At 45.7% G+C, this 288,358-nt stretch overlaps 2 protein-coding genes across 4 annotated transcripts; one reads left to right on the top strand and one right to left on the bottom strand.

Moving 5' to 3' along the window:
• Positions 1-67,500: 67,500 nt before the first annotated feature.
• On the bottom strand, positions 67,501-86,417 carry DNAJB9 (DnaJ heat shock protein family (Hsp40) member B9). Of its 2 annotated transcripts, XM_085653111.1 has the most exons (4): positions 86,276-86,390; positions 85,506-85,736; positions 80,135-80,364; positions 67,501-70,011 (listed from the first exon to the last, which is right to left on the bottom strand). In XM_085653111.1, exons 3-4 carry the CDS (start codon positions 80,358-80,360, stop codon positions 69,569-69,571), a joined length of 669 nt encoding a protein of 222 aa, XP_085509237.1. In that variant the 5' UTR covers positions 80,361-80,364; positions 85,506-85,736; positions 86,276-86,390; the 3' UTR covers positions 67,501-69,568. The 2 variants fall into 2 exon arrangements, with proteins under 2 accessions (XP_085509237.1, XP_085509236.1); XM_085653110.1 differs by lacking the exon at positions 85,506-85,736 and having other exon boundaries at positions 86,276-86,417.
• On the top strand, positions 85,823-259,066 carry THAP5 (THAP domain containing 5). Of its 2 annotated transcripts, XM_085653109.1 has the most exons (4): positions 85,984-86,359; positions 135,626-135,683; positions 164,345-164,537; positions 254,951-259,066. In XM_085653109.1, exons 3-4 carry the CDS (start codon positions 164,391-164,393, stop codon positions 255,827-255,829), a joined length of 1,026 nt encoding a protein of 341 aa, XP_085509235.1. In that variant the 5' UTR covers positions 85,984-86,359; positions 135,626-135,683; positions 164,345-164,390; the 3' UTR covers positions 255,830-259,066. The 2 variants fall into 2 exon arrangements, with proteins under 2 accessions (XP_085509234.1, XP_085509235.1); XM_085653108.1 differs by lacking the exon at positions 135,626-135,683 and having other exon boundaries at positions 85,823-86,359.
• The last annotated feature ends 29,292 nt before the right edge of the window (positions 259,067-288,358 follow it).

Here is a 288,358-nt window from a genome sequence, read left to right as displayed (position 1 = left end):
CACAAATCAAGTACTGGATAATCGAGTATCCAGCAGGTATTACATCTGGGATTCATATACTGCCAGGTATGATGTGTGTTGTGAGGTGCGGTGTTAGAAATGGGGGTCTCTAGTTGGCCATGGCTGGCGCCAATGTCCAAATAGGGACCCTTCTTCCTAAGTCAGGGCAAGTGGGCTACCCCCTTTGATAACCCCTGCTCAACCCTGTGGTAACGTAGCACAAGCAGTTAGACCTATCTCAGAGGCAGTGTGTGAAGCATGTATGGCCACGTACAATAAGGCAGTAATGACACCACAAAAGGACACAACTCAGGTAGATATAGAATAATAATATATTTATCCAACAGTTTAACTCAAAGACTCTCAAAGCGTTTCAACAACTACAATTCACGTCAACCCGTAGGGACTAAAAGAGACAACAACGTATTCACCCAAAGAGGGACACGGACTGAATTCAGGGCCGGGGCCTACGTGACCCGTTGTGCACCAGGTACCTGTCGTTGGAAGGGACTACAGCACGCAGCTTCTGGAAGAAGCGGAGACGGTGACAGGCGGACTCCCAGCGACCACAGGTCTTGGAGGCTGAGGTCCGCAGCGTGCACTCACAGTGGTTTGGGCACTCAAGGGCAGGCGGGCACTCAGTGGCTGCAGCTCGCGGCTGCGGCGGCCCGTGCTGGTGGTGGCAATGACTCTCATCGTGCAGCTCCATGGTGGGCTCACAGCGACAGCAGCTTTCTCTTAGATGCGGCGGTCCACAGAACAAATCCCAAGGATGCAAAGTTGTCAATGGTGCGGGCGCCCAGCGGCCACTGCTCTCTCTTAGCTGCGGTGGCCCACAGAACAAATCCCAAGGATGTAAAGTTGTCAATGGTGCGGGCGCTCAGCGGCCACAGCTCTCTCTTAGCTGAGGTGGCCCACGGGGCAAATTACAAGGATGAAAAATAACACAAGGGGTGGGCACTCAGTGGCTACAGCTCTCTCTTGGCTGCGGCAGCCCACGGGACAAATCACGATGGTGCACAGTAGCAAAGGGTGTGGGCACTCAGAGGCAGCAGCTCTCTCTTGGCTGCGGCAGCCCACGGGACAGATCATGATGGTGCACCGTAGCAAATGTGCGGGCACTCAGCGGCAGCAGCTCTCTCTTAGCTGCAGCGGCCTACGGGACAATTTAGGGGCTCGACCAGGCGGGCATCACGGTGGATGCTCAGTGGCCACAGCGCTCTCTTGACTGCAGCGGTCCACGCAGATTCAGCGGAAGGTCCGAAGGTGCCGATTTAGGTGGGCTCTCAGCGGCGGCAGCTCTCTCTTAGCTGCAGCAGCCCACATGGATCCAGCGAAAAGTTTGAAGATACAGATTTAGGCGGGCTCTCAGCGGCGGCAGCTCTCACTCAGCTGCAGCCGCCCACACAGGTTTAGCAAGAAGGTTCAAGGGTTCAGCGGCCCGCTCACGTTCAGCGAAAGTTTAGAAAGTCTCAATTCCGATTCAGGCAGGCTCTCAGCGGCGGCAGCTCTCTCTTAGCTGCAGCGGCCCGCACAGGTTTAGCAAAAGTTCAGAAGCGCCCAGTCCGCGGTCCTAGCAGTAGAACTAGAGGCTCCAGATTACTCGACGGAGGCCTCACCTGCAAGCAGAACTCCTCGCACAGGAATTCCGACGGCAGACGGGGTGAACTCGATTTAGGCCCTCGGGTAGTTTCTTCGGCAAGGTTGATGAATGTTACAAAGTCCTTTCCTCTGAGTTTCATCTTGACATCCAGAAGGAACACACTTGGCCAAAGTTCTAGCGCAGCATTTTATACCTAAAAAAGACTTTCTTCTCTAAGGTTGCAAATCACTGACTCTGGTCAGAACCAGTTTGGTGGGGTCAGGGAGCACTTGGTTTACGAGGCAACATCCTGCCCTTTCAGAATGAGGGGGTCTGCTATCAGACACCCAGTGGGAGGTGGAACCATCACTCACCTTGCCAGGCACGGCCCTGCTCGGATCAAAGAGCCACCCCTCCCCATGCTCTGAATACCGATCTCTCTCTCCAGCCAGGTCTGACCCAGCTGGCCCTGCTGCTCCAAAACCAGATGGCCAATACACATACACGCAACAGCCTACAGTAAAGCTTAGGCAAGAAACTACCACGTTTTCAGGATAGGTATTTCAACACATGCAATATATAAACGGTCTTTACTAAAAGTTGCCCCTCAATGTCCTGAGCATATACATATCAAACTCGAGGGTCCTATCAGGTTCCTAGGGCCCGATAGGATGATAGAAAGCAATCTTGGCCTATGAGAATGGATCGTTTCGCAGTGACCACAGTGAAATGGAAGGTAACTCACTATTTAAACAGGCTACACCGATGTAGATATTATAGTTATCCTTATTCATACAGTCATTTATATACAGGGAGCATTTGCGCTGTGGCACTGAGTAGCAGTGGCACGGCGCCCAGAACATCTAAATCCAGCCAATATAAAAGATAGGGTGAGTAGAGAGGAAGGGAGACCCACGCCAATTATGCCAGGTCTAACACGCGTCCCCTCCAGCTAAAATGTGGGGAGAACTACCCATCCCCTTGGGGATTCTCATCACTAAGGCGGAAAAATCTGGACAGACCATCAGCATTTGCGTGCTCTGTACCAGGGCGGTGTTGCACCTTGAAATCCATACCCTGTAGGGAAATGGACCACCTTAACAACTTAGGATTCTCACCCCTCATCTGCATCAACGATCTAAGGGGCCTGTGGTCTGTCTGAACCCGGAAGTGAGTCCCAAACAGGTATGGTCTCAACTTCTTCAGCGCCCAGACCACAGCAAATGCCTCACGCTCAATTGCACTCCACCTCTGTTCCCGGGGAAGTAACCTCCTGCTTAGGAAGGCTACCGGTTGGTCCAGTCCCTCCTCATTGATCTGTGACAGAACAGCCCCAATACCATGCTCTGAGTTGTCCATCTGGGCAACAAATTCCTTTGAAAAGTCGGGCGGCTGAAGCGCGGGTTCGGTGCACATGGCAGTCTTCAGGGCATCAAAAGCTTTCTGACAGGTGTCAGTCCAGTTAACCTTCTTGGGCTGCTTCTTAGACGTCAGTTCAGTCAAGGGTGCAACAATGTTGCCATATCCCTTGACAAACCTCCGGTAGTACCCCGTGAGTCCTAAGAAGGCCCTCACCTGCATCTGAGTCTTGGGGCGTTCCCACACCAGGATAGTTTCAAATTTGGGCTGCAGGGGTGCCACCTGGCCGCTCCCCACCTGGTGCCCCAAATATACTACAGAACCCTGCCCAATCTGGCACTTACTGGCTTTGATGCCTGCCTTCCGCAGTGCCATCAATTCCTCCCAGAGGTGGCACAGGTGGTCCTCCCAAGAGGAGCTAAACACCACAATGTCATCTAGGTAGGCGGCACTGAAATCTTCCAGCCCAACCAACACCCTGTTGACCAACCTCTGAAAGGTGGCGGGGGCATTCTTCATTCCAAAGGGCATCATCCGGAACTGGTAATGCCCATCGGGTATGGAGAATGCTGACTTCTCCTTTGCTCACTTGGTCAGGGCGATCTGCCCATACCCAGACGTCAAATCAAATGTGCTGAGGTATTTTGCAGCCCCCAACCGATCTACGAGCTCATCAGCTCTGGGGATGGGGTGCGCGTCAGTCTTCGCGACTGAATTGAGGCCCTGGTAGTCCACACAGAACCGAAGTTCTGGGGTGGCACCAGGCGGGGCAGCTTTCAGGATCAGGACCACTGGGCTGGACCACGGGCTGCTTAAGGACTCAATCACCCCAAGGGCAAACATTTTGGTAACCTCATCCTTAATGTAGGCCCTTACCCGGTCAGTCACTCGGTAAGCTTTATGCTTAATGGGGGGACTGTCCCCGGTGTCCACGTCATGGATACAGCAATCAGTGACACTAGGCACCAGGGAGAACAGATAACTGAATTGCCCCGACACTTGGCGACAGTGTGGGGAGAGGACCACAACTTTCACTGACCCATCTCGCTCCCCGGCACACAGGAGGTCAGGAAGGGGCTCGCTCTCCTCCTCAATCCCAGCATCTGTGACCAGAAGCATGTCCACTTCAGACCTCTCAAAGTGGGGCTTCAGGCGGTTAACATGTAGGACCCGCAAGGGGTTCCTGGGAGACTGCAAGTCCACCACGTAGGTAACAGGACTTTTGCGCTCCACCACCTCAAAGTGGCCGGTCCACCCATCCTGGAGCGCCCAGGGCTCCACTGGGGCCATGACCCAAACCTTTTGTCCAGGCTGAAACTCGATCAGAGTGGCATTCTGATCGGGCCAGCGTTTCATCTCTTCCTGGTTGGCTTCCAGGTTTGCCTCAGCAAGTTTCCTGAAACGCCGAGTCTGGTTTCTGAAGGCCAGCATGTAATTAAACACATCCTGGGGAGGTTTCCTGGGAGATTGCTCCCAGCCTTCCTTGACCAGACTCAGAGGCCCTCTTACCGGGTGACCATAGAGTAGATCAAAGGGACTGAACCCTAAGGACTACTGTGGCACCTCACGGTAGGCAAACAACAGGCATGGCAAGAGGTTATCCCACTTACGCCTCATGGGCTCATCTAGGCCCATAATCATGCCCTTAAGGGTACCGTTGAATCTCTCAACCAGCCCATTACCTTGGGGGTGGTAAGGAGTGGTGAACTTATATGTTACCCCACACTCCTCCCACAGAGACTTCAGGTACTTGGAGATGAAATTAGTTCCCCCATCGGACACCACCTCCCTGGGGAATCCCACGCGGGAGAAAATCCCTATCAGTGCCCGTCCCACCACGGGGGCCGTCACTGTCCTGAGCGGGATGGCCTCGGGGTAATGGGTGGCATGGTCTACCAAGACCAGGAGGAACCTGTTGCACATGGCTGTCATGGGATCTAGAGGCCCCACAATATCAATGCCCAGTCTCTCGAATGGGGTACTCACAACAGGGAAGGGCTGTAAGGGGGCCTTAATCTTCCCCCCACTCTGCCCACTTGCCTGGCAAGTCTCACACGTCCTGCAGTAAGCATCTGAGCTCCTGCACATCTGGGGTCAATAGAAGTGAGTGACCAGCCTCTTAAAGGTCTTGGTCTGCCCCAGATATCCGGCCAATGGTACATCATGAGCCAACCCCAGTAGGAAGGTCCTGAAGCGCTGGGTACCACCAGCACATGGGCTGACCCACGCTCAGCAACCTTAGGTTCACTGTAAAGGAGGTCATTCTCCCAATAGATCCAATGTGACCCTGTCTGATCACCTTCTGCTTGGGCGGTGGCCTGTCGCTGCACCCCCTCAAGAAAAGGGCGGGTTCTTTGTTGCTTGCAAAATTCTTCCCTGGAGGGCCCCTCTTCCTGCTGCCAATGGGTCAGCTCTGGTAGGTCCCCCAGTTCAGCCACTTGTTCCTCTGTAGGTTCCAGGGCATCCCCCTCAGGGTCTGCTCCCTCCGGGACCGTGGGAACTGTGGGGGCTGTCTTCCCATGCCCCCTACCCCTTCTCTTTAAGGCAGGGGCCTACGCCATAATTTCAGGCTCCAGGCCCTCTTGAACACCCTTCTGAGCTGCCAGGGACCGAGTGGTTGCGCACGCCCACTCAGGTTGGCCCAACATTTCCAAATGAGACTTTCTCTCCACCGTAGCCCACGGGGAGTTCTCTAGATCATTGCCCAACAGACAGTCTACAGGCATGGCAGGCCTCACAGCCACTTCCTGAGACCCCCCCCCTACTCGTAGGGAACCTGAGCCCCCTCACATTGGCTCTCTGAGTTGTCTGCTGATTCTACGGGCAGAACGCATGGGGGACAATCTGCTCTTTGGACACCAACCTGGAGCTGATAGGAGTCACACTAGCACCTGTGTCCCTGAGAGCCTCCACCCTATGGCCATTGATGGTCACCCACTGCCGGTACTTCTTAGTGTTATTGGGCAGTGTAGGGTTAGGCACCTTCTCAAAGTCTCCTAGCGAGACAAGGGTTAACTCTACGGGATCCCACCCAACTTGGACCACCATCTCCTTCCCCCCCAGGGCTACACTGGCAATCTGGCGGGATGGTGCACGGGGTGGTGCATGAGGGGGTGCATTGGGGTCCCTCTGGGGACACTGCGGATCATAATACCGGTGGCCCACTTGACCACACTTGAAACAAGTAAGTGGTCCCCTCTGAACAGGCCTACCTGTCGGGGACGCTGGCTTCTTCTCAGGGGGCGCTTGGGACACCACTGCTTGGTTCCTTGGGGAATTACTTTGGAGTTCTTTCTGGAACTCCCTTGGCTTACCCTTGTCCCCCACACTTCTCTGCTGGGGACCCTGCTCACCTCTGGCGAAGTCTCCCATAAAACCTTTGCGGACCCGGGTGCTCACCCAGCGGTCCGCCTCCTCAGCAAGCTTCCTAGGGTTAGTCAGCTTGCTATCAATCAATTGCTGGCGTAGCTCTGGAAAACAGTTACTAGAAAATGCTCCCACGCAAACAAATCGTATAACTGCTCAAAAGTTTCCACTTTGCTACCTTTCACCCAGCGAACCATTGCTCTGCAGAAATAAGACACATATTCAACCCATGTGGTACCCTCTAAATTCTTACGGGTCCTAAACCTCTGCCTGTACATTTCTGGGCTCAAACCATAACGGGTCATCCAAGCTTCCTTTATATGGTCATACACCATTCTGCTCTCCTCAGGCAGGTCCAACAGGGTATCCCTACCATCACTCACAAAGCGTCCCCACAACCCCGCTCCCCAATCCTTCTTAGGGACCCGGTGGGACACCATTGCTATCTGATATGCGGCAAACCATTGCCCAATATCCTCACTCTTGTGAAAATTCTTAATGACATCTTTAGGAATATAAACTCTACTCTCAGGAGTTACTAAAGGTATGCTGCCACCAGAGGGGGAGACCGGGACAGTCCTCTCCCTGATCTCTATCTCCCTCAACACTCTCTCATGCTCCATTTTCATTTTCTCAAGTTCAATTGACAATCGATTCTTCTCAATGTCTAACTTCTTACTCTCAAGGTCCTTCTGACCTTCATATTTAGCCATCTCCAAACTATGCGTCCTATCTCTCTCCCTGTCCTCCAGCTCTTCTGGGGTCAGGCTCCTTTGGGATACACTAGTACCTGGGTTGGAGGGTGTTCTATCCCCACCCCCCTCTACTGCATCATCCGGCTGCCCCCCAGCATTCTCTTCCTCATCCCCGGTGGACTCTCTCACTTTCCACCAGGCCTTTAGCGCCTTCTGATACTCCTCCTTCCTAGAGAGGCCTATCACAGGGACTGCGAATTGCTTACAAAATGACTTCAGCTGTCTGGCAGTACAGTTATCTAATCTTTCCTCCTCAAAGGTGAGATCCTCCGAAGCATTGGACGTTGGCCTTCCTCTACTAGCAGTACTCATGGCTGCTATCAACAAGTCATTACTAAGACAACCAACCAAACAATAAAAAAAATTCTGTGGCTGCGCTTGTTCTACACTCACCAGTGGTGTTTACCAGTTATTGTACGTGGATCATAAAGGCAAGTCCTGATCCTCACCGCTGACCGCCAATGTTAGAAATGGGGATCTCTAGTTGGCCATGGCTGGCGCCAAGTCCAAATAGGGACCCTTCTTCCTAAGTCAGGGCAAGTGGGCTACCCCCTTTGATAACACCTGCTCAACCCTGTGGTAACGTAGCATGAGCAGTTAGGCCTATCTCAGAGGTAGTGTGTGAAGCATTTATGGCCACATACAATAAGGCAGTAATGACACCACAAAAGTACACAACTCAGGTAGATATAGAAAAATAATATCTTTATCCAACAGTTTAACTCAAAGACTCTCAAAGCGTTTCAACAACTACAATTCATGTCAACCCGTAGGGACTAAAAGAGACAACAACGTATTCACCCAAAGCGGAACACAGACTGAGTTCAGGGCCGGGGCCTACTCGACCCGTTGTGCACCAGGTACCTGTCGTTGGAAGGGACTTCAGCACGCAGCTTCTGGAAGAAGCGGAGACAGTGACAGGCGGACTCCCAGTGACCACAGGTCTTGGAGGCTGAGGTCCGCAGCGTGCACTCACAGTGGTTTGGGCCCTCAGGGGCAGGCAGGTGAGGCAGCGCGGAAACCTGGGTAACGGGAACCAGGACAAAGACCCGTACCAAATATCCTCCCTTCGTCACAGACCAGATATCACATTAACACATTCACTCATACAATCATTGGTGGGGCCCATAATACCAACATTCACACTTCACTTCTCACTGGTGTGCACTTACAGGAGAGATGAATGTTCCAAGCGCTGACATGAAAGGAATACCTTATAACCTAGAGAGAACGCTTAATTTACACATCTATATACTATTATCCTTACACCTACACATCTCAATCCTAAACATTAAGATACTCCTCTCACGTAATCAATGGATCATTTAGTTGGATCGGTAAGGTGATTTAGTCCTGCTAAAACACACTTGAGATTCTGATCTATCCTCTCACAATAAATGACAAAAACACATTTGCTTGTTAATCAATATTTGTTTATCTAATTAATGCAAGAATTTAGTTCCATCTAGTAAGTTTATTAGACTTTACGCAAATGACAAAACACCATATTTACCTAATCTGGCTATTTGTCGTCCTCTAAGTCATCAAATTTAGTCGTCAATCAGTCAGAATTCTGGAGTTCTTCGTGCAGCACGCTACGGACAAGGACCAGAGACGTGGAAGCTTCTATCAATGCCCATAGGTTTTATTAAGTTCTTAGTTTGTCAAAGAAATGGGCAGCATTCAGTCTGTCAAAGATTCAGGAACGCAGCAATCACGGAGCGTCACCATCGTCTCCGTCAGCAAAAAGGAAAGAGATATAAGAGATCGTCCTCTCTATTCTACCGTCATTTTTATAATAAAAGTAAAGTAAAGATGTTACATTTTGCAAAATTTGGGCTTATCCCATTGGTCGGTTGGGATCGTCCGGTGAGGTTTCACACAGTTCAGGAGGTTATGTCACTATACATGATCTTTCCGGTTCCTTGTGTCTGTCCTTTGTTAGAGTACTTGGCGGGCTTCCCACCGTGGCCTTGCTTGGGTACAGCGAGAGCAGGGTCCTGTCGAGGCCACAGGAACATGTTGTAGCGCAGGCGCACTTTGCCCAAAACCTCGTGGAATGGTGGCCATCACGTCGGGTTACGTCGGCGGCAATCTTTGCTTTAGGCCCAAAGGACAACTTAAGCGAAATAAACACAAAAGAGTAATTAATACATAGAAATAATGAATAAAATGTTAAACCGTTACTAATTCCCCTATGTGCTTGTAATTATCTAGCGTATAGCGACATTTAAAGCGTTCATATTCACCCATTGATGTCATCTGGTGCGACATTACGAAAACGTCACAAAAGCAACATATATCATGCAATATTCTATTTTCTACTGTTAGTATGCGTACATATGTTAATTACAAATTATTTAGCCATGCAAATAGCAAATCCCACGTGTTTTCCGTACATTAGTAATGTTGATTAAATGTCATGCAAACGCATTAATAGTATTATAATTAATAGATTATTCTAATTAGTATAAACATGCAGAATAGGGGGGGTATACAAAATTTTGTAGTACCTGCTCCATCACGGGCACTCAGTGGCTGCAGCGCGCGGCTGCGGTGGCCCGGGCTGGTGGTGGCGACGACTCTCGTCGTGCAGCCCCGTGGTGGGCTCACAGCGGCAGCAGCTGTCTCTTAGCTGCGGTGGCCCATAGAACAAATCCCAAGGATGCAAAGTTGTCAATGGTGCGGGCGCTCAGCAGCCACAGCTCTCTCTTAGCTGCGGCGGCCAACAGAACAAATCCCGAGGATGCAAAGTTGTCAATGGTGCGGGCGCTCAGCGGCCACAGCTCTCTCTTAGCTGTGGCGGCCCGCGGGGAAAATTATGATGATGAAAAATGACACAAGGGGTGGCCACTCAGCGGCCACAGCTCTCTCCTGGCTGCGGCAGCCCACGGGACAAATCACAATGGTGCACAGTAGCAAAGGGTGCAGGCACTCAGCGGCAGCAGCTCTCTCTTAGCTGCGGTGGCCGACAGGATGAATCACGATGGTGCACAGTAGCAAAGGGTGCGGGCACTCAGCGGCGGCAGCTCTCTCTTGGCTGCGGCGGTCCACGGGACGGATCACGATGGTGCACAGTAGCAAAGGGTGCGGGCACTCAGCGGCAGCAGCTCTCTCTTAGCTGTGGCAGCCCACGGGATGAATCACAATGGTGCACAGTAGCAAAGGGTGTGGGCACTCAGCGGCAGCAGCTCTCTCTTGGCTGCGGCGGCCCATGGGACAGATCACGATGGTGCACCATAGCAAAGGGTGTGGGCACTCAGCGGCAGCAGCTCTCTCTTAGCTGCTGCGGCCCACGGGACAATTTAGGGTCTCAACCAGGTGGGCACCACCGTGGACGCTCAGCGGCCACAGCGCTCTCTTGACTGCAGCGGTCCATGCAGATTCAGCGGATGGTCTGAAGGTGCAGATTCAGGCAGGCTCTCAGCGGCGGGAGCTCTCTAGCTGCAGCGGCCCACACGGATCCAGCGAATGGTTTGAAGATACAGATTTAGGCAGGATCTCGGCGGCAGCTTTCTCTTAGCTGCAGCGGCCCACACAGGTTTAGCAAGAAGGTTCAAAGGTTCAGAGTCAGGCGGGCACTCAGCGGCGGCAGCGGCCCGCTCAGGTTCAGCGAAAGTTTAGAAAGTCTCATTTCCGATTCAGGTGGGCTCTAAGCGGCGGCAGCTCTCTCTTAGCTACAGCGGCCTGCACAGGTTTAGTAAAAGTTCAGTAGTGTCCAGTCCGCGGTCCTCACAGTAGAACTAGAGGCTCCGGATTACTCGATGGAGGCCCCACCTGCAAGCAGAACTCCTCGCACAGGAATTCCGATGGCGTGCGGGGTGAAGTCTAATGTCCCTGAGACTTTTGCAGGAGACGCTCTCGATTTAGGCCCTCGGGTACTTTCTTCGGCAAGCTTGATGAAAGTTGCAAAGTCCTTTCCTTTGTTCACTAGGACAGAGTTTCATCTTGACATCCAGAAGGATCACACTTGGCCAAATTTCCAGGGCAGCATTTTATACCTAAAAAAGTCTTTGTTCTCTAAGGTTGCAAATGACTGACTCCGGTCAGAACCAGTTCCTTCTGTGGAGCACAATTGAGCTGGAACAAAAAATCAATCTGGAGCTTGCTCCGCTATGCTCGCATTCCTGAGGAATACCACTTGCCAAGCACAAAGGTCACGCGCATAATGCACTTGAAGGCTTGCTTTTGGTGTTTTAGATCTGCCATCATAGAAGTATCCCAGGCACTTTAAAAACAACTACTGTTTATAATGGAAATCCGTGGAAAGCAGATTTGTAACGAGTGTGTCATTTTAAGAATAGGTGTCCCGTGTTTTGTTGAGCAATGTGCCTCAGGCAAGAGGATATATCAACGGTGGTGTTTACACACAGAACTGATTTTTTTGAAACACAGAATGCTTTTTTTAAGCGACCTAATGCCTTACGGAGAGATGCCCGTGCAATATTTATGCAAATTAGCGACTTGCTTATAGTTTATAAGTTTCTTATTAGCATATAAGTCTTTACAAAGCAGCACGTGCAAATACATTGTTTTCCAAGTTATGCGTTTTTATGCATTTTCGCAAATTATGTATTGCTACTTACAGTTAAAAATCCACAGCACACAGCCTTGCATCACATTTAAGAGTAAACACATAATTACAGTTCTTTCATAAACGCACATTATTACTATTCATCTAAAAAGGCATATTCACCCCCAAAACTAAGCAGCTGTCAACAATAGGGTATAAGGCGCGTGCACACCGCCTGCAAGGCTTACCAGAGTTACTATTAGTCGCTTAATAATTGTTTTGGTAAGTGACATTCAAGGTTGAATGAGCAGGAGAGCCGCTGCTTTAAGTCTGCACATTAAATTATCAAGACTTGAATAACAATGGACCACAGAAGGGCCCCAGCCAGCCAGGAGCAGTTTTGAAGCTCCCGTCTGCTTCCCTCATATCTGCCTGCCATGCGCGATCACGATCAAACATCAAAGCGGCCGCGAAAGTGAAAGTAATTCCGGTAAAGCGCGGCGCACGCACCCGCGCACATGCACTGTAGCTCTAGGCTGGCCTGGTAGCACTTTTTGGAGCCCTCTCAATAAGTCTCGCCAGACCAGCGCATGCGCTGGGTCAGGTGAGACCTAAAAATGAATGTGTCCTTGTGGAATGTAACCAGTGCTCATGTATGTGTCCTTGTGGAACGTAACCAGTGGTCATGTAAAGCGCTCCAATACCTTCGGGTCGAGTTCGCGCTATATAAATCTGTGGGGGAAAAAAAAAAGTTGGACCCCTGGTTCGGGTCTGGCTCGGCTCGTCCCATGAACTCATGGGCTCGCCCACCTCTACTACCTACATTGCAACTATGGTAACGAGGTTAAATGGAGATGAAACAGGAGTAAGGAGTTAAACATAGAAGTACAGAAGAAATGGAGAAAAGCGGTAAATAAAAGTGAACAATAAAAACAAATACAGAGAGAAGAGAATTTTGACAGCACTGCAGTTGAAAGGCAAGCACCCCACTAGTGCCATTCCATAGGGCAGTCCAAAAGAGAAGACAGCAGTCCTGATGTGACAAGAAGATATTGTTTTAAAGGTGGAGCTTCTGGTACTGAAAGAGGAGAAAAACTTCCCAAAAGCATTGGATGCTGTGTAACAAGCTGTGACAGTTGTGAGAAAGAGAGCCTTGTATGCCATGGATCGAGAACAAAAAAGAAGGGACACCATACTCACAAGGAACCAGGGTCATATACATGTAACAGAAACAATGGCTCCCGCGGAAAAATATAATCAACTATACTGGTAAGAATATGCACAATCGCAATGAGAACGGGTTATGATGATGCCAAAAGAGGAAGAGACCATGTACACCGCTGTTCGTATTTACAATAATCCTTTTATATTGTTCAGAAAGTATAACGATATGTACAACATAGAAAAAATAATAGTGTTCTGTGTCCCCAGTGTGAATGGAACCTCAAAACAAGGGTGGTGAATTCGTGACATAATAAAGTAGGTTTCCACAATTTTAAACGCTACCATCAAAAAGTTTTTTCAGTAACAGTAGCTTCTGTATTCAATAATCAGAGTTGATTAAGTGGTTCGCTTTAACTAGCTGTCGACGACGTTTCGACCCTTTGCGCAGTGTAGGGTCTCTTCAGGACCTAGAGGTGTAGGGACATCTGCTTGGGGAGGTTTGCGCAGCCGCGTGAGGAAGGTGAAACACCGGTCAAGTGAAAAAGGTAGAAAAAATACTCACACTGGACCCATCCGGGTGCCAAGTGTGAAGGACAGGGTGGAATGGCTGGCAACCAAGGATATGCACAGCGCGACGAATGCCAAGGCCAAGGTAGACGGACTGTGCGTTTCTACCATTCTGCGTAGCAGAGGCACGGGTAGTAGATCCACATCGTTGAATCATTTAAAAAGAATATTCCCGTCCCAATGGACCGATCGAGTCCTCGGCACATTACCAAGATGCACAGGCTGGAGCTGCCGCACCACCTGCACCATTTACATCGTTCTGGAGATCTACTAGGACCATTCATAGGCTGAGTTCACAGGTCATTCATCAGCCAACATATTGTAAGAAATTGGATGATTATTTGGGGTTGGTGAATACTCACCCCAGGGAATAATCACAGCCCGTGTTAGGGTGAACCCTGAAAGTCACTAAATGAACCTGAGCTCAACCCGCTGGTAGCACGTGCAAAGTACAAAACAGTGATAAAGTCAAAATGCAAAACAATAAAGATCTCAAACTAAATGAGACAAATTGAGTAAAAATTTGTAAACAATATATATATTTTTTTTTGCAGAGTTACATTGACGTTACAGATGACACCAAAATGACAAAAGGGGAACTGGACATATTAATATTTAAATTTTAAGTAGGAACAGTACAGAGAAGCACAAAGTGCCTGTCAATGGATGCGGTACACTGGGACATAGGCGCAATTTGTTGCTAACCACGATGGAGCATGAATCAGATGCACCAACCAGGTTCCTCCTGGTCAAAGATGTTACCTTTTAACTTTAGTCCTTAAAGTACCGATCCACTGCTGGAGTATGCGTCTATAGCTCCTGTGACCTAGGTGGAGGCACTCACAGGGTGTCAGACGGAGGCCAACAACAGGGTCAAAGTTTGGTTCAGTTGCATCTGGTAAGCTGGGCAGTTGTAGGGAAGGCCTATTGTAGCTTGTTGTATCCTTGTAGCTCAAACCGGGGGTAAGCCTGATGACCCTGGCAGTCCACTTCTTTGTCCTGGGTAAATGAAGGAGCAGGTCCAGTCCCTTAGGGCTCATCTGAGGACACAGACAGCAGGTCCCGTCCACTTTTGATCTTCCACAGGTCCACAAAATGTTCTGAATTGGGTGCCTGGAGTTGTCACATTTATGCCTGGCACAAGCTATTGGGTGGGAATGACTCCTGGGCATACCCTAACCTATGGGATGAAAGTTCACGGGGCTAACAATGCCCACTTTGGGCATTTTCAAGATGGTGAAGGTCTTCAGCCATGCTAAACCTGGGCTCTAAGGGCTGGGGCTATGGAAATCCTAGTGCCCTACCACATCTAACACTAAAATCCAATTTGGGGAAGCCACTGTACCCACTATAATCCCAGAGACAGAAGTGTGGATATTCCAGCGAACAGAGAGTGGATAGACTAGAAATATTTTGCCATTCAGTTCTTTGCATTTTAAGTGCATTTCAAAGTGTTACAAGTAAACTAAGAGACCAAGCAGGATTTAACACTCAAGCAGGATTTGACACAGTATTGTCAAAAAGGATACTCACATGCCCCACCTTGCATATTCAGTGAGGTTCAGAGGCATCTTCTCTGCCCATTCAGGTCAGCCGATTGTTTGCTCCTGGGATGCATTTTACACCGATTCAAATTATTATCCCTGGTAGGAAGAAGTTTGACAGCAAATGGAAATTAACCCCCAAGAACTTCAGTCAGGGAAACAAAAAAATACCTTTCTGAAAGTTACTTTTCCCCAATATTTATTAAAAATACGACTTATACATTGAATATTAGGATTTTTAATTGTAACTCTAACTTTCTATATATCGAACATCTAGGCATGTCACAGTGAAAAATTACTTTTGGGTGCTAGTCATTGTAAAGATACGTTGAAATAAAATTTCTACATGACCTACTTTTAAATACCATGCATCTTGTGGGTGACAAGGTCTACATAGGGGTGACGTATTAATATTTAAACAGGATGTTTTTGACCTAGAAAAGGGGTTTATTTTGACAGGCCTAATTGGAGGTTTTACACTTCTCTAGTTAGGTAACAATAGTAGGACTAAAGACATGTTTTACACTGACAATGAAGTGGATGACACACTAGGTGCTAAAAAATACGGGGTGGCTACACAGAAAAGAAGATGCATTTCCTACACTTATTTGATATCAAGTTTATGTAAATGTATTCCCTGTTAGCAAAATGGTTCAGAGAATAACAATATAATATGCTTGAGAGCTTTGTTTCCTAATTCACTTAATGTATTGTACTCATGGAAGGGCATACATATTTCTATTACCCATCGTTTCTGTTTGCAGAAAGAAGCAGAGGAAGTATGTCTTATTGTATTTCTGTGTAGTATGAGGTTATTTCTCCATGTCAAACAAAGATTCAAAGAAGTGTAGTGTTCAAAATGATTTCTGAGACATAAAAGAATAGCATTTATTTAATTGTGTTTAACATAACACAGTCAAAAATGTTTGCAGATGGTGCAATGTTTGGTTCTACAAGGATGCATAGTATCACTCTGAATCACAGATTGAATGCAAATTTGGTAATGTTCTACGTGAACGTGGCGCTATGCTGGTGATAGCACAATCATATTTTTAAAAATGTTGTGTATGACTTGGGGGTTGTGCTGGTGATATCATGGATTGTGTATTTTTATTCAGGAGTTTCCTGGTTGGAAGATGTATTTTACAAAATAACATGCTTGGGCTGAAATAAGCCTGATTTCAGTAACAAATCTGGGTTGAAAAATACTAGTTATAGAAAATGGCATGCATTTGTGGTGAAATACTCCAATTTTAAATTATAAGAGGTATCTGAAGTGATAGATACAAGTAGTGCCGTAAAAAATGTTTGTATTGCAACACACCAGGCTGGAGATGTCAAACACTGTACTGTGTACTAGAAGATGCTTGGGTTGAAAGGCACCCTTGCAGTGATGGTTTGACCATGTGCCATGTAGATGGGAATGGCATTTTTACTATATATGGTAGTGAGTGAGAGAGAGAGATATATTCTTTTCATTCTATATCTTAGTTCATATTGGTGTGGCCAACCTGTGCCATCTATTGTCTTAAAGTGTTTGCTGCCATCATTGGGGCATATTGGTCTGGCCAACCTCTGTGGTCTGGTGTTAGTGATTACAGTATGTGTATGTTTCCTTTGTGGTAGTTGGATACATGTGTGGTTTGTGCATGTATATGTTGTTTAAAAGAAGATTATCTTCTTTGGTAGTGCATTGTTAAGTTTTCTTGATGTACATGTATAGCCATGTTGCAGAACATAACCGTTAGGATGTTTTAGAATTGTTTGTGATGCATGTCATATGTTACAACAGTTTGGTTCCTTCAGAGTTGCTTCATACAGTTGTGTGATATGGGAGTTTGATGGTCTAGTCTTCCTAACTGTTTTTGTTTTGGTTTATATTACCTTTTCCGCAAGAAGAGCGGTGTTCGTTGTCTCGCAGGTATTACACTTAGGGTGTCATTGAAGGCCAGGTTCAGTGAGAGATGGTTGGTTACTATGACCAGGTCTGAGTACCGTGTACCATCTTCTCCTAGTGGGGTGTAGCTTTGTTGCTGACTCTTCAAACTAGCTTGGTGACGACTTCATGCCACAACTTACAAAGGCTGAGGTAATTGACAGAAGAGCTATCATCCAAGTTACGTAGCCTGTACAAGAACACATAACAAAGTCACATTACATACATTTCACAGGCTTCAAACTTCATACAGGAGAGCTAACCTTCAATGCGAAGAGATCTTACAGGCTCAGGCCCTGGCAACAAAGTTATGCCTCAGGTCACACATTTTACAGGATAAGCCTTTGGATAGTAAATTTATCATCCGGTGTGCTGTGATATTATAGGTAAAGGCAGAAGTCTTCAAACGTTTGTAGGTTGAGCCTCCCCAGCTGAATTCTTTTAGATGTTTGGCCCCCCCACCACCTGACAGAAATTTCTGGAATCTGGTACATTACATAATTGACCGCCATGTGCATATCACGGGCCACATCCGGCAAATAATGTTCTACACATTAAGAGTGTTTAGTAAACTGCAGTTTTGTGAGTGGGTGTGGTGAAATGACAGAGGCTTATTACACAATTTTCCAAGATAAAATGTGCGCAAATTGTTTTTTACTAGGATGCTTTGTTTTACACATGGCATAGATTAATAATAGCACCACCAACATAATGTGACGGTTGTGCCTGTTTTTCACCACAGAGACGGTCAATCTGTGGATGGATTTTTGCTACTGCCATGCCCAGTTTCTACTCCACATTCAATCTTGAACGGTACTTAGTCTTAATACCGCCAGTGCTGAGAACCCAATCTCACATAAATAGGACAAGCTGAAAGGCAATAGAGTTTTGATAGCAGTTTCTCTCAAAGCTGAATATTCTGCAGTCATTTTCAGCCAAAACACTGACTGTAAGGGAGACAGTGTAATTAGATTTTTCGAGCACTCCCTAGCTCAGAGTTGATATACGAGAAATAATTCTTCTCTAGAAATCACTAACAAACGTTTTAAGCAGCATTATAAAAAGATAATTGCCCACCAACCAGTTATGGATCCGAAGACAAAGGTCAAAGTCAACAGAGAGGGCGCTGAACGAACACCTAATTGAGAATTCCTTAGTGGGACGATAAGTTGCTTGCCTGAAGCAGTGGGGGTTTAGGACACGTCTAGCTTATGTTTAAAAAAAATAGAACTGATAATAAATTAATGATGTTGCCTATTTTACTTCAGAACAATGTTATCTGACAGACTTTGTGGTGGCAGGGACATGTTAAAGATTTTGGGTGCCCTGGGCCAAAACTATTTTGGGGCACCTGTTCAGAACAGCTTTGAGTTTAAATGATTCACTTTCAGCTCTGCTATACCCTCTTTAGAAAGGCTACTAACAGTGCACAGGCACTATAGTGGAATTTCTAAAAGTGTTTACATCTAATATTCAGAGATAGTGTTATGTGTTTTCACTGTTGTAACAAAGCAGCAGTCCACTAATTTTACAGCAAATAATATCTATAATATCCGCCAATTTCTCATATGTGAGGACCTGTGTTGATCTAAAATAAACTTTTTATGTTTCATAGCACTACTCATTGTTTACACACACTCAGTTTTTGATCTGCATGGTACACGTTCTTTGTAGCAGGCACATTAAACCTCTGCACTGTGTGGGTGGCAGGAGTACCCATGTGAGTGCACTGTGAGCCATGCACCAGTGTGAGAGTAGGGTAAGAGGAGTGACTGCAGGGTGAGTGAGGTGACCATATGAATTTGCATGTGGATGTAAGTGCAGTGTGGGACGAATGAATGTATGGTTAGTGATGGGCTTATTTGAGTGAGATTGCAGATTGAGCAGTGAGGGGGACAGGTGAGTGAAGTGTCACATGAGTGCAGGTTGAGTAATGTGGTCGTGTGATTGCAGGGTGAGGTACAGGGTGAACAGTGCAAGTGCACTGTGAGTGCAGAGTGATTACTGTGAGTGCAGGGTGAGCAGCTGAATAGTGTGAGTGCATCGGGATCAGTATGAGGGCATTGTGATTGCTGTGTGTGCAGGGTGAGCATGAAAGTGAAGGGCGAGAATGAGGAGCGAGTTGTCTGAATGGCAAGGTGCATTCCCAGACACTTGAAGTAACTGAGCAGGTTATTGATGGCGGCGTAGGGTTTCAGCTATAAGTTAAACTATTGCTATTATGATATTAACCAGGGATCAGATTGGAGGAAATAAATGTGCTGATCTTGCAACAAACTTCCAGTTTTATGATTAGGGTTGCCAGCTCATTATTTTGATGTCCCAGGCGGTACAAAAATAAGCAGTCACCTAAAGCTATATTGTCAGCACTTGTATGTGCATAATTTGAACAGCAAATATAAATAGAAAGCACTTTTGCTTGTGTTCTAGGGCTGCCTGAAAGTTACATGACTGATAATAAAAGGGAACAAAGACAGAAAAGTCACATTGCCAATGAATACTTACTTCTTTATTTATAACTATATTTAGTGTCAAGACAAGCAATTTGCAGGCCGTTAAAACAACACACGGCTGGCTGGCATTTTTCTTTTGGCAACTTGAAGCCCTTTTGGCCCTGTGGGCGTTGCGGGCCTGCCTGTGTAATTTTACAAGAAACTTTGTCTCATTTCAGCTAAGAGCTAACCCTCCCAGGACGGGGTTAAAGTGGTAGAGCTGAAATGCTTTAGCTGCAGTGGGAGGCAGGATGTCTCCTTTCCTAAAACTGAAAGAAAGGAACAGACAGTCATTTCAGCTGTAGTGGGAGGCAAGGAGTCTCTTCTGCTATTAAATAGAACCCAAAGGAACAGGACTGTCTGTTGGTTTGCTTTAGGTTTTAGCAGAGGTGACTTCCTGCCTCCCACTGGAGCTGAAGCATTTCAGTTCTACCAACTAACCCCCTCCTGGGACGGTGAATGTCATGCCTCATGATTTCCCCTCCCTCCCCCCTCCAACCCTCTCTTAGCGGAGTTCTCTAATTAAAAAAAAAATCCCCATTTGAAATGGGTGAAGACTTGCGACGTGGGGGACAGTGGAAGACAACAAAGGTAAGATTTTAGGGTGGAGTGCGCGCCCCCTGAGATGGTGTTGTTCCCCCCTGGGGGGGCACGCCCCACAGTTTGAAGAACTCTGGGTTAAGGTCATGGACAGGATTATCTGTCTGCCAATCGGTGTCATGCATCTGACCGCGTAGCTGTCCTCTTTCGCCAATACTTAAGAGGAAATATCAATTTTCTTATTGTTATGGCATTTCAAACATGGACCCATTTCACTGGACAGCATTCCAAGTTGCAATTTCCTCGCAAACGTGTAGGTGCATGCTCTATTACTTTTAAGTAAGACAGCTTTTTGCGATTTCATAGATTTTAGGGTAAAATTTGCAGCAAATGTCAAGTCTGCGATTTGTGAAGAACACAGCATTATATATTGATATTATGCCCTCAGAAGGTGCTCTTGGTATTCAGCTCGCTGCACGCCCAATATTAATGACACAAAAACCTCCCAAAAAAGTTAAGTCTTAATTAATCTTGCATCTAACTGTGACATGAGGTAAATATTCCAAACATGTCTAATGAAGAATGGGTCTGTAATGTTCTTATGTATACAAAGGATTATTCCAAGGCTTACTTCTGCGTGAGTTAAATAGGATAACTATTCAATCATATTTCTGTGTGAAAACATCTTCCTACTTTGCTTGAGCAATTCCACAAGTTCCAGCCAATATGATTTGCTCGCGTGAGTAGCGCTATAGAATCTCCTCAAGGCAGTGTGATTTGCTCTCTGAAACTTCAGTTCTCACACTAAATAATCCACAGGAGCAGACGCTGCTAATCCCAAGAACTACAGGCCTATCTCCCAGCTGCCATTTTTAGCGAAAGTCATGGAACAACATGTTCTTAAAACACTTTCGACCTTCTTGGGGGAACACCAGCTACTCCAAGCTCGACAGGCGGGCAGGGTATGCTCAGACGTGAGTCCCTTGCTCACTTTGCCACTGGATTCAAGCAAGCCTGGCTGAAGACGGCTGAAATGCCAGAAACCGGTCCTAGGAAGCTTGTTTCCGGTCCAGGAAAGACATGGCTTGGCAGTTCGGGCTGGACTGTTCCCATGAGGCACAGGGTCAGACTGATTTGCATATGGCCATGTCTGAACTGGGGTGGCAGAGTGGGCTAAAGAACGGTGATGGATTAAACCCAGATCAGTTGACTGGGGGTGAGTGCTTGCAATGTTCAACACTCCGTCCATCATTTCCTTTGGTTTTGCTTTGTTCGCCATAAGTTGGCAGGGTATGCTCAGACGTGAGTCCCTTGCTCACTTTGCCACTGGATTCAAGCAAGCCTGGCTGAAGACGGCTGAAATGCCAGAAACCGGTCCTAGGAAGCTTGTTTCCGGTCCAGGAAAGACATGGCTTGGCAGTTCGGGCTGGACTGTTCCCATGAGGCACAGGGTCAGACTGATTTGCATATGGCCATGTCTGAACTGGGGTGGCAGAGTGGGCTAAAGAACGGTGATGGATTAAACCCAGATCAGTTGACTGGGGGTGAGTGCTTGCAATGTTCAAGACTCCGTCCATCATTTCCTTTGATTTTGCTTTGTTCGCCATAAGTTGGCAGGGTATGCTCAGACGTGAGTCCCTTGCTCACTTTGCCACTGGATTCAAGCAAGCCTGGCTGAAGACGGCTGAAATGCCAGAAACCGGTCCTAGGAAGCTTGTTTCCGGTCCAGGAAAGACATGGCTTGGCAGTTCGGGCTGGACTGTTCCCATGAGGCACAGGGTCAGACTGATTTGCATATGGCCATGTCTGAACTGGGGTGGCAGAGTGGGCTAAAGAACGGTGATGGATTAAACCCAGATCAGTTGACTGGGGGTGAGTGCTTGCAATGTTCAACACTCCGTCCATCATTTCCTTTGGTTTTGCTTTGTTCGCCATAAGTTGGCAGGGTATGCTCAGACGTGAGTCCCTTGCTCACTTTGCCACTGGATTCAAGCAAGCCTGGCTGAAGACGGCTGAAATGCCAGAAACCGGTCCTAGGAAGCTTGTTTCCGGTCCAGGAAAGACATGGCTTGGTAGTTCGGGCTGAACTGTTCCCATGAGGCACAGGGTCAGACTGATTTGCATATGGCCATGTCTGAACTGGGGTGGCAGAGTGGGCTAAAGAACGGTGATGGATTAAACCCAGATCAGTTGACTGGGGGTGAGTGCTTGCAATGTTCAACACTCCGTCCATCATTTCCTTTGGTTTTGCTTTGTTCGCCATAAGTTGGCAGGGTATGCTCAGACGTGAGTCCCTTGCTCACTTTGCCACTGGATTAAAGCAAGCCTGGCTGAAGACGGCTGAAATGCCAGGAACCGGTCCTAGGAAGCTTGTTTCCGGTCCAGGAAAGACATGGCTTGGCAGTTCGGGCTGGACTGTTCCCATGAGGCACAGGGTTAGACTGATTTTCATATGGCCATGTCTGAACTGGGGTGGCAGAGTGGGCTAAAGAACGGTGATGGATTAAACCCAGATCAGTTGACTGGGGTGAGTGCTTGCAATGTTCAACACTCCGTCCATCATATCCTTTGGTTTTGCTTTGTTCGCCATAAGTTGGCAGGGTATGCTCAGACGTGAGTCCCTTGCTCACTTTGCCACTGGATTCAAGCAAGCCTGGCTGAAGACGGCTGAAATGCCAGAAACCGGTCCTAGGAAGCTTGTTTCCGGTCCAGGAAAGACATGGCTTGGCAGTTCGGCTGGACTGTTCCCATGAGGCACAGGGTCAGACTGATTTGTATATGGCCATGTCTGAACTGGGGTGGCAGAGTGGGCTAAAGAACGGTGATGGATTAAACCCAGATCAGTTGACTGGGGGTGAGTGCTTGCAATGTTCAACACTCCGTCCATCATTTCCTTTGGTTGGGCTTCCGAGCCCACCACAGCACTGAGCTGGTGATGCTATCTATTCTCGATGAGCTCGGAATTATGGCTGACAATAAAAAAACGAGCGCCCTGATTCTAATAGATCTATCAGCAGCGTTAGATATGGTCAGCCATAAACAACTGCTGGCCCGAATCACGAACTTGGCACATCAGTGGCTGGAATCATTCCTGTCAGGTCGGTCCCAGAGGATTCAGTTGGGGGAGCAGGTATCGGACAGGGGCATTCTCACTTGCGGAGTTCCCCAAGGTTCCACACTGCCCCCGCTCCTTTTCAACATATACCTACAGCCCCTGGTGGTGGCCCTAGCCCGCATGGACTGCCGAATTTTTTATTACACGGATGACACTCAACTCATCCTTCAGATCCACAATTCCACCCATACTCAGGAGCTGGCGCCAAACATCCTCAGATTTACAGTAAACTGGATGACTACCAACTCACTGAAAATTAACCCAGACAAAACAGAAGTCCTTATCATCCTCACAAAAAACAATCCTTGGAACGATCATTTCTGGCCCCATGAGATGGGTGACACTCCCACACCAGTACCCGTTGTGAAAAGCCTGGGCATAAAAATAGACTCCGAGCTCCCCGTGGCCAACCAAGTCACCACAGTGGTTCGAACTTTTATAGGGCTCATGAGACAGCTGCGGGAACTTGTCCCCATCCTCTCAACAGCATCACTACAGACGATAGTGTCAGCCTCAATTGTCTTCAGACTAGACTACGGGAATGCCCTATACATTGGCCTCCCCCAGAATCTCATCCATAAGCTGCAAGTGGTACTGAACGACGCAGCCAGGTTGATATTTAGGCTCCCCAGAAGTACTCATGCCACCCCTCTACTGTGCAAGCTGCACTGGCTCCCCATTAAACAGAGAGCAAAGTTTAAGGGTCTCTGCATTGCCCATAAGGCAATTTATGGAAATGCCCCAGACTATATAAAAGACCGCCTCAAGAACTATGTTCCGGGCCAAACATTGCGGTCATCACAGGCCTGCCGCCTGTCCACACCACGTTGCAACAAGAGTATCCAAAGAGGGCAGAGCGGTCTCTGTCTTACTCTCACAACTCTGGAACCAGCTACCTGATCACCTTCACAGGGAACCTGCACTCCTCCCCTTCAGGAAACAACTCAAAACTGTCCTATTTAGGGAGGCCTTGAACACTGTTTAACTACCACTCCCCTGCGATGCTGTTATGTTACCACCAACTGGCACTTGGCCTCTCTCTCTAAAGCGCTTAGAGACCTGTCGGTGATTTAGCGCTATATAAAAATATACTAACATAACATAACACAGAGGAAGGCCTGTGCGAGACTGCAGCCCACAGAGACTGCTGATACAGTGACTTGCTATGTACAGACTTTTGTTTAAGTTTGCCTCTGCTGAGGGCTTACGACAGCAGGTAAAAGCCACATGCTTTTGGGCTTGGCGTCTGGGTCTGTGCACTTAACAGAAGTTTACTGTGCATGCTCAACCTACCTGTCCTGAACTGGGTAACCTTTGCAACACCCTCCGAAAGGCTGAAAAGCTAAAGCAAACAAGCATTTGCAATGCAATACGTCTCGCATTTGCAAGAGTTTAAGCTAGTGGCATTGTACATGACAATGCCTTTTATTTCTGTTTTGATAATTAACATATAAATAAAAGGCATCATCATTTACAATGCCAATAGCTCAAACTCTTGTAAATGCAAGACCTATTTCATTTCAAAGAAGCTGCCGCCATTGGCCCGGGCTGCTTGGAAAGTGATAGTGTGCATGGCACGCTGAATGTTGCAGGAAAGCAGGTTGTGCATGCTGTAGGAGAAACTCTTTAAAGAAAATAGTGCTTACAGGCTAAATAAAACATGCAGTCCAACAACAAAACTGAAAGGGCTAGTCTTCGTGGGATGTTACAAATGAAGACAAGGTGGTACTAAGAAGGGACTAACAAGCCTATTAATGAATCAGAAGCCAGCATTTACAAAGGACAATGACACAAGCCAATAAAAAATATGGGCAGAGAGTGGGCGGAGCTTCAAGTCCATACTCAGATACAGCATGCCTTCAGAGCAGCGCATGCGCTGTCCTGGCTCGGCCTAAAAACAAGGTAAGGAAAAAATATTTTTATTAAACAGTTATGTTCCAATCAGTTTACTAGGGAACCCCTTGAAAGGTGGAGACGAGTTGCTATTTTTAAAAAACATAATTTTTTTCTATTTTTTAGGAAGGGGGCCCTTGTGGCCCCCCTTCCTTGGGCCCTTTTGGGCCCCAGCCTTTGCAATTTTTATTTAACTTGCTTGAAATACTTTATTTTGGCCAAATGCCATAAAAGTTTCATAGCAATACAAAATATTCACAACATTTTCAATTGCCTATACTTGACAGTACTATATACATGTGTTGAACACCCGCATGATAAGATCTAAAATGCATCAAGCAATATACATAAAATATTCTCTGTAAAAAAATCATCAATCTCAGGATAAAACAATATAAACTGGTCACTAAGCATTCCAGTGCATCCCCCCGATGTATACATCAACTAAAACTTTTATAATACAATTAAAATAACTGATTGTTTTGTGCAACTCAAAGTGCTTTCCCAGTTATAGGTATGTTGTACATTTTGACATCACAGCTTTAGCCCTATTTTACTTCTTATAAGTCCTACTACAAACAAATATCGGCATAAGGCAAATATTATGTGCAGCACATTGCTAACTGTCAGCACCCTCAATGCATCTTGGTGCTTCCTAAATCCCAGTGAGTTGCACAATGGTCATATGCATTTCCTCCTTGCCCGATGATATACTGGGCAGAAGAATAGGATATGTCCTGTATTTCAGTAGCCCCCAAAGTGCATGTGCATAAAGTGCAGGAGCGGTCTCCCTTTGTTCCCCAATTTGCTGTATAGCTCTTGATCTGCAGAGAGTTGTACCTTAACTTCAGAAACAGAATTCTTGCTAAATGTGGTTGTACATGGTCGAGAAATTCTTTGAAACTTGGGTTGGGTTTTATGGTAAGAAATTGAGTTGTTAGCCTTCCCAATCTTGGGTCACAGAGAAGTACGTTCAGGGTATGTAGCCAGTAAGTTCTCTTAACTACATTTTTGCAACTTGATGTTAAGCTATACGGCTCGGTCCAGTATGAACTGAGGTCTAACTCTATAAGCCATTTCTTGAAAAATCTTAGCCAACGGAAAGTGAGACGTGTCAATGGCTAAGAGTTCTCTTACACCTTCTCTGTATTTGGCGAATTCTGGTGTTATCTACAAGCGTATCCAATAGAGCAGTGGTTGCAGTATTGCAATTTGCCTTATACGCTTCATATTTAGATCGTGGAATATTGGAATATGTGGTGTTGATGAAGGTAACGCATTAGTCTCCTCGCAAACTTGTTTTCCCCATGTGTTAGTTGTTTAATGTCACCATTACCCCAGAGTTCTGATCCATATAATGCTTCTGCCTACACCTTGCATTTATCTAACTCAAGGGCTGGTGTCAAGGGTTTGCTTGAGGCTAAGCTGTACTTTTTGAGGAAAGCCCCTGCCCCCTAGGGCCTAGGCCAACCGTAATGCTGAGTGGTTTACCTGCTGTTTCCATGATAATTTTTAATCAAGTAATATACCCAAGTAAGTAAAATTTGGGGCGTGTTCTAATTTTCAGTTGTTCAACTTAAAATTATTTCTAAAACCTTTATGGGGATTTATCGCCATATAGTTAGTTTTACCAGTATTTACTTTTAGGCCCTTTGCATTGCAGTATCTATTAAAATTGTCCATTAAGTTTTGTAAGCTCCTGGGTGTCTGCGAGATCAGGATGGTATCATCTGCGAATAACGCTGGTATCAAATTCCCGTTCAACTTCAGGGGGTCGTTTTTGGTTTTTTGTAGGTGGTCAACCACATCATTGATATAGAACGAGAACAGAGTAGGGGCAAATACACATCCCTGTCTCACTCCTCTATCTATTGGGATTGGTTCCGTGAGCTCCCCGTTCATGCCCCAGCGAACTCTAGTGTAATTATCACTGTGTAGCTTTACTATCTGTGCTAACAGGCTTGCGGGAACTTCCTGTGTTTTTAAGTGAGTCCCACAATAAACATCTGAGTACAAGGTCGAAGGCCGCCTTCAGGTCTACAAATGCTACGTAGATGTGGCCCCCCTTTACCTTGACATATTTCCAAATGATGCATAAAAGTCTGAAGACTTGATCCACCGTACTTGTGTAAGATCTAAATCCTGCCTGGTACGGGTACATTATGTTGTTGGTCTCTATCCATTCATCGAGCCTGTTCAGTAGTTGTCTGGCGCAGATTTTTGGAGCACGTCTATCAGGCTAATAAGCCTGTTTTTCCCAGTTTTCTGTTTGCTGCCTTTTTTGTGGATGGGGACAATTTCAGCCCCTTTCCACATTGCCGGTACCGGTGTACCTGCTGCTATAGTATTACTAATTAGGTTGATTTACGGTACCCAAACCTTTTTGTCATGCTTGAACAGATTTCTTTTTTTAAAAAATACTAAGAGGAGGGGGCCCCCAGGGCTCGACTGATATAAAAAACAGGGAGAGGGCTGTGCGGCCTCCCTCCCGGGCTGAATTTGGCCCTGGGGTCCCCATCCCAAGAGCCCAGCCAATTTTAAAAACTAGGAGTGGGGCCGCATGGGCCCCCTCCTGGGCCAATTTTGGCCGCAGGAATGTCATTCCCGGGTCACGGCCAAACTTTAAAAAGTGATAGGGACTGCGCAGACCCCCTCCAGAAGCCAATAATAGCCCTGGGGACCCCATCCCTCATGGCTGGCTCCTTCTATGTCCCAGGGTGCACACCCGTCGGACATAGCGGTTTCCCTGCATGCACTGGTGCAGGAAGGGAAACTTGTATTTGCTCTGGCTTGGCGCAAGCAATTTCTAAGCTCCCGCCAAGTGAGCGCAAACACTAAGTCAGCTCCCAGCGGGTGGGAGCATGAAAAATGCTCCCGCCGCCTGGCAGCTGACTTTCATCTGTGTCCCTGCCCGCACTGAAGCGTACAGAGAAACAGATGAAAATATTGCTCCTGTCTGCAGGATGAAAAAAATAAAGGTTACAGGGACGTTAAAGTTAGGAAATAACATAAATGAAACATAGAAATTCACACAAAAAAACACAAAGGTTACAGGGACGTTATAGTTAGGGAATAGAATTTAAAAAAACTTAGAAATTCACTAAAGAACCAAAGGCTACAGGGACGTTATAGATAGGTTCAGATTTTAAACACACAAAACCATAAAAAGAGTTATCTCAAGTAACTATACCTCATGCCCTATGGTAACTATGAATCACGCCCTTCCCATGCACTGCTAATTACCCCACATATTACATTGCTCATTACATCTTCTATGACATCATTGGTTTTTTTTTTTTTAAATATCTTTATTAAATTTTTTCGTCATTTTCTCGATACAAACCAATCAAGCATAATCTTATATTGCACTTACACACAAAATCAATATAGCTGTGACATTACATATATAGTTTCAAATAGTATCACTTGATAAGCACAGCGTAATTTTACCGCTATTTCACTTAAGGTAACGTGCATTGGCAGCTTGGTATGGGTATATGATACCCACGTATACCGTCACCTCTGATTGAGGGGCAGGACATGTCAATCATATGTATCTTCTTCTTACAGCGATTGGTACGAGCGAGCATGCCTGTCAGCACAGTTACATATAGCGTGTGTGTAATACAATTGCTAAGGAACAATAGACAATAAGGCATGGGTGATAGGAAGTGGACAATATCACTAATGACAAGATATCTTCATTTTCTAACCATTGAATCATAACTAATATTCTTAAAATAAATGCAACAAAAAGGTGAGATATCAAGTACACAAAGCATCATGCATCTAGTATGTTATGTGCCTTTCGAGTAAAGTCATGTCGGGGGTCGCGCGCAGTTTAGCAGACTTGGGTTGCTGTTCCAAGTCAGTATGTAATTGTGTGGATTCCAAGGTATCCTGCATCTAGGGTTGTGTCCATGTAGTGCCATGAAGGAATGTGGGGTCGTTGCCCAACCTAATAGTCCTGTCCAAGGGTGCCTTGTGTGCATGGCCTATCCGCCCCTCTATGACATCATTGATATCACTGCATTATTTGCTGTAAAATTATTCATGAGAGAACTGTGCATGGCGAGGGTGTGAGTTGTAGTTACCTTAAGGCACGAGTTATAGTTATTTGAGATAACTATAACTACTGAATTTCTATTGTTCTGTGTGTGTAAAATCTGAACCCACCTATAACATCCCTGTGACCTTTGTTTAAAAAAACAAATATATATATATATATATTTTCGCTCAATTCCTTGGATAACAAGAAAATACCGCACTCACAGGGGGGTGCGCTTGAATACTTTATTCAGCAACCAACGAACAAACGCGTTTCGTCGAGAAGCCTTCCTCGGTGTTCATGACACACCGAAGGAGGCATGTTTAAAAAAACTTTGAGTGTTGATATATATAAATATATATATATATATATATATATATATATATATATATATATATATATATTAAACAAAGTTACCCCACGGGTGGAGGCACAACCCAGGACAGCTCACACTCCACACCATTGGCACCTGGAAATCCTGCCGCCGACGCGTTTCAGGCCATTTGCCCTTCCTCATGGGCGGTCTTAGATCAACTGAGGCAAGCAAAAAACCACCAGCACGTGCCCTTCTTTATTTCAATTAATCCTGAATAGGAAATGCTCATGAATTATGGGACTGGTAGTTCGAAACAATCAATCCGCAAATACGGTGCTGCCATCAGTTCATTGGTAAAATACAATCAATCCGGGTGAATACTGAGTGCGGGAGAAGTGAAAATAAGTCCTGTCCCGTTCCGCTCGCCGCTCGTGATCCATAGGCAGCAGCAGACCCACAGACTTATAGTGGTGGTGCCATCCGTGACCGGGGTCGGTCACAAAAATATTAAACAAAGTTACCCCATGGGTGGAGGCACAACCCAGGACAGCTCACACTCCACACCATTGGCACCTGAAAATCCTGCCGCCGACGCGTTTCAGGCCATTTGCCCTTCCTCATGGGCGGTCTTAGATCAACTGAGGATGGCACCACCACTATAAGTCTGTGGGTCTGCTGCTGCCTATGGATCACGAGCGGCGAGCGGAACGGGACAGGACTTACTTTCACTTCTCCCGCACTCAGTATTCATCCGGATTGATTGTATTTTACCAATGAACTGATGGCAGCACCGTATTTGCGGATTGATTGTTTCGAACTACCAGTCCCATAATTCATGAGCATTTCCTATTCAGGATTAATTGAAATAAAGAAGGGCACGTGCTGGGGTTTTTTTGCTTGCCTCAGTTGATCTAAGACCGCCCATGAGGAAGGGCAAATGGCCTGAAACGCGTCGGCGGCAGGATTTCAAGGTGCCAATGGTGTGGAGTGTGAGCTGTCCTGGGTTGTGCCTCCACCCATGGGGTAACTTTGTTTAATATTTTTGTGACCGACCCCGGTCACGGATGGCACCACCACTATAAGTCTGTGGGTCTGCTGCTGCCTATGGATCATGAGCGGCGAGCGGAACGGGACAGGACTTATTTTCACTTCTCCCGCACTCAGTATTCACCCGGATTGATTGTATTTTACCAATGAACTGATGGCAGCACAGTATTTGCGGATTGATTGTTTCGAACTACCAGTCCCATAATTCATGAGCATTTCCTATTCAGGATTAATTGAAATAAAGAAGGGCACGTGCTGGTGGTTTTTTGCTTGCCTCAGTTGATCTAAGACTGCCCATGAGGAAGGGCAAATGGCCTGAAACGCGTCGGCGGCAGGATTTCCAGGTGCTAATGGTGTGGAGTGTGAGCTGTCCTGGGTTGTGCCTCCACCCGTGGGGTAACTTTGTTTAATATTTTTGTGACCGACCCCGGTCACGGATGGCACCACCACTATAAGTCTGTGGGTCTGCTTCTGCCTATGGATCACGAGCGGCGAGCGGAACGGGACAGGACTTATTTTCACTTCTCCCGCACTCAGTATTCACCCGGATTGATTGTATTTTACCAATGAACTGATGGCAGCACCGTATTTGCGGATTGATTGTTTCGAACTACCAGTCCCATAATTCATGAGCATTTCCTATTCAGGATTAATTGAAATAAAGACGGGCACGTGCTTGTGGTTTTTTGCTTGCCTCAGTCGATCTAAGACCGCCCATGAGGAAGGGCAAATGGCCTGAAACGCGTCGGCGGCAGGATTTCCAGGTGCCAATGGTGTGGAGTGTGAGCTGTCCTGGGTTGTGCCTCCACCCGTGGGGTAACTTTGTTTAATATTTTTGTGACCGACCCCGGTCACGGATGGCACCACCACTATAAGTCTGTGGGTCTGCTTCTGCCTATGGATCACGAGCGGCGAGCGGAACGGGACAGGACTTATTTTCACTTCTCCCGCACTCAGTATTCACCCGGATTGATTGTATTTTACCAATGAACTGATGGCAGCACCGTATTTGCGGATTGATTGTTTCGAACTACCAGTCCCATAATTCATGAGCATTTCCTATTCAGGATTAATTGAAGTAAAGAAGGGCACGTGCTGGTGGTTTTTTGCTTGACTCAGTTGATCTAAGACCGCCCATGAGGAAGGGCAAATGGCCTGAAACGCGTCGGCGGCAGGATTTCCAGGTGCCAATGGTGTGGAGTGTGAGCTGTCCTGGGTTGTGCCTCCACCCGTGGGGTAACTTTGTTTAATATTTTTGTGACCGACCCCGGTCACGGATGGCACCACCACTATAAGTCTGTGGGTCTGCTGCTGCCTATGGATCACGAGCGGCGAGCGGAACGGGACAGGACTTATTTTCACTTCTCCCGCACTCAGTATTCACCCGGATTGATTGTATTTTACCAATGAACTGATGGCAGCACCGTATTTGCGGATTGATTGTTTCGAACTACCAGTCCCATAATTCATGAGCATTTCCTATTCAGGATTAATTGAAATAAAGAAGGGCACGTGCTGGTGGTTTTTTGCTTGCCTCAGTTGATCTAAGACCGCCCATGAGGAAGGGCAAATGGCCTGAAACGTGTCGGCGGCAGGATTTCCAGGTGCCAATGGTGTGGAGTGTGAGCTGTCCTGGGTTGTGCCTCCACCCGTGGGGTAACTTTGTTTAATATATATATATATATATATATATATATATATATATATTATCTACTGGCGGTCGCCAGTAGATAGTTATAGTTAGGACCGTGTTTCCATAGGAAATCTCAAAATTCTATTTTGAATAACTTTGGCGCCGGTTGACGAATCTTCGCGAAATTTTCAAAACTAATGGGGCGCTCCGCTGAGCTCCTACCCTGAAAGTCTCAGGGTGATTCGTCATGCGGGGGCCGAGAAAAAAGGGGGGTCCCAAAACGCGTTTTCCCCATGCATTTTTCCATAGGACCTTTAGTCGAAGGTACAGCCCAAACGGCTGAACAGAATTACTTGAAATTTGGCAGAGAGGTAGTCCTCAGGTCAGGGAAGTGCCTTTTGCAGGTCTGGTGTCAATCTGTTCAGTATTTCCTGAGAAAATAGCATTTAAAAGCATATAAATATCTATACGCGCGCACCGTGCGTGCACGGTGCCGTGCGCAAGCGAAATTCTGATTGGTTGTTAGATGTCAGTCAACATTCGAATCGGTCGAAATCAGGAAGTGTCGGCCGCCATTTTGTCTCTCGCACTGAAAAGAAAAGGGGGAAAAAAGGTGGAAAACGTGAAAAGGGGGCAGGGAAGAGAGGTCCTGGCCCCCTAGCCTTTGTCAGGGGGTCACAGAAGGACCCCCATGGGTGAAATAAACATTTTATTTTGTTTTATAAAAATCGTGGGGTGCGCGCACGGTGCCCGCAGCACACAGTGCGCCCAACACTCGCGCACGGGGCTCGAAGCGCACCGTGGGCCCAAAGCGCGCGCACGGTGAGAAACCTTAAAAAAATATATATTAATAAATACATAACTTAGCATTTAAAAAACCGTACAAATTCACTTTAAAAACCATAGGTTTCACACATGCTATAGTTAGGAATTAGCATTTAAAAAACCTTGCAAATTCACTTTAAAAAACCATAGGTTTCACACAGGTTATAGTTAGGTGGACATTTCACTCGTAAAAAACCAATGAAATTCCCCCGTTATAGTTAGTTCAGATAACTATAACTCGCGCGACCGCCACTCTATCACAAGGATGATGTCATGAGTGATGCCACTGACCATGTCAAATGTCCAACTAACTATAACGTCCCTGAAACCTATGTTTTTTTCAGTGAATTTCTAAGGTTTTTTAAATTCTAATTCCTAACTATAACGTCTGTAAAACCTATGGTTTTTTCAGTGAATTTCTTTTTTTTTTAAATGTTAATTTCATATTTGAATATTTATAAAACCTATATTATTTCTACTTTTGTAATATTTTGGAACTCTATTATCCGTTTTTTTTAATTTGAAAAATATGTAATGTTTTATATCTTCAAAAAAAGTATGTAAATCGTTTTTTTTTTTAGAAAACTGGAGTCCCGTACCGGTAGAGTACCAAGCTCCATCAGCACGCGAATCCTATCCGCCATATGGCTAAACTCGTAAAGGATGCGCATTTCGTATCCGATGGGTTCGTGGCACTGCGTCCTGCGTAACATCATATACGTATGTGGTCGCGCCAGCTGCTACTTTGGTATGTGATGGGTACGCAGTACCAAGCCGCGCCTTACGTCATGTACGTATGGGGTCACGCCAGCAGCGCGTTGCGTATACGACAAGTGAACGCTGCCAGGCCCTGTGTTACATCATAGACATATGGTGTCACGCCGGGAATGCCATTCCCTCATTTATTTTTACGTCTCAAAACTATATCTAAATAAGTTTAAAGTGTATAGGAGAACAAGCGATAATCTAAAATATTTTAAACATTTATATATTTCTAACTGTAATAAACTTATATTATGGTAATATTTTCTCAAAATCGCGTCGGGTGCGGCCTCATTACGCGCTCGGTGCGCGATTGCCATGTGACCTTAAAAAAAGCATTTGATTGGTTCATAACATTTCCAATTATAACAGTTGGAGGACCCCACCCATTTTAGCCATTCTCTCTACCGACTCCTCTTCTGCTTACAGAGCTTTTTGAAAACATTTTGCTATGTACACATATCTACACACAACATGCAACCATCATCTTCATCAATATTCATGCTCCGTAAAGTAGCCTTCCACCTGTGATAGCCATACATCTAAAAGCTACATAACAGAACTTTTCCCCACTGCCAGAGGTAACATGGTTGCATACGCTGTCCACAGCACAATGTACTGTGGTACGGGCCAGGGGCCGTATCATGCATAGATAATGAACACACGGACACAGATAGATAGTGGAAGTGGGTACTGGCACATGCGCTCAACTCCTTTTTATTACCAGGGTCACATATCCAGTGACGTCTGTGCTGGATGCGTGTGGGATGAGCGTAAACCAGCCCTCAGGTAATGGTTGCTGCTAGCATCAACTACAACAGTAATCTTTGGATCACATACAGAGATTCAATAATAAAAGGGTCAATAGTTTGTGCTGCAGTAAGGTAGGGACACTAGATGTGCAATAATACAGAAAAGATTCTATCGTAAAAAAAACATAACTTGTGGTATACTAAGATAGAGGCAGTAGATCTGAAATAATACACAAAAAGATTGTATCATAAAGGGTCCATCAGGTCTAGTGCACTTAGATAGCCACATCAAAAGCATTCAGCATGTGCACAGCCAGCGATGATGCGTGCTGCGGGCGGGCCGTACTAGGAGCAATGTCTGTTGCCTACAACACTACATCATCTGCAATAGCGACTCGATCTGAATTGTAAACACTGCTGTCTGCAGTGTAGGCCAGAGAGCGGTCAGCAAGGGCCCACAGCCACGTGGCGTTGACTTGAGCTGTCCTGTTTGCCGTTACCGAAGCAACAAAAACCGTGTGCGGTCCCTGTGATGATGCGTATGCATGGTGCGGACAAAGCGCACTGGAGCAATGTCTTTTGCCTACAGGACTGCAGCATCTACAATTGCAACTCGATCTGAATTGTGAACACTGCTGTCTGCAGTGTAAATTGAAGGCAGAAGTGAGCACAGTCTTCCATGAATACTTTTTCTCACTTCCTCTTCACAAAATACAACAACATAAATTACACAAAACTCTGCAATAAATAAATAAATCAAAACAAATTGAATTGCGATCTCTGCTGTCCACTGTGTACACTGTTATTCAGTGTTCTTTACCACTACCAAGAAGAATTTGGTCATTGTTCTAGACCTATAAATCATCTTAAAAAACTTCTTCAAGCAAGTATACTAAAAGGCTATTGTGTATATTTCAATAAACGTTTTAGTTAGTTGCCTACTGGATTCTGTAATTAAACAATCACCACTCGATCTGAATTGTGAGCCCTGCTGACCACAGTGTAGGCCAGAGGCAGTGGTCATTAACGTCTCACAGCCACGTGCTGTTGGATTCGGAAGCACGCAGTTGGTTGCACCTGATTGGAGGAGGTACACACAAATCATCACAAACTTTAACTTCTGACATCCTCAATCACAGAATCAAGACCCCGTTTCACTGTTCCGACCTGCTGTACCACGGTGTACTCCACCGACTGCAGTCAGCAAAGCCCAATAATCATGTTCAGCAGTTCGCTATGGAAGCACAGAGTCTGATGCACCTCAACGGAGGGAGTTCTATCAAAACCAAGCAGCAAGGAATATCGGACATCGTCCATTCTGGGATCAAGCCACGGTCCACTGTTGGGACCGAGAGTTGCTTGTACCTGGTCGCAGGGAGTACCTTCATCTCCACTCTCAGATACAGTTCTAACATCGTCCATTGTGGGATCAAGACCCCGTTCCACTGTTCGGACCTGCTGTACCGCGGTGTACTCCACCGACTGCAGTCACCCAACCCCAATAATCATGTGCAGCACTTAGCTACGGAAGCACAGAGTCTGATGCACCTCAATGGAGGGAGTTCTGTGAAAATCAAGCAGCACGTAATATCGTACATTGTCCATTTTGGGATCAAGACACCGTTCCACTGTTGGGACGTAGAGTTGGTTGCACCTGTTTGAAGGGAGTACCTTCAACTCCACTCTCAGATGCAGTTCTAACATCGTACATTGTAGGATCAAGACCCCGTTTCACTCTTCGAACCAGCTGTACTGCGGTGTACTCCAGCGACTGCAGTCTGCCAAGCCCAATGATCATGTGCAGCACTTAGCTACGGAAGCACAGAGTCTGATGCACGTCAACTGAGGGACTTCTGTGGAAACACACAAGCAGCAGGTAATATCGGACATCGTCCATTCTGGGATCAAGACACTGTTCCACTGTTGGGACCTAGAGTTGCTTGCTCCTGGTCGCAGGGAGTACCTTCATCTCCACTCTCAGATACAGTTCTAACATCGTCCATTGTGGGATCAAGACCCCGTTCCACTGTTCGGACCTGCTGTATCGCGGTGTACTCCACCGACTGCAGTCCCCCAACCCCAATAATCATGTGCAGCACTTAGCTACGGAAGCACAGAGTCTGATGCACCTCAATGGAGGGAGTTCTGTGAAAACCAAGCAGCACGTAATATCGTACATTGTCCATTTTGGGATCAAGACACCGTTCCGCTGTTGGGACCTAGATTTGCTCGCACCTGGTCGCAGGGAGTACCTTTATCTCCACTCTCAGATACAGTTCTAACATCGTCCATTGTGGGATCAAGACCCCGTTCCACTGTTCGGACCTGCTGTACCGCGGTGTACTCCACCGACTGCAGTCACCCAACCCCAATAATGATGTGCAGCACTTAGCTACGGAAGCACAGAGTCTGATGCACCTCAATGGAGGGAGTTCTGTGAAAACCAAGCAGCAGGTAATATCGGACATCGCCCATTCTGGGATCAAGACACCGTTCCACTGTTGGGACCTAGAGTTGCTTGCACCTGGTTGAAGGGAGTACCTTCATCTCCACTCTCAGATGTAGTTCTAACATCGTCCATTGTGGGATCAAGACACCGTTCCACTGTTGAGACCTAGTGTTGGTTACAGCTGGTCAAAAGGAGTACCTTCATCTGCACTCTCAGATACAGTTCTAACATCGTCCATTGTGGGATCAAGACACCGTTCCACTGTTGGTACCTGTTGGACTACTGTGTTAGTAGTATACAGAACACTCCACGGCGCTGGGCCTCAGGCTGGGCGCTGTCTGCCTGTGTCGCGGTAGCCAGCGTTGATCTCAGGAGCCTTCCCAGCTCGCAGACCTCGGCCCAGGAGCTTCTGCTGGCACGTGATGGGCCCTCTTTCACATACGACGGTGTCGAAAGGTGAACTGTGAGGCATATGTGTGTCGCAGCGGCCATGATGGTTTCTGGGTAGCAGCAGGCTGAGAGCATTATTCCCGCAGCCACCTTCGCTCACAGCATCAGCCTCGTGGCGGTGTAAGCTGCGCAGACCTGACAGACATATTTGCCATTCCGGAAGTGAACCACACCCAAAGAAACTTGTCTTTTATTAATACACCTACGTTAGCCTGGAGTACGGCAAGCCAGCCCACTACGCTAAAGATTTTGGGGGGGGAGGGGTACTATCATGGTTGCGTCCACTGTCGACTTAACTCAATAGACCATCAGTGTATGTTGACATGTACATGTCTGTGCTTTGCATACTCAAGTCTGTCCGGCACATCCCCTCAACACTTTGCATTGTATACTTTTATAATCGAGAATCACTTGCCACCTTCAGACATACTTTGCTCCCATCTCTCCCCGCATTCTGCATTGTGTGGCAGAGGTGCCATGCCATGTTTGGTTTGTGTACATGACTAGCCACGGTTCCCACAATACGTAGTGTCGTTGTGTCTGCTAGGTGTACATGTTGTTTGTCATGTTGTATGTGATTATATAAGGTAGCGCGTTTATTCACGAGCAGTGGTTTCTCCCATTTACATATTGCTGTCTTAAAGAGGATACCAAAGTTTTTCTCACAGGTGAAAAGTGGGACCACAATGGCAATCATTCATTACTATGCAAGAATGTCCAACTGCACGACGCTTCTAAGCTTACAGCCCCCAATCTTGTGTGCTTTCTTAAAAGCACGCCAACTCCCACAATCAGACCAACATTCACACAGCTTTCTAACGGCAGTTATCTGGTTCTTAATAACATGGACTGCTACGCAATGTGAGCTGGCATACCATATGTCCTTACTGTTTCAAACCGGATAACTTCCTCTGGCAATCTCTATTCCCACCCACACAAAGTAAATCCCAAAGTTCAATTTGGCCTTCAATACCTACTTTGAAAACAGATTTTATTAAACGGAGCAAACTGAAAGCGCTTTTGTTTCACACAGAAGTGTCCATCACTTCTCCAAAAGTAATTTATCAACTGCAGATAGCACGAACTTCAAGTAGAATACACTCCCTTTTAAATACGAACCTCCTATTACACTTTGTGAATTGTTACACAATTTTCATCACATCTGACATTTAAGGTCTGGCACTCTTTTTTAACATTGTCTCCTCCGGCCTTCTCACAGGCTTTCAAACTGTTTTTAGTCTAATACCAGACTTCATTCATTCGATCATCTCTGGAATAACAGCAACAGTGCCCATAATTCTCGCTCTGTTTGCGGCCATCCTACTACTATTTTAGCTTGTTAAAAATGGCTACGCTCCCTGTGGTAACAAGCATGTCCAACAGAATACGCCCCTAAGCGAAGCTACATCAATACCGTGAAAAAATGGAACAACTTTTCGGCTGCCTGCCTATATCTATTATCGGAGCCAGCTACAACATGAAATTTATTTACACATGTACAATCTGCGTGCAACCATCTTTTTATTGTAAAACGTGCCCAATCGACTGGCGAATGGATCTATGCCTTGCCAACATCCCAGCAAACGCTCCCGATATCCAGCAGGTAATGGAGTATCTTGAAAACCATGAACTTGATTGTTCGGGCAGTGGAGCAATGGCGGATGCAATGCAAAAAGGTATCCTGGCGGAATGGGATTTCTGCGCAGCCACAAAAGATCTCCTGCAACGTGCGACCTTTGACAACATTGCAGATTGCCTGCCAATTCAAATTGCCGCTCCAACATTCGAGGAACATTACTGTCCCTTTGAGGATATGAATTGGATCGCTTCGCTTTTCTCACACGATGGCAACAATCGCCTCTTGGAACATTACGCATCTCAAGCCACTGAAGAACTTCCAGACTGCAATCTCCAAGACTTGTAAGAAATTCACTTTATTCTTGGATTGATTTTTTCCAACTTTTTTGACTTTTTCCTAATACATTTTTTAATACACTTCAATTGAACTATTTTCATATAATAACTTTCTAAGTCTGCTAAGGCATTTGAACTCTGTTTTCATTATTGGCCCTTACCTCTCCACACTAACCAGGGATGGATGATGTATGGCCTATGCAAATACGCTATTTACTTGCTAAATTAGCCTAAACCCGACATCCATTTTGAAACCATATCTATTCTTTGTACACACGTCTCTCTGCCTGCCTCTTATCCACGAAGCCCTTTCACCTAAATTAGCTCATCCTCTGCCTCTGCTCACGAACTGGCGATCAAGATAAAAAAACACGGCATTGTTTAGGAACTGGTTGGCACAGTGTGGTAATCGTATCCTACCTTTATTTTCATTCTACAATTTACAGTCATTCATGTCTAATAGGTATTGTTTATGTCACATGGAACTGTAACATGTAATGTGGAATTGACTGATGCAGAAGCTTAGCTTTGAATACAGCAGAAGCGGTTGGAGTTTGCCTCAGCTGGATGCCTTAGCTCTTGCACCAGTGGTTCCATTTATGGCACTTACATAAAGACACTTTTTACATAACTTGCAGACTCCATCGCTTTATCCTACACAGCCACTTTCTTAAACACACCTGATCTCACCATTTGTCTTCTGTGGCATTGCAACATTCTGCATTATATTCTTCACGATTATTTCTTTATTCCTGCTTGCTAAAACACTCCATTTGAGTCTTCAGACCAGTAGGGGTGAGTAGTTTGCTTCCCACTCCCGCTATAGTCTAAACCCATACTAACACCACTTGCACAGCTATGCTACAGCAGCCAGTATGCTACAGCGCCCAGAGCACATAATTTTACAGCAATCAGTTCACGGTTTCATCCCCGAGTGAACTGGCACCTCACCTCAGCACCATCTCACTCTGGTCAAAACAGCACTTTCACACCGCTAGGGGTGAATACTTCACTTCACACTCCCTGTATAGCACACCTTAACCACCCCACAGAGCTCACACTGCTATACTCTAAACCCATACTAACACCACTTGCACAGCTATGCTACAGCGGCCAGTATCCTACAGCGCCCAGAGCACATCAGTTAACAGCAATCAGCTCACGGTTTCATCTCCGAGTGTACCGGCACTTCACCTCAGCACCATCTCACTCTGGGCATAACAGCACTTTCACACCGGTAGGGGTGAATACATCGCTTCACACTCCCTGAAGGCACACCCTAACCACCCCTCAGACCTCACAGCGCTCCTACCCACCTCTTTCCTCCTCTTTTCGCCCTTTTTTCCCCTAACTCGCTTCAACGGAATCACAAAATGGCTGCCAACACTTCCTAGTTGCAACCGCTCGCAGCCAATAAGCAGCAAGCTCGTGCTCGTAACGCCTCAACCAATCAGAAGGCAGAATTCCCAAATATCGATATATCTGCAAATGTTGATAGTTCTACAAAACTACTAAACGGATTTACACCAAATAAACAAAAGCGTGCTTTCTAGACCAAGACCCTTCTCCCTGCCACATTTGGAGTAATTCCGTTCACCCGTTCCACCTGTAGCATTGTCTAAAGTTTCCTATGGAAATTAACATGGAGAAAACACGTTTTGGGACCCCCCTTTTTTCTCAGCTCTCCTTCGACGAATCACCCCCAAACGTTTAACATAGGAGCTGATATGAACAAATAGTTAGCTTGGAAAATTTCATGAAGATTTATCAAACGACGGCAAAGTTATAAGCAAAACAAACAAAAAGCTCTTCCTATGGAAAGTTGGTCCTAATTATAACTACCTACTGGCGACCGCCAGTCGGTAATATATATATATGCACACACACACACGCTGTTTTAAGGTTTGACTTGAAAGTACAGCTGCATGCTTACCAATTCTTCAAACTACACATAAAATGAGCATTGGCTCTGCCCAGAAGAGTGTTTCTCCATCATCTCCTGATATTGGTTGTTTTGTGTATTAATCCTTCTCCTATGGAGTGCTTGCATTGCAATGAATGAAGCGCTATTTCACATCTCAATTGTGCACTAAAACATGACACATTTTCTTCTATCTCATATACACGTTATATTAAGAAAGTAATAATTTTTTTATTTGTTGGGTCTGACCTAGAGGGAGCTTAACCTACCTTGCCAACCTCATGCTTCCCCCAAACATTCTGATAAAATACATATATGTATATGCACACAGAAGAACTTTCAGTAAGCCCTCTTCAGCATTTGGTCGGTTTAGGTGTCATTCACATTTTGCTTCCGGAAACCACAATATAGAACATGTGCAATGGGTCAGCCCACTTCAGCCATTGGCGCTCTTCATTGCGAGTGATAGTATTATGTTCCTCCACATTGCACACCCAAATAAAAAGTAGTTCATGTTAGTACCAGGGCTGGTAGACCAATCTCTGCTTTCATTAAATGTTTTAAATGTAGTTTTGCAGTGGGTCGTTGTTTTACTTTAGATGATGATGTACATTGTGTAAACAAAAAATGTACGCGCAATGTTAATTCTATACGAAAAAGGAATAAGATACATTCTTGTTTTTGTTGAGTGTGCTTTGATTCCTCTCCTCGTTCTGTTCTGTATCACATTAAATGTTATTTCGTTTTTCTTTTGGCGGGCTTTCTTATGTTGTGCACACACGTTTCTTTGAACCAGCTTGGTTATTCTTTCGTGTCCCTGTGTGCCTGTAACCTATGCATTCTGTAAATTGACTCTGTGTTACGTTGCACATAATAGTTGTAACCATGCACATGCAGTGATTATGGTGATGTTTCCCTTATGTTTCACATGAACACATTCACTGGCTACTTGATTTAGCTTTTGTGTCTCCTGAAAAGGGTGTTGTGCTCACTTTGCTTCACTGTATGAACCCTGTCCACAACAGCCCCATTACCATGTTATTCACATGGTTGTTTTGCTGGACTTGCATGTTGCAATGTATGGAACATCGCAGGGACAAAGTCCACTATCTCCAACAAAGAAGCACTAGCATTCCTCCAGAATGGTGACCTGCTATGCCTGCAAGAGACATGGGTCACCACACACCGCTGTTAAGAGATTCCACTGCCCGCCAAGAAGTTCAATCTCTTTGCAGACTCTCCGGACAGGGGCCTTTCTACATACATGTGGCGTTAGATATAACAGCTGAAAAAAATCCCACTAACCTGACTCTGGCGGTGCATCTCCACGGCACAAACATAAACAGGAACAATATATCCATACCAATAATAAAAGTTTATTTCAATACTAGAGAGCTCCTGAAAAAAGATAAGATGGGAGAACTGGTGTCAGCTCTGGAAAATGTAATTTACTTCCACCCTACCAGTGAGCTAATCATCGCCAGGGACTTTAACAAGCACAGTGTGGGGGAAAGCCCGGTGGGCAAGGGTGCGACTGACACAGCAGGGAACATTCTAAACATATACCTTAAAACGTATCAGCTAAACTCAGCTCAAAACGCTATTATCAGGGCAAACCTGCCAATGTCCTTTAACAACAATTCCACACTGGACTATTTGCTCCTACGTTCCGCCCTCCTCTCACAGCAACTGGACTTTCCAACAAAAATTCATGACCACCTTCCATTAATTGCCACACTAGCATTGCAGCCATGGCAAGCCCAGACAATTGACGTTTTAGGCTCCCCTATTGGCGAAGAAATCTACAAACTACTAAAAAGAATGAAAATCAGCAAGGTAAATAAAATGAACTTGTCCGCTTGTAGGTCAAAATGGCTACATAGTACAGGGTCTAGTACATTTTCATTTTGGCAATGGCAGCTCTGCACAAACTGTTGCGAAGGGATACAGTGGACAAACGCCAAGGAAATCAGGGAACAGAGTGTCCTCTACAAACCCAATATAGTAAAATTGTGAAAGATAGTAAGAGAATTCTCAGAAAGGCCAAATAGCAACTTATACGAAACAGGAGCATGGAATACCTAAATACTCTAGCCACAGCCAGGAAACAGCATAATAGGCTAATATGGCAACACAAGCTACAACAACAGGAAGCACAGGAAGCACAGTGGCTACACGTCTTCAAACCTCTGAGATACTCTAATCAGCCGAGTTCTGGCAATATATCAACAACCTAGAGGGCAATTTTTCAGACAAACTTAACTATCAGCTGCGCCATGGGTGAACCATGCCAAGACTCTGTACTGTAACCCTCTGGCCAGCCTAAATGATTCCATCTGGAGTGTGCCACAGGAAAGCCCGGTACGGGATTAACCAGTCCCCAAGACTGATCTCCAGCCACCGAGCAGCCCCCAACCTACCTTCGCCCTTTATGGATCACAATCAGGTGGACAAAATACTGTAGAGAAAAAGAAAAGAGGGGGCCTCTGGTTCGAATAGGCTCTCAGGCTCCTTATATAAGGAGCAATACGACTTTTGGGCATCTTTGCTCTGCCCACTATACCAGCTCTGCTTTACAACAGCCACTGTCCCAGACTGCTGGCATGGATCAATCTTACATCCAATTTTAAAAGAAGACTATAACACAGATCCAGCAAACTACAGAATATTTCCCTTGCTAGACATCGAAGCCAGTGCAGTATGACAGGACTTTCAAAGCTGGGTCAAGAAAGAAGGTATTATGCCATCTTTCCAGTCAGGTTTCAGTGAAGGAGCATTCACCATTGACAACATTCTGCCACTAGCTTATTTGGTGAATCAGGCCACTCAATTCAGAAACCCCCTATTTTTCCCATGCATTGTTGATTACACTGCAGCATTCAAGAGGGTGGATCGGCAACTACTATGAACCAAACTAACAAGTTTGGGAATCCCTAAAAATTGCTGCATGCAATAATTTCCCTTTACTCACGTAAATGGGCGAGAATCAGGCTGACACACAATACAGCAACCTCCAAAGTTAACAATGATAAAGGCTTGAAGCAGGACCATGTCTTGGCACCTATGCTCTTCAATTTGTACACTGTTGATCGTGGGCAATCATTAAAAACTGCAAACCTGTGCATACCCAAAATTGGCAAGAAGCACCTATTCCTGATGCAATATGCAAATGATATGATCATAATGGATCGCAGTAAGAAGGGGGATGCAAAAAGCACTGGACACCCTCCACTTATACAACATCAAAAATAAACTGGTTGTCAACTACACAAAAACAAAGGTTGTCACTTTTAGGCGAAATCCAAATAAAAACAAACAACAATGGTAACTATGTAACTTAAAGATAAAAAGCAACACAAAATACAACTACCTAGGCGTTTGGTTTTGCAGCTGTGGAAAGTCAATGCTGCATACCACTTGTATGGACGAGAAAGGAAAGGCAGTGTCAGATGCCCTGAACAAACTCAACTCAAAACTGTGCAGCCTGACCACAAAAGCAATACGGAGCATAGTACAAGCTAAACTCCTCCCGACCTTCTGCTATTGCCATTTAGCCGTTGCTGGGGCATTAACAACTATAATGGAAATGGTGCAGTGAGGAACCTACAAGCGCACATAGGTACCTTATATAGGTGCAGGTAACATCGCAACTTTTCACCTATATTCTTCCCTACATTACATACATAACGGTTCTTAGGCACTGACCTTTTACCTAGATACGACACTGGATTCGGAACACGGGGTTTTCCCTGGTTCGAATCTTATACATTATTCATTAGGCTTCTTGGAAGCACAGCAGGACTACCATCTCCTGTATAATATCTCTGTATAAAGTTCAGGCCCAACGTCATCCTATAGGCCGACACAGTAACACAGCAAGGTAGGACCCCTGGGGAGACCTATGGGTATATATACATCATGCCTTGCTTAGAGAGATAAAGGAGACTGTGTCTTCCCCGCTGACACACTGACCAGAGACGCTGAGGTTTCTGCATGAGACACTCCACCTCGCAGTGGTCTAACATCCCTCACGGGGTGTCCAACCCGAGACCAGGACGGGGTCCCACATTCTCTAATTCTCAGGTAATGGGGTGGAATATATCCTAGAGGTATTCTTGGCATAACACCTACACAGATGCTAGGTACATTTAGATACATCTTGTTAGGGAGACATCGTAGGAGTATGCACTTATTATCATGTATTTTATGTACTTGTATATATTCATGAGTACTGCAAAATGGTAGAACTGTACCATCCCTTCACTTTCATAGTACTGCTAATCATATATCTCTGCTACTGTCTAATGGTTGTTGCAGATCATCTATTCTACACTAGAATAACAACTGTTCAATAAATCTTTATTGAAACGCCCACCCTGTTTAATCTGTGTATCTCTGAGACAAACTAAGTGAGCACGAGTGACTGAGCGAAAAGTAGTATATTGTTTCCACGATCCTGAGGGATCAGGGTTGTCATGTTCTGAGGTTGCCAGAAAGTATTCTCTCCCCGATAAGAGGAGATTCTAGTGGCACTGTGAGTTAGCTGATACACATAGGCTTACGTATCCGGTGGGGGTGCGCGGAATCAGTATCCAGTGGGGGTGCACGGAATCAGTGCGCCACCAATACCACAGTTTATGTTATCCAAAAAGCGCAGATCCTGTATAGGTAATATAGGAACTACACGAAAATACCCTCACTTGTTTGAAACTCTCTATTATGCCTAAAGTTCAGCCTATATGCATAGTCTCTTGAGAACATGGTAACCTTTGTGCAGTATCATTATATAGTCCATGTCTCGACCGCCATTACAATGAAAGAGGTCCTGAAAGAAAAACTTACAACTGGGAGAAATCAATGTCAGCTGTATGCGAAAATTTAAACCTGACCTGGGAAAACTGGGAAGACAGATCCATTCCACCAACACTACTGAAAAACGTATTGAAGAAACATGTAAGGCTCCTCTCTAGGTAATAAGACATTGTTTTTTTTGTGATTTTTTAAAAAACTTTTTTATTTTGTTGTTTGAAAAACAAAACATACAATTGGGAAAAGGAATCATCATTGCACGAAGTGTGCTCAAGTGTAGGCAACAAGTCACTACGATGGACAGAAGGTATTGTAGCAGACACTCCAGAGAGAAGCACATATTTACATCACATATATGCAAATACACGGGTCAATTCCAGTACAATCATAGCCGCCAGGGATGGACTAGGCATCACATTTGTCAATGACTTGGATCTGTCCTGTCTTGCTAAAGGCCCATTCTCCCCCCCTCTACGTCCAAGTCTACATTATAATACTCTATCCATGGTGCCCAAATTTTCCGGAATTTACGTGGGCAGCCCCTCGCTTTGTAGACCACTTTCTCCGCAACCATATATATATCCATACTAGATCTCCATTCTGTGAGTGTAGGAAGTCGTTGGGCCCCCCAGTACTCAGCTATGTCTCTCTTGGCTACTACTAACTCTAAGTTCGTCTACAGGAGTTTATGTCTTGGCAGGTCAATGTCTGTGGGGATACTCAGCAGTAGAAACTTCGCATCCACCCTAGCTGCGCTCCAAGGATATTATTCAAGTCTCCCAGTATCGTGTACCAGTAAGTTTGGATGTGTCTGCATTCCCAGAGGGTGTGTATGTACGTGCCACGCTCTGCATGGCATCTAAGGCAGTTTGGATCCTCAGCCCTCCCCATTGTGTGCAGGTGTGCCCTGTCAAAATAGGATCTATGGAGGATCTTTAATTGTATGAGACGCAGCCTCCGTCTAATCGCTACTTCGCGCGGGTGCATAAGGGCCGTTTCCCAATCTATGTCTTCCAACGGACTAGTGGTGAATTCCCATTTAGCACATAGCGGACCAAGGTTGTCAGGCATATTATTGATTTGCGTCTTGTATGTCAAGGATATGGCCAGAGCCGGGATCTCTTCTTGCAGGAGCTTACCTTCTAGCGGAGCATATTCCAGCAGTGTCCCAGCGTCCAACCCTTCCGCATGCCAGGCGTGTTGAAGTCTAAAGTAGGCATAAGCTTGGGAATTATGGAGTTGGTATTTAGACTGAAGGGAACAAAACGAGGCTAGAGCCCCTCTCCAACAGGTCCCCTATCTTAGAAATACTTATGAGGTCCCACTTCTTAAAGCCTCGCAGTTTTCTGATCTCAGGTAATATAGTGCCCTCCCAAAGGGGGGTTCTCTCGTGTAGGTTTCCCTTCCCAGTGCATCTGCTTTTTCGCACTCTTCCAGGACGTCAGTATGCATTGGGTATCGGCAGAAGACACGTACCACCCGCACCCCTGTAAGTGTAGTGTAGTTGGCAGCGTTTTCAGAATTGCAGTCTTTCCAGTCTATAGGTAGGGTGGTAACCTGGCGTGTGGTTCCATTCATTGATGACTATAAGGTGGGCCGCTCTATCGTATGCTCTGATATCTGGTAAGGCCAAACCTCCATTATATGGGTTGCGTTGCAGCGTTTGCAGTGCCATTTGTGGGTGGGTTCCGTCCCAGAGAAGGAGACGTAGCTAACTGTTAATGGAAGTAAAAATAGTGTCTGGTACTTTATAATAGGTATTTTGCAAAATATAAAGGAGCTGAAGGAGCGTTACCATCTTATACATAGTGGCCCCCCCATGATGGTCAGAGGGAGGTTACTCCACCTCTTCACATCCTCCCGAAAATTCAGTAGCACTCGTCTAATGTTATAGTCCAGTCTAGCCACAGGGTCAGTGGTAATATAGAGCCCCAAATAAGTAAAACCCTCCGTAGAGAGCCGCAAACAGCTCGGATAGGTGCGAGGCTCTACCCCTCCACTTAACAGAGGGTAGATTTATTCCAGTTAATCTTATAGCCCGCGTGGCCGCTATATTCCTCAAAGATTTGTAATATTTGGGGAGTGTCTTAACCGGTTGTGTAACAGAGCAGGATATCGTCTGCATAAAGTGATATGCGTTCCTCGTCTAAAAGATGTGACTGGTCTACGAAGCGCCCTGTCCTCGACGGGTTCTAACCACACAGGCCAGTGGTTCCAGGATGAGGGCAAACAGTAGAGGAGCTAAGGGGCACCCCTGTCTGGTGCCACGCTGTACCGGCCAGCTAGCAGGGAGAACCCCATCTACTCAGACCCTAGCTTCAGGGGTATTGTATAACCCTGGTACTGTCACGCCTGGACTATGCCAACTCTATATACCTGAGCCTTCCACTCTTCCTCAGCAATCGCCTCCAACTGGTCCAGAACCAGGCGGCCAGACTGATCCATCAGCAACCGCAATGGAAATCTGCCAGGCCTCGGCTAAAAAAATCTCTACTGGCTCCCCATCCCCCAACACACTGCGTTTAAGACAGCCTGCATCATCTTCAAGTCCCTTCATGGCCGCAGCCCTAAATTCATCAATTGCCTTCTTCCGAGGTACATCCCCTCCCGCTACCTCCGCTCCGCCAACCTTCAACTCCTAGCCCTCCCATCTTTTAAGCTTCACCGTCAGACGGAAGCAGGTTTGCGACTCTGGCTCCCAGATTATGGAATTCCCTTCCGTTGGAAGCCCGCTCCTGCAATAACCTCCCAAGCTTCAGGAAAATGCTTAAAACATGGCTATTCACTCAGGCCCACAACTAACACCTGCTTGGTCCCGGCACACGCTAGAGCTAGCGCCATGAAACATTCCGGTGATCGTGCGCTCTATAAGAAATTATTAACATAACATAACAGTGCCAACCAGTCTCGGAACACCAGGCCAAAGCCCATTTTTTCCAGGGTGCACCACATGAAGGGCCAATGAAACGTGTCAAACGCTTTCTCAGCGTCAAGCGAGAGAAGCACATGGGGGCTATCTCAACCCTGCACCATGTCCATCCAGTTAGCTAGATGGCGTAAATTAAAACGCTGTGGCATAAAGCCTGACTGATCCCTGTGTATCAGAGGGAGAATTACCGTCAGGAGACGTCTCGCAAGGATCGTGGCCAAAATCTTGGTCTCAATGTTAAGGAGGGAGATGGGTCAATATGACCCACAGTCATCTGGGGGTTTCCCCACCTTAGGGATGACCAACACCGTGGCTAGACGGAGGTCTCGTGGCAAGACCCCCTGTTCCTTTGAATCCTGGAACATCTCAAGCAGGTGTGGTGCCAGCAATGCACTATGTAGTTTAAAAAAATTCACTCCGAAGACCGTTAGGTCCAGGGGTCTTTCCCGCCTTCTGCTGGCCAATGGCCTCAGTCACTTCTGCCAATGTCAAATCCCCCTCTAGACTGTCTCTCTCCTCCTGTGTGAGTGAGGGCGGGTCAATGGTACTCAAGTATTGGCGTATTTGTGGTTCTTCTGTCTGGTGTTTGGCTATGTACAGCGCTGTGTAGTATCTCGCGAAGGCTCCCACTATAGCCTCAGGAGTGGTGTGGGTAACAGCGTTTTCTTTAATAGACATTACCCATTGTGTCTCTATTTCTTTCCGTCCTAACCATGCTATTAACTTCCCTGCTCTATCCCCGGTTTCGTACAGTCTATGTTGGGTTGCCAGCTGCTGTGCTCTCACCTCGTTGGTCGCTAGCGCTAGGTAGTACCGTTTAGTTGCTTCAATTTGGCATAGATTGTGGTCAGTTAATGTGGTGGGGTCACACCCCACTAGGCATCAGAGTTTATGTTCTAAATCTTCAATCTCCTGGGCTTCGCGTTTCTTTTTTTGGGCAATTATGTTCTGTGCTCGATCACGGAGTACCGTTTTGTACGCCTCCCATTAAGCGACCGCTGATGGCATCGAGCCTTCATTCTCACTAAAATAGAGCTCGGAGTCCACCCGGAGCTCCTCGGAGACTGTCTCATCTTGCAATGCCCACAAGCTCAATCGCCACTGTGCCATTTGATTCCCTCCCCTGCCACCCACCTTCATTAGGAGAGGAGAGTGGTCAGAGATGCTATATGCCATATGGTGTCTACCTGATGTACTTCACCCGCAAGGGCGAGAAGATAATCCAGCCGTGAAAACACTGTGGGCCCCAGAAAAATAAGAGTATGCCCGTTGATGTGGGTGGTGTCGCCGCCACAGGTCAGTCAGTCCCAGGTGGTCTGAAAATCGAGCCAGAGGTGTGGTCTCATTGGTATCCGGTCGGATATGGGTGCGGTCCAAAGAGGGATCAAGCAGGTCATTAAAATCTCCCCCAGTATATGTATGGCAGGGTCATAGTGTAAGAGGAGATCAATTAATTTCTCCAACGTACGCTGCTGCAGCCGGGGGGGGGGGGTTTACACACACTAAGATGAAGTAAAAACATCTTGCGTTTCGAAACGCCCCATAAGTCCCATCTGTATCCACCCATTTTTGTGTGGCATGGAAGGGAGGGGATTTTTTTATGAGGATTGCCACTCCTCGTGAGCCTTTAGTAAATCCTGCATGAGCCACAGTGATGCATTGTTCCCTACCTAGGAATGAGCAGCTCGAGCCCAACAGGTGTGTTTCCTATAGGAATATGATATCAGGTTTATGCCTCTTAAGATATCGGGACACCAACCCCCTCTTGACTTTATTACCTAGGCCATTAACATTCCATGTCATTACTTTATATCTATCATCTGCCACTGTGACATATCTCTTGGTTCGTCACTTGTCCAGTATGTCCCCGGAAGTCTGCCCCCTCCCACCCTCCCCTCTCTTGCTCCAACAGCATGTTCAAAACATTGACTCAAACGATCTCTTTTCCCATAGAACAATCCCAATGTACCACACAAAACAGTGTCCAGATCACCCAACACTCTTCAGGTACCCACACCGCCCCTCATGACAACTCTGGTTCGGGTAATCCACTAAGAGGTCTGTCACCCTCCCTTCCCCCCCAATCAATTAACTATACAATAATAATAATAAAACAAAAACCAGACACAAATTGTTTCCCCGGCTCAGGTCCAAGTCTCTCAATAGTTACAAAGCCTTAGGAAAGTCTTACTGTCTGAAGGCGGCCATCTGGCCCCGGTTCTCAGTCCTCTTGGCCATTGTTAGGTAGTTGTTGCTGCTGCGTACCCGGTACCGGCAGGCTTTGCTCTGATGCTTCTAGTCGTAGAATACTTTCAAGCAACGGGTGTTCACTGTCCGCATCATCTGAATCTCCTCTCTCGGACAGTTCGGTGTGTCCGGCATCATCCGATCTAAGCAGGGACTGCGATGGGCGTAAACGAACCACCTCGTCTCCGGACTCCGACAGATGCGTATCCGCGTCTCTGGAGTGCAGTGCTCTTCCCGGTGTGTCCCCTGCAGCGTTTCGTGATCTTACCACACTTCTCCGACGTTTGTCTTTGGGTCTTACCTGAGTTGGGCCCCCTCGTTTCATTGAAAGTTGGCTCGAGGCGTTTGGTGTCCACCGCCGCAACTGCGGCCGTTCTTCGATCCAGGACCATGCCTCTTCCTGGGTTTGAAAGAACAACGTGGAGTCTATGAAAATAACCTGGAGTTTGGCCGGGAATAGTAACATATATTGAAGTCCGAGTGCCCTTAGTTTGACCTTGACCTGATCAAAAGTCCGTCTCTGCTTTTGTACATCACGGGAGTAGTCTGGGAACACCATCACTCGAGTGTTTTCATAGGTGATCTCTAATTTCTTACTCAGTTCTCGCAGTATTAAGTCCCGATCTTGAAAGTTCAGAAAACGTGCTATTAGGGGTCGGGGAGGAGCCCCCGGAGGTGGAGGAAAATTCGGCATCCGGTGGGCCTGTTCCATGACAAAACAAGCTGAGAACGGTGCCTGTGGCAGGGTATCTTTCAAGAAGGTCAAGAGAAACTGTCCCGGATCAGACCCCTCTGCCTTTTCCGGAAAACCAATAAATCTCAGGTTGTTCCTCCTGGCCCCATTTTCCGCGTCATCCACTCTCCAGGCTACCTCAGCCATGAATGTCAAGAGGCCTGTAATATCTTTCCGTGTGGCATGCAAAACTTTCTTCAAATTCCAAGATGCGGTGTTCGGCTTCGGTCACCCGTTCAGACTTTGCAGAGGTAGTGACGAAGCGGCGTCACTTCCGAGCGGATCTCTGACATCTTCCCTTCCAGGCTTTCTCTGGACTCACGAATGGCTTGCAGGATGGTTGCCGTGTCCGGAGGAGGGGCAGGGCCGCCCTCTGAACCCCCCGTTGTGGGGAGCACTGTGGCATAGCGGTCCAGTTTCCCCTGTAGGGACTCTTTAGGTTCTTTGTCCTTCGCCATCGTTGGCGGCGGTGCAGTAGCGTGCGACCGAGTGAATGCTTTCTCAGTCCATTTGCCACTTTCTGACCCTTGGGTGGCCCAGTGGGGTCGGATCGACAGCGTGGGCACCGGGCGGTCAATGGAAACCAGTGTAGGGTCCTGATAATGCCCTCCTTGACGTGTCGGCCCATTAAGAAAGGCACCACCTCACAGCGTTGGTTAGGCCCACAAGAGGCAGTGTCCAGACAGTGATCTAGAGTAAGTTGTGGGCAGGAGGAGCATGTGTCCCTGGCTGGGAGGGTAGAGTAGCGCTGGGGTCTCAATGGTCACTGGATGCAGCACGGGAAAGCGGAAGGTCCAAAGGAAATGGGACGCATCACTGAGTCAGCCCCTGAAGCATGTGTAGCCGTGTAGGTTGGCAATTTTGGGGATAGTCGAGCAGACCAGGGCAGAAGGCGGGCAAAGCACAGCCACAGGCTACAACATAGGGCAGTCAATAGACGAGAGGTAGCACCCTCCATCTCCCCTCTCCAATGGTGGAACTTGTTCTTTATCTGCAGGGATGAAAACTGGGGGTAGGGGGGATAGCGTGGAAGGAGTCTGGAGGGCCCAGTATCACGGCGGCACCTCTATCTCGATCTCGGCACCAGGCAGCGCCGCAGGCAAAGACAGGATTCCCCCCCGCCATGGTAGGAGAAATTTCCGTATTTGTGGTAGGTCAATGGGGATTGCCTGATGTTCGTGGTAGATTAGCGGGGACCGCTGGACGAATCACAGGCAAGCGGTGAGCCACCCCTCACGGTGAGGCCAATGTCCGATAGCCCGCAGCTCCCGTGCCGACCCGCACAAGTCACGACAGCCCCCCCACCACAGAGGAGCCAGGATGCAGGGACGGGGGCGTCACCAGGGGACACTGCGGCAAACCTCACCGCCCTTCCAGCCCTATATCACGATGCACAACCGAGGAGACAGTGGGCGGTATCGTATCAATCCCCATTCGCCGGTTGCAGGAACGCGATCCCCCCCGGTTCCGGGACTCCGCAAGGCCGTTTCCTTATTGCAATGCCTCCTGTGGTTCCACAATTACAGGTGGAGGTCCGGTAGTGCCTTGGCGCGGCTGCGGGAATTGTCCATACAATAGCATGGGCGGGGTAGAGCTCCGGCATTCGGATTCCTCACCGGCCGTCGCAGGAACTCGGGGTGGTGCCAGGATCTCTCTGTGCCCACATCGGCCGTCGATGTCCCCTTCAGGCAGCAAGGCTGTGCACCACCGCCCCCACCTCAGCCCTCGGTGGCAGTCCCCCACACTCTCGCCTCCAGGACACAGAGGAGCACCACCGTCTCGGGCTCTGATTACAGGCAGCAGGGAACAGGTTCCATTTTAAGGGAGACCGCGCACTGGTATTCGCGCCGGAAAAGTTTCCAAATCAGGGCAGAGAAGCTATATTACAGTTCGGGGACTCCGCGAGGCCGTTTCCTTATTGCAACGCCTCCTGTGGGGCCTCAATTACAGGCGGCGGTCCGGTAGTGCCTTGGCGCGGCTGCAGGAATTGATAGGGTGGGTCTGGGGTGGACAATTGGTTGCACCGCATAAAGGTGCGTGTGTAGATTAGGATCTTCCCTAACTGTGCATTTTACTGATGTCATTTGAACACGGCTAGGCCTAGTACTGCTAGTAAGAATTCACGATGGGATTTATGCCCAGAAATATGTGATGCTTATGTTGTGTTGATTAGGTGTTGATTACAAATGTTATCTACATACTTCACGCGAAGTCTCCTTTGTGACGTGCAAGATACTTATCTGAGCAAGTGCTGTGCCATTGCTTTCCCCATTGCTTCTGTGGTAAGCCTGAATGCTCAGTGCCAAGCTACCCAAGGGTGAGTGCAGGTTATACAGTGTGTGGGAGTGGTAGGTTCTGCCTGGCTGGGTTACTGCCTCAGCCAACCAGAAAGTGCCAGTTCCAACACTCAGGGCCTGTAAATCAAATGCTAGTAGTGGGCCTGCAGCATTTATTATGCCACCCACTTAGTAGTTCTCTAACCATGGCTCATGCCCGACAGTGCAGAGCCCATGTGTGCAGGTGACACTGCCATTTCGACCTGGCAAGATAAACCTCTTGCAAGGCACATGCATTCATTTTTACACATATAAGTCACCCCTAAAGTAGGCCCTAGACAACCTAGAGGGCAGGATGGAAAATATTTATAAAGGCAAGACATGTACTTTCAAGTTTTACATGTCCCGGTAGTAAAAAAAACTCTCAAATATGACTACTGTACGGCCTAGCTATCCCATAGGATAACATTTGGATTACCTTATTCTATTGTATAAGTGGACTTTCCAAGTTTGGTGTCTCTGGAATCCAAATTTAAAATCTTAGTTATTGGAGAAGTCTGATTTTAAATTACAATTCTGAAAATGCCACTTATAGAACGTTAAATCGTACAACAGCGGTGATGCACTCAATGTTCTAATAGTGAACCTAATGTACCATAGAATCAAAATTACTCAATGTTGGTGTGTACCCTCTGTGGTGGTACCACCCTGCCACCCATGCAAAATTGAAACAACAAATGTAGGACTGTAAGCCTTAGACAGAGTGCACACTGCCTAATGCACTCCGGACGAGTGCTTTAACACATTGTTGGCCAATGACTTTGAACTACAAGTGACACAAAAATTAACAAAGTTATCAGATACACAAAAATCTTTAAAATGTACAGAAAAGAAGTAAAATTGCTTCATATAGATGCGAGTCTTCAGCTTGTTTTATTCACAGATAAAAACTTCAACCAACTCTAGTTAGTTCAGGAATTCAGTGATGCATTCTGACATGGATGTCAACTCTGCCAATGCATTTCGGGTGTGCAATCACCCTTCGTCAGGGAAAATCTACAAATTAAACATATTTCCTGCTCTAACAGTTACTTCTTGATGCTATTTTTTTTCTTCAATCATGCTACATTCCTGTTATATACTCATGATATGGTCCTTTTAGACCTATTTTCTGTACATTTGAAAGATGTGTGTGTATCTGATCACTTTGTTAATTGTTGTGTCACGTGTAGTTCAAAGTCACTGGCCAACAAGGTGTTAAAAGCACTCGTCCGGAGTGCATTAGGTAGTGCGCACCCTGTCTAAGACTTACAGTCCTAGATTTGTGGTTTCACTGTTAGAACATTGGCATTTTCTTACTTTAGCCATTTGGTTTCTGCTGCCGGTCTCGGGTCACGTGGGTGACAGTCGGGCTTGTTTAGACGGTGACACAGTGGTAGCTTAGATATGACTTGATGGACCATTCTGGCAGGATGGGAGGGAGGGGCTTGACCCAGCCTCACTTACACCTGAATAGGCTGTGTCCTATCCCAACACAAAGTACTGCATATCCCCCTGTAGCGAGTCTGGAGCCAGGGCAGGGAGGGAGGACCTCTGTGCACTTCAAATGTATGCCTTAGAAGTCTCCCCCATTTCAAAGGCAAAACTGGGTATAAGTAATAGACCTCCAACACCACCAATTCTGTTCACTTCTGGACCTGTGCAGACTCTGCAAGGAAGGATTGCTGTGCTGCTGATGGTCTATCACTCTGCTGACTGCTCATTTGCTGGACTCCTGCCTTGCTGTGCTGTCCTGCTGCTCCACTGCCAGGGTGAGAAGGGCTGGACCTGCATTACTTGATCCCAGAGTTGACTTCAAGGGCTAGCTAGCTGGCCCCCTGATCTTAAGCCTGGGGGACATAAAAGACTTCCAAATACCTTGCTTCTGCACCTGGACTTTGCCATCTGTGAGTTTGCCCTGCCAAATGGCGCCACCCCAGTCCTCGACCCTTGGAAGTGGGCCTAAGGTGCTTGTTCCAGTGGACCCAAAGCATCTGCTTTTGTACCGACACATTGCAGAGTGGATAAGAATTGTCACATAGCCTCAGATGCGTGGATTGGCACCTACGCATCGCCGCTGCTGCATGGATTGGACCAGACGCATCGCCTTCAGCACCAGCACTGCATCACACGCTTTATAACGCAAAGTCCTTGCGTCTCCGTTGCAGCAGACCCAACAACAAAGCCTGCGCATCGTAGCTCTCCGGAGTCGACAATTCAACACTGCTGCATGAATCGGGACCAGCGAATCATAGCTGCTGCGTGGATCAGAATTGACACCACGACTGTACACCGCATCCTCGATGCTGATGCACCCAGAAATAAGGTACTTTTGTTCAATGAGCCTCACGCTCCATCACGGTCAACCTGAACCTTTGACTTGGTCCTGGTCCGGTGTGATCAGATATCTAGATTATTGCTTATTGCTTCTAGTCACTATTTTGACCTAAGAACTTTGAAATTCAATATCTCAAGTTCTACACATTGGATTTTTGCCGTTTTGGTATTGTTTTATTTATGAAATCAAGAGCTATTTGTATTCTATTATGGAACCTTTTTGTGCAGTGTTGTAACTATTTTATTGTTTGAAGTGTTGCACTAATACTTTACACATTGCTTCGGAGTTAAACCGGACTGCTCTTTGCCAAGCTACCGAGGGGGAGCACAGGTTAATTCAGGGTTTGCCTGCCTCTTACCTTGACTAGGATTGTGGTTGCTGCTTGATTAGGGCTCAATACCCCAGTCAACCTACAACCCAATTTCTAACAATTATCATACTGACAGTCCCCAAAGAACTCTGCAGAGATTTCCCATAGTCCGTCCCACTAGTGTCATGAACCAATTGAGAGTTGGAAGGACCATGATGGACAAAGGCACCCTCAAAGATGACAAGTGTGTCGCCGCCTCATCAGCCCACAACCTCTCCTGGGCTCAGACTGGAAAATAATTTGGGCTCCATGTTGCCCTGTTATCTTGCCTCACAGTCTTTGTTGTCAAGACTACCAGGGGATGTTGTTCACTCTAGGTCAGGTAATGTAATGTTCCATTACATTTTTACTGCTTGGGGAGTGATGTTCTGTTGTCAGGCAAGGGGCCCTTGCTCCAGTATAAAAGTGATCTAGCTTTCATTTATGTGTCCCTGAAGAGCATAAAAGGGATTCTTCTCCGCTGCGGCAAGGAGTGCCTTTTGCCATTCATTGCATATGGGTGTGCAGTTTGCATGTAGTGCCAGTCCTTAGGAACTTGCTCTCCTTTAGGCCCCTCAACACAGAGGGTCACAGACAATCTGTAATCAGTTTCACAATGTGAACTTTATAACTGCACGAGTAATTGTTAAATGGTCGCTCTAATAGCCCAAGTCTTCAATTGTTTTGGGTATGCATACTTTAAAACTGGCAAGTATCTAGTAGCAAGCACCATAGTGGTCTTAAACAGTGCTGCAAGGCGAAATAGGAGATACTTTTTACAGATCCCCTTTTCTGACTGGGTAGAGCGACTGACTGCATACCTAGTATTAACTAGAATACTAAAAAGTGTAAGTAGTCTAGAAGTCTAATCAAAATATCCTATATAAGATCATAATTTCAACTCTAAGTATAAGGCACAATCTTAAAACAGAATACAAACAGTCCCATAAAACTGGCTCACCCTTACAAGGAAAACAAGTGGAAGTCCGAAATGATAAACAGACAACCAGCTAGTGATACATGGTTTTAATTGATTTTTTGAGTTTATTCTTCCACTCACTTAGTAACGCCTTGCAGAACATATTTTATCCAAAGACAAGTATTTAGGTTTAAATCTGTTTTTATTAGAGAAAACAAAGTATTGGAGCGGCATCAGCAGCTTTCGCCTACAACCCTGCGGGCCGGCGGATCACTGCGCTGATAAGTCATCCCATCAAGGCCACAAGTAGCTACCCGTGGTTGGCCCCCCATTACACACAGCATGTCGCCTACAACCCCGTGGGGCCGGCCGCGTTTAAATCTGAAGGGGACAAAAGGACCCCCGGGTTCTTCTGAGGGGCAATGTTGACCATTCTCTGCCATATGCTGCCCAGCCGGGCCGGCCATTGAGGAACCACTCCGCCCGGCGCTCGCCAGAGCGAGAACTCCTCCATGAGGCTGAGACTCCGCTCTAGGCTCTGCGGCCATGATCTACCCGTTAGGGCGTTATCCACTCAATACTTCAAGAAAACAAAGAGAAAAATAAACTCACCCCGCCCCCCTACGCCCTCCCCTTCCCCAGCCCAAGTACCTCAACCCCTAAAGTCCCCTACCCACTACCCCCCCCCCCCCCAGTCCGTCGTCCAGTGCGGGTCTTCAGGTATATCAATCGAGTTCGAATGGCCGTTCTCCGGGGATGCGTGACAGACTCAATCAAGAGGCGCGCTCCCCCTGCACGGTAAGCCGCAGAAGTCAAAGATACCACGGACAGGTCAGTTCTCTAAATTCCGTGACCAGCAAAGACTGGAACGGCTGCCATATGTCCGCAAACCGCTCCGCTTGCCACTGCCAACGACATCATCTCCATCCCCAGTACATGCCACAATCTATGGAGCCAGCCCGTAACCGTGGGAAGTGTAGCGGTGCGCCAATGTATGAGGATGTTCTGGGCGGCTGACCCTAAGGCAATGGCTATTTGTCTCCCTCTGCGTGACTTTAAGGGGTACATCAACTGATTAGGGAGGCCTAGCAGGATATAGACCGGGAGACGCGGCAGCTCGGTGTCAAAGTGGGTGTCTACGGTATCTAACACCTCCTTCCAGTAGGCCTCCAAGAGCGGGCAGTCCCACAGGAGATGTGAAAGCGTACCCACCTTCCCACAGCCTCTCCAGCAAGTGTCCTCCTTACCACTGTCCATGGCGTGTATGCGTTCTGGGGTATAGTACCATTAGGTCGAGATTTTAGTGAGGGTCTCAGTGAGGCCTGTGTGGTATGCTGAGTGCCTGGCCCTAAAAGCTATCTGTTCCCATTCTTCCTGGCTTAAGACTCTGCCCAATTCCTTTTCCCAACGCTCTCTACCCGGGTTATAGAAGTGTGCCGACGGCAGTTGGAGAAACCGATAGAGGTCACTTATGAACTTAGCGTCCGACGCCCGCGTCAGAAGCCAGCGTTCGTAAGGGAGGAGCCGTCTGTCTGCAGCCGCTCGCACCTTAGGATGCAGAGCCCAATGGCGCACCTGCGTGTAACGCATCCTCTCAGTTTCTTGGAATGAATATTCTTGCCGGAAGCGCTGAAAGGGAATGACCCCTTCCGAGTCGTACAGGTGACAGCGCCCGGCAGCCTGCCGTACGCCAGTGTGTGAACGCCCCCCGTTCCATCCCCGGGGTGAAATCAGGGTTGTCCACTAAGGGCGTCAGTGGTGATGGAAAGGTCGTCAGGTCAAACGCTGTATTGGTGGCGTCCCATACCCTGAGCGGGACTCTGGTGATGTAGGAAGCATAGAGGTTCGCAGGGCGATGAGCCCTACGTAGAAACGGCACCTCCTGCAGGGGCCTGCCCGCGACCGCCTGATCCTGAAAGAGCCAGTGTTTGACAGACTCCCACCGGCTCCATTCCACCAGATAACGCAACTGTGTCGCCTGAAAGTATTTACGGAGGTCCGGGATGCCCAGCCCCCCCCCGCCTCCGGAGCCAGCATCGCGAGCGCTCTCCGCATCCGGGGCCTTCTGCCCTGCCATATAAAGCGTGCTAGGTCAGACTTTATTTTCTGGATCCAACCGACCGGCGGCTGTAGTGGCAGCGCGCGAAACAGATACAATATCTGAGGGAGAATCATCATCTTGACTGCCTCTACTCTGCCCAGCAGCGAGAGGGTGTTGCGATCCCACCGAGTCAATTCTCCCTTTATCTTCTCGCCCAAGGCGGTATAGTTCGCGGCGACCATAGCGGGCAATGTGGGGGCCAGCCTAATTCCCAAATAGGGTATGGGAGCTGCCGACCAGACTATCGGTACCTGTTGTTGCAGAAGGGTTCTAGTCGTTGGTGAGAGAGAGAGGTCCATGGCTACCCATTTGCTCAAGTTCATCTTGAATCCCGCGACCTCTGCGAAGGATGTTAGCTCCGCAATGCATGCCGGCAGGCCCTGCAGCGGGTCTTCCAGAAAGAGTATGACATCATCAGCATATAAGCTGACAGCGTGGGAAAACCCGCCAAATTTCACCCCTCTCACCGCCAAGTTGCTATGGATCCTGTGCGCGAAGGGTTCCATGTAGAGAGCGAAAAGTAAAGGTGACAGCGGGCATCCCTGCCTCGTGCCCCTTTCGATGTGAAAACATTTAGAGCTGTACCCGTTCACACGCACCACGGCAGTTGGGGACCGGTAGCAGTTGAAGATCATGCTGCGGAATTTGTCCCCCAGCCCAAATTTCACTAGCACCTGTTCTAGATAGGGCCAGAGAACGAGGTCAAACGCCTTCTCCGCGTCCACTGCTAGCAGCATCCTCTCCCCTGGGATCCGGGACACCTTTTCTATAAGATGAGTAATTCGCTTAGTGTTGTCTACCGTCTGCCTTCCTAGGACGAACCCGGCCTGATCCGGGTCAAGAAGCCCCGGGAGGTTCGGAGCCAGGCGTGCTGCCAGGATCCCAGTGTATAATTTGAGATCGATATTTAAAAGAGATATCGGCCTGTACGAGCCGCACTGCGATCTATCCTTCCCTGGCTTGGGTATAACCACGAGGGACGCCTGTAACAAGTCCGGCGGGATGGCCCCAGGCTCAGCGAAGGTGTTGAAAAGGCACGTGAGAACCGGCGCTAATACCGTGCAGAACGTTTTGTAAAACAGGGACGTATATCCATCCGGGCCCGGGGATTTACCATGCTTAAGACGAGCGATGGCTGATATGACTTCGTCGATCCGGATCTCTTTGTCTAGGGTCTCCGCCTGTGAGAGCGTCAAGGATGGCAGAGAGACCGCGTCCAGATACCTCTGTATCGCAGGGGCGTCCGGGGGTTCCCCGGCGTAAAAGGTCCGCGTAGTACCTGCGGAAGAGCTTTGCAATATCAGCTTCCTCCGAGACTCTCGCGCCCGTCGGGCTGTGGAGCTCCTTCACCATCTGCTTCTGCCATACCACCCGGAGTTTACTCGCCAGTAGCCTACCGCACTTGTCCCCCCCCCCTGTAATAGGCGTGCTTTAAGCGCAACGCCGCATATTCCGCCCGGTCCATATCTAACGCCGTCAAGAGCTTTCTCGCCTCCTTGAGCCGCCGCCAAACCCGGGGGTCCCCTGTCCTACAGTGCATTTGCTCCAGTTCACGGACCCTTTGAGTGAGTTCCGCCCGCTTCTGTTGCCGGGCCGTATTATCCGCGGAGGAGATCGCGATAAATTCCCCTCGCAGAACCGCTTTCAGTGCAGCCCATTGGGTCGCTCTGGAGGTGTCAGAGCTATCATTGTGAGAAAGATATTCCCGGATCGCCGCCGTGACCTGCTTGACCACCTCCTTCCGATATAGCAAGGAGTCCCGGAGACGCCAGACCCGGGGGGAGTGGGAGGTCGGCGGCAAGCTAAACGTAGCCATGACAGGAGCGTGGTCTGACATGGATATCACCCCCACCTCCGTAGCTAAAGAGTGTACTGGCCCCGTAACCAGAAAGTGGTCCAGCCGCGCGTAAGTTTTGTGTGCGTGTGAGTAATAGGAGTAGTCTCTGGCCGTGGGCATGCAGCGCCAGAGGTCATGTAGGTCCATTTCCGCCAGCTGGGCTTTGCACCCGGCCGAGAATTCCCCCACCTGTGGGGAGCGTTGCGCTTACCTGTCCAGCGCCGAGTCAAAGACCATGTTGTAATCGCCGCCGACAATGATATGCCTATCCGGTGTGGCCATGACCTCCCCCACCGCTGAGCTAAGGAAGGATTCCTGCCTATCGTTGGGGCTATAGAGAGACCCGATTGTGAAGGAAAGACCCGCCACTCGGAACCTGTAAGCTAAGAGCCTTCCTTTCTGTTCCGCCGGTTTGTTGAGGATTTCTCCTCGAAAGTGTCGGGCTACTAGAATCGCTACCCCCGCGGTTTTCGTGTGGTGGGACGAGAAGAACTGTGTGGGGAACGAGCGTGATCGCAACCGAGGGCAATCTCGGGGCAAAAGGTGTGTCTCCCGAAGAAGACAGATTTCCGCCCGGGTGTTCTCTAAAAGTGCTAGGACAGCCCGCCGTTTAACCGGGTTATTGAGGCCCCTGACGTTAAGTGTCAAAATGTTAAGAGTTGTGGCCATCATAAGAGGAGACAGATGTATTCGCATGGCAGTCCCACTGACCCCCGATCGCACTCCAAGCGCAGCAGCTGCGGCACTGACCCTGTTAACGCACTGGACGACCCCCCCTCTCACCTCTTTCTCCCCCCTCCTGTCTCGACGGACCCCCTTCTTCCTGTCCCTCCCCGCCCCTCTCCTCTCCTCCCCCCCCCCCCCAACTACCCCTCTAACCTTCCTTCCACTGGCAACGGGCCAATAACTCTGGGTAACTCCCCCCCCCCCGTCTCCCCCTCCCCCCCCCAACCCCTGGTCATCATAGTCCAAGTCAAGTCCCACTAGGAACCAGTCTATGGTAGGATACTCAAGTGGACGTCCAGCCACTGGACCCTCCCCGCTCGCCCCCCCCTCCCCCAGCCCCCAAACCTGCAAGTGAAATATGGCGAAAGTGATCTCCCCCCGGAGTGATTTTATGCTGTCAGTGCCACTACGTTGGCGCCGGTGTTCTCAGCCACTTCCTGCACTGCGCTTTCCATGCTGGCTCTGATGGCGGGCGAGTCTGGTCTCCCTGAGCGCTCGCGGGGTCGTCGCCGGGACACCCATTGCCATCCATCCCCGCCTGAGCGCCGCCGTCGGTGCGCTGTCGCATCATCTTCCGTTGCAGTGATGCCCAGAACTCCGCACGTCTCCTGCAGGGAGCGGAGTTGGTGCATGGTGCCATTCCATCGAAATATCAGTCGAAATGGGTGACCCCAGGCATAAGGTACATTATGCTCCCTTAGAAAATCCGTAGCAATTTTGAAAGATTTTCTTTTCTGGAGTGTGATGGCGGATAAGTCTTGGTAGAGGGCCACCGGGTGGCCCCGGAAGGACAAGGACTGCCGCTTTCGCGCCTCTGCTAGGATGCGCTCCTTAAGGGGGAAGTCCGGGAGAAGGCCAAGATGTCCGGGGGCGGCGCCGATGCCCTCCGCGGCGGCCCCACTCTATGCGCTCTGCCGATTCTAATGAAGAAGTCCTCCGCTTTGCCCAGAATCTCCCGAAACAGCTCCCGTAGATATCCCGCAGTGTCTGCCCCTTCTTCGTTCGACGGAACTCCCCGAACTCTGACATTATTCCGCCGAGATCTATTTGAGGTCCTCAGCATGTGCCTGGAGGTCGATCTGCTGGTCCCGGAGGCGCAACACCTCTTGTTGCAGTAGTTCGAACTCCTCGTCGCGCCTCTGGCCCGTGTCCTCCACTGTAGCCACACGTTCCCCCAGGCCATCCACCTTTCGGCGCAGCTCCCGCACCTCGGCGGCCACTTCGTTTTTCAGGGTTTGGAAGTCGTCCCTGAGGGAGCTAAAGAGGGATTCCATAAATGATCTTGTGATTGGAGGTTCGCCCCCAACGACCTCCCCAGTGCCTCCAGAGGAGCTAGGCGACGAATGCCCCCTCTCCGTTCTCTGCTGGGTTCTGCCAAGGAGTTCGGGGAGTGTGCGCTCCCCCTTCTTCCCGCCCCTGTGGCCTGCCATGCCCGGTGGGACGTGGGGATCTGCTCTGCTTACCACCGCTGTGGGCCCCTGGCTCTCAGTGCCGCCTTCAGGTGCCTCCGGCCAGGACCACTCGGTCACTCCCTTGCGGCGACTCCTACCTGCACCAGTGTCTGCGGTCGCTGGGCCCTCGAGTCCCTCCACACGCCGGTGATCCGGCTCTCCGCCCTGTCGGTCACCGCTGCTCCCAGGGCACTGTGCTCCGCGCCTGTCCTGCCTAGACAGCGTTGGATTCCTCACGGGACCTCCCTTGCGGCGCTATCTGCTTGCCTCCGGGCCTAGCGCTCTCCACGTGTGCGGCCTCCTACCTCGCCACTTTCCGGTGCCGTGAGCTGAGTCGCGCCAGCCCTCCAGGGCAAGCAGTCCTCACCGTACCCCTGTTGAGCTCTTTGGGGTAGTCCTTCGTTCCTTCTCAGCTCCCGGCCGCGGTCGGCGAGCCCCCGGCATCGGTGTGCCACTGCGCAGCCTCCCCCGTGCGCTGGGCCACTCCTCACCCCCTCTGTGCTCCGCGGTTTCAGGTCCGGCACCGCTGTGGCCTCTGCGCACCAGTAGTCCGTCGCCAGGGGTCCGAAGCGCTCTCCGGGCCGCTGCTGTGATTGCTGGTCAGCCCCTCCGGTGTCCGCGTGGGCCGCCTCGCCCGTGCATGGGGCTGGTCTGCTCTGCTCCCTCCGTCAACCACCCACTGCTGCCACTGTTCAGCCCTCTTGTCTCTTCATTCCTCACCGCTGCCCTCAGGGCACCCCGCTCTGGCGGAGCCCCACATGGCTCCGGGGCCGGCCCGGTTGTGCGGTGGGGAGCCTCTCGCTTCCCCGGGCCAGGCAGCTCCCCCAGCCACTTCTCTGAGGCCAATCCTGCGGCCGTCCGGCCCTCGCTTACCGCTGGGCGCCTCCTGCTCTGTCGCGTGGCACCAGGCCGCACTTTCCGCGCCGGGCACTGGCGTAAAAGGCAGCCCAGACGCGCGGCCCCCTTGCCCGGCTCTCCGCTCTCCCTTCGGCCGCGCCGTCACTCTCGGTAGCCGCCGGGTCACACCAGAGCCTCACGGAACCCCCAGGGTCCTCACAGCTGCCGCCAGCACACTACCGCCGTGGACGCTTATTTCCCGGCATAAGGTACATTATGCTCCCTTAGAAAATCCGTAGCAATTTTGAAAGATTTTCTTTTCTGGAGTGTGATGGCGGATAAGTCTTGGTAGAGGGCCACCGGGTGGCCCCGGAAGGACAAGGACTGCCGCTTTCGCGCCTCTGCTAGGATGCGCTCCTTAAGGGGGAAGTCCGGGAGAAGGCCAAGATGTCCGGGGGCGGCGCCGATGCCCTCCGCGGCGGCCCCACTCTATGCGCTCTGCCGATTCTAATGAAGAAGTCCTCCGCTTTGCCCAGAATCTCCCGAAACAGCTCCCGTAGATATCCCGCAGTGTCTGCCCCTTCTTCGTTCGACGGAACTCCCCGAACTCTGACATTATTCCGCCGAGATCTATTTGAGGTCCTCAGCATGTGCCTGGAGGTCGATCTGCTGGTCCCGGAGGCGCAACACCTCTTGTTGCAGTAGTTCGAACTCCTCGTCGCGCCTCTGGCCCGTGTCCTCCACTGTAGCCACACGTTCCCCCAGGCCATCCACCTTTCGGCGCAGCTCCCGCACCTCGGCGGCCACTTCGTTTTTCAGGGTTTGGAAGTCGTCCCTGAGGGAGCTAAAGAGGGATTCCATAAATGATCTTGTGATTGGAGGTTCGCCCCCAACGACCTCCCCAGTGCCTCCAGAGGAGCTAGGCGACGAATGCCCCCTCTCCGTTCTCTGCTGGGTTCTGCCAAGGAGTTCGGGGAGTGTGCGCTCCCCCTTCTTCCCGCCCCTGTGGCCTGCCATGCCTGGTGGGACGTGGGGATCTGCTCTGCTTACCACCGCTGTGGGCCCCTGGCTCTCAGTGCCGCCTTCAGGTGCCTCCGGCCAGGACCACTCGGTCACTCCCTTGCGGCGACTCCTACCTGCACCAGTGTCTGCGGTCGCTGGGCCCTCGAGTCCCTCCACACGCCGGTGATCCGGCTCTCCGCCCTGTCGGTCACCGCTGCTCCCAGGGCACTGTGCTCCGCGCCTGTCCTGCCTAGACAGCGTTGGATTCCTCACGGGACCTCCCTTGCGGCGCTATCTGCTTGCCTCCGGGCCTAGCGCTCTCCACGTGTGCGGCCTCCTACCTCGCCACTTTCCGGTGCCGTGAGCTGAGTCGCGCCAGCCCTCCAGGGCAAGCAGTCCTCACCGTACCCCTGTTGAGCTCTTTGGGGTAGTCCTTCGTTCCTTCTCAGCTCCCGGCCGCGGTCGGCGAGCCCCCGGCATCGGTGTGCCACTGCGCAGCCTCCCCCGTGCGCTGGGCCACTCCTCACCCCCTCTGTGCTCCGCGGTTTCAGGTCCGGCACCGCTGTGGCCTCTGCGCACCAGTAGTCCGTCGCCAGGGGTCCGAAGCGCTCTCCGGGCCGCTGCTGTGATTGCTGGTCAGCCCCTCCGGTGTCCGCGTGGGCCGCCTCGCCCGTGCATGGGGCTGGTCTGCTCTGCTCCCTCCGTCAACCACCCACTGCTGCCACTGTTCAGCCCTCTTGTCTCTTCATTCCTCACCGCTGCCCTCAGGGCACCCCGCTCTGGCGGAGCCCCACATGGCTCCGGGGCCGGCCCGGTTGTGCGGTGGGGAGCCTCTCGCTTCCCCGGGCCAGGCAGCTCCCCCAGCCACTTCTCTGAGGCCAATCCTGCGGCCGTCCGGCCCTCGCTTACCGCTGGGCGCCTCCTGCTCTGTCGCGTGGCACCAGGCCGCACTTTCCGCGCCGGGCACTGGCGTAAAAGGCAGCCCAGACGCGCGGCCCCCTTGCCCGGCTCTCCGCTCTCCCTTCGGCCGCGCCGTCACTCTCGGTAGCCGCCGGGTCACACCAGAGCCTCACGGAACCCCCAGGGTCCTCACAGCTGCCGCCAGCACACTACCGCCGTGGACGCTTATTTCCCGGCCGATCAGGTGGGAGATCTTGCGCTGGTTACCGGTCCTGGGGCGAAGAGGCCTGGGAGCTCGCGAGGAAGACGTCCTCTCACCCCGCCATCTTGGCCACGCCCCCCAAAGACAAGTATTTAATGCACTTTTGTTAACTTATATATTAAGTGCTACTAGAGTTTCTTGCCGTTTTCTAGCTCTTTAAATAACACCGGCTACTGTCATCTTGTTGAAGGCTATTCAATTTATCAACATGGGATGGTTAAGAGCTGGTCAGCTCTCTTGGGATTTAAACTAGCGAGCTTTCGTCGGAGAGATCTCTGCATCAAATGTTTAACTCACCCAGTTGAGATATTAGGATACTTAAATACTGGGTGCCCTCAACCCTTCATAAGGCCACACCTAAACTGGCTGTACTGCCCCTACTTTGCTCACCTCAAATGCTATTGAGTTCAGAAAAGAACAATAACTATTCAAGCTCTTTACAGCAAGGCCTGACCACTGCCAAATTGCAACCACCGATGAAGGCAAATTTTAAGTAACAGTACGTAATCCATCTCATCAATACTCCAATAGTGAAAGCGAGAAGCATCCTAGAAGCCTTGGCTTAACTACATCATGCACCAACGTAACTAATATACAAAGAAGCCTTTTCTTCAAATAGTAACCGCTTTCGTTTCAACTCTTTAGCGCTGCAAATTACACTTGCAAGAATACAGGTAAGTCGCACTAGAGTTGGAGGAATTACAGTTTGGGTATAACTAGCATTTACAGGAAATTTTAACCAGAATGTAGTTTATCACTTACCGATATAAAATTGAAATAAATCAAAAAACACAAAACAATGTTCCATTTTACAAAGTTTATTGTACATTATTATTCCACCAGTGTTTCGTGAAATGAACACGATGGGTGCCATTTTGACATTCATCCATAGGATTCATATGGAGTACTATATGCTTTGAAAAGTGCAGAATGATTTAACATACATATAACAGCATAAAAAGTGAACACGCAAGACAAATACATTGTGTATACACAAAAAAAAGCACATTACATTTGTTTTCTCTAAACATATTGCACGTTTTTTCTTAAGGGGGAACAGAAATTGCTGGCAGCTTTAAAAGAATGAGGTATTAGTTGAGGTTCAAACGGAGGCTGCAAAGATAAATAGGACAATGCATTTAAAGAACAGTAAACTAAGATGGAAAAATGGATCCAGGAAAGAAGAAAAGGTTTCTGGCTATTACAAAGAATGCTTGGACAATTGTGTGTATAAAAACATCAAAGCATTCTGTGGCTATATTACACGTTTTTAGAAAAATAGGAAAAAATCTTGAGATCCAAGTCTATAATATACAAGTTATCTATGTATTTTTTATGGCTAATATTGAAACAGTGTTCAGAATATTTCACATGTAGAGGTCATGAAGTAAACTGTTAGACTCCTCCGAATATCTGTTGCAATGACAAAGCTGGCACAATGTATAAAACAAACCACCCCAACAGTGCAGATGAGTCACACATTAAAATCTTAGTTCCAGGCACAAAAAGTCGGTGTGTCGCCATCACCACTCCAGAACACTATATTTGATAGATTAACATACTATCTTGCATTTACTTATTATGGATGTTGTATCGTCTATGAAACATAGTTTGTTTCACACTAATTTTCTTGTGCCAAAAAAAAGATATATCTAGGTAAGTGCAAACATAAAAAAATTGGCAAGTGGCAACTTAAACAACGTCAAGTTCCAGGAATATCAATCGGCACGAGGAAGGAAGTTATGCTTTGCTCGTTTTCAAAACCCAAACAATAGCATTAAGCCACTGCGTTTCAAACCCATTTTACACACTATTTCAAATTAATAATTTATAGTTTTGATGTGCAGTGGCTGTTGATCTGATGGCTGCATGAAAGACTTCGATCTTTGGCATTTAAATCACTCATAAGTTATTATTCTATTTATGTAAATTTGAAGTATTGTTTGAACGCCATCCACCTTTAAATGCTAGATAAAACATATTTTAAAGGACCTGCAAAAGAATTAAACCAGTACAATAGTTACAAATTCACCAAAATGAGATAAGGAGGAAGCTTCATGCTACTTGCTCTTTCTTTAGTTTTTGAGAAATGTAAAGCCCCAACAGAAAAACAATTAAAAAATGACTGGCTACTTTGTACTTTTCTGTCACCAACTGCTGCAAAGTTCAACACAAAAAAAGTGCGTTTGTAGGATCCATATGACTTATTTAAGGTGACACACTTTTGCTGTCTCCGATATAGAACACCAAAGTGCCTACAAATTGGAAGTACAAATATTTAGCCCTTAACTGCTGGTGTTCTATTATACGGATCAACATGAACCCCAGGAAAAACCAGTGGTACGTTGAGAACAAAGTCTCAAATCTAAGCAGCCCTTCACCGTGAGGACAGATGGCTGCAACATTTCACCAAGCAGCACAAATTAAATAAAAACATCTTAAAGCAAAATAGAATACAGGCAAAATGGGGCTCTGACACACACACATTTGCAGATTAATAACTTGGGTAAGGACAGCAATGAGCAGACAATATGATTTTAGTTTACTAGGAACATATGGTTCCTAGCTACCATTCCACCAGTATTAGATAGCCAACATCTGACGCGTTTGCATCATTCTCCTATTCGACTTAGAACAATGAAGATCGCTTTCAATACTACAGGCAAACACGGTTCTTTATGCTCAATTCAGTATTGCAGCCTTACCCCAAAAAGATCTGAAGTGACACTGCACTCAACTGCATGGCTTTGCACTATTTTGAATTAGTTTAAGTGCCTATGGGTTAAACATCTAGCAATTAAAACAAGCTTATAGAGAACCATTAGCTTTCTCTGCATCACCACACAACAAAGGATAAATAGAAGATACAGCTACTGTCCAGAACAGTCTGTGTAAGTAGTGACCATGTTTCCTCTGCGCTGAGTCACTGTCCGGCAGTGCTTGCTTGAGCCATGGAAACTGCTGTCAGTCCGCACAGTGCGTCTCTGTGCCCCATCAAACCCATCAAATGTAAACATTTTCTCCATGTCCTCGAACATATCATCAAACAGTCCACCGCCAAAAGAAAAGTCTTGGAAGCTGTGTCGTTGCTTGCTATGCGCTTCCCTATGACTCCGGAAATGGTTGTCAAAATGTTTCTTGGTGCGTGTATTTAGGTCGTCACCAAAAATGTCAAAGTCTTTAAACATATCAAAGTTAAAGTTAAATGGGTGCTGGAATGTGCTTTCCTTGCCTCCTCTTCCACTTGTAAAAGATTCATGGCCAAATTGGTCATACTCTCTTCTTTTGTTATCATCCGAAAGGGTTTCATAGGCTGCAGAAAGACAAATATGAACAATCAGTTTCAAGGGAGAGGAATTCTCATTAGAATTAAACAAGCACTTGCAATACATTAGCCCTTTGTAAGTCAAACACTTTCTGATGCTGCAAATACTTTCTGAAAAGGGGGGCATATGCTCTACCTAAAAATTGTGTGTATACAACCAGAAGACATAAAACGAAAATGGATTATACATATAACGATGAATCAGTTATCTAAAAGAACTAGAATGAACAGTTTTAAATCTATTCAGGAAGAAGCATGAAAGTAGGAGTAGAATTAGGTTACAGACGTCATCACTTCAGATCCCCCATAATTGTGAATTTGTTTTCTCAGCCCCATTCGTTACAACCTCCTCTTTTTACTTAACCCTGTCCTGGTCCATTTGGTAATTAAACAAAATCACGATATTATCAATATATTAAGACTTGTCAATTCGGGATGTCTGCCACCTGGTGGACTCTAAATAACTCCTGATGAATCAAATTTAAAGACATACTCTGGCCCTAGAACCTTCGCATTCCTCTAGAAACAGGCTCTTTCACAGTACTATGTTTACTTTTTTAAAGTCGTTATTCGGGGTAGAGTGGTAAGGAAGCAAACGAAAAGAACTCTCCTGAGCTGAAAGTATAGCATGCACAACTGGGAAGCTGTGCCGGTAGACCTGGAAAGCTGTGCCGGTAGACCTGTTTGCTGACCAGAATATCTCCCGCCCCCCTCCCCCCCCCATACAAAAACACAGGTATTGTTTGGTTGCCAGAAAAAACAAACGGAGAAAACAGGCCGGCCTTAGAGAGCCACCACCAGCAATGAGGTAGCATTAGGAGGTACATTGGGTGAGTCGAATAACTTGCTGAAGGCAAAACCATTTTGCCATAGATAATATGAAATGAAACAGACCGGATGCAGACCTTCCAATGATAGATACTGACAAAACATTCGAGCTAAGAACAATTAATCTATATTCCGGAAAAAAGCTTACCGCATAGCTCTGCACATCAAAAAACAAATACAAAAAGATAATGAGCTAAGTGGTCTCTCTTGTGTTTGTTTTACGACCGGATAACCATTTATAGAAAAAGCTGGGCTTCGCAAATAAGGTAACGCTAATGCTGGAGATTCCACCATCTTCACGACTATTAGCACTTACAACAAAAGAAAATGTGCAGCACAAACAAATGAAAAGTTACTAAGAAAACTTGCCATGAGTGGTGCTGCACAGAGGCAGGCACTTTTCCACGGGTAACTGGTTATCTTTCAGATGTTGATTGTTGGGCAAATTCATTTAACACCGCAGACACGGTTTTATATACAGCAGTTATTTCAACAGAGTACTTGAGTACAGAAAAAACACATTTTGTTATGTGTTTTTAAGGTTTGAAGTCGTAAATCTTATACACGCTTGAGACATATGCCAAGTGATATTCTGTATGCAAAGACCTTTCTTCTTGGAAATAAATGCTATTAGAGGTCCACAGTGTGGACACAGCAGAAACCCCAATGCAAAGAACAGCTCTAAAGCAGAGCTGGGATACAGAATAATAGAGGCACACCTTTTATTGCAGACAAGTGCATACAGACGGTGTTTTCAGCTGAATGTTACATTGTATATTTTAGACAAACTACTTTATTATGGGTGCTGGAGGCGGCAGTGTTAATAAAAATGTTCCTGGAGAAAATGTGCATGTTCTCTTTAAGAAGCCTTTGCATTTTGGAAAGCACTGGGATCACTTTAGTATCAAAGCCCAATAACATGACAAAATCGCAAGATAACTTTGCCACAGAATATGCTGCATCACTTGCCGGTTTTTGGCACTTAATTTGGTCAACACTGCTGCATAAGTTAGTCCTCCACCGCTACGTCAATTCACACCAAGTTCCCATGGCGCTTTGTGGCTCTATTTTCACTTAAAATGCAAAAATATATACACACACAAAAAATGACTAAGAATAATAGTGAAAAATAAATTAACAGAAAAAGAATGCAACAATCAATTCAGAATTTTTTTTATATATATATAAAAAAAAAAAAGAATCGATGAAAGTGTCTTATGGCACTGCAAAATTGACTTACGCCGAAAAATGGTGTTGATTAGAGCATTCCAATGGAGCAGCGGCAGTGATAACAGACAACTCGAATCAGAGAAATTAAAGTTGCAATGGAGAGTGGAAAAAGTGTGGTTGTAACAGTTATTCTACTGATGTGTTTTCTGTAGAGATCCGCGTTAACTGTCCAATGTCTAAAGAAGATAGTAGAACTTTGATAGAAACCTTTTCACACACAAGAGACAATGACAGTGAGGTTGGGTTGGATATTACTATCAAGTCGGAGCCTGGGCCGGGGAAGGCAAAGCCGAACTCAATGGAGGCCCGGGCCAAACGCCACACGGAGGTGGGAAGCCTCCCCTCCTGGGGCACAAACCTGGGAAAAAGGGGCGACCGCGATTGGTCGCCCCAGGTGTAACTCTGCCTCCCCCAATCAGGGGGAGCAGGCCGCAAGCCGGGAGGGGATTAAGAAGGGGACAAGCAGCCCCCTCGAGCAGAAACTGAAACAGCAACACAGCATCCAAAAACTCATCACTGCCTGAGGGCAAATCGCCCAGACAGGTACCCAAAACCACTGTCTGAAGGCAACCGCCGCGGCAGCCATCAAAAGCTCATCACCGCCAGAAGACATTTGGCAGACGAATAAAAGACTCTGCGATAAAACTTGCTGACACTTCCGCAAACCAAACTGATCGCAACCCGCGGCCTATCACAGCGATGACCTTGTGATCCAACCTCAACTGTGACAAAGCGTCACACATCAATAAGACAACCTAAACAGCGACTAAAAAACTCAAAATGAATGTGGAGTAATGAGGCTATCGCCTCGGTATCCAAAAACTTACCACTGTCAGATGGAATCGGACAGGCGAAAACAAGACACACGGAGCCCTCGAGCATTCAATCACCTCCAACGGCAAGAGAAGAAGGAATGGGCCCTATCCAGCGGGAACCAGTACCACTATCTACAGAGAGACCAGTACACCACCCCCCGTGATGGCAGCCAGGACGGCTCAGGATTCCCACCTTTGCAGGGACAAGTTGTGGTCATCGCCCTTAAAGCAGAATGGATGTTGCCACACCAGAGAAGTGCGGAGACGTTTGCCCCCGGAGAGGAGACATGCTGGGCAGCGAGACGACACAGGTCTTTGCGCAGGGGCACCACGTTTGGTGGCAAGGGCTTAGGTCATGCACTGCATAGTGGTCGGAGCGGGCGGCTGTGCCCCCGAGAAGCGTCACCATACAGTAGGCGAGCACGGGCATAATTGGCAACAAATATTAGGCTCCGCACTTTGTGTGCATAGTAGGGGCGGGTGCGGGAAAGCCTTGTGCAAAAGGCGAGCAGATTAGAACCGGCGTAGACAAAGGGGAATAATGAAGTCGCCCCATTGCAGAATGCCCTTTTCTAAGATCGAGGGCCCATGACGTGGGTTTCCGGTCAGAGATGCCGAATATAGAACCAGGAGAAGCAGGTTCGAGTCGCGGTGTTGTTTAACAAGCCTGAGATTCTGGGCAAATCATTTAATCTCCTTAGTGATAGAAACAAAACACGCGACTCAAGGGAACTAGCGCTCATAGAAAGCGCTCCAGGGCAATCAGGTCGAGTAAGCACTAGATTGCCGAAATACCATCTAGGTAGCTGTAGATAATTTCCAAAAACTGCCATCTTCAACTCTAGATAAATTTGGTACATTCCCGCACATTAAGGATCGCAGACTTCGGGCTTTCAGGGAGGTTAATTGCCCAGGGACAAAGTTCAGTGGCGCGAGGTTTGGCCCGTTCCCACGCTCCGAGATTGATCGAGGAGGGAGTATGTGGCGTAACGGCTAAAGCGGTGGACCCTTAATCTGGGGAACCAGGTTTGAGTCTCGGCAGGGACGCTCAACTTCCTGTGACCCTGGGCAAAGCACTTTCTCTCCCCGTGACAAATAAAATATATATAATTGTGTCCCTCTGTAAAGCGCTCAGATACCCTTGGGTAACAAAAATACTGCGAAGTCCAACTTTCAGGGACAAAGACACGTTTCGATACTCAAAAAACTAAGTTGCTAAGCAAATTTGTAATTGGCCCATGGATTTAATTTAATTTGAAAGGGGCTCTGGGGCTTTAGCTGGCGTTAACATCTACACACGCTCACGCTACATCCTGGAACGATAAAAACCATACGAGTTACCGAGAGTAAGATCAAATACACTGGCTGCATGCTGTTCCGCTCAGGGCCGGCTCTAGGGCAGTGCGACCGCACTGGGTGCCGACTTGGCATGGGGGCGTGGGTTTTCTAGTTTATTTTGTGAATTAAAGCCACCCGTCCTCCAGCAAATTTCAGGAAACAATTAAAATTGTCAGGAACACTCCGGTGATCAACGTTCTTCCAGGCGAGATCGGAGTTTTATCTAGTAGGAGTTTTGACTTGGGGGAAGTTTTTTTATTCACGGTAGGCAGCACCGAGGGTTAATATGCCCACTGCAAATAACATGTACCATGCAGATGGCAAAGTGAATGTAACGTTAACAGGTCAGTGGGTTACCGTTTTTGTCTGAGGCTCCTTTGTTAGTTGCAGTTTAAATTGAGCGATGAACTGCGTGCAGATTTTAAGGATAGATTAGAGCATATGTATTTTTGCCACAGACTTTCATGATTCTAATGTCGCAAAAGGGTTTATTTGGGTTCAAATTAGTTCTGGTTATTAAGGAGAGCCCCAATCCATTGGGTTACATTTTAAATCCAGACTTTGTGCGGGTCCAGACCAAGTACTCGTCAACTATACTGCCTACCTGTATGGATGACATGCAAATCCACCCCTTGTTGTCCTCGGTAATATGTCTTATACACTGATTTACACACCTATGATTATTAGTTATAGGCTCCAGGAGGATAAAAGTCGTAATGCCCAGTTACGAGGCAATTGTATGCTGCATTTTAGTAGGCGATTGGTTTGTGTGGAAAGGCACCCAACAGAGTTGTTTCACGGCCAGGCGTTTAAATTCCTGCTGAAGCCGGTAACCTAAGCAATCGAATCTCGCGGCCTATCTGTCAGCTAATGGCGGTAAAACGACACACACCTGATTTAATCAAAACATTTCAGTCCCAGGCCTAACACCTCTGAAAAATGTTGTCGAAATCGGGAGTGTGATCAGTACTGCACCGACATCTAGCTTTCTTTTCCATTTCGGAGGAGCTGCATCCGGAATCTAATTTCAGGCCTCTAATTTAGCACGATTCGTGTTTATCATTTGTCTTTTGACAGGATGTATGGGTTCAAGGGTCAGGGTCATCATTTCAAAGTAAGTTTTCTGGCGCATTACAGTGTGAGTGAAAGACAAAGTAGCAGCATGTTCAGCGAAGACAAACGTCAAAGTGCACAAGCCTTTCACAAGGGGGACTAATTAGTATATGTAATTCCTAATTACATCACAAGGAGCGATGTCACAATTGGTAATAAAACAGGGCTATTTCAAAGAAACTGAAATTAATACCATGTGAAAACGTGAAACAACTCTTTTAAAACTTGTTCCAAATCATGTATGTTTTCCACAGGTCAATGTGTTATTGGAACTGAGAAATGGCTGACAGGACCCCGTTATTTTGAATAGATTAGTGAAAGGCCGTTTTATATTTCAAAGGGTGCTGGGTGTATTTTTTAACTACACCAATATACTGCACATTTGCTGTTCATTAGGTGACAAAAGGATTAAAGGCGTAAAGTTCTGTTACCTTTTCTACAAATAATAGGGGATGAGGCAGTGGGATGGAGATTTGAAAACTCCTTAATCCCTCCCAGGGGGCGCTCAGGCTGACTAGAGAGTTGTGCAAACCTAACAATATTCGTTCTTTGGACTTTGAAGGGGCTACTGCCTCTGGCGAGCACACTCGTCAAGGTAAAAATGAGCCTTGGTGCAGCATAGGGTAATCCAGGCACGTGTACTTATTAAAGATGTCACAGTATTCTATTCAGCCCAATTAAAACTGAAGCGCTTGAAAGGCCACCATGTTGCCATTCAGACAGCAGTTTTGTGGCAGTCAGTCAATGTTGCATTTATGAAGACTTGACAGTAGTTAAGGCTTTCTTCCTACCCCCCCAAACAGATACATACACATATAGGGACAAAGGAAGAGAGCAAGAGACAAGGGAAAGACAGGCCTTTAGACAGAATATTCTGGTTGGCTCCTTACAGACATCTGGGCCATCCATGTTATAGCTGCCTTTTCAAGTAATGTTTCACAAGGGCTTAAACATTTAGCTAAGACACTTATCACACAGTCACAGCACTGCCCGAGCATCTATATATCTCCATTGTTCAACCGCATGATATACTCAGAAGGCGGATGGGGATGAGTCGCAATCAATCTCCATATATATTGGCACGTAGGGTTAGGTCACAGGAGAAATCGGTTTCGGAAAGGAGAGTAATATCACGGCACGCCAGCACAGTACTAATGCCTTCCTCCCACCTATACAGAGCAGGATGAAAAGCATCCCGGGCTACTGATAGTAGTGATGTAATGGTGACCCCCTGGTCTAAGATTGTCAGCAGCAATGCATTAAGCAGGACCACCATCAGGGAAGTAAACAAAGCACAACAACTTAAACATCCTAAACAGAGATGTTTTAAAACAGGGGCAAAGTAGGATTTGGCCCTTTACCCCAGCCTTTCAGGGCGACAGAGACAGCTCTGTTCTGCAGAGTCTTTCCCTAATGACCCTGCATATGCCGTAAACAGTTGGCCACATACCGTTTTCCTTCGTTTTGTCATGTACCTGATGCACAAGAGTCCAACATAGTCCGGTTACAGAGGAAGGATGTGTTGCTATTTCAAGCAACAACCGTAACAAGATCAAGACAGGGCCTCACATATGAGAAATGGGAGGATGTCCCAGAGATTATTGGTAGTAATAGTAGCGAGTTGCTGGCTGGGGTACAAGATTGAAGACACACGTAACGATCCCGGAATACGGGATGTAAATAAGTTTAGAATGGGGAGGGGTGCTCCTGCACACTGTTAAGGACCTATCTGGAAGGGGTTGTAACCTGGGCCAGAGAGGTGAAGCCAGACCCAATAGGGGCCTGGGTCAAACGCCGTCCGGAGACAGGAAGCCCTCCCCTGCCCCAATTTACATTACGGCTAAGGAGAGGGCGAGCACGCCCCCCCCCCCAATCAGGGGGCAAGCAAGCTAGGGCGAGGTGGGGTATAAAGAGGGCCAGCCGGCCACAAGCAAGCACATACACACCCCCTCGCAGGACCCTTGGGATGCCTCACCTGAGGGGTTACCGAGGGAGAAAGATGCAGGGGCTCAGCCTCAGGAGAGATATAGAGTAGATGCTCAAGTAAGGTCCTTGGGATGCCACACTGCAGGGACCCCCGGGAGCAGGGAGGGCCCACAAAAGGATACAGTGCGAGCGGGACGGCACTTGCGGCCCGGGCAAACACCCACCAAGTCGGTAGCAAGCTGAAGTAAAGACCTGTGAATCAGAGGCCCAGACAAGGGGTCCCTCCCCTCCCGGGAAATGGAGGAGGCTGGGTCCATACTGCAAGCAAAGAGAAATGTAAATTTATAGCATGGACATTGAATGAACAGTTGATATGACCATGAACGCTACAAAATGCGTACATATGTGAGAGCACGTAAAGTTACATGAGGGGAGTGCGGCTGAAATCACTGCATCAGATGGCAATAGCGGCAAAGCCACGCTGCCGGTGGTAAGACTGCCTCACATGCGCAGCCCACTTGGTGCTGGGAAGCGACAGCTGAACCATTAGTGACCATTCGTGGGTTCATATCCCACCAATAGTCTGCGTGTAGGAGCTAGAGCGATAATCTCCAAGACCTGTCGGCAAACGCACTAATGCGGCCCAGGTGGTTGCAGCACTACAAAATAAAATGGGCGCTGGACGTGGTAGGCTCCACAGAACTAGAGGCTAAGCGGTGGGTGAGCATAGCAGGGCGAGGAGGGAGCTCCCTCCGATAGGAAAACCGGAGGTAGCGTGGCGGTAAAGAACCTAGAAGGATAGAAAAAAGGAGAGAACTTGCTAGAAGTAGATGGAAGGCTCACGCAGTGTCCTTGGGATGCCTCACGGCAGGGACACGCAGGGAGCAAACAGTGGCCAGTAGCCACGGAGAGAGTAGCTGGAAGGCTCCCACAGGGCCCTTGGGATGCCTCACGGCAGGGGTACCAAAGGAGCGAGAGGTAAAACTCAGCCACAGGCTGGATAGAGGAGGTGCTCACATGGTGTCCTCGAGATGCCACACGGCAGAGACCCCTAAGAGCAGGAAGGGGCAAGGTGGCACTGAAGGCAAGCGGGACGGCACTTGCGGCCTGGGCAAACACCCACCAAGACGGTAGCAAGTTGAAGCCTAACCCCTGGGCAACAGTGGCCCTCCCTCCAAAAGGCGATCTGTCTGAAAGCAGATAACAACCAAAAATGGACTGAACGAGCCATGATGGCTAATCGTTAAGCGAGGCAACAAAATGGTATGTATAACCACGAGAAACAAATGCATAAAATGTTTAAGTGTTTAATAAACTGCGACCTTTTTTGGCACCAAGAAAGTTTTCCATGATGTGTTCAAAGGTCAAAAGGGCGCAGTTGTAAAAGGACTAAGGGAGGCAACTCGCCACCTGGGAGGGGTTGGAGCCTAGGCCGGGGAAAGCAAAGCCAAACCCAATGGAGGCCCGGGCCAAACACCGCCCGGGGGCGGGAAGCCCCCCCCCCCCCTGGGGCACATACCTGGTAAAAAGGGGCGACATCAATTGATCGCCCAAGGTGTAACTCTGCCTCCCCCAATCAGGGGGAGCAGGCCGCAAGCCGCTGAGGGGATTAAGAAGGGGACAAGCAGCCTCCGAGCATTCAATCCCCTCCGACGGCAAGAGAAGAAGGAATCCCACCCACCCACTCCAGAGAAAGGCGGGCGTCACAGCCGCAAGGGTTTGAGGTGAGGCGGTAAAGAACCTAGAAGGATAGAAAAATGAGAGAATTTGCTAGAATTAGATGGAAGGCTCACGCAGTGTCCTTGGGATGCCTCGTGGCAAGGACACGCAGGGAGCAAACAGTAGCCACGGAGAGAGTATATGGAAGGCTCCAGCAGGGCCCTTGGGATGCCTCACAGCATGGGTACCAAAGGAGCGAGAGGTAAAACTCAGCCGCAGGCTGGATAGAGGAGGTGCTCACATGGGGTCCTTGGGATGCCACACGGCAGGGACCCCAAAGAGAAGGGAGGGCCAAGGTGACACTGAAGGCAAGCGGGACGGCACTTGCGGCCTGGGCAAACACCCACCAAGTCGGTAGCAAGTTGAAGCCTAACCCCTGGGCAACAGTGGCCGTGGTATTGGGGCCCTCCCTCCAAAAGGCGATCTGTCTGAAAGCAGATAACCAAAAATGGACTGAATGAGCCACGATGGCTAATCGTTAAGCAAGGCAACACAATGTTATGTATAACCACGAGAAACAAATGTATAAAATGTTTTAAGTGTTTATTAAACTGTGACCTTTTTTGGCACCAAGAAAGTGGTCCATGATTTGTTCAAAGGTCAAAAGGGCGCAGTTGGAAAAGCACTACGGGTGGGGAGGCAACTTGCCACATGGGAGGGGTTTATGAATAACAACACCAAACCATGACTTATTACATTCCTCTTAATAGCGGAAATGTCAATCACTACTCCTGAAGAGGAAAGAGTATACACTGCATGATACAGAATTATAGCTTCTCTAGCAATTATACTATATTAAATTGGAAAGGATGGGCACAACTGAAAATAAATATACTAGATTGGGAGGTGTTGAATACAGTTCGGAACTATAATAGAAGATACTAGCAAAAATCGTAATTGAAAACAGCAGGAATAAAGGCAATGTGGGGAAACTTATAAGCTGAAATCTATGGAGAAAATTCCACTTTAGCAATGTGCATATTTTAACCACCACAATTTAATTATATCCCTCCCAAAAGCGCTCAGTTGCAAGCTTTTAAAGTAGCATTTACTCATTTAAACCCACTCAATCTCAGACAACTTCATTATCATGATCTATCATTAGTAAATAAACTGATAGGTGTCCAAAAACAACAACTTACCTTCTGCAATTTCTCTAAATTTTGATTCAGCATCAGGACTCTTATTTTTATCAGGGTGGTATTTCATGGCCAATTTGTGAAAAGCTTTCTTAATTTGGCGGTCAGAAGCATTTTTAGGCACCCCCAAGATATCATAGTAGCTTCTGTTGGCCAGGATAAGTTCTGAAATCATCAATATACAAATGGCAAAGGTGCACACCGAATGTGCCGGTGCCATGCCTGCCATATCCCTAGGAGAGAAACAAAAGTATGATTATTTTTAGTGTGCCAAGGCAAATTGTTATCAGTAAAACAACAGCATGTGACAGGCCCCCATGCAAAATCTCATCTAAGTTTTAAAAATATCTCAAAGCAGGCAGGAAATCAATAGCGCACAGTATTTTGTTGCGTTTCTGCTATAGGGAAACCTAGAGCCTGGAAACCATTGTTAGGACTGCCAAATATTAGAGACCCACAATATCGAATACGTGAGGTTTGTGCTCTGCACACGCTCTAGACTAGAGTAACAATTGTACATGTTAGCGAATTCTGGCAGAATAACTGTAATGGGGGCACAAACTGTTGAAAGAAATGCATAAATGTGAGGAAACAAGACTAAATGAAATTGGCGATGCATTTTACTTGGCTTTTCTACTTTTTTTTAAATTTATTTATTTTTTTAAGTATGTGCTGGATCTGAAAGACTTGACCTTCCTGGATAGGCATCAAATAGGCTTAGCTCTGCATTTCATAAAACTGGAATATGAGGCACAGGGGCGTTTTCTTGGGTCTTTTGTAGACATTAGGGAAAGTGGCCGTGTCACAAAGATTTGCGGTCTTAATGGACAAAGAAAAAAATGGGTGAATGTTTACTGAATACATGGTATGGTGAATTCTACATTGCATATTATCCCGAGTGTTACATGAATAAATCAAAAGGGCAGAATGCTATGGGTACTTGGAATACAGTATGTCGGTCATTAATGTGTTTCAGGTCTCAGCTTCTGAATCTCGTGTAATAGCAATGTAAAGTTCAATTTGCCTTGCAAGCTAAAGAAGCCCTGTAGTAAAATTCCGACAACAGCAAACCCATACATTTTCTGAGATAACAAAGAGGACATCTTTGGTATGTAGGCAAAAACGGGTTAGATAAATAAAAGACAACCTTGGGCTTACCGAGACTGGCAGACCGATTTAACACATGGGCTATTCAGTGCAAGATAGAAGCATAACCTATACTAAATATGAGTAGCAGTAGAAACCCTACATCAGATAACTGTGTGCAATAAAGCATCACCTAAATAAAAATATATCACATTCATACTGGGTTTATCTGGGGTAATTCGTTACTGTTAATTCATTACAGGAGTTTACAGGATACTTCTGTAAGCAACCCTGTTCCACAGAATAGGAGAGGCATGCTCTGCAGTCTTTGTTTCGCTTACAAGTTCAGTGCTTCCGTTCAATGTACATGTAGGCTTATGTACATTAGAGACATACGTTTCCCATGGAATGCTCCTCCTTACAGGGCGAGAAAACAGCACCAGATATGACCCAATGGCAGGAGTCCTGGACGCAGAGGGGTTCACTGAATATTGGGTCCTGGCCCTATACTAGTTTGACTTTCACGAGTTATGCTTTGTGAACAACCTCTGGACATCGTCCGTCAGATGAATTAACAGCTTAAACAGAAACGCCAGTAGAGACATTACCAACATACAAGTTGTAGACTCAACTCAAAAGAAGTTACATTAAACAGTTTACAGTTTGTTTAAAGGAATAAATGGAGTGATCATTAGCCCCAGTGGAGTTCGTCACTGCACAATCCCTGATGTACTACTACAACTGAAATTTTACAGAGGGTCAAAGTCTACTCCAGGCCCAACAAATACTGTGAAATGCTCCGCTTAAAGCGAAATCTCATATTGAAAGAACCTGGTTCATCTACTTTTAGTGTTTGGGGTGTAGATCCACATGTATCCTTAAAGACAGAAATCCCTTATGGGGTAACCAGACAAGTTGGGTGTGTTCATTTGAAATGGAATAAGTTTCTGGCTTGAATAAAATGCTGAATTTGTATCCTTTTTATGGCCACGATGGAAGAGGGAATTTGTAAAGAACACTGTAGGTGAACTGACAAAATGAAGCTACATCAACATAATTTTTTGTAAATACTGTTGCTAAAGTTAAACCCCAAAGTGCGTGCTAGAAAACATTTGGATATGCAAAAGATGGAATACATACAATTTTTATTTCTGTAAACCTACCAAAAGGGCTCATTGATGCAAAAATGATGAAATACCCAGCTGAGAATTACGATATCAGGTGTAAACTTGGGGCTGGTGTTTAAGTGTCAGAGTAGCCCAACAGAGGTAGAGAGGTTCTGTTTTTGGGGTACTAAAGCACTAGGTTTGGCAAGCCTGTCTTTCGGACGAACTGTCCTTCACATGGGCAGATCTGCCCTCTTATCTCGATTAATACATTACCCTGCCTCAATATTCCTAGCAGATCCCCCCTCTGCAGATGGAAGAGTCTAAAAAGCTGGAAGAGTTCGGCATTTCAAAAAGATATACTTTATGCTACAAACGCAGCCTTTATAATGTGCGATGGGGAGAGGCATTCTCCATTTTGCATTCCCCGAAATTTCACAGTTTATCATTATAAGGAATGAAAATGTGTGCTTTGTTGAGTAATGGACCAGCGACCACATTAAATGTCCCGGTAGACGTCGTTTCAAATTATTATCAATAAGAGTAATTGAAAGCAGATTTTCAAGTTTATACACACACACACACACACATCAAACAAATGAGCCAATCTCGGGGAATTTATGAGTTACCCTGAAATAGTTTGCCATGTGTTAAGCTAGTATTTTACAAAATTCAGAGTAGAAATGCACTGGTCTTTAGAACCTTATAATAGTAACAGCTATCCACCTGTTAGTGTGGGTTCTGTGTTGGATTTCTATGGCCTTAAAATGAATATTCGCATTCTTACAGCCACGGTCTATTTTCAGACTACCGCTCACTATGACTGAAATTGCCACAAATACCCAAAAAACATAGCAGAAATATGCACCCCCCCCCCCCAAAAAAAGTGTGACAAGCCACCCGCTGTAACCGTTTGCCGTCAACTATATTTAGCTGTCCATAAAATACATGACTAATGGACTGGATTAAAACATGAGTTTGAGTAATTTAAATTCTTTGCCTGTCTTTTAAACAAAGTCCACTCCCCGTGACGTGTTGAGACTAAGTGGCAAGGGTGGCGACTGAGGAGAGGTTTGCCCCAGTCATTTCAGGTCAAATTAAGAACATATCCTCTTGTTAGTTATCCACCTTAAAAACCATCCACATATGTAACACTTACAAAATGGTATACTATTTAAGGGCAGAGTTAAATGTCTGTCTTAGTGATGTTACAAAACATTGATATTTGTTTTGAATAATGTGTGACAACTAGAAATAAAGTACTAACTCCATAGTTTTGGATTAAAAATAAATCAACTATTCAGTTATTCTTGTGAACAATTTTCATAACCAGTACTATTGTATCATAGTTCATCGCCATCAATAAACTTGATTCACGATCATTTGGGCATACAAGAAAGACTAAATATTTCAACATCAAACAATTTTCTTGTCATGTAAATAAACATTAAAAAGTGAAAAAGCATCCCCCGTGAACAGGAAATTTCAGTAGCTGTATAATATCCCTAAAGTTATGGAGGGTGGAGCCTGACAGACAACTTCCACGTTTATGTTTTTTTAACTCTGAAAGAAATTGACAACATGTACAAATGCGATAGTAAACCAGTTACGGCTTAATTAATTCACCCCTGCGGCAGACATTGTGTATCCAGCAAGTTTCAGAATATAAATGCAATAAGATAACTCTGGTGGTTTAGGCATTTGCAGAAGTGTGTTGACTACTCACACATTGACTCATCATAAAATAGCAAAGAGGCTTAATGTGCCCGTAACAAGCAGGTCCCTGGATTGTTTTTTGTGAACACAGCTCAAATCGTTTGTTATTGTACAGATATCCTTGTGTTACTTATAGATCACAAATTGTAACCCTTGTACTATAGCTTAGCGAGTTGTAAATAAATATCTAGGAGAGAAAAGCAACCTTCAAAGCATCAGTTAGGAACCTAACGCCCCCATCTCCTAAGGTTACTAAAAAGGGTTCCATTTCATAATAAAACACATCAGTATGTGCAATTGAATTTGATATTCCTAATGTGCATGCATATCTCCTTAAAGGCTACGAAAAGTATAAACCCTTCTGCCGAATCATAATTTATCCTGGAAGTCCTTGGGAAGCGACAACAAGCTTAGGGTCTTTGTTTCAGTGGGATTGGTAGCAAGGCGGTAAACTTTCGCTAGCTCTCCTGGGGGTTTAATGTGTGTGTTGATGGCCCTTTAAGTGAGGTACTTGTACTGAGCCCAGCTGGAACTGACAATAAGACATCTCCCGCACTCCTTGTTGTTACAAACGCAGAGGACACAAAGTGTAGATACTCCTGAGTGTGTCCTTGTGTCATGCCAGCAGGGCCATTTCAATCGAAACACTGCAGTGGATGCAGGTGCTCCCTATCCTTACTTGGGTGCATTTTAAAGAATTATAGTTGGGGACAACCGTCCTGTCACATATTGCTATCATGCACAGAAATTGTGTCAGTACCACTACACTGCGTTAGCTTGACACCCCGACCACGCCCCTGCGTCATGCTATCACAACCCCAGGCGACCAGAGTAAATTGGGTGGGTCCCATTACCTCCCCACCCCCAGCAGTCCCATTTATAACAGAGTACGCAGGACAGCCACGACCAGAGTAAATTGGGTGGGTCCCATTACCTCCCCAGGAGTCCCATTTATAACAGAGTACGCAGGACAGCCATTTCTGTATAACTAATTTGCCTTAATAGGCACTAGCCTAGTGCTACAATTTAGGATGGCTCTATGACCTCGCGATGCAGTCATTTTCGAGAAACCCACGGGTCAAGATTTCAAAACGTTACCTTCTTTCGATTCCAACTCGATACAACGTAGAGTGTAATTAAACACCTATTTGTACGTCTCATTAAGTTTCGTCGTCAACATGCATGTTTCACTACCTCAGCAAGTGACCAGTATTGACCATTTTGTATGATTCATCAAGCGCCATGCAAAATGTTCCCGAGTCACTTTCTGGGGATGGACTGGTAGATTGCAATGCCCATCTGGACACTGCCGACCAATCAGGAAAACTCCCCAAAATACAATGCCCGATTGGAAGCATCTCTTCATTGTGGGGGTGCTCTATCCCAATTCCCAAATCTGGTAACAAACCCACCTCGTCAAGTGAAGGCAGAGTGAAAAAAAGACCCACGACTTGTGCATCACTCACCTCCTCGATTGGTGCTTCCAGACCTTTGACCGCGCTCCACCAACTGCCGTCTCAGCCCGCCTTCACACTACCTTTCTTCAGCACTCCTCCACGCCCCTGCCACCTACTCGCGTCACAGCCTGGCCTCAACTACACGAAGCGCGCACCCATTGGTCCACACCAGCCAGCTGACTCGCGGGATAAGCGCACGTGGATGACTGTTTCTTTTCCACAAGATATCAACGTCACTTCCTCGTTTCAGAGAGGCGAAGCATGGCAGCAAAATAGAAAAGGGACAAAGGGCATATTAATTTCCTGTCTAATCAATTGTTTGAAGCACCTAGAGCAAAATTGTTGTCACCGCAGCGGTCATCTTCAGAAAGAGTGTATTAGTTATTTATTCAGTAGCAAGCAATTAAACAATCGTACGGATGGCGCCAAAAAGAGAAGTGGACACGCCTATACCTAGATTGGACATAATGCTCACACTGTGGAAGAACGGACCTCTTTAAGTATACAAATATGCTGACATGGTCAACATTCGTACAAAACTGCTCTTACGACAGCTTCACTATTTGTATATTGCCAACGTATTCGTCTATGGTAGCGGTTTAATTTTCAGCACCCCTGTATTTAATACCGAACACCGTCATTCCAAAATGTCCGTCAGTGCGAACAGGGTCGGTCGACGAAGGAGGTCAGGGGTCACGTCAGCTGTCCTGGCACTGTGTCGTTTACATATCGCCGTGTTGCCCTGTGGGCCCCTAAACAAGCAACGCATTTACACGTACCATGCCCCGTTACTGTACCGCCTTCAGCTGCAGAAATCGAGGGGGCAGGGCAGGCGGAGAAGAGCGCAGGCTCAGCTTCTACCCGTAAGTGCGCGGTGCACCTGGTGGTGCGCTGTTGCTTTTCGGGAGGCGGCGTGGGGGTGGTGGGACTGAGCCTTTTGTCTCAACACAAATCCCATGTGATGTTTTCATACTGTTACACACCTGTTCAGACTTTGACAAATAACGCTGATGTTGAATAATACTTAGATTTTTCGACTTACTTTACGCTGTGTGATTAGTTACAGCTCTGTTGTTTATTTTGATTCTAATTATTCTCATTTTGCTCTTTTTTATGGTCACCGTTTTCAACTATTGTATACGTATTTGCAAATAAATAAATGGAATGATTGCCGTCTTTCAAAGACCAAATAGGCCTGACTTACGAAAGACTAGTAGTTTTTGTCCAGCATTTGCAATAAAACATTTATACGTATCAGAATACAATGAAAACATGGCTGAATAGGTTTCCTGTATGCCATGGATTAACTTGAGACCTCCTTTTTTAATGCCTGTGTTTCTTAAATCTAAACCTGACCATGCCAGTACCAAACCAACAAGTTGTAATGCTGAATGATTCAGTGGAAAGTTTATAATAAGGAGTATACTTGCCTTGCCCAAATTAGAAAATGGGAATTAATCCAGTGGCTCTGTCTATCTTGGAATGTGGTGGGGCCTGGAATGGGCATCATGTGCATCGGCGCCGTTACCCATTCTCTGTTCCCATTCCTGACGTAACTAGCATTGGTATTGCTAAGAGGTATGGCCCTGGCAAACTCGTTCAATGATTATTTGTTATTGTAAGCATATGCTCATAAATTAAAAAAAAAAGGAAATTGCCACGGCCTAATGATGGCAGCTGTATGCATGCAATAAAACCTTTAAAGTTAATAAAAAAGCTATTGCATATAATTTTAATACATATGTCGAGTTGCTTCCTAACTTCCAGGAACAGACAGAGAAGACTTTTTATATTTTTTTTTATTTTTAATGCACAATGGGGTAAAATATTATTTTTAATAGTGCAAAGAAAACGTACTGTTGGATTTGAATCACTGCAACCTGAATACATAGTTTAAACAAATAAGGTTGACTTAAAAATAAAACATTGATAATTCATTGGTAGAAAAAGTCATTTTCAGAATAAAATACTGAACCACCAGCCTTGGCACTGAAGTGCACTTAGCTGGTTGTACATACGTGAGTTTGTAAACATTCTGTCACTTTCATGTATGAGAGCTAATGGCTGATGTGGGATAAACGACTGTCCCATGCTCTATGCTGTGGTGAGTGGAAACAAAATGTGAATGCTAGATGACCAGGCCACTAGATAAAGGGGCCTGATCTAAAGCCCCTATATGTATGTGTATGCATACGTATATTTTATTTATTAATTTTTTCCTGTTACATTTGGCTGGCAAAACTGCTGAAGCTCTCTGTAGGCCAGACCTAAATAGGTGTGCATGTCGCTCCCAAATAGTAACATTACCGAAACACTGATAGCGTTTTTCCATCAATGTTTTGTGGCGTAGTGCAATATTCCCACCGATGCTCTTGGGTCACTTCATGCATCAAGGCTTGAACCACCATTGCCATACAAATAATTTCTCTCAAAACAACAACATCAAGTCAACTTGATCATTACTCTCTGGATCATGGGCACTCGCAAACATTTTTCTGGGGGCCGAGCGTTTGGCCTTAAGTGTGGCAGAGGGCTGCTCTGATGCCAGCAGGGTAGGGTGGTGGTCATGGTGCATAATGTGGGTGTAGGCGAAGCATGTACATCTATTTGCTGAATTGAATTGCACAATGTGGAACCTGGGATGAATCCCAGCTTTCCCACTTGGCCAAACTGTGCGATCCTGGCCAATTGTTTACTTCAAATTCATTCCTTTTTTAGGTCTCGCCTATGCAGCGTGCATTCGCTACATAGGAAAGAGACCTGTAGCCATCGAGTGCCTTTTTCAGGCTAAGACGTGCACGCGTTCCATTGCCTTCAATGGCAACGTGTGCAGGTGTGGCGATTCCCTTGCGGGAGCGAGCGCCGCCATATGGTAGCAATTATCGCTCTCGCAAGGGAATCCCGCAGCCCCCCTCCTCCCCCCTGCTGCCGCACGCTCCTCCCCCTGCTGCCGGCAGCCTGCCTCGCTTGTGCTTGTTTAATGCGCTTCGATCACTGGTTACACTTTCAAGCATCATAACATGTTTTGCTTTCTACAGCCATGTCTCTCTTCCCTCTTCCCATCTTTATTTGGTCACCCCCTTTCTTTACACAATCGCCCTTTATACTGCCCTGCCTCTCCCCTACTCTTCCTCTATCGTCATCTTTCTAGCCAGCACTCCTTTGCTCCCCTCACGCTTTCCTTCCCTCGCGCTTTCCCTCCTCTTCACCCGTCCTTTCCATTTCCCCACTCTCTCCATCACTCCTTGTCCTCGATTCTCCACCCACTCCCACCCTCCCTCTTATTTTGTCCTTCGTCAACCAGTCTTCTCTCACTCCGCGATCTCGCCTTCTGCATTTTCCTCCTCTTCTCCAGCCATTCGCCACTTCATGCTTTATCTCTGCACCCTTTCTTCCTTCCATTTCCCCTTCCTCCCTTCCTGACTCTACCCACCTCTTCTTGCCGTCTCCATGACCTCTTTTATTTTATTCTTATTCCCTCCTCTCACTTTCTTCCTTCCTTTGTCTCCTCTCTTTCGCTTCTTCATCCCTCCTGTCAGTCGGATCGTCCATCCAGATCCTGTTGTTCTAGGGAGGACCTTGCAATACCAAAGGCTGCTGTCATGTTCTCTCTACGGCTTCCGGGTTCTCGATATTGTGCTCATGATTTCCTTGGCTCTCATTTGGCACTGGTGACCGAGCAGTCAAGGTTTACTCAAGGGGTGGTGTGAAGACCGGTTTCAGATGGAATATCACTAGCAAGTTTACACAGCTAATGAAGTTCAACGTTCAAACTGGGGTATTATAGAAAATCACAGTCAGAAACTATAGCGAAACCTCGAAGTCCCTAACCCTGACTGTCTATAAATATGCAAAAAAACGCAAAATAAATAAATATCAAAATACAATCTTCAGCTTACTCTTTGCCAGGCCTATTCTAATCAATGAACACGTTTCTACCTCTCTATCTCTCTACGGCTCTACCTCTCTCTCTCTCTCTCTCTCTCTACCTCTCTACCTCCCTCTCTTCGGCTTTACGGCTCTCTCTCTCTCTCTCTCTCTCTCTCTCTCTCTCTCTCTCTCTCTCTCTCTCTCTCTCTCTCTCTCTCTCTCTCTCTCTCTCTCTCTCTCTCTCTCTCTCTCTCTCTCTCTCTCTCTCTCTCCCTCCCTACCTCTACATTTCTGCCTCTCTATCTCTCCCTACCTCTCTCTCTACACCTCTCTCTCTCTCTACCTCTACCTCTCCATCTCTACTTCTACCTCTCTCTGCACCTCCCTACACCTCTCTGCACCTCTCTACCTCTCAACCAGTTGAATTCCGGGAAACCCAACCCATCAGTATTTCAAATCTGCGTGTGAAACGTGGGTAGCATGAGCCGTGCAGCTCAGAATGGGATGTTCTTTTGACATAATTTGTAATTAATAGAATTGGGAAGCAGGAGAACAGTCTCACAGTTGAGATAGGGATTCACATACACTGGCGACCGCTTTTGAATTGATTTTAAAACCATTCAAAGATGACTGCAGCGTCTACATGGGATGCGCTGGACTAAGTGGCAGCCGGAGCCTGATAGCACTGCTTGTCCTTTAAAAAACAAAACAAAAAACAAGCATTGGCATAGCCAATAGGTCTCCCCTTTGGGACCTTAAAAGTGTTTAGTTATCAAGTACAATATCCTTGGTGCAACAACATCATGTGGTGCATGGCTAAACACTTATAAGGTCCCAAAGGCGAGACCTATTGGCTATGCCAATGCTTGTCTTTATTATCATGTATAAGAGAACCTCAAAATACAAACTTAAGGATGTGTGCTGTATAAAACCTTCTCCCGTGTTTGGATTTAACCACTAATGGCATTGTTGTCAGGCTTGGGGGAAGCATGATCGTTTCTAAATTCATGTTTGAAAACTAGCACTATGAAAAAACTACTTCTGAATGTACTGCTATAGTTTGATTTACTAAGGTGAAACGTTTCTGCAGGTTAATAAAATACATATTTTTAAACATTTACTGTTTTTAAAAATAAGTTGTTCTTACAGTTAGGGGAGCAGTATACCATAGTTACTTCCGTTCTCTAACTGCTGTTTATTTAACATTTTTTTAATGTTAGCGCTGAGTCGAGTAAACACAGCATCCAAGTGCTACTGTAGCTCCATGGGGGCGCATGTAAATGACAGGATGACCGCATGCGCCCCTCTCTCCCGGGCCATACTTTGTGTATCACTGCTTTGGATAATACAAAGAGGATGTCATATGCACAACACTACTGTATTTCAAGAAATTCTGCATCAAATGTGACCAAAACTGGACACCGCTGTCTTTAATGTGATTTGGAAAACCTTCACAATAAAACGCTTGTCTAAAAAACCGAATGACCCAGTAGGTAAAATGGGCAGAATAGAAATGTAATTCCTTCCAGTAAAAAATATCTTTTGCCAGGGTCCCCGTGGCAACTCAGCTGGTGTCATGGTATTCGTTCCCTGCATGGAAAGCTTATCCAACACCCGAACCGCATAACATAAACAACGCTGAATACGTACCTTAACGTTATTGTTCATTTCAGGCCATCCCTTATCAATTTTTTCTTGTTACCCGTAGCACAACATGTCTCATGGGCTAAAATCAAAAGCTTTGCTTTGCAACCCTATTGGAGGTACTGGCTTCTCCCCTCCCAATGTCACATAATGTTCCAAGCCAATTCAACTTCAGCGTTTTAAAATGCTTGTAATGACTCACTTCCTTTGGCCATATATTGGCATTACGTTGATCGAGTCTTTTATTCTTCAAATTCTCCTCACGCATGCACCTCTTTACTTAAGGCAGCTTGTCTTCCATACTTGTATGCAACCACGCTACCTTCATATCGCTTTCCTCATATTCTTCGTGTATTTGCACAAAAATTAAAAGAAGAAAAAAAAGGAATAATGGCCACTATCTAATTGTGGTGACCGTATTAAAGGGGATTATTCTTTGCAGTTGGAGGTGACACTAACTTGTCAGGGTGAATCCCAAAGTCCCTAAATTAACCAGAGTGCAACCCCCTGGTAATTATGACAGAGCAGACAGGCTTAATTTAGGGCAATGTGTAAAGTATTTCTGCAGTGCCAAAACAGTAATAAAGTAAAAACAATAAACAATAAAAATTCCACACCGAATTAGAAAAATTGAGTGAAATGTAATAATCGAAAATGACACTAAAACAATAATAATTGAATCATGGGAACCAATGATATGAATTTTTGAAGTTCTAAGTAAAAAAAGCTCCAAAATCACTAAGTGCCAATGATAGTCTATAGATGTGGTAGACTGGGACCTAGGCACAATTTCAGACTGACCACGATGAAGCGTGGGTCGGATACACGGAGCAGGTTCATCCTGGTCTAGATTTTACCTTCTGACTTTTAGTCTTTTTTTTTATGGAGCTCAAATAGTCCAATGGAGCAAGCCTGAAGCTGTATCCAAGAAAGGTGCATCAAAATCAGACACCTTTGCCTGAGGTTCCCCTGATGGCTCTGATGGTCTTTGAAGTCCAAAACATTTTAAGTACCAACTTTTCAAGGTTTTTAGAACAGCTCTCTGGGTCAAATTTAAGGCTCCCAGAACCTCAGTAAAAGCACTTAAGGGCCAGGATTCAAAAGAACAGAGAGCACCAGCAAGGTCAAGTCCAGCCCCAATTGGTACTGGCCAACTGGTCACTTCAGGAAAAAGGCTTCTTGCAACTTATGTTCCTGTAGAGGAGGTCAACCAACTGACCTTTGGAGTCAACTTCTTTGTCTTGGACACAAGAAGGAGCAGGACCCATCCTTCAGGGCTCCTCTCAGGTCGTGGGCAGCAGATTCAGTCCTCTTCTGATCTTTTACAGGTCCAGAAAGTGTTCTGAGGAGGGTTGCTTAAGATGTCACATTTATAGATAGCACTAGCCAGTGGGTGGGAGTGACTCCTTCACACTCCTTAGTCAATGAGGAAATCGTTCTGGGAGGCAGCCCCGACCACACTTGCTGCAGTTCCTGTTTGCCCTAGAGCAAACAGTCCCACAGTGCCCCGCACTCCTAAAATCCAAGATGGGGAAACCCTTTCTCGCTTGTGTAGAGTTATAGTGCACACCCAGACATGTAGCCAGAGAAATGAGCTTTCCCATTCTCTGTGTCCACACCAGACTGGTCCTGGAGGTAGTTTCTCTTCCACTGGGTAGGATGTCTGTCCGGCTAGTGTGGGACTTGGGGACAAAAGCTTTCCCTTCTCTAGGTCTCCCCTTATACTAAACGATGAATGGGCAGGCTCAAGTTTCTAGACCAGCGCCAGCTATCATTCATGAGCTGAGTGGGATCAAATGGCCCACACCCATTCAATCCTGTTACTAGGCCAAAGCCATCTGCAAGCAATTTTCGCACATCATTAAGATCAAGCACTGATTGGGCAGCTGCTAGCAGGCTAATGTAAATTAGCCCCCAGGAGCTTCAGGAAGGGAAAAGGTAACTTTCTAAAAGTCGCTTTTCCTAAATATTTATTAAAAATCTAAGTTTCACTAATTAAACTTTTAATACAAATGAAAAATGGGCACAGAATAACCATTTTAGCTATTTCCTGTCAAAAGTTACAGATTAAATTTATCATTTGAACTTTACATTTTTTTGGGGATCCAGCTACAACCGTGCCAGTCAGAATTGATTTTGGGGGCTAGTCGCTGGAGAAATATGCCTGTTTTAACTTGGCACATGCTCCACTGTTAAATATTGGGCAATGTACCTAGTGGGCTACTAGGTGTACTTAGGGGTGACTTAATACAATTTAAAAGCGGGAATTCACACCTGCAAAAAAGGTTATTTTAACAGGTGTGACAGCAGGTTGCTATGCTGCAGTGAGGCTACATATGTCATGCCTGAAGCCATGGCTTACTAGCCAGCCCTGTGGATGACACTATAGGTGCTGTAGTCCATAGGAAGCATTTAGCTTACAGGCCTTTGGTGTACTTCCTACAACATATACTAAGGACTTACAGGCAAGTTAAACATGTCAATCAGTGATCAGCACATTTAAACATGTGTAAAGGCACTTAACTCCTGTTTAGCAGGGATAAAGTGCACATAACTCAAAATCCAGGAAAAATAGGTTCAGAAAAAGCTAAAAAATCTGTGGTGACAACACAGAAAAGGCAGTTTTACTACAGTGACCATGTGTTTGCAGTAAGAATTTTTGAATTAATGAAATATGAACGATTGCATAATGTAGGCTATAACTGAGTCCAAAAGTATGTGAATAGCACTGGCGTCAAGTGTTTGGAGTCTGTAAGGGGGCAGGAGCAGTGGTGATCCAACAGGTGGGAAGCATAGCACAGTTCAGGTGGATGGTACAGAGTCCAGGAGTGAAACCGTGCAGGCTCCAGTGAGAGTAGAGGAGGATCACGACATGCTATAGCAGTAATGACAGACAAAAATAGGGAACATCATCTAAAGTCTATATTTTTTCCCCTAGCAGTACATAATTAAAACAGTTATTATTAAAACGATGTATTTTAAAATGTATTCTAGAGGTTCCTTGAAGACCCCTGACTGATAATTAAAGTAAAAACAAATCACAATGTTTTGTCCGCGACGTGAAGGTGCATTCTCTGTGGTCTCTTCTGCTGCGACCCGGAGGGTCAAAGTTTCCAGGCCAGACCCCGCTGGAACAGTTTCTCTCCTGGAAACTGGGAAATAACAGGTGGAAACAATAATTGCCATCAAATAAGGTCCTGTCTTCAGATTGCAGCCATTTTAAATTGAAATGGCACTGACTATACAACAGTGAACTAACTACGCAGCACCTCAGAATTATTAAATAAGTGCACTATCTTCCAACGAATATGCGCTTCGCAGCTGTAGTGTTTATTTGCGTAATTCAGCTCCTGGTGAATTGGTATAAAGGCACTAAGGCAGCATCATCCAGAACGTTGATTTCTCATTTTGGAGGACCGCTGTTACGATTACGCCTGGTGGATGTTCAGAATCAATCAGCATCTAGGCTTCAGTTCCTAGAGGCAGGTGTTGCAAGGCGTATACTTTAGACAGTCACAGCACATGTTACTATAAAAGTAATGTACATTTCATCATGTAGTCCCATTACATTAAATCACATAATTCAACGGCATTGTTTGTAACTATTTATATACAAAAGTGTCATAAACACCTAAGTGCAGCTGTAGAAAGCCATATCAGAAAACGACACGAAATAGACGAAAAACTGTTTAAAAACAACTGATTCTAGATTTTTGGCATTGAGAGCAACACTGTGAAAGGAAGCTGGTGGCTTCAGGTGAGTTTGCGAGCATAACGCAGAACGGTAATAAAACACAGAGCAGCAGGTGGTGTTTTAGTGACGCACGTCTAGGAGCCATGTCCATTCTGCTGACACGTGATTCTCCGCTGCAAGCTTTAACATGAAAGAGCCGACAGCCGTGCAATCTTATGCAATGATTGCTGCTGCTGTGTAATTTGAGAAAGCGCCCTGCCACCTGCCACTCTCCGACTTACACGTTCAGGCACCGCTTTTAACCAATCTCTGTTGAGGCAAAACGCCTTTCAAAATCAATAGATTCTTCTCCTACTTTGCATGGTTGCGTAGTCGACCCCGAACCACCTATTGAAATATATTCTAGATTTTATTTGCGCCAGTAGAGGCGTGGCTCCGTATTCACTCCTTGTTTGTGCGAAGTTTTCTTAAGCAGTTTTACTGTTTCATTCAAAAGTAAATAGCAAGTGTTGCTTTTAGCCCAACTAAGTGGTACTAATTTTCTCGACCTCTAAAGCATAGAAGGCTGAGCCGGTCAATTAGGAATTTGAAACAGTTATCTGCCCGTTACACATATTAGCAAGGGTGGCCCGAACAGTTCATGATCGCAAGCCAATGAAGTAATGTGAGATATCAATCAATCAATCAATCAATCAGAAAGCGCACTACTTACCCGTGAGGGTCTCAAGGCGCTGGGGGGGGGGGGGGGGGGGAGGGGGCAATACTGCTACTGCTCGAATAGCCAGGTCTTGAGGAGTCTTCTGAAGGTTAGCAGGTCCTGGGTCTGCCGTAGGGGAGGGTGTTCCAGGTCTCGGCGGTGAAGTGGGAGAATGATCTGCCGCCGGAGGTCGCTCTTCGGATGCGGAGGACTGTGGTGAGAGCGAGGTTGGCGGAGCGGAGCTGGCGGTTGGGGGTGTAGAAGCTGAGTCGTCTCTTGAGGTATGCTAGTCCGGTGTTGTGGAGTGCCTTGTCCTCTTGTTGATGGGGAGCCAGTGCAGGTCTCTCAGGTGGGGTGTGATGTGGCTACGGCGAGGGATGTCGAGGATCAGGCGTGCGGAGGCGTTTTGAATGCGTTGGAGTAGTTTCAGGAATTTGGCCGAGGCTCTTGCATAGAGGGCGTTTCCGTAGTCCAACCTGCTGCTGACGAGGGCCTGGGTGACTGTTCTTCTTGTATCTGTGGGGATCCACCTGTAGATCTTGCGGAGCATGCGGAGGGTGTTGAAGCAGGAGGACGAGACGGCGTTGACCTGTTTTGTCATGGAGAGAGTAGAGTCGAGGATGAACCGTAGGTTGCGTGCGTGGTCGGTGGGTGTTGGAGCTGGTCCCAGTGCGGTCGGCCACCAGGAGTTGTCCCAGGCCGAGGGGGTGGAGCCGAGGATGAGGACTTCCGTCTTGTCCGAGTTTAGCTTCAGTCGGCTGTTTTTCATCCACTCGGCGACTGCTTTCATTCCTTCGTGGAGGTTGGTTTTGGCAGTGAGGGGGTCCTTGGTGAGGGAGAGGATCAGCTGGGTGTCGTCGGCATAGGAGATGATGTTGAGGTCGTGCAGTCGGGCGACGTGGGGGAGCGGTGCCATGTAGATGTTGAACAATGTTGGGCTGAGGAATGAGCCCTGGGGTACGCTGCAGATGATCTTGGTGGCTTCGGTGCGGAAAGGGGGGAGGCGGATGCTCTGGGTTCTGACAGGGATGAAGGAGGTGGTCCCGTCCAGAGCCTTGTCTTGGATCTCAGCATCGTGGAGGCGTGTGTGTAGGATGCGGTGGCAGACAGTGTCGAAGGCGGCTGACAGGTCCAGGAGGATGAGGGCCGCGGTTTCTCCGTTGTCCAGCAGGGCCCTGATGTCATCGGTGGCTGCGATGAGGGCAGTTTCGGTGCTGTGGTTGCTGCGGAAGCCGGACTGGGACGGGTCCAGGATGCTGTTCTCCTCGAGGAAGCGGGTCAGTTGTCTGTTGACAGTCTTCTCGATGACCTTCACCGGGAACGGGAGCAGGGAGATGTGCCGGAAGTTCTTGATGTCCTTTGGGTCAGCCTTGGATTTTTTGAGAAAGGCGTTGATCTCGGCGTGCTTTCAGCTCTCCGGGAATGTTGCTGTCTCGAAGGAGATGTTGATGGCTTTCCGTAGATGGGGTGGGATGGTGGTGCTGGCTTTGTTGAAGATGAGGTGTGGGCATGGGTCTGACGGAGATCCGGAGTGGAGGGTGTTCATGATTTTGATGTGTCGTCGTCGTTTATGTTGGTCCAGGAGAGCAGGGGGTTGGTGCGGATGGTGGCCATGGGGACGGAGGTCTCAGTGGTTGTTGGGGTGGTCGTGACGTTGAAGCTGTCGTGGATGTCTGCGAACTTGCGATGGAAGAAGGTGGCAAGGGAGTCGCACAGGTCTTGCAAAGGTGGGATGTCGTTGGTGTTGGAGCTGGGGTTGGAGAGTTCCTTCACGATGTTGAAGAGCTCTTTGCTGTTGTGTGCGTTGTTGTCTAGGCGGTCTTTGAAGGAGGCCCTTTTGGCAGATCTGATGAGGGGGTGGTGTCTGCGGGTGGCGTTCTTGTGGGCTGCGTAGCTGTCCGGTGTCTGTTCATGGTGCCATTTCTTCTCTAGCTTTCGGCAGGTTTGCTTGGAGGCCTGGAGATCTTCAGTGAACCAGCTGGCTTTCTTGTTGGCGTGTCTGTTTGAGGGTTTCTTGATCGGGGCGAGGGTGTTGGCGCAGTCGTCGATCCATTGTCTGAGGTTGCGGGCGGCGGTGTCGGGGTCGGTGGGGCCGGCAGGTGGGCTCCGGGCGAGGGTGGTGGTTAGCTGGTCTTAGGTGACTTTGCTCCAGCAGCGGCGGGGGATCTGTTGGGTGCGGTTGTGCGTGGTGGGTTTCCGGAAGGTGAAGTGGATGCAGTGATGGTCGGTCCAGTGGAGTTCGGTGATGTGGTAGAAGGAGACGTGGGCGCTTGCGGAGAAGATGGGGTCAAGCGTGTGGCCGGCGGAGTGGGTGGGTGTTGTGACGAGTTGTCGGAGTTCGAGGTTGGCGATCAGGGTGGTGGAGTTGCGGTCGTTGTTGTTCTTGAGGTGGAAGTTCAGGTCCCCGAGAAGGATGTAGTCTGTGGAGGCGAGGGTGTGTGCACTGACGAAGTTGGCGATGGAGTCGCTGAACTGTGGTCAGGGTCCGGGGGGTCTGTAGACGAGGGTTCCTCTGAAGGTGGTGTTGGGATCGGTGTGGATCTGGAAGTGCAGGTGTTCGGCAGTGCTGAGGGTATCGTCGGTGTTGGTTGAGACTCTGAGAGTGTTCCTGTGGACGATGGCTATTCCTCCTCCTGCTCCGTTGGTGTGGTCCTTGCGGGTGATCTTGCAGCCATCCGGGATGACTATGGCGATGTCTGGTGCTGAGGAGGGGTTCAGCCAGGTCTCCGTCCGGACGGCGACGTCTGGGGAGGATTCTGGGGAGGTTGAGTCGAGTAGGTCCCAGAGTTCAACGGCGTGTTTGCGGGCGGAGCGGGTGTTGAGAAGAATGCATCTGATGTAGTTGGGTTCTTTCCCGGTGGGTGGATATGCGGATCGGATGCTGATGAAGCTGCAGTTCCGACAGGAGAAGGGTCCTTGTGTGCGTTTTGGGGTGGCCAGGAAGCAGGTGTGTGATCGTCCGATGTTGAGTGCATGGAGGGTGCTGGCATCGTAGCGGCATCGGGTGTCGTGGCGTTCGCGGGGGCCAAGGGTTCTGGTGCTGGGCGCGGACCAGGCGCGGATGGCCGCAGACTGGCTTGCCTTAGGCGCGCCTTTGACGCGCCAGCGGCGCGCCCCTGTGCAGCCGCCATAAGAAGGGGAGGTGGGAGGGAGGAGCATATTTTTACACTTTTGCTGAAAGATGTCTTCAAAAATGAAGTTGTTCCTAAAGTTAAGTGGTGCAGGGCACTTTATTTTCTTTTACTTTGAGTAACCTTTAAATAAATGCTTACTCGTTTATAGTTGAGTAAGCAGCAGCCCTGTGCTGGTGTTGACCAGAGAGCCGCATGTAAAGGTCAGGAGGGCGGTATGTGGCACCTAGGTTGTACTTTGAGAATCACTGAGCTAGACCAATTGGTGTTTCCAATGCTTGTTTAGGTGTGCTTGGCAGTGTAGCTGTCTGCAAGATCTGTTGTTTCTAGATCTTCATAATATGCGTAGAGTGGAGATTTGGCTCTGTCCAGAAGTTACACATTCTCACTTCATGCTATTGGCTGTTAGTGTATCATTTTGCCGCGTTCTGGGCCATTTCCAATAAAAAGCATAAGGTTATATTTTAAATTCAAAAGTACACTGAATCATCACATAATAATTTAATTATCTAATAGCTGCATTGTATATAGAAGACATATATATATTTTCTCTGCAGCCAGCTTTTTAAAAAACGTTTTGTTAGTCGGGACTCTAAGTGCAAGACAGACTTATTGGATTTACTACTGCGTGCTCCCAGCTTCTGCTTCCAGCTGCAGTTGACGTGCTGTTGCATATAAAACTTTGCATTACAAAGTAGGAAAGGTAGATATTATTTGCATATATTTTCATTCAGCTTCCAAGTCCATGAGCACAAGCAACAGGGCTCTTCAGACGTCTAGTAAATATTCCAATGTTATGTGTTGAAGTCTTTTGTATGATGTGCGATGTCATCAGAAGGTCCTTGCAAGCAGGAGCACTTGTTCATGTAAACCCAATGTGCTCACAGAACCGCCACTTGTTACTATGTTTGGGAAAGTTTTGATGTTAAGATGTATTTTGGAATGAGGAAGGGAGGAAATTCCACAAATAAGCAAACTGCTCTCAAAATTACCCACTGCTTTTTTAACTTTAAGCAATTGGGAAGCCAAAAACGGTGTTTTTATCCCATATGCAAAAAACTCACCTGGGATATGATGAGGACATGTTTCGTTGAGAAACTCATGGTGTTGAGGATAATATACATTTTGAACCAGGCATAAGGTCTATCGGAACTCCTTTCAGAGGTCGCAGGGCACGCTGTGGTTACAGGGCCCAACTGTGGTGGTTGAGGCTTTTTATACCTGATGTCCCAGGGCTCGACCTATTATGGATCCCGCTCAACTGGGCCAAGTACCCCTTCTACACTTGACTTTTAGTGGTAGGTGTGGTTGAGTAGTCATGGCTCCTTTGGGGGCATAGGGGTATAGATGCAGGTTACTGAACACAACTCATAACTCAAAAGTGAGAACAGTATAATCAATAAATCAACGTCCAGGCAAATACTTGCTTTTACAAGAAAAGTATTTTTTTTATTTCTAATTCTGCACAAGCAACAAAGCAACAACACAATCCTCCTTGCAGTTGGGGCTCTAGTAGATGCAGGCGAATCCCTGTCCTACCCACCTTCGTGTAACATGCTCAGTGTTATTTCCCAATCACTGGTGGCCGCATCAGGGAATGTCAACTGTTGGACCATACTCAAGATTTCTCTGATTGGCACTTTAGAAATTTAGTAAAAGTTGACTATGGTGCTGAAGTACAATTAGCAGCAAGTCCCACGTGGCCCAACTGACCCAATTCAGGTGTTAGTCACTTTTGCAGCACGGAAAAGTTCAAGTAATGTAGCGGGTGCCTTCAACGTGCACCCGCGAGTCCAGTTCAGTTCAGAGAAGTTGGGCTGTTGGCGGCAAAGGCTTTCTCTCCTGGATGATGCTGCTGGTGGAGGTCTCTCAGATGTTGAAGCTGCTCCCTACTCGTGAACATGTGGTAAGGTGACTTTGCACAACAGGGGAGAGGTTGGGTGGCAATTCCTTTATTCAGCTCCCGACTGGAGACACTGAGGGTGCAATGTCGTCCTCGGCGCAATCGGCAGTCCTCAGTGGTGAGTTGGGGCAGTTCCACACAGTGCAGTCCAACTCGTGGATCATAGTATCAGTCTTTCCTTCGAGCGGCAGCCCAAATCCTTTGACAGCATAGGTACCGGAAGCCCCTCCTGGCATATGAGTTACCGCAGTACGTGGTTATACTGGTGCAGTTGTGGAAATATACCTTTTTAGGGGTATACTGGTGCAGGGTCACCCTTTTGTCCACGGGTTCAAAAACCAACAAAGTAGAGATCAGCACTGAAGTAGGAATAAATAACAAGTTTATTAGTCACTCATGAGTGGGACCACGTCCACATAGGACTCTCAAGTGCTGGAGTAGGTAGTACACTGAAGTAACAGAACACAGAGCTTTTATACAGTTTTTCTGCAGTGTAAGCACATGAAGAGAAATAGGAACAATAGGTTTAGGAATAGTTATCAACAAACAATGGCAGATGAAAACTACATGGTCAGCAAAGTGGGATGGGGAGCAGAAATGCTTATGGCAGCAACAAATGATTGACAGTCAACAGATGTACTAGTAGCTACAAACTTTCAGCATTAACATTGCTTTTAGCTGAGTCAGGAAGTCAACTAAAATAGATAGCACAGGCAGGAAAAAAGACAAGAAGCAGAGGACAGGAGAATTACGAAGGAAACAAAATGGACACCACAGCTGAAATGGCTGTCGCTTATGCTGACGTCAAATATTACACATTTCCACAGATGACCCTTTTAGCATAAGCTACGACATTTTCTTATGCTTCTAAAGGGGTACGATAAATGTAATATATCAATTAACATTATCTCGTTGCCTTCTCGGTCTATTGCTAAACGGGCATTTACATTTTGGACATTTGTTTTAGTTGGTAGACAAGTAGTACAAGTGGAAATACAGAGGGAACAAAGCATCTGTCTGGTCGACAACAGAGATATTGATTGCAGGTTTTCCCCCTACTACCAGCATAGTGATTGAACAATTGCAAATCTTGATGGTAAGTTGGGGGAGCTAAAAACACAGGTGGTAGAAGGAAGGCTATGTAACAGCCTGGAGGTAGGAAGTAGTATGCCTTAGTTCCACAAACAAAATAAGTGTGACATGATGCAAGGAAGCTGCTTCGGCCTCTGGTAGACATCTGCAACACTGTAGTATAGTTACTGTGGTCCACCTGCACATTGCCTGTACTTTGTACACAAGGGGCCAGTGGTCACGGCAACAAAGATACCAAGGGGTCCATTTCCTTTAGCCGACCTAGAATTTGAATACACATAGTTTGTTGCTACACTTCTTTTACTATATTCTTCCATTTCTAAAGCAGTCCCTTTTGCTTATGGGTCCCCATCTTCGTTGGGGCAACAGACTTTGTTCATTAGAGGCATATAGAAGTTTGAATCAAGCTGGGCATGAGCCATTGTGAGAGAAAGGCAGCGGTGACAACGGGATTCCTTTTATGTTCTGATGAGGAGGAATCTTGCCACAAACCCAACAGTTAGTAGCATTGCTTAACTGGTATGTCTGATGCAACATTTGAAGAAATGAATTGTTTCTCAGATTTTGCCGGTATCCCTTTTCATGTTTTGGCAAATCAAAATGATGGTGCTCTTTTGCAGCAAGTGATGTAACAGTAATGTTAGGTAAGGAGGCTCCAGGCATTACTTCCTCCACTACCCACATTACAGCAGCGATGATGGCAGCAGTCAAAGTCAGACCAAGGATGCAGATTGTACAGCCGTTGCACGTTGTCGCAGCGATCTTCTTCTTCTTAGGCAAGCTCATTTTCATCGGCAAACAACAAAACAGATGGTGCCCTAAGGTCCTGGGCAGGCGTTGGTTTCTTCACTAACATTGAGACGAGTAGTCACTAATAAGCTACCCCCCCTTTGTAGTCCGTCTCTAACCACCCAGGACAGTGGCTCAAACAGTCTCTTTCTGCGATGAAATGACTTTCTTCCTGGATCGAAGCAGATATCTTGATGTACCAGGGATCGTGTGGTCCGGGAAGACTTCCTCAGGTCTTTCAGGTGACACAGCGTGTTCTTTCTTGGTGACCAGGATGTCGCGGTGATCTGTCAACACAGCTGGGCACACAAGGGCATGCAGCATGGAATCGCCAGGCCTCAGATCGTGGCCTTCACCCTGCGACCTGTTTGGAAGAACTTCCCGTACCTGCTGATAAATAGAAGACAAGCTATCAGTTAACTTGGACAAATAGTCACTCATCAACACATGGGGTACCTCATATATAGGACGAGGCTTAGGGACCCCCCAAATATTCATGGGCCTCCCAAAGAGTATTTCATGCGGTGTAAGGCCAGAACGTACGTTATATCGATCTGATGGAAAACAGATCTAGGGAAAGTGCATCAGGCCATTTCAAAGACGTGGAAGCCTGTATTTTAGCCAATTTCAATTGCAGGGTGGAGTTGTAATGCTCCACCGGGCCTGCTGACTGTGGGTGAAAAGCGGCATAAAATTTCTGCTTAATCCCTAACCCTTTCATGACATATTCTAAAACTTGCCCAATGAAAAGACGTCCGTAGTCCATTTGCAGGACCTCAAAAAGGTGCAGTTGGTGTCGCAAACCCTCCTGTTGGAGTTTGCATTCATTTTCCAAGATTATACTGGAGACAGTCCAGTCTTGTCTGGTCTATCTTTTTAGCAGTGCCGGCAATATCTGGATGATCCCAAACTTGCAGAAGTTGTTTTGCTATTGAGGATGCATCAAAATGTGCCGGCCCATGTGCCATGTGAATCAAGGGATATAAGTAGGCTGTGGGTAACTTCCATTTGGTCATATCTTTATTCCTCCAACAGCCCTCATCATCCAGTGTTCCCTCCTTAGACCCTTGATCTAGTTCATCAGCAGAGGCAGATTGTTGCATGTCCAGCACTTCCTGCCTGGCATCATGCCAACGTTCAGCTTGTGACTTCACCACATACATAGATGTGGTACTTCGCTGCATTGTGGTTTCACGTGCTGTGTGATCTGCAAAGGCATTACCTGCTCCTATTTTATCAGTCACTTTCTTGTGTGTACTACACTTAACAATTGCTACTTTCTTATGATCGGTTAAGGCAATAAGAAGATTATGCACAAATTCTCCATGCACTATCTGTGTCCCATGTGAGGTGAGGAAACCCCTTTCTTTCCATAAGCGACCAAAATGATATGTAAAATGTCCAGTATTTGTAAAGCGCGAACAATTACCCGAAAGTGTCAAGGCGCTGGGGGCCGTCGGGAAGATTAAGCGAGCTATTGCCCAGAGTCACATGGTGCTGGGCAGACCCCTGCCGCCAGAGCCGGGGATCGAACCGTGATCCCCAGCTTCCAGCGTCAGTCGCCCTGGCCGCTGCGCCACATGCACCCCGAATGCGTACTGGCTGTCTGTACAAATATTGACAAGTAAGTCTGTAGTAAGCTCACATACTCTTGTTAGTGAGTGTCGTCTGGAGTTTCTAATACTGATGCAGAACAAAGAGCTTGGCGTGACTGTTGGAAGGCATTCTGACATTCAGTAGTCCATGGGAAAGGCATCAGAGTGTCTTTAGTTAAAAAGGGCCAACAAAGGTTTAATAATGTGTGAAAAACTAGGGATCCACTGCCAACAAAAAGAAGTGAGGCCAATCAGTGCATGAACATCCTTCTGAGTATGGGGCACAGGATCTAAAATAGCCTGAATGCGATCTGATGTGGGTGCATGTCCCTCCTTAGACAGGAGGTGACCTAAATAGGTAACCTGCTGTCTACAATATTGCAATTTTTTTCTAGAGACTTTGTGATGATGGGAGGCAAGAAATAGGAACAATAACAGTGTTCCTTCTTCACACAAGGTAAGGACGCTAGAGCGGCATCCTCATTGATAAGGCAGGATCTCTCAACCATTGGATAATTGTCATTTAAAATAACACGCACACCTTCCGGAGAACAACGGTTTGTAGCACGAAAATATTTAAGCATATCGATACCTACAATGTTGTCCGGCGTGTTAGGGGAAAGCAAAAATGGACATGCTGTAGTGAATTTATCAAGTCTGAATTCAAGCGGCTGTGAAAGTGGGCGAGGTGTAGGTGTCCCATTGAATCCTATCGATGTTATCATTGTGCCGGACAGGGGAGCCCTAGCAAACCAGTTTTCTAGACAGAGCACTATAGCTAGCCCCTGTATCAACCAGAAACCGATCAGTAAATCCCAAGACGTATGCGTCAACATAAGAACCTATTTGATCTACTGGCACCTCAACCGGTTCCTTACCCCCATCCCAGGCATCCCAATGCTAATCGGAATCTGCAAGGACCTCATTAGAATAATCAGACATTTGATATTGATTCCGACTATCAAAAGTATTAGAGTAATTTGGTGCTTGTTCAACTGCCTCAAACCTGGGACGAGCTCCAGTACCTCCCATGTTTCTTGAATTCCATGGGCTTCCTCTTATACTGCCCCTTCCCTGCTGATACTGCTGACCTCGTAAAAGGGGGCGCTCAGAACGCCAATGTCCAGTCTCTTTACAATATGCACACTGATCAGGGGACAAATTTGCTCAAGGGAGAGGGGGTACTCCAGGTGTATACATTGCACATCTGCCTCTTCCACCTTCCCTAACTGGTGGACCATATATTTGAGCCAACATAACTTTTGTCTTTAAAGCTTATCCTTCTTATCCTCCCTGCCTTTCGCTTTCTGTCGCTCATAATATTGGGCCATAGTCAAAAGTGAAACTGGGGAAGACGTAGTCCAAGTACTCTCACTGGCCTTTCAATGACTAGCTATTTCCGGTAACATATTAGCGACAAATTTATCAACAAACAAATGCTGACCCATATCATCGGCCAATAATAGACCACTAAAATCATGGAATGTTTCCTCAAACCTTAAAAGGAAATCAAACTAACTCATCCTTTTTCTGTTTACAGGACGCTAACGTAGTCCAATCTATTTTCTTAGGGGGTATGAGAGTTTTTAACTTAGCCGCAGTAGCTTTAGGAAGATCCAATATCTCCTTCTGAGGTTTCTGCGCAGGCTCCCTTTCCGCATCTATTTGTTCTAAATGTTCCCAGGTATCACCATATGCTACATTGTCATCTATTTTACGTATTGTTCTCCACATATCAGGGGTCAAAATAAGTCCAAAGAACATATCAATATCTGGCAAGGTCATAGTGCAGGAGCTAATGGCTTCTTCCACCTCCTCATAGAAGGCGGCAGGATTTTTCTGGGGGTCGGGCAAAGCAGCTTTAAGAGCCATCACATCAGCTCTACTCCAAGGAGTATAAAGCAATATATAAAATATCACTTTGGCTATAATTCCTGAGAAATTTGTCTATAATCAAATATTACCTCCCAAACAAATTTTTCTACAAAATAAAATTGCTCTGCACTGTTCCACTGTTGAACCATAGTTACAATGAGCGATGCCGCGTGAGGCCGGGGAACCTCCTCCCTAGCAGCGGCTTTTAATTTATCTTTTTCTGCTCTAGTCAAAGTAGAGCGAATCTGTCGCCCATCTTGTTTATTTTGTTCTTTGTCATCTGAAGACAAATGCTCAACGTCAGCAGCCTCATCAGGGGCACTTGGAGTGGGGAATTTATACGGGGGTGGAGGGCGTTCTAATAGGATGCAGTCATCCTGAGGTTTATTAAGTATAGGATAAATAGGGCGCCTAATAGGATACTGCTCATTTACCTCTAATTGACGTTCCTTTTCTTCTTTTTCAATTTTTTCCTTCTTTATTTTTTTTAATTCTAGCGCTTTATGATATATCGTTTTTCGTTGTTCTTTTTCTGCTAAAGCTTCTGCTCCTTTCGCTCTCTCTCGCACTTCTTTCTCCCACATATGCACACAATCAAACATATCCTGTCTACTTTTTTCTTTCAAATAAACACTACTCAACATATTGAACATTTTTAAAGTCAAATGACCCAGTCACAGGCCATTGTAGATCAGAATCTTTCTTTGTGTATTTGTTCCACAGTGTACTGTACATTATGGAAGAAATACCATATTTGACATATATGTCTTTATTAGGAGTCCCCTCTGGGGGAGCCGGCTGACTTTTTTTCTAAACTTTGTTTGGTACCACCAGAACAGCAACACCACCTACGGAGTGTGCTGAGAACAGGCATGCTCTACAAATATTAGTAAAATATTACTATGTCAAACAAATATTTCAAAAGGAGAAAACTCTCCACATTACCTGCCTTCACTCTAACTCCCACCTGCTGATCTCTAGTCGACCTAATGGTCACTACAAAATTGTGCCAAAGAAAACCCCAGTTGAGACCGGCACCACCTGGAAGGTCAAATCTGGAAAACCGGAAAAGTCACGTCTGCCTGCAAAGACAAAGGTCTCCTCGTGCAGTGTGCTTCCTCAGTGAAATTCCAATCCTCCGTCAAGATCACTCCTTTGGACGGACGCGTCTCTAATGGGGCTCAATGTTGGGCGCCAACTGTGGAAATATACCTTTTTAGGGGTACAATGGTGCAGGGTCACCCTTTTGTCCACGGGTTCAAAAACCAACAAAGTAGAGATCAGCACTGAAGTAGGAATAAATAGCAAGTTTATTAATCACTCATGAGTGGGACCACGTCCACACAGCACTCTCAAGTGCTGGAGGAGGTAGTACCCTGAAGTCACAGAACACAGAGCTTTTATACAGTTTTCTGCACTGTAAGCATGTGAACAGAAATAGGAAGAACAGTTTTAGGAATAGTTATCAATAAACAAGGGCAGATGGAAACTACATGGTCAGCAAAGTGGGAGGGGGAGCAGAAATGCTTATGGCTGCAACAAGTGATTGACAGTCAACAGATGTACTAGTAGCTACAAACTCTCAGCATGTACATTGCTTTTAGCTGAGTCAGGAAGTCAACTAAAATAGATAGCACAGGCAGGAACAAAGACGAGCAGCAGAGGACGGGAGAATTACGAAGGAATCGAAATGGACACCACAGCTGAAATGGCTGTCGCTTATGCTAACGTCAGATATTACACATTTGCACACAGTCTCTCCCAGCAGAAGCACGCCGGTCCAGACTGTCACTACTGAGACACTCCTTGAAGTGTTGACTTTACCAGTGGCCCCCTCTGGCATACGGGGTCACCACTACATGGCAGTACGGGCCTGGCTGAGGTGTTCTGTACGGACTAGAGGCTTGTTGATCCCGGCGTAGAGGGCATTTCCGTAGTCTAGTCTGCTGGTTATGAGTGCGTATGTGATGGTCTTCCTTGATTCAGAGGGGATCCATTTGAATGTCTTTCGGATGATGCAGAGGCTGTTGAAGCAGGTGGAGGCAAAGGCGTTGACCTGTCGGGTCATAGAGAGGGAGGAGTTGAGTATGATGCTGAGGTTTTGGGCGTGTTCGGTGGGGGTGGAGAGCTGCAGAGTGCGGTGGGCCACCAGGAGTTATCCCATGCAGTGGGGGAGGATCTGAGGATGATGACCTCTGTCTTCTCCAAGCTGAGCTTCTGGCAGTTGTTGCTCATCCAGGATGCAACGTCTTTCATTCCTTCCTGGAAGTTGAGTCTGGTGGTGATGGGGTCCTTGGTGAGGGAGAAGATGAGCTGGGTGTGGTCGGCGTAGGATACTATGCTGAGTCTGTGCGGTCTGACGATGGCGGCGAGGGGGGCCATGTTGATGTTGAAGAGCGTGGGGCTGAACGATGATCCTTGGGGTACTCCGCAGTTGATTTCCGTGGGTTCGGAGAGGAAAGGTGGAAGTCTGGATTTTTGGGTTCTTGCGGCGAGGAAGGTGCAGAGCCATTCGAGGGCGTTTCCCTGCTTCGTAGAGTCTGGCGGTGAGTGTGCATAGGGAGACGGTGTCAAAGGCTGCTGAGAGGTCTAGTAGGATCAGGGCTGCGGTGTGTCCTTGGTCGAGGAGGGTGTGGATGTCATCTGTGGCAGCGAGAAGAGCGGTCTCTGTGCTGTAGTTGCAGCGGAATCCGGATTGGGAGTGGTCGAGGATGGACTTTACTTCAATGAATTTCGTTAGCTGGGCGTTGACGGTCTCCTCGGTGACTTTGGCCGCGAATGGGAGGAGAGAGATGGGTCAGTAGTTTTTGAGGTCCGTTGAGTCTGCTTAAGGCTTCTTGAGTAGGGGTCTGACTTCTGAGCATTTCCAGTCGTCGGGGAAGATGCCGCTTTCGAGGGTGGAGTTGATAGTGCGTTGTAGTTCTGGAGCGATGGCTGCAGCTGCTCTGTGGAAGATGTGTGGGGGCAGGGGTCTGTGGGGGCTCCTGAGTGGATGCCTTTCTTGGTCGATGCGGTGTCTTCGGTGGTGATTGGGGCCTAGGATGAGATGGTGGGTTGTCTGGCGTTGTGGAGGATGGGGTGGTTTTGAAGTCCGGTGTCTGGTCGTTAAAGTTGTCATAGAGGCCCTTGATCTTCAGGTGAAAATAGAAGCCAAGCTTGATGCAGAGATCCTGGGAGGGGGTGATGTCCGTGGTTTCGCTGGGGAGGTTGGGGAATTCCTGGATAATTCTGAATAGTTCCTTGGTGTTGCTGGAGTTGGCGAGGATCTTGTTCTGGATGAAGGTCCTTTTGGTGGACCTGATGCATTGGTAGTATTCTGTCATGGCGTTCTTGTAGGTGGTGTGGTCTTCTGAGGATTTGCTGTGTGCCCCGTTCTTCTCGAGGCATCTGCAGGCGCACCTGGATTCTTGGAGGTGGGTGGTGAACCAGGTGGCCTTCCTGGTGCTCTGTCTGTCGGGGTTATTTAGGGGTGCGAGCTCGTCTGTGCAGTTGGAGATTCATCTGTAGAGTTCTTTGGCTGCGAGGTTAGTGTTGGTCGAGGTGGTGGGGCATTGCGGTTGAGGGCGGTGTTGAGTTGCTCTTCGATGATCTTGCTTCAGTTTCTTTGTGGTGGGTGTGGAGTAGGTTTGGGCGCTGTTGGTTTGTCGACTTGGAAGTGTACGCAGTGGTGGTCTGTCCATGGGGGTTGTGTGGTGTGGCTGAAGTGGATATTGTTACTTCCTGCGAAGATGGGTTTGAGAGTGTGTCCTGCCTTGTAGGTGATTGGCGAGGTTGTCCAGGAGGGTGGTGGAGCTGGGGTCGCTGAGGTTGTTGAGGTGGAAGTTGAGGTCTCCGATTAGTATGTAGTCCATGGAGGTGATGGTGTGGGGTGCGATGAGGTCGGCGATGGAGGTGGTGAATGCAATGCGAGGTGCAGGGGGTCTGTAGGCCAGGGTGCCTCTAAGGGTCGTTCTGGGGCTAGTCTGGATCTGGCAGTGGAGGTGTTTGTTTGTGGGCAGGCTGTCGCTCAAGCTGGAGGTCGTGAGTCGGAGGGAGCTCTTGTGTGCGATGGCAAGTCCTCCTCCTGGGCGGTTGGGGCGATCCTTCCTCTGGATCTTCTATCCGTCCGGGATGGCGGTGGCGATGTCGGGGTGCGGAGGTGGAATTGGTCCAGGTTTCTGTGAGAAAGGCGACGTCTGGTGCGAAGGTGTCGAGGAGGTCCCAGATCTCTACGGCATGTCTGTGCAGGGAGCACACGTTGAGGAGGATGCATCTCAGGGCTCCAGAGGTGTTGACGTTCGGTGTGTGGGCAGTGGTCCTGGGGGTGCAGTCGGTGGTGAAGGTCTGGTGGCAGTGGCGGCAGGAGAACTGTCCATGGGTGGTGCTCGGTGTGGACCACTGGCAGTTGTTGTTTCTTCCTGGGTTGAGTTCGAGGAGGGTAGCGGAGTCGTAGCGTAGGGAGGTCAGAGATCCAGGGTCTCTGGCGCTGGTCGCGCTCGGGTCGGGGACGGGCGCAAACGGGCCTGCCTTTGGCACGGTATAGAGCTGGGCACCTTCCTTCTCAGGAGGTAAACAGGATTCAGCTCGGCTGCAATTCTGGCATGAGGCAACCTCGACAATGTCAACAAAATGCTCCTCTAACTAATCAAAGGAGATGTTTTGTTTATATATTAAACTTCAGCCATGTTGTCCTGCCGAAGCCCCAGTCATGCTGTCATTATTGAGTCTATCCTGACAAAGCTGTCACCAAGCGAACAATAACAAACAACATTTTGCGCAGTGAACTTTAGCTTTCATACAGAATGTTAAAGGCGCTGATAATATGCCTACGTAGTTCTGTAAATGTAAGCAAAGTTACTTCATGGAATATTATCCCATACAGGAATGCAAGCAAATGTGTAACATTCAGGAAAAGATGTCAATTTTAAATGTGGGCATGTAAAATGGTGGTGTTCTCGCCCGGGCCTAATCTGACTACATAACAGTGGGCTTGGTTTCCCTGGGAGATGTTCCTTTACCCAGCAGGGAGACTAGGGCCCCAGTCCTGGTCACAGGCAGATGTGTTGCAGAGCTTCCCCTTCTCACACAGCCCATGTAGCTACTTGGCAGAGCACAGATTTTTGATGACTCAACCTCCCCTTCTTATAGTCAGACACCAAATGTGATTTAAGGCCTGGGTCCTTGACGTTTTACATTGAGGTTCTGTTTAATTTGAAGTGGGTGCTTCTTCTTTTCTTTTTTCTTCATGAAAGATGTCTGTCATAGCAGGCATGACTCTGAAGCTGATTGTCCACAACACAATTCGTTGGAGTGACCAGAGTTCACACCTGGAGGTCAGCCGCAATGAGGTGCATCAAAATGTTAATCCCAGCCCCCCAGCCCTACTCTTTATGATTCCCTTATCAGCCTCACCCCCTTCTTGAGATGTGTCGAAGCCCCTTTCTTGTGATCTATCACTGAATCAAAGAGCAGTCTTTTGAAGTGTAAAGGGAGTGTCTTCCTTTTCCCTCCTGTGTGTCCCCACCCAGCTCACAGGAATGCATCAATACGCAAATCTGTCTGGGAGGGTTCCTCTACTTCTCATGTCTTCTCCAGGCAGGACTTGACTTCCCAAAATGGAACCCAGGGTCCTCCATGTAATGTACCATTGCAGGCACATATAGTCAGTGCACATCCTCAGCACACTCTCTGCTCAGCACTGTTCCTCCACACATTTTACCCTTACATGTACGCATGCATTCAGCACACACACAGTATCTGCACGCACTATTCAGCACTGAAGATTTTGTGTATTTAACCAGGGTGTACTCTTTACAAATACACACACTACCAGCACACATACTCACTGTGTATGTGCTGCACAACACTTCATCCTTCATGTATTGTACTTCACACAAGCACAGATACACCCAGCACATACGTTCGCTGCGCACACTGCACAGCACTACATCTTTCATGTAATGTATTCCAGTCAGGCATACATACACCCAGTACATGTACTAACCACACATGCACTGCACAGTACTACTCTATCCTTGTACTGTACTATTTCCAGGCACACATACAACCCACGCACAGTCACTACTATTGAGCTGCGCAGCACCTCACATCTTATCTGATGTAGGCCAAGGGTGAGTTAAGCACCCAGTAGCTGAACTTTTAAAAAGGTGAGTAAGCCTGTAGTCCTCACTCCAGTGATACAAGGTAAAAAGGTCCTGTTCACTACAACTGATCACTACATTGGTGTGCTGCCACCACTTGGCTCATGCTGCCTAATTCCTGGTGAATGCAAAAACAAAAGTTGATGGACAGAATGCAGAACAATGTCATACATTCACCCCCTGGGCCTAAATCCATCATTTTTATGTTCACCATGCTGTTCCAGTTTGAACCCAGCCATATGCAAATCAGTCTTGACCCTGTGCCTCATGGGAACAGTCCAGCCCGAGCTGCCAAGCCAGGTCCTCCCTGGACAAGAAACAAGCATCCTAGGGCCGGTTTCGGGGTTTCACCCCTCTTCAGCCAGGATAGCTTGATTCCAGTGGCATGGAGAGCACAGGAAACACGTCTGGGCATACCCTTCCCACTCGGGTGACAAATGCAAAAACAACAGTTGATGCTCACCATGCCATTCCAGTTTGAACCCAGCCATATGCAAATCAGTCTTGACCCTGTGCCTCATGGGAACAGTCCGGTCCAGGGAAGAAATGGCTTGGTAGTTCGGGCTGGACTGTTCCCATGAGGCACAGGGTCAGACTGATTTGCATATGGCCATGTCTGAACTGGGGTGGTGGAGTGAGCTAAAGAATGATGATGGATTAAACCCAAATCAATTGACTGGGGGTGAGTGTTTGATTTGCTCAAGCGCTCCGTCCATCATCCCCTTTGGTATCGCTAATTTCAGGTTAAGGCAGTAGCCTTCCACTACTATGAGGGTAGTGCTTTGGTCACGCCTCCCCGTCCAACAAGACTGCAGTCCGAGAAACAGGCCTATGTCATGGTACACATGCATGATCCGTGTTTGCCTATGTAAAAACATTCAGCATTAGGAATCCAGACAACAGTACAGCTGGGCAGTCAGGGCAGGGGTACACACCTTTAACATGCAAATGACTTTTCCATCCCAACAAAGACTTATTTCAAATACTCTGCATAACAAGTAGTGAATGCCATGTGAAGTTGAAGGGATACGATGGTTTAGTAGGTCCATATATAGGCATTATTAGACTTGGCTCTCTCTGCAGGGTCACCCCCAAATGTTTGGCCTCCACTTCTCCTGATTTGGATGAACTTTATTTTTGTTGGCCTTCGGACTCTGCACACTTTATGCTAGCCAGTGCTAAAGTGCTTTTGCTCTCTCCTTTAAACATGGTATAATTGGCTTACACACAATTTGCCCATTCAATTTACTTATACATCCCTAGTAAAGTAGAACTACTTGTAACTTGGGCCTGTAACTTAAATGCTACTAGTGGACCTGCAGCACTTATTGTGCCACTCACTTAAGTATCCTTTTAAACTTGTCTGAGGCTGTCATGTGCAGCCTGTTTGCAGTTTTAAACTGCCATTTTGCCCTGAAAAAACAACCCTTTTGCCAGGCCTAAACCTTCCTTTTTAATACATATGTCACTTATAAGGTAGGCCTTAAACAGCCCTTAGGACAGGGAGCAGTTTATCTAAAAAGTTGGACATGTACTATTAAGTTTTACTTGTCCTGGTAGTGAACACAGCAAACGCGAGGAGATGATGGACGGAGTGCTGAAACTTTTCAAACACTCTCCCCCAGTCACAGATCTGGGTTGAATCCATCATCATTCTTGAGCTCACTTTGCCACCCCAGTTCAGACACAGCTATATGCAAATCAGTCTTGACCCTGTGCATCTGCATTTCTTGGCAAGATGGCGGCCGTCCACTCGGTTGAGTGAGCTGGGTGTACGCTCTCTCCTGGACAACTCTCCTGATCACTGATCATTACGGCCCCCTGGGAAGAAAGTATGAGAGCTTCCTCATCTGAACGCAATAATCTAAGACATTGATGCTGTGGGGATTACCGCTGCTACGGAATCGATTTACCAGCAGGATTCTGTTTCTGTGGGTCGGCTCATCTGCATGCTGCTCTGGCCACCGCCGTTTGTTTCACCTGCCTGGACTTCCGTGCAGCATCATGCCTCCGAAGGCGCTGGCGAAGAGCTCAGTGGCGCAGGGAATCGTGCGCTTGCAGCCCGGGCAGCCGGGGAAGTGGGCCGGTGCAGAGGGGGAGTCGCCGGTCTCTCAAGGGGACATGTCAACTACCGGGGACACGGGTCGCAGTCAGACAGCGTCCACGGCACTGGTAAAAGCTAGGCAGACCTTCCCCGCAATGTTTAAATCACAAACTGGCAAAGTGAAGACTCCGCAGCCGCTGGGCAAGAACAAACGTGGACAGCAGGCGCCGGTACCTTCTAAGCCCCCGGACATTTTTGCTATGGAGAAGGTAGGCGCTGCTCTGGTTCCTGCGGGGCCAGCCTTGTCTGGTATGGGGGTGATAACTGCAGAAGGGGCAGCTCCCCGGCCTGAGTCTGAGCCTGCGGAGGCGGGGATCGAGGGTAGAGAGAATAACACCAAAACTGCCCATCCCGTGCCTAACACTGAAGTCCAGCCAACACGATTAACTGCATCCAATGGAACTCTAGGAGATGTAGTCCCAAAGGTACCGATTGGTGAAAATGGGGTCTTTTTTTTAACAAAAGACTGACGGACTGCCTCTCCAAAACAGGGTTATTCCAGACGTAGGGGGCCAAGAGGCTCATCATAGTGCTCTGGTTAATCTCAATGGAAGCACAAGAGACTTAGAAGGGGGAGATACATTTTTTTCCTTGTCTGAGCACAGTGGTTCATCGGAGGAGGAAGGCTCGAAAAAGGATTGGACTGATGACGACAGTGAGTTCGGTGACTGGAGAACCAATGAAGTGTTAAGGGCAGAAGCTTCGCTTCTTGGTCCTCCCACAGTCCGAAAAGCAACCAGAGAACAGGGGGCCCTCTTGTCAAGCACGAATACAGGCTCATTGGTTTGGGATTATTCTTTTTCTACACAATCCGGTTTGGGGGGTAACCCCGCAGATTTGGGGGGGGTAGTGGGGCTAATCCCTCCCAGCCACCCCCTGGAGAGATGTCACTCTCAATTATCTACCAAACTATTATGGCCCATCGCGAAGAGTCTCGTCAGGAAAGTGAGCGAACCCAGGGTGCATGTCGGAGGATGCAAAATTCAATCCGCAGAGTGGCCAAAACATGCTCTGACATCGCGTCCAGAATCGTCGAGGCCGAGGAGTGAATCTCCACTTTGGAAGACGACCTGGCTACTCAGAAGGGCATTACAGATCTCATTAAAACGCAGAGGGAGGACATGCTCTGGAAGCTTACAGATCTTGAAAATAGGGCCAGGAGGAACAATCTCAGGATTCTGGGCGTTCCTGAAGGGAGTGAAGGGTCAAACATCAGGCAGTTCGTTGTGGAACTCTTCACTGATGCATTTCCTGATGTCAAGCAGTGGGATTGGTGACTTGCAGTTCAGCGTGCACATCGCTCTCCATTTCAGCAAAGGCAGAGGTCTGCCCAGACTGATGATAAGCCTCGGGCAATATTAATTTGCCTGAATAATTATCTAGCTAGGAAGAAGATCTATGACCTAGCTAGACCAGACGGGAAGAGGACAGGGAAAGGCTGTGAATTTTTTGTCAGACTAGATTTTTGTCCAGTAACTGTGGAGCGGAGGTGGCAGCTCCGCCAGTTAATAGCACCTTTTCAGTCGAAAGGGGCTCAAGCATTTTTACTCTTTCCCTCTAAACTGAAAATTATTCATCAGGGTCAGACCAGATTTTTCGCCTCTGAAATCCAGGCGAAGGAGTTCTTGAATGCAGTTTAGTCATTAACTCTGTGTTTCTTCTAAATGCTTCTCTTTTCCAGGAGTCTAGGTTCTTAAAGGGGGGGTATGGCCCGATTGTAGGGGCAAATCGTTCCTTTTTTTTTTCTTTGGGACTCCTTTTTTCTTTAGGCTCATCCCCATGTTGTTGCTTATGATCGGGGGAGGCCTCCAGGGGAGAGCGGGGGCGAACCAGCTCTTTTCCATCACAAGGACTTCGGTCCTGTTGCCCTACAAGGGGGGTGAGGGGGTAGGGGGGTTCTGGGGTGGGAGGGTAGTGGGGTTGATGGGTGGGGGGGTGGTATAGGTGGGAGGCAGGGGGTGGATGGTGGGGGTGGGGAATCATTAAATGCTTGAATTTGAGTTATAGTTGTAGTATTTATTGTGCTTTCTTTAGGTTTCATACACTTATAGAATGTTGGATCAAAACGGTTATTGTTATACAGTGGAGATGAGGTCTGTTTCCGAATTTAAATGGGGCAGGGTAAACTGTGTCTATGTTCATGGAACATATGTGGTCTCAATGACGGCAAAAAAAGGGCCCTGCTCTCCAAAATTGTCCACGGCATGCAAACAGAAGTACTTTGTTTACAAGAGACACACACGCCCTGGGATAAACGAAATTATTTGAAAATACCCGGTTATGAATTAATTGGATGTTCCCGACAGACGTCTATGATTAGAGGGGTGGCCATTTTGCTGAAACGGTGGGTTGGATTTTGTAGTAAAACTTGGCAGGATAGTGCAGGCAGATGGGTAATAGCTGAATTAGTGGTTAACAATAGATCTCTAACTATCTGCACAATATATGGCTCAAATTTAGACGACCCGGAAATGTTAAATCACCTGAATGTAGAACTAGCGTCGTGGCCACATCCTATCTGTTTTGTGGCGATATGAATATCAATCTGTTCGGGGATTTTAACTTAGCTGGGGGTAAAAAAAGGCGGCTTCCATCTCTTCCCCCCCAAGAATTCTGTCTGACCACAATCCTCTGATTGTAGAATGTCCCTTTTCTCGTAGGGCCAGTGTCCCTAGGATCTGGACATTTGAAAGGAAATTATTATTGGAGCAGGCCTATCAGGATCATATGAGGAAGTGGTTAACTGAGTTTTCAAATATTAATAGGGGCACTGCCTCTAATGGTATAGTCTGGGACACGCTTAAGGCTGCAGTATGTGGGGAGACCAAGAGTTTTGCAGCCTTCTGGTGGAAAACTATACAGGAGCAAATTAGGGGGCGTATTGAGGAGCTTAGGGTGGCAGAGGTGGATCTAACACGCACAATCAAGGAGGGTCTCGATATAGCTCAAAGTCAGCAATCTGTCGCCATAATTAAGTCTAAAATCCTTGTATTTTTCAGGCAGGACTTGGCTGCTAAGTATCTGCAGTATTGTACGATGATCTATGAATTTGGGGAAAAATCTGGCAGAATCTTAGTGAAACTGCTTCAGCAGAAACACCCTGGCTAACCGTATTATTAGAATTCAAGATCACCAGGGCTATGTTCATGATACACCGGAGGGTGTCATGGGGGTTTTTCAGGAGTTCTACACCATACTCTCTACGGAGGAGAATTCTGGCTCTCATTTTGAACCTAAAGCCCGGGATTTCTTTCAGGACATTGACACCCTCCAAGTCACAACTCAGCAGAACGAAGATCTTTCTGCCCGATAGAGTGGGAGGAGGTTGAGCTGGCAATTAAATCACTTGCTAATGGTAAGGCTGCTGGTCCTGACGCCATTCCGCTGGATTTTTACAGGGCATTCTGTCCGGAGATTCGCCAGGATATGCTATCAGTTTTCAGGGCAGCACAGAGGGGTATAATACCGGACTCGTGGCGGCAAACCACAATTGTTCTTTGTGAGAAGAAAGACAAGCCAGAGTTAAACCCCTCATCTTTTCGACCTATCTCCCTGATAAATACAGATAGTAAAATATATTCTAAAATTCTATCTACCAGACTGGCGCTGGTAATTATCCCATTAGCCTCATTACGCCAGCATGGCTTCATCCCGGGCAGGGATACAGCCGATCATGTCCGGCGGGTCATTGCACTCCTGGATTGGGCTCAAGAGACTGGTTCCCCCCTCGGAGCGATCCTGTTGGATGCTGAGAAGGCGTTCGACAGGGTCGCCTGGGGGTTTTTATGGGCAGTTCTCCGCTGGAAGGGCTTCAGTGACAAGTTCATTCAGGCTATTCAATCGTTGTACATTTCTCCAGTGGCAACATTGCGCATCACTGGTCTGGTGTCAGCGTCCTTTAACATCAGTAGGTTCACCAGGCAGGGGTGTCTCTGCTAGCCCCTGCTCTTTGCTCTGTACATTGATCCCTACCTTAGTAAGATCGAAGGTACTGTTGATATCTTGCCTGTTAGGGTTAATGCTACAGAGTATAAGACGCTGGCATACGCGGACGACATTGTAGTCCTAACCAGTGATGTCGCCACAGCCTTCTCTGCTTTAAAGACTCTAGCAGAACAGTTTGTTCGGCTGTCAGGTTATAGGCTCAATGTCACAAAAACACAGGTTATTCAAACATCCGCTATGAGCCCCTCCCAAGCTCCCGTGGTTCCAGAAGCAACGTATCTAGGGGTCAAAATTACTGCTCTAGTCGGCAATATCCCAGATCTTAATATCCTTCCGGCTATCGAATCAGTTGATTCAAAGCTGGGAAGACTGGATAATTTGCATCTCTCTTTATATGGCCGATGCAATGTCCTTAAAATGCTGGTCCTGCCAAAGTTCCTGCATCTATTTAGGACTATCCCACTGGAGTTCTCACACCAAAGTTTGGCTAGGGCCGAAAGGATCTGTTATGTATTTCTTTGGGGATACCGCCGCCCACGTAGGGCTGCCAAATGGATGTGTCTTTCTAGAGATCGTGGTGGTTGGTCAGTCCCGAATCTCTTACTATACTATTGGTCCGCCCTTGCTTCAACATTTTGGGCTGCCATTGCTGGGCGACAGTGCTGAGGTCCCGATGTCTAATAGACCCACTATTTATGAACTGGGGCTGGGGGAGGCTGCCAAGGGGGTTTTGACGCGGATTCTGGAGCCGAGTTACTTTAAGAAGATAACGTTTAAGGTTATTGGGGCTATGTTCTCAGTCTGGCGTAAAATCCGTCATAAATGGTCAATCTCAAATATAAATGTTTATACTCCCTTTACGGCTGCTCGACTCCTGCCTGCCATCTTTCAAGATCAGGTTACCTTTAGGTGGCAGTTATTGGGGTTGGGAGTCATTGGTGACCTAGGTACTGACGGACAAATCAATCAATCAATCAATCAGGGTACTTGTAAAGCGCGCTACTTACCCGTGAGGGTCTCAAGGCGTTGAGGGGTGGGGGGTGGGGGGGGTGCCGCTACTGCTCGAAGAGCCAGGTCTTGAGGAGTCTTCTGAAGGCGAGTAGGTCTTGGGTCTGTCGTAGGTGGGTTGGGAGGGTATTCCAGGTTTTGGCGGCGAGGTAAGAGAAGGATCTGCCGCCGCCGGTCGAACGTTGGGTGCGGGGGAAATCTGCGAGGGAGAGGTTGGCGGAGCGGAGCTGGCGGGTGGAGTGCTTTGTGTGCGTGGGTGAGGAGCTTGAAGGTGATCCTCTTGTCGATGGGGAGCCAGTGCAGGTCTCTCAGGACGGGGGTGATGTGGCTGCAGCGGAGGGTGTTGACGATCAGTCGGGCGGAGGCATTTTGGATGCGTTGTTGCCGCCGTTGGTGTTTGGCTGGGATTCCTGCGTAGAGTGCCGTAGTCCAGTCTGCTGCTGACGAGGGCCTGTGTCACTGTTCTTCTTGTTTCGGGCAGGATCCATTTGTAGATCCGGCGGAGCATGCGTAGGGTGTTGTAGCAGGAGGAGGAGACGGCGTTGACTTGCTTGGACTTGGAGAGGGAGGAGTCGAGGATGAATCCTAGGTTGCGTGCATGGTCGGTTGGTGTCGGTGCTGTCCCCAGAGCGGTCGGCCACCAGGAGTCGTCCCAGGCTGAGGGGCTGGGTCCGAGGATGAGGACCTCCGTCTTGTCCGAGTTCAGTTTCAGACGGCTGCTTCTCATCCAGTCGGCGATGGCCTTCATGCCCTCGTGAATGTTGGTTTTGGCGGTGTGAGGGTCCTTGGTGAGGGAGAGGATGAGCTGGGTGTCGTCGGCGTAGGAGATGATGTTGAGGTTGTGGTGGCGGGCCACTTGTGCGAGGGGGGCCATGTAGATGTTGAACAGCGTCGGGCTGAGGGATGAGCCCTGGGGGACGCCGCAGATGATGTTGGTGGCTTCTGACCGGAGAGGAAGGATGTGGTCCAGTCAAGGGCCTTCTCTTGGATTCCGGCTTCTTGGAGGCGTGTCTTTAGGGTGCGGTGGCAGACCGTGTCGAATGCGGCTGACAGGTCCAGGAGGATGAGGGCTGATGTTTCACCGTTGTCCAGTTGGCGTCTGATGTCGTCAGTGACGGCGATGAGGGCTGTCTCGGTGCTGTGGTTACGTCTGAATCCGGATTGGGACGGGTCCAGGATGTTGTTGTCTTCGAGGTGGCGGGTCAGTTGGATGTTGACGATTTTCTCGATGACCTTTGCCGGGAACGGGAGCAGGGAGATGGGTCGGAAGTTCTTGAGGTCCGTGGGGTCCGCCTTGGGCTTTTTGAGGAGGGCGTTGATTTCAGCGTGCTTCCAGCTTTCCGGAAATGTTGCTTTTTCGAAGGAGATGTTGATGACCGTCCGTAGGTGGGGTGCGATGGCCACGTCTGCTTTGTTGAATACGTGGTGTGGGCATGGGTCTGACGGAGATCCTGAGTGGATGGAGTTCATGATCTTGCGTGTCTCGTCGTCGTTGGTGTTGGCCCAGGAGGTCAGGCGGTTGGCACTGTTGGTGATCGCGGGGCGGGAGAAGTCGTGCATCGTTGGTGCGGTCGTGGAGTTGAAGCTGTCGTGGATGTCAGCGATCTTGCGGTGGAAGAAGATGGCCAATGAGTCGCACAGTTCTTGTGAGGGCGGGATGTCGTTGGCGCTGGCGTCGGGATTGGAGAGTTCTTTCATGATGCGGAAGAGCTCTTTGCTATCGTGTGCGTTGTTATCCAGGCGGTCTTTGAAGGAGGATCTCTTGGCAAGTCTGATGAGGTGGTGATGTCTGCGGGTGGCGTCCTAGTGGGCTGCGTGGTTTTCTGGCGTTCGTTTGTGGCCTCCTTCTCCTTTCTAAAGGATAAGTTTCATCTTAATACCCATGACTTCTTTAAATATTTGCAGATTATAAGTTTAATAGATAAAATGCAGCATCAAACCTCCAACTTCTTTAATGAGGTTATTTTATTTGAACTAATTCAAAGAAGGGCTTGAATTGGGACATTGTATCAACATTTGTTAGCTGATCTTCCTGATGATCTTGCATTACAGAATGCCAAATGGGAGGGCAAATTGGGTAAGACTGGTGTGGATATATGCCCGGCATTGGAGTTAGCAAGTTATGTCCTAGTGTCTGGGAGTCTACGCACCCAAAGCTTTATGGCACTATTCAATCTATACTACACCGGCAAAAATGGCAAAATGGGGGGTTGCAAGGGCAATTGCTGTGCTAGATGTGGGCTTCAAGCTGCTAACGACCTACATATGTTCTATTCTTGCCCAAAGTTGGGGGCTTTCTTATCTGATGTTGAATGCTTCTATGCTCAATATCCCGCTTAATATCTCTCCAGAGATGGTGATAATGGGGTGTGAGGGTACTGCCTCGCTCGAAAGTATGAGGCATGTCTCTGCCTTTTTGTTTATAACAATGTCTTTAATCCGGCTATGTATCACGTCACAGTGGCTTAGCCCCGAAGCCCCCACTTTCTTTAATTGGAGATCCCGGATTCTTGCTCTTTATAATCTGGAGTCTTCAGTCGATCTGAGGCGGGGTAGAAGGAGTTGTGAGCTGGGCCGTACGATCTGGGCTCCATTGGAGGAGTGGCTCAGGCAATGAAAAGAAAAGCCCTTTCTCTTAGTTAGTTTAATCTATTCGCTGTTCTTCTTCTTGAGTTGAGTCGTATAATTAATTTGTAAATACCTTGCCCTTTGTTTATTTTCCCCACTGTATATGATTTGGACTGTATCGATCCGTTCGTTTTTCTAATTTCTGGTTGATGCAGCATTCTGTGTTAAGTATGTTTGCTACGACTTTCCTGTTTTTTTTTTTCTTCCTTTGTATTTTTGTAAAGCATCAAAATAAAAAAAGAATAAAAAAAAAAGACCCTGTGCCTCATGGGAACAGTCCAGCCCGAACTGCCAAGCCATGTCTTCCCGGGACCGGAAAACAAGCGTCCAGGGACCGGTTTCGGGCTAACAGCCCTCATCAGCCAGGCTAGCTTGAATCCAGTGGCAAAGTGAGCAAGGGACCCACGTCTGGGCATACCCTGCCAACTTAGAGCGAACAAAGCAAACACAAGGAGATGATGGACGGAGTGCTGAAACTTTTCAAACACTCACCCCCAGTCACTCTGTCCATCATCTCCTTGTGTTTGCCCTGGTAGTGAACAACTCTTAAATTCCTCTCTTAATACTGCAAGGCCTACTCCTCCCATAGAATAACATTGTGTTACCGTATAACATTTAATAAGAATAAGTGACAACTTTTAGTAGGGAGTAGGTTGGAATGTCAAATTTGGTCTCTAAAGAATTGTAATTTAAAAACCTATTTACTGGTAAAGTTGAATTTTAAGTCAGACTTTTAGAAATGTGGCATTTTTTGTCCCAACCATTTGATGCCTGCAGACAGCTCCTGGGTCACATGACTAGGTGTGAGTGGCAGTTGGCCTTATATATTCCTCCTAAACAGCCACACAATAGAGACATTGGGCAGTGGCAGGAGTGGCCATCTAGGCAGGATGGGGGGTACCGAGCTATCACAAACAGCACTTGCACTTCAAAGGGGCTACCTCAGTACACTCGCACACGGCTACACACTAGCTCATTGTGCCCCCAGTCAGCCTGGGACCAGGGCAGGAAGGCAGGAAGTTCCGTACACTTCTGTGGGGTGAAAACTCCAAATGATTCTCCCACTTCAAAGGGGGCACCTGGTATAAAAATAGGACCTTCATACAAACTCTTCAGTTCACTTGTGGACCTGCAGAAGGACTTCTAGAGGACTGCCGTGCTGTCTGTAGCCTGCTGTGTACTTTAGAGGACTGCCCTGCTGCACCAAGAGATCTGCTTTCCTGGTTGCACCCATCACGACCAGAGTGACTCCAAAGGCTAGTTGGCTGGCCTCCTGATCAAGGGCTGAGGAACAGAAACACCTTCAACCACCTTAATTTGCACCTGAACCCAACCTGATTGAGTTCTGACCCACTAGGTGGTGCCCCTCCAGTCCAGAACCATTGAAAGTGGGGTTAAAGGTGCTGTACCAGTCTATCTAATGGTTCCACCTAATCTGGGTGAAGCGATGCGAAGTCACACAAAACAACACTGTACAGATTGCGCACCAGGCTCATACAGGGCATTCCTCTGGGGGCCAAACTTGGTCTTGTGTCTGGCCTGTGCTCTATCACGGTCGGCCTGAACTTGTGACTTTTTTCCGGTCCAGCGCAACCATATACCCTCAGTTGGCACTCTGCGCCTTTATTCACTACTTTCATCTAAATCTTTAAAATTGCATATCTCCACTTCTACTTATGGGATTTTAGACATTTTGGTGTCAATTTATGTAATCAGGTTTACTCTATTTTTCCAAGTTGGTGTGGAATTTTCCTTGTGTTATCACTTTATTAATATTGGTGTGCTACATATATACTTTACACAGTGCCTCGAAGTTAAGCCTGGCTGCTTCTGTACCAAGCTACCAGAGGGTTATGCACAGGTTAATTTAGTGACTTTAGTGGTTCACCCTGACTAGGATTGCGTCTGTTGCTTAAGGACTCACACCCCCCTCAACCAACAACCCAATATCTCACAGTCCTCTACTGTTATCACATGTAGAGGAGATGGCTGTTACTACAGCACAGTGAATTAATGAATATAACATAATATGCATAAATAGAGTAAAGTGGACTATTCTGCTTCAATCTAAGCAGCAAGCGACCAGTTTTCATCATTAAGAAATCATGTGTTCTTAATAGTTGAATCCAGATGCCAGAAACACTAGACCATAGAAAAGCTGCTTACCAATAATTAGTACCCGCATCTTAAAAGGACTGACAGTAAGCAATCTCATCTGCGTTCAGTAAATGGTGGCAGTGGCTTGAGGAACCCTCAGTCTCAAGTGTGTATCATCGGAACAAAGTACAGTATGGACGCAATAGGCACAAGGATGAAGCTGGAAGTTTTGTGAGGGGACTCAGTCTGCAAAAGTAACGCGCAGGTCTTAGTAGACATGTTTAAAATATGCTAAGTTGAAGTTGGAACATTTCTCCAGTATTGTCAGTGAATAGAAAGTTCAATGATTTAAGATCCCTGTTAGGATTAGTTCTAATCTAACTTTGCCTATAAATAATGTCGGACAACCCACACTCAACGCTAGTTCATTTATGATTGTTTTTATTTTTCAAGTCACTATGACAAATTAGCTTACACTATGTGATTACTTGTTTCTTCTTCGTTAAAAACGTGTTTATGGAGTTTTTGCTATATTTACAGATACAATTAAGGTGTGCTTTCGCACACAAACCATCTAGTAATTGACATTTTTTTTTTCATCTTGTGAGCCAAATAATTGTCCTTGCAAATTTGTTTTAAAAATCTTTTTTTCTGATGGCTTGTCTGTAAGAGTGGCAGTGTCACCAGAACTAATACTGAGAAGGAAGCTGTGTTCAAAATGTAATGGCGGAACCAGGTTATATGGCAGCTCCATTGAGGCCCGTTGATCAGAATAGAAAGAGTATAAAAGAGTGGTGATGAGGAGGCCACGAACTTTCAAGCTATAACAACAGAGAAAGGGATGACATTAACCCTCACAACCTTGAGAGAACTGTAATTCCTATACCCAATTGTGAAATATGTTCAACCCCATGAGAGCCCATGGAAGCTACCCATCTACCAGCATAGAGAAGCAATGAAAAGGGTGCAGTTCACGAAAGAAGCAGCAAGACATTTAAGGCTAAGATCCTAGGATCTTTCCAATGAAAATGATGCATATCCTGGTCATTGTCCCTTTGTGGTAACAAAGGATTGCTCTTTTTGCTACAGAAGCCAATGTAAAATATATAGTACTTCTTTGGGGATTCTTCTTTGATTCTAGCGACATTTTTGTTTCTTTTGATCATATTCTGTAGCTTTGCTAGTGTGGGTACTGAACTGTAAAATCAAATCATCTTGGCATACACTGCATTGATCTTTTCTCTTAACTTTGTGTTTTATTTCCAGCATAAGTCTAGGTTATACGTTTTCAACTAGGTTGAGTGTTGGGCTGTTTGTGAGGTGAAAGCGTCATCTTGCCTGGTCGTTTGGACTGGCTTAACTGAGGCAGAACTGTTGTTAGATATTCAAAGCTAGAACACGTATCCAAGCCTAACTTTGAAACCCCAGAACATGCAAGAGTAGCATATTCTCTCCTGTTAGAAGTGCCCAGCATATCCTACTACTTTAAAACAAGTTAGTACAGAAGATCTGGTGAAATGTCAGATCAGCTCTGATGGTGGGTAAGAGCATGAACGTGTCTAGATCTCCGTAGATCTTTCAATACTGTTAGACAGTGTCATGTTCGATCTTTGGAGGGCATCATTCCAAATTAAACAGATTCATCTAAAAAACAACAACACTGTCCTCTGAAAGACAGAGTGACTCTTCACCTATAGCATTGCTTGACAGGTAGGTTGTACACCCTATTGAGATAGGAAGAGGGAAAACACATGCTTCTTGTTTACATGTCTCTTGGAAGATTGCATAACAAACCATAACTCTAAAGTGGTGCTAATCCTGTTTGAATGAGGCTGGATATTCTTCCCAACTACAGAAAACACAGAGAACTCCATCTAATACTCATTAGCATGTTTGTCTTGATTTGACATGTCTCCAGGCTTGCTTACATGTGTATGTGCCAGCAATCTCTGGGCTCACCCATTTATATCGCAAGCCTGTTGTATTTGCTGTTTGCAGACCCCTGTGTCAGTTATGCACGAGCACTGCCCCCTCTGCCCGGCTTGTGACCACCCTTTTCATGTGTGCTCCCACTACATCTCAAACAAATAGAGGGAAAGGGGGGGGCTTTTTAATAATAATCAATCTTATTATTATCAGAGGTCCAGCATACATGCCCATCAACAAGTGAAAACAAAGGGTATGCAGTTCCTAAAGTTAGCGCAGGGTGTATTAGAGACACGGGTAGTACTGTGAGGAGAATAAAGTGAAAGACAGGAGTAAAGGTTACTCCTTTTTTGGAAAAGAAGACCCTCACACACCCAACAAGCGGGTGTCTTGCTTCATCACCGGGTCTTTGCTCCTTATCGGGCCGGCAGGTGCAATGCCCGATCAGGCACCCATTGGGGCCTTCCTATCGGAGATCTTTATTTCCAACGCCGATGAGTGAGGTGTGTGTGGGGAAGAGAGGTTAATAGTGAGTGTAGGTGCAAGTCAGGTGAAAAAAAGTGTACTAAAACAGGGGTAGGTGATCCACTTCAAACAATTTTAATAAAGCATGGTCACCATCCTGATTAAAAATAATCCGCACATTTCTCGCCGTAAGGTGTGTGAGTAAATATGCTGAAGGAATTAAGGGGTCAACATGTTTCTTGCCTTGTGATGTATTAAAATGGCAATTCTTCAGAACCAGGAAAAAGATACGGCTACCTACACCTTTTTGGTGGTGTCCACTCCCTCTAAGAGGTATATTGGGTCGACACACATACAGCACCCTAAAATTGTGTGGTACCGTGGGTCAAAAACACAACCTGCGAAAAAAGAAAAATACAAGTGAAAGCATAATAATAATACAGTACAATCCACGGTATCAGGTTAATTTCCAGGCAATTGGTAATATCAAGGTGAAACCGTGACATGCATGGAAATGAGCAATGTTTGTAGGACTTGCTAGGGGATTGAAGCAGCACAGATTTGATAAACTAATTCTGGGACTAGATCAAGAATTGTAGGGTTAAGGATCAAGAATAGATATCAAAACTCACCCTGATAGGTTGTGCTGGGATCCAGGCCAGGGTGAGAAGAGCACTAAATTTTAGTGTCCTGCAATAAGGAGAGATAAATAATATGAGGTATAACCCTAGTGGAGAACACAGACCACACACAAGAACACCTAGAGGGAACCAGTGCCTCCATTGTGTGAACTTTAAGGTGAGTAAAGCTGCCCACGGAGCGATCAAGCGCTAAGCCTCTCAGGAGGCCAAGGACACTAAAGTGACTCAAGGGTAAAGTACCTTGCGCTCTGTAACACGCCCGTATCTTAGAACTGCAAGTAGTATATTTTAAGCATGAGCACTAAACTGTACTGGACTAAGACAAACAAAGAAAAGAACGGAGTGATAGTGTCTTAGCCATTGGTCGTTATACTCAGGTGACCACTCGCCTAGATGTCCACTTGGTGCGTGCAAGGGTAACTTCTGTTTGTCAGTATCACGAGAGCTGCAGTCAACAAAGCCTATGGTAGGCGATTTGTGCGCGTGGCACACACAATGAACTGCTGTTGGTAGGCGTGCACAGGAACAGAATACCATGCGACGCAATGATCGTTATGTACTGGGGTGGCCGTTAGCCTGGATGTCAACCTGGTGCGTACAAGGGACACCTCTAACTGTCAATATATCGAGCGCTGCAGGCAAAACAGTCTGTGATAGGCGATTTGTGCGCAATGCATACAAAGTGAGCTACTATTGGTAAGCGTGCACACGAATAAAATGCAATGCGAAGTACCACGTCCGATCGTCGGTAAAAACTACAAATCTGTACTTACGATTCCGCCAATATGGGAACGTCGTATACCTAGAACCTCACCAGCCTCTGTAGTCTGGTGCTCACTAATCCGGGCAGTTCCTTGTTATGGGCGCCACACTGGCGTGGCGTGCGGGTACGTAAGGGGCGGGGACATCCGGAGGAGCCAAGCGTGCTCCTGCGGTCGAAACTAGACCGCTAACCTAGACGATGTCTTAGGGTGCGCATGCGTGGTTATGATTGCAACGAGTGCGCGGGGAGACATAACGCTCGAGTGAACGGAGCGGGAGCACGGCACCTAATTGGATGTGTAACCGCAGTATTCCCAAAAGGGGGGGGGAGGGGGGAAAACGGGAGAACACTGGTTTGAAAGGTGGCGATCAGATCAATGTGAAACACTCAGACTGGAACATCGCATGTGAAGTATCATTATGAACTGGCACCGTAGAGTGTGGATCGACCTGAAACAGGAGGCTATTTCACAGTATTGTGCTGCTATGTTCCATAAGGAGGGAGTACATATAATTCACTCATGAAAAATTCAGGTGAGCATGCTCCATGGAATGTCCTCATTTAGGCCAGTGGTGTCTGCAGTCAATCTCAGTACCCACCGCTGTTCGAGTCTAAAGAGGGCTTTTTTAGACATGTGTGGGTGAGATTCTAAGACAACCCATTGAAACGAGTTCGGGGCATGCTGCTCAAGGTGATAGTGGGATGTCATTTTGGTATTGGTTCTAGCACACCTGAAACTACTTTTGTGTTCCAACATGCGGGTTTTAACTGTACGAGTGGTCATACCTATATAAGGTAGGCCACATGTCATCATGTAGATGCATTTTGATGAATTGCAATTGGTGTGTTTACAGATATTCCAAGTCAACCCGTTAGGAAATACCAATGTTTTACTCACGCGTGTCTGGGGACACATAGAACACGACCCACAGGGATAATGGCCCTTAACTGGAGGAAGATCCCACAACATTCTTTGAGACCTAGTGGTGGATTTCTTCGATCTGGTGTGTATGAGTAAATCCTTCAGGTTGCTAGTGCGTTTAAATGCGAACCTGGGAGTCGCTACATCCAAGTCTCCAGTGTTCAGGATCCCCCAGTGTTTTTTGATGATGGATCTGATCCTATTAGAATCAGGGTTAAAGGTGGTCACACACGTGATGGATTGATCAGGTTCTTTGATGTTAATGTCTAGCAAGCTCTCTCTGTTGCTGTTTCTTGCTCGTTTGCGAGCCCGTGACACTACTTGTTTAGGATATTCTCGCTTGACCAGATCATTCAAGAGGGTCGCGGACGCTTTCTGGTAGTCTGTCACAGAACTACAGTTCCTTCTGATGCGCAAAAATTGCCCAAAGGGGAGATTTTCCTTCAATGACTTGGGATGGTAACTGCTGAATAGAAGGAGGCTATTCCTGTCAGTTGGTTTTCGGAATAGACTTGTGGTGATCTTATTTCCTTCAAGTCGGACAAGGAGATCAAGGAAGGGGACTGCATTGTCAGAGATCGTGTGGGTAAACCTCAAGTAGGGGTTTAAGGTATTAATCCACGTACAGATTTCTGTACATTTCGTGTAGTCTCCTCTCCAAAGGACCAAAATGTCATCAATAAACCTTTTCCAGAGCAGTACATTCGCCGAGTAGGGATTGGAAGAATGATGGATTTCCCTGGCTTCAAAAGCCGACATGTACATACATGCTAGGCTCGGAGCGAATGTACTGCCCATAGAAGTCCCTTGGGTTTGATGGTACAGTTGGGTACCCGCGCGCCACGCCAGTGTGGCGCCCATAACAAGGAACTGCCCGGATTAGTGAGCACCAGACTCCAGAGGCTGGTGAGGTTCTAGGTATACGACGTTCCCATATTGGCGGAATCGTAAGTACAGATATGTATTTTTTACCGACGATCGGACGTGGTACTTCGCATTGCATTTTATTCGTGTGCACGCTTACCAATAGTAGCTCACTTTGTATGCATTGCGCACAAATCGCCTATCACAGACTGTTTTGCCTGCAGCGCTCGATATATTGACAGTTAGAGGTGTCCCTTGTACGCACCAGGTTGACATCCAGGCTAACGTCCACCCCAGTACATAACGATCATTGCGTCGCATGGTATTCTGTTCCTGTGCACGCCTACCAACAGCAGTTCATTGTGTGTGCCACGCGCAAAAATCGCCTACCATAGGCTTTGTTGGCTGCAGCTCTCGTGATACTGACAAACAGAAGTTGCCCTTGCACGCACCAAGTGGACATCTAGGCGAGTGGTCACCTGAGTACATAACGACCAATGGCTAAGACACTATCACTCCGTTCTTTTCTTTGTTTGTCTTGGTCCAGTACAGTTTAGTGCTCATGCTTAAAATATACTACTTGCAGTTCTAAGATACGGGCGTGTTACAGAGCGCAAGGTGCTTTACCCTTGAGTCACTTTAGTGTCCTTGGCCTCCTGAGAGGCTTAGCGCTTGATCGCTCCGTGGGCAGCTTTACTCACCTTAAAGTTCACACAATGGAGGCACTGGTTCCCTCTAGGTGTTCTTGTGTGTTGTCTGTGTTCTCCACTAGGGTTATACCTCATATTATTTATCTCTCCTTATTGCAGGACACTAAAATTTAGTGCTCTTCTCACCCTGGCCTGGATCCCAGCACAACCTATCAGGGTGAGTTTTGATATCTATTCTTGATCCTTAACCCTACAATTCTTGAACTAGTCACAGAATTAGTTTATCAAATCTGTGCTGCTTCAATCCCCTAGCAAGTCCTACAAACATTGCTCATTTCCATGCATGTCACGGTTTCACCTTGATATTACCAATTGCCTGGAAATTAACCTGATACCGTGGATTGTACTGTATTATTATTATGCTTTCACTTGTATTTTTCTTTTTTCGCAGGTTGTGTTTTTGACCCACTGTACCACACAATTTTAGGGTGCTGTATGTGTGTCCACCCAATATACCTCTTAGAGGGAGTGGACTCCACCAGAAAGGTGTAGGTAGCCGTATCTTTTTCCTGGTCCTGAAGAATTGCCATTTTAATACATCACAAGGCAAGAAACATGTTGACCCCTTAATTCCTTCAGCATATTTACTCACACACCTTACGGCGAGAAATGTGCGGATTACTTTTAATCAGGATGGTGACCATGCTTTATTAAAATTGTTTGAAGTGGATCACCTACCCCTGTTTTAGTACACTTTTTTTCACCTGACTTGCACCTATACTCACTATTAACTTCTCTTCCCCACACACACCTCACTCATTGGCGTTGGAAATAAAGATCTCCGATAGGAAGGCCCCAATGGGTGCCTGATCGGGCATTGCACCTGCCGGCCCGATAAGGAGCAAAGACCCGGTGATGAAGCAAGACACCCGCTTGTTGGGTGTGTGAGGGTCTTCTTTTCCAAAAAAGGAGTAACCTTTACTCCTGTCTTTCACTTTATTCTCCTCACAGTACTACCCGTGTCTCTAATACACCCTGCGTTAACTTTAGGAACTGCATACCCTTTGTTTTCACTTGTTGATGGGCATGTATGCTGGACCTCTGATAATAATAAGATTGATTATTATTAAAAGCCCCCCCTTTCCCTCTATTTGTTTGAGATTATTTGTACGGGTGATCCCCGTGGGACGTTCAGGATACCAAGTGGTTCGATATTGTCCCCTTGGACCATTCATCAGTAGATTACGTTCAGAATTGACCATTTCTACGTTTTAGAATCACTGGTCCCTTGTGGACCTATAAATAAAAAATTTTTATGGAGGACTTTCAAGGACTTAGCTTTGATGATGAAGCAGCTGCAGAAATTCTTAGAACACCATCATTACTGGCCCCTGATGGCAGCTCTGCCTCTGGGAGTCATACAGAAGACTGGACGTCATTATCCAACCTCAAACATGAGTGGCTCAAAGTTACACTCCATGGTGCCATGATGACTGAATATCTAAGAGCGAATATAGCTCCCAATGGGTTGATTGTGAACAACTTTCCTCGCCTCTTCTTAGAGGATGCGCTATTCAAAAAAGAGTGGTCCCTGGTAGCATGAAAATGCACCAGGGACTGGCTCATCTTGATTATCAACACCGCAAAAAGAATAGCTGATACTTTGTTAATCAAGATCCAAACAGCGGAGGGTGCGATCAAAGTCATAATCCAAACTACTGCTTATAAGACTAAATTAGCAGAAATCAACGCTGAACTTGCCGAGAATAGGGAGTACCTTATGAAGCAAAAAATATCTAAACTTCAGAAGGATATAAAGAAGTTTTCAACAGAAAAGGTATATCCCTATCTCAAAGCAGATTACACTTCGACAGTAACCAGTTACTCGTCAGATGAGAGTTCAGGACCTTCTAGACGGAGTTCCTCAACCAACAGTGAATCCAGCACAGGGAGTTGGAACAGTAACAACAGGAAAACGAGACCTTTCCAGCCATCAGGCCATCCGGCATACAACATGCCACCATATCAGGGTCCCCCCTTTTGGCAATACCCGATGTACCATCAAGGCCCTCCCCCGCCCTTCTTCCCACCTAGGTTTGAACAACCTTTTTTAGACAGAGGCTGGGGCAGAGGAAGAGGGCGCAGAAGAGGACGACAACAAAAAAGAGTGCAATGGCAGGAACAACCCCCCAGGGCAGTGGAAACCAGGAGTCAAACCAGGGACAAGAGAGATTGATGATCAATCTTTCCCCGAGGGTCCTCACTCCTGTGGAAGAAAGAGTACTCCAGAAAGGGTTGGGCTATGTCCCCACACCTAAAATAGACAGATTCCGTGACACGTGTGAGGTCCAGCAACTATTTCGTAAGATCAGGCTACAGGCGTTCTTTCAAGATCGTCCACCGCCTACCAATGATGACTCAGGGCTACATAGACCATCGACCTTCACGCCTACCAGAAATATGGTCCCACCGGAAGTGTTGACTTTCGAAAAGGCAGTGTTAAAGGATCTCAATTTGGATGCCAGTCGAACGCCCTTCTATAATTTGTCTACCCGCGAGTCATTGTCTATAAGAGATCTGGCTAATGACGATACGATTGTAATCAAACAAGCAGATAAGGGCGGTGCAACCGTTATCTTGTCCTCAGTTGACTACGACACTGAATGCCGTAGACAACTTAACAACACAAGATACTACACTCCTATCAAGGAAGATCCTACCCCACAGTTGTCCAGGACTATAGGTTCCATGGTCTCTACAGCGGAATTAGAAGGGTGGATCTCTAAGAAAGAAGCAGCTTTCCTTATAGCAAAAGAACCAGTGATCCCCTTCTTCTATTGCCTCCCCAAAATCCACAAAGGGACTACTCCAGTACCTGGCCGGCCCATTGTGTCAGGCATAGGATCCATTCTGGAACCACTATCGCAATTTGTTGACCATTTTATCCAACCCCTGGTTACAACTACTCCCTCGTACATCCGAGACACCACTGATGTTCTTCGCCTCCTTGAGGGTATTCAACACCCACAGGAGATAGACCTGTTGCTCACCCTTGATGTTGAGGCGTTATATACTAATATACCCCAACAAGCTACGCTCCAGGTCATTGAAGATGCTCTGCAGAACAGTGAGCATTCTTTCACTACACCTGTACCATTCATAATGGAATGTGCCAGTCTGGCCCTTACTCAAATTTTTTTTGAGTACTATACCCAACTGTACCATCAAACCCAAGGGACTTCTATGGGCAGTACATTCGCTCCGAGCCTAGCATGTATGTACATGTCGGCTTTTGAAGCCAGGGAAATCCATCATTCTTCCAATCCCTACTCGGCGAATGTACTGCTCTGGAAAAGGTTTATTGATGACATTTTGGTCCTTTGGAGAGGAGACTACACGAAATGTACAGAATTCTGTACGTGGATTAATACCTTAAACCCCTACTTGAGGTTTACCCACACGATCTCTGACACTGCAGTCCCCTTCCTTGATCTCCTTGTCCGACTTGAAGGAAATAAGATCACCACAAGTCTATTCCGAAAACCAACTGACAGGAATAGCCTCCTTCTATTCAGCAGTTACCATCCCAAGTCATTGAAGGAAAATCTCCCCTTTGGGCAATTTTTGCGCATCAGAAGGAACTGTAGTTCTGTGACAGACTACCAGAAAGAGTCCGCGACCCTCTTGAATGATCTGGTCAAGCGGGAATATCCTAAACAAGTAGTGTCACGGGCTCGCAAACGAGCAAGAAACAACAACAGAGAGAGCTTGCTAGACATTAACATCAAAGAACCTGATCAATCCATCACGTGTGTGACCACCTTTAACCCTGATTCTAATAGGATCAGATCCATCATCAAAAAACACTGGGGGATCCTGAACACTGGAGACTTGGATGTAGCGACTCCCAGGTTCGCATTTAAACGCACTAGCAACCTGAAGGATTTACTCATACTCACCAGACCGAAGAAATCCACCACTAGGTCTCAAAGAATGTTGTGGGATCTTCCTCCAGTTAAGGGCCATTATCCCTGTGGGTCGTGTTCTATGTGTCCCCAGACACGCGTGAGTAAAACATTGGTATTTCCTAACGGGTTGACTTGGAATATCTGTAAACACACCAATTGCAATTCATCAAAATGCATCTACATGATGACATGTCCATGTGGCCTACCTTATATAGGTATGACCACTCGTACAGTTAAAACCCGCATGTTGGAACACAAAAGTAGTTTCAGGTGTGCTAGAACCAATACCAAAATGACATCCCACTATCACCTTGAGCAGCATGCCCCGAACTCGTTTCAATGGGTTGTCTTAGAATCTCACCCACACATGTCTAAAAAAGCCCTCTTTAGACTCGAACAGCGGTGGGTACTGAGATTGACTGCAGACACCACTGGCCTAAATGAGGACATTCCATGGAGCATGCTCACCTGAATTTTTCATGAGTGAATTATATGTACTCCCTCCTTATGGAACATAGCAGCACCATACTGTGAAATAGCCTTCTGTTTCAGGTCGATCCACACTCTACGGTGCCAGTTCATAATGATACTTAACATGCGATGTTCCAGTCTGAGTGCTTCACATTGATCTGATCGCCACCTTTCAAACCAGTGTTCTCCCGTTTTCCCCCCTTCCCCCCCCCTTTTGGGAATACTGCGGTTACACATCCAATTAGGTGCCTTGCTCCCGCTCCGTTCACTCGAGCGTTATGTCTCCCCGCGCACTCGTTGCAATCATAACCACGCATGCGCACCTTAAGACATCGTCTAGGTTAGCGGTCTAGTTTCGACCGCAGGAGCACGCTTGGCTCCTCCAGATGTCCCCGCCCCTTACGTACCCGCGCGCCACGCCAGTGTGGCGCCCATAACAAGGAACTGCCCGGATTAGTGAGCACCAGACTACAGAGGCTGGTGAGGTTCTAGGTATACGACGTTCCCATATTGGCGGAATCGTAAGTACAGATTTGTATTTTTTACCGACGATCGGACGTGGTACTTCGCATTGCATTTTATTCGTGTGCACGCTTACCAATAGTAGCTCACTTTGTATGCATTGCGCACAAATCGCCTATCACAGACTGTTTTGCCTGCAGCGCTCGATATATTGACAGTTAGAGGTGTCCCTTGTACGCACCAGGTTGACATCCAGGCTAACGGCCACCCCAGTACATAACGATCATTGCGTCGCATGGTATTCTGTTCCTGTGCACGCCTACCAACAGCAGTTCATTGTGTGTGCCACGCGCAAAAATCGCCTACCATAGGCTTTGTTGACTGCAGCTCTCGTGATACTGACAAACAGAAGTTGCCCTTGCACGCACCAAGTGGACATCTAGGCGAGTGGTCACCTGAGTACATAACGACCAATGGCTAAGACACTATCACTCCGTTCTTTTCTTTGTTTGTCTTGGTCCAGTACAGTTTAGTGCTCATGCTTAAAATATACTACTTGCCGTTCTAAGATACGGGCGTGTTACAGAGCGCAAGGTGCTTTACCCTTGAGTCACTTTAGTGTCCTTGGCCTCCTAAGAGGCTTAGCGCTTGATCGCTCCGTGGGCAGCTTTACTCACCTTAAAGTTCACACAATGGAGGCACTGGTTCCCTCTAGGTGTTCTTGTGTGTTGTCTGTGTTCTCCACTAGGGTTATACCTCATATTATTTATCTCTCCTTATTGCAGGACACTAAAATTTAGTGCTCTTCTCACCCTGGCCTGCATCCCAGCACAACCTATCAGGGTGAGTTTTGATATCTATTCTTGATCCTTAACCCTACAATTCTTGAACTAGTCCCAGAATTAGTTTATCAAATCTGTGCTGCTTCAATCCCCTAGCAAGTCCTACAAACATTGCTCATTTCCATGCATGTCACGGTTTCACCTTGATATTACCAATTGCCTGGAAATTAACCTGATACCGTGGATTGTACTGTATTATTGTTATGCTTTCACTTGTATTTTTCTTTTTTCGCAGGTTGTGTTTTTGACCCACGGTACCACACAATTTTAGGTTGCTGTATGTGTGTCCACCCAATATACGTCTTAGAGGGAGTGGACACCACCAAATAGGTGTAGGTAGCCGTATCTTTTTCCTGGTCCTGAAGAATTGCCATTTTAATACATCACAAGGCAAGAAACATGTTGACCCCTTAATTCCTTCAGCATATTTACTCACACACCTTACGGCGAGAAATGTGCGGATTATTTTTAATCAGGATGGTGACCATGCTTTATTAAAATTGTTTGAAGTGGATCACCTACCCCTGTTTTAGTACACTTTTTTTCACCTGACTTGCACCTACACTCACTGTTAACCTCTCTTCCCCACACACACCTCACTCATCAGCGTTGGAAATAAAGATCTCCGATAGGAAGGCCCCAATGGGTGCCTGATCGGGCATTGCACCTGCCGGCCCGATAAGGAGCAAAGACCCGGTGATGAAGCAAGACACCCGCTTGTTGGGTGTGTGAGGGTCTTCTTTTCCAAAAAAGGAGTAACCTTTACTCCTGTCTTTCACTTTATTCTCCTCACAGTACTACCCGTGTCTCTAATACACCCTGCGTTAACTTTAGGAACTGCTCCCACTACATGTCTGTTTGAGCACGAGCTCTTAATTTTAGGTTGCATCATTGGTATTACCCCATCAGGGTTCTAACATAGTCTCATAACTTTGCAAGCCTTAGAAGAAGCTACTTTCAATCTTTATTCTTGATGGCTCCAGCCTTATGTGATATCCTTTCCTTGCCTACCCGGTCGCTTTGAGCCTCAGAGTACAAAAGCTGCAATGCTCTAGAAGGGACAATTCTGGTGTTCTCCTGGCCAGTCACTATAGAATGCCCCAAAGTGCTGCGGCCTGTTACTTGACACCCTTCCAAAGTACTCCGACAGGAATCCCAACACAATCGTTTTTGGATATTCTGGTCAGCAGTATTCTGTCCTCCAGCAAGATTATTGTGGCTCTATCCTCGCCCATGACATATGGTTCTGGGTTGGTGTAAACCTTATTTAACCACATCACCTACCACATCTCTAACCATAAAACTAGCCCTAACCAACTCTTTCGCCCACCTACTATCCTTAACAATAACACTCTCTTTGCGTAGAAATCTACCTCAATCCTTTGCCTAATATTAACCCAATTTAAATGTATTTTAATATTTTCATACACTTTTTTTTTTTTTAGAACTACCTTCTTTTGCTTCAAAATATACCTTTGAAACATTTGGGTTTTCAAACTTTAAGTTTTTAACCTTTGTTTTTTCATTCAAGCCATACCACCATTGATTCTCCTTTTTTATTCCCAGCGTTTCTTGATCTCATTCTTTATGCCCGTTTAGAAAGCCCTTAACCAGTTGTGACCAATTCGAGAGAGGTATCCTTTATCAATATTCGTCGCAGTGCATCTTTCCACTGCTGCAATAAATATTAAGTGTCGGCAGCTCCAGGACCAACTCGGTTTAGGCAGAACATGTTTGAAATGTTTTTGGGTCGACTTTTGAGACATAACATCAGCTTTGGTCACTATAACAATGCATTTGGATCCTAATATAAATCTACAGAAGACAAACTGGGATGATGCGTAGGCGCACATTACTCACAATAGTAATTCCTGTTGTGATGGCAATACCATTGTTAAAAAGGGAATCCTGGCTGTTGGGATATATGGGATTAAAAGACCAAAAGCCTCATTCTGAGTGCCCTAGTAATCCCGATTTAGGTGTAAACAAATTTTGCATCTGAATTAGTATTTCGAATTAGTGTGTACTTATCGCATATTTTCCTTTCACTAATTTGGTTGAATTTGTGTATAGAAATACTGCAAAAGTTTGAGATTTGCAGCTTGTACCAATAGTATTATCACTCTATTCTGCATTTTGAGGTGTGTAACCTCAATGATGTGGGAATCCGTCTCCCGTGTTATTGGTAGTTGCTTGGAACTATATTTCTGCATCAAATAATGGAGCACTTTTGTTTAGGCCAATGTGCCACTATAGTGAGTAACTTGTGATTTTCATCCTTATCACCCTGTTAGTGGCATTCAACATATTTGACCATTAGTTAGACAATCATAATCTTTAGTCAGTCACTAATTTTGACTTAAACAATTTTTATAATTTTCTTTACACTAACAGCAGACATAGTCAATATTAGGAGATATTAAACAATAAAATCATAAAATCGGCCAGCAACGAATTTTTCAGTGGAGAGCAGTATGTCCTATGCAGAGGATCTGTAGTCATTAGTACGTGAACCGATATAATGTTTCAGGGGTCATATGTGTGATGAGACAGTGATTGGCTCAGAAAGGATATGGAATTCTATACACGTTCTCATCCTGGGTCGAGGCTGTCTTACCTCATCCTTCTTATTTTAATAGATTTCTTCCAACACATAGGGCGTGCTTAATCAACTTTCTCAGTGAACACGCACCAATCCAGTTATGGGCCCTGTGATTCTATGTCTGCCGTTTTATGTCTTCACTGTTTCCTGGTATTGCCATGCCTCGCCAATCTCAATCCCAAGGCTTATAGGGTCCGCTTATGTCTGGGTAAATTCAAGTCACCCTGCCCTGCCCTGCCATCACCGGCAAGCAGTCAAAATGACCTCTTAGCCCAGAACAGCAGTGAGCTCGGAGTCCATCATGTCCCAAAAGATCTTGATCTCACTGAAGCCCCAGTTAGTATTAATAAAGTATCCCACCTACCCCTCTTGGGTCCTATACCAACCCCCATGTTTCAGAGTCTGAATTGTGTAAAGTGTGCCCTGGGGTGGTTCTTATGCTGCACCAGTCTCAAACTAGCTTGAATAGACACCTGGCAGACTGGCAGGGCTGTGACAGGGCCTCCACCCATTCATCTTCAAACGTTCTGAAGCAGTAATCATAATTTTGTGTTGAGTTTATCCAACACTTGCAGTACATTGTACATGAGTTTCTTAAAAATTGTGGAGATTACACCTACCGTTAGTTCATCAACAAGCACCCTGTGCTCCACTTGAGAGTTGTCCAGCAACTAGTGCCCATCAATGATGTAGGTCTTCAGCACTTAAAAAGTCTCAAACCATGAAAGTGCTGTCCTCTATGTGCATAAATTCGGTCATGAGATCTGAAACAAATCTTTGTTTTCCTCAAATTTGAAGTTACCATTTGTGACCATTTTTAGATTTTTCCACAGATAGACAGATTTAGCTGTCTGTTATAGACCTACCAATTCCAGTACATAACATATCCTAAGAGTGGGCTTTGAGTCAGCCCCTTGCTCACAATGTCATGGCTTTGTTGTCTTGCCCTGGTCTTTACTCTTTATTCGGTGTCTTTCCTCACTGTTCTTGTGTTTTGCCCCCTCTTACCCCTTGAGAACTTTGGCTGTATAATGTTCTGATTGAATGAGATGTATCGTTGCACTTCTGACTTGAGGTGACTAGTTTTCCCTTTCACCACTGCATGGGAGTGCAGGCCTTTCCTTAGTGTCTCCCATGAACACTTTTTATTCTGACTTTCTTGTCCTGCCGCTCTCTCTTTGTGCTTTCTTACCTCCACAGCCCGTTGTTTTTACTCTGTTTGTCTTTTGACTATCCAGCACACGCCACACGCTTTTCCTCCAGCAATCAACTGTTGCCTCCCAGTGATCTCTGGTTGTGCTCCCCATTCCGCGCCTCGTTTTAAATGTAAATGTTTTCTTTCTACCAGGGCCCTTTAGTTGCAGAGTACTACGAGGCTACTTGCTAACTTTTTCTGTGCTCCTGTGCACATAATGTTCTACTTTTTCTGCTCTAAAAATTGCTCTGAGTCATGTTGGAATAGTACATAAAAAATGGCATGATGGCAATAAGAGTGTCATGAAACATGCAATCATGCATCATGGTACAAGCGCATGCCTTTGTGTTCTTTAGCGGTCATTTTGGAATGGCTTTATATGCAGGCATGCGTCAAAACACATGTGTACACATTGGTGGCAATCTTGGAAGTGGTTTTCTTTAATGGAAACCCTTCCAAGAAGGTTGCCCATACCTGTGCATCCATAGTAATGTATACATGTGCATGCAACGTGGCACATTTGTGAACATTTTTGGGTTTAATGCCAATGCAAGCAATCATTGGCATAGGAAACCCTAGATCCAGAAAGTGAGGTGTAGGCTCCATCAACATTGTATCACAATTGCCTTCCTGACGATGCTGTAAACCACAAGTTCAGCTACACCTATGGTGCCTGGATTTATGCGGTAGTGAAGGACCAAACTGCAAAGTTGACTAAATTATGTCGCAAGAAAAGGCATAATGTAAGGCATAATGCAGCACAGTTGGAAGTAGCATTACTTAAGTATTGTTTAATGTTTACACATTAGCCCTGCATGGGCAAAGGTTTCACTTCATTAATATCAGTTTAACACCTAAATATAGTAATCAGTAACTATGCGACAAAAGGCCTGCCCCTAAGCAGCAACTCGTGTGGTAGCCTTTTAGTAACTTTTGATGGATTGTGTGGCAATTGTAGGACGTCCATATGAGGAAATGCTGTGGTTGCAGAAAGGAATAATCCAAATGGCCCTGGTTATAGCACATAATGCACCTGTCTGTCTACAATATGCAAGAGTTTGTGGCTGGCTGGGAATTATAGTTCATGGTCAGCTACACAACATGTCCTCCACAAGCACGCAGTCTGAGTTCAGACAGCTTTGACATTCGATGATGACTGTTATTCTTTCCTTCGCTGAAAAAAACCTAGTGTGAAGTGATTCAGAGTACCGCTTACCCATCCATGCATGAACCACACCAAGAGGTAAGCAATACTTCCTGCCCGGCTACGTAACATCACCACTGTATTGGATGATCAGTATTAGTGCCTAACATATGGTAACTAGGTAACAAATTAAGAAGTCAATCAAAACCTGATGCTTTATTCCTGACTGAGACTTGGTTACAGGAAGAAGCGGATCCAGCTATTACTCAGATCTTGCAATCGGGGTATCTAATTCATAGAGTGGATCGCAAGACGGGAAGAGGTGGCGGTCTAGCCATAATTTTTAAAGACAACTTCTGTTGCCGGTCTTCTACTGAGGAGCTATCTGACTGTGAAAGCATGAGTATTTCTTTAGAATTTTCATCAACTAGAACCTTTTCTGGTCTGCTACTTTATCGGCCCCCAGGACCCATAGGAAAATTCCTTAGTATACTCCCGACCTTTGTTGCCGAATCAGCACTAATCCCAGCCAATTTCACAGAACTAGGGGATCTTAACATCCACTTGGATGACTCCTCTAACCATCTGGCCACAGACCTACTAACCAGCCTCTCAGCTCTCCAAATTGTGCAGAAGGGCTTTGTCCCCACGCACATTAAGGGTCATCTCCTTGACTCTGTGCTCAGTAACGTTCAGAGACTGTCAGTAGGCACCCCCTTTCTTCTCCCGTGGACTGATCATTTATTAGTTCCCCTGGTATAGGAAACTACAGTCCCTTCTTCCCGACAGAGTGCTGCTCCTCTGTTGGAAAGGAAATGGTCAAATCTCCCCATCAGTCAGTGGTCTACAATGTTAGCCGCCACTACCCCCATCGTTGATCTAGACCCTGAAAAGGCTAACAGTAATTTTAACTCCTGAATACAAAAGTCATTAGGTTCACTACTTCCAAAGAAACTTTACCACAAGTAATCTAAACAAAAACCGATAGCATGGTTTTCCCTCAAATTAAGAGAACTCAGGCAAACTTGTAGGAATCTTGAAAGGAGTTGGAGACAGAATTTAGCAGACGAGAGGAAAAATGTTTATAGAGAGGCAATTGGAAACAATAAGGCCGAAATTAAAATTGCGCAATCCGCATTTTATGAGAATAGGATTAGTGCAGCCGCCAACTCTCCTAAGGAGATATTCAGGATTGCCAAATCTCTTATTTCCATACCGCAAAACCCTCCAACCTAGAGGATTTACAAGCTCGCTGTAACAATCTGGCGGAATACTTCCATCAAAAAATTCAGCTGATATCTCAATCCTTCCTTCCTTCCTGGCCAGAGTGAGTCTGTAACCTCTCGCACCGAAAGTTTCCATTCTGATCCACACTGCTTCCCCCTGCTTGATGAGGGTTTGCTGAGCACACTTATCTTCAGAGTAACCTCAAGTTCGCCCACGGATCCTTCCCTGGCTGAGCAAGCTGGTTGAGAGACACATAAATTCCACTTTAGTCCACTACTTAGAGTCCAACAATCTACTCCACGACTCCCAGACAGGATTCCTTCCCAAGCTTGGGACAGAGACGGCCCTTTTGGCAGTGACAGAGGAAGCAAGGAGACTTTTAGATCAGGGCGGCTCAGCAGCAATTATTTTGCTAGACCTCAGTGCCGCTTTTGACACTGTGGATCACAACATCCTGCTTGAACGATTAGAAAGTCTCGGTGTGACGGATCTGGCTCTCACCTGGCTTCAGTCCTTTCTGAAGGACCGATTTTTCCAGGTTTCTGCCACCTCAGCTCGATGGCCTCTCAGCTGTGGGGTTCCTCAGGGCTCCTCCCTGAGCCCCACGCTTTTTAACACCTATATGGCGCTTTTGGCTGAGATAGTGCTTCCATTCGGCATAAAAATCATTACCAACGCGGATGACACCTAACTGGTGGTGGCATTAAACCACCCCGAGGGGTCCTCGTGCGCTCTGGGCACTTGCATAGAGGCGGTAGCCGAATGGATGGCTCTATCTCACCTTAAGTTAAATGGGGACAAGACAGAACTAACGTTTCTAGGCAAGTGTCCTTCACCCTCCTCTGCCTTCTTCTGGCCGACCTGTCTTGGCACTATGCCTACCCCAAAGCACCAGATCAAGAGCTTAGGTATATGGCTCGACGGTTCCCTTTATTTTAATCATCAAGCCACTATGCTCTCCGCTACCTGCTTTGGTCTGATGAGGATGTTAAGGAAAATCCTCACTTTACTTCCCTTTCAGGCGCGGAGGATCATGGTGCAAGCCCTTATCCTATCCCGCTTGGACTATGGGAACGCCCTGTATTTGGGCGACCCTCAGGCCACCATCCAAAAACTGCAAGTAATTCAGAACTGTGTGGCTCGCCTACTCCTTGAGATCCCACGGAGACAATCAGCGAGACCCGCACTGAGAGAACTTCATTGGTTGCCAATTCAGTCCAGAATTCGATTTAAGGCCATGTGCCTGGCCCACAGAGCCATTTGGAAAACTGGACCAGCCATTACCCATCTTCTGGTCACCCTTTACCAACCTTCTAGGAGTCTTCGCTCTAGCGCTGCCTTCCTCGCCACTACGAGGAAAGTTCGGAGATCCAGATGGGGCGGACGTTCCTTTTCTTGGAATGCCTCCATTCTCTGGAACTCTCTACCCCCACTCTTCGTAGGAAATCCAACCTTCAAACCTTCCGTAGACTCCTTAAAACTCACCTCTTCACTACCACCCATTAACTTGCCACGCTTACTGTCTGTCCGGTCCTAATCGCTACGAAGCCTTAGGGTAGAAATGCGCTCTATAAATCTCATTTCATTCATTCGTTCATTCATTCAAAACAGGGAGCTGGAGAAATCCCCGGCATTTTGCCATCCTTCATCAGTTCTTGAAGTGTTGTATCAACTTTCTTAATCTATTGCCAAAGCTATTCATTTGGACTGCTCTGCAGGACGTACAAGTACCTTGTTAAGAAGCTCACTCCACAAGTGAAAGGTGAACTCTTTTTGCAGGACATCATCTTTTATTTTACAAAGCAGTGACGCCAAGTTCTTGTCTCAAACCTGCATCTGCTTCCTAAACACATCTATGCTTTATATCAAAGGTCAGGACATTTAACTACATCATGGGCCTGATGTACCAATGTTGTACTGGGAAAGACTGATTTGTCCCAGTTAATGCGTAATCTTGTATCCAACCTGAATTCATGGAAGAAGTGTACTGACACTTCTATTGTGTACCGGTAACCTGCAAAGTGCAAAAGGATATTATGTGTTGAGGGAGATACTATATGTGATTTCATCCTGCCAGTAGCCATCAAAGTTAAACTCTACAACTTCCTGGTTTAAATACTTTTAGTATTAGAAAATTTTGTATGTCAGAAATGGTCTTATTAATGTGGCAGGGGGTGGGTACCTCTACTAACTCAATAAACCCACTCTGGTTATGTCAAAATATGAATATGTGATGCTACAACGCGATCAAAATGATCGCGGTATGTAACATCGCAGTTTTTACAACGCAAGTCGTTACAACGACTTGCGCTGAAGGGCGCTGGACTTAGGAGTAGTAAGATTTACTATTCCAACACCAGTCTGCGTACAGTAGGGAAAGTGTTGGAATAGTAAATCTTACTATTCCTTAGGTTATAGCGCCCTCCAGTGCAAGTCGATGTAACGCTTGCGTTGTAATGGCAGCGTTCTAAATGCATTGCGGTGTAATCACCGCGATGTAAACGATGTTTCCCTCAAAATATGGTTATGTGAAAACCTCTGCTCAACCCCTGGCACAGGTAGCAGGCAATCCTCAGAGAAGTATGCGCTAAATTTAAGCAGTACCAACCATTTTAAAGTAAAGAACTCAACACAATAACATTTTCAAACCAAATTTAGAAACACGGAGAACAAATGAATAAGAAAAAAGAACCAAGATTATCAAAATAGGTTAATGGGAATGAGAGATATGGCTTTTTAAAGATTTAAGGCAAATATCAGCCAGAAAAAGTAAGTCCAGCACTATGGAAAACAACAGTTTGCAGTAGATTGTGACTTGTGTTCAATTTCTGGCTGACTGCAATAGAGCTGGGGTCGAATATCCCAAGCGGTTGGTTCTGGTCAAAGGTTTTACCATCAGGAGGTAGGAAAAAAAATCAGGTCAGTACTATGGCCCCTAACTCCTCAGGGCAGGCTTTTGGGCACCAGGTCTCTCTCCAGCCTGGTTGCCTGCAGGGCCTTGTCCTGTTTAGTCAGCTGGGTCCTCTTGGAGTCAAGACTTCTTCTGAGTTTTGCATCCCTGAAGCAAATAAACAGAAGGCCAACCACTTGACCATTGGAGAGCAGTTCCGGTCTCTGGGTGCCAGCAGGATTCGGGGATCTTTGCATCCTTGTGTGAGTCCTCTTGTTCTAGCCAGATTCAGAATTCAGAAGTCTTCTTCCAGATAGGTCTTCTTTAGATGGAGGCTTTGCTGGCCCAGGGACATTCTGAGGAGGTGGTGGTGGTGGTGAAGGTGCCAGATTTAGTCTGTGCTCTAGCTAATGATTGTAGGAATTCTACCTCCTAATCCTAATCATTTTCTTGCAGTCCCTTCACCTCCTTTTCCAGCACTTTCTTTTTGCCTTACTGTAAAATTACTCCTATTTCAAAATGGCAGGACCCAGCTGTCACCAGTGAAAAAGCTTTTGGGTTATATTTCACCGTGAGGGCACACTAACACCAATATGTAGTGAGTTCTATGTTTATATATTAGCACCCTGCCCTGTGGGCTTACATAGCACACTTTTAGGGTTGACATGACTATATAAAAATTGTTTTTTTCTACATAGCAAAGGCATTTTGTCCTGTCAAGTATCGCTATGGCACATTTAAACTAAAGCCTAATCAGATCATGGTGGTGCTCCTGACAGTCAGATTTTTGTCGTATATGTAGGTGATGTAAATATAGACTGCTGCCCACATATAATATTTAACTTTTTATGACATAGGTGCACATGAGGTACCATTTACAATGACTTATAGAGCGGTTACATAAGCCAAATAGAGAGTTCCAATGTAGAGCACATCATTTCGAGGTTACATTGTTTAGCAGTGACACCGGGCATACAGTTCTAAAGCTAGAAAAATAGGGTCCAGAAAAAAGGTAAAAATTCAGAGGTGACCATGCAGAAAAGGAATATTTGTTGCAATTCTTTATTTCTGAGTTTTGTAGAACGCTGCTATTCGCTTTTGGTTACTTCAGAGCTTAAGAGTTATGTGGAGTGACGTGCAAACGAACGCTGACTTCTTAAGATGGGGTCTGAGGTGGTTGTTTTGTACCTTCCCTCCCTTCAAATTTTTTTAAACAATAAGTGCCCAAATGTGCGCTCTCAGAAACCAGTGGCCGATGCTATCAAACGTCGTGGTGCCGAATACCAAAGATGCCTAGTCTTAATTCCATGTCATGACTCCTTAATGTACCATCAAACACTCCCTTTCATTTAATCTTATTCTTGCATGCCCTTTTTCTTCTCTGCTTCCTCCATTTGTCATTAGTTTTCCATCTTTCTCCTTCTCCACCCCTTTTGTGTTTTTCTCCTTTTTGATTTGGTTTAAATATAATGAAAATATAATGAGGAAAACAAAGTGCTCCTCCCAAAAAATGAGTGCCAGTGGGCCCCACCTGCGAGCACTGCTTTCCCTTTAAGTTTTGTGCCAATTAATGTATTTGGTCTTTACATGGATTAGCAGGGCTGTTAGTAGTTTGTGTATTCGAAACTCGACTTAATGGAATACGTTTTACAAGGTGAAAATGAACACATTTTATAGACATTCGCTTTTACATTTTTAGAAAGAAGGTGGCCTACACAGATCTTACTGCTGTTAACAATCCAAAATAGAAGAAAGGTGTTATTGGCACTGTTATTGCAAGGGAGTTTCCACCAATAACCACTACATGACTGGATTAACGAGTTGAAGATAAAACCAGGGATACTGTTTGTAAAGTCGGGCCTCAGGCCCACATTGTGCTAATGAGAGAGACGGACACCAGGGTCTATGGTATAGTAAACTGGCCACGAGCACGTGCACCCGGGCTCTTTTATTGACGGGGCCACGTCACTCGTGGCACCCGTGATGGATGGGTGTGGGGTGCAGTGTGTCCAGCCCTCGAGGGAGTGGCTGGGCTTACAGCTTCCTCTCGAGACACTAGAACGTGTCTCGCAGGACACTACATTCCTCCCCAACTTTATTGAAGGACAAAACAAAGAGTCAAGTCCAACCTGCGGGGAAAAACACAGTTGATGAAATACCACAGGGTCCATCAGCTTCTCGAGTCAGGTGGCAGGGCGACATCAGACGTTGGCCGGTGGCCTTGGCTTGCAACAGAACCTTCTCCGCGGGCACTCGTAGTTTAACCTGAGGCGCTCAGGGCACGACCGCTGGCTTGGAGACGTCCGCTGTCTACCGTCCGTTCGCTGACAATGACGGGTCTGGCATGGCTTCCTCTTGGCTGACGTCGGTGATGGTCTGTGGTGAGATCTACGAGTTCTTTTGGTGGGCTGCGTCATGATCATGGACGGGGTCTAATGTGAGAGTTCACGGAGGTGTTGCTGGACCGATTGTCCCTGTGGAACGCTTGGCTGTGATCGGTACCCTGTTGGTGGGGCAATGTCTCTTCTCGCTCTCCCGCCTGTGGAGGCCCGTCGTCGGGGTTGCTGCGGGACTGTAGGAAGGCTGCGCTGGAGCCGCTGCTTGTGTGCCGTCTGGGGGCAGCTGCAGGACCGCCGAGGAGCCGTTGCTTGGTCGCACGCACAACCCTCACGGGTGGATGAGTCCTGGCCAAGACTTGCACTCGCTGCCGCGGTTCCAGTGTAGGCCAGGTTCACAGGAGGTTTTGGGTTCCATTTAGTCGGCTTGTGTGGCAACGGTTAAGGACTCCAGTCCATCGGTACTCAGGGAGTGGTGCTTGACGCATGTGCCGATGGCTGGCGTGGGTGACGGTTGCCAGCCATGTGGTGATTCGGAATGACAGGTGTTGGTGATTTGCTGGGAGAGTTCGGATGTTAGGATGGACCTGGGCAGCCATGTGCTTCCGCCTTGCTGATGTTGAGTGTCCATGGCGGCTTAACACGTAGAGTGTGTTGATCCTCTCTTGCCTGGCTTGGGGGCCACTGCGACGTTCAGTTCTCCTGTGAGGCTGTGTCCAGGGACGGTGGTCCGCCTTGGTGGCTGTCAGATGTGTCAGGGTGAGCTCTTGGCTTGCTGTGAGTCCCCGGTCTTCTCCTTTTTCCGGTCTATTCAGTCTACCTGCGTCTCCCGGTTTTTCAGGGTGACAGGGCTGTCACTCTTCTTTCTTCGAGGGCGTTGTGCTTGGACCTCGAGGCGGCGCTGTCATGGCGCCGGCTTCTGCCTTCGCTCCGGCGCGCTCCTTGCTTGCTGGGCGACGTGACGTCCAGTCGCGTGTCGCTGGCGTGGGAGCGCCTGCTGCTGTGGCGGCCGCCACGTGGCGTGTGCGACTCCTTCCTTGCCTGTCGTGGGTCACCGCCGACTCCATCTTGAGGCTGTGTTGAGGAGGACACTGTGTCACGGACACTGTGACGCTTTCGGGCCGCTGCGGGTGCGACTCCTCTTTTGCCTGTGCCTGTTGTGGGTCACCGCCGACTCCATCTTGAGGCAGTGTTGAGGAGGACCCTGTGTTGCTTTTCTGCCCTCTGCGGGGCTTCGCTGGTGCAGTGGGGACATGGTCGCTCTCTGTGCTGCGCTCAGCTGTGTTTCGTTGCGGAGATGCTTCTATCTCCCGGGCGCCTGCCCGTGTTGTCGGATTCACTGGTGTGGTCTTCTGCGCGCTTCGGACCACGTGCGCTCTGTCTTCGCCTTGGGCGCTCCCTTCTGGCACCGGTGTGCCTGTGGTGTGGTTGGCGTTGTGCCTGTTCACCAGAAGGGGCGGGTGACGCGACCTCTTCACTGGCGGTGGCGTTGGGCAGCCACGTGTGGTGTGTACCGTGGGTGTCGGCCCTCCGTGTTCGCAGCAGTTTTCACCTGGGTTTCCGCACTGCGGCGGTCTTGTGCACACGATGGCTGTGCAGGAGCACTGGTGTGGCCGGATGGTGGGCGCAGGGGAGGCTCTTCTAGCGTGGCCTTGTGGTCCCAGGTTGGTGCAGCGGGCGGTTCCAAGGAGGGCACCGTCGTCTTCTTGGTACCGAGGGCCTCTGGAGACGTGGCAGCTGTCACGGTGGGACGCACTGCCTAGTGGGTGTTGCAGTGTCGGCAGACGGCCGTTAAGTGGTTCAGGGCATGCTCCGCAACAGCCTCGACTCCCCTGTCTTCGGTCCACTCTGGCAGCATTGGCTTCCTGTCTGGTTGAGGGAATGGTCCCTTACTTGTGGAGGGCTGCGCCTTTGCAGGGAGAGGTCCATTTGCTAGGTGCTGGGATGTAGCTTACGCGGTGTGGCACCTTGACCACCAGGTGGCGCTGCCGTTGCTTCCTAGGCCGTGGCAGTGACAGTTGTCCATCTGTGGCAGGCCGCTGAGAATGTCCGCGCAGACACCGTCACTCTCGTGCTCATTTCCCACCTTCTCCCGTGGCAGATGCGGTACCGCTCCTGTCGGCTGGGCGACGCTGCAAGCACCTCGCAGGCTAGAGCCCCCTCCGCTGGAATCGCGCTCAATCCAAGCTGTCAATGCGGGCAGGGCGTACAGTGTTGGACGGCTTATGGTTCCCTCGGTCCTAGTCTTGACCACTACCTCAGGGGTACTGGGGATTTGCCTCGCGAGGCGGCAGGGGGTGCTTCTGCTTCTCCGCGGTCCGGCGGGAGTCGTGGCCGGCGTCTGTGCGGTCCGTGAGACGTGGCTGGGATGCCGACGCTCGCCTCCTTCACGTATGTTTGGGCCTCAACACCCCCACCGCGCGGCGGCACTGGACATCCTCCTTGTCCCACCGGCGGCATCCATGGAGGGCGGGATCCTCAGTTCTGTGGGTTGAGAGTGCGGTGCGATCTGCTGGTGGGTGGTGGCAGTCTTCCAGCAGTCATGAAGTGCACCGGGGCATAGGGTGCAAACTGGGGCTTGCGGTGCTGGCAAAGGGATGCTAGGTGGCGCTGCAGCCACCGTCTGTCAGGCTTGCTGACCGTCCGTTGAGCGACTCGCCTGTGTTGCGGTTGGGGTCGCGGCAGCTCTCCTTTCGCGCTGCGCGCTGCACAGTGTCTCCAACAGGCGGGTGCCTCCACCAACTCTACTTCCTCTGGGGGCAGCGAGACGACAGGCAGCAGCTTCTTCCACTTCTCGTAGGGGGTGCGGTGCCGCTCGTGTCTGCCAGGTGGCGCTGTAGGCGCCTTGTTCTGGAGTCACCGTGATCAGGCGCGGAGACTGGAGCTGATTCTGCCGGTGCGACTAGGTGACAGCCCTTCGCTTCCTCTGGGCTGCGATGCCATGCTGTGATCCGCCGCTCGAGGCGCTGCAGGTGCTGTACGCTCGCCGTGGCAGGTGAGGACATGAGTTGGAGCCCCCCCCCGGGCCGTTGCACCGCGGTAGCTTCTACTCACGCCCAGAGGTGAGTGCAGGTTTTCTGCGTTGCTGCTCGCGCCGGGCTCGTCCTGCTGTGCCGTGTCTGGCTAGCGTTTCCTTCTTTCCTTGGCGATGGGGTGAGCTGGCGCACAGCATCGAGCTGGGGTCGACGGTGTGGGCTCCTCTCGCTGCTTGGGTAGTGTATTCCGTGATGCCCCGGGTTGCTGAGATGCCGGCACGGGTTCAATTTCCTCACTAACGCTGGGCCGCAAGACGTTCCGTCTCTTCTAGGGGCGCCGCTTTAATGTGGCATGTGTAGCAGAAGGGAGGCCGTGAGGCAGAGCGCTCCCGCCCCTCTGGGCCACGGCGCCGTGTTGGTCTCGGCCCACGTACCGGGGAGGTGTCCTCGGTGGGTGCCGGTGGATGCGCCGTCAGTTAATGGATCCTACCGGCTTGGATGCAGGGTAGTGGGGCAATGTCTGTCTGTGCCACCTCTCCTCCAGTGACGCCGGCGGCGCTGGCCATAGGCTGCTGCTGTTGGTGCTGGGGGTGGTCGTGTCGCGACCCGTCTCCCTGTGTGGTGGGTGCTATACCGGCGAGCGGGAAGGCCTGTAGGTGCCTCAGGGCACAGGCGGGTGTACTCCTCGTGTCAGAGTCAGGGGTGCAGTCACGGGTGCTTCTAGAGCAGCGCTGGTGGCGTCAATATTCGTTCCCACTTCCCGGTCCACTGACCTTCTGCTTTCGGGTTAGCTGGCACCCAGGCTGCCGTGGTGGCTGTGTGTGGGCGCTGCTGGGCCCACTCCCCGGGATGCCGGTGCATGCGCTTGGTGGCCTCCTCTTTCCTCAGCACGGCCTCGATCTTCGTGCTGGCACCAGGTATGAGTGAGCCACCGTAGGGGCGACGCTAGAACTCTCGGCAGTCACGGGTGGCAGTAGACAGCGCGCCGGGGGTGGCCGTGTGCCGGGCTCCTTTTCCCTTCCCGAGGGACGACAGAGCACAGAGCGGCAGGTGTGCGGGGTTAGACCCGCCTCGTCGCCATTCTAAAGTCGGGCCTCAGGCCCACATTGTGCTATGAAATGAAATGAAATGAAATGAAAAAGAATTTCTAAAGCGCATGGCTGCCCTTGAGCGTCCCAGCGCTACGTGTACACACAGACAGACCTCCTCTGAGCCGCATCCAGAGATGTTAGTCATTCTGGGGGAAAAGGAACGTTTTAAGGGATTTTCGGAATCTGGTCAAGCTAGGTTCTTTCCTCATTGATGTTGGGAGGGAGTTCCATAGCTGACCCGCGTTTATTGAAAAGCGGCGTCCTCCGGTCCTTGTTCTTTTTGCTCTCGGGATAGCTACCAGGTTTTCCTCGCCAGAGCGGAGCGTTCGTACTGATTTGTAAGGGCGGATCAGATCTCTGAGGATCGGAGGGCCTGTGCCTTGGAGGACTCTGAACACTGTACAGAGCGCTTTGAATTTCACTCTCGCTCTTATGGGCAGCCAATGGAGCGCTTTCAAGGCCGGTTTTGCTGACGTTCTTCTAGGTGTGTTCGTCAGCAGTCTTGCAGCTGCATTCTGTGCCCTCTGGAGCACGTTCAAGGTGTATTCCGGTGCAGCCAGGAAAAGGGCGTTGTTATAATCCAGTCTTGACAGAATAAGGCCCTGTACCAGCAATTTCCTAGAGTCTAATGGGAGTAAGGGCATAACTTTCCGTATTGAGCGGAGCAGCCCATAGCAACACCCTGCAGTTATTTTCGCCTGAGTGTGCATCGACAGCTCCGGTTCAAGCCAGACGCCGAGACTTTTTATGGATCCCTTCGGGGTCGGAGGATCTCCTAAACAAGTCGGCCACATACATTTGGGGAGGGAGGTGCAGAGATTTCCCAGCAACATCACCTCGGTTTTGGAGGCATTAAGCTTGAGTCTTGAGTCGGCCATCCATGCCATGATGTTGGTAAGGCAGGCGGCAAACTTCTCACCATGGCTTTCTGCGAGCGAGAGCGAAACAATCAATTGGGTGTCATCCGCGTACGTTGCGAGTTTCACTCCAAAGGGTGCGACCTCCCCCTCCAGTGGGGCCATGTAGACGTTAAAAAGCGTAGGGCTCAGTGAAGAGCCCTGCGGGACACCACACTGAAGGGGGGTGGGCACTGATCTATAGTTGCCCTCGCACACTTGATATGTTCGATCACTCAAGAATGACATTAGCCAGGTGAGCGCCAGGCCTCTTACTCCCAGCTCCTCCAACCGGTGGATCAAGATCTTATGATCCACCGTATCAAATGCCGCGCTCAGATCCAGGAGGACCAGGGCTGCTGATCCTCCTGAATCTAAGATGCACCTGCCCTCTTCTACCATGGTGATCAGCGCCGAGTCAGTGCCTTGACCGGGCCGAAAGCCAGTCTGGGTGTGCCGTAACAACTCGTTAGATTCCAAAAAGGACGAGAGTTGCCGGTTAACCCATTTCTCAGCAATCTTTCCCATCCCTGGCAGTAAGGAGATTGGCCGAAAGTTGGACAAATCGGTGGGATCAAGCCCCGCTTTTTTTAGCAGGGCTTTTACTATAGCCTGCTTCCAACTGGGGGGGACCTTGGCGGCGGCAAAGGAAGCATTGAGTAGATCTACTGCCGGTCCCGCTATGACATCCATAAACTGCTTTAGGATGTACATAGGCATGGGATCCGTCGGAGAACCACTTTTTTGCGCGGCCAACTCTTTACAGAAAGCTTCCCTGGTGATCGGGGCAAACTTGTCCAGCACGGCTCTATCAGTGGCCAGACGGCTCTCCCCCAAGGGCAGGCTCTGACGGGACACGGGGAGGCCGGCTATGATGTTTTGAATTTTCTGGTCAAAGTACTGGGCCAGAAGGTTACAGCGGTCCGTACTCCCCTCTGAGGGTTCTGGAGATACTGGAACTTTGAGCAGCTCTTTGAGAATTTTATAGGTTTCCCTTGAAGAATTGGTTGATGATTTTATCCTATTTTCAAGGTAGGCCGCTTTGGTGGCATTGCGCGCCACTTTATAAGTTCTCATGGCTGCCCTGTACTCTTCTTTGGAGTTTCCTGCCCAGTTTTTCCGCCAGTCACGTTCTTTCTTTTTACAAATTTTTCTCAGAAGACCCAGCTCTGGGGTGAACCATAAGGATTTGGGGCCCCCCGTCTTCCTGTTGGCTATTTTCAGGGGAAGTACCGCGTCTAAAGCTGTGCTGAGCCATTCGCAGAAAGCCTCATCTGCCTCTATAGGATCCCTATTAAGCACCGGGATGGTATGTGTCAGCTTGCGTGTAAGATCGCCGACCGGGAGTTTCGACCATGCCCTTACTGGTACTTGTGCTGTGGCTGCCGGGAGAGATGGGGGAGTTGTAACAAAACCCAGTTGAAAGGGGATCAGGAAGTGATCCGTCCAAGGGAGAGGCAAGGACGGTGACATGGAAAGACGGGGAAGATTAGAAAACACCGTATCCAATAAATGGCCCTTGACGTGGGTGGGCTCCTGATTATGGAGGGTGATGTTCCCCAGCCCAAGTTCAGATCTAAGGTCGTTTGCAGCTTTATCCTCCGCTGAATCGAAATGTAGGTTTAAATCTCCAAGCAGGAGAAAGTTGGGTGCCGACGCTATTAGCAATGGGGCCTCTTCAAGCAGAGAGTTCGCGAACTGCTTGATGTTGCCCGGAGGCCGGTAAATCAGCAACCCCGACAGTGAGTCGTTGGGGGACAATTGAATCTTAAAGCTACAACTTTCCGCATCCAGGATAGACCCTTCAGCGGCCCTACATGTCAAAATATCTCTATATATAATGGCCAGCCCGCCCCCTCTGCCTCGCGGTCTGTGCAAGCAAAAGATACAAAATCCGGGGGGAAGAGCGTTCGCCATGTCAAAATCCGAACTGTCAGATGTCCACGTTTCCGACAAAAATAGCACATCAAGCTTGTGATCCAAAATCAGATGGTGGATGTGTAAGGAGTGCCTAGGTAAAGATCTACAGTTCAGGAGGGCTAGTCGAAGTGGTTCCCTAGGAGGGGGAGCATTCTGGGCCTCTTTACTTTCCGTAGTACATAGAGCACAGGCTTTGAAGAGCACATCCAACCTCAATCCCCTCGGACAGAGGCAGGAGGCTTTGGGGCAGAGAGACATAAGTTGTTCTTGCGAGTATGTGAGAGGCCCTCGCTTTGTTTTGGGCAGCATGTCTGGCCCTAGGTCCGTACGGGCCCGGACGGGCCCAGACGGGCTTGCCTCTGGCGCGCCTCCGGCGCGCCATCGGCGCGCCCGCTGCGCCCGCCCGCTGCGCGGACGAGTGAGTGCGGCCATTTATGAGGCGCGAGGTCCTGTGTTCGCCCTCACACTAGAGCGCAAAAAGCCCTCTTCCCAATCCAAGATGGCGGGACCTTCCGGTTTAGACTTAGGTTACCGGAGGTCATTCAGAGCCCAGAAACGGCTCGAAAATGCCCCCACCAGCTAATATGACCAGGCGGTGTGACAAGGAGTAAATTTAAAAATTAAAACAAATTTTCCAAACCAACATCAAAAATAACGTTTTTAAAAGCAATTTCGGCTCTGTGGTGCCGTGTGGTGCCCGGCTAAGCTCCCTGTGAGTGTCAGGGGAGCCGCCTATGTGTACAGGCTGCGCCCGAGGCTCTTGCCTTAATTTATAGCACGAGGTCCTGTGTTCACCCTCTTCCCAATCCAAGATGGCGGGACCTTCCGGTTTAGACTTAGGTTACCGGAGGTCATTCAGAGCCCAGAAACGGCTCGAAAATGCCCCCACCAGCTAATATGACCAGGCGGTGTGACAAGGAGTAAATTTAAAAATTAAAACAAATTTTCCAAACCAACATCAAAAATAACGTTTTTAAAAGCAATTTCGGCTCTGTGGTGCCGTGTGGTGCCCGGCTAAGCTCCCTGTGAGTGTCAGGGGAGCCGCCTATGTGTACAGGCTGCGCCCGAGGCTCTTGCCTTAATTTATAGCACGAGGTCCTGTGTTCACCCTCTTCCCAATCCAAGATGGCGGGACCTTCCGGTTTAGACTTAGGTTACCGGAGGTCATTCAGAGCCCAGAAACGGCTCGAAAATGCCCCCACCAGCTAATATGACCAGGCGGTGTGACAAGGAGTAAATTTAAAAATTAAAACAAATTTTCCAAACCAACATCAAAAATAACGTTTTTAAAAGCAATTTCGGCTCTGTGGTGCCGTGTGGTGCCCGGCTAAGCTCCCTGTGAGTGTCAGGGGAGCCGCCTATGTGTACAGAGAGACGGACCCTATGTAATGAGAGAGACGGACACCAGGGTCTATGGTATAGTAAACTGGCCACGAGCACGTGCACCCGGGCTCTTTTATTGACGGGGCCACGTCACTCGTGGCACCCGTGATGGATGGGTGTGGGGTGCAGTGTGTCCAGCCCTCGAGGGAGTGGCTGGGATTACAGCTTCCTGTCGAGACACTAGAACGTGTCTCGCAGGACACTACACTGTTGTGCCTTCAAATTGTCAGCACAGGACACTCCTTTTTATAAATAAATAAGCCGTGTAGTTTGGTGTGCTGCTCTTAGTTCATGTTGTTGAATTATATAACTACTCTGACGTGGATTGTTTAGGGTCTGTTCATTTTTGCAGGCTTCCTGTAGAGCATAATCTTGTGTACAGTGTTACTGGCTGAAGTATGCTTCACTTTTGGGTTTGTTTGTTGTTATACTTTGCTCACTATAAAATTCAGGGAGACCAAGGGAAGGTGAAAAGATTGTCATTTGCATATAGAAGCACAAAATTACAACTAAATTGCAGTAACCATAACAATCCATTGTGCATTTGATGGTTATGTGGTGAATAAACGGCGCAGTGACACAAGTGATTAAGAAAAAACGTGAGGCGGCGCGAAGAAATAATAAGGTAATCAGTACAGGTCAAACAAAATGTTTAAAATCACAAAACCATAATTCCATTGTTTGTGGAGACCTATAAAAATGCCGAAATTAGCGTTGCAGAGTCGACGGCGTTTCGACCTTTCTAACTTAAGGTCATCATCAGTGTTTCCACTGGCTTGCGCATGCCCTTTAGGAGCCCTTCGGTCTCCTAATGGGCAGGCCGCGGTCGAAGAGTAACTAGTGCCCTAAGCCAATCCTGCAGCAGCGCCAGGATTGGCTGAGGGGTAGCCATTCCAGTGCTGTTCGAAGAGGCGCCATTGCCAACGCGGAGCAGAGGCGGTCAAGTAAGTTTTCTTTTTCTAAATTTAACATTTTTATTCTCCCACGGCCCCAGCCCACACCCCGTCCCCCCCTCCCCCCCTCCCACCCGCGAGTAGTGCTAACCGCGACTGGCTGTAACTCCAGGAGGCGGCAGGATGCCAGGGTTTGGGCGGTGGAGTGGGGTGCGAGTACTCTGTCTGGTCTGGATAATGTGCGTAGAGAGGGGCGGGCTGGGAGGATAGGAGGCGCAGTCTGGGTGAAAGTTATGATGAATAGCTGGGGTCGTTTTTAAGCAAATGTTTGAAGTGACTCTGCACTTCAAAGAGTGTTAGTGTTTATAAAGCGAGAACGCAGACTGGTGTATAAAATGTTTCTCACTCTGAAGCTACAGGCCCTGCCATGCGTGATGCACCTCTGAGAAGCATACACACTGAGTGCCAGCACTGGGCCTAGCTTCAAAAACATAACAATAGAAATGTTTCTGACGCTAAGCCCTGCTGGCACACAGCGTGTATATTGCTCAGAGGTGCGTGGCACTGGCAGGGCTTCGCTTCAGAAACATTTCTAGCTGCATGTTGTTATATGACATCCCTTTATCAATGTAATAACTGCACTTTCACAATTGCTTTATTAACCTTCTTGCTTCTCAAATTTGCTTGAAAATGCATCATTTACCCACTCTTTTTTCAAAATGTTCTCGGGGGAATACCCCCGATCCCCCTTAAGGTGTTCAGGCGTGCTTGCCGCGCTCGCTCGCCACGGTGCACTCAGACATAAAGTTACGCCCTACCACTTTCAAATGTCACCAGCCACCACTGTTTAAATCCTTGTCAATGAGTGTGATTGTTCTAGTTTTTTTAAGTCCCACTGTGCCCTTTCTTCACTCCAGTTTAGAGAGTTCATGGGCCAGTAGATCCCGGAACTGGTTCCGAAGAAGAGCTTGAAAATAGGATTTTTGGCACACTCTCATTCCCAGAGACCTCCAGAGCCTCGGTGGTGTTTGTCGTGAATTGAAAACGAATACATCTCTCCGTTTAGGGACTGAAAACACTGCTAAAAAAATGCAAGATTCGGAGGAACGATATTTTTAGCAGATTGTGCAGTTTGTATAAAATTTAAATTCATATGATGTGGCTATATATATAAACTATAAGTCTTCACATTAATTCCAATAATAGACACACCTATACTTGATGGTTCATAACCACTGCTATTAGTGCTTTCTGTTCAGTTTTTATTTTTTTTACATGTCTTTGATTTTTCAATAGTCTAGAATGAGAATACTAACATTTGAATTTTAGCACAGTGCATTCATCGAGATTATTAAAGTTAATTTAGAACCAGTTTTCCGGTCATTTTCATCAGCCTTTGTTGAGCCAGGATATTTGTATAATGAGTCTGTTCTATACCTGCCGGTTAAGTTGTCAAAATAGAGCACCTGCTTAGCAAAGTATGTGTCAACGCCCGAAGCCATTCTTAATAAGAGTCGTCGCCCTGGAACCTGCTGCTGTATTACGTGAACCAATTGTAAAATTTGAAATGTAGCCAGGTATTATAATAGGTGCGAAATGTCCTAGTGTTTACCTGGCGCGCGCCTTGTCTTGTGACTAAAGTTCAAGTTTCATTAAAGTTAAACAAGTTCAAATTTTTGTCTTGAATGAATTGTATAAAGTGTTTCCTATATAAAAGAAGGCCTTCGGTTGACTTTGGAGTGCTCAATCAGGTCCACACCTCCCGTGGAGCGTTCTTTCCAGCACCAGCGATTCTGTGATGGTTCAGTTTCAAAATGTTAACATTTTCGGTAATAGTAAAATACAACATAGGACAATATTGTGTCCGAAGGAATCCAGCATGGTTTAACACTTGCTGCACATTCATTCAAAATATTTAAGTTAAATGTCAATCATAATGTCCCTCAATTGTACTTTAAGAGCAAATATTCTCATCCACTGTTTCCTTGATATCGGGCTATGAGGTTTTAGTATCTTCTTTATAGATTTCAAAATGCAGCAAATAAGAGCAAGTTAAGAACTAGGAGGAAGAAAAGATGAACAGGGAAGCGAGTCTGTACTGCATTTTATATATATTCTTTACTATTTATTCTATAGGCCCCCTGCGTACCCAGGTTATAGTCTTTCACATGGTAAACGTAAGTAAGGGATTCGTTGAAAAATACCAAAGATGTGACATGTTTATACTCCGAATTAGACCGTTCTCAACTCCCTGGCATTATATGAATCATTAGCTACGCTACAGTTGGTATAAAAAGAACTGTGAAATGTGGCTGAGGAGAACTCTAGACCCATCTGAATATCACCCATACCCAATGGCCCATATCGCCATGCTAAGAATTATAAATCAGAAACGAAAGTATGCTTTTGTGTCTTTCTGGTGTGTGTGTCTTTCCTTCTTGTTGGCAGGCTGGTGTCTAGTAATGTCACTTCCGCCTGAACCTTGCTTCTCGCATAGGCAGAATGATATCCTGTACCCTTCTTATTGTTCAACTTTTTCAGTTGATATGCATGCGTGTCTTTGTGTTTCCTTTAAGTATTGGCAGACCTTTGCATCATTCCAGTGGCAAGGGATTTTCATTGGCTACATGTTACAGTTAAATATTAGTATTGCATCCTTATTGTCTATAAACTTGTCCTGCATACGTCTTTGTGTTGTTGTGTACACAATCTCTTTGTAATGCACACACATTTGTTTGAGTACCCTTACCTGTAACTGCAAACCCAATTATGTTCCAGTATTTCTAAAACCACAAGGTTTCAGTGCACATATGTCTATTTAAATGGATAATAATAAGGCCAGCAACACCATTCGATCTAAGGATCCAATATCCTCTATGTACTATTACAGCTCACCATAAAATAACGTGCCAATATTCTATACTAATGGTTTATTGTAGAGGGTAACCAACACCAGAATCCTTGCCTACTAAACTAACCTATCTGTAGACTTTAATTCAGAGTAATAGTAATCTAGCCTTAAATGCCTATTGCCTGTACAAACTGTGCGATGATACAATACATAAACAATTCCACCATGTCGATGAGAGATCAATATACCAACAACATACAGTGTACTGGTCTATCTTTGATGCTCTACATAGCTGAGACACTTACAATATTATAAATACACAGGCCCCTCCTATTCTCTGTGGAGGCTAAACCTTTGTGTTCAGCACACATCCCTTTTATACATAAAGAAAACAAAGCTCGTAAGTGAGAACCAAACAGTTGGGTCTAGGTGGTCTAATATGAACCATATCTGTCTTGTATGAGTTCTAGGAGGCCAGGGTGAAAGAGTTCCCCCCTTGAATCAAAGGGAGGCTACATTGGGCATTATCCACATGGGATAATGCTTATCACTGGCAAACCAAAGGTGTGTACCGCACTCCTACAAGAAGTCGCCCAACTCCTACTAGTAAGCCAACAGCTATGGTGGCAGAGACCACTTTACTATACACTGTACCGCCCCCCTCTTCAGAACCTGAGGTACTGGAAGAAGAACCAGCCCATTCGATTGGGCTCTCAAAGGCATCCAGTACCTCTGTCCAAAGAGGTTCTATGGGCCATCTCCTCATCCCCCTCGCTTCCTCTCTCCGAAGCACAAGGTCTTCCGCTCTAGCCCATTCCTTAACAGCAGCCTCCCATCGTGACACCACCAGGTCTGTCGCTGACTTCCTAGTCATGGCAATCTGTCCATTGACCAGTATCGGCGCCAAATCAATACATCTGTTCCCCATTTTCTTGGGTTTTGGCCTAGGGAAGGACCCTATCAAGCGCAGCTCTACAGTGCAATTTATACTGCGGTGAACTGTCATATCTAATTTCCAGACTACTGCTGCCCAGAACTCCTGTGTATAGGACCAGGTCCTATGGCCGAAATCTGCCTCCTCTAGTGCACATCGTGGGCAACACTTGGGCTCTTCCCCATATATTGTAGTAAGTTTCTTAGGAGTGAGGTAGGTCTTGTGGAGGTAGTTGAACTGAATATATTTGAGGCATGTGTTATGTGATACCTTCTGTGGGTAGACTAACATTCTCACCCATTCCTGATCATTGCATGACCCTTCCTAATAAAAAGTACAGTGAATTATGTGACAATTTTGCCTGGGTACAGAGAGTTTAAAATGAAAAGCTGTAGGATGTCATTTTTTGTAAAAGACAACACCATTTAAATACCTGTAAATGAACTGTACACATTCAGCTGTTAGAAAAACAAAAATTAAGGGCTTTTTTGGTAAATTCTGAAGTATGATGGAAACAAAGACGTTAATAGGATCAAAACAAATCAAGACACTTTACTTGGTGATGCACAAATTAAAATAGTCACTGAAACCCAATTTCCATACATCATTTGAGTGCCATATAGTTTTATCAGTAAAACTGTATGGCTGTGCAAATTTAGAGGCCATTTCAATCAAAATGTGATTTCTGTAAATGAAAGTGCACTACCACACAGTGGTTTAGTTACATTAATATTTACCCGCCTCATGTCCATTAAAGCTAAGTAGGTTGCAACAGTTTGTTGTTCTTAAAATTGGGTCTTGATTGTAAAAAGGTTTTGAATCACTGCTTTAACATACAATTTTCACAGTCAATATGATAGTAGGCCCACTGTCTTTATCATAACTTTTCATAGTTAACAACCAGGCATTTAGCCTGATCATTGGCTTGTTACCATAACCAACTGAAGCCCGTTGCAAGCTTTCCACAAGGCTAGGATCCGGCATACAATCCTAAAAGTACAAAGGTATACAAAATTATAGTTGGCAAAGCAAAATCCTATTTCTCCTAAGAGAGCCTAACAAGGATTATTGTAGTGCATATTTTCTCTGCTCGCAGTTTGTTCAGGAGAATCAGCAACACCAAAACCCTTGTCTACTACGTAAATCTGTGAAATTCCATGCATTAAAATACCTACCTACAGGTGTTAGCACAGTATAATAACAATGTTTCCTTAAAAACCTATTGCCTTTAACACATGCTTTTCACAATAAGCAGTTCATGCCTCCTGGCTTTGTAATAACATTTAATAATAAACAGATTAACCCCATGAAATCTGACAAGACTTTTCCAATGAACAGATGAAGTCTTTACTCCTTAACATTGGCTTTACACTTTATCCAGCTCCGACCTATTCAAGTGCACATAAACTGGCAACCATCATGCATAGTTATAATATTAAAAATATGTAGATAAACAGCTTGCAAAATAAGTTATAATACCTCTCAATAGGGGCGAACAAGAATCATCACAGTGTAAACCCCTCCGGGTTTGTCATAGTGGGTGGCCGACTCCAATATCCTTGCTCACTATGGTAATCCGTGAGATTTCTTGTAACAAAATACCTATTGCCTGTAAAATAATCTGATACCAACATACTTATAAAGGTTTATTAGCTTTAAAATATACTCTTTACAATTAATACGCTAGACCAATTGCCTTTGTCATAATGTTTCATAATAAGCAGACCAGACCTATGGCACCAGACATAACATTTCCAGTGCACCAAACAGGCTTATACCTTTCCACCATAACCAATTTAGGCCTAGTTGTGAGCATAAGCTTTCCCACACAACACTCATCTGACACATAGGCATAAAATTAGAAAGGTATACAAAATGACAGTTGGTGAGCAAAATACTATCTCTGCTAAGAAGGCCTAACAAGGATTCTGTCAAAGGAAGCCGTCTATATCCACAGTTTGTCACACTTGGTGTTATGTTTTGCTCTGCAGATCTGTAGAGTACACTATCGCCTGGTAGAGAATGGTGGCCCTGAGCAGGTGTGAGTCTAGCTTAACCTAGGCCCTTGTGGGGCTGCTCGAAAAGCCAAGTCTTCAAATTCTTGTGGAATTCAAGAAATGAGTAGGAGGCACTTATGTGTAGTGGCAGGTCTGTCCACGCGTTCAGGAGCGATATAGGAGATAGCTCGACTACTCTATATGCTTTTCCGTGATCATGGGCTGCGTGCAAGTAGGAGTCTGGATGAGCAGAGGTGTCTGGAAGGTTAGTGAAAGCAGATGTGATTTTTGAGCTATGGTGGGTCAGTGTTAGGTATTGTCTTGAAAGTGTGGGTGAGGAGTTTTGTGTATTTGGAGCTCCTTCAGGTGTGATGTGATGTGAGTGCGGTTTGGGAGGTTGAGAATGATTCTGGCTGCCGAGTTCTGAATTGTCCACGGCCTTCTGGTGAATTTGTTTTTGATCCCTACATAGAGAGTGTTCCCGTTTTCCAGTCTGCTTATGTTGAGGGCATTCATGAACATGGAATTGGATACCAAGTCAAAAGCTACGGAATGGTCCTGGCGAATGAGGGCCTCAGTGTCTCCTTTATATAGAGTTATGTGGATGCCATCTGTGGCGGCGATGAAGGCAGTTTCCGTTCTGTGAATTGCTCTGAAGCCAGACTGAGGGGTGTCAAAGAGTTGGTGGTTGATGTATTCATTGAGGCGTCTGTTCATGATTTTCTATACGTGCTTGGCCAACAATGGTAGCAGGGAGATTGGCCTGTATTTGGTACCGTTAAAGGGTCTACGGACTATTTCTTCAGCAATGGGAGAACAGTTGCATGTTTCCAAGCATCTAGGAAGGTCGTAGAAGAGGTGGAGGCATGCAGAATGGGTGTGAGCAGGGCGCTGAGGGTTTGCAGTCCTCTTGAGTAGGCATGGTGGGGACCGGGGTCCGATGTGGCCCCTGAGATGATGGACTTTAGAGTGGAGAGGATATCTTCTGAGGTGGTGATGGGGCATGCAGTTAGCATTGGTTCTCTGGATAAGATTGGGAGGTATTTGGCTAGGTCTTTTGGGTGCAGTTGCGGGTTGAAGTTGCTGTAAATGGCTGTGGTTTTGCTACTGAAGAATTGAGTGGGATTGTTGCAGAGGTTCTGCGAGGGGGTGTTCGCAATGCTTCACAATAGCAAAGATTTCTTCGCTTATGTTGGTTCTGGCATCGTTGCCGTCTGCCAGAGTGGTGCATTTGGTGGGCCGGACAATTTGGTGGGAGCGTCTCAGAGCGGATATGAACATGCCCCTGTCTGCATTATCCTGAATCTTTCTCCAGTTGTTCTCCAGTTATTACAGTGCCATTTCATCAGTCGGAGTTCCTCTGTTTACCTACTAGCCTGGGGTTTACATCTTGTTGTATTGCTTTCGTTAAGGTGACCTAACCGAAAACCATTGCCTACTTCAGTAATCTGTGAGATTCATTGTAACTAACAACCTATTTGTAGGCTTTAATATAGAGTAATAACAATCCACACTTAAATGCCTATCGAATTTAGCAAATACATTTCACAATAAATATGTTGGTCTAGTGACTTTAAAATAACATTTCATGATAAACAGATCAGGCCTATAGCCATAATAATTGGCTTTCTACCGTAAACAATTCAGTCCTGCTGTATTGGGTATAAACTTTGCCATGCGCCAAAAAGTGCAATACAAACATCCTTTTTAGGGGAAGTCCAGAAATTTGTCTCAATCATATCCTGTACTCAAAGGAAACCATATGTGGGTGGAGCCTAAGCCCCTTTCAAGGTAGGAGTCTGAAAGCTCTTTTTTGTTGATCACATAAGGTCAGGTAACAGTTTCACTGTCAATCTAGACCTAAAATCCATGTAGCTAAGTTCAGTCCTGGTCTCTCAAACGTGACAGCTATGATACTAAAAACAGATGGATCCTAACCTATTTGCTTTTCTGCAGTTTTTCTGCCAAACCCTACATACAGCTCCGGTGTGACCAAAAGAGGTCTGCTTTCAAGGTCAGTTCCATTTGTCTAAGGCACCATCAGGACTCTTTCCATGATGCGTTGGAAGGAGAATTTGTTGCAGTCAAAATCAGCGTTGATGAGCTTGCTAGTTCTCGAATGCAAACATTTAAACCGCCATCCAGATTACATAGAAACAAAGGGACACCCACGCCGGTATTGTTAATACCTTAAATAGTGATGGCTCTGTATGGATTATAGCATGTGTGCTGTGCACAGGACAGAGTGTTCATTGTATCTTAGCATTTTTGGATCATTTTCTTTAATGTGCCTTCTTGACTAATATTATTTTGTTTTGTTTTGTTAAGCTTTCCAATCCACGATGGAAAACGACTTCGCCTGTGGCTACAGAATATGAAGCGAGGCAGCTGGTCGCCCTCTAAACATCACTTTTTGTGTAGTGACCATTTTACCTTGGACTCATTTGATGTGAGATGGGGGATACGATATTTGAAGCAAAATGCTGTTCCAACCATTTTTTCTTTTCCGCAAAATCTACAGGTAACCTAGTAATTTCTTTTTGGCAGGTATATTGAAATGCTGATCACTATCTTCTTCAGTATTTGTGAGAAAAGTGTATGAAAAATGACCCTGGAGGAAAGAAAGAACCTTTAGGATTGGAGACTCTTTTATGTCTACCACAAAGGGCTGTCAAATATCTATAGTAGCTGAACAAATAATTTCCATCTTGAAAATAAAAGTTCATAAAGAATATATGCCGGCGCTTTCTGTGTTTAGTTAAATGTGGTGTAGAATGGAAATACCATTGTAATATTTGAAACGAGCCGATGGTATTATTATACTTCCACTCCAATCCCTCTAAATTTTTGATGTAGCCTTGGACAAAAAGTAGGAGCCACACATGGCTTAATTATTTTATTTGTAGTATTTCCTTCCTCTTAATACCGCTCTTCACTGTTGTCTCACTTCGTCCTCCGCCCTCTATGCACTGTCGTCCTCTCTCTGACTTTGTTTTTCCCTCTGTACATCTCACCTGCCTTTAACACTCCTCTTCTCTGTCTCACCATCTCTCAGCTTATTTAACCTTCTCGTTTTATCCACGTTGTTTGCTAGGTCCAGTGCTATCCTATTCTCTACTGCTCCACTGTCATCCACCTTCCTCTCTCTTTTTTCCATCTCTCAGCCATTATCCTCACTAATCTTCACAGTGTCCCTTATTGCCAGCAACCACCTTCCCTGCACTCTGATTTCCCTGGTGGTCTGTAGGTCTGGGGATTGCTTTCAGACGAGATACGCTGTAATGATCCAGACTTGAAAGACCTCTTGGACCCTATTCTAGTATCAGCTTTGCCAGTGGCTGCACCTGGATGATTGACCTGCTTGCTTCTCTGATTCAAAGTAGCACCTTTTTACTGGTACCTTGTCCTTCCAGGCCGGAAATATAAGGGACCTGTAAAATGGTGCATAGACCATCTACAAGTGATCAGAACTGGAGGTTATAGCAGGTCACCTGCTCTACCTCCCTGTAAGAGTGAAAATGAAAATACAGTGGACGAAGTAGGAAGTGCAGGATTCTATCTATCTTGCTAGCATTCCATCTTTATTTGAAGCATTCAACCATTATTTGACGAAAACCCAAAGCATAAGTAGCAGAATTCATTGGTTTGTGTGAGCACCTTTTTGTTCAGAATCCAACCTGATGAAAAAACTAGAAAAGAAAAATGGCACATGTGGGATACCTTAAAAAAATCTTTGTACAGTCCTGCACAACATTATTGCTAATTGTCCTTAATTATTGTAAACAAAACATTAAAAAGAGTGAGTATACCATTTTGTAACTCTATCATGAAAGGAGGGAATGTTGTTAAGTCACTTCTCCTAGTCAAACCATACAGTTGGATTGTGTATATGTACGTATGGTGTAGTTTTCACACCCTGGGGAGGGATTTCATTATTACGTTCATTGCATCAACCTTGACTGACATGATCAACTGTAATAAAGGTTAGGTGCCTGCCAAGTACCAACCACACAGCAGGGGTTTGACTAACGCCCTACCTGGAAGATGAGATGATTAACTCCTTATGTATGTATTCCTCTTTTTAACTAGAAGTTTGTATTATACATTGCACAAATTGTTAGGACGTTTGAGCTTTACATGCAATGGTTTTATCAATTTTGTTGGAGATCACTAAGAACAAGCATTGGCATAGCCAATAGGTCTCGCCTTTGGGACCGTATAAGTATTTAGCCATGTTATCCTTGGTGCTACAACATCTACTGTTCTTAAATTGTTTGATGCATTTCATTCTCGGACGGATACCTGAAACCCTAACTGCATGGGAGGAGGAAAACAAAACTAATTTTGTAAGAGGCTGTGAAGTGTACATCTTGCTCGGTGCAGGACAGCGCGACAATGGGTGCGTTAGACAGTGAAGTGAAAAGGAGACACATGGAATGGCGGAGAATGGGAGGAGACAGTAAATGGCAAAGGAAAGACTAATCGGGGACTGTGAGGAGGTGTGAGAATTGAGTGGGAGTGGAAGAGGGGAGTCAAAAGAGAAATGCATCATTAGACAGATAAGGATAGATTCTACACTTCAAAAAGATCCTCATTGTTTTGTGAGACAGAACTGCATTGCTATAGATGGCAGGTTTGTAAGGTTGTGACAAATAAGAGGCCTAAACACTACCGTGTGTTTGGAGTGGGTGCAAAACCTGGGAATATCAAAACCTCTGCTGGCACATGAATGCCCCTACATCCTGCCAAAAAGAGTCTTATTGTAATTTGGTGCTCTTGTAAAGCGATCTAGCGCCCATGGGTCAGCGATGATACACAGAGCGGTGCAGCCCCTTTGTTGTGCGCTCTATACTATTGACCGCTTTCTCTCTCTGGGTATTTTAATACACATGGCGCCCCCTAAGCTGGTAAAGTGGGCCAATGCAGAGTTGTTGCTCTTAGTTCTCTTTGCACGAACTCTGTGGATAAAGCGTTGTGCGAGGCGCTACACGAAACACGTCGTTACTATTGCTACATGTCACGCCTCCGAAATGACAACTGTATGCAGCTCCTTGAAGCAACCGTATTCCTTTCTCCGCCACACTGCATAGCGCCTTCAGACCTCGACAAGAGGTAGGAACGCTGTACAGAAATGATGCAGTGCCCTCTTGCATGCCACAGCCTCAAGGCCTGAATCCCCGGCTTCGCCTGAGCCAATGCCCGCCCCCCCATGCGCTCTTTCCCACGCACACATCTTCCGCCCTCTCACCTATCTTTTACCCCAGCGTCAGCCGTGAACCTAAATACGAACCATACAGCCGCTTCCTGGTTTGACCCTCGGCGGGGAGGGCTGCAGCCAGTGGCTGTCATTTGCCAGAGGTCTGTCTCTCCATCCGGATGGAGATGCTCACACAGCAATGGTGGGACTGTCTCACTACGAGGAAGGACTCTCACCATGCAAGGATCCGGACTGTCACACTGCAGCAGTGGTGCTCTTCCAAGGGATCCTCATCAATAGTCATAAGCACTAGAATATTCCCGCCCATGCGCGGGACCCCGGAAACACAATCATATATGTGATAAACATATATGTATCTATCTATCTATCTATCTATATTATCTACTGGCGGTCGCCAGTAGATAGTTATAGTTAGGACCGTGTTTCCATAGGAAATCTGAAAATTCTATTTTGAATAACTTTGGCGCCGGTTGACGAATCCTCGCGAAATTTTAAAAACTAATGGGGCGCTCCGCTCAGCTCCTACCCTGAAAGTCTCGGGGTGATTCGTCAAGTGGGGGCTGAGAAAAAAGGGGGGTCCCAAAACGCGTTTTCCCCATGCATTTTCCCATAGGACCTTTAGTCGAAGGTACAGCCCGAACGGCTGAACAGAATGACTTGAAATTTGGCAAAGAGGTAGTCCTCAGGTCAGGGATGTGCCTTTCGCATATATGGAGTCAATCTGTTCAGTAGTTCCTGAGAAAATTGCAGTTAAAAGTACATAAATATCTATAGGCGCGCAATTCTGATTGGTGGTTACATGTCAGTCAACATTCGAATCGGTCGAAATCAGGAAGTGTCGGCCGCCATTTTGTGTGTTTGGTGTGTGACAGTGAAAAAGAAAGGTGGAGAACGTGAAAAGGGGGCAGGGTAGAGAGTTCCTGACCCCCTAGCCTTCGTCAGGGGGTCCCTGAAGGACCCCGAAGGGCTAAAAACACATGTAATTTTTTTTTCAAAAATTCGCGGGGTGCGCTCACCGTGTGCGCACGGTGAAAAACCTTTAAAAAAACCAAACATTTTAAACGAGCCATTCCATATTACAGGATACAGTCAATCTATAACTATATACATAGGTAGTTTATTGAAAAATAAATATATAAAAAATATAATAATACATACATAACTTAACATTTAAAAAACCTTACACATTAACTTAAAAAACCATAGGTTTCACACACGTTATAGTTAGGAATTAGCATTTAAAAAACCTTGCAAATTCACTTAAAAAACCATAGGTTTCACACATGTTATAGTTAGCTGGACATTTCACTCGAAAAAACCCAATGAAATTCCCCGTTATAGTTAGTTCAGATAACTATAACTCGCGCGACCGCCACTCTATCACAGGGATGATGTCATCAGTGATGTCATGAGTGATGCCACTGACCATGTCATGAGTGATGTGATATGTGACGTCATGAGCAGTGGATTGCGGGCGCGCGAATTATAGTTATCTGAACTAACTATAACGGGGGAATTTCATTGTTTTTTTTCGAGTGAAATGTCCAGCTAACTATAACATGTGTGAAACCTATGGTTTTTTAAGTGAATATATATATATATATAATATATATACATATATATATATATATATTTATAATAAAAACGCAAATGCAGCCTTTCATAACCAGAGCTGAATAATGCTGTAAGGACTCCCTTGTATATCATAAACAATACATTAAAAACAGGGAAAAAAAACAGCAAAGCATGTTTGAAAACTGTTTTAATGCTTGGCACTTAGCACAATCTCTCGGATAGGACTGAAAGCATTGACAGCTCACAGGCTGCATTGTAGAAAACATAGCCTAGCAAAAGCTGAAAAGCTAACTCATAGCAATATAGAAATAAACTGGCACCGTGCCTTTAAGGCAGCCATGACCCCTAGCTTCCCATCATGCCTCAGGGGTGACAGTTAGGTCAGTTGTTCTTTCCGGCTCCCTTCTTGTGGAAAAAAGAAGACCAGGTCAGACTCTCATGCAGTCTGTATCCTCTGTCTACCTAAGGACCATGTCCCCAATACTTGTCCTCATTGCCAGACTTTATCTTATAGGACTCTAAAAGACAGGGAGCGTATCCGTCCTTATGGGCTGGCAGAGAAGGATAAATCAACTTCCAGAGGCAGGTCACCGGTGAGAAAGGGCTCTAAGAGGGCCAGATCCTCTTCTAGAAGCAAGATTCCATCAGCGTCGGGCTCGGCGCTGAGAAAGCTACCACCGGTGGGACATACGTCCAAGAAAAGACCTTCGACGGCGGGCTCGCCGTCAAGAGAACGCCGACATACAGGTACGTTGCTGCATTCACTGTAGAAGAATCGTGAACCTCTGCCGTCGTCAACCTGGCGACGAACAGCGTCGAGGAGCAGAAGTCCACCGCCGACGTCAACTCGGGGACAATCCGCATCGAAGAGTAGAAGTCCTCCGCCGTCGTCAACCCGGCGACGGTCAGCGTCGAGGATCAGCAGCCCTCCGCCATCGTCATCTCGGCGTTCGGCGTCAAAAGCTGGCAGCCCTCCGCCGTCGTCAATCCACCGACGATCGGTGTCGAGGGGCGAGAGTCCTCCGCCGTCATCAACCTGGCGGCGTTTGGCATCGAGGTTCAGAAGCCCTCCGCCGTCGTCAACCCGGCGACGATCGGCATCGAGGAGCGGCAGCCCTCCGCCGTCGTCAACCCAGCGACGATCAACGTCGAGGTGCAGAAGTCCTTTGCCGTCGTCGACCCGACGACGATCGGCGTCGAGGCGCAGAAGTACCCTGACGTCGTCGGCGAGACATTCGATGTCGAAGAACAGAGAGTCGACGTCGAAATCAATTCCAACACCTGGCCGAAATTTGACGTCTAGAAGGAGGTCAAGGTCCATGTCGAGAAGGGCTCCGTCAGAGCAGGTCATACGGTCGACGTCGAGACTCAAGTCAGTGAGGTCTGGAGAAGGTTCAGTAGTTTTGGTGACAGAATCAGCGTCACGGCACTCATCCTATCATTCCTCGAGGCGTCCTACAACGCATTCACCATCTGCGTCCCCAGAGCGACATTCAGGGAGGTCGCGTCAAAGATCTCTTTCACATCACAAAAGGGCTTCCCCTTCTGTTCACTTATCTCCAAGGTGGCTTCTTCCCATCCATCACTGGAGTAGGAATCCGGCAGGTTGGTGCAAGAGGTGGATAGATCGCCTTTAGCTACACAACATGACCGTACTGGAAGATCGCGGGAGCGCAGACCTTCTACTTCCCATCACAAAAGAAGAAGGTCTCCTACATGGTCTTCCTCCTCCACCCGCTCCTCTAAAAGAGACTATTCACCCACCCTATCGGATAGCCCTCAATCAAGAGTGTCTCCGATAGATGATATAAATAGGTATCATGAGGTGCTTCAGAGAGGAGCTCAGAAGCTGGACATTGAGATGTCGACTCCTCAAGTTGCAACAACGGCGATTTTTGAGACACTACATCGGAGATCTGCGTCTCGTCCGTTGCTGCCTCTGGTTCCTGGGCTTCTGGAACCAGTGATGGACATTTTCCTAGCCTCCTCTACAATTAAAGCTGCACCAGCTAGAATCCAGAAAAAATACAAGCCAGCCCAAACAGACCCGGTATTTTTGAAATCAGATCCGCCTGCGGATTCTGTTATTGTCGCGGCGGCAAGAAAAACACACGCAGTGTCTGCAACTTCGTTGGTCCCCCCTGACAAAGAAAGTAAGTCCCAGCATTCTTGGGGGCGGAAGGTTTGCGGGTCTGCAGCATCATCACTAAAGGTATCCAGCGCAGCAGTCTTATTAGGCCGCTACGACAGAGCCTTATGGGACTCCTTGGACCGTTTCAAGGAAAAGCTACCAAAGGAAGATCAAAGGGTCTTTGAAGAGGTCATCAAGGAAGGATCCCTTGTAGCTAACCAAGTGATTAGCACGGCAGCGGATGGTGCCACACTGTCGGCGCATTCTTATGCGCATGGTATTTGCGCTAGGAGGTCTGCCTGGTTAAGACTAACATCCCTCAAGCCAGATGCGCAGCAGAGGATCCTTAACCTGCCTTTTTCTGGCTCCTCACTGTTTGGCACTCATACCGATGAGGAGATGGCTTGGATGAAAGCCGAGTTAGACACTCTTAAGGCGGTGGGATCAGAAAAGAAAAAAGAGTTCAAGCGGAGGTACCGACCCAACCAGCAAAAGGGCTACCAACAGAGGGTTCAAACCCCTTAGTGGTCCCTAAACAAAAATCAAGGAAAACTGTTCCAAAGCCATAAGTCAAACAGGGGTAGAGGAGGTCATCAGCAGCAGTCCTCTACCACAGCTAGATCAGCGGGGAAGCAATGAGCAAGAGCTTCCTCTGGCGCCGTTGTCCACTCCAGTGGGAGGAAGTGTTTCACATTATCTGAGAGAGTGGTGCAAAATAACAAAAGACCGTTGGGTGCTCAGTATACTATGCAATGGATACGCGCTACGTTTTCGTGTGTCTCCAAAGGACATCCCTCCGAAAAGATCTCGTCCTCACCAGCTAAAGTTACTGCGACTGGAAGTGGTAACCCTTCTGCGGAAAAAGGCCATAGAAGAGGTTCCTCCTTCTCAGCGGGGGAAGCGAGTTTATTCCAGGTATTTTGTGGTGCCAAAAAGAGATCAAGAGCACAAATTAAGACCTATCCTGGACCTTCGATTGCTGATCAAGGTCATCTTGAAGGAGAAGTTTCGCATTTTGGCGCTTCATCAAATATGTCCACGTCTGCAAACAGGAGATTGGATGTGTTCAGTGGACCTCCAAGATGCGTACTTCCACATACCTATCATTCCCCGTCATCGCAAATATCTACGATTCATGGTCGGCAGCAAGCATTACCATTTCAAGGTGTTGCCCTTCGGACTGAAATCTGCCCCACGGGTCTTTACAAAGTGCATGGCGGTGGTGGCGGCGGCTCTACACAGAAGGGGTCTGTTCGTTTACCCGTACTTGGACGATTGGCTCCTGAAAGGGCCATCACCTCAGCAAGTAAGGAGCGATTTCCAAATCTGTCTAAATCTGCTCCACAGGCTAGGTCTGCATGTGAACATGGAGAAATCAGTTCACCGGCCTACCCAGACGATCCATTATTTGGGCTCCACGCTGGATACAAGCTTAGGAAGAGCGTTTCCTTCGGAGGAGAGACTTTCTTCAATGCAACAGAAGTGCAAAACTCTTCTCCGGACAGCTCGTACAACGGTCCGGCAAGTGGCATCTCTGCTAGGATTGATGGCTTCTTGCATATTTCTCATTCCCAACGCCAGGCTGAGAATGAGACCTTTGGAACAGGACCTAGAGGACAAGTGGGACCAAGCATCGGGTCACTGGGAAGACCGAATTGTGCTTTCACAAGCAGCAAAGTATTGTATGGTGGACTCGACCAAAGAACCTCTTAGTGGGAGTCCCCTTCCATCAACCAGTTCCGACGCAGTCCTTAGTAACGGATGCATCTCTACAAAGGTGGGGAACGGATATAGATTGCCTGCAGATGCAGGGACGGTGGTCCATCAAGGAACAATACTACCATATAAACATGTTGGAGCTGCGAGCAGTCCACCTAGCTCTGAAAGCTTTTCAGCCATCAATCACGTTCAACTCGATCTTTGTCCAAACAGACTACACGACCACCGTGTATTACCTCAACAAACAGAGTGGTATGCGCTCTCGCCCGCTCTCCCTGGAAGCTCAAACGATATGGCACTGGCTTCTAGCCCGAGGCCTTTCCATCACAGCGGTGCATCTTCCAGGGGAGCGAAACGTGCGAGCAGACGCACTCAGTCGACACTTCGAAGACCAGCCAGATTGGGTGCTAAACGACGAGGTAGTGGCAGATATTTTCCATCAGTGGGGGCAACCTTCCATAGATTTGTTTGCAGACGACCAAAACAAGAAATACCACACCTTCGCATCCAGGTTCCACCGTCCAGGGACGAGGGGGAATGCTCTTTTGATGGATTGGTCCGGAATATTTGCATACGCCTTTCCTCCCCTGTCTCTGATCCCGAAGGTGGTATCCAAGCACATCCGATCCAACATGAAGATGATCTTGATAGCTCCAGACTGGCCTCATCAGTGGTGGTACCCAGACCTGTTACAGTTGTCGGTGCTCCCCCACAGGAGACTACCTTACAGATCGGACCTGCTGACCAAGATGGACGGGAAGATTCTGCATCCCAACCTTCCCTCACTGAACTTGGCAGCATGGCTCCTGAGGTCCTGCAATATGGACACTTGAATTTACCACAGGACTGTATGCACATCCTAAGAGAGCAAAGAGACCTTCCACGAGGGAGTCATACTCCTTTAAGTGGAAAAGATTCTACTTGTGATGCACTCGTAATAATTGTAACCCTACTACAGGGCAGGAGGAGGTCATTCTTCCTTACCTCCTGTACTTGGCCAAATCAGGTTTAAAGTATTCCTCGATCAGGGTACACCTAGCTGCCATTACGGCCTACAGAAAGTCTCCAAACCAGCCTTCCTTTTTTCAACTACAGGTGGTCAAGGATTTCCTACAGGGGTTGAAGAAAGTGTATCCCCCTGTTCGGCCTCCTCCTCCTCCTTGGGAGTTGAATCTAGTCCTCTCTAGATTGATGGGTCCTCCCTTTGAGCCCATCCATAAAGCCACGTTGCAGCATTTGACATGGAAGACCGCTTTGTTAGTGGCGATAACATCAGTGCGCAGAGTAAGTGAAATCCAAGCGCTGTCTGCCAAAGAGCCATATACTATTTTTCACCACAACAGAGTAGTATTAAGGACTCACCCTGCTTTTCTACCGAAAGTTGTATCTGATTTTCATGTCAACCAGTCAATCTCCCTAACTTCCTTTTTTCCCAATCCCGCAACTCCTGCGGAGAGATCACTACACTCCTTAGACCTTAAGAGAGTGCTCAAGTTCTATTTGGAGGGAACGAAAGGCATAAGAAAATCATCAATTGTTTCTAAATTATGGATCCATGAGGACAGGCTTTCCAGCTTCCAAAAGGTCCATTTCGAGATGGATAGTGTCCTGTATAAAATTGGCTTACCAATTGGCAAATAAACCCCTATTGTTGTCGCCTAAAGCACACTTCACTAGGGGGAAAGCGGCTACAATAGCTTTCTTGCATGATGTTCCAATGGCAGAGATTTGCAAGGCAACAACCTGGAGATCGGTACACACGTTCACAAGGCATTATTGTCTTGAATCCGATTCCAGAACCAAGGCCAAGCCTCCTTGAGGAATCTATTCAGATAATAAGATATCTGGGTTTTCAAGTTTTAGTTATCTGAGCTTGATTATTAATTATTTTTTCCTTTGCCCGCAGGTGGAAGAGGTGAGGCTCGCTATTCTATTCTAGTGCTTATGACTATTGATGAGGATTCCCTGGAAGAGAAGGATTAGTTACTTACCTGTAATCCTAGTTCTCTTCCAGGGGTATCCTCATGAAAGTCATAAGCAACCCTCCCGCCTCCCCGGGCAAAGGAATCTTGGTTATTAAGGAATTATCAACTCTTTGTGTCATGGCTTTTGAGTCACCGCAAAGAACAACTGACATAACTGTCACTCCTGAGGCATGATGGGAAGCTAGGGGTCATGGCTGCCTTAAAGGCACGGTGCCAGTTTATTTCTATGTTGCTATGAGTTAGCTTTTCAGCTTTTGCTAGGCTATGTTTTCTACAATGCAACCTGTGAGCTGTCGATGCTTTCAGTCCTATCTGAGAGATTGTGGTAAGTGCAAAGCATTAATACAGTTTTCAAACATGCTTTGCTGTTGTTTTCCCCTGTTTTTAATGTATTGTTTATGATATACAAGGGAGTCCTTACAGCATTATACAGCTCTGGTTATGAAAGGCTGCATTTGCTTTTTTATTATTTTATATATATATATATATATATATATATATATATATATATATATATATATATATATATATATATATATATTCACTGAAAAAACCATAGGTTTCAGGGGCGTTATAGTTAGCTGGACTTTTCACTCGTACAAAACCATTGAAATTCCCCCTTTATAGTTAGTTCAGCTAACTATAACATGCGCCCACGCAACGCACTGCTGATGACGTCACATATTACATCACTCATGACATGGTCAGTGACATCACTCATGACATCACTGATGACATCTCAAAGTGAGTGGTGTTGTGTAACAGGATGTATAGGTGTATGAGTACATATGATGAGTGAGTACATGTATGAGTGACTGTATAGGACTGTTGGTGAATGAATGGATGTGTATGTGGATCTTAGAATTACTGAATAGGTTGTTGTAACTGGTATTGGTATGTCCATTGTTTTGAAAATTTTAGTTTCTATTTTTGAATGTGTGTATCAAAGGTTATATTAGGGGGAGAGGAGGTCTGCCACGCTATCACAAGGATGATGTCATCAGTGATGTAATCAGTGATGTCACTTGAGATGTCATCAGTGATGTCATGAGTGATGTCACTGACCATGTCATGAGTGATGTAATATGTGACGTCATCAGCAGTGCATTGCGGGCGCGCGAGTTATAGTTAGCTGAACTAACTATAACGGGGGAATTTCAATGGTTTTGTACGAGTGAAAAGTCCAGCTAACTATAACGCCCCTGAAACCTATGGTTTTCTCCAGTGAATTTCTAAGGTTTTTTAAATGCTAATTCCTAACTATAACGTGCCTGAAACCTATGTTTTTTTCAGTGAATTTCAAAGGTTTTTTAAATGCTAATTTCTAACTATGCCTACAGAGATAGGACATGTGAAGAAAGAAGAAAAAACACACAGAAAGAAAAAAAAGAAATGCAGAAAGAAGCAACAGAAGTCCTCAAAGACGAAGAAAAGCAGAAAGAAGCCTTGTTGCAAAATCATCCTGTACCCGCAACTTTTTCAGACGGATACTGGTGGTAACTGAGTCTGACTAACCTGTCCTAGCGCCAGTGCTATGTTAAAAGACACTCAGAATACAGTGAAAACACCTACATACACTAGGGAACACAATGCGTTCGGGTCCCCCTGTGATTAGCATGACCTCCTCTGTAAGCCCCTAGAATATAATAGGGCAGAGGATTAAAACTACCTCTTAAAACGCGCCACAGGGCGTGTTTGCACACGCCACCTCAGGCCCCGTCCCCTCCCTTCCCCACTGTATAAACACGCCCTGTGGCCATTTTAAGTTGGGAGATTAAGTCCCCTTGAATCCTGAGGGTCCCTAGGGTCCAACTAGGTACCTCCAGTAAGCGCCACAGAGCTGCGTTGCAGAGAGATGTAAAAAGGGGCACGACCTAGACCACCTCTCTGTAACGCAGCGCAGTGGCGCTTACTGGAAGCACCTGGTGGGCTAGTTGGCCCCCAGGGTCCCTCAGGATTGAAGGGGAATTATTTCCCCAACTTAAAACACGCCACAGGGCTTGTTTGCACACGTTAACTCAGGCCCCGTCCCCTCCCTTCACCACTGTGTAAACACGCCCTGTGGCCGTTTTTAGTTGGGAGATTAAGTTCATTTGAATCCTGAGTGTCCCTAGGGTCCAACTAGCCCACTAGGTACCTCCAGTAAGCGCCACAGAGCTGCGTTGCAGAGAGGTGTAAAAAGTGGCACGGCCTGGACCACCTCTCTGCAACACAGCTCAGTGGTGCTTACTGGAAGCACCTGGTGGGCTAGTTAGCCCCCAGGGTCCCTCAGGATTGAAGAGAATTATTTCCCCAACTTAAAACGCTCCATAGGGCGTGTTTGCACACGTCACCTCAGGCCCCGTCCCCTCCCTTCCTCACTGTGTAAACACGCCCTGTGGCCGTTTTTTAAGTTGGGAGATTAAGTCCCCTTGAATCCTGAGGGTCCCTAGGGGCAAAATAGCCCACTAGGTACGTCCAGTAAGCGCCATTGCAGAAAGGTGTAAAAAGGGGCACAACCTGCACCACCTCTCTGCAACGCAGAGCATTGGCGCTTACTGAAAGCACCTGGTGGGCTAGTTGGCCCCCAGGGTCCCTCAGGATTGAAAGGGAATTATTTCCCCAACTTAAAACGCGCCACAGGGCGTGTTTGCACACGTCACCTCAGGCCCCATCCCCTCCCTTCACCACTGTGTAAACGCGCCCTGTGGCCGTTCTAAGATGAGAGATTAAGTCCCCTTGAGGTCAAACTAGCCCACTAGGTACCTCCAGTAAGCGCCACAGAGCTGCGTTGCATAGAGGTGTAAAATGGGGCGTGGCCTCAGAACACCTGTCTGCAACACAGCTCCCTGGCGCATACTGGAGATACCTATTGGGCTAGTTGGCCCTCAGGGACCCTCAGTATTGAAGGGGAATTAATTCCCCAACTTACAACTGGCAAGGGGGCGCGTTTGCAGAGTGCTGCAAGGAGGGGGCGTGAGCTCCGGCGCGATGCCGGTCTTTCATTTATTTTATTTTTTTAAGAAGGAGGGCTGTTTGGCCCCCCTTCTTTTTCTAATTTATTGGCCCTGGGGACCCCATCCCCCAGGGCTGTCACTCTATTTTTTTTTTGTTGAAAAAAATTAATTTGTAAGGGGGCCGCGTGGCCCCCCTCCCAAGGCCTTAATCGGCCCCGGGGACCCCAACCCCCGGGTCATGGCCTTTTTTTTTTTTCTTTTTAATTCTTTAGGAGGGGGGCTGCGTTGCCCCCCTCCTCAGGCCACTTATGGCCCCGGGGGCATCCCCCGGGGCTGGCCTTTGTTATTATTATTTAAAAAAAATATATATTTATAGAAACATCTAGGACATGCTGGACAAACCGTATGTATCTATCACCATGACGATTTGCGCGATATTCATTAAAAGGCGACTATGCATACAATGAATCCACGTGGAATGTATTTACACCGCTAGTGAAGCTCTGACATGTCTGACGCCCTACCGTGCCTAATCCCGGCGCCCCGCCGGTGGGTACTCTCCAAGTAGACACCCTTGTCGTTTATTTATACAAACATGGGTAGCTATTGACGGGCACAATTAATACACACACACACCAAGCCATTCAAAGGGGATTCGACAAAAATTTGACCAAACTATACAAGAAACCCCTCTCCTGGTTATTAAAACACACATCCACCGCCGGATGTGTAATACTTTTTATTTTACTCTCTGGAAAGGAGACGAACCTCACTTGAGAGTCACAGCGTGCTCCTGGCTGAGCCCAATGCTGTGTTACACCCACCAGTGCCCGCCGAGTGCCACACACCTCTGTGTTGTATTCCACCAGCTAGTGCGTATGCTATGACACTCTCTAGCCCATCTGCACTGTAACACCACCCCGTGAATATGTCATGCCACACTTGCCTTCGCACGGGTTATATTGCTCCATCTAACGTGCCTTCCTCGATGTGTATGTTATAACGCACAGCGCTATGCCATACATATTACAATCTGGGATCCATATCTTTGTCACAGTGTGTTGGAAACAGCCCCACTCCCACTCCGCAGGGTGGTGGTGGACCTTCCCAACACAATGGGGTAACTTGGCTCGAGTGGTCAGGAAACAGGCACAGTGCTAAGCATACAATATACCCATACAATAACCATGCGTGCATCCGTTCCAAAAACGACTCTACACCGTAAAAATTATGAAAATATTCTTCTTTATCTTTTTCTCTTAGTTGCTGATTGGAAAAATAAATAAGACAATCACAATATACAAATTTAAATAGTGCAGGTCAAATAAATACTGGCTGTTTGATGAAATAAATAGGGGTGATCATAAATAACAGGGCATAAATACAAGTGCAATATATACAGACAATTAAATACTTTGAGGCAATAAATACTGTACCAATAAATATTGTACACCAACAAGTCCTGTGGACCTATAAATATAGTGCAGCAATAAATAGGTAAAAACTCAATAAATACAGTATCCCCAATAAATAATTAAAAGTATACAGCAACCCTCATATAATCAGATGACACTTCAATTCTTAAGGGCTGATATGGCCCAGGCACAGCTTGTAGGGTTGTGGAAGGCTTGAGGGGGGCTACTCCCTGGCTGGGACAAGGCTGAGGCCTAAGCTGAGGTAGATCAAAGGGGGGAATACCAGTGCCCTGGCTTTCTCTCTCCACACAACCTCTCTAGGTTAGTCCCAGTTCACCCCTTGCACAGTCAGGTTGGTTTCAGCACCTCCCTAGCCCCTTAGAGCAGTCTCTCAGGTCTCCACAGGGCCTTAGGCGCCCTCTACTCCACTTACTGCCCTTTTTCTGATGTTCCGACGCCGCTGGAGTCGTGTCGACGCCGTGAGGCGGTTCCGGTTCGGTCTCGGCGGCCTCGGCACAATGTCAGTTCTTTGACGACGCCGGTAGGCGGTTCCGGTCCGATGTCGGTGGCCTCGGTTCGATCTCGACCTCCGATTCGACGGCGTCGGGCAGTCTCTTCACGATGTCGACTTCGGGCGGCTCCGGTCCGATGGCGCTCTCGGCTCCGATGACGTCGGCCGGCCTGGCCTCGATGTCGACTTCCGGCGACTCCGGGGTGCGATCCTCACCCCCGACCTCCGGTGCTCCTCCACACAGGTTCCGGGCGACTCCGGAGTGCGATCCTCACTCCCGACCTCCGGTGCTCCTCTACCTCGGTCTCCGACGACTCCGGAGGGCGGACTTCACTCCTCCGATGACGCCGCTCGCTCGACCTCGGTTCACTTCCTCCTCGACCTCTGGTATTCCTCACGACCTCCGTCGGCGCCCTCTCACGACCTCAGGCGGCTCCGGGTACGACGTCTGCTACTTCAGTCAGCGCCGCTTCTCCACCTCGGGCTCCAGGTCTTCAGGCTACTCGACGCCGGACTCCAGGGAAACCAGTTCTCAGGTCAGAATCTTGCTGTTTTCTTGGTTCTAAGGCCTGTTCCTGCTGTCCAGGTCCTTAGGATAAGTTTCTTCTGTCTTCTTCCCACACAGGGCTATAGGCTGGGATCCATCAGTAGGGACAAGTATCAAGGGTGGGTTTATGGACCCCACTCCAGGCACAAGTTTCCACCCCTGCTGCTTCACTCCTTCCTCCTTCACTGTTGTGCTCCTCTCCCTTCACCAGTCAGGTGCCAACTGCCAGCTCCAACTGCCAACTGCCTCTCTTATCCTCCCAACATTCTAAACGGTCTCCAACTGTCACAGAGTTCTGGAATCTCCTGGAATGTTCTGGAAGGTGCTGGTAGGTTCCAGTGGATGCTGGTGATGTCACAGGTGGCCACCATTTTGTGCTCCAGGCCCTCAGACAGAAGTTTCAGGGGTAGCTAAAATGGCTCCCTGAATCTGCAGCAACACGAAAAACTCTGGTGGTTCCCAAAAAGGAAAAATTCAAACAGGGTTTGAGGCAAAAGTGGGACAAAATAAATAATGATGAGGAGGGACCACCCAAAGGGCTGACAGGTCTAACACGCGTCCCCCCCAGCTGAAAGTGGGGAGAGCTACCCAACCCCTTGGGAGTTCTCATCACTAAGGCGGAAATACCTTGAGAGACCGTCTGCATTGGCGTGGTCCACTCCAGGCCGATGTTCCACCTGAAAGTCCATCCCCTGTAGGGAAATAGACCACCTCAACAACTTGGGATTCTCCCCCTTCATTTGCATCAGCCAACGAAGGGGTCGGTGGTCGGTCTGAACTAGGAAGTGCGAGCCAAACAGGTATGGCCGCAACTTCTTCAGAGCCCATACCACTGCAAAGGCTTCACGCTCTATTGCACTCCACTTTTGTTCCCTGGGAAGTAGTCTCCTGGATAGGAAGACCACGGGTTGATCCAGACCCTCTTCGTTGAGTTGCGATAACACTGCCCCAATGCCATGTTCTGATGCATCTGTCTGGACAATGAACTCCTTGGAAAAGTCTGGGGCCCTTAAGACCGGGGCCTCGCACATGGCTTTCTTCAATCTCTCAAAGGCTTGCTGACAAGCCTCCGTCCAGACTACCCGTCGAGGTTGTTTCTTGGACGTGAGCTCCGTGAGGGGGGCTACGATGGTACCGTACCCCTTCACGAAGCGGCGGTAGTATCCCGTGAGGCCCAAAAATGCTCGGACCTCAGTCTGTGTCTTGGGGGGTTCCCAGGCCATGATGGCCTCGATCTTCGCCTGGAGGGGTTGCACCGCTCCCCTACCCACCAAGTGTCCAAGGTACACTACCGACCCCTGCCCGATCTGGCACTTGCTGGCCTTGATCGTCAATCCAGCTTGTCTCAGGGCCTGGAGAACAGCTTGCAGGTGACGCAAGTGATCCTCCCAGCTGTTACTGAAGACGGCTATGTCATCCAGATAAGCAGCAGAGAAACTCTCCATTCCGGTGAGGATCTGGTTTACCAGGCGCTGAAACGTGGCAGGTGCGTTCTTGAGCCCAAAGGGCATCACACAGAACTGGTAGTGGCCATTGGGCGTGGAGAAGGCTGACCTTTCCCTTGCTCCATCAGTCAAAGAGATCTGCCAGTACCCTGAAGTAAGGTCAAAGGTACTTAGATATTGGGCAGCTCCCAGCCGGTCAATTAATTCATCCGCCCTAGGGATCGGATGTGCATCAGTCTTTGTCACTGAATTCAGTCCCCGGTAGTCCACACAGAACCTCAGTTCTGGTTGGGCACCCGGTGGTGCAGCTTTCGGTACTAACACCACCGGACTGGACCAGGGGCTGCTAGAAGGTTCAATCACTCCTAGCTCCAGCATCTTAGTGACTTCACTATGAATGCTGGCCTTCACCTTGTCTGACATCCGGTAGATCTTGGACTTCACAGGTGGGCTGTCTCCTGTGTCCACGTCATGGACGCACAGGTGAGTCCTACCCGGGACAAGGGAGAACAACGCAGAGTACTGCCCCAGGGCCTGGCGACAGTCCTCCTGCTGTTCAGGAGTTAGAGATGGGGAGAGAATCACTCCCTCCACCGACCCATCCTTTTCCTGAGACGCAAACAGATCAGGGAGAGGCTCGCTTTCCACGTCCTCTCCTCCGTCAGTCACCATCATCAAGATGACTTCGGGCCTCTCGTGGTGGGGTTTGAGGCGGTTGGCATGCAGCACCCGCAGGGGCTGACGAGGGGTCTTCAGGTCCACCAAGTAGGTAGCCTTACCCTTCTTCTCCAACACCTCAAAGGGTCCTGACCAGCGATCCTGGAGGGCACTAAGCTCTCCTGGTTCGATCACCCACACCTTCTGGCCAGGCTCCAACTCCACCGGGTGAGCGTTGTGGTCATACCACGCCTTCATTACTACTTGGCTGGCTTCCAAGTTGTCAGAAGCTTGCTTCCACAACTTAGCCATTTGGCTCCGGAAGGCCAGCATGTAGCTCACCACATCCTGGGGGAGCTTTCTGGGAGTTCTTTCCCATCCGTCTCTCACCAGGTTAAGAGGTCCACGTACAGGGTGCCCATACAGAAGCTCGAAGGGGCTGAAGCCCACTCCCTTCTGTGGCACTTCCCTGTAAGAAAAAAGTAAACAGGGTAGGAGGACGTCCCATTTCCTCCGCAGGCTTTCAGGCAGACTTCTGATCATGCCCTTCAAGGTTTTGTTAAACCTCTCCACCAGACCATTTGTCTGGGGGTGGTAAGGAGTTGTGAACCGGTAGGTCACTCCACACTCCTTCCACATTGCCCGCATATATGCCGACATGAAGTTGGTCCCCCTGTCGGACACAACTTCCTTGGGAAAACCCACTCGGGTAAAGATTCCCATCAGGGCCCTAGCCACAACAGGTGCTGTTATGGTCCTCAGAGGTATTGCCTCTGGGTACCGTGTGGCATGATCCACCAGGACCAGGATAAACCTGTGACCAGCTGATGTTGGCGGATCTAACGGACCCACAATGTCGATGCCCACCCTTTCAAAGGGGGTGCTAACGACAGGAAGTGGTTCCAGGGGAGCTTTCAGCTTCACCCCTGTTTTCCCACTGGCTTGGCAAGACACACATGTCCGGCAGTAGGTATCGGACGACACTTTCATCTGAGGCCAATAAAAGTGTGGGACAAGACGGGCGAAGGTCTTGTCTTGTCCCAGGTGTCCTGCCAAGGGGATCTCGTGAGCCAACTCTAAAAGGAAGGCTCGATAACGTTGAGGAACTACCAAGGCTCGTGACGATCCATGTAGGGGTGCCTTGGGTTCACTGTAGAGGAGGCCATCCTCCCAGTAAACACTGTAGTTCCCTTCAACGTTCCCTGCTGCCTGGGCTTCGGCCTGTCGCCTCAGCCCCTCAAGGGTAGGGCACTCCCTCTGGCCCTGGCAGAATTCCTCCCTGGACGGGCCTCCCTCCACGTGCCACTCGGCCGGGATGGGTAGGTCCTCCAGGTTGGTAACGTCCCCCTCCGCAGACTCCTGGTCCACCACCTCCGGTGGCCTATCCGTCCTACGGGGTGGAGACGCCGAGGCAGGCTCCTCCTGTCCTCGGTTCTTCCCTTGACTGGCAGCTGGCTGGGCCTTTGTTCCAGGCTCCAGCCGAAATGAACTCCCTCTTCGGGTAGTCGCGGACCTTGTGCTAACACAGGCCCAGTCAGGTGTACCCAGCATCTCGGTGTGAGTCCGGTATTCCACCTCCTTCCAAGCGTTGTGCTCCATATCATTGCCCAGCAGACAATCGACTGGCACGGCAGGGCTTACGGCAACTCGAAGTGAACCTGCAACCCCCCCCCCATTCAAAGGGAACCTCGGCCACGGGATAGTGACCTGTTCTGCCGTCAGCCATCGCGGCTGGGTGGAGTACATCGGGAATTACCTGCTCTGGAGACACCAGTTGACTACGCACCATAGTCATACTGGCTCCTGTGTCTCTCAGAGCCTCCCCTCTTTGGCCGTTGATGGTGACCCACTGCCCATACTTTGCGGTATTTGCGGGCACCTGGATCTTAGGAACCATCTCCCGTTCTCCCAGGGACACTAAAGTGACACCCGCCCACTCCCTTCCCTTAGTTAAGGGCATCTCCTCCCCGAGCACTGCACTAGCTACTCCGGGGGTCTTTCCTCCAGTGGGAGGGGGTGGTCGTTTCTGACACTTCGGATCTCCTTTATAGTGTCCAACGCCACCGCACTCGTAGCAATGGACAACCCTTGGCTGCTGACTCTGGCCAGGATTAGGGTTTCTGGGTGGGTTAGCCTTAGGGGTGAATCCTGTTCCCTTCCCTTGGAAGTTATTTTGGGGGCCTTTGGAGAACTCCTTTTTCCTTTCCCCTCCCTCTTTCTTCTGGGGGGCGCCCTGTCCGGCCTTTTGAGTATCCCCTCCAGTCCCCCTTGTGGACACCCGGGTACTAGCCCAAATGTCCGCCTCCTCAGCAAGCTTCCGGGGACTGGTCAGCTTGCTATCCACCAGGTGTTGCCGCAGTTCAGGGAAACATTTCTCGAGTAGGTGTTCCTTCAACACTAGGTCAAACAGCTCCTCGTAGTTCCTTACTTCACTGCCCTGAATCCAACCTTCCAGTGCCTTCTTTGCATAGTCCAGGAAGTCCACCCAATTCTGTGTGCCCAGTTTGTGACTACCCCTGAACTTCTGTCTGTACTTTTCCGGAGTAAGTCCAAACTTCCTGATGAGCGCCAGTTTCATGGTGGGGTAGTGGGTTTGCTCATCCTCTTCGAGGGCCAATAAAGCATCCCTACCAGCTGGAGGCATGTATTTATACAGTCCCCCTCCCCAATACTTCGCTGGAACCCCATGGGCCCTCAATGAGACCTCATAGGCTGCTAGCCACTTGGCGATGTCGTCACCTGCCCCATAGCTCGCTACAATGTCCTTTGGCAGGTAAGGTTTGGATTCCCTGGTGGACTCTTGGTTTTGGCTGCCACCATTGGGAACAGGTTGTGCCCCGATTCGCAAAATCTGAAGATCTATTTCTTTCAGGCGCAATTCATGGGCCATCCTCTGCTCCTCCTTTTCCTTCTCCAGCTTTGCTAAGTCCCATGTGAGCTGTCTTTTCTCCCTCCGGTCTGCTAACTCCACGCTGGATAAGCCCCCGCTAGAGACAGTGCTGCCCTTCCTAGAAAGTGTCCTGGGCCCTGCTGACAGGTTCCCCACCTCAGGTTGGTACATCTCAGCCCCCTCGGGGTCAGGCTCTCCATCCCTGTCTTCCTCCTCAGCCTTGCTTTCTCGGCGTGCCTCCCCCCAAGCCCTTAAGCTGGTTTGGAGTGCACCCTTCTTTGCTCCTGGGGGACAGTACACCCCCTCCCGCTGGCAAAACTCCCTGAGTTGGGCCACAGTGTACGTGTCTAAGTCTTCCAGTACAAATTCCATCTTGCCCACTCAGGTTAGAGGACAGGTTTTGTGCAGTAACAATGTAGGGTGGTACCTTTAGTAATACCTCCTCCCACCACCAGAGTAAATTTGGAAAAAACAAAAACCCACAATTAGGAAGGCCGCTTTGAGAAAACTCCCGGTGTAGGCCTATGGACTACCCACAGTTATTGTTGAGCATATGTAGGCACAGCTCTATCCCACCGCTGAACACCAATTTATGTTGGAAACAGCCCCACTCCCACTCCGCAGGGTGGTGGTGGACCTTCCCAACACAATGGGGTAACTTGGCTCGAGTGGTCAGGAAACAGGCACAGTGCTAAGCATACAATATACCCATACAATAACCATGCGTGCATCCGTTCCAAAAACGACTCTACACCGTAAAAATTATGAAAATATTCTTCTTTATCTTTTTCTCTTAGTTGCTGATTGGAAAAATAAATAAGACAATCACAATATACAAATTTAAATAGTGCAGGTCAAATAAATACTGGCTGTTTGATGAAATAAATAGGGGTGATCATAAATAACAGGGCATAAATACAAGTGCAATATATACAGACAATTAAATACTTTGAGGCAATAAATACTGTACCAATAAATATTGTACACCAACAAGTCCTGTGGACCTATAAATATAGTGCAGCAATAAATAGGTAAAAACTCAATAAATACAGTATCCCCAATAAATAATTAAAAGTATACAGCAACCCTCATATAATCAGATGACACTTCAATTCTTAAGGGCTGATATGGCCCAGGCACAGCTTGTAGGGTTGTGGAAGGCTTGAGGGGGGCTACTCCCTGGCTGGGACAAGGCTGAGGCCTAAGCTGAGGTAGATCAAAGGGGGGAATACCAGTGCCCTGGCTTTCTCTCTCCACACAACCTCTCTAGGTTAGTCCCAGTTCACCCCTTGCACAGTCAGGTTGGTTTCAGCACCTCCCTAGCCCCTTAGAGCAGTCTCTCAGGTCTCCACAGGGCCTTAGGCGCCCTCTACTCCACTTACTGCCCTTTTTCTGATGTTCCGACGCCGCTGGAGTCGTGTCGACGCCGTGAGGCGGTTCCGGTTCGGTCTCGGCGGCCTCGGCACAATGTCAGTTCTTTGACGACGCCGGTAGGCGGTTCCGGTCCGATGTCGGTGGCCTCGGTTCGATCTCGACCTCCGATTCGACGGCGTCGGGCAGTCTCTTCACGATGTCGACTTCGGGCGGCTCCGGTCCGATGGCGCTCTCGGCTCCGATGACGTCGGCCGGCCTGGCCTCGATGTCGACTTCCGGCGACTCCGGGGTGCGATCCTCACCCCCGACCTCCGGTGCTCCTCCACACAGGTTCCGGGCGACTCCGGAGTGCGATCCTCACTCCCGACCTCCGGTGCTCCTCTACCTCGGTCTCCGACGACTCCGGAGGGCGGACTTCACTCCTCCGATGACGCCGCTCGCTCGACCTCGGTTCACTTCCTCCTCGACCTCTGGTATTCCTCACGACCTCCGTCGGCGCCCTCTCACGACCTCAGGCGGCTCCGGGTACGACGTCTGCTACTTCAGTCAGCGCCGCTTCTCCACCTCGGGCTCCAGGTCTTCAGGCTACTCGACGCCGGACTCCAGGGAAACCAGTTCTCAGGTCAGAATCTTGCTGTTTTCTTGGTTCTAAGGCCTGTTCCTGCTGTCCAGGTCCTTAGGATAAGTTTCTTCTGTCTTCTTCCCACACAGGGCTATAGGCTGGGATCCATCAGTAGGGACAAGTATCAAGGGTGGGTTTATGGACCCCACTCCAGGCACAAGTTTCCACCCCTGCTGCTTCACTCCTTCCTCCTTCACTGTTGTGCTCCTCTCCCTTCACCAGTCAGGTGCCAACTGCCAGCTCCAACTGCCAACTGCCTCTCTTATCCTCCCAACATTCTAAACGGTCTCCAACTGTCACAGAGTTCTGGAATCTCCTGGAATGTTCTGGAAGGTGCTGGTAGGTTCCAGTGGATGCTGGTGATGTCACAGGTGGCCACCATTTTGTGCTCCAGGCCCTCAGACAGAAGTTTCAGGGGTAGCTAAAATGGCTCCCTGAATCTGCAGCAACACGAAAAACTCTGGTGGTTCCCAAAAAGGAAAAATTCAAACAGGGTTTGAGGCAAAAGTGGGACAAAATAAATAATGATGAGGAGGGACCACCCAAAGGGCTGACAGGTCTAACACAGTGCATATGCAACGTTACACTCCCCAGCACACATATTTTATATTACAACTTTAGAGACTAGTTATGTTACACAACACTGCCCTGTGCATATTACACTCCAAGGCACATATCGCATAGCACGCGCTAGTGCCTGAGCTATCTCGCGCTCTCCTATGAATCTGTCATTGCGCACAATGTATTGCATATTATATTTCATGCCCTGGTTCATCTTATATCACACTTTTTAGTGCATAGTTTTTACCATATACTATATCTAGTGTTCATTTTCAATCATTCTCTCAGGACTATGTTCTATATAACACTGCGTCCACCTACCCTTTTCACGGGCATTACATTTTGCAATGGGGGATGGAGGGTCAGGGGGTGTTTCTGCCAAGTGAGCCCGGAGTCACAGTCACAAACATCCTCTTCTTCCTGAATAAAAGTAAGATTATGCTGCATACTTGTTCATATTTTAAGTAGTTCGCACAGACACACATTTTAAAAACAATAACGTTCCTAATACCCACCTTCTCTTAACAGTTAGCTTGCTGCCCCATCCACCTCCTCCATATCCTCTGTTGTCTGAATCCATGGACTAGACTCCTCCCTCCTGCCCTGCATGGTCTGATGTGCTGCCACTGCCCTCCATTTAGCATGATGTACCAGTCCACTCCTCCTGCCCTCCATTGCCCAATTCTATGGCCCATCATTGACCTCCTGCTTAGCCTCTGTGCATAGCTTGCTGCCCCTATTCTCCTTCCCCCTGCCCTCCGATGTCTTTGTGCATGCCCCTGCTCCATCCTTTTTGCCCACCATGTTCCATGGACCTGCCACTCCTATCTACTCTGAGTGTTCTGTTGAGCTGCCACTCCCCTCCCACCTGCCTATCATTGTCAGATGACTGTAACCTGTCCCTGCCACCTCCACCCTGCCTGTCCACATGCCATGCCCCTATCCCCTTCCTCCTGTCCTCCATGGTCCATTTTATTGCCACACCCTTCTGCCCTCCCTGGTCTGTTGTGCTGCAACTGCTCCTCCTGCCTGCCCCACGCGGTCTGTTGTGAGGCCCCTTCCCCTGAACTCTCTTGTCTGTGCTTAGGTCCTGACCCTCCCGTCTATCCTCCATGGTCCTTTGTGCATGCCCCTGCACCCTCCTTCTTGCCCATCATAGCCATTGTGCTGCCACTAACCCTCCCGCTTGCAATGCATGGTCTTCTGTGCTGCCAGGGCCCCTCACATCTTCCCTGTGTGGCAGCTAGCTGCCCCTGACCCCCTCCCACCTTCCCTCCATGGTCTGTGTGTATGCCATCATAGTCTCATTGTTGCTCTCCATGGTGTGTCTTGTTTCTAGTGCCCATCCTGCCTGACCGCCATGGTCATCTTGCTGCTCCTGCCCTGCCCTGCCCCCTTGCCCCTAGCCCTCTGTTTCCATGTGCAGACCCCTGTTCCCTCCCTCCTGGCTTGTCTGTTCCATTGTAATGCCCCTGATCCATCCCTCCTGCCCTTTATGGTCTGTTATGCTGCAGCTTTCTCTCCTGTCGGTCCATTATGGTCAGCTAGCTACCATTGCCTCTTTCCCCTCTGTTCTCTGTTGTCCATGTCCATGTGCATGATCCTGTCCCCTCCCTATTGCTTTCTATGGATTGTTGTGCTGCACTCCCTTCCCGCATGCCCTGTGTGGTGTATTGTGCTGCTGCAAACCCTGATGCCTGCCCTGTAGGGTCAGTTTGGTGCACCTCTCCATGTCCCTCCTGTCCTCTGTTATCCAAGTCCATGTCCCTACCCCAATTCCTCCTGCCTACCATGATCCAATGTACCATACTTGCGAACATTTTGAACTTGGTAAGAGGGAGATTTTGAAAAAAAACTGGGGTATTGATTTTCCCCTTTGAGTTACATTGAAAAAGAGGAGATTGTAGACAGGAGACAGATCAAATAAAGCCCATTTGAGCTTAAAAATATTGGACGTTTCCTGGCTGAAATGGGTCTGTTGGCATGTATGGTTGTACTACCACTGCCTCTTCCTTCTGCCCACAATGGTCTATTATATTGCCACAGCCTCTCTTGCCAGTTCTGTATTGTTGGTTTGTTGCCCCTGCCCCCCTTTCCACTGCCCTCCATAGTCTGTTGTGCTGCCACTGCCCTTCCTGCCTGCCCAGTGTGGTCAAATTGTTGCCTCTGCACTCTCCTACCTGCCTTCAATTTTCAGAGTCCGTGCCCCTGGCCTCTGCCTCTCAACAGTATCCCAATGAACAACTAGATTGCTAACATTCTATATTTATTACAAAAGTGTGGAACGTCTGACATCATCTTGATGCAATCAAAACTGTAATACCTAGAGCATTTCCTTTAGAAATTACATATACGAGAGGGTCTTATTTGCATCAAAATTATGGTTAGTGCTCTAAAAAACTAAAATGAGGACATATTTTCTGAGTTTTCAAATAGCGACAAAGAACTTTTAAATTATTTGTAATCTTTATGTTTTTTTATCCAGTTGACCACTTGATTAAATGTTGCACCTAGGGGAGAGGATGTGGTGTTACTTCCAGAGCTGCAGACTTTGCAACAGGGGAACCAGCTTGGAGTTTCTGCTTCAGCTCAACATTCTGTGATTCTTTTCAAATCACTTAATCTCCCCATGTCTACAACCAAAATTAATTTGATCTTGTGTGATGTGACCAATGCTCATGTAAAGCACTCCAATACCTGACAAGTCTGCACTATATAAAACTGCAAATACACAAAAAATAAGTGTTTTGCACACTTCTGTCATTGGGCTACATGTGGGCTACATCTGGGTGATATTTGGGCTACATTTGGGCTCTTTTGTCTCTGGTGGCCATCTTGGGAGATTTATTTGTTATGAAGTTTCCTAATTTCCTCATTTACTGCAGTCTCCTCAGTAGGAAATACTTTCAGTTTTATGTTTTGGTTCCATCAAGAACTAATTCAGATGTGTCACACATTTGCCATAAATTCTGAATGTTATCACTCTAGTTGCTCATTAGATCACTGTAGTAAAGCTACTGCTCACCAGGGAAGTCTGCTGCTGGTATTCAAAGTGCATGTTTCAGTCTGCATGTCAGAATTTTTTTATGAAATAGAAGAGGATTTGAGAAGTCAAAATGTGCCCTAATTTTTCTTTCTGCAGCACTAATCATAATTTCTATGGCAAAATTAACCCCCTCATTGTGTTCCTTTTTAAATTAAATGTTTTAGGTGTTACCACTTTATTCCAATCAAGATGGCTTCAGGTGTGCCATACTTTTGTCATAAGTAAGACTGTTAGCGCTCTAGTTGTTCGTTAGAACACTCTGGGACATTCTGTCATTGGGCTATACTAGGGCTACATCTGGGTGATATTTGGGCTACATTTGGGCTCTTTTGTCTCTGGTGGCCATTTTGGTAGACTTATTTGTTATGAAGTTTCCTAATTTCCTCATTTACTACAGTCTCCTCAGTAGGAAATACTTTCAGTTTTTTACTTTGATTCCATCAAGAAGGCATTCAGATGTGTCACACATTTGCCATAAATTCTGAATGTTAGCACTCTAGTTGCTCATTAGATCACTGTAGTAAAGCTACTGCTCACTAGGGAAGTCTGCTGCTGGTATTCAAAGTGCATGTTTCAGTCTGCATGTCAGAATTATTTTATGAAATAGAAGAGGATTTGAGAAATCAAAATGTGCTTTAATTTTTCTTTCTGCAGCTCTAATCATAATTTCTATGGCAAAATGAGCCCCCTCATTTTGTTCCTTTGTAAATTAAATGTTGTAAGTGTTACCACTTTATTCCAATCAAGATGGCTTCAGGTGTGCCATACGTTTGTCATAAGTAAGACTGTTAGCGCTCTAGTTGTTCGTTAGAACACTCTGGGACATTCTGTCATTGGGCTATACTTGGGCTACATCTGGGTGATATTTGGGCTCTTTTTTTCTCTGGTGGCCATTTTGGGAGACTTATTTGTTATGAAGTTTACTAATTTCCTCATTTACTACAGTCTCCTCAGTAGGAAATACTTTCAGTTTTTTACTTTGATTCCATCAAGAAGGCATTCAGATGGGTCACACATTTGCCATAAATTCTGAATGTTAGCACTCTAGTTGCTCATTAGATCACTGTAGTAAAGCTACTGCTCACCAGGGAAGTCTGCTGCTCGTATTCAAAGTGCATGTTTCAGTCTGCATGTCAGAATGTTTTAATGAAATAGATGAGGATTTGAGAAGTCACTCAAAATGTGCCCTAATTTTTCTTTCTGCAGCACTAATCTTACTTTCTATGGCAAAATGAACCCCCTCATTTTGTTCCTTTTTAAATTAAATGTTTTAAGTGTTACCAGTTTATTCCAATCAAGATGGCTTCAGTTGTGCAATACGTTTGTCATAAGTAGGACTGTTAGCGCTCTAGTTGTTTTTTTAGAACACTCTGGGTAGCTGCAGTAGAACACAAAGGAATCAACTGACTGTCTCTGCCCTTGTTGTATGTACATGTTTTACTGAGAATGTCAGACTTCATTCTCACATGACTGAGAAAGATAATGTGAATTTACAGAAAATATGCTCTCAGTTTAGCTTATAGATCACCTTCCAAACCTCTGTGGGAAAAGCATGAGAAAGTGGTTTTCTCTCAAACATGATTCATGCTATCACAGCAGAAGGCTTTTTCACATGGTAAAATCTCCTAAGAACACACCACAATTCCTAAAATGAGTATGGTACCATCAACAAATGATTTATAATGTAAATAAAGTCTTAAAACCTTCTATTAACTGCAATGCTTTTTAATGAGGTGCTAGCATGTATATTGGTACCAAGATGGCTGCCAACACTTCTTGGATGAAGTACTGACAGCCAATCAGATCTCACGATGAGATGTGTGGTTAGGCTCCGCCCAGATATATCTATCTATTTAACTCTAATTTTCTCAGGAACTACTGAACGGATTTACACCATTTAAGCAAAAGGCACGAGTCTGAACTGAGGACTACCTCTTTGCCAAATTTGGTGTAATTCCGTTCAGCAGTTCGGGCTGTAGCTGCGTCAACAGGTCCTATGGGAAAATGCATGGGGAAAACGCGTTTTGGGACCCCCCTTTTTTCTCGGCCCCCGCTTGCCGAATCACCGTGAAATTTTCAGGATAGGAGCAGACCGGAGCTGGCCAAAAGTTTGGAAAATTTTGCGAAGATTCGTCAATCGGCGCAAATTTCATTCCAAATAGAATGTTGCGGATTTCCTATGGAAAATAGGTCCTAACTATAACTACCTACTGGAGACTGCCAGTAGGTAATATATATATATATATATATATATATATATATATATATTATCTACTGGCGGTCGCCAGTAGATAGTTATAGTTAGGACCGTGTTTCCATAGGAAATCTCAAAATTCTATTTTGAATAACTTTGGCGCCGGTTGACGAATCCTCGCGAAATTTTCAAAACTAATGGGGCGCTCCGTTCAGCTCCTACTCTGAAAGTCTCGGGGTGATTCGTCAAGCGGTGACCGAGGAAAAAAGGGGGGTCCCAAAACGCGTTTTCCCCATGCATTTTTCCATAGGACCTTTAGTCGCAGCTACAGCCTGAACGGCTGAACAGAATTACTTGAAATTTGGTAGAGAGGTAGCCATAAGGTCAAGGAAGTGCCTTTCGCAGGTCTGGTTTAAATCTGTTTAGTATTTCCTGAGAAAATAGCATTTAAAAGCATATATATATCTATACGCGCGCACCCTGCGCGCACCCTAACGTGCGCGAGCGTAATTCTGATTGGTGGTTACATGTTAGTCAACGTTCGAATCGGTCGAAATCAGGAAGTGTCGGCCGCCATTTTGTTTGTTTTCAGTGCGAGAGTGAAAAAGGAAGGTGGCAAACGTGAAAAGGGGGCAGGGTAGAGAGTTCCTGACCCCCTAGCCTTGGTCAGGGGGTCCCTGAAGGACCCCGAAGGCCCCAAAATTTTTTTTTTTTTTTTTTTTTAAATCGCGGTTTATTGTAGTTTATTGTAAAATAAATATATAAAAAAAAATACATAAATAAATTAGCATTTAAAAAAACATAGAAATTCACTGAAAAAACCATAGGTTTCACACACGTTATAGTTAGGAATTAGCATTTAAAAAACCTTGCAAATTCACTTAAAAAACCATAGGTTTCACACATGTTATAGTTAGGTGGATATTTCACTCATAAAAAACCAATGAAATTCCCCCGTTATAGTTAGTTCAGATAACTATAACTCGCGCGACCGCCACTCTATCACAAGGATGATGTCATCAGTGATGTCATGAGTGATGCCACTGACCATGTCATGAGTGATGTAATATGTGACGTCATGAGCAGTGGATTGCAGGCGCATGAGTTATAGTTATCTGAACTAACTATAACGGGGGAATTTCATTGGTTTTTTATGAGTGAAATATCCACCTAACTATAACATGTGTGAAACCTATGGTTTTTTAAGTGAATATATATATATATATATATAAATCACAAAAGATCCTCTGCCAGCTTGCAGCGCAGTCAGCACTCGCATCCGCCACAAAGGAACCACGAACCACCGGAATATAGGCAATTTAAATGTTTATTTCATAATGTTATTTTGGTTTTTTACGAGTGAAATGTCCAGCTAACTATAACATGTGTGAAACCTATGGTTTTTTTCAGTGAATTTGCAAGGTTTTTAAAATGTTAATTCCTAACTATAACGTGTGTGAAACCCATGGTTTTTTCAGTGAATATATATATATATATATATATATATATATATATATATATATATATATATTCACTTAAAAAACCATAGGTTTCACACATGTTATAGTTAGCTGGACATTTCACTCGTAAAAAAACATTGAAATTCCCCCGTTATAGTTAGTTCAGATAACTATAACTCGCGCAGATTTGACTGAATGTTTGCAGGTGCGGGTAGCTGCAGTGGCGTCTCACCAAGAAGAAGGGATAAACCCGAAACGCGTCGTGAATCTGGCGCCACTATTCTTTTATTGACTTCCCGTGACATCGGCAGTTTTCCCTGAATAAAGGTCTCCTCAACCTAACGCTGGCTCGAGTGCGCTTCTGTGCATGGGCACACTGTTTCCTGGATGTTTAGCGCGGCCGCCCAGCCGCGAGAAGTGCACCACCCCGTTGATTGTAGGGGGGCAGGGGGCTTGGAATTTGCCAAGTTCCTAGGAGCAGCGTGATGGAATGATTGTTTTCTGCTGCTGCCACGAGAGGCCCATCCAGGGCTAGATGTAAGAATTATTTGCAGCATGAATATTGAGGCACGAAAACTTACCCGCACTGCATTTCCCAGAATACATCTGAAGAAGTCCACTTACCTGATTGGCCCATTGGAGGGCAGATTTGACTGAATGTTTGCAGGTGCGGGTAGCTGCAGTGGCGTCTCACCAAGAAGAAGGGATAAACCCGAAACGCGTCGTGAATCTGGCGCCACTATTCTTTTATTGACTTCCCGTGACATCAGCAGTTTTCCCTGACTAAAGGTCTCCTCAACCTAACGCTGGCTCGAGTGCGCTTCTGTGCATGGGCACACTGTTTCCTGGATGTTTAGCGCGGCCGCCCAGCCGCGAGAAGTGCACCACCCCGTTGATTGTAGTGGGCCAGGGGGCTTGGAATATGCCAAGTTCCTAGGAGCAGCGTGATGGAATGATTGTTTTCTGCTGCTGCCACGAGAGGCCCATCCAGGGCTAGATGTAAGAATTATTTGCAGCATGAATATTGAGGCACGAAAACTTACCCGCACTGCATTTCCCAGAATACATCTGAAGAAGTCCACTTACCTGATTGGCCCATTGGAGGGCAGATTTGACTGAATGTTTGCAGGTGTGGGTAGCTGCAGTGGCGTCTCACCAAGAAGAAGGGATAAACCCGAAATGCGTCGTGAATCTGGCGCCACTATTCTTTTATTGACTTCCCGTGACATCGGCAGTTTTCCCTGAATAAAGGTCTCCTCAACCTAACGCTGGCTCGAGTGCGCTTCTGTGCATGGGCACACTGTTTCCTGGATATATATATATATATATATATATATGACGAGGATTCCGCCTGAAGCACTCCTGCACGCCAACTGTCTTGAAGGAGAGTGGGAACAAACGGAAACCGACCCAGATTGCGAGTGAGTAGATTGTTTTATTTAATTCACAGCACCGCCTGCATGACGCGTTTCAGCCTCCCAGAGGCCTTGATCACATGACGCCATGGGAGTTGTGATCCCGCTTTTTAAAGTGCAAAATGCTAATTAATAAGATGACACAATTGGCTGATTCAAACCCTGCATGGATAGACATAGAAAAGTTTCTTAAACATTGGATAACATCAGAACAGGGCAGTAATATAAAAAGCATCTGCGTCAAACAGTTAAAATACTGAAAAACAAATTTCATATGATAAAATCATTATATGATAAAATCATTTCATCATTGCTGGCAAGTAACTCATGTTAAAATAACTTGAAACAACATTTTTTGTTGTTTTTTGATTTCGTGCAAGTGTAACAGAAAGCAATAAAGTTATTTGTAACAGAATTGAATATTGATGCTTTCCTAAATGTGCAAAGCGAGCAAACAATGTGCAAAATTAGGCATATTACATCAGACCCAAGTGGGTATAATCTAACAAACTTGAGTTAGAAGTACACTGGCAATTTGAACACTAATTTGTCAGCCAGGACATATTACACAATTACTCCTACTTGCCTTAAGGACGCAGTGCAACCTACCAGTCCTAAAGTAACATGGAAGGTTACTGTAAAGTGCATATATAGGAGCCCTTGTTCCTAATCCATGTTTTAGCCAATATTCTGACAAGTGTCGAAATATGTCTAGATGCAGAGAAGACATATAAAATACAAAGTATATCAAAAGATGTGTCATCTAAAATTATTAAAACCAACAGTGGGTGGAGGAGGTGTGACATCACACAATGCAGCTTAACACATGGGGAGTCAAATTTGATACAACCCAATTTAAAGGCAAGTGAAGAGGTCTTCACTAGAATTAAGGCCCTGCGGTGTCTTCGTGTCTAGTTCAAGGATGTACCTCGTTTCTAGGGCACGAAGCAATGCTTCTCTGTTGCCACCACGTCTTAAAGGGAGCACTGCATCAATGACAAAGAACTTTAATAGTTCACTTTTGTTATTGTGTAGTTCTTTGAAATGGCGTGCCACCGGATAAGAGGCATCACTACCATTAATTGCCCGTATATGATGGAGTATCCGTTTGTGGAACTGCAACTTGGTACTACCCACATATTGCAGGCCACACGGACACTCCAGCACATACACGGCGTACTCGGTCTTGCAAGTGAGTGGTTTTGTGATGGGACGAGGAGTCTCGCAGAACGGGATCGAGAACTGCGTCTTGTTCACTCCCTGTCTACACGCTTTGCAGCTGGGGCATCTTTTGAAGCCTTTACAAGACTGCAACCAGGTTGTATTGGAACCTATCTCAGGACTAGATTTAACTAAAGCATCGCTCATAGAGCGAGCTTTCCTGAAGGTGATGTTTGGACTAGCTGCCATTAGATCCCCAATGACAGGGTCATTACAAACCAAGCTCCAATTTTTCTTCAGAATTTTTCTGAGTGCTTGGTGTTGACGATTGTATGCCCAGATCAATCTAACTGGTTCCCTGGTGTGGATAGGTGTAACAATTGATCCCTTATTGATCAGGGCCTCCTCTCTAGACAAGCAGTTAGCCTTGCGTATGGCGTTGTCAATCGTTGAGGCAGAGTAGCCTCTAGCTAGGAAACGTGATTTACTCAAATTCTGTGCCGCTAGGCAGTCGGACTCTGTGCTACAGATGCGCCTGATACGCAGCATCTCCCCATAGGGAATGCTGCGAATAAGATGCACAGGATGGTGACTTGTGGCATGGAGAACCGTATTACCTGCGGTGGGTTTCCTAAAGAGGCGTGTATTGAGTTTACCATAGTCAATAAAGATTTCAACATCCAAGAAGAACACTCTATCTTGACTAATATCTGAGGTAAAACTGAGATTAAGGGTGTTAAAATTGATAACATCGATAAAGTCAAAGATCTGCCGTTTTGTGCCTTGCCAAACCATGAAAATATCATCTATAAAACGATACCAATGGATTACATGTTTTGACAGGATATCATGATGTTGACCATAGAGGACCAGCTCCTCCCAGTAGCCCATATGGAGACAGGCATAACTGGGAGAAAAGCTGGCCCCCATGGCAACACCTCTAACCTGCTGAAAGAATTGATTGCCAAACATAAAGAAGTTATTGTGCAGGCAAAAGGAAATCATAGCTATCAACATTTTGTTGTGATTGACCATATGTAAAGGTCGGGTCCCCAGATAATGCTGGACAGCTTTTACACCATCAGAATGATGGATGCTGGTGTAGAGGGAGGTTACATCCAGTGTAACCAACCAAAACGTGGGGTCCCAATTAAACCCAGCTATTTTCCTTAAAAAATTGCTTGTATCCTGCACATATGATGGCAAAGTCTTAACATGTTCCTGCAGAAAGGCATCAATATATATAGAGGTATTCTCACAAAGTCCACCTCGTGCCGAGATGATTGGCCTGCCTGGTGGCTTCTCAGAGTTCTTATGTATTTTAGGAATAAAATACATGACAGGAATTACTGGAAAGTCATTTTTAAGAAATTTCAGTTCATCTTGACTTAGTAATCCTGTACTCCTCCAGGCAACAAGATGGGAATAGAATTCAGTTCTGGCTACCTTCACTGAAGCTGCATCACAGCGTCTGTAACAAAAGGAATCATTAAGTTGACTATGGGCTTCCTCCAGATAAAGGTCCCTAGGCCAAAGCACTACATTACCCCCCTTGTCAGATTGACGTATGATGATGTTATTATTGGCTTGCAATTTGCTGACAAGTTGGAAGTAGCAATTGTTCCGTGCTGTGTATTTAAATTTTTCACGCAGGGTAGATGAGTATAGTTTTTTGATCCCTGAGACAGAAAGTTTGTGAAAAATATCGATGTTATCATGCAGCATCAAAGGGGTGAAGGTAGATTTAGGTTTGAATTTGGTATGTCCAGGCACATTCAGAGTTAGATGTTCTTCCGTGAAATCAGAACTAGAGCCCTCATACCTCAACTGCTGAAGGTCTTGCATTAGATCCAAATCGTTAGCAATCAATCCTTGTTGCACATCCAACATAGGTGTAAGACTTGGTCTCTGAATGTTAGGATTGAGTAGGAAGTGCTTCTGCAGCTTTAACTTACGGATACATTTATATAAATCGAGCCGGGTTTTAGAGTAGTTAAAGTTGCTACCCGGGCTGAACGAGAGACCAAGATGTAAAATGTTGATCTCAGCTGGACTAAGTTGTGTGCTAGTAAGGTTGACAACAGATGATGATTCTATAGACTCTGTAACTTGATGTGGTACTGTAGTTACTTGTTCCATCTCTTGTTGTTTTTCCTTTTTGGCCTGGTGTTTGCGGCGTGCTTGTCGACGCAATCTGCGCTTTTGGTTGAATCTTTGGCGCTGTTGGGATTTTGCCTTCTGGGTCTCAAGGTTTCGCGGCGGTCTTGCCGCAAACAGTCCACCTCTTGTGCCAAGAAGAACCGGGTAAACCCCAATTGCGCCGCATTCCTATTGCTCTCCGTGTCAGAATCGCTGTCGGGTATCGAACTGAGGTCGGAAACTGACGATGCTAGTTGAAAGGTTTGCATGGCATCCTGGGCATGGATATATATATATATATATATATATATATATATATATATATACACATATATGTTTATCACATATATGATTGTGTTTCTGGGGTCCCGCGCATGGGCATAAATATTCTAGTTCTTATGACTTTGATGAGGATACCCCTGGAAGAGAACTAGGATTACAGGTAAGTAACTAATCCATCTGTCACGCTATCGGGAGAGAATGTCACACTCCACGGATGCGGATGCCCTGTCACACTACAAGGATGCGCTGTGTCACACTACCGCAGGGGCTTTCACTCAAGAGTGAGAGTGTCTCGCTTCTTCTTTGGCATCATGCTGATATCGCGCGGTTCGCGCCAGTTGAGCACCGGTTTTACCACCAGCCCCTAAATGGCAGTTGGTAAAGAGAAGTACGGAAACTGAGCCACCTCGCTTTCCGCTCTTTCCCATTAGGAGCGAAGTATAAACATTGGCGAGAAAACATAATAAAACAAGCCTGCGAGTGGTGCGTGCGTGCACTGCAAGGAATTTAAGGAATGCAGCTGGCCGCTGCTCTCTCCGCTCGCTCCCAAGACCCATAGGCCATGGGAGTAAACGTTCACAGAAAAGGCGGGACATACCCCCGTCTGTGGCCATTTGCGTGCTTTCATTTTTGAAAGCGACACGCAAATGCCAATGGAATGTGTGGGAGGAGTCCGACCCACACGGAGAAGTCTCTTTGAAGTGTGGAGTGATTCCAAGAGGCCCTCTCCTAGGGCAGCGCGTGCATGCTATTCTAGGCGAGACCTAAAAAGGGAGCAGAGCTCTAGAAATTAACAAGACCAGATGATTTACACCTTATGAATTATGTATTTATTCCTCTGTTTAGCTAGAAGTCATCTGACACGTTGCAGGAAATGCTAGCACTTTTTGAGCTTCACATGCAATGATTTTTATTAACTATGCAATAAACTTACTTTGACTTTGTACTTTGACTAACGCATTTTACTGTGGTGTCCGCATCACCAACCCTAAAATGCATTGTCTGATTGGCTCCCGGGAGCCCTCAGTGCAGAGTTTGAGGAAGCGGACAAGACTTTGGATTTTCATTGTAGCTATCAGAGGATATTGTGCTCATTTTGTTATTCATGAGGGGCTGCTTAATTGGTGCTATAGTAGACGAAAGTCCTTCAGAAATAAAAAAAAGTTCCAGAGTTACACTACAGAAACAACCAAATCTTGCTGTAATTTTCTGTTTTGTAATTCAATGATTCCTTATTACACAATTTTCTTGTGCTGCAGTAGTGTGCTCTCTGTTCTCAGATACATCCGGAGGAACTGAAAATATTGCTGAACGTAGTCCAACTGGTATATAGACGTACTGTACACTAGAAAAGGGAAAAAACACCAATAGTTTATTCCTGTTGTTACACAAAGTGGTTGCTTTTTTCTAGAATTCAGGTTACTTATGCATCACCTATTGCCTATTGGAATATATTTACATTGGCCATCTGGCATATAAAAGCCAGTTGTGGTTTTGACCGTTTGGCAATGTTTCTTTTTAAGGTCAAGCCTAGATAGCGCTTGTGCTGTCAGGTTACCTGTTGTATGTACTTTGTGGGGTCTGACTCCTCCCTAACTTTAGATTGGCTTTTGTGTGTGTCGTTTCTTTTCACCAGCCCCACCACACCCATTCCATACTAGGCGCCACTGGCTCAGAAGGGGACAAAGATGACAATAGTTAGATATATGACTTATGACCCACTAAACATTCAGATATGGGTTTGTATAAATAAGTTCATTTGCTGTTGCAATTAGTTACTCCCCATATGGTGAATTTCCTGTTCCCCTCACCTTCTTCTGGAGAGAAAACATTTGTTCATGTGTCAAAAAGGTAGTTATAGCTTTGGATCCATCCTTATCTAACAAAGAACCCAAGTTAAAACTTCAGACCCCTTTAGAAAGATATTGATGGAGATGATAACAGAACCATGAGTGAAATCTCAGTCTAACCGAGCAGTTAACACATAGGCATCCTGCAAAAATACACAGGCTGTAACTTTCTCTACATTTTTCTCTCTTCATCTTCACCACAGAGTCTGGTGGCTCATCTCTCCGTGATGAAGCAGAAGCCAAATACCCCCTTGGTTCTCCCAGACTGGGAGTTAATGATGCTTGATGCTCACAATCACGGAGATTGTGCACCATGAACTTCGGTTTTAGGAATTCTAACGATGGCACGGGACCCATGTGCACTCTGGGAGTTGTCTTATCTTAAATCAAATCACTTGCCAGAGGTCTTACGCTGGTCATTCTTACAAATAGAGCAGAAGGTCGAGATGCCTCATAAGAGGGCCTAATAGCCAGTATGGGCATTATACATAGGACGACCACCATCTGCCAGGACATTATGGACGATGTTTATGGTGCTGAACATTTCTTTGATAACCAAACGTATTCGGGAGGTGGGGGGGGGGGTTTAGTCTTGTAATGGTACAATTGAATTAATAGATAAATGCACCTGAAAACAGTAATTTTGAAAGTTCAGGACTGGAGCGAGTGTCCTTAATGACTTGGAGTGAGGTAGTCACTCTAATTATAGATGCTGAGGTCAGGTCTTTAAACAAGAATTATAGCAATGTTCCTAAGAGGTAATCATTTAATATAGTGAGTAATTGCGATTGCATTTATATAGCCCTTACTACCTCTGACGAGGCGTTGAAGGGCTTTTCTGTGAGCAGCATGCTGCTCTGGCACCTAAAAGAAATAGTGGTGAGTTAGTATAGGGAAATATTAAATTAATTTGAGCTGTGGACTGGAAGGCTGTTATTAATCATTCGACCGAGTTAGAGAGGTAGAATTATTATCACTCATAGATAATTTTCATTATTAAGAACATGAAGATGAACAAAAGGTGTTTTATATTACCAAGTCAACACAATTATAATATTCAGCAGCAGAGCATTATGAAACAAGCATTGGCAATACAAATAGGTCTGGCATTGTCAGTCATCCTTTTGGCAATACTTAATTTGTTTTGTAATAGTTTTTGCAAAACCTTAATGTTTGGGAAGCTACTGGGTGCTTGTCAATCTAAAAATAAACATTGACTGAATGCAAAAATGTTTTTTGTCTCAAAAAAGCATGATTTGCCATAGTACTTCCCGGCACTGAAGGAAACTACTTTGTGAATGGATTTGCGCAATGTGACAGGGCGCTGCATCCCATAACTTATAGTGAAGAAAGCCAATGGTTGAAGTTGGCCAACGCATTGCCCCTTGATGCATTCTCTATAAAGTTGGAGAAAAATGTGAATGCTGCACCCACAGACAAATGGATGAAGTGTGTGTGAAAGCCCCTATAAATAATTATGCCATTGTTAGTAATGGGGTTTCTGGTTGGCTAGGGTATGCACCTAAGCCAGGCAGAACCCACCACTCTCATCAGGGCAAGTGAGTTACACACCGAAGATAACCCCTGCTCACCCCCTTGGTAGCCTGGCAGAGCAGTCAGGCTTATCCCAGAGGCAATATGTAAAGCGCTTGCGCAACACACTCACAGCAGTGAAACACTAGGCACACCACAAAAGATACTCCACACAAGGTTATATTAAATTATCCTTTCTATTATCCATAAAACCACATTAGATCACAGTCACATATATATCACTATGCCACCAGGCAGTTGCCATGACTTCACAGGGCTTACATGAATCACTTGGCCACAGGCCACGGCCATAACCATTACAGTTGAGCGAACAGTAGCTACTGGTGGGATTGCCTCAAGCATAAAACCTTATGTAAATACATACATCGTCCACAGTGCACATATTGGAAATAACCATCACATTGCAGTACATTATAGTACCCACTTGTAGAGTGCACACATTAGGAACCTCATGCCAACCGTAGGCATACCGCCATTACTGCACACATGACTGAGTAATTACTCCTGGCTTGCACAGGTTACCAAGCCCCCTTCGTTTTACACACCCACCCCAGTCGCTCGTTATCCTGCCACTGCCATACCATGACGTCCTGTCCTCCTGGACACCAAAAGGGCAATGGATTGAAAACCCCTCCTTCCCACCTGTGGCGGGGAGACTTCACTCACTCCCATCCGCCTGAGGAATGGCTGCAGCAGCCCCGCAGGTATGGGGTGCAGCTGCTGGCTTCACATGTGGCGGTACTATTACAGTGGAGACCTACCCCAGTCTCTACCCTCCGCTGAACTGGCAACGTCGTTCCTTCTCTGCTACCAGCAGTACTGGGGGCAGCTGCCTGTGACGATGCCAGCGGGACTCGCTCCCCTCTTCGCAAAGGCAGGCTTGTTACTCTCCCTTTCTTAACAATGCAGTGCTCTCCCAACTCTGTAGAGTGTGGCTCCTGGGAAGCCTAATTGCCGAAGCCCAGATCCGTCCCTGCCTCCCACTTAACGGGCCTCTTCCAGGCACTGCGGAATCCCGTGCTGGGCGTGGCCACGGTTGGTGAGGCTGCCCTGTTTGCTTGCACCTGACCTCGTCAACCTCCTGGGTAGCTTCAGCAACTCGATGGGGGGGAGGGGTCAAGTTTCCTTTGCGGCTCCGTTGTTGCCGTGGCAACCACCTAGGGCCGGTCTGAGGTGCGGCGGCGCCGTGAATTGCCAACTCTCCGGACTTCCCAAATAAAACAAAGCACTCCTCACATGCTTTCAACTTGTCTTTGTGGCAAGCATCAAGGAAGTGGGGAGTGCCCTCCAGGCCACACACATCAGTCCTCACGCACTTGCTTAGAGCACACGCTAGTGCCCTACAGTAAAAGCGCTCACCACATGCTATATTTTTCCAAATACCCATGGCCAGTCACACAGCCCTGGTAAATCCCTGGGCCAGAGAACCGGGCTCAGACAGGCCAGCACACAGTGTCCCTTCAGCTGCCCAACAGGCATCAGGTTCAGTCCCACAAATAGGGAGTCCCAGATGGCGGTTCCTCCTGGCACACAGCAGTCCTCTGGTCCCAAGCAACTTTTCTCTTCTCACATGGAGTCACAGCGCCTTCACTTATAGTCCACATGTCCACATGTCTTTGTTCTGGAGGCACTTAAAATACATTTACAAGTGCACAACACCTCCTATTCACAGTGTAAGCCTTGGCCACAGACACACCGCAGGGGGACAAAGCCATCATTTTGGAAGGCAGGCACAGCTCTATTCAGGTGCAGGAGCTACTCCTCCCACCACTCCAAATGCAGACCTATTGAGGTGCAAGGGAGAACTTCTCCCACTACTCTAAATTGAGCCATGGTCTATTCAGCCTAGCGCTGAGTCACCCAGGCAGGGCAGGACACACCCCAACCCCCCCAGGGACTGGCTGGAGTGAATGCACATCCCCCCTCTCCTGTTGGTCAGAACCAGACAGTCAGTACACATCCAGGCAGGGCACAAAGGCACATAGCACACAGAAATGCCTACTTCTGAAAATAGCATTTCTAAAATAGTAATAATAAATCCGCTTTCACCAATAAGCAGGATTTATCACTTCTTTTCCAAACATACCGAACATGGTTGCGCTACCCCTCTCATGTCAGGAATTACCACTGAATCACATGTCAGGGATTCCCCAATGCAAACCTATGAGCGGGTTGCTTCACAGCAGTGAGAAATCCAAACAGGCTGTTTGTCACTACCAGGACATGCCACACAGTTAAGGCACATGTCCTTCATTTTGCCTGCACCGCACCCTGTCCATAGGGCTAGCTAGAGCCTACCTTAGGGGTGACTGATATGTAGTAAAAGGGGAGTTGCAGACATGGCAACCACTTTATATGCCACGTCACAGCTGCAGTAAACTGCACGCACAGGCCCTGCAGTGGCAGAGGCCTGAAACAGGTTTGAAAGGCTACTTTGGTGGGTGGAGCAAGTAGCACTGCAAGCCGACCAGTAGCATTTAATTTACAGGCCCTGGGTATATGGGATACCACTGAACAATGGACTCACAGGTAAATTAAATATGACAAACATGTGTAGACCAATCTTACCAAGTTTACAAGAGAGAGCACATACACCTTAGCACTGATCAGCAGTGATAAAGTGCCAAGTCATAAAGCCACCAACAACAGGTAAAAAAAAGTACTGGAGGAAGACAAAAACTTCTTGGATGACCCTGCAAAAAGGGCCAAGTCCAACAGCCATACACATACTTTTACTGAAGTCTTAAGGTCTTGGCTAAGACAGATATAAAAAGTCAATCATTCTGCCATTGGAAGAAAGAAGGAAGGAAAGAGAGAAAGTGAGGCAAGAAAAAAGAAAGAATGCTTGAGAAAAACATAAGATAAAGAAGGCAAGAGAGAGGAGGCAGGTGAGAGGAAAGGCAAGACAGAAAATAAGCAATACAGAATGAAATAAAGACAGAAAGAATGAAAGAAAAGGGAAAATAGGTAGGGGGAAAGAAAAAAGAAAGGGAAGCCAAAAACAAGAAAGGAAGGAGCAAAAAATAGAAAGGAAGCAGGAAAAACGAAGGAAAGAAAGAAAGAAGGGAAGAAGGAAAGAGGTGGAAAGAAAGAATGAAAAGAAAGCAAGAAGGAAAGAAAGCTGGATAGATGAAATGGAAGAAGCAAAGAATGATAAGGAAGGAAAGAAGAAAAGAAAAAGGAAGGAAAGATGGAATCAAAACCATAAAGAAAGAGGGCAAGAAAGATGCAAAGAATATAGGAAAGAAGGATAGATGGCAAGAAAGATGGAAAGAGAGAAAGGAGAACAGAAATAAATACAATTAAAGGAAGGACGCAAATAAAGAAGGAAGGCAGGAGAGAAGGAAAGAAACAAAGGAACAAGGGCAGAAAGACAAAAGAAAATACATTTTTTTAAAGTGCAGCAAATTAAACAAGATACAGTCTTGTTTTCTCCGTGGGCAAAGTTCCTTAGAACCATTGGTAAAATTGAGCCCAGAACGAACGTAAATTGAATTGTCCACCTATCAATTCACATATATAAAATTGAAGCTTCCGTTTAGTGTACTGCATACGTAGTTAAAAGAGAATAACTTAGTACATAACAGTTTCAGAAGAATGCATTATGATATGCTGTGACATGCCAGCAATCAGATAAACAAATGACTTCAAAAGAATTTTAGAACAGCATTGGCAAGAGACAGGAACTGATAAAGCGTGGAATGTGACGCGTTCTCATATCTGATAGAAAGGTCTTTTTTTCACCTGAACACAAAGGCATTACTGAACAGAAACACTGGTTCTGAAGGGAACTACCTCGTGTGTGGACGTTTTCATTGAGACAGATCAAAATACAATCACTCAAAGTGAAATTAACCAGTAGCTGATGCCGGCCAACCCATTGCCCCATTCTGTATACTACAATTGGTGGAAGCAAAATGTGTATGACACAACAACAGACAATTGGATGAAGAGAGGTGCGCGAAAGCCCCTTAAAGGAGATCTATTACACATATAATTTTATAAAAACTATAAGGTTCTGGCTAATGCCAGACCTAAAATGTGAGGACAGTGCTCAGTGCAGTAGGTGGACTTGCAAACAGCAAACCCTCTGAATTAAATCTAAGCATTCCACAATAATAAATGACCAGCACTTGACAAATAAGGATAGTCAAAACAGCTGAGCCGAGAGTCAAGCAACAGTCAAATGCATATTGAATCAATATTTGTAACTCTTAGTGGCTGAACTGGTTGACAACATTTCAACCCACATGAAAATCAAGGTCATTATCAGAACGAAACAGTAAAACAGGAGCATAAAATGATGCAGGACTAAAGATGAGAGATTTTCTGGGACAAGTGAAACTGAATACAGAAACAACTGGCAAGCCTGTGACGTATAACAGGCAATTTAATTCGAAGTTAGGAGGAGCCAATTTTATGAATGGGTCTCTTGAAAGAGTGTATCCGTGTCCGTACAAGAAATTTACCTCGGAGTAAAACATTGTGCCAGGCTCAGCAGGCACGGTGCGTCCATTGGGGCGTTGGGGCGTTGCCCCCCCGCCTGCGCCCGCGCTCACAGCTCCCCTCGGCGGCTCTGAACTTAGTTTACTTAAGTTCAGAGACGCCGAGGGAGAACTGACAATCATGTCAGTCAGCATGACGTCGGACCGCCCACCCCCTTCAGAGTCTGAAGGGGGTGGGCGGTTCGGCGTCATGTTGACTGACATGATTGTCAGATGGACCAGGGGCAACAGGCAGCAGCATAAGTGCGCATGAGTGGGGACGCAGGGCGAATTTTCGCACCGTGCCCAGTCATGCGCACTTGTGTTTCCACTGGCTTGCGCATGCCCATTAGGAGCCCCTCGGTCTCCTAATGGGCAGGCCGTGGGCGAAGAGTAACTAGTGCCCTAAGCCAATCCTGGCACTGCAGCAGCGCCAGGATTGGCTGAGGGGTTGCCACTCCAGTGCTGTTCGAAGAGGCGCCATTGCGAACGCGGAGCAGAGGCGGTCAGGTAAGTTTTCTTTTTCTAAATTTAACATTTTTATTCTCCCTCGGCCCCAGCCCACACCCCGCTCGACCCCCCCCCCCCACCCGCGAGTAAGGCAAACCGCGACTGGCTGTAACTCCAGGAGGCGGCAGGACGCCAGGGTTTGGGCCGTGGAGTGGGGTGCGAGTACTCTGTCTGGTCTGGATAATGTGCGTAGAGAGGGGCGGGCTGGGAGGATAAGAGGCGCAGTCTGGGTAGAAAGTTATGATGAATAGCTGGGGTCGTTTTTAAGCAAATGTTCCCGCCGGAATTTGGGACCCCCTCACTGCCCTCGCGCAACTCATGGCCTGTCTTTTCTCTTTTTTTGTTTTTTTTGTTGCATATTTATATAGCGCAAACTCGACCCGAAGGTATTGGAGCGCTTTACATAGCACCGTATTTACATTACACATTCAGGCACGGGGAGATTAAGTGATTTGCCCAGAATCACATGATGTGGACGCGACCTCGAGGCTCGAACCCTGGTTTCCTGCACCAGAGGCGGTGGGGAGGTTGGAGGTTAGCGGGGCTGGGCACTCGTGGTTTGCCACACATGGCCAGGGATGAGCTAGGGTCTTGCATTGCTGGCTTGTGGAAATATACTAGCTTTTCCTATTGCTTCAGATCGGTACAGGTATTTGCTTTTAGTTGTCTTCTGTGGCAGTGCCACTTTGTTTTGTACAAAATGAAAACCAGTTTGCAGATGGAACGGAGGCGCCAGCATTGATGAGGCTCTCAAATTAGCGACACGTATACATTAGGTCAAACAGTCCTTTCACACTCCTTTTTGTGGTTATTTTGGAAAAGGTGGCAAACATCTATGGCTCAGTTTGCAATGTCTTCCCGAAAATCTTTGTTGCGAGAGGGAACCTTCCACTTTTGATCTCCCTTGCCTTGAACGATCTTGTGAATTACTGGACCGGGGAATGGTCACGGCTTCTGCTAGGGTCTCCCTAAACAGCTTTTAATTGTATCACAAACAGCAGTTCACCAACACCATTTATCAAACGTAAGCACCGAACGCTGGATAATTAATACTTAAACTGCAGACATCCGTGGAATTGGTAACCTTGTGACCTTTCTGCGCACCCTAATTTTATTATTGTACCTTTTAATGTGTACAACTCATGGGGGCTAAGTACACTCTTAAAAGATGCCATAAATAAAATAAAATAAATGCAATTAAATACATACTTTGTTACTTTCAAATGAATAAGAGCCTCAGTTTTATGTCTGTTTCCATTTTGACTCAGAAATCAAGAGCCTGGCGTCCAACCAAAACGTTTTTAAAGTAGCCTGAAGGGCATGCTTTAGTTGCCATGCAAGCACTGCCTTCAGTGCCGATATAAAATATGCATCCCAGGCTTTTCCACAAATATGCAAAATGATAGATTCACTTTCCGCCGACAGGTCCTGTGTTTTCCCCTGCAGGAGTGGAGTCTATTTCGGCCACTAGTCTGCAATCTCGCACAGCAGCCTTTGCGAGGAAATAATGCCCTGTTCTTACCCTTAAATGAAAAGGTTTAATTTAGGAAAATGGATACCTCAAAAGATGTTATTCCATTACCTTTTCAAAAGGCCAACGTTAGACCCAACATGTGTTTGCATTCACGTATATAAAAGCTTAAAAGCTTAACATGGTGTCATGAAGAGTCAATTATAAAAACAAAGAACTCTGGAAGTAACTAGCCAAGTCACCGTGTGCCTGCCTCCATTTTGTAATTAAAAGAAATCTGCAATGTGTTGCTGCCCGAGCGTGCTGAACTCTCTCTTTAGGGCTGGCGGGCACTACCCAGGACCGGAGGGGCCTAGTCAGAGCACTGTCACAGCACTAGAGTGCAATGAATACTGTAAAGTAGTTTATTTGTCATGTTTCTAGTGGTTTCCCACTCTAAACACTAACACTCTTTGAAGTGCAGAGTGACTCTGCACTTCAAAGAGTGTTAGTGTTTATAAAGCGAGAACGCAGACTGGTGTATAAAATGTTTCTCACTCTGAAGCTACAGGCCCTGCCACGCGTGATGCACCTCTGAGAAGCATACACACTGAGTGCCAGCACTGGGCCTAGCTTCAAAAACATAACAATAGAAATGTTTCTGACGCTAAGCCCTGCTGGCACACAGCGTGTATATTGCTCAGAGGTGCGTGGCACTGGCAGGGCTTCGCTTCAGAAACATTTCTAGCTACATGTTGTTATATGACATCCCTTTATCAATGTAATTACTGCACTTTCACAATTGCTTTATTAACCTTCTTGCTTCTCAAATTTGCTTGAAAATGCATCATTTACCCACTCTTTTTTCAAAATTTTCTCGGGGGGAATACCCCCGATCCCCCTTAAGGTGTTCAGGCGTGCTTGCTGCGCTCGCTCGCCACGGTGCACTCAGACATAAAGTTTACGCCCTACCACTTTCAAATGTCGCCAGCCACCACTGAGGCTCAGAAATGGACTATTAGTACTGAAAACTGTATCAGGAGAGAGAGCTCCTTCAAATTAGGAAGAATGTAAAAAGCCCTTTGGGGAGGCATCGCAATCGTCGGCATACTCCAGCTTCAGCATGGGGAAATTAGTTACAGTTTTGTTATGTGAAAACCAGAAACTTGCACCGGGATCCTGTGGGCATATTAAGTGAAAGAGAAAGAGTGAGTTTATGTATATATGCGTGTCGGGGGGTACATGTATGGAAGTAGGACTCTGAGTGTGTGTGAGTCTTAGTACTGGGGCCAGTGACATCCATTTAGAATAAACTCCTGGTTTAGCATGGCACAAATTGAATAGTGAGGCTAGCTTCCCCAGAAAGTGGAACTTTTTACCTGCCTTCCTGTTGCTGGAAGGTGTGGATCCAGACAGGTCTGCCATTTTGTCTGTTTCTGATTAACGCTTCAGGAAGGTTGATGACACCTAGGTGCAGAGATTTCACACTTAGTTGTGCCTCTGTTGTTGTTTTTTCCACTTGGAGCCAGACCCCACGCTACCTGCTGTGAAAATCAGCACTTTACATAAACCCTGTGTTTGAAGAGCAGCTTGAAAATGACATTTGAAAGAAGACCACTCCAAACCAGTTCATCCACATCCCGTTTCAAGAAAATGTTTATAAAAGTGGGATTCAAACTAGCTCACTTTGTTTGAGTCCCAAGGTATTTTGGACCAGGAGATGGGAGTGCTTCACAGAGTACTTGACCTGCTGTGCAACCAAGACTGATATCTACCCGACAGTCTCCCGGGGGGTGAGCGGACTCCACCGGAAGCCGTCCCTGAAGTGCTTAGAAGCCTGTTTGTGTGTCTGCTGAGAGACGAAAGGAGTGTGCATGGTCCTGAAGGGGGACAGAGATTCCAGGAGTAAGAACGCTAGCCTGTTTCCAGCATGAGGAGCGCTCATAGAAAGCTCAGTTTCCCCAAAGCCAGCAGTGACCTGTGCCCCCTGTCACCCTGTGCAGTTTCTGTGCATGTTGCATTAGAGAATGTCCCGGAACAACTATCCATGTCACGGGGCAGAATTCCACGGACTGCTGTTGATGTGATAAAAAAGAAGCACATCACCTCTAAATGAGAAGCTCTAATAGACCCACAGACTACATTTGTAAGTGGACACCATTACTAGGAGATTGGCCTGGAGGCCGCAACTGCCATCACAGGACATTACCATAGCTGCTCTAGAGGACTTCTGCTGCTGAGAGGGGCATTGCTGTTCATGCTCTCCCCACCGATTACCATCGAGACCATCGTCCTGACCAAGTTAGCTGATGAGATCCACACCTGAGAAGAGCAGCTGCCATGAGATTTGGACCCGGACTGTTCTCATCACCATGTTCGAACTGCTACAGAAGGCAACAGGTAAAAATATGGTGTCTAACCTACATGAGGAACTTAATACTGAACGCATGCAGAGGGGTCTGCTGTGCTTGCAAAGTCTTTTTGCCAAGAAGTAAACCGGGTTTGCATCAAAGACTGCTATTGGCTTGGAAAGCCCCATTCGATATTAGAATCCCATGTCAAAGATCAATCCCCGGCACCAGTGCTGCTTTAAAAAAATAATCTTTTTGGAAGGTTGTGGGAGCACAATTTGACGTTGTAAGTGCATTCTTCTGTGATTAGGGTTAGTATGACTAGTAAAGTTTGAAAGTGGTGCTTAACAATTACCTGAGGTGAAATGCAGAGATTAAGCAAACAGATCTTGTAAACCCAATTTTCATGGTTGGATTTGGGCGTTTCTTTGCCAAGAAATGTTTGAAAACAGGGGCTAAACAGTTCTTTTGCAACACATCTTCCTCATAAATTAGCTTCGCATCCTGCTTTCATGTTGTACCAGCTACGCCTGTTAGGGAATCTCGCTCCTCAAGTAAAGTTTGAAAGAAATATTTCATTTTCAGCACAGCTCAGCTCATGAACTGGAGTTTAATTTCTATAGCAATGACTTCCAATTTTTTCCCTTTTCTCCCTTCTCGGCTTCTTTTAAGAAACTTGTATTCTCCTATCTCCCTGCTATGAAGCAACAGTTGGACACTCAATTTCTAAATGCCAATCCTGCTCATTCTTCTCTTGGTTTGCCTTTTGTCTTCCTTCCTCCTTCTATTATTCTTTCTTTCCTTTTAACCACAGTATTGGATTTATCTTCAACTCATCCTTTTACTTTGCCTCTCAGAAAGCTACAGTTGTCAAATGTATTTTTTAATTCTTCTGCATCTGTAGAAGAAGTAATAATCCTCTCTGAACTTCTGCTCCTCACTCCTGTGACTTGTCTTAACTATTGCTCGTTTCTTTATGTGGTATTCCCCAAACATATGTATATTCCTCTTCACTCTATACATGATGTTTGCCTCCAGCTTCTATTTTTCTTTCCTCCTCACTCTTCGACTTTCCCTTTCTTGCAAAAAATCACTGGTTACCTTTTACTTTAACATTCAGATTTCATTGTCTGTGTTTTGACTTTAAATGTTGTGACTTTCTGGCCCCTTTTTATTGAACCCATTTCATCTTACCTTATGTTCCCGCTATGCCCTGCGTGTTGCTCGCTTGTTATATACTCTCACCTCTCTATGCTTCTTTATGGTTCTGCTCTTTTGAACTATTGGCTTCTCTGACTGCGAAACCAACTTCCACTAACTGTTAGATTTGCCTCTACTTTGTCCTTATTAAAGGAGTGTTGTACCATTTTGTTTTCAATCCTTTATACTGATTGTGGTCTTTTGTTCAGCACTTTGAATAAAAGCTTTATAATAAATCAAATCATTTATGAATGTCCTTCTGTCATACTTGGCCAGATTCTGACTTTCATGACTTGTTATAATCGCAAATTACAACAGATGTCCATCTTAAGTCACAGTTGTCTATCACCATTAGACCAGAATTATGTAAATTCAATAAAGCCAATGGAATGGCATGGGATAGCTCGAATGTGTTCTGAAGTACCCATAAAATGCAAAGGATGAGCCACCTGCAGGCTAGGGCTAGCCAAACTGTCATCACGCAGCCCCCAACATGCTAAAGATGAGTGCTTCAACCCCAGGCATAGCCAAACTGTTGTCAAAAAAGGGCCATCGTATATCATGGATAGGCCACTATTAAGACCTGAATAAACAGAATATTGATCAAGTATACCTGCGGTTTATTATTATTTGGTACTTCTAAGGTACACATTCACCACTAATGGGTCATGTTTTTTCCAGGAATAGACAGAATGTTGCCAAGAAGGCTCTCAAAATACAAAGATGGGCTACTATCTCTCACGCACTCTTGCTCTCTCTCCTCTCTCACTCTCTCCTCTCAAATGCGTCGTTGATCCTGGCTTCCTTCTCTGCAGCCACTCACTGTTTCCTTCAACATCCTACAGGACATGAGAGCAGTCTGGTGGTGGCGAGAGTAGGGAGCTGCAGCCTGTCATGCCAAGTCCCATGGTGGGTAACATCCTGAGGGCTCAGAAGATGAAGTGTTGTAGCCAGCAAGTCTCTGCTTCCAGAGAATTGTGGAGGAGTAGCACCTACACAAGAAGCCCAGAGGACGCAGGTGAGGTGCCAGAGGCATCTCAGAATAGGAAGAGGCCAGGTGGTTAGAACAGGGATGAATGCAGCCAGCATACTGCCCCCTTCCAGATCCTGCCTCTTTCTGTCATTACCTGATCCTCTGAAAACGGTCAATAATAGAAGGTGGTGGGCACCTAGTTGCTAAGCTGATGCTGGGGTTCAGGGCAAGATGGTTTCTTGCAAGAAAAAGTCCGAGCACTCCATCAATTCATTTACAACAATGTCTAAACAGGGTAGATAGTAGTAAGACCACTTTTAATCCATATAGAGGTCCAAGAGTGTATGATCACAATAGCTCTTCACATCCGGTTTAATCGTTGATACAAAATGTTTACAGCATCGCCAGTCTTTTATATATTTATCACAAAGGAATCAGCCTTGGATACAATCCATGGGAGTTTCCAACATCACTGATGTTATGTATTCATCACAAAAAGATCAGCCAAAAAGATCAGCCTACATGTGTTTCTTCATAGTGCAGAGTATACCATGACTTCATCAGGGCTGAAAACCAACAAAAAAATCAATTAATTTACAATAAAAGTAAGCTAAAAGTAAAAAGAACACTAAAAACCTTCCACCACCAAAGAGTCCGATTCCCAGAAACCCAAAATAAATCAAGAATTCAGATGCAGGTGTGAGTACACTGCGTGTGCTTAGTACTAGTGAAAAACCAACAAAACCACCAGGAAGTAAATTGGTGAAGAAGAGGGGAAATATAGGAGAAACCAACCAATAGCAACACATCTCCCAACCTATGTAAAATCGCAGCCCACAAATGATGTCACAGTACCTTTACCGCATGAAACTCTCAATTGTAAAGGAGTCAAAAGCTGTTAGACTGTATCTAGAGAAACCAGTAAAAGCACATTTCATATAACCTAAGTAGAAAACAAATATGATGTTTAAAATGGGATCTTATTGAGCCAGATGATAAACCCCCCCAAAAAATTGAACTCCTTAACCATAAAGTATAAAGCTAAACGTAATTTCAGAGTCCCATGTGTATCCTCCACACAATCCAATCTGTTTTTGCACCAAAATTATATATGTACGGGTGGGCCCTGGGACCCACATCAAAATTAGTCATTTATTCCTCTTAACCCATTCCCTCTACCGCAAAAACGTAACATGTGAATATTAATGTAATCTCAGTAATCAAATCTCGTACCCATTTATGGATAGTCAAATTCAATATCCAACAAGCAGATATGTTCCCTCATACCTGATTCCGAAAATCGTTATAATCCTAGAGTGATAGGATAGAAGCTTGAGTAACCACGAAAAGGAGAGTACTCCTGATACCGTGTAGTCGCAGTGGATCATCATCGCCATATTGAAGAGACATATTTATACCCAATTAAGAGCAAACACGTGATGTTATTGTCCTAATGTGGCAGCCATCTTGAAGTGGTAAAAATAGCTATCTCATTCAATAAGTAGTATGGCAAACGTAGTCCATATCGTCTGCCTCCAAAGGATAAAGGAAAAGTAAGGAGGAGTGGCGTCATAATAAAGAACAAGTCTGTGTCAACAATCCATAATTAGTAATATTTACTGCAAAATGCAAAGGTGATTATTCACACTATAATCTTAAAAATTCAAAAATTAGTTTGTTATCCGCCCCAGTTCATCTAAAAAGTTATTTATGACATACTATATATTCCAAATTAAGAATATCCAAAGCTCCTAAAAGTAGTGAGGAAAGACAAACCACCGTCCTACTCAAATGCATGTCCATAATGGATACTCAGTAAATCGTAGTATCGGTGGCCATACCGAGATGTTAATAAGTCATCAGAAACATGTATAAAGTTACCAAAATGCTGTATTAATATGAAATTAGTATTATAATTCAAACACAACCAAGGATTCTCTTATATTTATATGTCATAGGATACCCATACTAGGAAATCCGTATCAGAAAAAATCCAAGTCGACATCAGGAGTAAAGAAATGTAACAAGGTCATAATAAAAAAGAGACCATCTCCACGCAGTAACTTCTTAAATGACCTTATAACTCTACAGTCAAAAGTATGATAGCCAATAATCACCATAATCATATCTTAATAAACTAAACCCCAACACCCCATTTAGGGGTCCAGTCTACAAAAAAGGAAGAAAGAAATATGGGGGGCGGGGGGGGGGAGAAAAAGATTAATCACAGAATAACCAATTAGTGATAAGAAAAGAAACAGAAGAAAAATTAAAAAGGAAAAGTATATATTAAAAATAAGAGAATAGGATCTTCATAAGGAAAGACACCATGTTCAGTGTTGTGAAAGTTGAGAAAGCAGGTCCGGAAATTACAGTAAATTCCAATATTACACATCATTCTATACCCAGAGCTAAAAATCAGGGGCATTTTTCAGGAATGTCAAGTGTCGTCAAATCAGTCTCCCAAAAAATATTGCATATCAGTATCTATATTGATCCCCAATTCTACTGCCCAAAGCTTCATAATCCACAAGGCTTCACAGTGTCTGAGTTTCAGTTCTCTATTACCACCCCTAACATCACTTATTACATGATCAATACCGTGGAATCCCATTTTGTGAATATGTTTTTGGGGTGACATTTCATTCACATGAATCACAGTGGGGTACTTTGTATCATTAGTTTTCAGTGCTCTAAAATGTTCAGCAATACACATTTTTAAAGGTTGTATCGTACTCCCAACATAGATATTTTTACATGTGCACCCCATCAAATAGACAACGAATCTTGTGTTACAGTCTATATGCATTGGAATGGTATAAAGACCTGTATCGCTATAGCTGAAACACGTCACCTTGTCCATAGCCCATCTGCAAACATTGCTATGCCCACATTTGTGGAAACCCTTACTTTGATCAAGTAACCAATTGCCTCACTTAGGTGGTTGAGGGCAACTAGAGCTAATCAGATTAGCAAGTGTTAAACCTCTCCTAAATGTCACACTGGGTCATGGATTCAGAAATGGGACAAGTGATTTATCTGAAGTCAGTATGTGCCAGTATTTACGGAGAATAGAAAAACGTTTATCCATATTCGGGTGATAATTGTTAATCAGTCTCACTTGTTTGGAGGCAACCTCTTTATTTTTCTTCCTGGGTTTCAGTGTATCTTCCCTCCTCAGGTGACGTGCACGGTTAGAGGCCTGCCCAATTACATGTGTTTGATAGCCTCTATTTTTTAATCTTTCTTTCATATCCAAAAGGCATTTGTTAAAATCAGATTCTTCACTACAGTTCCTGCGTGCTCTAACCATCTCTCCTTATGGAAGTGCATTAATCTGAGATTTTGGTTGGCTGCTAGATGCATGTAATAAGGCATTACATGAGATCTCCTTTCTGTAGAAACAACTGCAGATCCTATTATCAGAAATGTATAATTCCACATCCAAAAAAAGCTATATTTTTCTGACTATGTTGTTGTGTAAACGATAACTTGGAGTCGTTAGAATTTAGATAAACAAAAAATTGTTGGAGTTGATCTACAGTACCCGTCCAAATCAACAACACATTGTATATATATCTTCCCCAGTAATGTATGTGTTCCATCCATTCTGCTCCTCTAGTGCCCCAAATTCACTCTGCCTCAAACCCTCCCATAAAGAGATTGGCAAAGGACAGAGCGAATCTTGAACCCATCGCAGTTCCACGTAACTATTTGTACCAAACATCATTAAGAGGAACACATTATTCTCAAGTATAATTCTTGTCATTTTCAACAACATCTCAGTGTGCTCTAAATATTCAATAGGTCGGTGATTCAAAAAATATCTCAGAGCATTCAATCCTGATTCATGTTCAATATTAGTATAGAGAGCAACAACCTCCATAGTTACCGAGGTCATCCCTTGTTCCCATGCCACATCAGACAGCAAATTTAGAATATGCTTTGTATCCTGTATATATGATGGTAAATTCGTAACGTATGGTCTCAAAAACACATCTAAAAATTGGCTGAGTCTCTCAGTTGGTCCCCCAATTCCAGCCACTGTTGGTCTACCTAGTGGTCTTAGTGGGTTTTTATGCATTTTTGGGAGTGTATACATACATGTTAAATGTGGACGATCAATTACCAGATGCAGATATTCATCCTGACTCAAATGTCCCATAGCTCGCCATTTCCTCAGTTCACTCACTATTGCTGTTCAGAGTTATCTGAGGTATGGGATTCTTATCCAATCTCATGTGAAATGACTGATTAGTAAGCTGAGACAAAACTTAATTGTCATAGTCAGTTTTATCCATTACAACAATGTTGCCTCCCTTAATAGCTTCCCTGATAATGAGGTTTTTGTTATCCCGCAAGGATCTTAAAGCCTCTCGATCGTGAGAGGTAAGATTATCTTGAAAAAAGCCTTTCCTTTTGTCCCTCTCATGATCAATTACCGTATCTAGCTCATGAGTTATAGCTTTATAGAATATATCTATGCTGTTACCCGATGTTAGTTGTGGTGTCCATTTAGATTTAAGTCTGAGACCACTATCAATACTGAAATCAGTATTAAGCTCTAATTCCAAAAGAAGTTTATTCAATGTTACGGGATCTTCTTCACATTCAGTCAAAGATAAAAGTATCTTCGTATCATGGTCATCCTGTATTGTAAGGATACTCTGTGAGAAGGTGGCCTGGTATATGCTGTCCACTAATTAAAGTGGGCACCTTGTACCAGTCCACACTACCCTTATGATGTACCCGGCTCCTCTTGGATAGGTAACACAGGTACTTCGGTACTTACTGGTCAGTTGGCCTTAGAACCTACTGTGTTTGACCTTAGAACCTCTCTGTTCCAAAGGGTTTGCTCGAAGTCCTCTTAGAAGTATCCTTAACTTGGAACTTTGCAACCGCGACTTTCCCATAGAGTTGTACGGAGCACACGTTCGTGTTTCCATACTGCAACCGTCCTCCATGGGCTCCCTGTGTAACTCCTCTTCTTGGGGTCCCAGCGATTCTACGTGCTCTAGGCACTGTGTCTAGTCAAGTCGTTGTTGTTATTCTATTTTTTAAGTATATGGTCAGTCTCCCCCGGAGCCCGTTGTGTATTGTGCTATTTACGAATGTTCTATTGATTCAGTATTGTGTACTTTGGGCCCTAGTCTCGTATGGAGACTAGTAGAGAGTGTTATATTAATAAATACATATTTTTATATAAACTCTGTGTGGTTTTCCTTTAATTTAGCAATTTAGGAGGTGATGTACTGGTAAAATAAGCTGCTTTACATTCCTTCAAGATTAAGCCTGAAGGCTGCTCTTCACAGCTACCACTAGGATAGCTTTCTAAAGGTTGTCGTTGACCTCATACATCATAATGGTCGTGTGGACTGGTACAAGGTACCCACTTTAATTAGTGGACAGCATATACTAAGTATTAGGTACATATAATACATCAAGATTAGAATAAAGTAAGTTCTACTGTACTTGGAGTTGGGCAAGCCAAGGGTCTAGCACACCCTTTCTCCAACTCCAGAGAGTTTAGTCTCCACTAGGGTAGGTAGGTGCCTACACCACATAACACTATTATGTCTTCTTCTAGAGGAGAAGCCAGTGGCTCTCTGCTAACTAGATAGAATGACATCTCATTTCCAGAATTGAGAGCCATGTGTGCATCTAGGGAGTTGAGTACAGGGAGAACAGCAAACACCCAACGTCTCATTGAGATTTTGCTCCTAGATGACCTTAGAAAGACCTCAGGGTCTGATGAGGTAGATAAAGTGGGTGGGGCAGGGAATGAGGAAAGGGCAGGAAGTTAAACCTTCTTTGACCAGGACTCAAACCCTGACCAGGAGAATCAAGATGATTCTAACCTGGACAACACAGATCTTCCTTCAGGAGGGGGAGAAGTCCCCAGTGGCCCTCTCTTTACTCCACCAGGAAGAGTACAGAGTTTACCTAGGAGATCCAGAACTCCCTCTGTGGAGTCTAATCACCCAGGAACATCTGTAGGGACTTCCATATCAAATAAGAGGGAATCCCCTTATGATAGACAGTGCCAATTTCTGGAGCTTGAGAGTCAAGCTCAGGCTCAAGAAAGAGCAATTGGCCCTAGGCAGGGAATCCCTATAGCTCCAAAGAGCAACAAAGAGATTGGGACTAGAGTCCCATGGGGGCAGCAACAGTGTCCCTAGGGTTAGAGAATATACTCAGGGACATAGAAACCTGAACAAGATAGTCCCTCCCCTACCAGAGTGGGGATTACATCCACAAATGGATAACTGCACTAGAGAGGGCCTGTAAGGTACATAGTGTCCCTCAAGAGCAGTGGGCAGCTATCTTGTGGCTCTCCTTTGCTGACAATGGTAGAGATAAGCTCATCACTGTTAACGAAGAGGATGCTGACAATTATTAGAGTGCTCTCATTGATGGGTTTGGCTTAACCACTGAACAGTACAGGATTAAGTTCAGAGACACCCAGAAGGCACAGATTCAGGACTGGGTTGACTTTGTAGATTGTTCTCCTAAGGCTCTGGAAGGCTGGTTACCTGGCAGTAAGGTGTATGATTTTAAATGATTGTACAATTTAATTATGAGGGAGCAGATCCTTAATAATTGCCTAAATCAGTTGTTGCATCAGTACTTGGTTGATTCTGATCTGACCTCTCCCCAAGAATTGGGAAAGAAGGCAGACAAATGGGCCAAAACCAGGGTGAAGCAGAAAACTCAGAATCAAGGTGGTGACAAAAGAAGCAAGATGCTAAAACCTCAGATAAGGGCGGGGAGAAGGGTAAAGACCAGAAGTCTTCACAAGGGCCCCCAAAACAACCTGCTTCTGTGGGGAGTCACAGTCTAACAAAGGAACAGGCAAAAAGAAACCTTGGTGTCATATTTGTAGAGAGAAGACACATTGGACAAAAGATAACAATTGTCCAAGGGTCAAGGAATCTACTCCAGCCACCACTGCCCCTAAGGCAACTGTTCCCCCCAGCTCTGTTCCAAGTGGTGGTGTACAGAACAAGGGTATAATAGGGTTAACCTTGGGATCTGGGATGGATTCTGGCCTAGTCAGAATTCCAAATCAGGCTGTTTTGGTCTATGATGGAGGCATGGATATTGCCTCCTTATTTGTCAGTCTCAATAATCTGGGCAAGTACAGACAACAGCCTTTGATCAATGGTAAGGAGGCCATGGCATACAGGGACACAGGTGCAAGTGTCACAATGGTGACACAATATCTTGTGGACCCTGAACAGATCATACTTGGTGAGATGTACCAAGTGACCAATGCAAGCAATGTCAGGGCAGACCATTCCTTGGCAGTTGTGAAATTCACCTAGGGAGGGGTAACTGGCCCTAAGAAAGCTGTGGTTAGCTCAGACCTCCCTGTAGAATGCTTGTTGGGCAATGATTTGGAAACTTCAGCTTGGGCTGAAGTGGAACTCAGCACACATGCAGAAATGCTGGGAATCCCTGCAGATGTGTTTGCCATGACTAGGTCACAGGCAAAAATGTCTTCCACTGAACAGGCCCTGGATCCTGAAAAGATGGACCAGGTACCTTCCAAGAGAAGGAGCAGAAGGGTTAGTAAGGCAGTGTCTTCCCCCATGCCTCAGAGTGAGGATTAGTCTCTTGAGGGAGATGATTTCAGTCCCTGTGAAGGAACTGTCTCAGAGGAACTTGCACCTGACTAGGTTGAGTTCTTGGGGACAGGGGCCCTTCCAGGGCAGATCTGAGCCAGGAGCAGCTGAGCTGCCCCTCTCTTGAACCCCTCAGACAGCAAGCTGCTGCTGAGGCTGCTGGGAGTGCCAGTGGGTCCCACATGATCTGCTGGGATGATGAGCTTCTGTATTCAGAGGGTAGATACCCCACGCCTAGTGCTACCAGGAGGTTGGTTAGACCTCTGAAGTTTAGATGCTTCCTATTAACAATGACACATGACATCCCAATAGCAGGGCACTTAGGCCAAAGTAAGACCTGGGACAGGATTGTCCCTCACTTTCACTGGCCTCAAATGTCAGAGGACACAAAGAAGTTTTGTCGCTCCTGTATCACTTGCCAAGCCAGTGGTAAGGCAGGTGGTACTACGAAGGCCTCCCTGATACCACTACCTGTGGTGGGGGTTCCCTTTGAGATGGTTGGGATTGACATTGTTGGTCCCATGGATCCTCCAACTGCATCTGGGCACAGATTTATACTAGTGGTGGTGGACCATGCCACTAGGTATCCAGAAGCAATTCGCCTTAGGACTACCAAAGCACATGCTGTGGCTAGAGCTCTCCTGGGAGTCTTTTCCAGAGTGGGTTTCCCTAAGGAGGTAGTATCAGACAGAGATGCCAACTTTATGTCTGGTTATCTGACTGCTATGTGGAAGGAGTGTGGAGTGAATTACAAATTCACCACACTCATCACACACAATGCAATGGGTTAGTTGAGAGATTCAACAAAACCCTCAAGGGCATGATAAAAGGTCTCCCTGAAAAGCTTAGGCGCAGATGGGGCATCCTTTTGCCCTGCCTTCTCTTTGCCTACAGAGAGGTTCTTCAGAAGGGGGTTGGCTACATCCCTTTTGAACTTCTGTTTGGACATCCAGTTAGGGGTCCCTTATGTTTGGTTAAGGAAGGATGGGAGTTACCTCTCAAACCACCTAAACAGGACATAGTGGACTATGTACTTTGTCTCCGCTCTCGGCTGGCTGAGTACATGAAGAAGGCATCCAAAAACCTTGAGGCTAGCCAGGAATTGCAAAAGGCCAGGCATGACCAAAAGGCTGTTTTGACTGTATACCAGCCAGGACAGAAGGTATAGGTGTTGGAGGCTGTGGCTCCAGCAGCTCTCCAATACAAGTGGAGTGGGCCCCATACCTTGAGCAAAAGGGAGAGGTTACCTACCTGGTGGACCTTGGAGCTCCCAGGAGCCCCCACAGGGTGCTCCATGTGAACAGGCGCAAGCCATATGTGGACAGGGCAGACATGGGCTTACTCAAGGCTACTGATGAGGGACAGTAGGAAGAGAGTGGTCCACTCCCTGATCTCCTTTCACAGAACCCTGATGATGGTTCAGTTGATGGTGTAGCCTTGGCAGGCAGCCTCACTGAACAGCAACAGACTGATTATAGGAAAGTCCTCAATCAGTACAGACATATGTTTTCACTGACTCCAAGTCAGACTACCTGGTGTACACATGAGGTGGACACAGGTGACAGTCTGCCTGTTAAAAATAAGATGTACAAGCAACCTAATCATGTCAGGGACTGTATTAGGACTGAAGTCCAGAAGATGTTGGAACTGGGAATGATTGAGCCCTCAGATAGCCCTTGGGCTAGTCCAGTAGTCTTGGTACCAAAACCTCAAGCCCAAGGTGGTAAGAGAGATGAGGTTCTGTGTTGACTACAGGGGACTCAATGCAGTCACTAGGACTGATGCTCATCCAATTCCAAGGGCAGATGAACTTTGGCCTTAGCCAAGTTCTTAAGTACATTTGACCTGGCAGCTGGTTACTGGCAAATCAGATTAGCTGAGGATGCAAAACCAAAAACAGCATTCCCAACTCCTAGTGGGCACTACCAATTTGTGTGATGCCTTTTGGCTTGAAGAATGCACCCTAATAAACAGAGAAAAGGTACTCCCTATATTAATTTTAGGCCCTAGAGGAGGGAGTGAGAATAACATGTAACAAGGAAGAACCTCTGTACTGACCTATACGATTTGAAAAGTGATCTAAATAGATTCTACATTACCATATAATCCTGCTTCATGTCATGCAATATCCTCATATCACTCTAGACAAACAAATTATTTATTGGTCTTGTTTAATTTTAGACCATATTTTATTGTTCTTTTTTTATATATATAAACATCTATTGTCAAGCATGATAACATGTACAAATAAACAAATGAAAGTTTTTTTCTTTTTTTTGAAACACTGTGATTAATTATACTCACTATATTTCTTGTATATACCTTTAGAGTGCTTTACATTTCAAAAAAAGACATCCTAGACATGTAAAATCACTTACATACTCATTCATACACAAATATAACTTGCTATCTAAAAGTGGAAGGAAAAGGAAAAGGGAAAAGGAAAACGGAAGACCCTCAAATTGGTCTCAAAATCGTTGTCTGGTGAACTAGGTCATTCGTTTCTCCAAGTCACCATGATGGGAGACAACAGTCTCCAGTACCACTTTGCTGAAAAACAGATTCGCGGTCAACGCGCGTTTCAGTGGGAGACCACCTTCTTCAGGACCAACAGGAATTTATTTAAAATTATGTAAAATTTTTCAGGATGTCTATAAGAGAAAAGACAAGATGAAGGGATAGTGACATTAGCAGGAGAAGAGGAAATGAATTCAATTTTAAAAGGAGATACTTATATTTATATGTACTTCTATTGGGTTAATCTCTTTATGTACTAGTAGTGCTCAGATTAGCAGTAGATGTGTCTTGTGGCTCTATGCACCAGTTATCCTAAGTGAAAGATACAAGCACCACGAGTTAAGGGATGTGCAATTCCCACTGAGGTTAGTGATGTGGGGGCCATATAAAAGGTGAACAGGAGTTCCAGTTTTAAACCCCAATTCCTTTCTTCAAAAGTTAGGGGCTTGAAAATACTGACCTATGAGTCAGAATGCAATTTCCAAACAGAAGGCTGGGGAGACCATCTATGCGTTCTCTAAGAAGGTTTCAACTTCTGAGGAGAGAGACCTATTTTTTACTAGACAGTAATCATTATTTTTGTCTCAGGACAAAGTCTAGAATTGAAGCAAATGTACCTGTAACAGCCAGTATGTCGGGAGTTCAACAATTAACATCCATATCAAATTTCAGTGGTAAATTGGCCAGATGCTAGAAAGAAAGGAAGTGACTTATCCATGTGGTCTTATCCTATAAACGTATAGCCTTCTATCAAAGTGCATTTATTTCAATAGATTTATTTACCTTTTTTGAGCATAGGGCTACTCTCATAGGCAGCAGAAAAGGGTTGTAAAATTCTCCGTGTGCTTCTGAGGTCTTTCTTTTTTGTTTTTGTAAGTAAATACTATCCAATCTAGTATTATTTGGAAAATAAGAGAGTATATTGTCACGTGTGGAAAGTACCCTCAATATTGTATACAATATATTTTTACTTCCCTAGATGGAGACATCTAACGTGTATATGATTATAGCTCAGTGAACATAAAATCATTTTTTGCATAATCAGAGGGAATACTTATGTGCTCACTCAAATCTCAAAGATTGATCAGTATGTGTTAGCTAGTGCTAAATCATTTAGAGGAACATTTGCAGTGCCTGATTTCTCATTGCCGTGTTCTCTCTTTAGTACTTGGACACAGCAGGGTACGTTTTTTGGGCGAACCCTCGTATACACATATAAATCAAAGTGTGAATCAACGTCTAACCAAAGTGCTTAGGCCAGAGACTACGAATCAAACGATGGCGTGTATGCAAATGATGGAACTGAGGATTCCTATTTGGGAGAGCCAATAAAGTAAACTAACTTCGCGTACATAAGGTGTTGAATAGAGAGGTTCCACATACCTGTGCGGGTCAAAGCCCTGCCGCGAGCCGCTGTAACGATGCTCGAAAGGAGTAAAAGCTCTAGATGTATGTGTTTTAACGCTGTAGCAATCTCGCGGGATTAAAGACCAACGTAACCTGGTCTTGGTTATTCTATATCCGTGTGAGCGCCATCTTTAGAATGTGATGGGGCGATTTCATAGAGTTGAAAACTAGCGCAAACTTTGGCTCCACTGTGTACTACAATATACTTTGTGCAGGAACGCATCATTGATCAACACTATATGAAAGAATTTTACTCTGATGTAGCAATCTCACAGGATACAGAGCATAGTGACTTAGGTTACGTTGTACTCTATCTGTGGAGGCGCCATCTTGGAGTGGTGTTAGAATGATGTCATAAGATATGGGATCAGTAGAGCATGAACTGAAATACATGCTGTTTTATACTATGTAGAAACGTGTGCCAGTATTAAACGGAAGTAGAAAAATGTTACTGTGAATGAACTATAAGGTGTACCGTACAAAGAGCCTCTAACCAGTACTGTGTTGTAAGAAAATTTATAAACATAGCATTTCACGGAGTAAATACTCAAACGTGACTATATTGCACTGTGTCCATATAGGCGCCATCTTTGAACGATGTTAAAACAATTTCATACGATTAGAGATTGGCGCAGCCTAAGTTGCGATATGTGAACGTGTAAGCCCCAGGTAAACAGTATATGAGAAGGTCTTACTTTAATGAGATTTGGTGACATATAAATGATAAATAACCATTCAGAGTATTCATACGTGAGGTATACTGAGTCAGTCAAACTCAGATGGGTTGAGAAAGCATCTCTCATCTCCGTGGGACTTAGTAAAACACAAGCCTCTGGCCGATGAGAATCTTAGAAGTGGGAAAAGCATACCTAGGTCGAATGATCAAAACTACTCTGTCAGAGAGTGTAGATAAGGTCTTAGGTCAGTTAGACTAAGGATAGGAAGGTGTACGTGATATCACTGCATAGCTACAAATCTACCCAGTCATGTATGTATCACTGTATGTCCACAGCGCCACCCACTCATTTAAGGAGATTATCAAGACTACAAATCAAGGGTGCTGTATTAAGTTGGATTAAGGAGTCCTAATAATGGAATATAAAAAATAGAATCTGGATATTATGTAATGATCCAAGTTATCTCTTCATTGAGGCCCCTGCGTACTGTGTCACAGTGGAAAATCCAAAAGGTCTCTCTATTTTTACGCACTTTACTGATTTCTTGGCCTGGCTTGTGGATTATCTTTTCTAAAATCAGCCATTTAAGATCATGCTCTCCATGGTTTTGGTCTATGAAGTGTTTTACCATGGGAGCTTGTATTTTTTGTGTCCTGATCGCTGATTTGTGTTCTGATAACCTAATGCGGAATTCTCGGCCAGTCTCGCCTATATAGCCCAGGCCACATGGGCAAAGAATGAGGTAGATTACATTATGGTTTCTACAATTGGTATGGCTTTTAAGCCTCCCTGTCTTTGTGCCATATGACCATTCTTCTGTCGTAATAGCTGTAGGACATGCATGGCATGTCCCACATCTGTGATTTCCCAAAATCTGTGGTAGTCCATCAATAGTGTTTTGTCTTGCAAGAGTATTACTTTGCTTCATTCTACTGTGGACGAGTTTGTCTCGCAAGTTGGAGTTTCTTCTGAAGGCCACTATAGGTTTATTGAGTGTTTTACTGCTTTCATCAGTGTTTAAGATTTTCCAATTTTTATTTAGTATCTGCTGTAGTTTGTGGTTATAGCATGTGTGGTTGACCACGCATACTAGTCTTTCCAAAGGCCTTTTCTCATTCCCAGAAATCAGGGTATTACGGTTATAGTATTAGCCTCTAAGTAGTAATCTATTTTTTAGTGTTTCGGCATGTACAATATAGTCCTGTATGTTGGTACAATTCCGCCTAATTCTAAGAAATTCCCCGAAGGGGATTGAGTCCTTTTGACATGAGGGATGGTAACTAGCATGTTGTAGGACTGTGTTTTTAGCAGTAGGTTTACGGTACAGACTAACTTCAATATTATTGTCTCCACTTTTAATCCAGATGTCCAAGAATTCCACCTTTTCTTGTGAGTGTTCTGCAGTAAATTTAAGATTGAATTCACTACGATTAAGCCATTCCATGAACTGGTTAAGGTGATCTTCATTTCCAGTCCAAACAAAAAAAATATAATCTATGAATCTATGCCAGGTATTGATGTTTTCATAAAAGGGGGCCATTTCATTATAGATATGTTTCAATTCAAACTCACCCATATATGTATTGGCTACACTCGGTGCACATGAAGCACCCATACTGGTACCTTGTATTTGTTTGTATAGCTTCTCCTTGAATTCAAAATAGTTATGATGGTGTACTATATCTAAACATTCAATGATGAAAGCGTTGGGTCTCTCACCCGGTGATCTTTTTAGGAGGGCTGCCACCGCCTCCAAAGCTAGATCTTGAGGTATGTTTGTATAAAGAGATTCTATATTTAAGGTAACCAGAAGTCGAGTCTCTTTATTGAAAGGCGTATGTTCCACAGTTGATATCATATGGCCTGTGTCCCTAATATATGATTGATATAGTTTGGTAAGGGGACATAAGAATGAATCTACATATTGCGAAAGTGGCTCCGTACAGGTGTTTATGGATGATATAATGGGGCGCAGGGGAGGGTCCACTGTGTTTTTGTGGGTTTTTGGAACACCATATAAGGCTGGAGTTACTGCATTGCTTTTGTTCAGAAATTCCAGTTCTTTTTGGCAGATATACCCATCTGAGAAGGCTTTAGATGTGCTGGTGTCTATTCTAGCCTTTAGAACTATTAGAACTGATCTACGAGCTGGTTGGTAGTGTTCTGGTATAAGTAGCATGCTTTCCACTTTCTGTGAGTATGTGTTACTGTCCATGATCACTATACCGCCCGCTTTGTCACTAGGTTTGATCGTGATGTGGCTATTTTTTTCTAGGTCTTTTAAAGCATTAACTTCCAATTTGGTGAGATTGGGTAAGGGCTTTCGAATATATTTGGTAATCTTTTCTAGTTCTTTAATTACTGTCTTTTCAAAAATAGCGACTTCAAGTCCCACCATCTCTAAGGTCGGTGTAAACCTTGATGGTGGTTTGCATCCTGAGTAGTTGACTTCCTCTTCCATAGGAACCATTTCAGACATAAATTTTTGTAGGCGGATTTTCCGGAAAAAAGAAAACAAGTCTTTATTCATGGCAAAGATATCAGGAGGTGTGCTAGGAACAAATGACAGACTTTTCCCCCTTCTAAGATCCTCATCGGCCAGAGGCTTATGTTTACTAAGTCCCACGGAGATGAGAGATGCTTTCTAAACCCATCTGAATTTTACTCCTACATCTTTACAAACTTGGAGTTTGACTGACTCGGTATACCTCACGTATGAATACTCTGAATGGTTATTTATCATTTATGTGTTACCAAATCTCATGAAAGTAAGACCTTCTCATATACTGTTTACCTAGGGCTTACACCTTCACATATCGCAACTTAGGCTGTGCCAATCTCTAATCGTATGAAATTGTTTTAACATCGTTCAAAGATGGCGCCTATATGGACACATTGCAATAAAGTCACGTTTGAGTATTTACTCTGTGAAATGCTATGTATATAAATTTTCTTACAACACGCTACTGGTTAGAGGCTCTTTGTACGGTACACCTTATAGTTCATTCACAGTAACATTTTTCTACTTCCGTTTAATACTGGCACACGTTTCTACATAGTATAAAACAGCATGTATTTCAGTTCATGCTGTACTGATCTCATATCTTATGACATCATTCTAACACCACTCCAAGATGGCGCCTCCACAGATAGAGTACAACGTAACCTAAGTCACTATGCTCCGTATCCTGTGAGATTGCTACATCAGAGTAAAATTCTTTCGTATAGTGTCGATCAATGATCCGTGCCTGCACAAAGTATATTGTAGTACACAGTGGAGCCAAAGTTTGCGCTAGTTTTCAACTCTATGAAATTGCCCCATCACCTTCTAAAGATGGCGCTCACACGGATATAGAATAACCAAGACCAGGTTACGTTGGTCTTTAATCCTGCGAGATTGCTACAGAGTTAAAACACGTACATCTAGAGCTTTTACTCCTTTCGAGCATCGTTACAGCGGCTAGCGGCAGGGCTTTGACCCGCACAGGTATGTAGAACCTCTCTATTCAACACCTTATGTACGCGAAGTTAGTTTACTTTATTGGCTCTCCCAAATAGGAATCCTCAGTTCCATCGTTTGCATACACGCCATCGTTTGACTCGTAGTCTCTGGCCTAAGCACTTTGGTTAGACGTTGATTCACACTTTGATTTATATGTGTATAGGAGGGTTCGCCCAAAAAGCGTACACTGCTGTGTCCAAGTACTAAAGAGAGAACACGGCAGTGAGAAATCAGGCACTGCAAATGTTCCTCTAAATGATTTAGCACTAGCTAACACATACTGATCGATCTTTGAGATTTGAGTGAGCACATAAGTAGTCCCTCTGATTATGCAAAAAATTATTTTATGTTCACTGAGCTATAATCATATACACGTTAGATGTCCCCATCTAGGGAAGAAAAAGATATTGTATACAATATTGAGGGTACTTTCCACACGTGACAAAATACTCTCTTATTTTCCAGATAATACTAGATTGGATAGTATTTACTTACAAAAACAAAAAAGAAAGACCTCAGAAGCACACAGAGAATTTTACAACCCTTTTCTGCTGCCTATGAGAGTAGCCCTATGCTCAAAAAAGGTAAATAAATCTATTGAAATAAATGCACTTTGATAGAAGGCTATACGTTTATAGGATAAGACAACATGGATAAGTCACTTCCTTTCTTTCTAGCATCCGGCCAATTTACCACTGAAATTTGATATGGATGTTAATTGTTGAACTCCCGACATGCTGGCTGTTACAGGTACATTTACTTCAATACTAGACTTTGTCCTGAGACAAAAATAATGATTACTGTCTAGTAAAAATTATGTCTCTCTCCTCAGAAGTTGAAACCTTCTTAGAGAACGCATAGATGGTCTCCCCAGCATTCTGTTTGGAAATTGCATTCTGACTCATAGGTTAGTATTTTCAAGCCCAGACTTATGGGGTGCATGATTTGACCCCTAACTTTTGAAGAAAGGAATTGGGTTTAAAACTGGAACTCCTGTTCACCTTTTATATGGCCCCACATCACTAACCTCATTGGGAATTGCACATCCCTTAACTCGTGGTGCTTGTATCTTTCACTTAGGATAACTGGTGCATAGAGCCACAAGACACATCTACTGCTAATCTGAGCACTACTAGTAAATAAAGAGATTAACCCAATAGAAGTACATATAAATATAAGGAAGTATCTCCTTTTAAAATTGAATTCATTTCCTCTTCTCCTGATAATGTCACTATCCCTTCGTCTTGTCTTTTCTCTTATAGACATCCTAAAAAATTGTACATAATTTTAAATAAATTCCTGTTGATCCTGAAGAAGGTGGTCTCCCACTGAAACGCGCGTTGACCGCGAATCTGTTTTTCAGCAAAGTGGTACTGGAGACTGTTGTCTCCCATCATGGTGACTTGGAGAAACGAATGACCTAGTTCACCAGACGACGATTTTGAGACCAATTTGAGGGTCTTCCGTTTTCCTTTTCCCTTTTCCTTTTCCTTCCACTTTTAGATAGCAAGTTATATTTGTGTATGAATGGAAGTATGAATGAGTATGTAAGTGATTTTACATGTCTAGGGTGTCTTTTTTTGAAATGTAAAGCACTCTAAAGGTATATACAAGAAATATAGTGAGTATAATTAATCACAGTGTTTCAAAAAAAAGAAAAAAACTTTCATTTGTTTATTTGTACATGTTATCATGCTTGACAATAGATATTTATATATATAAAACAAAGAACAATAAAATATGGTCTAAAATTAAACAAGACCAATAAATAATTTGTTTGTCTAGAGTGATATGAGGATATTGCATAACATGAAGCAGGATTATATGGTAATGTATAATCTATTTAGATCACTTTTCAAATCGTATAGGTCAGTATAGAGGTTCTTTCTTGTTACATTGAAGAATGCACCCGCCACTTTTAAAAGACTGGTGAATAAAGTTCTCACAGGTCTGGACACCTATAGATGATATTGCTGTCCACCTGGGAGGATCACCTGGTCCACCTGAGAAATGTTCTAGAGGCCCTGCAAAAGGCAGGCCTCACTATCAAGGCCACAAAGTGCCAGATAGGGCAGAGTAAGGTTGTATTCCTAGGCCACCTTGTGGGTGGAGGACAGGTTCAACCATTGCAGAGCAAAATCCAAACCATCATGGATTGGGTTGCTCCAACCACCCAGACTCAGGTCAGAGCTTTCAGGAGGTTTGTCAAAGGTTATGGCTCCATAGTGACCCCTTTGAATGATCTAACTTCCAAAAGAATGCATAAAGAAGGTCAGTGGACAGTTAGCTGTCAAAAGGCATTTGATGACTTGAAGCAGGCTATGTGCACTGCTCCCATTCTGCAAAGTCCTGATTATTCCAAACCAGGGGTCTCCAACCTTTTGTGTAGTGAGAGCTACTTCTGGTCAGTGAAAATCGTAGTGAGCTACTAAACCCCAAGCAACTCACACATTTTTCCGAGAGACCCCCCCACGCCCAGTTTCATTGACTCTAAGACTAATTTCTTCAGAGCCCATCCTGTGGTTTGAACAAAATACTTAAGAGTTCCCTAGAAACACTGAAAGGAATGACTTTGAATTTGTGTTGTCAAGACGCTTCAAAACCTTTCAATTAATAGCTTCAATTACACAGAGAATCAATCAGTGAAATGTTACAGATAAGACAGAGGACAAGAAGGTATATGAGTCGCAGGTCATCCATACTAGTAGGCAGAATAGTTTAAGAGTGCTTGGTCAGTAGAGGCAGAATTGGAAACAGATTTTAAACCAGGCTAACACCGTGGTTGGGGGATTCTAAAAAGGAATGATTTCTACCCAAATGAGCCTATTTTGCAACAACTGGGGGAAATCACAACGGTCCAGCCTGCCTATACCTTGCTGTTTTCATGCAGCTCTTGCTCACTGTTCTACATTAGGATTTTAACTCAAAGAGCTAGCAACAATATGGTCTCTCTGACCAAAGTAGTAACCCACTGACCCATTTACATTATGTTTTATATATGTGATCTGCACCTTCTTTGCAGCAGGCATATTAACCCCCTGTGCTACCTTATTGTGATTAATAACTTCCTTTGCAAGTTTACAGATTATTACACAATCTCTCTCTCTTTCCAAGAAGAGTTTGACATTTTTATTGCTGGCTGAAATTTGCTGGAGGCCAGGAATATAGCAGCAGGTACTTTACTATAATATTGGCGCCCCCACACGAAGTCAGCACAGGGTGGCACATAGAGCCGGCCCTGGCGGTAGCAGCACAGTACATGCAAGGACTTTTAATTCGAACTTCAGCTGCCACTGTGCTTTATTACTGTTAAAGGCAGATGTAAAGCACGGTGGCAGTCAATGTTAAAATCAAATGTCCGTGCATGCTCGGAGTCTGAACAACTTTCACAGTCATGCAAAGGCAAATATATAGCGTGGTGTAGTAATCAGTGAAAGCCTTTCCGTGATTGCTACACCACCCTATATATTTGCCTTTGCATGAATGTGAAAGCAGTTCAGTGCAGGCAAGCACCTTGGATTTTTGTGTTGGCTGCCACCGTGCTTTATAGCAGGAAGATTAAAAGCGCAGTAGCAGCACAGTGCAAGCAAGGACTTTTAATTTGAACGTGGGGTGCCACTGTGCTTTATTACTGTCGGTTAAGACAAATGTAAAGCACGGTGACAGCTGATGTTAAAATCAAAGGTTCGTGCATGCTAGTTTAAACTAGGCCTTCTTTAAATAACTTTCACAATCATGCAAAGGCAAATATATAGCGCGTTGTAGTAATCAGTGAAAAACTTTCACTGATTGTTAAACCGCGCTATATATTTGCCTTTGCATGAATTTGAAGCTGTTCACTGCAGGCAAGCACTGGCTGCCACATTCACTGCCACCGTGGTAACGTTCTGTGCCTGCAAGGACCTTTGATGTTAACTTCGGCTGCCACCGCGCTTTATTCCTGCTTAATGCAGATGTAAAGCACGGTGGCAACCGATGTTAAAATCAAAGGTACTTGCATGGACTTTCACTGACTAATCCGCTTTCACGGACTACTACGCGAAGGCAAATGAAAAGCGTGGTACAGTCAGTGAAAGCAGATTAGTGCAGGCAAGAATCTTGCATTTTACCATCGGCTGCCACCGCAGCATCGGCCCAGCGCCTGAAAGGGCTTTTAATTTTAAGGTTGCCTGCCACTGCGCTTTACTACCGAAAGCAGATCTAAAGCTCAGTGGCAGACAATGTTAAAATGAAAGGGCCTTGCATGCACTTAGTCGATTTTACCGACTCTGCTACTGCTCGGTCAGGTGCCCACTTACCTCACTGCAGCAGCGGCTCCGTGGAGGCCCAAATGGAAAGTAAATGAGGAGCGCGGTGCCAGCCTGGAAAAGATAGGTGGCACGTGACTAAGAGGGAAAACGTCACATTCTTCAGCCCACCCAGCCCCAGCAGAGCTCAGTTCAGCCAATCAGAGCTGCTGGTTTGTGTGAGGGCAGGCAAGGGCTGAAAGCTGTGAAAAACAATGAAGGGAAACAAAATAAAATGCTGAAATGACGTCGCAATATAGATAGCAGCGCGAGCTACTCTCAGAGGGTCAGCGAGCTACCGGTAGCTCGCGATCGACTGGTTGGAGACCCCTGTTCCAAACAGTTCATTGTTCAAACAGATGCATCTGAATTGGGGGTAGGGGCTGTGTTATCACAATTGAATGAAGAGGGTCAGGATCAGCCAGTAGCTTTCATTTGCAGAAGGCTGACCCCCCAGAGAGAAACATTGGTCAGCTATTGAGATGGAAGCCTTTGCTGTGATTTGGGCTCTGAAAAGGTTGAGGCCATATCGGTTTGGCACTCACTTCATAGTTCAGACAGACCATAATACGCCCCTCTTATGGCTAAAACAGATGAAGGGTGAAAACCCCAAACTCTTGAGGTGGTCCATTTCCCTACAGGGGATGGACTTTACAGTGGAACATAGACCTGGGAGTAGCCATGCCAATGCAGATGGACTCTCCAGATATTCCACTTAGAACATGAAGACTCAACTGGTCAAGTTTAGTTTAATGTCCTTGCATTTGGATGGGGGTTGTGTAGGAAAGTAGTATCTGCTTCTTATGGTTACCCCCACTTTGTGCTGATGATCTTGCTATACAGGACCCCAGTCTGTCTGCTTTCTCCCTTAAATTGTTATGCATGTACTTTAGGTACACTCCAGATTGGATTCTGGGGTACCCTTATCAGTCCCTAGTATATGGTACACCATGTACCCAGGGCATAGGTACCCCAGAGGCCTCCCATGGGCTGAAGCATGTATTATGCCACCCCTGAGAGGCAATTCAAATTGACACGACAAGCCTGCTACAGCAGACTGTGTAAGCTGGTGCATGCACCACGTACTGAAGATGTAGGTTCTCTATATCTATCTAAGTCACTACACTTAAATACCTATCAGTCACCCCTATGGCAGGCCTTATCAATCCTGAAGGCAGGGTCCTGGGTTTTACGTGAGAGGGTGCCCCTGCATGAGCAGAGCCCCTCTGAAGCCTTCGGAGACCATTCTCTGGGGTTGTCTGTGATGCAGCCAGACATATATGTTTAAGTGCATTATAACCTTGCGGTAAATGCTAACTTTAAAACGGCTGCTTAGAAACATGTTGTGTTTGGTGTCAAACACCTTAGACTCATACCTCCACACCAGTAACTGGTGTGGGAGGTATGATTCCACCCTTCCAAAGGGAAATATGTGGGTCACCGGTCTATCTGATACCAGCTTTCTCGATCTGGGCAGCACAAAATAGACGCTGCCAGCCACAGACACGATTCTGCTCTCCTGCTGCTGAGCCAAGCTCGAGCAGAGGAAGGCATGACAATAGGCATCCTGTCACAGGGAGGTGTGACCACCTCCCAGACAGGGTTTAGTGTATTGGGGCTGGGTGGGTGCACTCTGTGAGTGCCAGAAAGTCTGCACTGGGGGTACATTTGATGTCCCTGTGCATAGTCCAGCTCAAACCAGTTCTGGGAGCCAATGGCTCCTGCTCTGGCGTGAAACTGAACAAAGGACATGGGTGTAGCCACCCCTCTGTCCTGCCCCTCCTCTAGGATGGTCCACAGAATCTTTCTAACCCCTTCCCATAGGTATAAAGTGGGTTACCTGACTACAGGACTTTAGATTTTACCAGGACCAGATTCTGCTAAGAAGAAACCAAGTACTTTGACTGCCTGCACGACGCTGGACGACTGAAGAATCTCCCTTGGAGGAAAGGAGGTACTCCCCTGCAAAAGCAGGCACCTAAACGCATCTGACCGGTTTGCTTCTCCCGAGCTCCTGAGGACTCTGAAGATTTCAGGAACACAGGAGGTGGGTTCCCGTAGGTCCCTGAGGTCGATCTGCCCTCTCAGCAATTCTGAGACCAGTATCCCTTGTGGGGACCGTGCAACCCGAACCCCTGTGCACAGCGTACTAATACAATTGCATATGCTTGTTGACGATTCCCGAGCTTGTGCATTGGACTCCGTGTAGTCCTGACCCGAGCAGTATTTGCACCGAAGATTTCCGGCCTCCACTCCTCGAGTGTCCTGTGGGCTGGTACTTTGCAAACTTGCTTGAGGTCTCCTCGCGATCCCTGGTCCGTTGGCCTGTGGGTCCTGGCGAGGGTCACCTTGTTTGTTTTTGGGCTTACCATGTTGCCCCAGGCATGCCCTGACTCTCCATTGCTTAGAGAGTCCCCTGGATCTTGCTGGTCCACACCGTAACCTGTTTCCTCTGACCGTGTGGATTGCATTTACCAAGGCTTGTTGGTGCTCCAACCGGACATCGACCCCTCAGCTCTCGACATCCTCCGTGGGACAGCTCACCTCCGGACCCTGGTCATCCTCGACGTCGCCTGGTCTCCGTGGCTGCAGAGTCAAGCAACCCTTCTTCACTCCTGAAGCACTCGACATCAGTGGGCATTCGACTACTGAGCCCCCGGTAACCCGAAGTGACCTAGACTCTGTCCCCTCTGCTTTCAGGTTCTTCTCACCTCGAATTCAGGCTTGGATTCCACTGGACATTCTTCGCCCTCCTGGCAGAAGTACTTCTTTGCAACTCTCCATTGAAAACGACAAAGGTTTCCGACACCACTTGACCCCTATCCACCCGGCTCCTCTGGGATAGGTAAAACGGGTACTAGGGTACTCACTGGTGGGTTGGCCTTCGAGCCTCCCATGTTCCAAAGGGTTTGCTCGAAGTCCTGTTAGAAGTGTCCTTAACTTGTAACTTTGCAACCACGACTAGAGTTGTATGGAGCACGCATTCGTGTTTCCACACTGTACCCGTCCTCCGTGGGCTCCCTGTGTTACTCCTCTGGATGGTTCCTTGGGGTCCCAGCGATTCTACGTGCTCTAGGCACTGTGTCTAGTCAAGTCTTTGTTGTTATACCATTTATTTTAGTATATGGTTCGGTCTCCCCCTGGAGCCCGCTGTGTATTGTGCTATTTACGAATATTCTATTGATTCAGTATTGTGTACTTTGGGCCCTAGTGTCGTATGGAGACTAGTAGAGAGTGTTATATTAATAAATGCATATTTTTATATAAACACTGTGTGGTTCTCCTTTCATTTAGTCATTTAGGAGGTGATATTCTGGTAAAATAAGCTGCTTTACATTCCTTCAAGATTAAGTCTGAAGGCTGCTCTCCACAGCTACCACTAGGATAGCTTTCAAAAGGTTATCGTTGACCTCATACATCATAATGGTTGTGTGGACTGGTACAAGGTACCCACTTTAATTAGTGGACAGCATAAACCAGGCCACCTTCTCACATTGGTGTGCAGCGGTTGGGATTCAAGCTTGCTATTGTTTTACCAGATAAATCTCATTGAATGATTAACTGAAACCACTAAGTATTAGGTACATATAATACATCAAAATTAGAATAAAGTAAGTTCTACTGTACTTGGAATTGGTCAAGCCAAAGGTCTAGCACACCTTTTCTCCAACTCAAGAGAGTTTAGTTTCCACTAGAGTAGGTAGGTGCCTATACCACATAACACTAGTATGTCTTCTAGAGGAGAAGCCAGTGGCTCTCTGCCAACTAGATACAATAGCATCTAATTTCCAGAATTGAGAACCATGTGTGCATCTAGGAAGTTGAGGACAGAGAGAACAGCAAACACCCAACGTCTCATTGAGATGTTGCTCTTAAATGACCTTAGAAAGACCTCAGGGTCTGATGAGGTAGATAGAGTGGGTGGGCCCTAGTCTCATATAGAGACTAGTACAGAGTGTTGTATTAATAAATACATATTTTTATATAAACACTGTGTGGTTCTCCTTTCATTTAGTCATTTAGCAGGTGATATTCTGGTAAAACAAGCTGCTTTACATTCCTTCAAGATTAAGCCTGAAGGCTGCTCTCTACACCTACCACTAGGATAGCTTTCTAAATGTTATCTTTGACCTCATACATCATAAGGGTCGTGTGGACTGGTACAAGGTGCACCACTTTAATTAGTGGACAGCATATACCAAGGCCACCTTCTCACATACTCAATGTAGGTTGTACATCCTGATGTGACTCTGTTGATGGATTTGAAATGAAAAACTTCTTAAGTTTAAGCAACCTGGTGAATTTATATACATCAATTTTAACTGCATGCCAATCACACCGCTTCATAGGACAAAATACCAATTCCTTTTTCAACAATGATTCCATCTCAGGAGTAATATTACAATCTGATAAGTTGATAACATTGATATCCTGTCCCTTTAAGCTATTGACCTCTACTGTTTCTTCCAAGAGCATGTCTGCATGCATTCTCTTTCTGTGACCTGACCCCTTCCCTCTGGTGCCTCTTCTAGTTTTGCCTTTTCAATTCCCAGATCTCTTGTATTTGTCTCTCTGTTGCCCATCCTTATACGTATTATTTGTTTAAAAAAATAATTTTCCACTGCCCGGTTAGAAGTACCCTTTCCGGGGGCATCAATTTCACTACAGGAAGGAATACTCTATTTAGAGGACACCTCACTTGCTATTGATGAGCTACCCCTCCTCTCTGTGGTAAGATCTCTATTAATTAAATGATTGAATCTTTTAGCAAATGTAAAAATCTCATCTCGTTTCAATTTCCAGGCCTTTCTCTGCTGGATTTCGTCCTGCAATTTCATCAATATTTCATCAAGGATAGCATAGTGTTTTTGGGTTGGTTCAGGAAGATTAAGTGCCAGAATCTCTTGTTCTATCAAATTAATCTCCTGAAGTAATGAAGTAATTTTCCTTCCTGCATTCTCAATCAATATGTGAATGAGATTATTTGAACTGTTAGTCAATTCTTTTTCCCAAGTGAATAATAGTTCAGGTTCTAAATCATCATAAGTCGGTATTATTTAAGAGCGAAGGCCCCACGGAATACTCTTAAGTTTAAGATATTGTTTTAAAGTTGCAGCCTCCCACCATTTGCACAATTCTGCCCTTTTCAACTTCTCTAGTCATACAAATGTATCTCTGATACCTTCCTTTCCCTTTATCTTAGTGTTACCCAGGGCTTTACCTTCAATTACACCAGTACTCAAAATTTTAAAGAGCTCTTCTACAATTCTCTCACGATCCATTATAACATAAAGACCCCTGCGGCTGCCTTAACCCAAAATTCTTTAAAAGGAAGTGGGTTTCAACCATTTTGCTTTCCCTATATATATTGCAGAGCGCCTATTGTTGTAAACCGGTTACCACTTCCTTGTAAAGATGGTTTCTTGCCCTGAGCCTAGAACAAGCAGTCACTTTTGACACTTTATGCCCTAGCTTTAGAGACACTGTGCATACGAGTTTGGAGCATAATTGAAGGTGCTTACCCTTAAATGCCCATTGTGTGGAGTCCACAATAAGTTACATTCTTTTTAAAAATATATTTTTGTTGAGAGTGCATTGCACATTAACACATAATCAAAAAGAACAAGGTGCTTATAATGTTACATTTTATTTGACACAGATCGTCCAACATGCATGATTAGTCGAAAAAATATATTTCAGATGTAACAATGAGGGTATTGCTTACAACTAGATGTTAAAGCTAACTCATATTGCACAATTCCCCTTCTAATAACAACAGATAATAAAAAATAATTAAATGTAGTAGTAGTGCTGGCTTATTATTTTATTCTTAAATTATTTTTTAGCTAACTTCCCATGGACCTCCAGCATGTCTCAAACTTTTTATGCAAAAACGATCTTAAGGCATAGCACCGCTCCAGTTCTCTAACTTTATGCAATTTAGACTGCCAGCAATAAAAAGTTGGTATGTTCTCACTTTGCCAGTTCTGAAGAATTAGTGTTCTCGCCACTAAAGTCCTCATATATAGACCGTCCTCTTGTACTTTACTTTGCTAACAGTTATATTTGGAGAACATCCAAGGGTTTTGATGTATCTATTGATAACTATCATAGGACCTAGCTTATAATTACAGTATTTCTCTATTTCTTCCCAGAATTGTTTAATCTTTGGGCAGTCCCAAACAATGTGGGTCCATGTATCTCCTTCTTCTGCTGTGCACAGAAAACATCTATCCTCTATCTGGGGATATATATATTATGCAGAAAGGTTGGTGTCCTGTATAATAGCCATTTGGTGTAAAATAGCAGTCTTCTAAAATCGGCGCCTCTTAGTAGTGTATTATTAAATTTGTAAATTCTGTTCCAGACCACCCTTGAAATCTGTAGGCCTTCTTTCGCTTGCCATTTATCTAGACCTTTTTCGTACACCTTTGAAGTCTAATGCTCCTTGAGAATTTGTACCCAACTTCTTATTAAGCTGCATCTAGATATTTCTAAAATAGCTTTGCTAAGTTCTAATTTTGCGCAAAGTGTGATCGGATCAAAATGTTCTAGAAAGTGCCTAATTCGAATAAAAGATCATTTTAGTATATCTCCTACATGTTTATATCCATTCTCCTCCCATTTCCTTACAATATTAGATTGAATTATCCGTTGCTTCCCTACTTGGAGGTCAGCCAAACATGTGGCACCACTTATCAAAGGTATACCATAATGCTTAAACAGTTGGGCCTTTTGTTTTAAAAACCATTAGAAGACCTAATAGCGGACTTTTTTGGGGTTCCTCACTAAACTCATGGTGTCTAAGATTGTATATTCCTTCAGAATCCTTATTATTAAAAATAGAGGATTTAGCTAATTAAAAAATATATATGTATTATGTGCAAAATACGCGTAGTACTATTCCCTTAAATTAGCCACCCCTCCTTCCTTAGTTAAATTGCTTAAAGTGACTAGTGCTAATCATGGTGTCTTATTGGCCCATATAAAAGATGAGAATAATCCATGTATTTCTTTAAAAAATGACATTTGTAATGCATAAGGAACTGCTGAGAATAGAAAATCAAATAATGGTAAAATCGACATTCGTATCCGTTCTATCCGTCTAATTATTGAGACCGGGATATGGTTCCATTTTGCGAATAAGCAGTCAACTTTTTGCAATAGGGGAACATAATTTAATATGTATAGATCATTAACATTTTCAGACACAAATATTCCTTGATACCTCTTAGGCCTAGAGTTGTATAATACCTGTAGTTCTGGTGTTAATGTGTGGTCTGAACAATTGCAAAGTAAAATTTCCGTCTTCGCATTATTTATTTTGTACCCACCCAGTGCTTAAAAATTGCAAAAATTTCATTTTGAACGTTCTGACCGGGTTCAAGGAACAGAACCATATAATCTGCATATAATTTTATATTAGACATGCCTTGCAGTGGAGCTGTTTGTAATGCTTTTTGTCTAACGGCTATTGCCAAGGGTTCTATAAACAGGGCAAAAAGAATTGGTGATAGAGGACACCACTGTCGTGTGCCCCTATTTACTCTACAGCAACATACATTTCTAGAGTTAATAATTATTTGTGCAGACGCATCCTTATATGGATATTTCACTATATATATATAAACTTTTCAGGAAATCCAAATCTAGCGAGATTGAAAAAAAGGCTTTCCCAGGACACCAGATGAAAAGCTTTCTCGTGTCTAAAAATAACACATATACCTCTATTTTGTTCTGAGTGAGATAGTTAAGAACTTCTATTAAGAACTTTGTATTTGAGGAGAACTGTCTGCCTGCTACAAAACCACATTGATTCCGGTAGATAATTGATCCTACGATCTTATTTAGCTGGTTAGCAAGCAGTTTTGTAAATATTTTATAGTCAGAGTTAAGGAGGCTTAAAGGCCTATGGGAATTAATATTTTCCCTGTTCTTTTTTTAAAATGCTGACTTCCACGGCCATGTGGCATGATGTCGTGGGTTCTCCCCTTTTTAATATGTGATTGGCAGGCTTTAACAATTTTATGTTAAATATTGGAGGAAAGTTCTTGTATATTTCTACTGGTAGGCCGACCTCCCCAGATGCTTTACCATTGGACATTGAACTCACTACTGTATATATTTCCTCAAGAGAAAATTCAGACCTTTTCTTTTGATTTTGCTCTCTGCTTAAAGTTGGAATAGGAAGTTTATCTGAAAACCTCATGAGGCTATCAGTCATTATTTGTTGAACTGTCTGACAAATCTTCTCATAGTGGTTTAAAAAAGTGTTCCCAATCTCGAAAGAGGTGGACATCTGTGTCTTAGAATCAATATCTGTCAATGATAGGATCCTGTTTTGAACCTGTCTATCCTTTGCCTGCCATGCAAGTAGTCCCCCTTGTATTCACTCTCCCCATATACCCTCTGAAGGTAAGTGCTGTTGGCAGTATTGCCCTGCGTATAATAGTGTTCCTTCATATCAGATATTGCCTGTGAGAGCTCTTCTTTTGTAGCTAAATTCCTCTTTTGAGAGTATCTTCTTGTAGCTTGCTCCAGCCTAATTTCAAGCTTGCGTCTTCTTACCCTTTTTCTTCTCTGTAGTAGGATTTCTTTAGATATAATAAACCCCTGTAATACAGCCTTAAAAGCATCCCACACTCCGCACAGGCAGTGTCTGTGTTATTAAAAAAAAAAGCTAATAATCTAATCAGTTACCTCTATACACCATTCTTCACTCTCGAAGTTGATTTTATTAAAATACCGTCTTCTAGGTACTCTTTCAAGCCCCATCCCCTCTACTTCCATTTTGACCAACGCATGGTCTGAAAAGGCATTTTTTTGTTGTATTTTTTGTCCTCATTTGCCTCGTTAACACCTTCTACCACCGTTTCCAACCTGAAGTGTCCCAGACCTCATTCGCTGAAGAGAAGAAACAAGGAGGGGATTCGCTCACTTATTTGCCATTACTCGCCCTCAGGTTGCGACATCACTCCTCTTTTGCTTCCAATACTCACACAAACTCCACAAGCCCACCTGCTCAATGGAGGATGGTGCCAATCGAGGTGGCGAGAGGCTTAATCATTGGACTCCAGATCTAAATCCCTACTTGCTGCTCACACCAACGTAGGAGGGGAGTCTAAAATTCATACCTCTTTTTCCCCTTATCTGAGATCTCCAGCATGGCCACATTCCTCACAGATTTTAACCTGTCACTACAGTTCGGAGGGCCCGCTGATACCCATCGTTTGCCGTTCTCTCTACGCGCCAAGAGTATGGCATAAAAAATCAATTTTGCACTATTATTATTAACTGTAGTTTGCAGATCCAAACCTCCCACAATGACCAGAAAAACGCTTACCTTAACTTGTGAGTTCGAAACCTTTGTTAAGACATTACTCATGGCCTCCCCGAATGACTGGATCTTAGGACAGTGTATAAACATATGCAGGTCATCTTCCCTCTTGCGGACACATTTTGGACACGCCACATCACCACAAGCCCCAAATTTAGATAACCTTTGAGGGGTCCAGGATGCCCTATGGATGGTAAAAAGATGGTTCCTCCTCAGGTATGCAGGTTTAACAATTTTGCATAGCATAGACATAGATACTTGCCATTGGTCTTCCAGCGTAGTCTCCGGCAAGCATGCTCCCCAGAGGTCCTCCGGCAAGGTGAAAACCCCATCATCCATCTCTATCATAAGCCAGTACCACAGCGCAATTTCTTTTTTTTGGTACGAACCCCAACAGCAGTCTCTCCTCAAGTTTATTGGGTTCTCCTATTTTTACGTTCATGTCCTGATACCAGCTTTGAATTTGAAGAAACTTGAATCTTGAAATCCTTTGTCCCATTTCCTGTATACACCATTTCCACATAATCAGATGACCCTCCTTAACTAGATGATTCCATCTTAGTACACCAGCCTCTTTCAATGGCAATGCCAGTAGATCTTTTGTCCATTCTGGAGATCCCGGGGCCTCCCATATGGGGGCAAACTGACTGAAATATGGCAATTTTATGACTATTCTAATTTTATACCACATCTCAGCCATGCCCCCCAAGATCTTCAACCTAACCTTTTTAAAGTATTTTGGATCTGCATATTTATACATAAAATCGCATTCCGCTCCCTTCTCTTTTCTCAACATCACCTCAAACATTTTACCTATCTTTGTTTTTGTGGGTCTATCCAGTAACATTCTGCCATTCTTAAATAGAAAAGCCCAGGAGTAAAAAAGAAAATCTGGCAAAGCTAAACCTCCTTTCGCCAACCTCCTGCTAAGCTTCTTCAAGGCTAACCGTGGTCCTTTGGATGACCAAATAAAATAACTAATCTGCCCTTGCAATTAAGCAAACCACTCTTTCTTAAAAGGCTGGGGAATTGAGTCAAACAAAAAAGTTAACTTCTGGAGAAATATCATTTTTACAAGATTTACTCGGCCAAATAATGTTAACGGTAGATGCATCCAACTATTCAGCCAGCCAGTCACTTCTTTCCTAGCCTTTTAAAAGTTTTCTTTGGTGAGCTTTGTATCATCCTGGGTAATCTTAACCCCCAAATAGCTCATTTCTTTTTTACACTTTCTCTCGCCAACCTCCATATGCCAGGTCATGACCTCCGTCTTTTCCTTATTGATATCATAAACAGAGATTTTCCCAAAATATGCTAGCGTTAAAACCGAACTCAGGGTTTTTTCTAAATTGGTGGTAAAAATTAAAATATCAGCATATAAACCTGTTTTCTTGCTCCACCCATTAAATTCGAATGGGGAGATGTCCACGTTATTTCTGATTTTCCTGGCTAGCAGCTCAATGTACAAATCAAACAAAAGTGGCGACAGGGGGCAACCCTGCCTAGTGCCCCTTGTAATCTGAAGAGCTTTTGTCAATCCTCCATTAACCAAAATCCTGGCTTCAGGTGTAGAATAAATGCCTGTCAGGAAGCACAAGGGACAAGGAAGCACAAAGGGATTCCCAAAGATTTTGCTACTGTACTCCTCTTGAGTTTCAATAGCGAGCGACTGCAACGCTACTGCCCTGTTGTTGCCGCCCCCTGCCTGCCTGAATCTCACGCTACTGCACGAGGACGCCGAACCAGCGCTGAACTCGCGCCGCCCACCGGAAGCTGTGAGCCGACTCGCAGTATGCGGGACGCGAGCAGATAGACGCACTAAGTACCGGCACCTGATTTTTAAAATTTCAGCGGACCCAAGGAAAATACCGGGCCTTGCCAAAGGATACCGCAGGAGTGGAAGAGCCGCGGGTGATACAAGAAAAGGCCCACAGAGGAAAGGTGTGGTTAAACTGCACCTATGTGGCTAAACTGCATTTTGATGTGCCCTGACTGCCCAGAAGAAACCAACGCATAGGAGAAGGCGGATAGACCGCCCAGAAGAGAGAAAGTCGGAGAAAACTGGGAAGCAGGTGACCCGGAGTACCCAAGGAGTAACCAAAAGCCCGGGGGCGCCGAGTTACGGAACCGCTCGCCACTGCAGAAGGAAAGAGGTATAGGAGAGGCGACCAGGTCACCGATTTGGAAAAAAGGAAGAAAAAGGCACAAAACTTCAAAGCAAATTGGCAAGGCATGGTGGGATAAAGGCACAACAGAGGTAATTGCACGAATGATTGCATGAACGATTGCTGTACCCCGGTGGCCTTCTAAGTATTTATTAGCTGGTAAATTTGGCTGATTAGAGGGCAAGGCAAGGGAAGGGGGAAAAGCAAAGAAAGTGCAAGGAAGATTTTTAAAATTATAACGCACAGTAAAATTGGAGTATATAAGCGCACAATAAAAACAGATTCGCTATACCTTAGGGATGATGGCACCAAAAAGGAGGCAAAAAACTCGTAAGGAGCCCATGGAGGAAAGCCCCGGGGGGAGAGACCTCTCTGGGGAGGTAAGGATCCAAGAAGAGAGCCAGGAGAACCAGGCCAGTCCAAGAGAAGGAACTAAAGGGGCGCCCCAAAAGAGAAAAAATTAAAAAGCCATTAAGAAGACCCTGCAAGAAATTAATGGAAGTATGTCAGCAACTAAATCCGTAAAGAACTTTTTAGGTGAACACTATAAAAGACTAGACTTATCTACAAAATCCATAGAAGTAGAAGCGGAGCGGCAGAATGGGAATGGCATGGTAGAATCCCCTGAAGAATTCTTAGCGGCATCATTCCTAAAAAATCACTCCCTTCTGAGTCAAAACGATCTAGCAATTGCACCGCGTCTGTCATCATCCCCCAAACTACTCTCGATGCAAGCATATGAATCAGAGACCTCAGACCAAATGGAGAATAACAGCCAAAGGTCAAGAACTGTCTGGGGGGACTCACCAAATATATCGGCACTACAACCAAAAGGGATAAGAAATCAAATCCAGCAGGAAACATTGAGAACTGAAAGAATAGTCGATCCCGAGAGAACTAGTCTACAAGATCTAGACATTGCCACGACCCCCTCCTCTTCAATGATGGATTTATTATTGATGCTTCAAAAAACTCTGCAGGGGTTGTTGGAAGTTACAATGTTAAACAATGGGGTTCTGAAAACGCAAACGCTTTATCTGAAAAAGATTGAGGAGGAGCTGCAAGTAATTAGAGGTCAAATGCCACACATGATGAGACCAGTAGCAGATGCCCAGCCTATAGAACAGAAAGAAAGCATAGAAACAGTAGGAACCCCACATACTGTAGATATATCTAAGTGTCCGATGCTGATAAAAAGAAGAGGGGAAAACTCAAGATATAGCTTCTTGAACATCAGGGGTCATCATAAAAGAAAGATACGTAGAAAGAGGGAAACAAAAGCAGAAACAACGGGAAAAATAAAGGAAAAGGAGAAAGAGGTAAAATTAAAAATTCCCGCACTGGCAGTGTTATCTGCCAAAACCCCAAGTGCTGAGGGCAAGAGGAAGGGCCTCAAAAATCATGTAAAGAAACAGAGTAGTAAGAGTCCTATAAATGAGCAATTAAAAACGAAATCCACAAAGACAAAACCCATAGTAAATCTAAATTATGTGGGACACAATATAATTCTTCAGAAGAACTATAATCAAGAAAAAGTCGTCCCGCATCGAGGTAATTTAGAAGCAAAAGGTAAAATGGGGAAAAACACCGAGCAGGTAGGTATAGAAGCCCCCAAGACAGGGATAGAGGTGGGAAGTGACAAATGGCTGTATTTTGAACCTGTGCAAACTGAAAAAAAGGGAAAGAAAATAAGGAAGATTATCCCTTTAAATAGGTCTCAAATCCTATTCTCATTTTCTAAATGTCCTAGCTTGAGGGGAATAGGAACAAAAGACCTGAGACAGGTGGGTTTTATAGAAAATATAAGTGGAAAAGAGATTACAAAAGTACTACTCCACTCTGACCTGGTAAAAATGGCAATCTGGAAAGCAGCGAGTGAGATACGCCAGGAAGGTATACGGTTAATCCCAGAGAAAGAACTAAAGGGAAATGGTCAATCGGGAAGTAGCTTTCTAAAATGTCATGCAGGACTAGGAAAGAGACAGGTGATGCTACTAGAGGAAAATGAGGATGGGGGAGCACTTTGAATGTAATAGTCAATAACTCAGTAATTGATAACTCTTGGGGTAATTGGAGCCAAAGACGTAGCCCTGCAGGACCCTCACAGAGGTACAAGGATGTATAATAAAGCAGGAATGTATAAATAAGCTAGCAAATAGTGGAAATTGTTTGCCTGCAAGAAACCTGGCTATGCGACGAAACCCCAATATTTGAATGCTTCCTCCAACTCCATCGACCGGCCAAGAAAAAAAGGTTTGGTCGCCCGGCAGGGGGGATCATGACCTAATTGTCTACAAAAGTAACAAATAATGTGATCCCGCTAAAAGTAAAATGTAAATGGCTCCTGGCCTGTAGACTATCTCTGTTGGTTTTAGACAAAAAATATGAAAATGTAATTATTATAAATGTGTATATGCAATGGAAGAATGCTACAGAGTATGGAATTGAGCTGGTATATTTTAAAGATGATATAGATTCTTTATGTGAAAAGTATGACTGATATATTATTTATTTTGGGGGATTTTAATCATAAATTGCACCCAAAGAAGGTAGACCTTTGGCATAGAGATATTCTGGATGCATATGAAATACAACCAGCAATTTTTCCAGCCTGTGAAATCTTAAAACAGGACAAAGATCTGGGAAATTATCTAGGGGCGAAGGGTCTTTTCTGCCTGAATGGCAGATTTGAAACAGATCCCCCTGCAGAGAAAACCTTCAAAATAGGCACACAAAATTGCCCAATAGACTATTGGCCACATGCATCAACGAGAAACCTGGTCGCAAATGGGCAGATTAGCAGAATCTGCCCCTTTGCGACCGGTATTTTTGCATTTGGGATACATCATCCCAAATGCAAAAATCGCAATTTAAGGAATCTCTAAATAGCGATTCCTTAAATTGCTATTGCATTTAAGGAATCCCAAATTGAGATTCCTTAAATGCAATGCATTAAAGTAAAAAAATAAGCGATTTCGCTAATAGGGGGAGCAAATTACCATGAAGTTGAACTTCATGGTAATTTGCAAAAACTTTGAAAAATGCACTTTTGTGCATTTTTCAAAGTTTCATGTTGCGCACACACATGCCCTTAGAGCATGTGTGTGTGCAACTTATGTGCACAGATCAATTTCAGGGGTGCAATAGGGTGTCGTTTTGACACCCTTGCACCCTTGAAATTGCATGAGCAATTTGCGAGTACCTACTGGTACACGCAATTTGCTCATGCAATCTCCAATTCATTCCTATGGGCTGGAGGCCCATAGGAATGATTGGAACGGCATTCCTTAATTGCCACTCGCAATTTGCGAGTCGCAATTAAGGAATGTGTAGGAATCGCTATTTTTATAGCGATTCCTACATGCATAGGCTTTTGCAATTCCTTAATTGCGATTCCTTAAAAATTGCAATTAAGGAATCGCAAAAGTCTTTGTTGATGCATGTGCCAGTTAGTCTTTATGTTTGCTTGGAACTTCTCTCTTATAAGGGAATTTAAGATATTTCAGAAAGAAGGCAGTGACCACAATCCCCTGCAGTTGAAGATTCAAGGGGGAACCCTGAAAGCTCGAGATAAAGTAATCTCACATCAAGTTGAATACCCCAAGAGAGTAACAACTAGATTAACGGAAGAGTATATGGAAAAACTAGGATTATTTCAACAAAAGGTAGTTTTGGGAGATATAGCGGGCCTGAATTTAGAATGGTATGAGGGAAAAATAGACCAAGTGGTGCAATGCCTTCAAACTGAATTAAAAAGAGATAAAACAAACCAACAGTTAATCCCTGTTAGTCGACCTAAATGGTTCTCTGCAAACTGTCTAAAGAAAAAAAGAGAGATAAGGAAAGTAACAAGAAGCATTAGTAAAAAGCACGATCTGAAGAGACAAAGTCATCTTAATAAATTAAAAAGAGAGTATAAAAAGCTAATCACAAATGCAAAAAGGGTGCATAACGATAAATGCTGGGAAAATCTACTGGAATCTATTGAATCAAAAAATGTAAGACAGTTTTGGAAGCTGGTAAAAGCAGCAGACGATCACCCAGAGGGGGCAATGAACTGTGTGATAGTCGAGGCAGTATGGGAAAGTACCTGAAGGAATTGTATGGCGCTCGCAGAGATCTAGAAGTGGAAGAGCCCCAGCCATGGCATGACTTAATGGAAGAACTAAAACCAGACTTCACAGAACAGAATGTAGAGAATACAATAATGAAATTAAAATTAACAAGAGCAGCAGGACCAGACAATCTCCCAGCAATCATAATAAAGTCTCAGATGAAGTGGTGGGCGAGATTTTTTTCTCATATGTTCCTGGTAATTTTAGCGGTAGGGAAAATACCAAAGAATTGGAAGGGAGCTGTAATAAGGCCAGTCCTTAAAAAAGGCAATGTGAATGCACCACAAAACTATAGGTTGATTAATTTGCTAGATATAGGAGAAAAAGTATTTTCAAAAATAGTTCTGAATAGACTAAAGGACTGGGTGGAGGAGTTCTCAATTGTACCAGTCGCACAGTGGGGCTTCAAAGAAGGCCACTCCACGGTGGATCACTGCTTCGCCTTGTGGGCAATGGCGCGCAAGTCAATAGAACAAAATGGCAAGCTGTGCTGCTGTTTTGTTGATTTTCGAGCAGCATTCGATTCAGTTGATCGGAACTGCCTCTGGGAAACTCTTGTAAATAAAAATATCCCTGAAGGCCTGCTTGCGATAATTAAAGAGCTACACAGCGGAAATTGAGCACAAGTGATTAGAGACACAGAAGGGTCATTGACGCCAAAAATAGCAATCGAGAATGGCCTTAGACAGGGCTGTGTGTTGGCCCCTTTGCTATTTGCCATATTTTTAGCAGATCTACCAGCAACCCTAGAGGTTGAAAGAAGTGCTAGCCCGAGAATGGATGGAAATAAAGTGTCCTGCTTATTGTATGCAGATGATCTGGTAATTTTGGACCAGACTGAAATGGGACTCCAAAGAAAGTTGAACGCCTTTAGCGAATATTGCGAAAGGAAATTTTTAACTGTAAATATGGAAAAGACAAAAATGTTATGCTTTGGGAAAAAAGATATTCGATTTAATTGTTTTATAGGAGATTTGAAACTGGAAACGGTGAATGAATATCGTTACCTCGGGATGTGGTTTGACAGGTCTTTAAAGTGGCACATTCACCTAGAAGCCCAGAAAGCGAAAGCCTTTACATCGATCTGCTTTCTGAAAAAATGTAATCGTGATAATGGCAATATGTCTCACAGACTGTTGTTAAAGGCTTTCAGCGCAATGATACCCCCACAAGTACTCTATGGAGTGGAAGTTCTTCATTTAAGTGGCAAATGTGATTGGGATTTAGAGGAAGGGAAATGCCTGAAAACATTGATGTCACTACCACATTCGTCGATGATCCAAGCAATAAGAACCGAGCTATGTACAACTGCTTGGAGTGTACAGTCACAAACGGCTTTAATTAGGTTTTGGAAACGCTTGGATATAGAGATAGGCCAGAAGGTATCTCAATGGTGCAGAAATGAAATCCAAAATAGCGATTTAAAATGGGCAAAATAGAACAGGAAGAAAATACTATTGGCCTGTAAGAACATAAAGGTGAAAATTTGCCAAGAATCCCTGTATGTAGAATTCATTAAAAGCGATCTTAGGAAGCATGGACAAGAAGTCTCTAGACGTGCAGATATGGAATATCTGTGCAATTTATGAGGGACTCATGGCTAAATGAAAATTGGTTCCCTTATTAGGACATTTTACCAAACTATTGGTACAGACAGGAAATTTTAAGACTGAGAATTGGTATAAATCCCTGGTTGGTAAACGAAGAATTAAAAATAAAAATGTTAGATCATGTTGGTTATTGTAAGTGTACTCTGGGAACAAAAGGTGATATATTACATATATTGTTAGATTGCGCAGCAATACTAGAGCAGCGTAAATTATATCTCCGCCCAATGTTTTTAAAATATGATATAAAGCTACGGTCACAGGCGGTGGAGTTAATTACAGAAATGCCTAATCTCGAGATTGCGATTGCTTTAGGGAACTGCATGAAGGAAATCAAAAGTTATCTCATAGAGAATTAGCCGTAATTTTTAGAATTCTTAAACTGTTTTAAATTTTAAACAAGGTTAATATAAATCCTTTTAAAATGGATGAATTGCACATTATTTTAAAGTGAGTTTTAAATTATGTATAACTTTTAGAAATAGTCCTGTTGATTTGCGTAGAAATGTCACTATTGTACTCCAATTTTGAAAATGTATTAATTTTTAACGTCGAGAAGGTATAAATTTGTGATGTTGAACTGTCATTTTTAACCGGTTTTATCACTGTTTAAAGACCAAGGTCTAAATAAACATTGCATTTATTGATTGAATGCCTGTCAGGATTTTGCTAAAATTGGGACCCAGGTTAAGAGATTTAACCACTGCCTGCAAATAAACCCAATTCACCCTATCAAATGCTTTGACAGCATCTAGGGCCAACAAAATGCATTTATATTTCGTTTTATTGAGGAGGTGGATAGTTTTATTGAAACACTTCAGCCCGGGGGCTAGTAATATAATGTGAATTATGATAATAATTATGAGGTACTGATGTGTTAAGACTTAGGTGTAATCTAACCGATTTCTGTCAATATAAGATTTTTTTAAATTATTTTTATTTTTGGGTTTTTCTGGGGCGCGCCTATGGGGGCAGCTATAGGGCTTTGGCCATGGAAACTTGGGCAGGGTTTTCCACGGGAGGGAGGGTGTGGGGTACACAGGGTGGGGATCATGAGGGAGAAAATTAAAAAAATATTCTTGGATGTCTCGTTGGCACCATATCAATATTTTAACTTTGATTTTAGAGGTGATGGTTGAGAAAAGAACAGGGGAGATAAAATTTCTCTCATGGAATGTGATGGGCTTTGGGTGAAGGGAAGGCGGGAGAGGGTTCTGCAATATTTGAGGGACTGTCCTGCACAAATAGTCATTCTACAAGAGACGCACTTGACGGAGGAAGAATGCAGAAAGGTCTTTAAAGCTAAAAGATGGATTTTACAGGCTGTCTGCACTAAACAGACTGCAGTTACAAAAGGGGTGGCTATTTTGGTTAAACAAGGGATGAACATCTCTATGGAAGGTAGCTTTTCAAATATAGCAGGTTGATGGTTGGTGGTAAAATGAAACATTTTAGGCCAGAAGTATACATTAGTAGGTCACTATGGGCCGAATCAGGATGATACTGGCCCATTAGAAGAACTATTTACTGAGCTTTTAAATTTCCCAGACCCGATCATCATGGCAGGAGACTTTAATGCGGTGTTGGACCATAAAATAGACAGGTCTCTGAATAGTAGAGCAGCGGTTAATCCCAAGACGTCCAAATTGATACAATTAATTATTGGGCAACAGGGGCTCTGTGATATTTGGCGCCTCAGGGCAGGTACCCAGAAAGGCTTCACATTCTACAACAAAAAATATAGACATCAGTCTCGCATTGATTATTTCTTAGTAGATGATAAACTGAAGGAAGAATCAAGTTTTAGATGTGAAACATGTAGGGGTACATTTGTCAGATCATTCAGCAATATTATTGCACATGAAGATTGGTGAGGGTGTTGTTCAGTCAAGATGGACACTAGATCGCTCAATATTATTAGAAGAAGGGATTATAGACACCTTAAAGGAAGAAACAGAGGAGTTTTTTCGTAATAATCTGGGTTCATCTGCGATTGGGGTAGTACGGGACATGTATAAGGCCTTTTTAAGAGGCAGACTGGGTGCTCTATCAGCAGCAAAAAGGAGAGCTTATCACAAAGAGGTGTTGGTACTAGAAGAGAAAATTCGCACTCTAGAAAAAGATTTGATTAGTTCAAGAAATCAGGTAGACCAGGAGAGGATATTAGGTGAGATAACAAATACAAAAATAAATCTGACTAGAATTATGCAGGATAGGGTTACGAAGAAATGGGAGTCCAGCCGACTGGCCCACTTTGAGTATGGGGAAGGCTGCAGTAAGCTGTTAGCCTGGTAGGCAAAGAATGACCAAGTCAGGAATATAATTAAAGAAATTAGATGTGAACAATCGGGGGACCTTCTTGGAGATAGTCAGGGTATTGGTTAGGCTTTTTTTTAGGCATTTTAGGAAAGTGTACCAGGAAGATCTGAATGTGACAGAGGAAGAGGTACTGAGTTGGTTAAGTCAAGATCATTTCAACCCCCTACCACTGAGAAAATGGAATTATTCAATGGCAATATGAGCAGTAGAGAAGTGGAAGAGGCGATTGGGGGAGGTAAGAGAGGAAAGGCACCTAAACCAGATGGGCTCCCCCATGAAGTTTATAGAGTCTTGGCCAGTGTACTGACTCCCGTGATTGGTGATCTTTTTAATGCAATCTTTTTGTCAGATGCGGTGATGCCTGCATCTTGGAATAAGGCTATTATAACTCTAATACCCAAACCAGGGAAATGCCCCAAAAATTGTGTTGCATATAGGCCCATTTCACTTTTGAATTGTGATTATAAGCTTTTTGCAAAGTTTATGGCAGAAAGATAAAACGGGATTATAACACATCTGGTACACGAGGATCAAAAGGGGTTTATTAGAGGCAGGTCTTTGAAAGAGCTCAAGTATGCGCTTATAGGGTATTTTAACTTGGCCTCTGCTTATGAGCTAACATTAGCAGTATTGGCCCTGAAAAGGCATTTTGAATGTATTCATGAGTGAGCATTTTCAGTCCATGTGATATTAAAAAATAGTTTTTTTCTTGACGCGGTATTGTATTTTGCAGAGAAACATGAAAAAACTTGTTTCCTAGGATGCTGAGAGTGCCATGGATCTACCAAATCCAAGTAGCTTTTGCAATTGGCTAGGGCAATAGCCACCTGCGGCTTATTTTGTTTTTGATTCTTAGTAGATGAATCAATTAATGGCTCTTGAAGGAAGTTGAAATCTCCACCCAGGATAACCTGATCGGGGATATTAGTTAGGGACTGTTTAAGTTGGGGCAGAGGGAGCGGGTTATCTAGAACTGGTGCATAGATTGTTGCTATAGTAAAGTTTACAAATGCCCACCTTCCACCCGGATCTATCTGCATAGCTTTCACCTGAAATGGTACATGTTTACCCACATATATCCATACCCCCTTCTGTGCTCAGCTGGCGTTAGATGAACGATAAAATCCAGCCCAGTGTTGTAAAACCCTATTTGCGCTGCTTATGTTCTTAAAGTGGATTTCCTGCAAGAGTATAATATCTGGGCTGTGACCTTTCACAGCCCAGATATTATACTTACGTTTATTATTCAGTCCATTAGCGTTAAAGGAGATTACTTTCAAAACCTCTTTAGCTATTATTTTTTGATAGCTGCACTAAAGAGATTTGTGCTATTGTAAATAGAATAATAATTTGCGCAGTCCCGGAAAAAAGAGCAGTATTATAAGTTTGTTGCATCTAGGCAGATATGATAGCCATTAAGGTCTAAAGTGCATCAAGTGCGCAGAAAGTGACTCAGGCATTCCCCCCCCCCCCCCGCCCCACCAGTTGAATTTGAACTAGTGGCTGAGAGAGAAATATGACTTTCATATTTGTTAGAAGTATCATCTGCAGATCATGACGACTAAATTAAATATCACAAGAGAATTTATGGGGTTAATGCAGTAATTACAAACAAATAATTCCATATAATAAGTAAGAGTTTAGGAAATATATGACTTCGTATTTATTTTTATTTTTTTACTTTTTTGGCATTACCTGATCATTTCATTTTTATTCTTTTAGGAAAAAGAATCTTTAAGCCAAGTGCTCAAAAAGATAAAGCCTGCGGTTGGGGAAGAAAGAGGTGCAGCTGCTGAATCTCGGACAGGTTCAGACCCTTGTGCACAAGCAGAGAACTTTGATATGCTTGCCAAAGGTGACACGAAAGGAGGGATAGCAAGCAGAGGCAAGACAGAAAAAGTCTCATTTGCAGTAGAGAAGTCAATGGATGTGTGTCTGCAAGAAACACGCCTCCTTATGAAAATAATACCTTCCCGGGACAAAGATGTTAATTTACGAGAAATACCAGAACATTTTCTAAATACTGAAGCTGAAACTGATAAGTCTGATGCCTTTGACCTGGAAATTGAAACTGAACTGAGCAATGTTTCCTCCACTGAAAATAACCAATCTGATTTTCAAGAGAGTTTGTCGACGATACAACAATGTAACATTAATTCTTTGCAGATGGATGTGTTCACACAAACTGCAGATCCAATATTAAAAAATAAAGAATCAATCATCACTATTTTGTTACCCATTGACTGCTCTGCGGATCCATCGCTGATCACACATTCTTTAGTATCTGCTGAACACTTCATAGCGGTTGAAAACCAAGAATTTGATGACTCTGCAAACAATGATATCGACTCTGATGCTGAAGTGTTACAAATAGAGCATTCATACTGCAGACAAGACTTTGCCAGGGAAGATTTGTGGCAAAAAATTTCAAAGCTGAATGCTAAAATAGCATTTCTTGAAGGACAGGAAAACAATACATTATCTAGGTTGAAGTCACTAGAAGCTCTTATTGGAAAGCTCAGGGAAGAGAACTTGCTTTCTGATGAAAAACTTAAGATTGTAGAGAATTGCTTCACTTCATATGAAGTTACTAGGACTTAAAAATGTTTTAAAAATGTTTTTTAAATGTTATGCAGTTTTTCTTGATTTATTGCTTATCAAATCTTCAGATCATTATTTTATATATTCCAAACTTGTTTGTTAAATGGTGCATAATTCCTTGATGCGTTTTAGTCCTATGCACTCAATAAATCAAAAACTACCTGTTTGCATTTTAATAATTTGTTGACATCTACTTAAAAAGAATGCAACTTTTTGATTGAAAGTGTAAATGTGACTAATATCTCATCTGGGTTAGCTTTACTACTGGTAGCCACTTCTGATCATTTCTAGATCAGCACTCGGATCACAGAACACAGAAGAATAGCCTAAAATGTAATTAATCACTGAATGCATATGTAGGCTACTCCCATGTCACAGGTTTAGCCTGTTGCTGGTTAGCTGTCCCTCGTGCCACTTAGACATCCAAAGACACGAGAGCCACTTACCCTATTTTTCAGAAGACAGCCTAAATTAAGAAACGTGCTCAATTGTAGTGGAATTATTATTAGTATTTACAAATTATAAGAAGGTAAAACTGTTGTATCGGACAAGGTTAAAGAGAAATGATTCAGGCATAGCTTGTTTTACTTTGCAGTGGAGTTCCAGGAATATAATGTTTCATTGCTGGGATCTACAATTATGTCTTGAGTGTTCTTTGTTTTAAGGTCTGTTTACTTTTGGCTTTGCTGTATATTCGAAATCTAGCCAACTAGAGTCATTGTTTATAGACTGTAGTTCACATCTTGGATCAGTCCCGAATAGTACTTCTCTCATTATCATGCTGTTGACTACGTGGTGTATTAATCTTTCTCCCTCTGTGGAGTATATCGGTTGTATTGCATGCCGTGCATTGATTTGAGTAGCAGTAACTATTTGTTAAATCCTGTAATCATACTTATGAATATTTTTTTGCAGACTAAAACCAAACATTTGGCTTAATAAATATAGGCTTAATTGAAATATGATCGAAACTGCTACATATATGAACAATAATAATGGTCAGGTGTTATGTTTTTTATGAAAATATTTTATTGTTGTTTTGGACTAGGAAAGCCCCCGTGCATCGTAAATGATGTGTACTTCTACCATGAGCGCCCCATTTGCAAGTGAATCTGGAATCCTGATTTTATTGTGGTGTGGTTCACATGAAATCCTGCATGTGAGCTGCAGACCTAAGCCTTAAATTGACATTGAGGCGCAGAGCCTGGCTTTGAGGTCATGGAGGGATGCTAACAACATATTCTTGACTGGATACGACAATACAGTGTGTATCCCAGGCCATGTACAGTGAGCAGTGGTGGCAGTGTAGTGTGTTTGTAGTGGTCGATAACTGAAATGGGCTTTTTACCTGTTGAGCATGATGCCCACAGGCCTGCTCAAGTAAAATTCCACTACCATGTCCTGACCAGACCCTGTGCTGATATCCCTATGTGAATGTCGAGTGTGTGTGTGTGTATATATGGTGTAATATAGTAGGTCTCTGTTATTTGCGAGTGTGTATGTGTGCTATTACTAGTGGGATCCATTTCGGAAACCCTGGTCAGACATGACACAAATCTAAGGTTGTGGAATAGCTGCTAGTCACTTGAATTGCAGTGCCTATATTCCAACGGAGAGTACAACTTTAATCTCAAAAGTGTAAAGGGATGGAGACATGATTGCTTTTACAAATTCCATCTGACTTTTTTAAGCAAGCATTAGCCCTTCTCAAGCAAGTCCATTTGTTTAATGATGGAGTAATGAGGTTAGTCAGCAGAGACAGATGCCAGTGAAAACAAAGTTTCTGGGGAAAGCCTGGGTCTTTTGTTTCCCTTAGATTGACCGATCCTTGAAGGCTGATAAGAGCTAGGTGTAGAACTTCACACTTATTGTGCTTATGTTGTGGATGCTCCTGCTTGGAGCCAGTATCATCACTACCTGCCGTGAGGAGCCATCACCTAGCACAAATAACATATCTGTGCTTCTTAGGGAAAATGAAATATTAAAATCGTGATTACTTCCATGTTTTCATTTTGTAGAGTACCCCTCGACCCTGTAGTACCTCTATAGAGTTGCTTACTCCATGTGTACTGCATGAAGTTCTACTTTAATTAGAATATTTTCCTTTTTCTAAAAAGACAAGCATATGGCTCGACATTCCATTACAGCACCTACTGTGTGATTATTTGAGTTCTGACTCTCTCCCCCCAAACTACCTCCCTGAAATGCCATGGACTGCTTGTCCTTGCTAGCCAGAGAATCTAGGGTGAAAAGGGTGTACTTGACCCAGTTTACATAGGCATAGTAAGACGTCCCACATGAGACCAGTGGCAAATGACCTCCACCACTGTGATTGAGGAGCAGTAACCTCTGTGTGACCTGTAATGCACCGAATGAGATTCATATTTCAAGTGATTTGTTGATTATGAGGCTTCTGTTCGTTTTATGTATTGGGGATGTGTCATTAACTGTATTTAATGTCACACAATGGTGGCAGACATTTTTTAGTGATAACATTTTTTTATTTCAAAGGTCTCAGGAATGAGAAATACAATTATTACTGGCTTTTTTCACTCAAGCTGTTAATATTAGGTCTACTTGCCACATTTAATTGTTTAAAAAAGAGCCATATGAAAAGTTAATTCAAAGTCTACCTTTAAAACCTTTTATTGATCATCTTGGTATGGGTAAATGAATTAAATGATTGACAAATATGTTCTTTCCTCATTTTCCACAGTGGATTGGTGGTACTTAACACCATCCAGGGAATGCAATCCAAGGACTCTCATTTCCTATCCTGGCCAGATGAGTAATTATTTCCCTCCTAAATCAGTCCATAAAAGAAACCATTCTGTAAATGATGTCACAATAGTTCTTAAAACCCACGAACAAAACAAAGGAACAATTTGGAAGTTCTCTTTTTGTTGATTGTTAGAGATGAAGGATTGGGTAAAGAGAACTATTTTTGTTTTGTCTACACTGGGCTGCCTCTTTCATGCCAGGACTACCCTGTATAGAGGTGCCACTGTACCAGGCTTCAAGATTCAAAAACAGAGGTAACATGAACACTTAAAATAACATGCATTAAAAGATGTAGAAATCGTTTCTGGGTAGTATTGTGGAGAAAATATTCCTTAATGCTCCTGGATGTTCCTTAATGCTCCTAAATTGCTTTCGAACCACAATTTGCTGATGTTTTGTGTACCTGTGACTGGTTAAACCTGCAGGTTCAATAGATATTAAATCTGTGGAATAAGGCTTGTTGTACTCTTTTTGTCTGACATAACATTCACTTTTATTTACTTATCTGGCTGAGTCTAGATTTTCTTGTCTGTAGAGAATCTAGTTAAAAAGTTGCTTCAGTACATAGTTCCAGAATTGTCCCCTTGTTCTAGCCATAGGTTTGGTTGTTGATTAACTATTTTAATTCTCTTGAAGATCTAACTTATTCATTTAAAGTCTCTGAAACAGGACAGTCTTGTCTTGAAGTATTCAGCAGCGGTCAATCCAAATGAAAGGTATAGTGATTTAAAACAGCCCAACATAATCTGGTGTGGATTATGATAAAGACAGTTTGCAGACTTTGCGGCCCGGCCTCTTTTTGCTTCCGGGTCCTGTTTTTAGGGTCGAGCCTGTGAGCGCATGAGCTCACTTGCAACACTATTGTGTTTAGTAAAATCTTGCAGCCCGTCCATTGCTTACATTTGTTGGCTTCAGTTTCAATCTTCCTTGGTGCCTCCTAATGCTGAAACGTCAATTCTGTTTGCCTCGTTTGAGCAGGGACCAAGCAAAGTTTAACCAAATTTAATCACTGCCCGTTCACTGCTCCTGATGTCATTGAGGTACTATTTCTCCTCCTGACACGGGATTACCTTTGTTTTAAGTGACTTTCTCTATATGTCACAGACTATTCAAGCAGTCTGTGTGACTGCATGTGTTTGTTTAAAGTTTTGCCCTTGTTGCTTCTTTCCCCACCCCCCACTTCGCTTCTCCTTGTTGATACGCCCTTCTTTTATTTTTTTTATTGCATACTTCACAATTATACACAGCTTTTGCCTACAACCCTGGGGCCGGCAGCATGTCATCTTGTATGATTAAACACAGCTAAGAAGCCTATAACCCATGGGGCAGGTGGCAAGCTAAGACCAAAAATTAAGAAATATCTTATGTGCAAAAAGAAACACAAAATATAACAAACCTTCCATTAACAAAACCCACTCAGCCTACGTCCGTAATACAATGTGCAGTTGTACATAAAACATTGAAAGGTTGCTTGTGTATTAATGTACAGTGGGGTACGTTGCCAATCCAGTATATAGTCTCTAGACCCGCATATCCTGCCTACTAGTAATACTGTGTGGGACATCAAAACTCAGTCTCAATACGTCCCCCGGGAGGTCACCCTCAGATGTGCCTTGCATGGTACAGGCTAAATAGTGTTGGCTGGGGTATTGCCATCAGGGTATGTGGGATTTACGTCAACAGCGTCTGAGTTTTTGGCAAGTAGATATGTCGTATAAAGTCCCCAGAAGTTCTTGGGTCTACTCCTGGTAGGGAGCAACTCACTGAAATTCTCAGTTTAAGTACTACATTATAGCATGTCGTGCGACCACTGTGCTATTGTGGGCAAGGGGCCTCTCGACCAGCACATTGCAACTTGCCGCTTTGCCATAAGAAGACCCATATCCACTAGCCTACGCACTGCTCTGGTCAATCGTTTGGTATACCCCAGAAGGGCCAGGGCCGGGTGCGGGGCCAGCTCTGTATCTACTATTTTCCCCAACTCCTGAAAGATAGATTCCCAATATGTGTACACCCCCGGACACTGCCACGCCAAATGGATAAAATCCGCCGGTTGTGTTCTGCATCTATCGCAAGGCAGTGTCTCTCGCAACCCATACCTGTGTAATCTTTCTGGCGTGTAGTAGACCCTATTAACATACTTGAAGTGGATCAGTCAGTGTCTTCTGTGCAAGGAGATACGCCGAGTGCTAGTACAACAATATGTCCACATGGCGTCATCTATATTCCGCTGCAAATCTCGTTGCAGGCAAGTCTGGCTTTAGTATACTGGTTCACTCTATGGGACATTCCTAATTTATATATATTAGTGACCATTTTACGGGGCGACTTAGCTCTGATTATGTAGGTCAGTTCCGGCACTTCAGGGGGTTCCTGTAGCTCGTCTCCTAAGATACCGCACAATACTCTCCTCACTCTATGAAATTGAAACCGTTGTAGCATGTTGCTAGATATCACCGGGTTCTCCACCTCTTCCCAGGATTTAACTGCGCCATCTTGAAATAAGTCCCCTGTCGTCAATATGGTCAATTATTGTAACGCCCGTATAATGCCTTTATCCCTGCACGGAGCCAACCACAGAGTCCAATCTATGGGCATGACTGGGGAGTAAAACAGTGCCCCAGCCTGCATTTGTAATATATTATGCCACGCATGCCGAGTCAAATTAAGAGAGTCTAGTATCCCCGTCCTGCGGTCGGTAGGCTCAAATATCACGTCCGGCAGGGGGAGGGGACCTGCGAAGAGTGTTTCCATGCGAAGAAACGGAAATACCCCCTTCTTTTTATGTATTTATTCTTGTTGCATAACTGTATTTAGTTAAACCAATTGCAAAACACGCATTGCTGTTTAGTGTGGTTCCCCTTGCCAGCATCCACTCAGGCCAGATTTAGGGCTCAATTACGATGGCACACGGATAAGCCTTCTGACCACCATGGTTACCGGAAAAAATCAGAGATGAAGCCACATGTAGCTGCTAAGCAAATACATGAATGCGATCACAAAAAGCCAATGTGCAAGTCCCATTGCCTCAAAGAAGAAAGACTCGGGTCAACACAACAAATGCAAGGAAACTCTGTCAAACCTCACAAACCACAAGAGTTAAGTACAAAAAGCATAACACAAATCATGAAGGTGCGTCATAGTAGTCAGAGTGAAAGCATACTTCAATAAGTGTGCAGGCATAATGGGCTTCTGTTTCAACAAGTAGTCACTCACACACCAGCCCTGAGACCTTCTAATTCCAGGTGCCTTGATCGTCCCGCGCGATTCAGTCACTGCTGAACACGGCACTCCCACTTTTTTCCGGGGGACTGACACAGAAATCAGAGCAGTATCTCCGCTTTGCCTGCATTGAGTAACAGATACTTGTTTGTCATCCAGTCTTTTACTGCGAGCATACATTGTTGGAAACTAAATTTGATGTTGGTGGAATCAGGTCCTAGGGTGATTAGGATTTGTGTGTCGTCTGCATAAGACACGGTTTCAAAGCTGTGTGCTTTAATTATTTTTGCTAGAGGGGATACATACAGGTTAAAAAGCGTAGGGCTTAGTATGGATCCCTGGGGGACACCCTTATCGATTTCCTGAGATTTGGAGGAGAATTTTCCAATTTGGACTTTAGAGACGCGTCCAGTCAGGTAATTTTTAATCCATAGTAGGGCTGGGCCTTCGACACCAACCTCAGCCAGACGTTTGAGGAGAATGTCATGTGAGATGGTGTCGAAGGCAGCAGACAAATCAAGTAGAATCAGGTTGGCGGATTGTTTCGAATCAAGGGCCAGTCTTATGTTGTCCACCATTTCAAGTAGGGCTGTTTCAGTGCTGTGAAACGCTCTAAATCCTGATTGAGAAGGATCTAACAGCTTATTGTCTTCTAGATGTTTATAATGTTGGGTGTTTATCAGAGATTCCAAGACCTTACCAAACAACGGGAGGAGAGAGATTGGGCGATAGTTTAAAGGTTGTTTTGGGTCGGCAGAGGGTTTTTTCAAAATAGGTCTGATGATGGCTTCTTTCCAGTGTGTGGGTACCATAGAGTGGGATAGTGAAAGATTAAGGGTTCTGATCGGGTCGGGGATAAAGACTGACGCAATTTTGGATAGGATTTGGGACGATTCCGGGTCGGCTGGGGAGTCTGATTTAATTCTATTTATTGTGAAGGTTACTTCGTCTTCAGTGAATGTATGGAATTCCTTCAAAGCAGTGGTATGAGCGGATAAAGTTGCATTAGTTGTCTGCTGAAATAATAGATCAGAGTCAGTAGGTTGAGGGAATGATTTATGAATATCGTTGATTTTATTATAGAAAAAGGAAGAAAGGGTGTTGACCCACTCTTGGGACGTAGCTGTGGTCGGCTGGCAGGAAGGGGGGTTTGAGAATTCCTTAACTATTTTATAAAGTTCTCTGTGAGAGTTCGCGGCCTGGTCTATCCTGTTTCCCAGATAAACTTTTTGGGCTATGGCTATATCATTCATGTATTGACGGTGAGATTTTTTGTATTGTAGTCTATCGGTTGAGTTTTTGATGTGTCGCCATTTGCGTTCATCAGCCCTGACGGCCAGTTTGGTTGTCTTTAGTTCTGGGGTGAACCAAGGGGAGAGTTTGTTAGGACATCTGCTAACTTTGCTAGGGGCAATGGTGTCTAAGGTTGTGGTAATAGCTAGGTCTAAGTCAATCGCTGCCTGGTTTGGGTCAGTGAGTGAATTGATGGGGGAGGGGGAAAAATGTGTAGAAAAGGATTCCAGGCTGATCTTATTCCAAGGTCTGCTCAAACTAAGATCCTTCCTAGGTTGGAGTAGAGTTGAGTTGACGTGGATGTGGAACTTGATTGTATAGTGATCAGACCATAGGACTGGTGAAAGCTGACCAATCTCCACTTTATGTGAATTTGTAAATAGGAGATCAAGGGTGTGACCTGCGGTATGGGTGGGGCCGACCACCAGTTGATTTAGGCCTAGCGCATGCATGCTCGTGATAAGGTCACTGGTGTGGGGGTCCTGTAGTAATTCGGCGTGGTAATTAAAGCCCCCTAATAAGAAAAAGTTATCCAAGGACAGCGCATGTGATGCAATAGTTTCGGTGAGCTTATTGACGAAACTCGTTTTAGTTCCGGGGGGCCTATAGAGGAGGGCGCCTTTCCAAGACTCGTTACTCCCCAGTGTTATTGAAAAGGTGCAAATTTCACCCCAGTCTGCTAGATGTGTGTCAATAAGATGTAATTTAATGTTAGACCTATGGGCAATAGCAATTCCTCCACCTCTTCTGTCAGTCCTTTCCAATCTTGTTATTTTATAGTCCAGGGGGAGGGCTACTGCAATGTCAGGTAAGGATGAGTCTAGAAGCCAGGTTTCTGCGATTAAAAAATAGATCTGGTTTATCTAAATCTAATAGCGACCAGATTTCTAGCGAGTGCTTAGGGAGGGACCGAGCATTGCAGTACAGGCATGTTAGAAGCTTGGATGTTGGAGGGGTATACTCACTTTCGGGGTGTTTAGTACTGCTAAACGCTTTAGTTTGATACCGGCTTAGGAAGGGGGGCTGAGCTGAGAAGCTGTTAATGAAGGGGACAGGTGAATTATCTGGTGAACTGAGGGCTGTGCGACCTGTGTTCAAGGAGTGGAGCTCCTGGCTCGAGTACTTGAGAATAGCCATTAGTGGTATGAAGATGGAGGTATGGAGGGTTCAGGGCGCAAACGGACAGCGTGCCTGGCTACGATCGGGCGCGGACGGGCGCAGACGGGCTTGCCTTTGGCGCACCGCTTGTGTGCTGCTGCGCGCGTCCGCTCTGCGCACTCGCTTTTAAGCCGGGAGTGGGCGGGACCGCATCAACAGTGTGTGGGGCGCTGACCTTGCGGTTCACACAGGAAGTTAGTATTTTGAGAAATAGGTGTTTTGCCCCTCCGCACAATCGGCACAAGCCGCGACGGACCAGGGGGACACCAGCGATTCGGGTGAGCAGCAGGAGTCAATACAAACAGTGATATATTTTAAAATCACATAAAAGGTTTTACTTAAAATACTCTTGACAGAGTCAGTGCTGCCTGACCTTCGCAATCTGGGAGGTTCTGTATCGGGTGCAATCTGCTGCGCGCGTCCGCTCTGCGCACTTGCTTTTAAGCCGGGAGTGGGCGGGACCGCATCAGCAGTGTGTGGGGCGCTGACCTTGCGTTTCACACAGGAAGTGAGTATTTTGAGAAATAGGTGTTTTGCCCCTCCGCACAATCGGCACAAGCCGCGACGGACCAGGGGGACACCAGCGATTCGGTTGAGCAGCAGGAGTCAATACAAACGGTGATATATTTTAAAAACACATAAAAGGTTTTACTTAAAATACTCTGACAGAGTCAGTGCTGCCTGACCTTTGCAATCTGGGAGGTTCTCTATCGGGTGCAATCTGCTGCATTTGCGGCCTCACATTCCCACAGTGAAAGCATACTTCAATAAGTGTGCAGGCATAATGGGCTTCTGTTTCAACAAGTAGTCACTCACACACCAGCCCTGAGACCTTCTAATTCCAGGTGCCTTGATCGTCCCGCGCGATTCAGTCACTGCTGAACACGGCACTCCCACTTTTTTCCGGGGGACTGACACAGAAATCCTCAAAAGCCTCTGATACTGAAGGCCGTTGCACACTTTTTTAAAACTTGTAGGCTCTGGCCTTGTCTCTTCGTTTCATGCTATTTTTGGAGTACTACCAGGTGTAATTCTTCCAATTTTCAGACTGCATTTAGCGGTTTGATATCACTACTTGCGTCTGTAGACTTGAGCGCTGGTTCTAAGAGTGCTCTCATGCGATGTCCGCCCATCCTGTTGTCCTGGCGAACCCCAGTCAGTTGCAACTGTACCGGGACCGCATGCAGCTTCTCTTTGGATGTGTCCTATTAGCTGTGCTACGCATCAGTTATAGGCTAACCTTCCGCTATGCCTATGTCACCTGCATGCAACCTGTGTTCTGTTGTCGACGATGCCCCTTTCACTGGGCCATAGATGTCTGCCTTTCCAACACATACCTTGCTGCCCTGGATCATGAGCTGTGGGTGAGTCCTTTGTTGGTCCACGATCAGGACTGCTCCGGTGATACATGTTTGTGGGATGCCTTTCAATGTGTCAGACAGGCTGCCAGCTGCACCTGTGCATTTGCACAAAGGCTTCTGTGCCAGGCCTACATTGAACCTCTCCCAGGTTGCGATGGGATGCTCCTTTCATCCTTGTCATGCGAGGAGCACATCTGTTCCTTCATACGGCTAGATTGGATGGCGGTCTTTTTTGCTGAAGATGATCGTCTTTTGGAAATGATTGCCTTCGAAGCTGCCTGTGCCTTCTTGGATTTGTAACTACTTAACAGCAACAGGAAGTGTCGGTGACTAATTCAATATCCTTTTACCCTTTGCAAGTACATTAGTATATGTCTGTCACATCAGAAGTGTCTGTAGAGCTTGTTCTCTGCGCAGTCCAGGAGTACTGCCTGAACATTCTGTCCATGGTCGGAGAACATTGTCCGTTGTCATTCTATTCTGGTCAGGCCCTAGCACCCCGACTCCTCAAAGTGTCACAGCTGCTAGAGGACACGGGTGCCTTTTAGATGTCATGGGAAGGCAGGCTAGTTACCCCACACTTGGAGTGTGATCCATCCAGTGATGAGAGCGCCACAGCACACGTGATGTACATTTCACCATGTATTGGCTGAGTAATGGGGCCTGCTGACAACCCCATTGACCAGGGACATCTCATGCAACTCCTCCCAGCAAGGGGTGGGGGGGATATGCTCTTGGCTCTTCTTCCAGAGGGATCATTGATATGACATCTTGCTTCATGTGATATGGATGTGTTACTATGGTAATTCTTTTTGTACTCAAGCATTCTCAACTTGTTTTGGCACGTATGTTGTATGTTTTGACACTGTAGTAAAAGAATGCACTTTTCAAAGCGTTTCTTGTCTTCAACTTTTCTGCTTGTGTACAGGCGCTTGAATACCTCTGAGTGAGTAGAAGAGCTAGTGAGGCACTATAGCAATTGGGTTCTGTGCTTCTGGGTGCTCAGTCCCTGACTGCCCAAGTTCTCTGATTCTGCTCATAGTACTGTTTGTGTACAAAATGCCAGCAACAATTCTCAAAGTTTGTGTGACAACAGCAAGGCACACAGACAGTCATAGTCGCTCATTGTGAACTTGAGCTCAACGGAAGTAGTTGACGATGAACTGTCTTCCTCACCACTGTCATCGTCACTGGGCATGTGTGTGTTGGGAGCGGCGGGCTGCTGCTGCGCCAAGCCAGGTAGTGTAGCATGCAGCAGGTGACTACCATCTGGCATACCTTCTGTGGTGAGTACATAAGTGCACCACCAGTGTTGTCCAGGCACCTAAATCTTGACTTCAGCAGTCCAATAGTGTGCTCCACCACACGACGTGTCCTCCCATGTGCATCATTGTATTGCACTTTCCCCGGCATTGTTGGATTCCGCAGTGGGGACAGCAACCACAGACAATTGGGATACCCAGATTCACCTACTTGTGAGACAATCAGGCAAACAGTGTAATCTGAATATGTGAGGTGAGCAGCATGTCACACATACATCACAGTCATTGACACAGCCCACTCACCAACAAGCCAGGCCAGCTCGGGTGCAGATTGGCCATCATTTGGGGTATGGTGCTGTTCCACAAGTTGTAGGGGTCATGTGCCGACCCAGGATACTTTGCACACACATGTGAGATGATCTGATCCGCCTGGCATACCACTTGCACGTTGATGGAGTGGTAGTGTTTGCGGGTCCTATAGATGTGTTCACTTGCCTCTGGTGGAACGAGGGCAATGTAGGTTCCATCAATGGCTCCCACAACATTTTGAATATCACCCAGGTCATAGTACTCCCCCTTCACAGCTGCCAATTCATCCTTCCTCCGGAAGTGGACGTTTCTGCCCTTGTACAGGCGTCACTGGCCTTGTGACTCTGCCAACAAACGGGGCCGGACGCACGTGCCCTGGGCCAGTTCTCCTATATGTATCTATACAGTGTCTGAGTGCTTACTCTATATGCATGGGGGCCTCATGCCCCACAACATTACACATGGGGTGCACCAATCACTTTATGTAAATGAGTTGTGATGTGTGATGTAATTCGCATGGCGCGAATGCAAATGCAGAATGTGTTTGCATACGTGGTAGCTGGCATCCGCCGCGATGACACGCATTGGCCCCAATTGAATGCGGCAGGGTTGCGGTCGCAGCTTCTCAGCCCCCGCATTGTGGCAACCACTACGCGAATGAGCCATCAGCCAATGGGAGCCTTCGGCGTACATTTTTTTATATTGCAGTGTGCGCTCTCTGCAACTGCGGGGCTCGTCATTGGCCCAAATTGCCTTCTGGGGCACCGAGAGTCACTCATGAGGATTGGGTGGGTCTCACACTTTGCATTTGGCAGGTTGCCACATTCATCGGGGTGCTGCCACACTTGCTGGGAGTTGTAGTTGTTCAGGGGTTGCATGCATGGAGGTGTTCGGTATGTACCTCTGCTGTTGGACGCGGCGGTGTCTTATCTGCTGGAGGTGCAGCAGGTAGAGCAGCAAGAGGGCCTGTAGCGTAGGATCCATGGCGGCTCTGGTGGTTTAGATGGGTTCTGTATCGGCTCTTCCTCCCTGTTGTGTTTCGGCCATCCGCAACATGGTGGTTTTTACGCGGCGATGGGAAGGGCTGTTTGCAATCGTAATCTGGTTGGCGGACAGAACGTGTTTCCGCACGCCGGTCTTGCTCTGTTGGCTCCGTCCACCAACCATGCGTACGCAAAAAACGTGCAGAGCCTAAAAGACCGCGGCGGACGGGAAATGGCCTCTTTTGGACCATTGTAATTCGTTGGTCGCAGGGACTGCACCTAGAGCAGGAAGATGAATGTTTTCTGCCAACAGTGTGGATGGTCTTCCGTCCAACATCGTAATGAGCCCCTTAGTGTGTGAGCCTTGCTCAGCATTAATGGCACTGTTTTTATTACAAGCTCATAAGTAGGCTTTTTTGGCTGAAACCTCAAGCCTCTTCTCACAATTGCAGAGGACTACACGCAATAATTTGCTATTGGTTGGTGGCAAAAGCTGTTCCTGTAGTTTGCAGATCTACTATGGCCCTGTGATATGACTTCTATTGGGGATGACTGAGTTTGCCTGATTTAGTGGAGAGCAAGATGAGACACAGCAGTGTGTAGTTAGGAGGGACAGTGTTCTTTGTGGCATAGAGCCATGCAAGCTGTACTGGTGCTTGTGTTTAAGAGACGGAGGGACATCCAGCATCTGTGTCTTACAGTGGACTGGGGACATTTCTGATGGTCTTGTAGTATATAACAACTCAACACAGTATGACTACTGGGGAGCTTGGAGGGGGCAAATACTGGGCATCTTGTTAGAGGCGCAACAGCTTAAACAAGGCAGCTGCCTTGGATTCCTGATTTAGCTATATTTCTAGAAGCATTTAGTAGCACAATAGCTCCTCGAAAGTGTAAATTGCTGTCTGTGTGGATTGTTTTTAGTTCTCACCTACATAGAGCTCTGTTTGTGAAAGACCTATTGTGGTCCGTACCAAAAACAGGGGGCTTAGATCCCACTCATTGCTTACTATTGGTTGGCATGATTGTCATTAATTTGCTTACTTCCTATTCAGTGGCTTGTCTTCCTCTTCATGTTTTTGTGTATTCTGTGGGCATAGCTTTTTTTTACCATTCTTTTGATGGTCTGACTTTTATCATTTCATTGCTCACATTTAGGAAACTACTTTTGACTTTTTTAATGAATCACACCTTGAAAGTGCATGTGTTTTCCTGCTCTCTGTCATGCGCTGCTTCTCCCCCAATATCCTTACCCTTATCTTCCCCTTCACATGACTCTCACCTGTTTCTTCGTTGCTCCTTTATTCACTGCAGTCCTTTAGATAAAATGTTGTAACTTCTTTTGGCAGCTGCTGTTTGTTCCTGTACTGTACTGCACTCCATTCCAAAAAGTGCTTTTGCATGCCTCTATATCAACCCCCCCCCCTGCTTCTACCCGATTTTCTCTTTTATTTGCTTTCCCACCCCTCATGGGCTATTACTTAAAATGTTTTTATTTTTAGGTGATTAGGTAACCCTGCAGCTGCCATTTGTTGCCAGGTTGCCTTGGGTTCCAACCAACATTTTCGAGCAAGTAAAATGAGATAATTTTTATTTATCAATCCAAGTGGCGTCTATCATCTGAGATTGGTAAATCAAAAAAAAGAAGGCAGAAAATGGCACTGCATCCTTCTGTAGCATACATTGTCACACATGCATGTAAATATATCATTGTGCATGTATGCACATTTGTTTTTCTTTTTTTTTGCGGATTCCGCACAGCATTGGCAAAAATCTTTGGCAAAGCGATAGGTCAACAAGGCGAGACCTATTGGCTTTGTCAGTGCTTGTTTTCAATGGATTTGGCTTGGTGCAGAAGCTTGCGACTTGATAACTGAGGTGTGCATCTTTGACTACAGTGACAAACCATTTTTTTAAAACTATTCTAGGCCTTCCTCCAAACGAAGGTAGAGTTGCAGTGTACCTCCACCCCCCATTTGGTAAAATGCGCATGGATAAGTATGATTCAATTTATTTAGAGTTAGACTTGGTTTTGAATCAACCTAAGTTTCTATATATGTAATCTTCTACATAGTCCATTCAGTATAGTAGTAGGGCCACAGTAAACTAAATCCAATGTGTTTGTCTCAGTGAGATTGCTATTCGCATTGTAAGCGGGGAAATATGTATTGCTTGTGTTGCTGGTAGCATTGGCAAAAATCTTTGGCAAAACGATAGGTCAACAAGGCGAGACCTATTGGCTTTGTCAGTGCTTGTTTTCAATGGATTTGGCTTGGTGCAGAAGCTTGCGACTTGATAACTGAGGTGTGCATCTTTGACTACAGTGACAAACCATTTTTTAAAAACTATTCTAGGCCTTCCTCCAAACGAAGGTAGAGTTGCAGTGTACCTCCACCCCCCATTTGGTAAAATGCACATGGATAAGTATGATTCAATTTATTTAGAGTTAGACTTGGTTTTGAATCAACCTAAGTTTCTACATATGTAATCTTCTACATAGTCCATTCAGTATAGTAGTAGGGCCACAGTAAACTAAATCCAATGTGTTTGTCTCAGTGAGATTGCTATTCGCATTGTAAGCGGGGAAATTTGTATTGCTTGTGTTGCTGGTAATATGTTCAGAGAATGTAAGATCTGAGTTAGATCCGATTCTTAGTTTTTTTCACTATCTAGGCAAGATGGAGTATTGTGCCCAGTTTTTTAGGCCTTAGAACAGGGTTCCCCAAAGTCGGTCCTGGAGGGATGGATCCATGCCAGATTTTTGGCATATCCCGATTTCGATAAATGTAGTTATCTTAAAAATCTGGATTGATCCGGCCTTCCAGAACCGACTTTGGAGAACCCTGCCTTATAATGAAATTGCATCAGGTGATCATGGTGTCAGAGTTGGTGCTGTTCATATGCTGTCATCCCAGAGCATACGTTCTATAAGTAGGACATAATTATCTTCTGGTGTTAAGCTCTGCCTCAACCAGTAAATGGACGTGTACATTTGGAATTGCAGTTGGTAACTCAGTATTATTTCTGCCAAAAGTTACATATAAGCATTGAACAGCTACAGTTATGGCGCCTTCCTATATTTCTTTAGGAGTCTGACATATACAATACCTACAAATGGTATTCTTAGAATAACATCGGTTTCTTTGTACAAATGTTCCCCATATGAAGGGAATTACAGCCAGTCAGCTGACAGAAGCTGCGTTATTATCAACTACAGTGCCATTAAGTAGATTATCAACAATCCTCTCGGTAACACACAAATTCTGATTTCCAATCATTTTTTTCAATTTAATTTAACTGTTCTAAATTAACTTTATGGCCAGGCTTGGAGGTGGATATTGCCTCATTTTCGAAAAGCAGAACGTGAAATCATATATCTCACCACAAAAAGACAGTGTTTTAGAACATTTTGTATTGATACCAATGTAAAGATATGGGCGAATCATCTTCTTACACTCAATAATAATGATAATAGCTTGTTTAATATGTTATGCAAAAGCTTACTTACCTGCATTCATATTTCCAATACATTTGGTTCATACAACTCATATTCTATTGTGCCCATAAACCTGCTATTTCATTCAGCTTCTACCGAGCTGTGATTAATTGCTGTTTGATGTTCAAGGTTTAGTTGTATCTCTGAACTAGCACTAGGTTAATTGACCCAGAGAATGCTAAGGTCCAGTTAATGTTTCAGGATAGCTCAAATAAATGAATAGGAGCAACATTTGCATATGCTATAGTTCATATTGAAATTATTTGGATTGTTTCTGGTCATTATGAAAATTGGACTAAATTTTACATTTGGGTGGGTCAGTGACCCCAGTCCTCATGTAAGTCCCTTCTTCTCTGAGCTGTGGCACTGCTAGGCAGATATCCTATATTCTATGTCGTCAGGGAATCCCAAACTACTGAGCAATTATTCACACATGTACTGAGTGGAAGCTCTTGTGAAAGCAGCAACTTTTGATCTTGATAACTCTGTGTGTTATTTTGTAACCCACTGCTTTCACCATCTCGAGCAAGGACATGATCTCCCTGCTCTCGATTTGGGAATTTAATTGACAAACCTTCCATGACTTCATGCAAGTAGCTTCCATTTGCGTGAAAGTCATTAAGATACCTGTTTATGCTTACGATATGCATAGAAACCACAGTATACCGGAAGCATACTCAAGAATATCAAACTGGAGTACTGGGAGAAATTGGGTTGCTGGTTGAGGGATGTGAAAACCTACTCAAGCAACAGCCACAGTCCTCATGAGGGTGAACCACAAGAAGTCACAAAATTAACCTGTGCTTGACTCTCTGGCAGCATGGCACGACAGCAGTCAGGCTTAACTTGAAGGCAATGTAGCACACAAACAGTTATACAGTAAAACCACAACGCAAAATAAAATCGCACACCATTTTAGAAAAAAATAACTTTTTTGACATCAAGTGACAAAAATACAATCAGTAGAACCGGATATAAATGCGATTTCAAAGATTTCAGGTAGGCATAGTGCCTAAAAGCACAAAGCGGCACTCGCGGTTATCTGGACATGCACGACCAGTTGAAGGTCACAAGATCAGACTGACCACAATGGTGCGTGGGCTGGACACAGACACCAAGTTAGTCCTGCTGAAAAAGTTACCTTCTAAAGTCCAGCGTGAAGAGTTCCGTTTGTGGTGGAGGAGGGCACGAGGAGCAGGGAGTTCATTGCTGATGGTCGTCACTGTAGTGCATAGAGTAGGCCGCTAGTTGCGGACAGTCATCTTTGTAGCGAAAAGTTGCTGGAGATTTGTGTTGACAGTCACCACTGACTGCTGATACTCTAGCACAAAATGCAGATCTCGCATTGCCGGCCGTCACTGGCGATTGCTGCAATGCGAAGATGCGAGTTCACCGTAGATACGGGTTGGCCGTCAGTGTGGTCATCAAGATCTTGGTGCAAAGCGGCCTGCTTGCTGTCCCGAAGAGTCCAAAGCTTTATTAGGATTTCTCCTTTTTGAGTTAGAGAAGTGCACTCTGACAAAAGCCAAGAGTCCAATAACTGAAGAGCACCTCTATAGGATCAGGGACTCATTTGCAGAGGCCAAATGGGCTCAGGTAGTTCCAGTTGCAGGTTCAGTTGCTGGTCTAGGCAACAGGCCAGCTGGGCAGATAGAGGGATGCCTCTGGAGCTTGTTATGTTCATGTAACTCTGAACAGGAGATCAGTCAGCTGACTCTTGGAGTCACTCAGCCTGGGATGAAGAAAGCAGAGTGTGTCTTCCTTCTCAGCAAGCAGGGCAGGCCTCAAGCAGCAGAACAGCAGGGCATCCTTCTGTAGTATCCACAGGTTCAGGAATGTACTGAAGAGTAGACCTGAACTTCCCGTTTTTATACCTGATACCCCTTTGAAGTGGAATAAGTTACTGGAGTTTCCCCCATACACAGGTGTCTAGAATTTCCTGTCTCTCTTCCCTGATCCCAGTCTGTCAGGGGACACAACAGGCTAGTGTGAAGTCATTTGTGTATGAGCTAAGTCAGTGCCTTTCAACGGCAAGTGTGGTAGGTGACGGCTTCACCCCCCATCAAGGCAGGATGACTGATCATGCCAACACCCAGGAGGCAAATAACAACGATGTTTGCCCCATACAAGAGTAATATGCTGTGAAATGAAATACAGAAACACACATCCTGGAAATAGCTAACACTTGGGGAATGCAAGATTGAGTAAAGTGTGTGAAATATAAACAGGAACAAAATCACTACCATGGATTACCCTAACATGCAGTGTGAGACTGGGTCAGGAAATAGGCCCCAGCACCACAATAAAAGTGCCCCCCCATCAGGGAATTAGCTAGAAAAGTGTCTGTTTGCAAATTAGGGCAGTTTTTAAACTCGTAAAGACGTGCTGTATACGTTTTTTGTAAGGTGTGGGAGACTGCATAGATTTGATTTTGCCGCAGGCAATGTATGTTTTAATATCATGAAAATCAACAGTAAAAATGTGCTGACCTGACTATAAAGCAGGCCAACAAACTGCCCAAAAAACGGCCTGCATACTAACCTGACGGATTAGACCATCACCCACTGCCTGATTTCCCTATAGGCCAGTCCAACCCGGCTACCGTGTTATACATTTATTGTGCATACACAGGATCATTGTTTTTGCAGGTAAAGTAAAGGACATTAATATAGGGCCCGATAGAATCCTGTTTCAATGTCCATTTTAATTTACCATAGGGTCTACGATTCAAGGGACCCAGCACACTTAAAGCCCTAGTCTAGCCACTTTTACATTCTGATTCTGCTCCTCTGCGTGCACTTCATGTCTGGCTGCTGTACTCTCACCTATCTACTCTCCCCCTCCTCTCATTATTCTGTTTGTCCGACACCTTTTATTCACCTCTCTGCTCCCTTTCCCTCATACTGGGTAAGCCGCATGGTTTTGATTGTGATGCACCGTCATTCTATCTTTTGTTCTGTGCCCTGCAGGTTATCCTGCTTTTCAGTCAAACAGGGGCAGGACGCTCTTCACACATAAGGGCTCTTTAATTACCTCTCTAATCACTGCTATCCTCACGCAGATGCAGCGATTAGGCCCATATAGAGGGGCCAGCTGGCGAAATTGATAAAAATAGACAAAATATAAACTTTTAGGGGGTCCCTGAGCCTTGAAACCCTGGAGTTTTTAAAAGTGCGAGGCCCCATGGCCCGCAAGCAGGCGCGGGTCCCTGGGCAGCTGCCCGCGCTATCCATGCCTAGCGCCGGCCCTGAGTGCGCTATTTACACCAGAGTCCTATGAGTGAACCTACTGTGGCACTGAAAAGTGAGCACCAAATACACCCTTTCCGTGCTTGGCTCTTAGGTAAGTGTGGCCAGCTGTCCATGGCTACTGTAGTGGTTAAGAGACCATAGACCTGGAACTCAACCATCACCCAATGGAGTAACAAAATTGCTGTCCAATCCAGTGCTTATCTTGTATCTATGTCCTATAGGTCAGTCTCTAGGGACACTCGATCTCAGCAGTAAATATGCCAACAGACCCTATTCAGGCAGGAGACTCGCAATATTTAAAGGGCAAAAAAATGGCTTTACTTTAGCTGTCTCACACCTGAAATTGCCTCTGCAAATGTATTTTCAAAATATCCCACTTTACTGTTCTAAAATGTTGGCATGTATGTAGCAGTTCGCTCCCGGTCTAATTTCTAGGCCATTGTTACATCTTAGGCCGAAATGAGTCCAGGTGTACCTTCAGTCTTTGCGGCTAGACTCTAAAACAAGGTCCTAGGCATGGTGTATTGGTGACTGGCAGCTTTGACTGTCTTCTGATGGCCCTTGCAAAGCTCTAAATACCATGGCTGCTCTGCAGGACCAGCAGCGAGCTCCTAAAGGACAAACGGGTCCAGTGCAAAAGCCACTTCACAAACAGTGAACAGCAGCCCTCAAGTTCTTGGTGAGGTCATCCGCTCATGGCAATTAAAGGACATGGGCAGAGTCAGCACCATTTGCCAAACATCTGACACATCTTAGGTAGACCATGGGCTGTGTTCAAGGTCATCTTTGTCAGTGCAGCTCAGCTGTCTGTGGTGGCGCATTAAGGACCAACTCCAATAGTTGAGTCAGTTCCTGTAACTGCCCACCAACAGGGACAGAGGTGAGTATGGTTGCTGTCATTCTCTTGCTGCAATGTCCCACAAGTTGGGCTGACCACGGGCAATGGTCACGCTCTCTTGAATTTCTTTGGCACAGCTCTCCAGATGCAATTAAGGGGATGCAAGTAGACTCAATCCTCCACTTGGTTGGCTCCTGTGCCATCCCCCTTACCAGTCCACACTCCTGGACTGTTCACTCATTCCGGGCACCAGAGCTAGCTTTCTCCTTTTGGAAAGTCATCCTTCTGCAGGGGTGCCCTTCGCGTCCCTCTCTCAGCAGACCAAGCAGATTGTGTACCAAGGTAGACCCACTGCTCTCCTCCAGTGCAGTGATGTCCCCTCATCTCTGGGAGGCTGGCTGTCAGCAGTAATAGCTCTGGATCATAAGAATTCTCTGACACCCTGCGGAGGGCCACCTAGTTAGTCAGTGCCAATTTCTGGAACTCTTTTGGAAGGTTTGAGTCCCTTTCTTATAGTCAATTTCCAGATCCAGATTGTTGAGTCCATGGTCATTGTTTTAGAACTAGTTTGTTGTCTTTTGCTCAATTAGTGCATTCCTCCTCCCCAGAACAAACACAGTCTTTTTTCCTACTTTATGGTTTCCCTACAGGGAGTGAGAAGGGGTGTCACTAATTGGAGCACCAAGACAAGAGGACAATCGAATGTGAATCTTGGGCCCTGTAATCATCCTTTTTTTGTGAGTAGCTCCTCTGGGAGAAACAAAGTGCAGGTTCTGTCAGTATGATATATTTTGAGCTACAAAGGAGACTTCTGTCTCCACCTTAGCACAGAAGGGAACAGTCAGGCAGGCCAATACTGAAAGGTCACTGCTCCTTTTTTCAAAGCATGCCTGCCACTATTCTCACACACCGACTTGTCTAGTGCACCTCAAAGGCCTCAGGCACGTGAGCCATACACTTTGTTAGCCTAGGAAGCTGTGGCACAGCCATGCTTTGCTGAGTGCTACCCTGTAATTGAGCTCCATATTAACAGTCTTCTTATTAATTGTGCACTTACATATAAGGCCCAGTGGATGTCAGTGCAAAGACCGCATTACATTATAGAACTAATTTTACACAACTCTAACAATTGCTACTAAATAATTGTTGAACTACTTGTGCATTTTATTTTTTTCAGTGTTTAGTTGGTCACTTTTATTTGGGAATTGCTTTGTGTGGTTTCGGTCTGTTACGACATTCTGCACACAAACCTTTTTGCAGACATTGGAAGGATTAGATACTGTTGTTTAGGTGTCTGCAGTGTGGGGCAGTGGACTACAGTGTTTCCCTGCTGGCCCCTGCTGAAGTGGGTTTTGATACCTACTATTTTGGGAGTAGTCAGAAGGGAGGAGTGTTAGCGGTCTAGTTATGAAACCTATATTATGAATTTAAATGCGGGAGCTGCGCGGAAGCGCAGATGCGCCGCTTGCCAAAGGCCAGCCCGTCTGCGCCCAGCTGTCGCCATATGTCAGGATATCTGCCCATTTCATCAGAGGTGAGAGACTCCTGGTTAGTTTTTCACTTTGCTTGCTATAGCCCCAGATGGAGTGAACATGGCTAGTTGTAGTAAAGGAACACCTGGGATGACTTTCGGTCCCTTTACTTGTGCGAGATGTAAGTGGGGCTGTTGGAGCTAAAGGGATCAAGAGACGGTACCGAGAAAACGCTATGTACAAGAGAAGGAGGGCAGATAGGTCGCATTTTAGGTGCTTGAGTGAAGTGAACAGGTTGCGGGGTATAAGGCTGCTACCTATGACCCACAAATCAGCTCTATATATGTCAATGCCAGATCACTCCCCAAACATTGTATAGCAATTTGGCAAACTATTAATAGCTCCTAACCCCGATTTAATTTTTATTACAGAAACATGGCTTTATAGCTACATGATGCCCGAGCTAACATTAGTGGTGCCGGTTGGGTATAAGGTGCTAATGAGCAATCGCGAAGGCAGACTGGAAGGTGGCAGTGCAATCATTTTTTGAGAGACTTACGAGTGCAAGGAGGTGAGCAAGTCCCCAGCGGGGGACTGCAACATTATGTTGTATCAGCTCCACCTTAATTCTACAATTGGGTGGAGCTAGACCCCTTGGTTATAACTCACAGTTGGCAGCCAAGCTATCTGTACTGCTCTCTCCATTTACTTTAAAGTATGAGTTTTTTTTCTGATTGGAGATTTCAAACTACATTTTGAGGATGAATTGGAATCCTTGAGTAAGAATCTAGAGAATGAGATGCAAATACTAGAATACCAACCAATGGATCAAGGGTGCGATGCATAAGGCAAGACATAATCTTGACTTGCTGTTTTATAATTTGAGCACCTTTATGATACAATCCATTACTCTCATCCCTTGCTCAGATACTTATGTGATCAAATTCTTCTTCCCTGTGCTAAATAGACCCTCTGTTATTTATGAAGCCACTCCAGTTGTTGTGAGACCACAGAGGTGAATTAATCTGGAGTCTTTTACAAACAAATTGAACCCTCCTTTGTTGAGTTTGGACCATTCTCTACAAACAAATATTAACACATTTGAAAAAGCATCGGCTAAGGCATTATATACCTGTGTATCCTAGAAATTAAGGACTTCGACCAGATCATCACCACCTGAGAAATGGTATTCTAATGAATTGAGGCAAGGCAAGAGAGACTGTAAGGCCCTGGAGTGCCGTTGGCGACTCTTTAAAGAACCAGAGGAGAGATTGGCCTTTAGAACCTCACAAAAAACCTACCACAAACAGCATAGACAAGCAAAGAAACAGCTGGAGACTGGAAGAAAATAGTTGCTCATCAAAAGAGCTATTCAAAATAGATCAGAACTGTCCCACCATGTTTCTTTAAACCAAACAGCCATATCCTCAGTTCAGGGTTATGTCTCTTCTATGGCTGGCATTGTTAAGACCTGGGGCTTTGAGATCCTCTCATATGCTGATTACACCCAGCCTATTATTTTTATTGACAAGAGCCACATAGAGACACAAGGGAACTTGTTAGGCTGCCCATCCGATGTGGCAGATGGATGCAAACACATTGTCTCGAAACAAAACACAAAAATATTGCTCTTTGGAAGGGAAAACAATGTGTGGAATGATGAGTGGTGGCCTCCTCTCCTTGATCCAGCCCCCAAGCCTAAAAGAGTAGCTAAGAACTTGGGATTTCTGATAGATGATTCTTTCTCTATGCAGGATCAAGTGAATGCAGTGTGTGGGAGATGTGTTGGTCTCCTATGCATGCTGAGGACACTTTTTTAATGAATCCCGGTAGTGTGGAAAAGGAATGTTATCCAGGCATTAATCATGAGCAGGCTAGACTACGGCAGTTATTTGTATCTAGGAAATGCCGAATATTTGTTTAATTGCATCCAACTCAACCAGACTGATTTGAAACAGCACTAGACATAGCTTGGCCTCGGCTTGTCTCAACTTCCTTCACTGGCATCCGGTGAGAGCCAAGTTCAAGCTATTGTGTTATGTACACAAGGCACTCCATGACACCGGGCCAAATCTATCTTGTCACCCTGCAGTCGTTTTCCCGGCAGGGAATCACAACGCGGTCGTTACAACGACCGCGTTGTGATTCCGGATACCATTACTCCACAAGTCGGAACAACGACTTGCGGAGGGGGCGCTGGATGTTGGAATAGTATAATTTACTATTCCAACTCCAGTCTGTGCGGACACTAGCGAAGGTGTTGGATTTTAAATCCAACAGCTCCCCCCCTCCGCAAGTCGTTGTTCCGACTTGCGGAGTAATGGTATGCGGAATCACAATGCGGTCGTTGTAAGGACCCCGTTGTGATTCTCTGCGGGGACAAAGTTTCACGGTAAACGTTGTTTACCCACCGGGCCAGCAATTTTGTGTTACCGAGTGGCTTTTTACAAATCATTTGAATGCTTTGATCTATGAATCATGTACTGGTGTTCAGCACACGAATAAGGAAGGCTAGAATGAGTGGTTGCTCTTTAAGCCATCTAGCAACACTATACTAGAATTCTCTGTCCCTGGAAATTTGCCTAATTGAGAACTCCTCACTTTTCAGAAGAGGTTTAAGACCTGGTTATTTCCTTTGTAGTGGCGGCTAATATATGAAAACAAAGTCCTGACCCCGAGCACAACCTAATTGTTATTTCCAAGAATTTCTCCAAGAAAATATCAGTCCATATCTTAAATATTCAAGATCTTCTTTATTCTCTCATTTCGCTCAGAGCCATAGGTTTTTTACAGGTGGCTCTTAACCATCACAGTGCAAAGCTGATATAGCCAAAATGTAGCCAACACGTGTTTCGTCCTGGGTATATCGCCCATCGACTTTCTCAGAGCAGCTAATAATTACAAAGTAGTTCCACCAACATCCAGGCAGAAACTTTTCAGGGTCCCATTCAGCATGGGTCTACTTGTGGTTACGTCGGTTCCAGCAAGGAACGTATAGTATGTGTAAATATCGTATCTCGGAGAGTACTCCAGCCGTAATAGAATTCCAAATACGAGTAAAACCATTACGGCTGGAGTACTTACTAGATACTGACATTGTAACTATTATTATAATGGCTTTGCACAAGGTTTGACCTAGCCACGCTTCTTTATTGTACCGGCTAATATATGAAGTCTGGTATTATTGGCTCAGCGTCAGGATATCCCTTAGGGGATGATGGAGCGCTTTATACATACTTTTAATAATAATTGTCACAAAGCAAAACTTTGCAAAGCTATGTTAGTAGGCTACTCACTCACTCACTCATCAAAACCAGGAAAAACGACACACCTGGCACTCTTTAGTCAAAAAAGGTATGCACCCCAACACCAAGCACCTATAAGCTGGTACATGGAAAGATATCCTATGTAAAAATGACAGCACTCTTTGTGCACCCCCTCCAGACCACATACCTCTTGCATCAATGCCCTCACATAATTGCCTAGAGTAATGAGCACAGGAAATCAGGATTACCAATGAAACTTACAGTTGGGTAACAGGGCAGGGGTGCAATCTCGCAAAAAAAACATGCAGAGGACATTCCTGTCCCAGTACCCATACCACAGTCATAAAAGGTCTACCACAAGAATCTGTCAAAATATGACCGACATGTTGAGAAAAAAGGCAGAGGCATTAAATATCTTAAAAATAACTGTTTGATACTTACCATAGTGCTAGAATTTCTAAATTCTTTGCCATGTAATCTTTCTGTTTAATGGGCTTAACTTTTCATCCTTCCTCCTTTGTTTTCCTTACAAGCACAGATGAGTGTGGATATAGAAGAAGGATATATAATGTTTGTGTGACATCCTTAGCTGACAGTAACATGATGTCTGCTGTTCTTTAAATTCTTAGGCCAACTGTGCATTGGTGTTGATGGTGGCCACGGGAGACAGACACACACATTCAGATTTTTTGGCTTTTAGTAGCTGCAAACTGTATGTATCAAGGTCCCTTTCAGGTGAGGGAGTGCCCCAGCGACTTTGTGGCAAGGGTCTTTTGCTGTTGGGACAAAGAGTATACCCAGTGGTGAACGAGCTGTCCTCAGTGGAATAACTAGCCCTCCATTGTCAGATGGGTTCTGAATAATCACACAAAGGCATGGTCAGGTCCTCAATGTTGTGGTCCAAACCCAAAGGAAAATTCAAAGCACAAACAGAAAAAAGATTCCTTAAAAAGTTTCTTAGCACAGTGGTTTTGTACAGTGCTACAGGAGCTCTTCTCTCTCACTCCTTACAGCTGTGACAAGGAGACTAATGTATGTTGTCCTTTGGCAGATGTTGATGAGAGTTCTTCGAAGTTTCACTTAGGGTCTTGTTGGGTAGCACCACTCCTTGCTTTGGCCAGTGTTCCTCATAGGAACAGTCAGACTGTTGCATAATGTGTAAGAATGCAAAGTCTTAGTCAGCTGTTAGGATCCGGACACCATACTTAAGCATTTTAGGGCACCCAGCAAAACACCTACAGCATCACCGTTCATGAAGCTCAAGTGAAGTGTTGGCATCTCTGTAGGTCACGTGAAAAGTGGCAGTTGGTTCTACGCATAACCGGAGTAATTTACAGATGCCTCGTCACATGCACGCCATCCATAATACTTTATAGAAACATGGATATTAATTCAAGAAAGATAATTTTTCTTTTCTGACTTAAGATCAATAAATCAATCAATCAAGATTTATAACGCGGTGTTGTATCATAGGAAGGAGCTCCAGTAGATGTGGTTAGGTTACAGATGAATACGTTTATTGTTCTTAGATTTGAAGTAGGTTTTCCAGTAAAGATGTAAATAAGGCCCCACCAGGAGCAGCCTCTCTGCTGCTCGGCCCAGGATCCAACTGACACATAGGCAATGAAAATGGCAGCAGGAAACCTACGCCCTGTCAATGGGCTGTCCGGTGAAACTGGACTCTGGTGGGGCGGGAGGGCGTGAAATCCTTAAGTAGGTTCTTTTTTAAGTAAAATCTTGAATAAAAGTTCCTTAAGAAGGTTAAAATAGATCCTCATGCGTAGTTTTAGATCCAACTCCTCGCCAATATATGTTGTATCATAGGAAGAAGTTCCAGTAGACGTGGTTAGGTTATAGATGGATACGTTTATTGTTCTTAGGTGATAAGTAGGTTTTCCAGTAAAGATGTAAATAAGGAATGTATGTTGTTATCCCGCAGTTTTTTTCCTCGCAGAGAATCACCACGCGGTTGTTACAACGACCGCGTTGTGATTCCACATACCATTACCCCGCAAGTCGGAACAACGACTTGCGGAGGGGGGGCACTGGATGTTGGAATAGTATAATTTACTAATCCAACTCCAGTCTGTGCGGACAATAGGGAAGGTGTTGGATTTTAAATCCAACACAACCCCCCTCCGCAAGTCGTTGTTCCAACTTGCGGAGTAATGGTATGTGGAATCACAACGCGGTCGTTGTAATGACCGCGTTGTGATTCCCTGCTGGGCAAAAGATTTGTGGTAAATGTTGTTTACCGTAAATAAGGCTCCACCAGGAGCAGCCTCTCTGCTGCTCAGCATCCAACTGACACTCTGCCTTGCAACAATCCTCACATTTCATTGACATCACCATCCACATCAACATTCTGCCCAACACATTCACACTGGCTGAGCAGCAGAAGCATAGAAACAGGGAAGATGCATAATATAAAACCTTAGATATAAAACACCTTCCCCCTTTATATATTGCACAAAAACATAATAAATATAAGAAGAAAGATCTCAATGATACAAAGGAAACTTGCAAGGGAAAATGTCACAAAACTAGCAGAAACCAGCATTACATAAAAAACGTTAAATTATTGAATTTAAGCAGAAAATGACTGTTAGACCTGTCAGCCCTTTGGGTGGTCCCTCCTCATCATTATTTATTTTGTCCCACTTCGCCTCAAACCCTGTTATAATTTTTCCTTTTTGGGAACCACCAGACTTTTTAGTGTTGATGCAGGGTCAGGGAGCCATTTTCCCTACCCCTGGAACTTCTGTCTGAGGGCCTGAGACACAAAATGGTGGCCACCCATTGTCACCTGTGACATCACCAGAACCCACTGGAGGTTTCCAGAACATTCTAGAACCCTGTGACAGAGGGAGGCAGTTTAGAATGTTGGGAGGCCATCTCAGAGTGGCAGTTGGCAACTGACTGGAGAAGAGAGAGGACAGAGATAGAAGGAGGTCGGAGTAAGGCAGCAGGGGTGGAAACCAGTGCTTGGAGTGGGGTCCACAAACCCACCCTTGATGCTAGTCCCTACTGACCAAGCCCCGCCTAGAGCCCTGTGTGGGACCAAGACCAGAAGAACCATCTTAAAGAACTGAATATTTGAAACAGGCCTTAAAGAAGAAGAACAGCAAGTTCCTGACCTGTTTAGCAGTGTCCTCCTGAAGTCCTGACGTCGAGAAGCCTGGAGACCTGGGGCCTGAGGTCGAGAAGCGGCGCTGACAGAAAGCAGACGTCGTACCCGGAGCCGCCAGAGGTCGAGTGAGGGCGCCTTCGGAGGTCGTGGAGAGGCGCCGGAGGTCGAGTGGAGATTCACCCGAGGTCGAGGTAAGGGCGCCGACGGAGGTCGTGGAGAGGTGCCGGAGGTTGAGTCGGGAGTCACCTGAGGTCGAGGTGAGGCGTCGACGGGGGAGTGAAGTCCGCCCACCGGAGTCGCCGGAAACTGAGGTGAAGCGCGCCGGAGGTCGGGAGTGGAGATCGCACTCCGGAGACACCAGGAAGTGGGGAGTCCGAGTCCCAGCGACGCCGGAAGGCGACATCGAGACGAGGCCGTCCAGCGACATCGAGTCGAGACCGCCCAGCGACATCGAGTCGAGACCGCCCAGCGACATCGAGCCGAGGCCGCCCAGCGACATCGAGTCGAGACCGCCCAGCGACATCGAGTTGAGACCGGCCAGCGACATCGAGTCGAGACCGCCCAGCGACATCGATCCGGAGCCGCCTCACGGCGTCGACCCGGTGCCGAGCGGAGCCGATCATCGTGAAAAGGGCAGTAAGTGGTAGAGGGGGTGTTTAAGGCCCCGTGGAGCCCTAAAAGACCATTCTAGGGGCTAGAGGGGTGTTAGAATCAGCCTGGGAGTGCCAGGGGTGAACTGAGACTGGTACAGTGACCTCCATAAAGGGGCTGTGTAGTTTGGAGGGCCAGATCATTAGGTTATCCTCATTCTGCCTCAGCTTAGGCCCCAGCCTTGACCAATCTAGGTGGGACACCCCCATGCCATCCAAATGACCACGAGCTGTGTATGGGCAAAGTAAGACCAAGTTACCTCATGAAAGTGATCTGATCTGTAACTGTCACTGATTGCTTTACCTTATTTATTGAGGGTGCTTTATTTATTGTCTTCCCCTAATTTATTCTTGCACTGTATTTATTGTCTGACTGTATTTATTTGCTATCTGTATTTATTGCACCTCTATTTATTCTTTGCTTAATGATGACCTGAACCTATGTGTTGAAATTCCGAAGTATGAATGAAGAATGCACTAATCGAGTTGAGAAGTGTCCCTCTAAGCACAGCCGAAATTGCAACGAAGTTGCAGAATAAACACTGTTCAAACTCAAAGGTAAACTGACAAGTTGTTCATTGTTGTCATATTCCTCGTTTTATTCACGGGATATGAAATTCATCAAAATAATCAAGCCAAGGACTCGTGAAGTATACTCAATGCATTTCGGGTTTTACATAACCCTTCATCAGGAGTGGTCCTAAGAGGAACACAAAAAGGAGAGATGTGTCGACCTGTTGCATCATGTAAATAATTAAATTAATGTCTGGTGAGTTAGAAACTAATCAAAAGGGGATAAGTGACTACAAAAAGCGTGAAATAACAGAAGTAACCATTCAAGAACGAAACCTTATGGGGTGGCGGTTTGTTGTGAAAAGAATAAAACAAGGAAGCGTGATTAAAAAACAACGGTGCCGCGAGGACCAATACAAATTGATGTTAAATCAAGTGTGCAATTATTTTAGAACACAAAACAAGAACTCACGTAATTAAAAACAACGGTGCCATAAGGATTTAAAGAAAAAAGTGCTGTAAAGTCAAGCGTGTGGAACATGACTAGTTGAACCTTAAGCCACGGAGCGGTACTGTTCCCCGGTGCGTAAAAAAGATAAAACCATGTGGTAACAAGACATACCTGGTAGATTAGAAACTCTGAGTAACCAAAGTTACAACATGCGGTGAAAGTCAGCGTGTATGCTTGCAATCCTGCTCCAACGGGTGGGTCAGTTAGTGAAAGTGAGAAAGGACATGCCTTCAAATATCACAAGCCAGGTAATAAAAAGTAAGAAAGGACTGAATAACATTGGAAAAAAGGTCAGCCATCTTGTGATGGTATTCATGGAATGACATTGATACAGTATCTGCGGAGATTAATGGATACTGATGTACAAAGTAATAACAAGAGGTTAAAATGTTTGAAAAATAATAAAAAATACAGAAGATAAATGGAAGATAAGCAACCGAATTAAAAGAGAAAAATTTAAATAAAAAACGGTTTAACTGAGTTAGAGACGAATAAAGTTATTTGAGAAAAAAAGAGATATCTTGTTATGGAAGGCTGAAAAATACTGAAAAAATAAAAAAAGATCCACAGAGAAGCGTAATGAAGGAGAGGAAGATGATAATAAACAAAGAGAAGTTGTGAAAAGTTGCATAAAATAACATTAATAAATACAGATAATCAGATGAAGTAAAATAGACACAAAGATCAAAATAAGATCAAGAAACCAGAATGCACAGGGCAAAAGTTACAAAAAGCAACTGAGTTCAACGCGGTTATTGAGTCCGTGTGGGACCAAGGCATTCATTTTGTAAATCCATGCTGTTTCTCTCTGTAAAAGATATTTACGGTTGTCTCTGTTTTCTCTGATTTGAACCATTTCACAAACCAGAAATCTCAATTGGCTGATGTTGTGACTCTTGGATAAAAAGTGCATCGCTACCGTTGATTTGATGTTTTTGTTACGAATGTTGCTTTTGTGTTCTGTTAGACGCACTTTTATTTTCCTCTCGGTTTTGCCTATGTATACGAGGCCACATGGGCATTTTAGCATGTATACAAGATTCTTTGAGTCACATGTCGCTGTGACATGTAGCTTGATGTTAAAACCTTGTGTGGGATGTTGAGTTGAATTTCCTTTGATGATACTATTGCAATGCCCACAGTTATGACAAGGTATGGTACCTTTGTGAGATGAAACTGAATCAATGGTGAGTTGAGAATGCAAAAGTTCCATCAAATTCTTACTCCTCTCATATGCAAAGAGAGGTTTCTCCAGAAATATATCCTTGAAGTCTGGTTCAGTCTGTAGCATTGGCCAATGTTTCAAAATGATTTTCTTGATATTAAAACTCTCTGTGGAAAATTTGGTGACTATGACTGAACGTGACGTAGACTTCTTGGTGTCACAAATCTTTAGTAGTTGAGATCTAGATTTGATTTGAACCCTTTCCAAAGTAGAAATTAAAGTTTCTTTTGGATATCCTCGATCGGTGAAACGTTTTTCCATATTCAAATTCTCTTGTGACAATTGTGTTGGTTCAGAAATGATTCTTTTAACTCTCAGAAATTGAGAATATGGTAAGTGTTGCTTCAGAGAGGGCTGATGGAAGCTTGAGAAATGTAACAAATTATTCCTATCAGTGCTCTCCCAGAACTATTTGGATGTACTGCTGTACATCAAGGAGGGTCGAATTGAGACTACTTTATACAGGAAGAGCACTGATAGGAATAATTTGTTACATTTCTCAAGCTTCCATCAGCCCTCTCTGAAGCAACACTTACCATATTCTCAATTTCTGAGAGTTAAAAGAATCATTTCTGAACCGACACAATTGTCACAAGAGAATTTGAATATGGAAAAACGTTTCACCGATCGAGGATATCCAAAAGAAACTTTAATTTCTACTTTAGAAAGGGTTCAAATCAAATCTAGATCTCAACTACTAAAGATTTGTGACACCAAGAAGTCTACGTCACGTTCAGTCATAGTCACCAAATTTTCCACAGAGAGTTTTAACATCAAGAAAATCATTTTGAAACATTGGCCAATGCTACAGACTGAACCAGACTTCAAGGATATATTTCTGGAGAAACCTCTCTTTGCATATGAGAGGAGTAAGAATTTGATGGAACTTTTGCATTCTTAACTCACCATTGATTCAGTTTCATCTCACAAAGGTACCATACCTTGTCATAACTGTGGGCATTGCAATAGTATCATCAAAGGAAATTCAACTCAACATCCCACACAAGGTTTTAACATCAAGCTACATGTCACAGCGACATGTGACTCAAAGAATCTTGTATACATGCTAAAATGCCCATGTGGCCTCGTATACATAGGCAAAACCGAGAGGAAAATAAAAGTGCGTCTAACAGAACACAAAAGCAACATTCGTAACAAAAACATCAAATCAACGGTAGCGATGCACTTTTTATCCAAGAATCACAAATCAGCCAATTGAGATTTCTGGTTTGTGAAATGGTTCAAATCAGAGAAAACAGAGACAACCGTAAATATCTTTTACAGAGAGAAACAGCATGGATTTACAAAATGAATGCCTTGGTCCCACACGGACTCAATGACCGCATTGAACTCAGTTGCTTTTTGTAACTTTTGCTCTGTGCATTCTGGTTTCTTGATCTTATTTTGATCTTTGTGTCTATTTTACTTCATCTGATTATCTGTATTTATTAATGTTATTTTATGCAACTTTTCACAACTTCTCTTTGTTTATTATCATCTTCCTCTCCTTCATTACGCTTCTCTGTGGATCTTTTTTTATTTTTTCAGTTTTTTTCAGCCTTCCATAACAAGATATCTCTTTTTTTCTCAAATAACTTTATTCGTCTCTAACTCAGTTAAACCGTTTTTTATTTAAATTTTTCTCTTTTAATTCGGTTGCTTATCTTCCATTTATCTTCTGTATTTTTTATTATTTTTCAAACATTTTAACCTCTTGTTATTATTTTGTACATCAGTATCCATTAATCTCCGCAGATACTGTATCAATGTCATTCCATGAATACCATCACAAGATGGCTGACCTTTTT

Source organism: Triturus cristatus, chromosome 4_1 (genome assembly GCF_964204655.1).
Source record: "Triturus cristatus chromosome 4_1, aTriCri1.1, whole genome shotgun sequence".
In the NCBI taxonomy this organism is placed as follows: domain Eukaryota; kingdom Metazoa; phylum Chordata; class Amphibia; order Caudata; family Salamandridae; genus Triturus; species Triturus cristatus.
The sequence above is the reverse complement of the archived record's forward strand: the minus strand, read 5'-3'. Positions and strand labels throughout refer to the sequence as shown.

Bases quoted from the DNA above. Each gene is read 5' to 3' on its own strand.
- THAP5 (XM_085653108.1), top strand. From the start codon at position 86,277: ATGCCCCGTTACTGTACCGCCTTCAGCTGCAGAAATCGAGGGGGCAGG. The intron at 86,360-164,344 runs GTAAGTGCGCGG...TGTTTTGTTAAG, and splicing joins CGCAGGCTCAGCTTCTACCC to CTTTCCAATCCACGATGGAA. The intron at 164,538-254,950 runs GTAACCTAGTAA...TTATTCTTTTAG, and splicing joins CTTTTCCGCAAAATCTACAG to GAAAAAGAATCTTTAAGCCA.
- DNAJB9 (XM_085653110.1), bottom strand. From the start codon at position 80,360: ATGGCAGGCATGGCACCGGCACATTCGGTGTGCACCTTTGCCATTTGT. The intron at 70,012-80,134 runs GTAAGTTGTTGT...GTCTTTCTGCAG, and splicing joins ATTTAGAGAAATTGCAGAAG to CCTATGAAACCCTTTCGGAT.